General features: G+C 44.0%; 2 protein-coding genes across 2 annotated transcripts; one reads left to right on the top strand and one right to left on the bottom strand.

The window, feature by feature from the left end:
* The first annotated feature begins 8,144 nt into the window (after positions 1 to 8,144).
* CRH (corticotropin releasing hormone) lies at positions 8,145 to 10,415 on the top strand. The gene is made up of 2 exons (XM_069731423.1): positions 8,145 to 8,242; positions 9,622 to 10,415. Exon 2 carries the CDS (start codon positions 9,670 to 9,672, stop codon positions 10,159 to 10,161), a length of 492 nt encoding a protein of 163 aa, XP_069587524.1. The 5' UTR covers positions 8,145 to 8,242; positions 9,622 to 9,669; the 3' UTR covers positions 10,162 to 10,415.
* A 43,144-nt stretch (positions 10,416 to 53,559) lies between these two features.
* On the bottom strand, positions 53,560 to 287,992 carry TRIM55 (tripartite motif containing 55). The gene is made up of 10 exons (XM_069732331.1): positions 287,639 to 287,992; positions 277,481 to 277,662; positions 206,329 to 206,494; positions 194,205 to 194,300; positions 92,188 to 92,421; positions 81,760 to 81,782; positions 81,556 to 81,680; positions 80,118 to 80,326; positions 61,773 to 62,051; positions 53,560 to 53,682 (listed from the first exon to the last, which is right to left on the bottom strand). The coding sequence occupies exons 1-10, from the start codon at positions 287,804 to 287,806 to the stop codon at positions 53,560 to 53,562; spliced, it is 1,605 nt and encodes a 534-aa protein (XP_069588432.1). The 5' UTR covers positions 287,807 to 287,992.
* Between the last annotated feature and the right edge of the window lie 366 nt (positions 287,993 to 288,358).

Genomic DNA, 288,358 nt, shown 5'->3' with positions numbered 1-288,358 from the left:
ACAATAGAGCTGGAGACTGGTGGAAAAACACTAATAGGAAATTTGAGAAAAAATGTGCAGCAGGCTGCACTAAGAGCAAAAAAGAACAACTGTGTGAGGCAGTGTGAACCCCCCCTGAGCTGAATACAACCGGGTATATGGCTGCACACAGACTACAGAGTGAGCTGCACACACACACACACACAGAGACCTTGCAGAACGCTGTTAAAACAGCGCTGCAAGGCAAGAGCAAGGTGAACAGTGAAGAACACACAGCGTTTTGCTAAATTAGCCTTTGGAAAGGAAAATAAAGCAATTAGCAAGCTCAACTGGCCCTCAGTTAGAACACAGCGTCCTGTCCCTAACTGAAATCACAGCAGAGTGAGCGCAAAATGGCGGCAGCGCTTTTTTATAGTGCAGAGTGACATCATTTCAGCAGCCAATCCCAGCCTTGCCAGTACTTACATGCCCACCATGCTAAACAGGATGTGCCCACACTTTCATTCATTCCTCATTGGCTGCTGCGTTCAATTTGAATTCTGGGAACTTCCGATTCCGGTATCCGATACGCGGGAAGTATCGGAATTCAGTATCGGAATTCCGATACCGCAAATATCGGCCGATACCCGATACTTGCGGTATCGGAATGCTCAACACTAGTCACCACGCAACAAAGAAATAATGATTTTTACTTGTTGAACGGGGTCACCAGAGGAGCGGGGTTTCAAAGCTAGAAACAGTTTACAATTATTTTTGAAATTCAGGAACTTAGATCTATCCCCAGAAAACAAATCAGGAATTGGAATTCTAGGCTCTAACATCGGATTCTGAACCACAAAATCTTGAATGTTTTGTACCCTTGCAGTGAGATGATCCACACGAGGACAGACCTTAAATGTCCATATCTACACCTGTGTCCTGAACCACCCAGAGGTTAAGGGGAAAAGAAAGACAAAACACACTGCAGAGAAAAAAAAATGGTCTCAGAACTTCTCTTATCCCTCTATTGAGATGCATTAATACTTTGGGCCAGCTGTACTGTTATGGACCTGGTGGTTAGGAGCACCCGGAACGACCTGATGGTTAAACTCACACAGGGCAAGCTCTGGGAAGTGGGAGCTCTGCTGACCGCAACCCCTAATCCTATCACACAACTAGAAATAGCCGTGGAGCGTACCTAACTCTGCCTAGACGCCTCTTCACAGCCTAAGAGCTAACTAGCCCTAAAGATAGAAAATAAAGCCTACCTTGCCTCAGAGAAATTCCCCAAAGGAAAAGGCAGCCCCCCACATATATTGACTGTGAGTCAATATATGAAAGTCACAAACACAGAAATGAAACAGGTTTCAGCAAAGGGAGGCCAGACTTACTAAACAGACTGAGGATAGGAAAGGTATCTTTGCGGTCAGCACAAAAAACTACAAAAGACCACGCAGAGTGTGCAAAAAGACCTCCGCACCGACTCACGGTGCGGAGGTGCCACTCTGCATCCCAGAGCTTCCAGCTAGCAAGGCAAAATCATGATAGCAAGCTGGACAAGGAAACAATGAACAAATAATTAACTAGCAGGGACTTAGCTTCTGCTGGAGTAGACAGGTCACCAGAAAGATCCAAGAGCGAACTGAACCAGTACAAGAACATTGACAGCTGGCATGGAGTAACGATCTGAGTGGAGTTAAATAGAGCAGCCAGACAAAGAATAAACTATGTCACCTGTGGAAGGAACCTCAGAAGCAGCAGCTCCACTCACAGCCACCAGAGGGAGTCCATGGACAGAACTCGCCGAAGTACCATTCATGACCACAGGAGGGAGTTCGATAACAGAATTCATAACACATGCAGCCACAAACGTCAATGAGCAGCAGCGCAGCCAATCCCAGGAGCCCAAGCCTGCATTGGAAGGGACAGGCACTGGAGATGCCTTGGTGGCAGGTAGGAGCACCATCCCTGCCCCGGTAGCCTAGGAAACCCTACTAGTGCCCATAGATGCTCCTTTACCTCCACCACCCGGCCAGATTTGTAGCGTCCTTGAGTGGGAACGGCCCTGGGAGACCTTGCAGACCCCCGATGCCCCGCTGCAACCGACATGGAAGACAGTAGACCTACAGTGAGAATGGATAACCTTCCGGTGGAAGCTCACCAGTACTGAATTCATCGGATTCCCCAGGGAAGCCCAAGCTGAAGGGGAGTAGCTGGAGACAGTCAGGCGGGAGGAGTACCGTCAGCAGCACGCGCTCCAACAAGAACAGGAGAACAGGGAGCAGGAGCTCCGACACCAGGCAGCGAGAGAGAGACTTACAGGCCAAAGCCCGGGCCAGGAAAGTGGGTCATGAGGACAGGGGCCCGCGGAGATTTGGGACTGTGGTGGCCTTCCGCCTCAACTTCGGCTGGGGCTTTATTAAAGAACCTGATCTCTTTCCAGAGGTATTTGTCACTAGGCATGATGTGGAGGCCCACCTGAAGGAGGGACACCATGACAGGGACCCCTATCCTTGTGATCGCGTCACCTATACCAGGCACTGGGGAGATAAAGGGTGGTACTCCCTACATGTGCACAGATGTGTACCAAAGATTTTGGAATCTCCAGCTTATGACCTTGAGCCATTGCTACCAGTGAGTCCACGTTGTCTACCAACGCCCTCATCTGGCAAGGTGACATCAGCATCTACTTCCCACAGAGCACCTGTCGTCATGTGCTCAAGATGTACACAAACTGTCATCGAACAAAAATCCGTGGGCACTCAGACTCCCATCCGGAATGTGGAGAGGGATGTTACGCTTGAAGGCAAGAAGGGATAACTGTAACCCGATGCCGCAAACATGCAACACATTCACACTCCAGGCCACCAGGGAAAATTGATTGCAGTGAACTTGCAGGAGAGCAAAGCACAGGAGAGGATATCAGGGGGAGACCAGCCCCAAGCAGGCTGCCTCCTTCTGAGGCGCAGAGACCGGTAGCCAGAACACCAAGGTTGTAAGGACCTCCACGACTTACATCAGAGACGGGCAGGACAGCTGAACTCCAAGCTCCTTGTCCGACCTAATACCCAGGAGCACGGTGGCACCCCTTAGAGGTTGGGGCATGCTAGAGTCCCTATACACCGCCTCAAGCCACCAGTCATACCGGTTATGTCCCATCCTATATGGGGGACAGAGAGAGCGAGATAACATCTGAGAGGACCTTATGTGAAGCCATAGGCAGTAAGGGACTACACCAACACGGCACTAGAGGAAGGCTTTGATTTCCACCTGGATAAGGGGACTCCTAACTTGCCTTCAAGCCGGCCGGACCCTGCCTGCCCTGTGATCTGGTGCCCTGGACTGTGGCTGCCTGAAGTCGACAGTAAACAAGGTAAAGAGACTGCAACCCTGTGTCCTCATTCTTTACTGCTCCATCCACCATCTACCATCTACACACAGGGAGCCCTGGGGATATACTTCACCATCTAGCTGCCATAACATCACCCCAGCGGACCCCTTTAAGCAGCGTCGGTCCCCATTGACCGAATACCACAGGTTGTGTCACGAACATAAACTTTATTCCCTTGAAAGACCTTTCCCTTTTACATGGGTGCCCATGGCCACGGACCGAGTCGCAGCCACCGTGACATCCCCCTGTGAAACCGCAGGACCCACCCGGTAAGAGTACCTCACTTCCCAGGTGGAGCGCTCCACATACATAGCAGTTTATGTGCACAATTGAGAGTTGCACACATAGTACTTTAAGTGCACAATTGGGAGTTGCATACATAGTTATGTGCACACTTTGGAGTTGCATACATAGCAGTTTATGTGCACAATTGGGAGTTGCACACAGAAGTGTAAGTGCACAATTGGGGGTTGCATACACAGTTATGTGCACAATTGGGAGTTGCATACATAGCAGTTTATGTGCACACTTGGGTGTTGCATACATAGTTATGTGCACACTTTGGAGTTGAATACATAGCAGTTTATGTGCACACTTGGGAGTTGCATACATAACAGTTTATGTGCATACTTGGGAATTGCATACATAGCAGTTTATGTGCACACTTGGGAGTTGCAGACATAGTAGTTTATGACCCAACCTTGACCCAACTACTATGCCCAGCTATCGCCCCATATCATTGCTCCCGTTTACTTCAAAACCCCTTGAGCAGCAAGTCCATGCTCAACTTTCCTCCCACCTCTCATCTAACTCTCTCCTTGACAATCTTCAATCTGGCTTCCGCCCCCACCACTCCACCGAAACTGCCCTGACAAAAATTACTAATGACTTACAGCCAAAGCTAACAGACAGTTCTCCATCCTCCTCCTTCTCGACCTGTCCTTTGCCTTCAACACAGTCGACCACTGCCTACTGCTACAAATTCATTCTTCCCTTGACATCAAAGACCTTACCCTGTCCTGGATTGCCTCATACCTTTCCAACTGTACATTTAGCATTTCCCACTCCCACACTACCTCCTCATCTCACCCTCTCTCTGTTGGAGTCCCTCAAGGCTCTGTCCTAGGGCCCTACTTTTTCCATCTATACCCTTGGCCTAGGACAACTCATAAAGTCCCATGGCTTCCAGTGCCTCCTGTATGCGGACGACACTCAGATCTTCCTCTCTGGCCCTGATGTCACCTCTCTGCTGTCCAGAATCCCAGAGTGTCTGTCAGCCATATCCTCCTTCTTCACCTCTCGCTTCCTAAAACTCAATGTAGACAAAACCAAACTCATCATCTTTCCTCCATCTCGCATATCCCCCCTACCTGATCTATCTATTATGGTAAACGGCATCACGCTCTCTCCCTCACCTGAAATCCGCTGCCTCATGGTAACTCTCGACTCGGCCCTGTCCTTCAATCCGTACGTCCAAATTCTTGCCACATCCTGTCACCTCCAACTCAAAAATATTGCCAGAATCTGTCCCTTCCTCAGCCCACAATCTACCAAAACTCTTGTGCATGCCCTCATCATCTCCCGTCTCGATTACTGCAACACCCTCCTCTGTTGTCTCCCTGCTAACTCTGTTGCACCACTCCAGTCTGTCCTCAACTCTGCTGCCCGGCTAATCCATCTCTCTCCTCGCTACTCCCCTGCTTCTCCCCTCTGCAAATCCCTCCACTGGCTCCTAATTCCCCAACAACAATATACTATATACAGGAGGAGATGACACACGTATATACTATATACAGGAGGAGATGACATACAGGTATATACTATATAAAAGAGGAGATGACACATAGGTATATAGAGGAGGAGATGACATACAGCAAAAATATACTATATACAGGGGAGAAGACATACAGGTATATACTATATACAGGAGATGACATACAGGTATATACTATACAGTGGGGCAAAAAAGTATTTAGTCAGTCAGCAATAGTGCAAGTTCCACCACTTAAAAAGATGAGAGGCGTCTGTAATTTACATCATAGGTAGACCTCAACTTTGGAGACAAACTGAGAAAAAAAAATCCAGAAAATCACATTGTCTGTTTTTTTAACAATTTATTTGCATATTATGGTGGAAAATAAGTATTTGGTCAGAAACAAACAATCAAGATTTCTGGCTCCCACAGACCTGTAACTTCTTCTTTAAGAGTCTCCTCTTTCCTCCACTCATTACCTGTAGTAATGGCACCTGTTTAAACTTGTTATCAGTATAAAAAGACACCTGTGCACACCCTCAAACAGTCTGACTCCAAACTCCACTATGGTGAAGACCAAAGAGCTGTCAAAGGACACCAGAAACAAAATTGTAGCCCTGCACCAGGCTGGGAAGACTGAATCTGCAATAGCCAACCAGCTTGGAGTGAAGAAATCAACAGTGGGAGCAATAATTAGAAAATGGAAGACATACAAGACCACTGATAATCTCCCTCGATCTGGGGCTCCACGCAAAATCCCACCCCGTGGGGTCAGAATGATCACAAGAACGGTGAGCAAAAATCCCAGAACCACGCGGGGGGGACCTAGTGAATGAACTGCAGAGAGCTGGGACCAATGTAACAAGGCCTACCATAAGTAACACACTACGCCACCATGGACTCAGATCCTGCAGTGCCAGACGTGTCCCACTGCTTAAGCCAGTACATGTCCGGGCCCGTCTGAAGTTTGCTAGAGAGCATTTGGATGATCCAGAGGAGTTTTGGGAGAATGTCCTATGGTCTGATGAAACCAAACTGGAACTGTTTGGTAGAAACACAACTTGTCGTGTTTGGAGGAAAAAGAATACTGAGTTGCATCCATCAAACACCATACCTACTGTAAAGCAAGGTGGTGGAAACATCATGCTTTGGGGCTGTTTCTCTGCAAAGGGGCCAGGACGACTGATCCGGGTACATGAAAGAATGAATGGGGCCATGTATCGTGAGATTTTGAGTGCAAACCTCCTTCCATCAGCAAGGGCATTGAAGATGAAACGTGGCTGGGTCTTTCAACATGACAATGATCCAAAGCACACCGCCAGGGCAACGAAGGAGTGGCTTCGTAAGAAGCATTTCAAGGTCCTGGAGTGGCCTAGCCAGTCTCCAGATCTCAACCCTATATAAAACCTTTGGAGGGAGTTGAAAGTCCGTGTTGCCAAGCGAAAAGCCAAAAACATCACTGCTCTAGAGGAGATCTGCATGGAGGAATGGGCCAACATACCAACAACAGTGTGTGGCAACCTTGTGAAGACTTACAGAAAACGTTTGACCTCTGTCATTGCCAACAAAGGATATATTACAAAGTATTGAGATGAAATTTTGTTTCTGACCAAATACTTATTTTCCACCATAATATGCAAATAAATTGTTAAAAAAACAGACAATGTGATTTTCTGGATTTTTTTTTCTCAGTTTGTCTCCCATAGTTGAGGTCTACCTATGATGTAAATTACAGACGCCTCTCATCTTTTTAAGTGGTGGAACTTGCACTATTGCTGACTGACTAAATACTTTTTTGCCCCACTGTATACAGGAGATGACATACAGGTGTATACTATATATAAGGGAGAAGACAAAAATGTATATAATGAGGGGAAAATGAGAGGTGTGAGGTGAAAATGAGGGGTGTGAGGTGAAAATGAAAAGGTGTCAGTGCAAAATGAGAGGAGTGAGGGAAAATAGTGGAGTGTTCGGAAAATGACTGATGTGAGGTCGAAATGACAATTGTTAGGGGGGAATGAGAGGAGTGAGGGGGAAAATAAGAAGAATGAGGGGGAAAATGAGAGGTGTAAGGGAGAAAATGAGAGATGTGAGGGGGAAAATGAGAGGCGTGATGGGAAAATAAGAGAAGTGAGGTGCTATAACTAACCACAGATATTTACTATGCCCAGACAACGCCGGGCTCTTCAGCTAGTATATATATATATGTATGTATATATATATATATGTGTGTGTCTCACTGACATATATATATATATATGTATATATATATATATACATATATATATATATATACCCCTATACTATGTGTACACATTTATCTTAGCTATTCTATTCTAACCTGTCAGTGTGATTTTACTGTACACCGCACTGAATTGCCGGCTTTTCGCTAGAACAGTGCTGCGTATTTCTCGCAAGTCACACTGCTGGTCCGTGTGTAATCCATATTTTTCAGGTCCCCATAGACTTTTATTGGCGTATTTTTTGTGCAATACGATGACAAACGCAGTGTGTGTGTGTGTGTGTGTGTGTGTGTGTGTGTGTGTGTGTGTGTGTGTGTGTGTGTGTGTGTGTGTGTGTGTGTGTGTGTGTGTCCAGTGCTCTTAGCACAATTCACAAATGAGAGGGGAACATCATTTTTTTACTTACAGACTTAGAAAAAGTAAGAATCATTTTGCATTTACCGTCTTCATCACACTGTCCCCGTCATTAATAATGTGCACAGGAGATACATGACCCCAGTGGTGAGGCTGTGGGCCCCCAGTGGACGGTCACTTGATGTTGCTGAGCACGCTGGAGACATTTCATTCAAGTTTTTTTGTCAATGGGAGACTTGTGACTTTCACTGACGTCACCCACGAGGCGATAAATATCTGGGCCGATAATTGGACGGGAGATGCATTGTTGTGAGCGCAGGACTCTGCCATTATTTATTCAGTAGAGGAGCGTCAGCTTATTAGGCGAGAGCTGCGTGACCGTGGCCGAGGCTCCGAGCTATAAATCCCGCGCCGAGGCTCCTTGTGGTGAGGGACTCCGCGCACAACACCCGGCTATGTCCTCCTAGGAAGAGAGGACGCACCGAGCTCCGAGCCTCCCTCCATGCTGTGATCCTGCCCGGACACAGGACCCTCAGCCAGCGAGTAAGTTCAGCTCTGTGGACCCTTCACATCTCCTTCACTAATGTCTGACAAGTAAAGCAGCTGCAGGCAGGTCTGATATCTGTACAGAGCCTTAATAATAATAATAGTAATCATAATAATCTTTATTTCTTCAGATATGTGCATCATGGCTTCACTTTCTGCATTGCTCGGTGCTATCAGGTGTCACTTACATTCACCCTGATACTTTGATAGGATCATGTGTCCACAACCTCTGAAGTTTGATATTACTAAGTGCTATCTATTATTGTTGATCAGCTCTTATATCTTTATTTTCTCCATTATTAAGTGGTATAATTTTTGCTTTACCTCTCATATATTCATTTTTTTCCATTACAGTGTGATATAACTTTTGCTTATGTACCTCACATATAATCAGATACCTGGACCTTATCCCTAATATATTTCTCCTTTAATAAGTGGTGTAATATTTGATTGACATTTTTACCTCTCATTTATATGATCACAAATCAATTATGTTTTTCCATTCCTCAGTGGTATAATTTTGCTTTACATTCGCTTTAGCTCCTCTCTTATGATTATGATTGTCCCTCTCGCATTTTTCCATATTTTCCTGCTTCCCAGCTGACACTTCTGGGATTAGTCTTCATTACTCCAATAATCTGAGGATTTAGTGATAATAATCTGCAGGTAATATGTGTCCTGGTCATTCACCTGCTGGATATTACAGATGAAGGTCTAGAAATATCGGGAATAGTTATGGAGAGAGGACTTATCTCCTTCATGATGTAGTGTTGGTAATCTCACGACATGTTGTGACAATGGTGGCATAGATGCGATATTGACAGGAGAAACAGTATGGAGCTTTTTTTTCTGCTGTGATATTAAAGATGAAGGCTTAGTGTACTGATAGAGATATCGGGATATGGTTATGGAGAGAAGACTTATCGTTGTGTATAAAAGTTAAACAGCAGGGCAGTGAGTGACTTATTGTGTTGGTAATGTCGCGACATGCTGTGACAGTGGTGACATAGATGCAATACAGATGTTTGGAAAGAGACTGCTTAGTTTGGAGTTATTTCTCTGCTGTGATATTACAGATGAAAGCTTAGTGTCGTGAAGGAGTATCGGGATATAGTTTACAGCTGTGTACAGAAGTTAGACATCAGTGCAGTTAGTGACATATTGTGTTGGTAATGTCACAATATACTGTGACAGTGGTGGAATACATGCAGGAGAATCCCTTAGTCTCAGCTGTGACTGTATGAAGCCATTGCTGATGGTGTCAGAGCTGATGGTTGGGTGTTTCAGCACCTTGGACAGCTGACTCCTTGGCATCTCCATCCTTCTCCCTGCTGTCTTCTCACTTTCTTACCGCTTCCTTCCTCCTCTTATTTCAGGTCTCCCCTGCAAATCTTTTCCGTTGCAGATTCGGTTTTCGGAGTAACATGAAGTTCCAGGTCTGGGTGTGTATGGGGATCCTCCTGGTCGCCCTCCTCCCCTGCCAGGAGTGCAGAGCCTTCAGCAAACCTCCACCCTCTTCTGCAGGGTCTCCCCTGTCTGAATACCAGCCCTTTTTACTTCGTATGGGAGAAGAATATTTCATCCGCCTTGGGAACCTCCACAAATATCCTCCAAATTCTTTACTAGGAGCAATCCGCCTCCCAGATGCCTCCTCCAGTAACTTTGTCAGGGCTTTGCAGCCCCAGCAGTGGGGTGGGCAGCAGCAGGGGCTGAGGGCTGGCATCCTGGAGGAAGCAAATTCCCAGTACAGCGCTCAGGAGGAACCTACAGAAAGAGGCAGAAGATCAGAAGAGCCTCCTATATCCTTGGATCTCACTTTCCATCTGCTTCGGGAGGTCCTGGAAATGGCCAGAGCTGAGCAGATAGCCCAGCAAGCTCACAGTAACAGGAAACTGATGGACATTATTGGGAAGTAACCCACTGTCACCTACCAAAGAGTTTCCTGCATCTAGCACAAACTATACAGTATGATGTACCATGTGCTGCCCTGATACCATGTGTTTATTTTTCTATAGCTTCAGACATAGAGGATGCACTCCACTCCTTAACCCCTTGGGTGCCTGTGGGGCCAGCACGACAAAGCAATGCTCTGCTGCTAGTCCCCAGGTGAGAGCCTAGATCTGTTTATCAGCATGCATCGGGCAACAGATGTAATTTGTAATTTATTTTTCTTTGGATATATGAAAATCCTTAGGAAAAAGCAGATTGGGAATAGGCTGTACAATCCGAACTAGCGAAATCTACTGGACCTGTTGGGTTTCCTATGGGAAGTGAAAGAAAATTAACAAAAGAAATAATTTGCTGTAATTTATTTTGCATCAAAAGTTTATTGTATACATTTCCATAATAAAAAACATCTTTTCAGAACTGGCACAACATTGGTGTGTAAACATAATGTTTAATATCTATATTTTTAATAAAATCTGCAAAGCTTGATCTGTCCATCTTAATTTATTGGGGGATATGTATGGAAGTAGACAGAGAGGTGGTCCTGACTTTGGGGTTTTGGAGCAAATGATAAATACTGTGACTAGATGGCACTAAGTCTAATAAAAAAGGAATGAGATGGTAAAACAAGAGAATTTTGGTGGTGGCCAAAAAATAAAGCAATGACACAAGATCCCAGAGAAATGAGAGTATCTTGCATAGTGACCCTACGAAATCTGTAAATGTTCCGTCAGGAGGTAACAGGTTGTCAGGATCAAACAATAGTCATGTTTTCCAAACCTTGTATTTTAATGTTGATCACATTTGCAGATTTCCAATTAATGCTTTGTGATCTATAATAACACATGGAGCAGAGTGTTTCTTATCTGTGTGTGTTTTATATCACTATATCATAGTAACTCACTCATTTTTAACTCATTATACCATAAAATAAACCGCAATCACTAAGGCTGTCGTAACACTAGCAGTATTTGGTCAGTATTTTACATCAGTATTTGTAGCCAAAACCAGGAGTGGAACAATTAGAGGAAAAGTATAATAGAAACATATGCACCACTTCTGTATTTATCACCCACTCCTGGTTTTGGCTTACAAATACTGATGTAAAATACTGACCAAATACTGATAGTGTGACGGCAGCCTAGGGGTTTCTGTGCTTCTTGGAAGTTAACCACTACTTGGTTATTTCAAGTAGTGAAAAGAAGAATTCATGTGGGTAAGACAGCACTTTATACACACTGGCACAGACATATACACAAACTACTCTGCTGATATAAAGGGGGGCACAAAGCAGAATGGATGGAATTATCAAAGTAGTGTTTGGACCCCGATGTCAGTTTCTATTGTATAATGATTAATTTTATGGAAAGTAATTGATATTGGGAAGCCTGGTATGTCATCCCCTGGTAGGGGATCCCCTGGCTTTGCTCTTAGGTGAGTATTCATCCTGGTGCTGGAGACAAATGCAGGTTTCCCACAATCAGACACTTATTCAGGTAATGTATTAAGCCAGGAAAAAGAGAAAACATGACGTGAAGTGTCGGTGCTGCCGGACTGATTAGCTTCTGTCGTCCCTTGAGCATCTTCTTGGACTAATGTCTCAAACCCAGTCTGCAAGAGAAATAGGTTTATATGAGAAAAAAATGGGGACATTTCAATGAAGACTTCTGCATATCAGACCATGGTCTTCAGCCAAAATACCAAAACTGGGCTGGAGGTTGTAGTGGAATTATCAGATCCGAATTTCTTCTATAATAATTATGCTGGAGAATGTAATAAATGACTAAAAATGTTTTATTAAAGGGATATAAAATAGTGCTCATTTTATAGATGCAGTTACGTTTCGGCTGCGTAGTTATGGGGCGTGAGATGCTCCAATGCATTCTGAAGATCCTTTTAGGAATACACAATATTAATATTTTTCAACACTGGCAGTTCTACCTCATAAAATGAAATCTGTAAGATACATTAAATAATATAATGATCTATGTCTACTGGATGATGTAGAGAGGCTGTCCAGTTGCTGCCCAAGATCTACTCAATACTGCCATTGTTTCCATATCTTGCACTGATGAGGCTAAGAACCCGCTCAAATATCTCATTACAAGGTGAAATGATGAAAGTGGCAGACACAGGCTGAAAAGGGCCCCTGTGAACAGTATATGGGCCCCTTATAGTCCAATAGTTCTGTCTTTGATAGACGCTGCTTTGCTGTTTTGGAGGTGGAAGTGGGACCCCTTGGCACAGGTTGCACCAATGGTTTATTCACCCCTAAAAAACCAATAGTTTCCCATGGAAACAGTTTGGCAGCCAGTGGCATAAATTGTGATGCCGCAACCCTCCCTGTGCCAGATAAAACATTTTGCACACACAAAGTACACAGAATTGTTCTCAGCTGAATTTAGCTAAGATATAAGAAACAGGCTTATGTAAGAAGCCGCTGCCAGATACCTCTGTCAGGAGTGTATCTGCAGCAGGAAAATAAGGATCAGGTGGGTTGAAATCTTACATGCTTCTTTACCCAAATATCTGTCAAAAAATCATAGTATGCTGTCCATACATGTATGCTCATTGACCAATCTTATCGAAATCGCCACGTTCAGCCAACGTTTATCTTATGTGCATCAATATAGATATATAATATTGGAAATTTATATGTGATAAAATGGATCAAGAGGCGTGGATGTAGTATTCTAATTTAAAGGGGTTGTAAAGGACTGTTTTATCTTTTTTTACTATGGGCCTAAAAACGAACAGGCAGGAAGTTGTTACCAGTTTCAAGTACCTGCCTGATCTACTCGGCGCCGGCCGGCTCAGATCGGTCACCAAATATTCCGCTGGTGATTTAGCTGCTTTATGTCAACAGAGCAACTCTCCTCTTCCTGGATGCTCTATCGATGTGGTGTGACTGCAGACGTCATGGTGATTGACAGGCAGCGTGAAGATGGCTGTCAATCAGCATGACGTCAGAAGTCATGCCCCATCGACAGAGCATCTTGGCAGAGAAGCAGCTGCTGTGACTACGTGATGTCAGCAGGAATGCTCTGTAACCATTCTGTGCCAGCATAGATCAGCATCAAGCATGACAGGCAGGTAGTTAATATTTACCTGCTGGTTAGTTCTTAGGCCCATAGTTAAAAATTAAATAGTCCTGGACAACCCCCTTTAAAGGGCAGCATAAATCAGAGCTTGGCTGTATGTTTTTCTCTCAAATACTCTGATATTTTATAGAAAATGTAGTTTGATTATCTGCTCTGAGATCCTAGGGAGAGATGAGACTGGTCCTGCATCGGCGCCGGCTGGCTTTTTCCAGCACCGCTCGAGGTTATTGATAAGGCTCTCCCTATGTGCGCACATAGGAGTAAACTATCAATTAAGTAGAGCGATGAATGCAGCCAGCGTCATCGTCAGACTAGTCTAGCCTCTGTCTATGATCCCCAGTTCTTTAAATTATACTGTTTCTGAAAACATGGAGCGTTTCAGAAGGAATATGTACCTGGCTGTAATCGTGCATTGGGCAGCATAGTTTAGGCAGCAAAAATCAGCTGACAGGTTCCCTTTAACATCTTGATACGGTCCACTTTTATAGGTACAAGTAAAATATACTGTGCAGACATACAATAGGCCCATGACTATCTTCTAAATTGCATTTATGAACATTTTTTTAAAAAAAAGGATCACATAACTTCTTTACAGTTTTACATACGGTACTTGATATCACACATTGCAGCACTTACCATTGCCATTGTAAGCATTTTAATAAAATGATCCATAATTTGCCATATTTCCACTGTATCACAAAAGTAACAGCAGTTTCTACAACCATGATAGCTCCAATTGTATTAATCAAAACTGAATTATTAATTCAAAATCAAAGATGAAGTAATAAGTATGAAATGAAAAGCAAGGTGATTAATAAAGCCTCAACAATTTACTGCTGGTGAGAGAAAACCATACAATGTTACTGCTCACTGTATGTACATACTGTATATCCTAAAGAACAGGACACAAAGTATTATCATAATTTCACTCTTCAAGTTGATCTTCATGTAGTGAACATTATCCAGGCTTATTAAAAAAAAATAATAAGAAAAGAAAAACAAGGTAAGAGCAATATGGAGATGTGGAATCAGCGCACTGCTTCATAGTAAATGAGTTAAGCTGCTTTAAATAAATCCTTTTTTATTACTTTCCTTTGGATAGTGATTGATTCCGTGCAATTTTTTTTTTATTTTTCCCATAATCTTGTCTTTTTTGGTTACTTTGCATAGTTCTGACTGCACTGAATTAATTGATAATACAAAGGGGGGATTGAGAATATTTTAAAGCGTCATGTCCCCAAAGTCTATTAAGCTGCAGGTTAATAGTGTTACGATACTGTTCGGCTGCCTTACTAAAAACTTTATTCCTCCGGGAGCCGGCAGCTTTCAGTCATAGAGTCGTGCCTGGCATGGCTACAGTCACAGCTCATGGTATTCTGTAGTGTAAACACATCTTGTAACTTTGATTGACAGCTCGCTCTACAAAGATGTGATGCAGAGGGAACTGTCAATCAAAGTACCAGTGTGTGCTTACAGCCACCGCTCACAATGCTGTAAAGTGATGACTGTGGTCCTGCCAGGGACGGTTCTATGACTGAAAGCTTCAAGCTCCTGGGAGGAATAAAGTCTATTTTCTCCCAGTATCCACACTTTCAATAAGGTGGTCAAACGGCATTATATGGTTACCAGCGTTTAGAAACATGACAGTTCCCATTTAGTGTAATTTTTAGGATCCTCTCATTCTGTGGTTCTTGAAGATCCAAGTAGCCAAACCACAAGTGGTCTACAAAATGTCTAATTTAAGAGAACCAAAGATTATTTGACTTCTAAAATATGTTTTTAAAAATATGACGCAAAATGCCTACAGTGCCACAACAATGTACAACAGTGAGAATACCTGTCCTTCTGCAGGGAACGGGCCTATTCTACATTACATGTCCTCTCAATGACCCCAAAGTACATCATCTAACAATGCTGATACAGATGTTTCAGTAATAGTATAATCTCCAGGTTTTATTGTCCACAGAATGTTCTTCATCCAATTTCCACATAATTGATGTCACTGAGATGATATATTCTGTGTACTGAAGATGGAGTCCAAAAGCAGCATTTAAAATAAGCCTTACAGGAAATACTCTGCTTATCATGTTAGTGGTTAATTGCCTTTCCTATAGTATAACTAAATCTGCCTGGTCCCGACCATAGCGCTAGCATAGGCAGTTGTAGGAGTATGGATAGATTAATCTAACCTGGGGTGGTTATGTCATTAGTTATTGTCTTTCCAGGTTTCTCCTTTGATGACATTTTAAAGTTCCCATGAAAGCAAACATCAGTATGTGAATTTCACCAGGGGAGATATTTACTGAGAACCATTTGTGGATGATTTCAATTCCATACCATTACTTACTAAAGGTCATTTTGGACTTTTGTGCCTGTTTTATATAAAGATGCAATTATTGACAAAGTTTAATAACTGAGCAAAATAGTGAATTTAGGCAGCAGATTTAGTCATTTCAGCAATTATTTACACCACTACATATATATTATATTACATTATTATATTATATTATACATTATATTGCATAGAATCCCATCTTGTCACTTCTTTACATGATGTATGTTAGAAATTACTTCTGCCATTACAGATGCAGTTTTAAGCTTTATTTCAATTTTTAATTCCACATATATAAAGAGTGACTGCGCCCTAAAAGAAAAGCTTGATCTATCGTAAAAAATTCCCATTATACAAAGGCACACAAACCCAAGTTATTCTTAGGCATTGAATAGGTGTATCCTGTGTCAGGCTAAGGCCCCCTTAAGGGTATGTGTCCACGGGCCGTTTTACATCGGGACTAGCTGCGGATTGAACGCTGCGTGGAGCCACAGCGTTCAATCCGCAGCGTCCAGATGTTACAGCATATTGGAGGGGATTTTATGAAATCCCGTCTCCACTATGCGTGGTAAGGCTACTTTCACACTAGCGTCGGAATCTCCCCATCACAATGCATCGGGCAGAGATTCCGACGCTAGCGTTTAGCGCACTGCACAACGGAGGCAGCGGATGCATTTCTCTGGCGCATCCGCTGCCCCATTGTGAGGTGCGGGGAGGTGGGGGCGGAGTTCCGGCTGCGCATGCGCGGTTGGAAAAAGCGGTCCGTCAGGGGCAAAAAACGTTACATGTAGCGTTTTTTGCTCCCGATGGTCCGCCAAAGCATGACGCATCCGTCGCACGACGGATGCGACATGTGGCAATACGTCGCAATGCGTCATCAATACATGTCTATGGGGAAAAAACGCATCCTGCAAGCACTTTTGCAGGATGCATTTTTTCTGCAAAACGACGCATTGTGACGGATTGCAGTTAACGCTAGTGTGAAAGTAGCCTAACACGCATCCGGCGGCCCTGCGATTCCGGACCACTCTGCTTTCCGGCCGCTGTGCTTACACAGGGCAGAGAAGCAGAGCGCCGAGGGACAGACAGCGGAAGGTAAGTATGAAGTGCTTTTTTTTTTTTACTTTTACGCTGGTAACCAGGGTAAACATCGGGTTACTATGCGCGGCCCTGCGCTTAGTAACCCGATGTTTACCCTGGTTACCGGCAACGTTGGTTGCTGGAGAGCTGTCTGTGTGACAGCTCTCCAGCGACCAAACAGCGACGCTGCAGCGATCCGGATCGTTGTCGGTATCGCTGCAGCGTCGCTCAGTGTGACGGTACCTTAAGGCTACATCTGAGAACCCCGGTTGCCCTTATCCACAGTAGACTCATGACCACCTAGGCAAATAGAATATGCGCATTTTGGCATTGGACTACAGTACAATACTTATAATGGCTATTTCTGAGTGCATACAAAAGGATAAACTAAGATAAGAATTTGACTCTAATTTTGCTTTGTTTTGGGTCACCCTCTCTTTTGGTAAAGCCTGTTACACATTATTATCAAATACTATAAAACATTTCTAATAAATAGGCAATATAGTTATTAGACTATTTTAAGCAATCATCAATTTTTTCTCTGGTTAATTGTGGAAATATGCTGTATTTTGAGAGCTACATACACTAGCAAACATTATGTAGTAGGTGTAATAATAATAATATTAGCAAATACCTCCAATTAGAAATGTAGTATAGTTTTTCTGATTCGCTATGTCTCTTTCCTCAAGTGCAGGCATTGTTAGCTAGCTGCTAGTGGCCATAACCATGGATACCTAAGGTCCTGGAATGCCTGCACATGAGGAAAGAGACATAGTGAATCAGAAAAAGTATCCTATATTTCTTATTGGAGGTATTTGCTAGTATTACTATTTTTACACTTACAACACATAGGATCTTGGAGATGGGAATACTTTGTTAAGGAAAAATACATGGAATGATAGAATTTTAAAAATTTCCGATTAATGAGGTTTACTTTAATAGAAAGATTTCCGAATCAGGACTTTCACCATCGCTAGCCAGAATATAGAGCAGCTACAAGAAGCTTCTCTCGCCCTCTGAGGCCTCACTATTAGCATTTATTACATGGACAAACTACTACGTAATTAAGTGTATGATGCATCGGGTCCCCTGTGGTAACGCTGCGGGGATAGTCCAAAGCGGACAACCTCTTTAACCTTCATTAATTCAGCATGCATCATTTTTATTGCTAAACAATCTATAATGTATTTGTCTTCTACATTAGAGACATAAAAGATAAATGCTAATCTTGTTAGTCAGACTCTACTATACAGCACCTGTATTGTGTCCAGTCAGGTCTGTAATAGCTTAAAAGTCATTTTTCTGCTTTCACTGTATTGATATGTATCCATTATGAAGAATTATTTTCATTTATAGACCCTTATTGATGCCAATTTCCTTTACTCTGATTCCCTGAAAGTCCAAAATGCTTCTTTTCTTTTTTTTTAAACGTAACATCGCGCTCAGTCAGCAAAATCATAGACTACTTTAGCTAAGCCTAAATAATTGGGTTTGTGTTAACAAGTCCTTGTGGGCGACGGGTCTTTAGGAATGGTGATCAATTACTACTAAAGTAACCAGAAAACTAGGTTTTAAATGAACAATTTGGACATCAGGGAGACAGATGAATTTGCCTGTGCTTCATATTAACATGCATCCTGCTGATCACGTCACTTTAATACAGAAGTGATTTTATAAATTGACTTACAATAGGACATAATAAAACTATAAAATAAATAGTAAAAAGCAAATAAAAACAAGGTGAATGCAACGATTATAATACTTTATGCATTTATTCATAGAACAGGGGTTTAAAGGGCTGTTTCGTGAATGCCAGGAGACATGGCACTGCAATTGGAGGAATAGCACAATTCTAGGAGGCCAATGTATATATAAATACATATATATCTATATATATAAGCGATAAAAGGAGGCAGCACTCCAACATTTCACCTGCGGATTCCTATTATGGAGCAGGTGTAAACCGCTGACATGCTGCGGAATAAACAACATTACGTTTCCGTGCGTTTTTTTCCACAGCATGTGCACTGCAGATTTTGTTTTCCATAGGTTTACATGGTTCTGTAAACTCTGGGAAAACTGCTGCGGATCTTCAGCAAAATCCACAACGTGCGCACATACCCTTAAGCAAGTTGAAGATGAAATGATCTCTAAAAGGACTAAAGTTAAAGCTGACACATTTCCTTTGTATTTTAGAAAAATCTATATATATTGCCATCTTTTACATTTTAAAAATTACAAAAATTAAAATGGGCTGATGCAAAAGTTTAAACCCTTGGAGATTTGTGTGCTCAAATAACTGACCAAGATTTCAGACCTTATGCAGCCTGTGATAAAAATTTCTCAGTTTTAAAAACCAAGCCTCCTCTAACCTTGCGCCAAAAACAGCAGCCATGGATTCTTCTAATCAGCTGCCTAGCACTGCAAAAATTATAATGGTGGAGGGCCACAAAGCAGGAGAAGGCTATAAGATGATAGCACAGCATTTCCAAAATTACCCTTTCCTCAGTTCGAAATGTAATTAAGAAATGGCAGTTAACAGAAACAGTGAGGTCAATATAAGGTCTGTAAGACCAAGCAAAATTTCAGTGAGAGCTGCTTGCAAGATTGCTGGAGAGGCAAGTCAGAATCCGCACTTGACTGCAAAAGACCTTCAAAAAAATTTAGCAGACTCTGGAGTTTTGGTACATTATTCTATGGTTAAGAGATACCTACACAAATATGGCCTTCATGGAAAAGTCACGGGCAGCACGGTGGCGCAGTGGTTAGCACTGCAACCTTGCAGCGCTGGGGTCCTGGGTTCTAATACCACCCAGGACAACATCTGCAAAGAGTTTGTATGTTCTCTCCGTGTTTGCGTGGGTTTCCTCCGGGTACTCCGTTTTCCTCCCACATTCCAAAGGCATACTGATAGGGAATCTAGATTGCAGTGATGATAATGTGTGCAAACTGTAAAGCGCTGCGGAATATGTTAGCGCTATATAAAAATAAAGATTATTTATTTATTAAAAGTCATCAGAAGAAAACCATTCAACTTTAGAAATATGCAAGAGAACATCTAAACAAGCCTGACGCATTTGGGAAACATGTCCTGTGGACTGATGAAGATAAAATAGAACTCTTTGGCCACAATGATCAAAGGTATACAGTATGTGGGAAAAAAAAGAGCACAACATTTCAGGAAAAGAACATATCACCAACCATTAAGCATGGGGGTGGATCAATCATGCTTTGGGGTTATGTTGCAGCCAATTCCATGGGGAACAGAGTGAAGAATTGATTCAATTAAATTTTTCCAAATTCTTGATGCAAGCATAACACCATCTGTTTGAAAACTTAAGCTGGAAAGAGTATGGCTTCTACAAATGGATAATGATCCTAAACAGACATCAAAATACACAATAGACTATCTTAACCCCTTCATGCCGCGGCCCTTTTTTCATTTTTGTGTTTTCGTTTTTCACTCCCCTCCTTCCCAGAGCCGTAACTTTTTTATTTTTCCGTCAATATGGCCATGTGAGGGCTTGTTTTTTTGCGTGCCGAGCTGACGTTTTTAATGGTACCACATTTGTGCAGATATGTTCATTTGATCGCCCATTATTGCATTTGAATGCAATGTCGCGGCGACCAAAAAAAACGTAATTCTGGTGTTTCAAATTTTTTTCTCGCTACGCTGTTTAGCGATCAGGTTAATGCTTTTTTTTCCTGATAGATCAGGCGATTCTGAACGCGGCGATACCAAATATGTGTAGGTTTGATTTTTTTTTAATTATATTTTGCATGGGGCAAAATGGGGGTTATTTAAACTTTCATATTTTTTTATTTTTTTTCATATTTTTAAAAACATTTTTTTTTTACTTTTGCCATGCCTCAATAGCCTCCATGGGAGGCTAGAAGCTGGCACCACTCGATCGGCTCAGCTACATAGCAGCGAACATCAGATCGCTGCTATGTAGCTGAATTGCAGGTGTGCTATGAGCACCGACCACAGGGTGGCACTCACAGCAATCCGGCATCAGTAACCATAGAGGTCTCAAGGACCTCTATGGTTACCATCCTGACGCATCGCCGACCCCCGATCATGTGACGGGGGTTGGCGATGCGCTTCTTTTCCGGCCGCACGATGGTTAAATGCCGCTGTCAGCGTTTGACAGCGGCATTTAACAGGTTAATAGCGGCGGGGGAATCGCGATTTCACCCGCCGCTATTGCGCGCACATGTCAGCTGTACAAAACAGCTGGCATGTCTCGACTTTGATGTGGGCTCAACGCCGGAGCCCACAGCAAAGGGGGAGACACGATATGAGCAGTACATGTACTGCTCATGTCATGAAGGGGCTGATCTGAACATCATTCAAAATCTGTGGCTAGACCTCAAAATATCAGTGCATGCAAGACGACCCAGGAATCCTACAGAACTGGAAGAATTTTCCAAGGAAGAATGAATGAAAATCTCTCAGACAAGAATTGAAAGACTCTTGTCTGGCTGAAAAAAGCATTTACAAGCTGTGATGCTTTTCAAAGGGGGTCCTACAAGGTACTAGCGATGCACAATGCCCAAACTTGTGCATCTGCCTATTTTCCTTCCTGCAATTTTTAAAATGTAAGAAAAGAAATATACATATATTTTTGCCTAAAATACAAAGGAAATGTGTCATCTTAACTTTACGTCTTTTAGAGATCATTTCATTGTCAACTTGCTTAACTGTGCACAATAATAGTCATTTGGCCAGTGGTGAATAAACTTTTACATGCCATATGTATATATACCGTGTATATATATATATATATATATATATATATATATACTGTATATATATAGTAGAGACCAAAAGTTTGGACACACCTTCTCATTTAAAGATTTTTCTGCATTTTCATGGCTATGAAAATTGTACATTCACACTGAAGGCATCAAAGCTATGAATTAACACATGTGGAATTATATACTTAACAAAAAAATGTGGAACAATTCAAAATTATGTCTTATATTCTAGGTTCTTCAAAGTAGCCACCTTTTCCTTTGATGACTGCTTTGCACACTCTTGGCCAGGTCATCTGGCATAGCACCCTATCACTCTCCTTCTTGGTCAAATAGCCCATACACAGCCTGGAGGTGTGTTTGGGGTCATTGTGCTGTTGAAAAATAAATGATGGTCCAACTAAACGCAAACCGGATGGAATAGCATGCCGCTGCAAGATGCTGTGGTAGACATGCTGGTTCAGTATGCCTTCAATTTTGAATAAATCTCCAACAGTGTCACCAGCAAAGCACCCCCAACCATCACACCTCCTCCTCCATGCTTCACGGTGGGAACCTGGCATGTAGAGTCCATCTGTTCACCCTTTCTGCATCCCACAAAGGCACAGTAGTTGGAACCAAAGATCTCAAATTTGGACTCATCAGACCAAAGCACAGATTTCCACTGGTCTAATGTCCATTCCTTGTGTTCTTTAGCCCAAACAAGTCTCTTCTGCTTGTTGCCTGTCCTTGGCAGTGGTTTCCTAGCAGCTATTTTACCATGATGGCCTGCTGCACAAAGTCTCCTCTTAACAGTTATTGTAGAGATGTGTCTGCTGCTAGAACTCTGTGTGGCATTGACCTGGTCTCTAATCTGAGCTGCTGTTAACATACGATTTTGGAGGCTGGTGACTCAGATAAACTTATCCTCAGAAGCAGAGGTGACTCTTGGTCTTCCTTTCCTGGGGCAGTCCTCATGTGAGCCAGTTTCTTTGTAGCGCTTGATGGTTTTTGCCACTGCACTTGGGGACAGTTTTAAAGTTTTTCCAATTTTTCGGACTGACTGACCTTCATTTCTTAAAGTAATGATGGCCACTTGTTTTTCTTTACTTAGCTGCTTTTTTCTTGCCATAATACAAATTCTAACAGTCTATTCAGTAGGACTATCAGCTGTTTATCCACCAGACTCCTTCACAACACAATTGATGGTCCCAACACCATTTATAAGGCAAGAAATCCCACTTATTATACCTGACAGGGCACAAGTGAAAACCATTCCCGGTGACTACCTCTTGAAGCTCATCAAGAGAATGCCAAGAGTGTGCAAAGCAGTCATCAAAGCAAAAGGTGGCTACTTTAAAGAACCTAGAATATAAGACATAATTTCAGTTGTTTCACACTTTTTTGTTAAGCATATAATTCCACATGTGTTAATTCATAATTTTGATGCCTTCAGTGTGAATGTACAATTTTCATAGTCATGAAAATACAGAAAAATCTTTAAATGAGATGTGTCCAAACTTTTGGTCTGTACTGTATATGTATATAATGGACAGTGTTGTTGTTAAGAAGGGGTAGTCCTGTAGTTGGCATCCACTTTAACTATAATATAATGGTAGGAGCGTCACTCTGTCCAAAGCATTTATAGACTGCGCAAGCGCGACGCTCCTAGCGTTAGATTATAGACACAGTGTCCGTATTCAAGAAAAAATGGCACCGGAATGCGCAGACTGCGCTGGCGCCAAAATCTGTGTCACAATCCCGCCCATATCACTTATTTTCCACCCCCACAGTGTCCCCATGCCCCCCGATTCTGGCCCATAAATGTCCCTCTGCTCCGGAATCAGGGGGCGTGGGGACACGGTGGACATGATCCCACATTCATGACGTTGCAGCAGATCATGCCACAACAATTACTTACGCCCCCTGATTCCGGCGCATGAATGTCCCCCTGCTCCCGGAAACGGCGCCTGCACAGTCCGCGCTTTCCAGCGCCATTTTCTTGAATACATACTACAGTGTGTCTTCCAGAAAATGGTGCCGGAAAGCGCGGACTGTGCATGTGCCGATTTCGGGAGCAGGGGGACATTTATGAGCCGGAGTCAGTGGGCGTGGGGACATGGTGGACACGATCCCTCCCTCATGACGTTGTGGCAGTTCATGCTACAGCAATTACTTACTTAGGCCCCCTGATTCCAGGGCATGAATGTCCCCCTGCTCCCGGTACCGGCACCTGGACAGTCTGTGCTTTCTGGCGCCATTTTCTTGGATACTGCAGTGTGTCTTCAAGAAAATGGCGCCGGAAAGTGTGGACTGCGCAGGCGCCGATTCAGGGAGCAGGGGGACATTTATGGGCTGGAATCAGGGTCCATGGTGGACACGATCCCGCCCTCATGACATTACTTACATACATCTGAAGAGACACTGCTGCACGGACTGCGCAAGCGCCGATTACTGCGTCACAATCCTGCACTCTCATGATGTCGTGGCATTTCCGCCCACATTAATGATTTCGTTACAGATATCAGGAGCATGTGTAAGAATATGTACACTATACGTCAGCAAAGCTACCAAGTAACTTTCTAAAGAATATATAACACACGTCTGTGGAGCAAGGCAGCCACTTTCGACTCAATACTGCCACAGTGTCTGTTGCCATCACTGATTAAAACGGTGGCGCAGGATGGGAGCAGCACATAACAGGATGGGGACCATATACCAATATAAATGCTCGCCACCCGGGCGTAGAACGGGTTCAATAGCTAGTAAGATATATGAGTGTAAACTGATTTCTTACAGTTGAAAATTGATACTTGATACAAACAAGAATTTGGTATCAGATGTATGAGCACCATGTCATACTTAGCTTCAACATTCTGTGCTGATTATATTTTTTAATATAAAATTAAAAGGGGTTGAAAGTTTGATTCATGACAGGGAAGTCCGAATCCACTTCATAATTAAAGAATATTGTCACCTCCAGGGGATTTTTTTTTGTTGCTTAAATGTAGATATACAGTAAGTGAATATACTGTATTTAAGTGGAATTGAATTCTTGAATCTTGAAACATGAATTCTACAAAAATCTGCATTCCCCAAAATGTGGATTTTCTGTTGTCATTCACTACTGCCACGGGTATCTATGTTGCTGAATTATAAATGGCAATAAAAATGTTAAAATATTAAAGAATTACTAAAAATGAAGACAAACAAAATGTCTAACACTAACAAGCAGATCAGCTTTATACCAGCAATTCACCAAACAACTGCACATAGGATTGGTAGTGCTCCGTGTTAAAAAATAAAAATAAATCTGCATTAGTCATTCAAAGTACAATAATATGCTCGGTATCCATCAAAGCATTTTTTATCCATTAAAATCCACTTGTTGAAATACAAAGTGTATAACAGGATATATCTTCTTGGAAACACAAGTGCAACAATAGCAGCAACAATCATTTCATGTCCTCAGATTGTGCCTTGAGGAAGCGTCTGAGGATGTGAAACGATTGTTAATGCTATTGTTGCACGTCTCCAGGAATATTTGTCCTGTTAAGCACTTTGTACTTCATACATTAATTTTGATGGATGAAGATACTTTGGTGAGTGCCATACATATTATTTTACTTTAAATGAAAATAAACTTATGCTCACCTCACTGCTCACTTCTTCTGCCCCTCCGCTCCTTCACCTTGTCTCGTCTGGTCCTTGTCCCATCTTCTGAACCTGCCACGAGCGCTGAAATCCTCAGAACTCTCATACTACGAGACACTTCTGTGTATGCATGACCTATCATGCTCTAGTGCAGAACCCTCCTTGACCTCTCATGTAGGGCCGGGACTTCTGGATCTGATGAGGATTTCCGTTCTTGCATCGGTGACCCGAAGATGCAGCAATGACCAGACAGGTGATGGTCAGCAGAAGAGGGGCTGGAGAAGTGAGTGGTAAAGTAAGTATAAGGATTTTATTTTATATATCTTATGTTTATTAAGGTCTGGGGTCTGGAAAAACTCGAGAACATAATAAGAGACTTTACATTTACAGAGAATAACTTCTCTGCAAATCGAATTTTTTAAGAAAATCCACACAAGCTGGTGAATTGAAATTTTCCCTGATCTGCATGTATCTTGCATGCATTTTTGATGGTCTAGAAATAATTTTTTATAGTAGGGTATAGATGCCTATGGTTTTGTAGCATGCATCTAATGGCAGGTATCCTTAAAAGTAATTTTCGTCGGTTTCATGACTAACTCAGGAGAGAAGTTATGTAACGTGTAAAGGTGTGACAGAGGTTGTCATATGCCTCTGCCACAGTGTTTGTGCTGATTTGTGACTATTATAATATGTGGTGCTTCATAGAATTCTATGAGCACTAATGTAAGCAGTTAAAGTGATGTACAGTGATGAATATATAATGTTATTTATGTATAATGTTTAGGGAAAGTTTAGAGATAATGACAGGGTATAGCATAGGGTTCATAGTTTAGGATAGGATTGGGTATAGGATTGGGTATTAGAGTTGAGCGACCTTGACCTTTTTAGAGTCGAGCCGGGTTTTGCGAAACCCGACTATGTCCAAAGTCGGGTCGAGTGAAATCGGCCGATTATGACGTAAAGTCGGGATCGACCGAAACACGAAACCCAATGCAAGTCAATGGGGCAGCATAGTCGGCAGTGAGTGGGGGCCAGGAAAACACCTAGAGTGCCCATTTTAATGTCAAAACCATCCATTCTTCTTAATGAAGCTTGTCAAGCGTAATTTACCTTAAAATAATTGGAAGGCATTTGAAATTGGGGGTCATTTGGCTAAAGTTGTGGGGGGTAGGGCTGGTTCAAGTAATTAGTGGGCCCAGTAAATCTGGACCACGTCACGGCAGTGGAGCAGGGAGAGGTAAGTATTTCAACTTTGCAAGTGCTGTGATCCTGAGCAAGCAGGGGGGGCCCACTCGTTGGCATTGGCACTGGCACAGGGCCCCTCAAAGTACAGCGGTGTGTTTGCACGGCGGGGGCGCCTCCCACCGGCAGCAACACTTTTGCGTACTATGAGAGGCCCTGTGCCAGTGACGTCGCCAACTAGTATTCCTCCCCCCACCTGATGAAGGAACCTGCACTTTCATCTGCACCTTCCTCTTTGTCCCCGTGTAAGGTGGTATGGTATGCGGGACGAGCAACCTGACTTTCAGCAGGGTCACAATGTTGTTGTGTAGCGTGCACGGGGAATGTTGCGTTATGGGTCAATGTACCAGCAGACTCATCTATCACTGGCTGGGCAATGGGCACGATGAAGTGGAAACACAGATATAGGCCCAAAGAAGAAAGTGGGCTAAATGCAGTTCAAAATTGGTAACACAGGAATAACCAGGGGGCATTGCAGTGGAGGACAACTGGAATGAGAGGCTGACACAGAGAGTAGGGCCAAATCAGTAAGTAGTCGAAATGCAGTTCAAAATTGGCAACCGTAGTAAACAGGCGGCACAGCTTTGTTCAGTGGAGGAGAACAGCAAGGAGTGGCAGACACCGATAGTAGGCCCCAACCCAACTAGTAGGCCAAATGCAGTCTAACATTAACAACTACTTAACGAGAGGCTGAAAATGGAATTTCAGGACAGGAAACCAGGAGAACAGCAAGGAGTGGCAGACACCGATAGTAGGCCCCAAACCAACTAGTACGCCAAATGCAGTTGTTCCATTTAACCACAATTTAATGAGAGCCTGAAGATAGAAGCTCAGGAAAGGCAACCTGGGGAACACCTTGGAGTGTAACACACCATCTCTCTCCACCCCATACCCATTTTGTAGGCCTAATGCTGTGTACTTTTCTACAACTACTAAACGAGAGTCGGAAGACCGAAGCAATGGCAAGGAAACCTGGGGAACACCTTGGAGTGTAACACACCATCTCTCTCCACCCCATACCCAATTTGTAGGCCTAATGCAGCCTACTTTCCGACACCTGCTAAACGAGAGCATGAAGATCGAAGCTCAGGAAAGGCAACCTGGGGAACACCTTGGAGTGTAACACACCATCTCTCTCCACCCCATACCCATTTTTTAGGCCTAATGCAGTGTACTTTTCTACAACTACTAAACGAGAGTCGGAAGACCGAAGCAATGGCAAGGAAACCTGGGGAACACCTTGGAGTGTAACACACCATCTCTCTCCACCCCATTCCCCATTTTTTAGGCCTAATGCAGCCTACTTTCCGACACCTACTAAACGAGAGCATGAAGATCGAAGCTCAGGAAAGGCAACCTGGGGAACACCTTGGAGTGTAACACACCATCTCTCTCCACCCCATACCCATTTTGTAGGCCTAATGCTGTGTACTTTTCTACAACTACTAAACGAGAGTCGGAAGACCGAAGCAATGGCAAGGAAACCTGGGGAACACCTTGGAGTGTAACACACCATCTCTCTCCACCCCATACCCAATTTGTAGGCCTAATGCAGCCTACTTTCCGACACCTACTAAACGAGAGCATGAAGATCGAAGCTCAGGAAAGGCAACCTGGTGAAAACCTTGGAGTGTAACACAACCTGTCTCTACACCCCATACACAATTAGTAGGCCTAATGCAGCGTAGTTTCCAACAGCTACTAAACGAGAGCCGGAAGATCGAAGCTCAGGAAAGGCAACCTGGGGAACACCTTGGAGTGTAACACAACCTCTCTCTACACCACGGAAGGGCTGATTCTTAGGAAGGAAGGCTGTTGTAAATTGCGCGTCCGAGGGTGATTATATTCTTATTCGGTATCTACTCACCCTCGGACGCGCCATGCTTCTTGATTTGTAATTAATGTTTATTTGCAATGTGCTTTTGACTTACTCAATTATTTTTTTAATTATTGATTTTATTAAATTAATAGTTTAACATCTTATTGGAAATAATTTAAAGGAGACGCGACAGGACAACACTCGGTGGATGCCATATCTGTGTTAACAACTCCAAAAAACTTTCAGTTAACTTCTTGCAGGAGAAAGAAATTGTAGCTGTTGGACCTTTGTAGTACAGTTCCAGATATTTGTTGTGTGTTTGTTTTGATTGTTAAAATGTCTGCATTTGAGATCTCAACACGATATTATTTTTTATAATCAAATTAATTTTTTAAATATTTTATTAGGTTGGTTCAAGGGGTACACGGGCCGCAGTAGACAGGTCAGTGGAGGCCTAGTGGAAGGAGGGACCACAGACAGGCATCGAAGGCCTAAAATAATAACACATGGCTGTAGGCAATTTTAAATTGGTTCCAGGGGTACACGGGCAGCAGTGCCCTGGTCAGTGTAGTAGTAGTTGAAAGAATGGACCGCAGACAGGCATCGAAGGCCTAAAATAAAAAAATTGGGCTGGCTGTAGGCAATTTTAAATTGGTTCCAGGGGTACACGGGCAGCAGTGGTGTGGTCAGTGGAGGCCTAGTGGAAGGAGTGACCACAGACAGGCATCGAAGGCCTAAAATATTAACACATGGCTGTAGTCAATTTTAAATTGGTTCCAGGGGTACTTGGGCAGCAGTGCCCTGGTCAGTGTAGTAGTAGTTGAAAGAATGGACCGCAGACAGGCATCGAAGGCCTAAAATAAAAAAATTGGGCTGGCTGTAGGCAATTTTAAATTGGTTCCAGGGGTACACGGGCAGCAGTGGTGTGGTCAGTGGAGGCCTAGTGGAAGGAGTGACCGCAGACAGGCATCGAAGGCCTAAAATAATAACACATGGCTGTAGGCAATTTTAAATTGGTTCCAGGGGTACACGGGCAGCAGTGGTGTGGTCAGTGGAGGCCTAGTGGAAGGAGTGACCGCAGACAGGCATCGAAGGCCTAAAATAATCACACATGGCTGTAGGCAATTTTAAATTGGTTCCAGGGGTACACGGGCAGCAGTGGTGTGGTCAGTGGAGGCCTAGTGGAAGGAGTGACCACAGACAGGCATCGAAGGCCTAAAATATTAACACATGGCTGTAGTCAATTTTAAATTGGTTCCAGGGGTACTTGGGCAGCAGTGCCCTGGTCAGTGTAGTAGTAGTTGAAAGAATGGACCGCAGACAGGCATCGAAGGCCTAAAATAAAAAAATTGGGCTGGCTGTAGGCAATTTTAAATTGGTTCCAAGGGTACACGGGCAGCAGTGGTGTGGTCAGTGGAGGCCTAGTGGAAGGAGTGACCGCAGACAGGCATCGAAGGCCTAAAATAATAAAACATGGCTGTAGGCAATTTTAAATTGGTTCCAGGGGTACACGGGCAGCAGTGGTCTGGTCAGTGGAAGTCTAGTGGAAGGAGTGACCGCAGACAGGCTTCGAAGGCCTAACATAACAAACTTGGGCTGGCTGTAGGCACTTTTAAATTGGTTCCAGGGGTACATGGGCAGCAGTGTATGGTCAGTGGAAGTCTAGTGGAAGGAGTGACCGCAGACAGGCTTCCAAGGCCTAACATAACAAACTTGGGCTGGCTGTAGGCACTTTTAAATTGGTTCCAGGGGTACACGGGCAGCAGTGGTCTGGTCAGTGGAAGTCTAGTGGAAGGAGTGACCGCAGACAGGCTTCCAAGGCCTAACATAACAAACTTGGGCTGGCTGTAGGCACTTTTAAATTGGTTCCAGGGGTACACGGGCAGCAGTGGTCTGGTCAGTGGAAGTCTAGTGGAAGGAGTGACCGCAGACAGGCTTCGAAGGCCTAAAATAATAAAACATGGCTGTAGGCAATTTTAAATTGGTTCCAGGGGTACACGGGCAGCAGTGGTCTGGTCAGTGGAAGTCTAGTGGAAGGAGTGACCGCAGACAGGCTTCGAAGGCCTAACATAACAAACTTGGGCTGGCTGTAGGCACTTTTAAATTGGTTCCAGGGGTACATGGGCAGCAGTGGTCTGGTCAGTGGAAGTCTAGTGGAAGGAGTGACCGCAGACAGGCTTCCAAGGCCTAACATAACAAACTTGGGCTGGCTGTAGGCACTTTTAAATTGGTTCCAGGGGTACACGGGCAGCAGTGGTCTGGTCAGTGGAAGTCTAGTGGAAGGAGTGACCGCAGACAGGCTTCGAAGGCCTAACATAACAAACTTGGGCTGGCTGTAGGCACTTTTAAATTGGTTCCAGGGGTACATGGGCAGCAGTGTATGGTCAGTGGAAGTCTAGTGGAAGGAGTGACCGCAGACAGGCTTCCAAGGCCTAACATAACAAACTTGGGCTGGCTGTAGGCACTTTTAAATTGGTTCCAGGGGTACACGGGCAGCAGTGGTCTGGTCAGTGGAAGTCTAGTGGAAGGAGTGACCGCAGACAGGCTTCCAAGGCCTAACATAACAAACTTGGGCTGGCTGTAGGCACTTTTAAATTGGTTCCAGGGGTACACGGGCAGCAGTGGTCTGGTCAGTGGAAGTCTAGTGGAAGGAGTGACCGCAGACAGGCTTCGAAGGCCTAACATAACAAACTTGGGCTGGCTGTAGGCACTTTTAAATTGGTTCCAGGGGTACATGGGCAGCAGTGGTCTGGTCAGTGGAAGTCTAGTGGAAGGAGTGACCGCAGACAGGCTTCCAAGGCCTAACATAACAAACTTGGGCTGGCTGTAGGCACTTTTAAATTGGTTCCAGGGGTACACGGGCAGCAGTGGTCTGGTCAGTGGAAGTCTAGTGGAAGGAGTGACCGCAGACAGGCTTCGAAGGCCTAACATAACAAACTTGGGCTGGCTGTAGGCACTTTTAAATTGGTTCCAGGGGTACATGGGCAGCAGTGGTCTGGTCAGTGGAAGTCTAGTGGAAGGAGTGACCGCAGACAGGCTTCCAAGGCCTAACATAACAAAATTGGGCTGGCTGTAGGCACTTTAAATTGGTTCCAGGGGTACATGGGCAGCAGTGTATGGTCAGTGGAAGTCTAGTGGAAGGAGTGACGGCAGACAGTCTTCGAAGGCCTAACATAACAAAATTGGGCTGACTGTAGGCACTTTTAAATTGGTTCCAGGGTAACACGGCCAGCAGTGGCCTGGTCAGTGTAGTAGTTGTAGAAAGAAGGGACCGCAGACAGGCTTCGAAGGCCTAACATAACAAAAATGTCAAAACAATGGTATTGTCAGTGCCAGGCATTGAAGGATGTCAGCGCCTAGACTACACATTGGTGAAGCTGTGAGAGATAATTTTGCTAGTGGTAGAGCACTGTTTGAGCTGGGGGGGGAACTGGCTTGTGGCCGGCGGTACAGGCACAGGGCCCCTCATATTACAACGGTGTGTCTGACGTTGGGTGCGCACCACCACCGCCAGAGACACTTTATTGTACTATGAGGGACCCAGTGGCAGTACCGTCGACCAAAAGCGGCCACACCCACCTCTTCAGACAAACAGCACTCTCAAGGGTCCAAGCGCAAAGTGGCGATAGCACGGCCCCGTGTGGGGAGTTTGGCCATTTCGTGAGGTGGAAACATGTCGTATGCTGGACAATCAGGTGAAGAAAATTACGAGATTGGAAAAGTCATTCAGAATAGTCCACAGGCAAGACCTTTTCATAGGAAAGCTAGGTGTCAGCCGGGCAGGGTGGGGCAAAAGATTTTGAAATCCAGTTGTGGTTCATTTTAATGAAGGTTAGATCATCTACATTTTGGGTAGCCAGACGAGTCCTTTTTTCTGTTAGTATTGAACCTGCAGCACTGAATACTCTTTCTGATAGGACACTAGCTGCCGGGCAAGCAAGCTCCTGCAATGCATATTCTGCCAATTCTGGCCAGGTGTCTAATTTGGATGCCCAGTAATCAAATGGGAATGACGGTTGAGGGAGAACGTCGATAAGGGATGAAAAATAGTTTGTAACCATACTGGACAAATGTTGTCTCCTGTCACTTTGAATTGATGCTGCAGTACCTGTCCTGTCTGCGGTCATAGAAAAATCACTCCACAACCTGGTCAGAAAACCCCTCTGGCCAACGCCACTTCTGATTTCTGCCCCTCTAACACCTCTGGTCTGCTGGCCCCTGGAGCTCGTGTGAGAACGATCACGGGCGCTGTGTGCAGGGAATGCCAGAAGCAAACGGTCAACAAGAGTTGATTGTTTTGTTGCTAATATTAGTTCCAAGTTCTCATGTGGCATAATATTTTGCAATTTGCCTTTATAGCGAGGATCAAGGAGGCAGGCCAACCAGTAATCGTCATCGTTCATCATTTTTGTAATGCGTGTGTCCCTTTTGAGGATACGCAAGGCATAATCCGCCATGTGGGCCAAAGTTCCCGTTGTCAAATCTGCGGTTGTGCTTGGTTGAGGGGCAGTTGCAGGCAAATCTACGTCACTTGTGTCCCTCAAAAAACCAGAACCCGGCCTTGCCACGCCACCAATTTCCCGTGCCCCCGGGAAAGCTTCCTCATTAAAAATATACTCATCCCCATCATCCTCCTCATCCTCCACCTCCTCTTCGCCCGGTACCTCGTCATGTACACTGCCCTGACCAGACAATCGCTGACTGTCATCAAGGCTTTCCTCTTCCTCTGGTGCAGACGCCTGATCCTTTATGTGCGTCAAACTTTGCATCAGCAGACGCATTAGGGGGATGCTCATGCTTATTATGGCGTTGTCTGCACTAACCAGCCGTGTGCATTCCTCAAAACACTGAAGGACTTGACACATGTCTTGAATCTTCGACCACTGCACACCTGACAACTCCATGTCTGCCATCCTACTGCCTGCCCGTGTATGTGTATCCTCCCACAAAAACATAACAGCCCGCCTCTGTTCGCACAGTCTCTGAAGCATGTGCAGTGTTGAGTTCCACCTTGTTGCAACGTCTATGATTAGGCGATGCTGGGGAAGGTTCAAAGAACGCTGATAGGTCTGCATACGGCTGGAGTGTACAGGCGAACGGCGGATATGTGCGCAAAGTCCACGCACTTTGAGGAGCAGGTCGGATAACCCCGGATAACTTTTCAGGAAGCACTGCACCACCAGGTTTAAGGTGTGAGCCAGGCAAGGAATGTGTTTCAGTTGGGAAAGGGAGATGGCAGCCATGAAATTCCTTCCGTTATCACTCACTACCTTGCCTGCCTCAAGATCTACAGTGCCCAGCCACGACTGCGTTTCTTGCTGCAAGAACTCGGACAGAACTTCCGCGGTGTGTCTATTGTCGCCCAAACACTTCATAGCCAATACAGCCTGCTGACGTATGCCAGTAGCTGCCCCATAATGGGAGACCTGGTGTGCAACAGTGGCAGGTGCGGATGGAGTGTTTGTGCGACTGCGGTCTGTGGACGAGCTCTTGCTTCTGCAGGAGGACGAGGAGGAGGAGGAGGAGGAGGGGGTGCGAACGGCTACAGACAACTGTTTACTAGACCGTGGGCTAGGCAGAACTGTCCCAAACTTGCTGTCCCCTGTGGACCCTGAATCCACCACATTTACCCAGTGTGCCGTGATGGACACGTAACGTCCCTGGCCATGCCTACTGGTCCATGCATCTGTTGTCAGGTGCACCTTTGTGCTCACAGATTGCCTGAGTGCATGGACGATGCGCTCTTTAACATGCTGGTGGAGGGCTGGGATGGCTTTTCTGGAAAAAAAGTGTCGACTGGGTAGCTCGTAGCGTGGTACAGCGTAGTCCATCAGGTCTTTGAAAGCTTCGCTTTCAACTAACCGGTAGGGCATCATCTCTAACGAGATTAGTCTAGCTATGTGGGCGTTCAAACCCTGTGTACGCGGATGCGAGGCTAAGTACTTCCTTTTTCTAACCATAGTCTCATGTAGGGTGAGCTGGACTGGAGAGATGGAGATCGTGGAACTAGCGGGGGTGCCGGTGGACATGGCAGACTGAGAGACGGTGGGAGATGGTATTGTTGCCGCCGGTGCCCTAGATGCAGTGTTTCCTACTACGAAACTGGTGATTCCCTGACCCTGACTGCTTTGGCCTGGCAAAGATACCTGCACAGATACAGCAGGTGGTGCGCTAAATGGTGGTCCTACACTGCCGGAAGGGATGTTGCGTTGATGACTAGCTTCATTGGCCGAGGGTGCAACAACCTTAAGGGACGTTTGGTAGTTAGTCCAAGCTTTCAAATGCATGGTGGTTAAATGTCTATGCATGCAACTAGTATTGAGACTTTTCAGATTCTGACCTCTGCTTAAGGAAGTAGAACATTTTTGACAGATGACTTTGCGCTGATCAATTGGATGTTGTTTAAAAAAATGCCAGACTGCACTCTTTCTAGCATCGGATACCTTTTCAGGCATTGCAGACTGAGCTTTAACCGGATGGCCACGCTGTCCTCCACCAGGTTTTGGCTTTGCCACGCGTTTTGGGCAAGATACGGGCCCGGCAGATGGAACCTGTGGCGATGTTGATGCCTGCTGCGGCCCCTCCTCCTCCTCTGCTTCAGAACTGCTGCCGCCTGCACCCTGTTCCCCCAATGGCTGCCAATCGGGGTCAAGAACTGGGTCATCTAATAACTCTTCTTGTACCTCCTGCGCAACTTCGTCTGTGTCACCGTGTCGTTCGGTGGTATAGCGTTCGTGATGGGGCAACATAGTCTCATCAGGGTCTGATTCTTGATCAGCACCCTGCGAGGGCAATGTTGTGGTCTGAGTCAAAGGACCAGCATAGTAGTCTGGCTGTGGCTGTGCGTCAGTGCACTCCATGTCAGATTCAATTTGTAATGGGCATGGACTGTTAACTGCTTCACTTTCTAAGCCAGGGACGGTATGTGTAAAGAGCTCCATGGAGTAACCCGTTGTGTCGCCTGCTGCATTCTTCTCTGTTGTTGTTTTTGCTGAAGAGGACAAGGAAGTGACTTGTCCCTGACCGTGAACATCCACTAACGACGCGCTGCTTTTACTTTTACCAGTTTCACGAGAGGAGGCAAAAGAGCTAGAGGCTGAGTCAGCAAGATAAGCCAAAACTTGCTCTTGCTGCTCCGGCTTTAAAAGCGGTTTTCCTAATCCCAGAAAAGGGAGCGTTCGAGGCCTTGTGTAGCCGGACGACGAACCTGGCTCCACAGCTCCAGACTTAGGTGCAATATTTTTTTCCCCACGACCACCTGATGCTCCACCACTACCACTACCCTCATTACCAGCTGACAATGAACGCCCCCGGCCACGACCTCTTCCACTAGACTTCCTCATTGTTTTAAAAACGTAACCAAACTAACGTTATTTGTTGCAGTCACACAACTTACACGGTGAGCTATAACTTCAGTATGATTTAGCTACCCCTTTACAGGTTGGTGAGACCACAGCGAAAATCAGGCCCAATGTTACACACTCTTTTTTTGGTGGCTGCAAATTAGAGAGATGCCCCACACGCAGGACTGTCACTGAAGCACAAATGTTAATATTAATGTCACACTATTATTTTTTTTTTATTTTTATTTTTTTCAGGAACACTTTAGAAACCCCCCCCAAAAAAAACATTGATTTTTGCAGGGAGAATTTAGAAAACAAATGTAACAAACTATATGCTTTCTATGGGCCACTGAGTGAGAGATGACGCACACAGGAATCAGGAGTGGCACACAAGCCCAGAGGCCAATATTTTTCTACCAATGATTGATGGAGTTATTTTCTCTGGTAGATTTTGGAACCCAAATCAAGGAAAAAAAATATAGGCTTTCTATGGACCACAATTGGAGAGAGAGAGAGAGAGAGAGAGAGATGGCACACCCAGGAGTCAAGACTGGCACACAAGCAGAAAGGCCAATATTAATCTCCCACTGTTTTTTTTTTTTTTTTTTTTTTTTTTTTCAGGGAGACTTTAGAAAAAAAAATAATAAAAAAAATATGATTTTATCAGGAAGAATTTAGAAACCAAATAAAATAAAATGATTTTTTCAGGGAGAATTTATAAAACAAACAAAACCAAAAATAGGCGTTCTATGGCCCACTGACTGAGAGATGACGCACCCAGGAGTCAAGACTGGCACACAAGCAGAAAGGCCAATATTAATCTCCCACTGTTTTTTTTTTTTTTTTTCAGGGAGACTTTAGAAAAAAAAATAATAAAAAAAATATGATTTTATCAGGAAGAATTTAGAAACCAAATAAAATAAAATGATTTTTTCAGGGAGAATTTATAAAACAAATAAAACCAAAAATAGGCGTTCTATGGCCCACTGACTGAGAGATGACGCACACAGGAATCAGGAGTGGCACACAAGCCCAGAGGCCAATATTTTTCTACCAATGATTGATGGAGTTATTTTCTCTGGTAGATTTTGGAACCCAAATCAAGGAAAAAAAATATAGGCTTTCTATGGACCACAATTGGAGAGAGAGAGAGAGAGAGAGAGAGAGAGATGGCACACCCAGGAGTCAAGACTGGCACACAAGCAGAAAGGCCAATATTAATCTCCCACTGTTTTTTTTGGTTGATTTTTTTTTTTTTTTTTCAGGGAGACTTTAGAAAAAAAAATAATAAAAAAAATATGATTTTATCAGGAAGAATTTAGAAACCAAATAAAATAAAATGATTTTTTCAGGGAGAATTTATAAAACAAATAAAACCAAAAATAGGCGTTCTATGGCCCACTGACTGAGAGATGACGCACACAGGAATCAGGAGTGGCACACAAGCCCAGAGGCCAATATTTTTCTACCAATGATTGATGGAGTTATTTTCTCTGGTAGATTTTGGAACCCAAATCAAGGAAAAAAAATATAGGCTTTCTATGGACCACAATTGGAGAGAGAGAGAGAGAGAGAGAGAGAGAGATGGCACACCCAGGAGTCAAGACTGGCACACAAGCAGAAAGGCCAATATTAATCTCCCACTGTTTTTTTTGGTTGATTTTTTTTTTTTTTTTTCAGGGAGACTTTAGAAAAAAAAATAATAAAAAAAATATGATTTTATCAGGAAGAATTTAGAAACCAAATAAAATAAAATGATTTTTTCAGGGAGAATTTATAAAACAAATAAAACCAAAAATAGGCGTTCTATGGCCCACTGACTGAGAGATGACGCACACAGGAATCAGGAGTGGCACACAAGCCCAGAGGCCAATATTTTTCTACCAATGATTGATGGAGTTATTTTCTCTGGTAGATTTTGGAACCCAAATCAAGGAAAAAAAATATAGGCTTTCTATGGACCACAATTGGAGAGAGAGAGAGAGAGAGAGAGAGATGGCACACCCAGGAGTCAAGACTGGCACACAAGCAGAAAGGCCAATATTAATCTCCCACTGTTTTTTTTGGTTGTTTTTTTTTTTTTTTTTTCAGGGAGACTTTAGAAAAAAAAATAATAAAAAAAATATGATTTTATCAGGAAGAATTTAGAAACCAAATAAAATAAAATGATTTTTTCAGGGAGAATTTAGAAAACAAATAAAACCAAAAATAGGCGTTCTATGGCCCACTGACTGAGAGATGACGCACCCAGGAGTCAAGACTGGCACACAAGCAGAAAGGCCAATATTAATCTCCCACTGTTTTTTTTTTTTTTTTTTTTTTTTTCAGGGAGACTTTAGAAAAAAAAATAATAAAAAAATATGATTTTATCAGGAAGAATTTAGAAACCAAATAAAATAAAATGATTTTTTCAGGGAGAATTTAGAAAACAAATAAAACCAAAAATAGGCGTTCTATGGCCCACTGACTAAGAGAGAGAGAGAGAGATGGAACGCTTAGTACTGGCACACAAGCCCAAAGGGCAATATTAATCTCCCTTTTTTTTTCCAGGGAGAATTTCTAAAACCCCCCCCAAAAAAAAATAGGCTTTCTATGGCCCACTATTTGTGAGAGAGATGGGACGCTCAGGACTGGCACAGATGGCACGCTCAGGACTGGCACAGAAGCCCAGAGGCCAATATTAATCTCCCTTTTTTTCTGGGAGAATTTATAAAACCAAAAAAATATTTAAATAGGCTTTCTATGGCCCACTATTTGTGAGAGAGATGGCACGCTCAGGACTGGCACAGATGGCACGCTCACAACTGGCACACAAGCCCAGAGGCCAATATTAATCTCCCTTTTTTCAGGGAAAATTTATAAAACCAAAAAAAAAATTAAATAGGCTTTCTATGGCCCACTATTTGTGAGAGAGATGGCACGCTCAGGACTGGCACAGATGGCACGCTCACAACTGGCACACAAGCCCAGAGGCCAATATTAATCTCCCTTTTTTCAGGGAAAATTTATAAAACAAAAAAAAAAATTAAATAGGCTTTCTATGGCCCACTATTTGTGAGAGAGATGGCACGCTCAGGACTGGCACAGATGGCACGCTCACAACTGGCACACAAGCCCAGAGGCCAATATTAATCTCCCTTTTTTTCAGGGAGAATTTATAAAACCAAAAAAAAAATTAAATAGGCTTTCTATGGCCCACTATTTGTGAGAGAGATGGCACGCTCAGGGCTGGCACAGATGGCACGCTCAGGACTGGCACACAAGCCCAGAGGCCAATATTAATCTCCCTTTTTTTCAGGGAGAATTTATAAAACCCAAAAAAAAAATAAAATAGGCTTTCTATGGCCCACTATTTGTGAGAGAGATGGCACACTCAGGACTGGCACACAAGCCCAAAGGCCAATATTAATCTCCCACTGTATTTTTATCAGGGAGAATTTATACACCCCACAAAAAAAAATACAGAAAAATGAAAAGGCTTTCTATGGCCCACTATGTGAGAGAGATGGCACACACAGGGATGGCACTCTAGCAGAAATGCCAAATTGCCAATCTTAATCTCCCACCAAAAAAAAAAAAAAAAAAAACACAGGGAATGTCCTACAATTACTATCTCCCTGCCTGCAGTAATCTCAGCCAGGTATGGCAGGCAGCTACTATCTCCCTGCCTGCAGTAATCTCAGCCAGGTATGGCAGGCAGCAATAAGGAGTGGACTGATGCACAAATGAAATAAAAAGTGTGGACAAACAAAAAAGATAGCTGTGCAGAAAGGAAGGAACAAGAGGATTTGTGCTTTGAAAAAAGCAGTTGGTTTGCACAGCGGCGTACACACAGCAATGCAGCTATCAGGGAGCCTTCTAGGGCAGCCCAATGAGCTACAGCGCTGAGGGGAAAAAAAAAAAAAAAAACTTCCACTGTCCCTGCACACCGAGGGTGGTGTTGGACAGTGCAAATCGCTGCAGCACAAGCGGTTTTGTGGTTAATGGACCCTGCCTAACGCTATCCCTGCTTCTGACAAAGCGGCAGCAACCTCTCCCTAAGCTCAGATCAGCAGCAGTAAGATGGCGGTCGGCGGGAACGCCTCTTTATAGCCCCTGTGACGTCGCAGACAGCAAGCCAATCACTGCAATGCCCTTCTCTAAGATGGTGGGGACCAGGACCTATGTCATCACGCTGCCCACACTCTGCGTTTACCTTCATTGGCTGAGAAATGGCGCTTTTCGCGTCATTGAAACGCGACTTTGGCGCGAAAGTCGCGTACCGCATGGCCGACCCCGCACAGGGGTCGGATCGGGTTTCATGAAACCCCGACTTAGCCAAAAGTCGGCGACTTTTGAAAATGTTCGACCCGTTTCGCTCAACCCTATTGGGTATAGTGCAGTGATGGGCACAATAAGTTCAGGAAGAGGAGAGGTTTAGGATAGAAATGATTAAGGCTTCAGGGATTTTCCCAGTTGGGAGGGGTAAGAGTAGGTATAGTAGAGATACTTCCTGGTTTTAGGGAGTCAGTCAGAGATAGAGTTGGAGATAAAACAAGTGACAGAGGAAAGGCAACTGCCAGTGGGCTAGTGGGCCTGATAGTACCGGAAAGCACAGGACTTTTGGGAAGCAGCATACAGATGGCCATCACTACTTTAAGAGGTCCCTCTGAGGATATCCGGGGCTAATAAAGGGGAGGGAGATGGTGAACAGGACAGAAAAATGGGCAAGGAAGCATGGGAGCGGACAGAGCCTCTCAGGGGTCAAAAGTGCTAGGAAACAAAGGGAGAGCTCTCGTTGGAAAAACTAACAAAGTGGGCACATGCTATACTGTAACTGCCATGGAACCTTTGAACTTGTTGAGTAAAGTTAATATGTTAAAAATGGACACGGAATCTGTTATTTAATGTGTGGTGGCATCTGGATCGGGGATCATGGAACCAGCAGAGACATCCAACGCAAAAATGAGTGTTACACATTTCACCCAAACCACATGACAGATAGGACATTGTTTGTTAGTAGGCGGCCAGGGCTTGGGAGAACAGCAGCCCCTCGCCCGCAACTACTGTCCTGGGCCCCTTACAGTTTTCTACCCACATACTGATACTAAGCACATAGCACTGAGGGTTAAAAGGAACCTGTCACGTCCTTTTTTGCTACTAAACTGCCACCAATGTCTAGTTAGTGATGCACATTGCATCACTAACATGTTTATCTCAAACGGAGAGCCAGTGACCACACGATAGTTTATGAGAGCCCACACATTGGGCACCCGTCTTCCCGCTCACCATTCTGACTCTCAGCGGCTCCAGAGCATGGGCACATAGGATAAGAAGCTGGGGAATGATATGAAGCTGGGATGTACACCCAAATTCAGTGCGCATGACCGGAAAGTTGAAGTCTTTGTGCAAGAGCGGGATCTGCTGGGAGATTGTGGTGACGTAGGGAGCAGTGAAGGTAATATGTTATAATGCAATGGACATGGGGAACGTGAAAAAGGCATTTGACTGACCGTGACTGAAAAGTTAGAGATCCCCAACCCTATGACTCCAACAGAAAGTATGTGGGGCAATCATCAAAGTATAAAAAGTGATTTTTGCGATAAATACTGGGACGTTTTGCTTGAGAAAAAAATGTTAGTGATGCAATGTGCTTCACTAACAAGATATTGGGGGCAGTTTAATAGCAAAGAAGGACAGGACAGGTTCCCTTTAAATATTCAACTCTGGCAATTCAGACTAGGACTTTTTCAAGTTTAGCTAGAGCCATTATACTTTTCAGTATGATAATACAGTTAAATTGTGTTCTTTATGTCAATACATTCTCTCATATACACTACCGTTCAAAAGTTTAGGGTCACTTAGAAATTTCCTTATTTTTGAAAGAAAAGCACAGTTTTTTCCAGTGAAGCTAACATTAAATGATTCAGAAATACACTCTATACATTGTTAATGTGGTAAATGACTGTTTTAGCTGCAAGCATCTGGTTTGCAATGCAATATCTTCATAGGTGTATAAAGACCCATTTCATCACTCCAGTGTTCTTATGGTACTTTGTGTTTGCTAACTGTGTAAGAAGGCTAATAGATGGTTAGAATACCCTTGAAAACCCTTGTGCAAGTATGTTAGCACAGCTGAAAATAGTTTGGCTGATTAGAGAACCTATAAGCCTGACCTTCCTTTGAGCTAGTTGAGAATCTGGAGCATTACATTTGTTGGTTCCATAAAACTCTCAAAATGGCCAGAGAAAAAGAACTTTCATGTGAAACTCGACAGCCTATTCTTGTTCATAGAAATGAAGGCTATTCCATGCGAGAAATTGCCAAGAAACTGAAGATTTCCTACAACGGTGTGTAGTACTCCCTTCAGAGCAGAGCACAAACAGGCTCTAACCAGAGTAGAAAGAGAAGTGGGAGGCCCCGCTGCACAACTGAGCAACAAGGCAATTATATTAGTTTGAGAAATCGACGCCTCACAGTTCCTCATCTGGCAGCTTCATTAAATAGTACACGCAAAACGCCAGTGTCAATGTCTACAGGGAAGAGGCGACTCCGGGATGCTGGCCTTCAGGGCAGAGTGGCAAAGAAAAAGCCATATCTGGGACTGGCTAACAAAAGGAAAAGATTAATATGGGCAAAATAACACAGAAATTGGACAGAGGAAGATTGGAAAAAAGTGTTATGGACAGACAAATCCAAGTTTGAGGTGTTTGGATCATACAGAAGAACATTTGTGAGACGCAGAACAACTGAAAAGATGCTGGAAGAGTGCCTGACACCATCTGTCAAGCATGGTGGAGGTAATGTGATGGTCTGCAGTTGCTTTGGTGCTGGTAAAGTGGGAGATTCGTACAAGCTGAAAGGGATATAGAATAAGGAAGGCTGTCACTTCATTTTGCAACGCCATGCCATACCATACCATGTGAACAGCACTTGATTGGAGCCAATTTCATCCTACAACAGGACAATAACCCAAAGCACACCTCCAAATTATGCAATAACTATTTAGGGAAGAAGCCGGCAGCTGGTATTCCATGTGTAATGGAGTGGCCAGCGCAGTCACCAGATCTCAACCCCATTGAGCTGCTGTGGTAGCAGCTTGACTGTATGGTACACAAAAAGTGCTCATCAAGCCAAACCAACTTGTGGGAGGGGGATCTGGAAGTATGGAAGTATGAGGTGAAATTTCTCCAGATTACCTTAGCAAATTAACTGATAGAATGCCAAAGGTCTGCAATGCTGTAATTGCTTAAAAGGGAGCATTCTTTGACAAAAGCAAAGTTTGAAGGAGAAAATTATTATTTCAAATAAAAATCTTTTTTTTGAACCTTGTCAATGTCTGGACTAGATTTGCAATTCATTTAACAACTCATTTGATTAATGAAAGTATAACTTTTCATGTAAAACACAAAATTGTGTTCCTTTTTGTACAGTTAATTCTTCTCTTTTCCATTAGGTCCATGACATCAGGTGATTAAAAACTGACTAGCTGAATGCTTCTAAGCTCTGTGTAGAAACTGGAGGTCAGTTTTTCCTGTATGAGCCATAAGTCACTGCAAAAGTCCCTGGTAGGGGAAGGAGGCAGCAGCTGGGTCAGGAGTTTAAAAGGGGAATGATAAATGCAAGGAATAGAGACTTCCTGTTTCTACATAGAGCAGAGAAAACAAAAGAATTATCTGAGTAGAAAGGCAAAATGAGCAATTGTATGTACACAGTGTTATATAATATGATGACTGCAATATATTAAACTGATAAAAAAAATTATGGGAGTGCTTCTTTAAGAAGAAAACAGTTTTGTCACTTGAGGAAATGGCAGCTCTTTATCCATTACATTTGTCGCATCTTGGAAAAAACGTTTATTTAGCGTCAAAATAGTCAAATGGGCACTATTTTATTTTCGGCCTTACTAACTATGTTACTATGTATTGTTAGAGCAACAATGATGGCTAAAGTAGGACATTTCTTCTAACTAGTCTAAAAGACAAAGGTCCTGATTAATTGTCAGGCAGTATTTTAAGACTTTATTCACACTTATTTTTGTCTTTTATGTCATGCTTCTGTTGTTATGGATAATGGTTTTTACTGCAAACCAGTAAAAAAACAGGAAATGTGAAATAACTCATTGCAAGCCTTTTCTTACATTCCTGGCAACCATGACAGATCCCTTTTTATAAAGGATCTTGGTGAGCTCCTAGGATGGATCCTATTGACTATTAGTGGGATCTTCTACCTATAGAATAGCAAAGAAAACCAGAACAACATGCAAAAACTATGGAGAAAAGGGCCCAATTCAGTCAAAGTAAAGAAAATAGAGCCTAATGGGACAAGCAGGTCAAAGTCAACTGGCACATTGACCAAATACTGAAGAAAATTAATTTGAATCTTCGGAGTATTAGTGTTAACAGAGGCTTCACAAGTTTCCATTTAGCTTTAATTTTTGAAGGGACTGTTGACAGATCAGTTGTCTTATTCTATAAATTGACGTCTCTCTGACGCCATAGTGCCTTAGTCCTCAACATTACCTTCAGGCTCAATCAGCAGTTTTTCAACCTCTTTAGGTCACTTGTAGACCAAAAATGTTGCAATTGTGAAAAGATGGAAGATAGAAGGTATTATAGATTATTTTACAACAATTTATAAAAACAAGTTCACTCAAAATATATACATACTTCAATTTTTTAATTACTGTCCTCTTTTTGTCACCAGGCATTTGGACAACCCTTTACTTTTACCATCTCGGTCATAAAATATGAATCACAAGTATTATTTGGTCATAAGTAATTCTGCATTTCAAACAGCATTAATGAGAAAATTCAAAGAAAATAATTGTCTCCAAATGACTATACACAAGTGTCTCATTTCCAGGAATAAATATGTAATTAATTGAGCTAAGAAGGTAGATACCCAGTTGACTATTGACGTGAAACTACAAAGGTTTACTCTGGACGTCAGTAAGGGAGTTCTAAGGCAGTATTGAAGCTGCAGGTCAATGAACTGTGCAGAATGCTCAATCATAGCCCTGTTCTTTCTTGCTGCCGGTAAGTTCATACGGTGTTTGTAATTGAATTAAAAGAGCTATTTAACGTAAAAAGTGGGATTGAATTATAGGTCTTTCAACTAAAATTATCAGTCATAATCTACAGAAAATGAAACATATTTTATAGAAGAAGAATGCATTCTATATGTACGATACATTTCAAACTAGTAAACTGCTGCAATTAAGTCAATGAAGTCAATGAATGCTGCTTTCCATAATTTCCTTTGCTTTCTGTAAGTCATCTCTACGATTCAGCAGAGCAGTGCTAGCCTTTGGTCCTCTGTGTTTTCTTGGGACTCCCACTATTTAACCGAGTAGAAAGATGGTTAAAAGACACCCCTCTAGATTGAAGTTGCAAGACCAAGAAAAAAAAGCCGTAAAATCGCATAATATGAAAATGATGAAAAAGTCAAAATTAAGTATGAGCACCATTTGCAGAAATACACGCACTTAGACACCTTTGATTGCTATCACTGAGATTGAAGCAACTTGTTAAGTAGAACAATGCTATTAATCTACTATTAACATTGACCTACAAAGCCATCCATAATCCGTCTCCTCTGTATATCTCCAAATTAATCTCCTAATATCTTCCAACGCATACCTGGTCCTCCCAAGACCTCTTTCTCTCATCCACACATGTATGTTCCTCACCCAATCATCTCCAAAAAGTCTCCTGAGTATCTCCCATCCTCTGGAATTCTGTGCCCTAACATGTTTATCCATCACATTTGGAAATTTCAGACAGAACTTGAAAACTCATCACTTCAAGAAAGCTTACAGCCCGCAATGACCTTGTTGCCATCTCACCACCACTGGAGCTGCCGCAACTCCCCAACCTACTGTCTCCTTCCCCATTTTCTTGTAAACAGTAAGCCCGCAAGGGCAGGGCCCTCTTCCCCTTTGTACCTGTTTGCAGGGGTGAACCTAGCCTCTCTGCTGCCTGAGGCGAATGGAAAAATGGCGCCCCCCCACACACACACACAGTCCCTGCTGGAGGGGCGGGAAGGAGGGAGGGAGGAGGGGAAGTGGGCACTTGACCCCGGAGTTTTATAAAAAAAAAAGCAGCGCAAATCCAGTTACCGTATATACTCGAGTATAAGCTGACCCGAGTATAAGCCGACCCCCCCTAATTTTGCCACAAAAAACTGGGAAAACTTAATGACTCGAGTATAAGCCTAGGGTGGAAAATGCAGAAGCTACCAGTAAATTTCAAAAGTAAAAATAGATTCCAAAAAAATTAAAATTAATTGAGACATCAGTAGGTTAAGTGTTTTTGAATATCCATATTGAATCAGGAGCCTCATATAATGCTCCATAAAGTTTGATGAGCCCCATTAGATGCTCCATATTAAAATATGCCCCATATAATCCTGCATAAAGGGTAATAAGGGCCCCATAAGATGCTCCATAGAGATATTTGCCCTATATAGTGCTGCACAAGCGCTATGGCCCCATAAGATGCTCCATATAGTCACTTGCCCCATATAGTGCTGCACAAGTGTTATGGCCCAATAAGATGCTCCATACAGTCACTTGCCCCTTATAGTGCTGCACAAGCGCTATGGCCCCATAGGATGCTCCGTACAGTCACTTGCCCCTTATAGTGCTGCACAAGCGCTATGGCCCCATAAGATACTCCATACAGTCACTTGCCCCATATAATGCTGCACAAGTGTTATGGCCCCATAAGATGATCCATACAGTCACTGCCCCATATAGTGCTGCACAAGAGTTATGGCCCCATAAGATGCTCCGCACAGTCACTTGCCCCTTATAGTGCTGCACAAACGTTATGGCCCCATAAGATGCTCCAGTCACTTGCCCCTTATAGTGCTGCACAAGCGCTATGGCCCCATAAGATACTCCATACAGTCACTTGCCCCATATAATGCTGCACAAGTTTTATGGCCCCATAAGATGCTCCATACAGTCACTTGCCCCTTATAGTGCTGCACAAGTGTTATGGCCCCATAAGATGCTCCAGTCACTTGCCCCTTATAGTGCTGCACAAGCGCTATGGCCCCATAAGATACTCCATACAGTCACTTGCCCCATATAATGCTGCACAAGTTTTATGGCCCCATAAGATGCTCCATACAGTCACTTGCCCCTTATAGTGCTGCACAAGCGCAATGGCCCCATAAGATGCTCCATACAGTCACTTGCCCCTTATAGTGCTGCACAAGCGCTATGGCCCCATAAGATGCTCCGTACAGTCACTTGCCCCTTATAGTGCTGCACAAGTGATATGGCCCCATAAGATGATCCATACAGTCACTTGCCCCTTATAGTGCTGCACAAGTGTTATGGCCCCATAAGATGCTCCACACAGCCACTTGGCCCTTATAGTGCTGCACAAGTGTTATGGCCCCATAAGATGCTCCGCACAGCCACTTGCCCCTTAGAGTGCTGCACAAGCGTTGTGGCCCCATAAGATGCTCCGCACAGCCACTTGCCCCTTATAGTGCTGCACAAGAGTTATGGCCCCATAAGATGCTCCGTACAGCCACTTGCCCCATATAGTGCTGCACAAACGTTATGGCCCCATAAGATGCTCCGCACAGCCACTTGCCCCTTATAGTGCTGCACAAGCGTTATGGCACCATAAGATGCTCCGTACAGCCACTTGCCCCTTATAGTGCTGCACAAGTGTTATGGCCCCATAAGATGATCCATACAGTCACTTGCCCCATATAGTGCTGCACAAGTGTTATGGCCCCATAAGATGCTCCGCACAGCCACTTGCCCCATATAGTGCTGCACAAACGTTATGGCCCCATAAGATGATCCGCACAGCCACTTGCCCCTTATAGTGCTGCACAAACGTTATGGCCCCATAAGATGCTCCGCACAGCCACTTGCCCCTTATAGTGCTGCACAAGTGTTATGGCCCCATAAGATGCTCCGCACAGCCACTTGCCCCTTATAGTGCTGCACAAGTGTTATGGCCCAATAAGATGCTCCATACAGTCACTTGCCCCATATAGTGCTGCACAAGCGTTATGGCCCCATAAGATGCTCCATACAGTCACTTGCCCCATATAGTGCTGCACAAGTGTTATGGCCCCATAAGATACTCCATACAGTCACTTGCCCCATATAGTGCTGCACAAGTGTTATGGCCCCATAAGATGCTCCGCACAGTCACTTGCCCCTTATAGTGCTGTACAAGTGTTATGGCCCCATAAGATGCTCCATACAGCCACGTGCCCCTTATAGTGCTGCACAAGTATTATGGCCCCATAAGATGCTCCGCACAGTCACTTGCCCCTTATAGTGCTGTTCAAGTGTTATGGCCCTATAAGATGCTCCGTACAGCCACTTGCCCCTTATAGTGCTGTACAAGTGTTATGGCCCTATAAGATGCTCCGTTCAGCCACTTGCCCCTTATAGTGCTGCACAAGTATTATGGCCCCATAAGATGCTCCGCACAGTCACTTGCCCCTTATAGTGCTGTACAAGTGTTATGGCCCCATAAGATGCTCCGTACAGCCACTTGCCCCATATAGTGCTGCACAAACGTTATGGCCCCATAAGATGCTCCGCACAGCCACTTGCCCCTTATAGTGCTGCACAAGTGTTATGGCCCCATAAGATGATCCATACAGTCACTTGCCCCATATAGTGATGCACAAGTGTTATGGCCCCATAAGATGCTCCGCACAGCCACTTACCCCATATAGTGCTGCACAAACGTTATGACCCCATAAGATGCTCCGCACAGCCACTTGCCCCTTATAGTGCTGCACAAACGTTATGGCCCCATAAGATGCTCCGTACAGCCACTTGCCCCTTATAGTGTTGCACAAGAGTTATGGCCCCATAAGATGCTCCGTACAGCCACTTGCCCCATATAGTGCTGCACAAACGTTATGGCCCCATAAGATGCTCCGCACAGCCACTTGCCCCTTATAGTGCTGCACAAGAGTTATGGCCCCATAAGATGCTCCGTACAGCCACTTGCCCCATATAGTGCTGCACAAATGTAATGGCCCCATAAGATGCTCCGCACAGCCACTTGCCCCTTATAGTGCTGCACAAGAGTTATGGCCCCATAAGATGCTCCGTACAGCCACTTGCCCCATATAGTGCTGCACAAATGTTATGGCCCCATAAGATGCTCCGCACAGCCACTTGCCCCTTATAGTGCTGCACAAGTGTTATGGCCCCATAAGATGCTCCGCACAGCCACTTGCCCCTTATAGTGCTGCACATGTGTTATGGCCCCATAAGATGCTCCGCACAGCCACTTGCCCCTTATAGTGCTGCACATGTGTTATGGCCCCATAAGATGCTCCGCACAGCCACTTGCCCCTTATAGTGCTGCACAAGAGTTATGGCCCCATAAGATGCTCCGTACAGCCACTTGCCCCATATAGTGCTGCACAAATGTTATGGCCCCATAAGATGCTCCGCACAGCCACTTGCCCCTTATAGTGCTGTACAAGTGTTATGGCCCCATAAGATACTCCATACAGCCACTTGCCCCTTATAGTGCTGCACAAGTATTATGGCCCCATAAGATGCTCCGCACAGTCACTTGCCCCTTATAGTGCTGTACAAGTGTTATGGCCCCATAAGATGCTCCGTACAGCCACTTGCCCCTTATAGTGCTGTACAAGTGTTATGGCCCTATAAGATGCTCCGTACAGCCACTTGCCCCTTATAGTGCTGTACAAGTGTTATGGCCCTATAAGATGCTCCGTACAGCCACTTGCCCCTTATAGTGCTGTACAATTATGGCCCCATAAGATGCTCCGCACAGTCACTTGCCCCTTAGAGTGCTGTACAAGTGTTATGGCCCTATAAGATGCTCCGTACAGCCACTTGCCCCTTATAGTGCTGCACAAGTGTTATGGCCCCATAAGATGCTCTGCACAGCCACTTGCCCCTTATAGTGCTGCACAAGTATTATGGCCCCATAAGATGATCCATACAGTCACTTGCCCCATATAGTGCTGCACAAGTGTTATGGCCCCATAAGATGCTCCGCACAGTCACTTGCCCCTTATAGTGCTGTACAAGTATTATGGCCCCATAAGATACTCCATACAGTCACTTGCCCCATATAATGCTGCACAAGTGTTATGGCCCTATAAGATGCTCCGTACAGCCACTTGCCCCTTATAGTGCTGCACAAGTGTTATGGCCCCATAAGATGCTCCGCACAGCCACTTGCCCCTTATAGTGCTGCACAAGTATTATGGCCCTATAAGATGCTCCGTTCAGCCACTTGCCCCTTATAGTGCTGCACAAGTATTATGGCCCCATAAGATGCTCCGCACAGTCACTTGCCCCTTATAGTGCTGTACAAGTGTTATGGCCCCATAAGATACTCCATACAGTCACTTGCCCCTTATAGTGCTGTACAAGTGTTATGGCCCCATAAGATGCTCCGCACAGCCACTTGCCCCTTATAGTGCTGCACAAGTATTATGGCCCCATAAGATGCTCCGCACAGCCACTTGCCCCTTATAGTGCTGTACAAGTGTTATGGCCCCATAAGATGCTCCATACAGCCACTTGCCCCTTATAATGCTGCACAAGTGTTATGGCCCCATAAGATGCTCCGTACAGCCACTTGCCCCATATGCTTTTGCTGCGATAAAAAAAATCACATACTCACCTCTCTTCGCTCAGGACCCCGGCACTTTCAATATTTACCTGCTCCTCGTGCGGCTCCATCTTCGGCATTGACGTTCAGCAGAGGGCGCGCACTGACTACGTCACCGCGCGCTCTGACCTGAGCGTCACTGCCAGAGGACGCTGAAGACGGAGCCGCACTGGAACGAGGAGAGGTAAATATCGCGCACACATGCATATACCGTACATACACACACATACCGTACACACACATACCGTACATAGATATACTGTACATACACACAGATACACATACCGTCATACATATATGCATGTACCGTACATACACACAGATACACATACATATACTGTACATACACACAGATACACATACCGTCATACATACACGCATATACCGTACATACACATACATATACCGTACATGCATTCAGGTACACATACTCGTACCGTACATACATATACAGTTATATACACAAAGTATACACATACCGTACACACAGACATACACATATACTGTACATACATGCGCATAAACATACATACCGTATATACATACAAATATATCGCACATACAGATACACACATATTATACACACAGACATACACATATACTGTACATGCATACACAGATACATACAGAAGCATACACATAGATACGCACACTGTACATACACAGATGTACACACATACATATACAAGCATATACATACACACATACTAATCTTGTATAGGTGATCAGATGAGCCTTGGAGGAGGTCAGTTCAGCTGGAGAGGGCTGCAGAACTCACTGTGGGGGATGGGGCACAGAGCAGACTGATAACAGCCCCCTGGTGCTGCTGTGCTGTCCCGTGCAGTGAGCTCCTCCCCATCTCTTCACAGTGAGGACGGAGATGCTGCAGCCTGCTGGGGAGTGGGGACAGAACAGTGGAGGAAGAAAACACACTGTAAGTCCTGCTCTTCCTCCACTGCTGTATCTGTGTGCTGTGCGGCGGGGCCCCCGACTGTACTGTAAGGGAGGGAGTACTCACCAGTCACCAGCCATACAGGAGGACAGAGAGAGACAGCAGCCAGTGAGCGCTCACTTCAGTCTGGTGAGGAAAGCGTTCATTGGCCAGCGTCTCTCCCTGCATGACACGCCCCCTTTTGAACTCCTGCACTTCCCGCGCCGCTCTCTCCCCAGCTGAGGGTGTTGGCAGGATTACAGGAGCGAGTGACAGGGGCCCAATGCTACATGATACCGGGCCTGCCTGCAGGGGTCACCCTCCACCTCTCAGCCCCAGAGCAGTGGCATTGGCGGTATGTCCACTCCTGGCTGGGGGCCTCTAGGGGCCGGGTACTACAGAATCTGCCGCCCCCTCTCTTCTGCCGCCTGAGCCAAAAAGCTCAAATCGCCTAATGGTAGCAGCGTCACTGCCTGTTTGTCATTTTTAGTTTGTTCATTGTAATTCATATTTGTATTTTGTATGTATGCCCTTCTCATGTACAACCCCATGGAATCAATGGTGGTCTTAAAATAAATAATAATAATAACCTGTAGATAAATCGTTAATTTGCAGGTTAATAGTGTGAGAAAGGTGTCCAGCTGCATTACTGAAACTGCAGTACCCAAGAGAAAATGAACTTTATTCCTCCCAGTAGTCGGTAGTCAGGAGCTTTCAGATATACAGGTGTGACGGCGCAGCTACAGTCGCCGCTCCATGTTCAGTAAGTGGTTGACTGACAGCTGGCTCTGCAGTTCATCAGTGCACAGATAGCAGTCGGTCAAATTGCGGGCATACTTTGCTGCTTCTCACTGTGTACTGAGCGGTGTCTGAACCCATGCTGGCAAACTTCTATGACTGAAATCCAGCACCTCCCGGGAGCAATAAAGTACATTTTCTCCTGGATGCCACACTTTTAATACTATGCAGGACATCTTTCTCACATGATTAACCTGCTGATTAACCCCATATTTGCAGGTTAATAGCGTTATCCAATGTGACAGGTTTTTGAAGAATGTTCTGCATACTGAATGCACTTGGGAATGCAAATCATCAAGATCCGCTGCTGGCAGCTGCTTTGACAATTTCTGACCAATGCCGTCCCTTATGTTCTCAATGGAAGACAAGTCCAGAGGTGCTGAAGGCCATGAATGCAAATTTTGAAAAATGGCTCCTTGGACACTTTTTAAAAATGGCCGTACCACTGGTTCAACAAGCAAATATATGTAGCGCCAAGCTATTTGTCTATCAGGAATGAAATTTAGAATGGGCCAGTAGGACCAGTAGCATTCCTTCTTGGTTGCAATTTCACTGTTGAAGACTGTATATGTACTCAGTGTTACATAGTTATCCATTCACTTGGCTGTTCAAAATGTAACAGCCCTTTTTCTGTAGAGCCAACATGTTACCCCAGTGAAATCAACAACATTTGCAAAAGGGTTTGTCTTAATGGAACCAAGAGTTAGCTACTGACACTTTTTGATGTAATTTTGGCTTAATAGAAACGGCAAGAGCTGGGCCCGATGTAAAAAAGGTTTGAATGGGCCCCTTATTGAGGTTGCAAAAAGGGTCCAAAACGTAGGTCCACAAGAGGGAGAATATTTTTTTTAATCGATTGACCCTTGATGCTTTAAAAGATGCAAAATCCACAAAAGAAATTGAAATGTCGGAGATATCAATGTGCACAAACAGGTCAATTTCTGTGCAGGAAAAATAAGCAGTTCATGGAATTGATTTGATAAAATCACATCCACTCCACTGCTATTGTAATCTCCTGTGGATTTTACTTGTGTAAATCCGCACATAAAATCTTCAGAATTTCCATCTCTTTATATCAGAAGACAATGAGAGCAGGATAGGTGTCATCCAGTCGTCACCCTCTTCAGTCGTCGGTATAAGTACGCCTTGTGGACAGGAGAAAAGTGTTGCAACCTGCAGACTACAGGACGTCTTCTGTGACTGCTGCTGTGATGGTGAAGCTTTCCCAAATGCACTGGCGCAGGGATGAGATTTTCACTATCAAGCCACTTTTATATGAGTAGAAATAAGAAATAAGGGCATATGTTTCCGTCTCTGTAATAGACGCAGCTCTAGACCACAGGTCTTATGACCCGACCTGACAGTTTCACAGGAATCCAGTGGTCGGGATCAAGCAAACAGCCGTACTGTAAGTGCAATAATATAAAATTATCACTTTGGGTCACACAAATAATTGCGACTCTTGACTTTCTTTACTTTGCGATATAGAAGAATTCTTCCAGATGAATGATATTTCAGTTCTTAGATTCAATAAAACGCTACATACATACATGGCTGTGACCCATATTCTGTACAAGTTTAAATTCGACATGGCCTACTTTAATGCATTTTCACATTTTTTTGTGAGTTGTATTTTATATTAATAAGTTGAAAGCACATTTTTGCAAACTAGTTAGACAGCATGAAAAGATGATCTGTTAGTAAATGAAGAAAACAAAGAATTTCCTACCCATAAAAGTAAATATCATGTACTGAATTTGATTCCAGAGATGGTGCAGTATCATTAATATAGTCAGAATTGATAAGCTGAGAACTAATCCCTGTGAGAAAATAAGAAAACATGCTTTCACCATTGACATTAGGATAATACAGGCTTCAACTAGGATCCGTAGCTTTATCATTCAAGGACTGAGAATGATGCCATTGAAATTTAGAGTAAAACATTCTATTAACCCAATGAGTTGAATATTGGTCATCAATTTGTTAGGATTTATACAGAAGTCTTCCATTCATGTAATATACAGTCCTGCCATGGTATATGACTTGTGACATGAAACTGTCTTCCACAACCTCACCTTTATAGCAGAGTTTGGGTGTTCCCCACCCAGTTTTAAGCCTCCAACATAGCTGTCTCTGTTTATGAATATCATTTAACCTACATATGAAAATGCTGATTATTCTCTTCTGTTTGGTATTAATAGTTACTCTTACAGTTGACTATAATCCTACAAAATCCCAGACTTTGTAGAAATGTACCTAGAAGAATTGAAGTTGTTTCGAAGGTCAAGGACAGACACACCAAATAATGATTTTATTTTAGATTTCTCTTTTGTTAATTCAATTTGCTTTTTGTTATTTGCTTTAAAAATAAACTATCAACACTGCTATTTTTTAATGCATTCTTACTTTGCAGTATGTTTCCATACCTGCCCAAAACGTTTGCACATATTGTATATCCACAAATATTATCATGTGCATAAATATCGTGTGCTGTTTTTGAGCTCTGGATATGAGGCCACCTCTGCAATTTTCTAATCAAATCTACCAATTATAGGGAAATTACTGGCAAGTGTTATAACCAATCTTTTTACAGCCATGAAGAAAAATAATAGAAATCATTTTTATTACTGAAGGATATAGGCATGGAAAGTTGGTTTAAAATACCAATAGGATATTAGGGTTTTTTTGTTTCAAAGTTTTATCACAAATTGGCTTTATTGAAAGGCAAAAATATCTGTAAATGTCAGTATTATCGACCTTTAGTTTCAAATAGAAGTTCTTTAAAAGGTTACTCCCTAGGATAAGCCATCAGTAGGTTTGGTAGATAATGTTCTGTGAACAATAAAATCATGATAATTACAATCACAATAACCGGCACAAGTTCTTCTCACTATAAAACCATCACGGATACAACAAGGCGACAGATATGGACACTGCAGAAAGTATCCCATTTTTTATGGATTATTTCTGAATTTCTGGATGTTGCCAACTGTTACTTATATAAGAGTTTTTGTTCATGCACCTGTATGTTTTTACATATACAACTCCTGGCAAAAATTATGGAATTACCGGCCTTGGAGGATGTTCATTCAGTTGTTTAATTTTGTAGAAAAAAAGCAGATCACAGAGATGGCACAAAACTAAAGTCATTTCAAATGGCAACTTTCTGGCTTCAAGAAACACTAAAAGAAATCGAGAACAAAAAATGTGGTAGTCAGTAATGGTTACCTTTTTTAACCAAGCATAGGGAAAAATTATGGAATCACTCAATTCTGAAGAAAAAATTATGAAATCATGAAAACAAACAAAAAAAAAAACACTCCAACACATCACTAGTATTTTGTTGCACCACCTCTGGCTATTATAACAGCTTGCAGTCTCTGAGGCATGGACTTAATGAGTGTCAAGCAGTACTTTTCATCAATCCGGCTCCAACTTTCTCTGATTGCTGTTGCCAGATCAGCTTTGCAGGTTGGAGCCTTGTCATGGACCATTTTCTTCAACTTCCACCAAAGATTTTCAATTGGATTGAGATCCGGACTATTTGCAGGCCATGACATTGACCTTATGTCTCTTTTTTCAAGGAATGTTTTCACAGTTTTTGCTCTATGGCAGGATGCATTATCATCTTGGAAAATGATTTCATCATTCCCAAACATCCTTTCAATTGATGGGATAAGAAAAGTGTCCAAAATATCAACATAAACTTGTGCATTTATTGAAGATGTAATGACAGCCATCTCCCCAGCGCCTTTACCTGACATGCAGCCCCATATCATCAGTGACTATGGAAATTTGCATGTTCTCTTCAGGCAGTCATCTTTATAAATCTCATTGGAGCGGCACTAAACAAAAGTTCCAGCATCATCACCTTGCCCAATGCAGATTTGTGATTCATCGCTGAATATGACTTTCATCCAGTCATCTACAGTCCACGATTGCTTTTCCTTAGCCCATTGTAACCTTTTTTTTCTGTTTAGGTGTTAATGATGGCTTTCGTTTAGCTTTTCTGTATGTAAATCCCATTTCCTTTAGGCGGTTTCTTACAGTTCGGTCACAGACGTTGACTTCAGTTTCCACCGATTCGTTCCTCATTTGATTTGTTGTGCATTTCCTGTTTTGGAGACATATTGCTTTAAGTTTCCGGTCTTGATGCTTTGATCTCTTCCTTGGTCTACCAGTATGTTTGCCTTTAACAACCTTCCTGTCAGGCTGCTGCAGTGCAGTACAGCGCAACTTCCACCAGGGGGAGTGTTATGGACCTGGTGGTTAGGAGCACACGGAACGACCTGATGGTTAAACGAACACAGGACAAGCTCTGGGAAGTGGGAGTTCTGCTGACCGCAACCCCTAATCCTATCACACAACTAGAAATAGCCGTGGAGCGTACCTAACACGACCTAGACGCCTCTTCACAGCCTAAAAGCTAACTAGCCCTAAAGATAGAAAATAAAGCCTACCTGGCCTCAGAGAAATTCCCCAAAGGAAAAGGCAACCCCCCAAATATATTGATTGTGAGTTAAGATGAAAGTCACAAACACAGAAATGAAACAGGTTTCAGCAAAGGGAGGCCAGACTTACTAAACAGACTGAGGATAGGAAAGGTATCTTTGCGGTCAGCACAAAAAACTACAAAAGACCACGCAGAGTGCGCAAAAAGACCTCCGCACGGACTCATGGTGCGGAGGTGCCACTCTGCATCCCAGAGCTTCCAGCTAGCAAGGCAAAATCATGATAGCCAACTGGACAAGGAAACAATGAACAAATAATTAACTAGCAGGGACTTAGCTTCTGCTGGAGTAGACAGGTCACCAGAAAGATCCAAGAGCGAACTGAACCAGTACAAGAACATTGACAGCTGGCATGGAGTAACGATCTGAGTGGAGTTAAATAGAACAGCCAGCCAAAGAATAAACTACATCACCTGTGGAAGGAACCTCAGAAGCAGCAGCTCCACTTACAGCCACCAGAGGGAGTCCATGGACAGAACTCGCCGAAGTACCATTCATGACCACAGGAGGGAGTTCGAAAACAGAATTCACATCAGGGGAGCCTGGTAGGGAAACCAGGCTGCACACACAGAGCAACTGAACAGACGCCACCTAGTGGCGAGAGCGAGGTCAGGACAGCCAAGTCAGAGCATAAGACAGCACAACAGTACAAACGGATTTAGACAGAATGGATAGTCAGAACATAGCAAGGGATCAGTAAACCAGGACAGGCAAATACGGTACCATAGGGACAAACTGAAACAGAGTCAAAAGCCAAGCCAGAAGATCAGACCCAGGGAGTCAAGCAGAATGGCAGGCAAACAAAGAGACACTGGGAAAGGGCAGGCAGGGGGAGATAACAGACACAGGACAAGTCAGGGTTCACAGTAGGACAAACCAAGGGCCTCCAGAGTCAGGTTCACACGCCAAAGACAGAGCTATAGCTGACACTGCCAGCAAGATTCATGGGAGCTAAATAGCAAACCTGAACCCAGAATGAGACAGAGCAAATTTAACCCTTGACATGATCCGTCCAGAAAAAAGGGCAGACACTAATAAACCCTGGAACGAATCATGACACTTCCCATGTTGTTTGTATTTGGTCCAGATTTTAGACACAGCTGACTGTGAACAACCAACATCTTTTGCAACATTGCGTGATGTTTTACCCTCTTTTCAGAGTTTGATAATCCTCTCCTTTGTTTCAATTGACATCTCTCCTGTTGGAGCCATGATTCATGCCAGTCCACTTGGTGCAACAGCTCTGCAAGGTGTGATCACTCTTTTTTAGATGCAGACTAACGAGCAGATCTAATTTGATGCAGGTGTTATTTTTGGGAATGAAAATTTACAGGGTGATTCCATAATTGTTTCCTCAGAATTGAGTGATTCCATAATTTTTTTCCTTATGCTTGGTTAAAAAAGTAACCTTTACTGGCTACCACATTTTTTGTTTTTGATTTCTTTTAGTGTTTCTTAAAGCCAGAAAGTTGTCATTTGAAATGACTTTAGTTTTGTGCCATGTCTGTGATCTGCTTTTTTTCTACAAAATTAAACAACTGAATGAACATAATTTTTTGCCAGGGGTTGTATTAGATTTCACAGAAAACTCCTCTAAATAGGCATTTTATTTTAGCTTTTTTCCAATTAGAAATTGGGCAACTCCTTTAAGAATGCAGTTATTTTTATTTTTTTCACTTTTATTTTTCATCCACGCCTTACAAAGATCTATAACATTTTTATTTTTCTATTTACATAACTATATAAGGTCTTGTTTTTTGTAGGACAAGTACTATTTTTTTACTGGCATGAAATAAGATGCACAAAATGGGGAAGCTGAAGAGAAGAGGTGCATAGGCCAGGATGACTGGATGCGGGGAGTTGAGACACATGATCAGTGAGGTGAGTACTATTATTATCACTTTTTTTAACCATTTGCTCAGATCCCTAGGCTTCATCAAAATGACTGCTGCAGATGATTGCCATTTTGTTGAATTTGAACTAAGCAATTGCAAATATACTGGAGAATACAAGTTTTTGCAAAATTTGAGAAGAATTCATTACCACTCAAATATATTTGCTTTTCTCTAGCAGAGATGGTAGACCCCAAACAGTAAAGTTCGGCGTCTGTACCGAACACCTACTGTTCAGGAACAGACACCGAATACGGACTTCACCAGGAAGTCCGTGTTACTGTTTGGGTTCGGCCCCCCAAACACTGCTCTTGATTGGGTGTAAAGTCTTTACCACCGGTCAGGGAGCCATGGTTCCCACGTTGTCAATTGACAGCATGAGCCCATGGCTGTGATTGGAGATAAAAAGTTTACCGCCTGTCACTGGTGTCGGATAATAACAGTGAGAGCAGGCAGCAGCTGATGGGAGTATACATCAGCCAGAGCCTGCGCTCTAAATAAATAATTTTAAAAAATGGCGTAGGTTCCCCTGTATTTTTGATAGGCAGCCAAGCAAAACTAACAGCTGCAGGCTGCAACACTCAGCTGTCAGTGTTATCAAGTCTGGTTATCAAGAATAGTGGGGTCTCCACGCTGTTTTTTGAGTTATTTAAATAAATAATTTAAGAAAATAGCTTGGCATCCCCCCATTTTTGACAACCAGTCTTGCTAAAGCAGACAGGCAGTGAAATCACCTCTGAGTCTGCACTGCTACAGGGCAAGTGGGAAGAGCACGGCAAAGTGCCAGAGCTGGCGCATCTAATAGATGTGCCTTTTGTGGGCTGCTGCGGGCTAATATTTTTAGGCTGGGGGGAGTCAATATCCTTGGCTCCTTACTAGCCTGAGAATACCAGCCCCTAGCTGTCTGCTTTAGCCGTTTTTTTAATTATTTATTTAAAGGGAATCTGTCACCTAATTTTGGCCCTATAAACTGTGGGCACCGCCATCAGGGGCTTATCTACTGCATTCTGTAATGCTGTAGATAAGCCCCCGATGTAACCGGAAAGATAAGAAAAACAAGTTAGATTATACTCACCCAGGGGCGGTCCTGATGCGGTCTGGTCCGATGGGCGTTGCGGTCCTGGTCTGGCGCCTCCCATCTTCATACGATGTCGTCCTCTTCTTTGCTTCCTGTTGTGGCTCCTGCGCAGGCGTACTTTATCTGCCCTGTTGAGGGCAGAGCAAAATACTGCAGGCCTCTCTGACCTTTCCCGGCACCTGCACACTGCAGTACCCAGACCTACGACACCCATCGGACCCGGACCGCACCAGACCGCCCCTGAGTGAGTATAATCTAACTTGTTTTTCTTATCTTTCAAGTTACATCGGGGGCTTATCTGCAGCATTACAGAATGCTGGAAATAAGTCCCTGATGGTGGTGGCTGCAGTTTATAGGGGCAAAATTAGGTGACAGATTCCCTTTAAATAATTAAAAAAACAGTATGAGGATGCCTCTATTCTTAATAACCAATATTGCTAACATTGACAGCTGAGGGTTGCAGCCCCAGCTGTCAGTTTTTCCTGGCTGGTTATAAAAAATACAGAGGAACCCACGCATTTAAAAAAAAAATATTTACTTTGAGTGTAGGCAACGACTGATGTATACTCCCATTAGCCGCCACCTTCTCTCACTGTAATTAGCGTCAGTAGGCATCAGCTGATGGGAGCAGTAGTCCCATCAGCCGACGCAAGTGACCGGAGGTAAACTTACCTTCGGTCACAGCTGCGAGCTCAGGCTGTGAGCTTGATTTTACCGCCGATCAGAAGCTGTGTTTGCCGCGCTGTCATGCACATAAAAGCATGGAAAGCACTGGATTTTTGGGTCCCCCATTCAAGTGAATGGGATCTGGGTACTGTTCTAGTACCCAAACCTGAACTTTTATAACTGTTCGTCTGAGCCTGCCGAACCTGCCGGAACTGAACTTCCAGGGGTCCGCCTATCTTTAATCTCTAGTGATAAGTTATCAAGATTGTTTTTTCATGATAAACTTTGCTACATATGTATGATTAGATAATTGGTGATACTTTGACTTAATTTATTTCAATAAATGGCTTTTTAAAGGGGACCTGACAGTTAATACATGTTGTCCAATCAGTGGGCAGCATATATTAGCCATTGGCTGTAGATCACAGCAATGTATGTTCGACTCTGAAATACTGCAGCATTTTAGAGAAAAACATACTTTTAATAGGCGCTGGGGACAGAGCCGCACGGGTGACTATTTGTGCAGGCGGGTCCCCAATAGCTCCTTTCCGCCCACTGTCAGTGACTGACAAGCTTATGCCTACAGGAAGGAAAGAATACTATCTTGCTAATTTCATAAACTTAAAAATTACACTTTGGTTATTAAAGATGTCCAGAGCTAGAATTGTACAGAATAGGTAAAGAATATAGATTTCCGGTAAAGATAACACTAGCAATTCGCTCACCCACAAACTACAGGTAAATCAAATGAATCAGCTTTTCACTCAAAGGACACAGAACTGCTCAGGGAGGCGGAAATTTCTCACAATAGAAGACAGCACCATAGTGACGGTGAAAGTTTATTCAGCACCCATTAAAAAAACATAAAGCATCTAATGAGAAATTAACTTTTAATTACATAGTTGGAATGTCACATTTTTTGGGAGCTATTAGTAAGAGCTTAACTGATGCTGTATGGTTTTTAATGGAGTTTGAATTAACCAAGATTTTTTTTGCGGTGTAGACTGGTTCTTCTGTGTGAAAGTTGATATACCGGTACTTTTACCTGTTCCTTGCACAATTATGAAGCACAATTTAAGATTATAAAACAATATTAAATGTAAAAAATATTTTTACAACCTTTTTTAATAATCAATTTTAACCTTAAAATACATTTTTTTGTGAGCCTAAGGTATATTAATAAACTAAAACCAGAAACTAATACTAAACTAAGGGTTGGTGGTTTATAAACTTATTCCAGAGCAACAAAGAAGTATTATAATGTATTTTTAATCTTCACTTTTAGTAAGGCTTTCTCAGACGTCCAATTTTCTTGTACAAATGCTATCTGTGGTCTGACCTGTGATAGTCTGTGGGGCCTGCCATGAATTTTTGCTGACCAAGAAGTCCATGGAAAATCGCGAAGACAAGTTCAATTTTGATCCAAGTGTCGGATCAAAATTGGCAATGCAAGTATGTACAGGTCCTTGAAAAAATCAGACTGCACTTGGAAGACATCAAAGTGTGGTCCGATTTTCATGAACTGTCACATAGGAAAAGGTGGAGAAATGTTTTTTTCTGAACGTACGAGAAAAACAGACCAGACCAGACTCTGATCAAACTCTGATCAAAATTATCAGTCCTTTTTTCTAGTATGCGATAACCAGACATCCGAATGAGGCTTAATGTTTTCTTTAGCACAAGAAGAAGATGTTTTTGTGTTTTTTTTTTATTGGTGTAGCACAGTCACTGCACATATAGGCAACATGGACATAAAGACTGACCTGGGGATTATTTGCAGATGGACTGGTTTCCTTACCAGCCACTACCACACTCTCCTCAATGAGTCCTGCCGTTGGGTCTACTTTCTTTACAGTCATTTCCTTAGGCATGGAGGGATCTATTTGACCCACAGCGTCATTCAGCTGGAGCTTGTTTGGTTTAGATTGTTGCTGTGCTTGGCTCTTATACCAGCTAGGGTAAAACAAGGGGTTTGACGTTTCTGCAGTTGAGAGCACTTGAACGTTAGGAATTTGTTGATTACCACTTGGCTCAACACCACCCTTTATCAGAACAAATAGAACAGAAAGTCATGTTATCTTCTGCAATGCAACCTCAGTCTTTAGGACATTTAGATTCAGCTTATAAGGCAACATATCGCAGAGCAAGCAAGATCTCAAGGCGTAATAGTGTTAAGGTCCTAATGACGATGATATAGTTAATTTATTCTGCAACTGTATGTTCCAGGCAAAAGCTTACAGAGTCAGATATAGTAAAGAAATAAATGAAAGTCAGGATTAATAATATAAGATTTACGTAATCATACAATTGAAACACAAGGGATTTGTAGCCAGCAGGAAAAAAGCATGATCTTTAGATAATAAAAGTTTATACTTAAAGGGGTTTATCCTAAAAAAAAGACATTTATAAGATATGCTTTAAAAAGGTGAGAAATGTATTGCCTAGATCCCAATTGGTCAAGAGAATGGGGTCCTGAAATCTATTTTCCCTTTATGCGGTCAGAGTTGAATGGAGTGGCATGATTGCGCGCAAATACTCCACTCAGTATCTATGCAACTTACAATACTGCGCTCAGCGATCTCCATCTGTCTCATATGCATACAGATCCAGTAAAAGGTTTGGACACACCAGGTCATGCAATGGTCTTCTTTGTTCTTATTGGAATGTGCACATTGTAGATCCAGACTGAAGACAGCAAAAAAAAAACAAAGGAAAATACACGGAAACATGGAGTAAAAAAGTGCTAAACCTTAAATTCCTCAAGATAACGCCCTTTTACTTTGACCACAACTCCTTCTCTTTGCTCCAATAGCCCATTAACTGCTTGGATGTGTGTTTTGGAGCATTGTCCTGTTGCAACCCAACTAATGGTCCCACCAACTGCAAACCAGATGGCATGGCATATTGTTGCAGAATGCTGTGGTCAATATGCTTGGTTAGTGTGCCTTTAATTTGGAAAAAAATCACCAACTGTGTCACCAGTAAGGCAGCTATGCACTGTCACATGTAGAAACCATTCACACACTTTGTCTGCATCTCACAAAAACATGTCAGTTGCTAACAAAAATCTTACATTTTGACCCATTGGATCACAGTACAAATTTCCACTGATCTACAGTAATGTCTGATCTTTGTATTGCTTGGCCCAAACAAGGCTCTTCTTTCTTGTTTACTTCAGTAGAGTCTTCCTTGTGACAGTTCAACCATAAAGAACTGATTCTCACAGTCTCCTCTGGAAATATGACATTGAGAAGCGTTTGCTATTTGATGTCTGGGCACCATTTATGAGGGCTGTTATCTGAGGTGCTGTCAGTTTCTGAAGTTGGTCACTGATTACCTTATCCTCTGCAGCAGATGTATTTCTTGGTCTTCCTTTTCTGGTGCAGTCCTCAAGAGAGCCAGTTTCATCATAGCGATTAATGTTTTTTTTGACTCGAAGATACGATTAAGGTTCTAAAAATATTCCAGATTGACTGATCTTCACATTTTAATGGGGCACTCTACTGATTTTTTATTTTATTTCTCCATTTGTAAGCAGTAATGTGTGTATCTGTAGTTAATGCATTAAGTGTTATTCTTCACTACTTGCCGACGTCTGCCATTTTCAGTTGGGCTCTGTTCGGTTCCAGCACTATGTGACCACATCTGTAACATTTACTGATCACACAGCATCTTTTGTGACGAGCGATGGTTACTTTCTCAATGTAAGTCTATGAGACTCACAACATATCTCAGATTTACATTGAGAAAATTTGAAAGAGAGTATATTTCTGCAATTAATATACATACACACGATTGCTAATGAAAGAAGAAATTTTAAGAAAAAAATCACTGGGGTGGTCTTTTAAAACAGTGATGGACTCTAGCTTCTCTTTAATTGAGTGATTATTGCCATATTCTGGCTTAGAACAGTTGTGGAATAGGACTCAGCACTGTATAAAACTTTGTTACAACATCTCCTCTCCAAAACACATCTAATAGTTGCTAACACTATCTGAAGAGCTGTGATTCCACAAATGAACTCTTGGTGAGGCAGACCTGATCATTGGACGCCATACCAGGTGACAACCTGAAGCTACTTCAGAGAATGCCATGGGGGTGTAAAGCTGGGGAGTCAAAGGTTTAACTTTGGATTGTGTCACACATTTCTTTCCCCTTTGTTTCCATATGTGTGCTTTGTGATTTTGTTGCCTTCAGTCTTAATCTACAATATGCACATTCCAATAAGAAGAAGGAAAACCATTGCACAAATAGATGTGTGCAAGTTTTTCACTGTAAATGGAGTAGCATTAAGGTAGCATCACACTTAGCGACGCTGCAGCGATACCGACAACGATCCGGATCGCTGCAGCGTCGCTGTTTGGTCGCTAGAGAGCTGTCACACAGACCGCTCTCCAGCGACCAACGATGCCGGTAACCAGGGTAAACATCGGGTAACTAAGCGCAGGGCCGCGCTTAGTAACCCGATGTTTACCCTGGTTACCATCCTAAAAGTAAAAAAAACCAAACACTACATACTTACCTACAGCCGTCTGTCCTCCAGCGCTGTGCTCTGCACTCCTCCTGTACTGTCTGTGAGCACAGCGGCCGGAAAGCAGAGCGGTGACGTCACCGCTCTGCTTTCCGGCTGACCGACGCTCACAGCCAGTACAGGAGGAGAGCAGAGCACAGCGCTGGAGGACAGACGGCTGTAGGTAAGTATGTAGTGTTTGTTTTTTTACTTTTAGGATGGTAACCAGGGTAAACATCGGGTTACTAAGCGCGGCCCTGCGCTTAGTTACCCGATGTTTACCCTGGTTACCAGTGAAGACATCGCTGAATCGGTGTCACACACGCCGATTCAGCGATGTCTACGGGGAGTCCAGCGACCAAATAAAGTTCTGGACTTTCTTCCCCGACCAGCGACAGCACAGCAGGGGCCTGATCGCTGCTGCCTGTCACACTGGACGATATCGCTAGCGAGGACGCTGCAACGTCACGGATCGCTAGCGATATCGTCTAGTGTGACGGTACCTTTAGTCAAGAAGTTTCATTCAATCCTGACTCCATTTAGAAGGACCTCTAGTCTTCTGATCAATGAGGGTCCACAAATTTGTCCCTATCATTGACAAATGTCTTTTATGTAAAACTTCTTTAATGAAGTAATATTTGTTACTAATTGTTGTGTGATGATTGGATAAAACTAACAGTTTAGTTTTTGCTTAGGGGCATACTTTAGAATATATGGTATGGTTATGGTACAAAATGGGATATTACAGGATTACTAAACCTAAAGCACATAAAGTATAACATCAGCACGAGAAGAGCAGCCACTATCATTGACAGATGTGTGTGTGATTTTTAATCCCTTTGAAAACCACTGTAATCATTCTTACCTTTACGGATAGCAGAAAGACACTAATGGATTGCATAGGAAATACAGTTTGCAAGAGCCAAAGGAGAAATCTACTTTTGGGCTAGGTAATGATAGTCATCAGACAGATTGTAATACCTTCACTGACCTAGATTCTCCAGATGATACAATCAATGTCCTAAATAATCTAATGACAAAGTGATTTTTCCTAGATTACTCTTAAACTATAAGCAATATGACAATTGTTGGTAATAGCTGATCTGTATATGCAAGAAAGATTGAAATTCAGAAAAGGAGTATTCCCATCTCCAAGATCCTATCCCAATATGTAGTAGGTGTAATAATAATAATATTAGCAAATACCTCCTATTAGAAATATAGGATAGTTTTTCTGATTCGCTATGTCTCTGTCCTCATGTGCAGGCATTGCAGGACCTTAGGTATCCATGGTTACGATGACTCACAACTAACTGCCACTATATCAATGGTCGTAACTATAGATACCTAAGGTCGTGCAATGCCTGCACATGAGGACAGAGACATAGCGAATCAGAAAACGATAATTTATTTCTAATTGGACGTATTTACTAATATTATTTTTACACCTACTACATATTGGGATACGATCTTGGATATGGGAACACCCCTTTAAGTATTACTAAAACAATGTCTGCCATATAAGAACCTGTCACTAGAAAAGGCGGTGAAAAAATTGCCATCTGTTTAACACTCTATAAAAGCTGAACTAGCATCACAGGGTCCATGTTATCCCGTCTGTATGTGGCCCTTCATCACAGACAAAAAATTAGACAATACATTAGCAATGTATAGTCACCATTCCTGGTGCCTCCTGTTGTAATGTATTCAGGTCTGTCTCCCCTTTTTCACTGCAGCCATCACATGGGTGGGGGGCACTATAACTATAAGAAGTCTGAATATCACCTTCCCAACCCCTTCACTACTGTGGAATGTACCACCACCAAGGACATTGGCGCTATGTCCATCCCATCTGCAGTAGGTGGACATGGAAGGTATGTTTAACTTTTTCCACATTACTCCCATGCAACTGCAATGGTCATGTTGTTTTTAAGACGGATATGTCAATGTCAGCTCTTCTGACGTGTCTGTGTAGGTAAATGTTTGAAATTGTCATTACATACCAGTTCTGAAACATCTTTGTCAGTGTTCCCTCTGTTTTTTTATTTTCTACTACTAAGTTATAAAATAAAAAAATGTACAAAACAATAAGTATGCTTTCAGCTCTGAAGCTCTTTTTCACTATGATTTTGAATGGTAATTCACAATTTCCACTAACGTATTAAAGGGGTTTCCTGGTCTAAAATGAAAAGTCTGCAGTCACTCTGTATGACTGCAGACTTCTGAGATCACCCAGCGCACGTACTGTGCTCTGCGGGGATTTCTCAGCTTCTGAGCTGGGGATGGCGGTGATTTCCGCGTTATGCATACTCCCGGGCAGAGCCTGTCTAGTAGTCAAGGCCTTGCTCCATACTCTTGTATAGAGCAAGAACGCGGCCTTCTAGTGACGTGGCCATCTAGTGGGAGTGGCCATCTAGTGGGCATGGCCTAGCTCAACACAAGTGTATGGAAGCAAGACTTCGCCCACTGGCCCGGAATATGCATAACTCATAAATTACCAACGTTCCTGGCTCAGGAACCAGCAAATCCACACAGGGCACTGTGCGTGCACTAGGAGACAGAGTGACTGCAGACTTATTGATTTGGACAGTTAACTTCTTTAAAGGTGGTCCTCCTTATATTCTGTAGGAACACACGCTCCCTTGCCTTCCTACTTTCTGCTTGCTGGGACTGAGTATATTTTAGTTATTGTAGACCCCAACAACCATCTGAAGCTTTCTCACTACAGAGTGTTGACCTAAGCAGCAATGGACACAGTGTTACTCCTAATTAGAGATGAGCGAACATCGTCGGCTCCTTCTTTATTCGGCAACTATAGCGCTTACTGAAGAAGCTGCATCGGGAACCCAGATACCTGGAGCGCTCCCGATAATCAGGTGTCCGGTGTCGCCACTGTGTGACAGGCACAACACACAGGCTCTCCCTGGATGGGTCATGACTGTCACACAGCCGCGACACATGCAGCTGCGGTGCCGAACACCTGATTATCGGGTGCGCTCCAGGAATCCAGGTTCCCGATGCAGCTTCTTTGGTAAGCTCTATAGCAGCCGAATAAGGAGGGAGCCGACGGTGTTCGCTCATCTCTACTCGCAATATTCAAGAATAAAGTGACAGAGTAATCTGATAAATTATTTTTTTTTCCAGAAACCATGTTTGTATGTGTTATAATAAAATATTAACATTCACAAGCTGCTGAAAGTGGCCCAAGACAGTGTGATGTGGGATTTTCACACATGATAATGATTCCTAAGTAATGTCACGTCAGCAATTTTCACTTCCATATTAATGATGTTCACACCATAAAGACTGAACAGATGCTAGTTATGTCTGGATAAAAGACAAGGCGAAAATAAATGAGATAACAAAACAACAAATTGCCACAATTTACTGTAACAATAAAGAACAGGATAAAGGTTTTTCAATAAAACTGTAACAAGTAGCATATGAAATCAATGATATAATCTTTAAACATATGGTTTATTGAAAGGGGTGACTGGAAGAACACCATGGCCTAAGGAGGAAACTGATGAATGGCAATACCTAATAGATATGCGTACAATATGTGCCTGACACATCTGAACTGTTAACTGATCTACTAACTAGACACCTTTTCATAAATCATATATTATGAGATTTCATGTTCTATAAATAATTTCCTTTTCTACAGTGATCCGACACCCTTACTTGCCCTCATTTTAAAACATGTTTTTATCCTTGTTATTGAACCCTTATTGGTACAAATACCAGCGTAATTACATTTTAGAAGCAAATATCTTAAAAACAAATCGGCTTCTGCTGATTGAGCTCCAGACAGATCAATGCAGGATCCCTTAGAGCTCATTCACACATCCGATTTCTGCGCACAAGTGCCCTCCATCGTTTTCACGGTTAGCACTCGTACCTATCATAGTCTTTTGGACTGTGCACAGGTCCTATTATTCCCTCCAACAGAGTGATCCATGGAAAATAGCAGAGACACGTCCGATTTTGATCCGAAGGTGAGATCAAAATCAAAAGTTTAAGTTCATAGGTTCATGAAAATATCAGACCTTACTTGGTTGACATTTGAGTGCAGTCTGATCCTCACAGACTGTCAAAATGAAGAAGGTGGAGAATTTTTTTTTAAAATTTTTGCACATGCAAGAAAAACGGATGGCACTCCGACCACACTCTGATCAAAGTTTGGTCAGTTTTTCGCTTATGTGGAAAAATCAGACACGTGCATGAGCTCTTAGGAATTCACTGCTATAAAAGAGGTCCTGTTACGCAACCAGAGTTACTTTAGTTCTGCACCCTGATCTTAGCATCAAGTAGTATGACACATATGTTTTTAAGATGGAGAATTGGGCAAATCTAATATTTAGCCCAACTGAGCAATCACAAGTCAAAGGTACTTCACACCTATTAATTGGTGCCGTACGGAAAGGATTCTCCAGTCATATACAGTATGTAGAAAATATCCACAGTACACAAAAGAATTTCATGCAAAATGAAGAAACTTGGTGGCTCAGTGGTTAGCACTGTTGCTTTGCAGCATTGGAGTACTGGGTGAAAAAGTAACCAAGCACAACCTCTGCAAGGAGTTTGCATGTTCTCCTTATGTCTGTGTGGGCCTCCTCTGTGTTAGCAAGCGTAATAAATAAATTAATGTATTGATCATAAAATAATACAAATGGATGTCATATGACATACAGTGGGGCAAAAAAGTATTTAGTCAGTCAGCAACAGTGCAAGTTCCACCACTTAAAAAGATGAGAGGCGTCTGTAATTTACATCATAGGTAGACCTCAACTCTGGGAGACAAACTGAGAAAAAAAAATCCAAAAAATCACATTGTCTGTTTTTTTAACATTTTATTTGCATATTATGGTGGAAAATAAGTATTTGGTCAGAAACAAAATTTCATCTCAATACTTTGTAATATATCCTTTGTTGGCAATGACAGAGGTCAAACGTTTTCTGTAAGTCTTCACAAGGTTGCCACACACTGTTGTTGGTATGTTGGCCCATTCCTCCATGCAGATCTCCTCTAGAGCAATGATGTTTTTGGCTTTTCGCTTGGCAACACGGACTTTCAAAGGTTTTCTATAGGGTTGAGATCTGGAGACTGGCTAGGCCACTCCAGGACCTTGAAATGCTTCTTACGAAGCCACTCCTTCGTTGCCCTGGTGGTGTGCTTTGGATCATTGTCATGTTGAAAGACCCAGCCATGTTTCATCTTCAATGCCCTTGCTGATGGAAGGAGGTTTGCACTCAAAATCTCACGATACATGGCCCCATTCATTCTTTCATGTACCCGGATCAGTCGTCCTGGCCCCTTTGCAGAGAAACAGCCCCAAAGCATGATGTTTCCACCACCATGCTTTACAGTAGGTATGGTGTTTGATGGATGCAACTCAGTATTCTTTTTCCTCAAAACACGACAAGTTGTGTTTCTACCAAACAGTTCCAGTTTGGTTTCATCAGACCATAGGACTTTCTCCCAAAACTCCTCTGGATCATCCAAATGCTCTCTAGCAAACTTCAGACGGGCCCGGACATGTACTGGCTTAAGCAGTGGGACACGTCTGGCACTGCAGGATCTGAGTCCATGGTGGCGTAGTGTGTTACTTATGGTAGGCCTTGTTACATTGGTCCCAGCTCTCTGCAGTTCATTCACTAGGTCCCCCCGCGTAGTTCTGGGATTTTTGCTCACCATTCTTGTGATCATTCTGACCCCACGGGGTGGGATTTTGCGTGGAGCCCCAGATCGAGGGAGATTATCAGTGGTCTTGTATGTCTTCCATTTTCTAATTATTGCTCCCACTGTTGATTTCTTCACTCCAAGCTGGTTGGCTATTGCAGATTCAGTCTTCCCAGCCTGGTGCAGGGCTACAATTTTGTTTCTGGTGTCCTTTGACAGCTCTTTGGTCTTCACCATAGTGGAGTTTGGAGTCAGACTGTTTGAGGGTGTGCACAGGTGTCTTTTTATACTGATAACAAGTTTAAACAGGTGCCATTACTACAGGTAATGAGTGGAGGAAAGAGGAGACTCTTAAAGAAGAAGTTACAGGTCTGTGAGAGCCAGAAATCTTGATTGTTTGTTTCTGACCAAATACTTATTTTCCACCATAATATGCAAATAAAATGATAAAAAAACAGACAATGTGATTTTCTGGATTTTTTTTTCTCAGTTTGTCTCCCATAGTTGAGGTCTACCTATGATGTAAATTACAGACGCCTCTCATCTTTTTAAGTGGTGGAACTTGCACTATTGCTGACTGACTAAATACTTTTTTGCCCCACTGTAAGTTCCATCCAGCAAGAGGCAATGCATATACCGATGCAAGAACAGTAAGTTATATTTCAGTCTTACCCAAACTTTTCTTAAAATCGTATGTGGTGGACGAAGAAGAGTGGGATTAGCAGCCTTTGCATTCCACTGACAGCAGATATGACTAAAAGAGTAACTGTCCCTTTATGAAATGTTTTATATATTACTAGCTGAAGAGCCCGGCGTTGCCTGGGCATAGTAAATATCTGTGGTTAGTTATAGCACCTCACTTCTCTTATTTTCCCATCACGCCTCTCATTTTCCCCCTCACATCTCTCATTTTCTCCCTTACACCTCTCATTCTTCCCCTCACTCCTCTTATTTTCCCCCTCACTCCTCTCATTCCCCCCTAACACTTGTCATTTTGACCTCACATCTGTCATTTTCCGATCACTCCACTATTTTCCTTCACTTTTCTCATTTTGCACTCACACCTTTTCATTTTCACCTCACACCCCTCATTTTCACCTCACACCTCTCATTTTCCCTGTGTGTCATCTCCTCCTGTATATAGTATATACCTGTGTGTCATCTCCCCTGTATATAGTATATACCTGTGTGTCATCTCCCCTGTATAAAGTATATATCTGTGTGTCATCTCCCTTGTATATAGTATACACCAGTGTGTCATCTCCTCTTGTATATAGTATATACCTGTATGTCATCTCCTCCTGTATATAGTATATACCTGTGTGTCATCTCCTCCTGTATATAGTATATACCTGTGTGTCATCTCTCCAGTATGTAGTATATATCTGTGTGTCATCTCCCCTGTATATAGTATATATCTGTATGTCATCTCCTCCTGTATTAGACCGCGTTCACACGCTATTTGGTCAGTATTTTTACCTCAGTATTTGTAAGCTAAATTGGCAGCCTGATAAATCCCCAGCTAACAGGAAGCCCTCCCCCCTGGCAGTATATATTAGCTCACACATAAACATAATAGACAGGTCATGTGACTGACAGCTGCCGTATTTCCTATATGGTACATTTGTTGCTTTTGTAGTTTGTCTGCTTATTAATCAGATTTTTATTTTTGAAGGATAATACCAGACTTGTGTGTGGCAATTTTTTTGCGTGTGGAAGTTTTGCGTGTGGCGAGTTTTCCATGAGGTGAGTTTTGCACGTGTGGCGAGTTTTGCGTGAGCCTAGTTTTGCATGTGGCGAGTTTTGCGTGTGGCGAGTTTTGAGCGGCGACTTTTGTGTTTCGACTTTTATGTGGCGAGGTTGGTGTATGTGTTGTGAAAGGTGTGCTGAGGGTGGTATATGTGTTCAAGCACGTGGTAGTGTGTGGCGCATTTTGTGTGTGTGTTCATATACCCGTGTGTGGTGAGTATCCCATTTCGGGGCCCCACCTTAGCAACTGTACGGTATATACTCTTTGGCGCCATCGCTCTCACTCTTTAAGTCCCCCTTGTTCACATTTGCCTCCAACACTTTTCCTTTCACTTTTTCCCCATTATGTAGATAGGGGCAAAATTGTTTGGTGAATTGGAATGCACGGGGTTAAAATTTCGCCTCACAACATAGCCAATGCCGCAACATTTTGTGGCTGTAGCTGTGATGGTGCAGATGCCAATCCCGGACATACACACATACACACACACATTCAGCTTTATATATTAGATAGGCTCTGAATTGTTATGATGATCGGCCGGAATCCAAATCCTGAGACCCCTACCGATAGAATCAAAATGATATTTGCAGCTCCTGCATGAACTGTGTGCACAGATTGGTGAGAGAATTTATGGTCCCATAGACTTATTATTGAGCTCGTCCACTGCTCTGTAAGCAGTGTTTTGACTGATCGGTGGGGGTCTCAAAATTTGACACCCAATGATCAACAAAACTATTGAAAGTATGAAAGTGTGTGTATATATACAGTATATATATATATATATATATATATATATATATATATATATATATCTACTATATAAAGCTGAATGTGTGTATGTGTGTGTGTGTGTGTGTGTATGTGTGTGTGTGTGTGTATGTCCGGGATTGGCATCTGCACCGTCGCAGCTACAGCCACACGTCTGGACCCCGAGAGCGTCATAGGCTATATTGTGAGGCGAAATTTTAACCCCGCGCTTTCCAATTCACCAAACAATTTTGCCCCTATCTACATAATGGGGAAAAAAGTGAAAGGAAAAGTGTTGGAGGCGTCGCAGCTACAGAAACAAAATTTTGCACAGTCACACGTCTGGACCCTGAGAGCGTCATAGGCTATGTTGTGAGGTGAAAGTTTAACTCCGCGCTTTCCAATTCACCAAACTATTTTTCCCCTATCTACATAATGGGGAAAAGTGAAAAGAAAAGTGTTGGAGGCAAATTGACAGCTGCCAGATGTGAACAAGGGGGACTTAAAGAGTGAGAGCGATGGCGCCAAAGAGTATATACCGTACAGTTGCTAAGGTGGGACCCCGACATGGGATACTCACCACACACGGGGATATGAACACACACACAAAATGCGCCACACACTACCATGTGCTTGAACACATATACCACCCTCAGCACACATTTCACCACACATACACCAACCTCGCCACATAAAAGTCGAAACACAAAAGTCGCCGCTCAAAACTCGCCATGCGCAAAACTCGCCACATGCAAAAAATAGGCTCACGCAAAACTCGCCACAAGTGCAAAACTCACCTCATGGAAAACTCGCCACACGCAAAACTTGCACATGCGCAAAAATTGCCACATGCACAAAATTTGCAACACATGCAAAAGTTGCCTCACACAAAACTTGCACATACTCAAAAGGCACCAGACATAAAACTCACCTCGTGCAAAACTCGCCATGCGCAAAACTTGCTGCACACAACTTGCTACACTAACCTGTCACATGCAACTCGACACACAAAAAGTTGCTACACGCATGTTGCCACACAAAACTCATCTCACAAAAGTCGCTACATGCATGTCGCCACACACAACTCAACACACACAACTTGACAAACGTAACTCGCCCTAAAACACACACAAGTCTGGTATTAGCCTTCAAAAATAAAAATCTGATTAATAAGCAGACAAACTACAAGAGCAACAAATGTACCATATTGGAAATACGGCAGCTGTCAGTCACATGACCTGTCTATTATGTGTATGTGTGAGCTAATATATACTGCCAGGGGGAGGGCTTCCTGTTGGCTGGGGATTTATCAGGCTGCCAATTTATCTTAAAAAATACTGAGGTAAAAATACTGAGCAAATAACGTGTTAGCGAGGTCTAATTCAGGAGATCACACAGGTATATACTATATACAGGGCAGATGACACACAGATATATACTATATACAGGAGAGATGACACACAGGTATATACTATAAAAAGGAGGAGATGACATACAGGTACATACTATATACAGGAGGAGATGACATACAGGTATATACTATATACAGGAGGAGATGACACACAGGTATATACCATATACAGGAGCAGATTACCTACAGGTATATACTATATACAGGAGGAGATGACATACAGGTATATGCTATATATAGAAGATGACATACAGGTATATACTATATACAGGAGGAGATGACACACAGATATATACTATATACAGGGGAGATGACACACAGGTATATACTATATACAGGAGGAGATGACATACAGGTATATACTATATATAGAAGGAGATGACATACAGGTATAAACTATATATAGGAGGAGATGACATACAGGTATATACTATATATAGGAGGAGATGACATACAGGTATATACTATATATAGGAGGAGATGACATACAGGTATATACTATATACAGGGGAGATGACATACAGGTATATACTATATACAGGAGATGACATACAGGTGTATACTATATATAAGGGAGATGACAAACATGTATATACTGAGGTGAAAATGAGAGGTGTGAGGTGAAAATGAAAAGGTGTGAGTGCAAAATGAGAGGAGTGAGGGAAAATAGTGTAGTGATCGGAAAATGACAGATGTGAGGTCGAAATGACAAGTGTTAGGCGGGAATGAGAGGAGTGAGGGAGAAAAAGAGAGGTGTTGGGGAGAAAATGAGAGATGTGAGGGGGAAAATGAGAGGCGTGATGGGAAAATAAGAGAAGTGACGTGCTATCACTAACCACAGATATTTACTATGCCCAGGCAACGCCGGGCTCTTCAGCTAGTATATATATATATATATATATAACCAGTTGTGTGGAAAAGTGGTTGCCCCTTCCTGATTTCCTATTCTTTTGCATGTTTGTCACACTTAAATGTTTGAGATCACCGAACAAATTTAAATATTAGACAAAAGGTACCGTCACACTAAGCGACGCTGCAGCGATACCGACAATGATCTGGATCACTGCAGCGTCGCTGTTTGGTCGCTGGAGAGCTGTCACACAGACAGCTCTCCAGCGACCAACGATCCCGAGGTCCCCGGTAACCAGGGTAAACATCGGGTAACTAAGCGCAGGGCCGCGCTTTGTAACCCGATGTTTACCCTGGTTACCATCGTTAAAGTAAAAAAAACAAACGCTACATACTTACCTACCGCTGTCTGTCCCCGGCGCTGTGCTTCTCTGCTCTGGCTGTTTTTTTTACTTTAACGATGGTAACCAGGGTAAACATCGGGTTACTAAGCGCGGCCCTGCGCTTAGTTACCCGATGTTTACCCTGGTTACCAGCGAAGACATCGCTGAATCGGTGTCACACACACCGATTCAGCGATGTCTGCGGGGAGTCCAGCGACGAAACAAAGTTCTGGACTTTCTTCCCCGACCAGCGACAGCACAGCAGGGGCCTGATCGCTGCTGCCTGTCACACTGGACGATATCGCTAGCGAGGACGCTGCAACGTCACGGATCGCTAGCGATATCGTCTAGTGTGACGGTACCTAAAGATAACACAAGTAAACACAAAATGCAGTTTATAAATGAAGGTATCTATTATTAAGGGAAAAAGAAATCCAAAGCAATAGATAAAGCCGCCAGCCAATCGGAGGCTGGTAGCTGACGTCAGCGCGCACCTCACTGGCGTATGACATCATTGTCATTCACTTGCGAGTGTGCGCTTGAGATGCCTGAAGGGATCATCATCACTGCAGGTGTGCGGCAAGGTAAGAAGAAAGGTTTTTTTTTAAATTAAAAGAAATATGTTTCCCCGGCAGGAAGGAGACACATGGACCATGTGTCTCCATCCTGCCCGGGACAGAATGGAGACACGGGGGCAGGATGAGAGAGACTGGAGCAGGATGGGAGACATGGGGCAGAATGGAGACACTGGGTAGAATGGAGACACGGGGGCAGGATTGGAGACACGGGGCAGGATTGGAGACACGGGGCAAGACGGAGACATGGGGCAGGATGGGAGACATGGGGACAGAATGGAGACAAGGGGCAGAATGGAGACAAGGGGCAGAATGGAGACACAGGGGCAGGATGGGAGACATGGGGCAGAATGGGAGACACGGGGGCAGAATGGAGACAGGGGGCAAGATTGGAGACAGGGGGCAGGATAGAGACATGGTGCAGGATGGAGACAGATGGGGCAGGAATATGGGGCAGGATGGAGAAAGATGGTGCAAGATCATGGGGCAGGATGGAGACAGATGGGGCAGGATAGAGACACATGGTGCAGGATCATGGAGCAGGATAGAGACATATGGGGCAGGATCATGGGGCAGGATGGAGACGGGCAGGATTGGAGACACAGGGGGCAGGATAGAGACATGGTGCAGGATGGAGACAGATGGGGCAGGAATATGGGGCAGGATGGAGACAGATGGTGCAGGATCATGGGGCAGGAAGGAGACACATGATGCAGGAATATGCCCGGGACAGAATGGAGACACGGGGGCAGGATAAGAGAGACTGGAGCAGGATGGGAGACATGGGGCAGAATGGAGACACTGGGCAGAATGGAGACACGGGGGCAGGATTGGAGACACGGGGCAGGATTGGAGACATGGGGGCAGAATGGAGACACGGGGGCAAGACGGAGACATGGGGCAGGATGGGAGACATGGGGACAGAATGGAGACAAGGAACAGAATGGAGACACAGGGGCAGGATGGGAGACACGGGGCAGAATGGGTAACACGCGGGGGCAGAATGGAGACAGGGGGCAAGATTGGAGACACAGGGGGCAGGATAGAGACATGGTGCAGGATGGAGACAGATGGGGCAGGAATATGGGGCAGGATGGAGAAAGATAGTGCAAGATCATGGGGCAGGATAAAGACAGATGGGGCAGATCATGGGGCAGGATAGAGACACATGGTGCAGGATCATGGAGCAGGATGGAGACAGATGGGGCAGGATCATGGGGCAGGATGGAGACGGGCAGGATTGGAGACACAGGGGGCAGGATAGAGACATGGTGCAGGATGGAGACAGATGGGGCAGGAATATGGGGCAGGATGGAGACAGATGGTGCAGGATCATGGGGCAGGAAGGAGACACATGGTGCAGGAATATGGGGCAGGATGGAGACAGATGGTGCAGGATCATGGGGCAGGATGGAGACAGATGGGGCAGGATGGAGACATATGCAGCAGGATCATGGGGCAGGATGGAGACACATGGTGCAGGATCATGGGGCACGATGGAGGCAGATGGGGCAGGATCATGGGGCAGGATCATGGGCCAGATGGGTCAGGATCATGGGACAGATGGAGCAGGATCATGGGGCAGATGGGGCAGGATCATGGTGCAGATGGGGCAGGATCAAGGGACAGATTGGGCAGGATTATGGGACAGATGTGGCAGAATCATGGGACAGATGGGTCAGAATCATGGGACAGATGGGGCAGAATGGGGAGATCAGATGGGGCAGGATGAGACATCACATGGAAGCAGGATGGGAGAACATATGGCTGGAGCCAGGAATGAGACACATGGGGGCCAGGATGGGGGATATTATTACTGCAGTGAGGTATTTATTTTATTTTTTGAGGATAGTGTTTTAAATGGGGGAGGCGGTCCTGTTATTATGCAGAGCAACACTGTCGCCTTTTTTTCTTCATCTGGTGTAGTTTAGAATTTGGAAAAAAATACGTAATGTGTTCTGCAAGCAGAGCTCTAGATAACTGTGTTATTTCCTGCAGAGACGAGTCCTGGCTGGAAGAAGTGATGGCGGTCTGTGCTGGATGAAGATGAAAAGCAAAGATGAAGGACTTCACCTAGAGACGTCACTGGTGAGTCAGTAAGTTACCTGTACACTGACACTATACACTGTATACCATATACAGCGGTCCTGTGTACAATGTCACCAGTGATCACTGTATTACCTTTACACTATACACTATATACAGAGCTCCTCTGTATAATGTCACCAGTGATCACTGTATTACCTGTACACAGACACTGCATACTAAGTACAAATCTCCTGTGTATAATGGCACTTATGGTGATATTAGTATTGTGTTTTTTTTATTACTAATCAGTATTTTAGTATTCAGTCACTAAGTGGTGGTAATATGTTGTCTGGCCATGGTGTGGCAGTATTTGTTCCTTGTATGTGCTATTATTTGGTCACTATGTGGTGGTAATTGTGGTCTGGTCATAGTGTGGTGGTATTTGTTCCTTGTATGTGGTATTATTGGTCATCATGTGGTGGCAATATGTGGTCTGGACATGGGGCGGTGGCATTTGTCCTTTGTATGTGATATTATTTGGTCACTGTGGTGGTAATATTTGGTCTGGACATGGTGTGGTGGTATTTGTTCCTTGTGTGTGATATTATTGGTCATTTTAAAAATTGAAAAATAAATACAAATATACCTAAATTGTATTAGATATTTTAACAAATGATTAATAGGATAAAGTAGAGTAGGCCCTGGCCAAAAGAATCTACATTGTCGTGGTGGTGGCTTAAAAAATCTTTTCACTGTGGAGAGTTCGAGGGGTGGAGTATGAAGGGGGGTGCCAGTATGGGGCCCCAAAATTCCTAGTGGCAGCCCTGAGAACAGTTTTAGTTATACTGAGAATAATTTACACACTGGTGGACTCAATTTACTACATTTTGTGACTTCTGGAGGCAATTGGTGACTGAGGATTTTATTTAGGGATATCAGACTACAGGGTGCTGAATACTAACGCACATCACAATTTTCAGATTTATATTTTTAAAATGATTAGAAAACCATGTATAATTTCCTCTACACTTCAGAAATACTTGCTATTTTGTGCAGGTATATCACATGAAATCCTATTGAAATTTGTGGATGTAACGTGAAAAAATGTGGAAAAGTTCGAAGTACTGTATATAAAGTTTTAAAAAAAATGCACAGTTACACTTTAAGCAGGGTCTCAGTAAATTAGCTCTTACTGGATTGAGCATATATAATATTAAGTCAATTTACTTTTCCTCATTTATACAGACAATACATTGCAATAAATGTTGCATCAATTCTTTACATGTGCTGGGAATTGTTTCTACATTGCCACAGTCTCTTGACATAATCTTGAACAGATTGTCCACTACTCAGATATCCCTTTCTTAATTACTAGGTTCCCCCTTGTAAAATAAAAACATCTCATACTCACCTTTCATACCAGTTTCATACCAGTGCAGCAATGTTGGCCCCGGGTCTCTCAAGGCTTGCATAACATTTTAAAGCCACGTGAGCCCTGAAGCCAAACAAATGGCTGCTAATGGGCTAAAGTACTCACACCTCCCGTAAATGTCCGAGGTCTGTCTGAAGAAATTGAGAGCACAGCAGCCCAATAGTGGCTGCTTACTGGCTGCAGGGCTCTCATGGCATAACAATGTCACATGATCCTTTGGGGACCTAGTCCAAACATCACTGGAATGGAACTGGTGTGGAAGGTGAGTATAGGGTAATTTTATACAAGGTGGAATACAGTAATTAAGTAGTGGTTATCCTACTAGTGGACAGCCCCTTTAACATAGTCCACATGATCACATAAACATAAAGTTATCAGATTCCCTCTAACAAAGATTGTTCATATGATGTGATGACCGGGAAAAAACAGTCTCGATTGGTTACACAATAACTGAATTACATTTACCACAATATCTGATATGTAGTGTGTCCAACTTTAGTGGATGTCAAGATGATCGTTAATAATGTTAATCTGTTTTTTATGGTTATTTATTAAAACTGCCATGGTCAAGTTCTCCACTATACAGTATGTGGCCTAAATCACTGAATATATTGTTCTTCAACTCCAAACTTAAGTAACATTATTATCCTCTGCATCTTCATTGGGGTTAACAATATGTTAATAATTAGCACAAGTGTCACAAACAGGTACATTATTAGTTTGTGTTATGTCTATATTACTTGTGGGGCGGGGGGACTTGGAGTTGGCTGTCCTGCTTCCTGAGATGTGGTTTGTTCTTCGGTTTGGCTTGTAGCTTTAGCTGTGGTCTCCGATGCAGGGGCAGGTTTTTGGGTCACTTTTTTTTCTGAGGTTTCTTCTTCACCTGACGACTCTGTATGAGCTTCTTCGGAGTCCTCATCCTCTGCCAATTCTTCTTCCTCCTCTTCACCTTAGGAAAAAAAAAAGAAAATATAAAGTTGTATTATTTACATCTTCTGACTAATAAAACAAATAATCAATCATATGTAGCTTGGTTGTAAAATAGTTTTTTGCTGTCTTCATTTTGCAGAAGCGGACGCAGTTCCTGTAGTCATCTGGAAACTCACAACAAGCAAAACAGTTGCTGATGGATCTTGCTGTAGGTTCAATATTATTTTGTTAATACATAGAGATCTGATGCTATAATATACAGTATATTCAAGTGTTGATAAGGCTAATGCAAGGCTGCCTGTGATATTATTGATATTAATGGACAATCAGATTCCAACTTGGTCCAATCAGAATGCTTGCTATAATATACTGCCATATATAAAGTGAAAATAGGCAAGAAGAAAAAGAGTGAACATGTATTAAAAATATTTTACATTTCACCATTACTAATGGTAGTCACAAATAGACCTACATTTTATTTAGAACCTCAAAAAACAGGTGTTATTCGGATGAGCTAAAAGTATAAGAAGCTGTGACCTCTCAGATATATCTCCTTATAAATTTAATAACAGTGTAGATGTTCTTGATACAAATAAAAAGCACAACACCAATGGAAATCTAACTGACCTCATGCAAAGTTGGTGAGGTCTATCAGGATTTGTTGGCATCCGTCATAGCTGTTATAATAACTGTGCTAAAGCTAATCCGTCAGCTAGTTTTTGATTTGTAATCTGACAGCAGCAATACATAGGGACAGAGACCCTGATTTCACTGATGTATCACTTAGTTTATTGGGTGCAGCAGACATGATAGAATCAGTTTTCTCTGTTGCAGATCTAGTACTGCTCAGTTGTTCCTCTTTGTATATCCCCGCTGCACCACAGTTTTCAGTGTACAGTGTATAGTGACAAAGAGCAGCTAATCAGTGCTGGTGGTGTGGTTGGACTAGTAGGCACAAGGCACCTAGTCCTTTAGATTATATTGAAACAGCAAAACACAGCCCAGTAAGTGACACATAACTGGAAACCGGGTTTCTGCTCCTACATTACAGTGTTCTCAGATTACAGAGCAAAATCCTTGTGACAGATTCCCTTTAAAAATAAAAGCCACAACGGTAATGTAAAAAGAGTGAAAATAAGTGTTAGATATAAATTATGTCTTTACATTTTATTTTTTTTAACCTGCTGTGAATAATTATTCCTCTATTAAATCTAAATATGAAATTGGAATAGAAAAAAAAGTACATACCCCTATAAAAGTAAATTTCCCTAATTATTCTCTCTTCTCGGTTGAGGTCCACTGTCAGATGACTCATATTATCGTATCCGGGCTCAATTTTTTCCATTTGGAATCCTCTAGATGCTTCTGTAATCCTAAAACATTTAACATTGTGTGTCAAGAGGCGTAAGCTAATACAAAACAATAGGCATGTTTAGAATTGTGGCTACTTACTTTTGTAGCAAACCTTTAGAATTCTGTGGATTAAAAAAAGGAAACATTATAGCATTATACTGGGATGCAAATAATGATATTTCTGTTGGTAATGAAAAAAGTTAACAATCTTCTTCAGAATGCTGCACTCAAAAGAATGGGCTGGAGAAGAGCACTCATGCTATATATTATCCAAGTGTTCGGTTTTATGTTACATCCCAGCCTACTTGGTGCTGTAGCTGCTACCAGCCAGCGCCTAGTTTCATGGCAGCAGGTGGAAGAACAGCTGCGGATAGCACTTACGAGAGCTCACGTCGCCATCTGATGTCCAGAGGAATGGGCTCAGTATCAACATGATCTGCGTCTCCTTATAGGCTGCCTGTAGCCATGTGCTTGGGATAGTAGGAACACCACATGTACCAAAGTGACTATGTTGTTAGTGTATTCCTACGTAATATCCATGACAAGGTGAATAATTTTATCTTGTATCAATCCTGTCTGCAGTATGGAGGTGGATGTCAACCAATAGGAAAGGAAGGAGCAAAAACTCAGGAAGTGTTTGTAACTCCAATAGTTAAAAGGGAACCTATCCCCTCCAAAAATACTACCTACCTGCAGGTATAGGGTTAATCTACAGTTATTATCATTTAAGTCATTTCTGGCAGGCTTACTGGAGCAGCAGATACAGGGGAAGATGAAGTTTTTTCTCCCTGTAGCCGCCTGCCGGATGTTTCAGTCACTGCTCATTACACAATGAGTGCACTGATAAAACTTCCCAGTACATTGATTGACAATTGTCTTTGTAGCATGTATGGGCAGCATTTGTGCAGCGCCTGTATGCTGTCCATCGTGAGCGTGCAGTGTGTGTGTGTGTGTGTGTGCAGCACAGACTGCCAATCAAGGACTACAACTGGGCTCACTGTGTAGTAAGCGGTGACTGTAACTGCTCCCTGCATCGCTCCAATGACAGGAAGCAAGCAGCTGCAGGGAGAAAATAACTTCATTTTCTCCCCGTAGCCGCTGCTCCAGCAACCTTGCCAGACATGACTCACATGCTATATATCTGCACATTATCAGGTAAAAAAATTTTTTGGAAGTGACAGTTTCCCCTAATATGAAATTATTGGAATAATGCATATTATTGAATATAAAGGGTGGGCCATTTACTGTATATAGATACACCTAAATAAAATGAGAATGGTTGGTGAAATCAACGTCCTGTTTGTGGCACATTAGTATATGGGAGAAGGAAAACTTTTTTAACCCCTTCCCGACCTTTGACGTCACGTAGGCGTCATGAAAGTCGGTGCCAATCCGACCCATGACGCCTATGTGGCGTCATGGAAAGATCGCGTCCCTGCAGGCCGGGTGAAAGGGTTAACTCCCATTTCACCCGATCTGCAGAGACAGGAGGAGTGGTAGTTTAGCCCAGGGGGGGTGGCTTCACCCCCTCGTGGCTACGATCGCTCTGATTGGCTGTTGAAAGTGAAACTGGCAATCAGAGCGATTTGTAATATTTCACCTATTATAACGGGTGAAATATTACAATCCAGCCATGGCCGATGCTACAATATCATCGGCCATGGCTGGAAATACTAATGTGCCCCCAGCCCACCCCACCGATCGCCCCCCCAGCCCTCCGATCTGGCCGGTACACTGCCCCGCTCCCCTCCGTCCAGTGCTCCGCTCCCCCCCGTGCTCTTGTCCACTCCCCCCGTGCTTCAATCACCCCCCCGTGCTCCGATCACCCCCCCTGCACTCCGATCCACCCCCCTCCGTGCTCCGTTCCACCCCCCCGTGCTCCGTTCCACCACCCCGTGCTCCGTTCTACCCCCCCGTGCTCCGTTCCACCCCTCCCGCGCTCCGATTCACCCCCCCATGCTCCGATCCCCCCCGTGCTCCCCCCCCACCCTATCATACTTACCGATCCTGCCGGGGTCCGTCCGTCTTCTCCCCGGGCGCCGCCATCTTCCAAAATGGCGGGCGCATACGCAGTGCGCCCGCCGAATCTGCCGGCCAGCAGATTCGTTCCAAAGTGCATTTTGATCACTGAGATATAATCTATCTCAGTGATCAAAATAAAAAAAATAATAAATGACCCCCCCCTTTGTCACCCCCATAGGTAGGGACAAGTTAGGGGTAGGGGTAGGGTTAGGGGTAGGGTTAGGGGTAGGGTTAGGGTTAGGGTTAGGGGTAGGAGTAGGGTTAGGGGTAGGGTTAGGGCTAGGGTTAGGGGTAGGGGTACGGTTAGGGTTAGGGGTAGGCTAGGGGTAGGGTTAGGGGTAGGGTTAGGGTTTCGGTATGTGCACACGTATTCTGGTCCTCTGCGGATTTTTCCGCTGCGGATTTGATAAATCCGCAGTGCTAAACCGCTGCGGATTTATGGCGGATTTACCGCGTTTTTTCTGCGCATTTCACTGCGGTTTTACAACTGCGATTTTCTATTTGAGCAGTTGTAAAACCGCTGCGGAAACCGCACAAAGAAGTGACATGCTGCGGAATGTAAACCGCTGCGTTTCCGTGCAGTTTTTCCGCAGCATGTGTACAGCGATTTTTGTTTCCCATAGGTTTACATTGAACTGTAAACTCATGGGAAACTGCTGCGGATCCGCAGCGTTTTCCGCAGCGTGTGCACATACCTTTAAAATTAGGCCATGTGCACACGGTGCGGATTTGGCTGCGGATCCGCAGTGGATTGGCCGCTGCGGATTCGTAGCAGTTTTCCATCAGGTTTACAGTACCATGTAAACATATGGAAACCAAATCCGCTGTGCCCATGGTGCGGAAAATACCGTGCGGAAACGCTGCGTTGTATTTTCCGCAGCATGTCAATTCTTTGTGCGGATTCCGCAGCGTTTTACACCTGTTCCTCAATAGGAATCCGCAGGTGAAATCCGCACAAAAAACACTGGAAATCCGCGGAAAATCCGCAGGTAAAACGCAGTGCCTTTTACCCGCGGATTTTTCAAAAATGATGCTGAAAAATCTCACACGAATCCGCAACGTGGGCACATAACCTTAGGGTTAGGGTTGGAATTAGGGTTGTGGTTAGGGGTGTGTTGTGATTAGGGTTATGGCTACAGTTGGGATTAGGGTTAGGGGTGTGTTGGGGTTAGGGTTAGGGCTGTGATTAGGGTTATGGCTACAGTTGGGATTAGGGTTAGGGATGTGTTGGGGTTAGGGTTAGGGCTGTGATTAGGGTTATGGCTACAGTTGGGATTAGGGTTAGGGATGTGTTGGGGTTAGGGTTAGGGTTAGGGCTATGATTAGGGTTATGGCTACAGTTGGAATTAGGGTTGTGGTTAGGGTTAGGGGTGTGTTGGGGTTAGGATTGTGGTTAGGGGTGTGTTGGGGTTAGGGTTGTGATTAGGGTTATGGCTGCAGTTGGGATTAGGGTTAGGGGTGTGTTGGGGTTAGTGTTGGAGGTAGAATTGAGGGGTTACCACTGTTTAGGCACATCAGGGGTCTCCAAACGCAACATGGCGCCACCATTGATTCCAGCCAATCTCGTATTCAAAAAGTCAAATGGTGCACCCTCAATTCCGAGCCCTGACGTGTGCCGAAACAGTGGTTTACCCCCACATATGGGGTATCAGTGTACTCAGGACAAACTGCGCAACAATTACTGGGGTCCATTTTCTCCTGATAACCTTGTAAAAATAAAAAAATGCTTGCTAAAACATCATTTTTGAGGAAAGAACAATGATTTATTATTTTCACGGCTCTACGTTGTAAACGTCTGTGAAGCACTTGGGGGTTCAAAGTGCTCACCACATATCTAGATAAGTTCCTTGGGGTGTCTAGTTTCTAAAATGGGGTCACTTGTGGGGGGTTTCTACTGTTTAGGCACACCAGGGGCTCTGCAAACGCAACGTGACGCCCGCAGACCATTCCATCAAAGTCTGCATTTCAAAAGTCACTACTTCCCTTCTGAGCCCCGACGTGTGCCCAAACAGTGGTTTACCTCCACACATGGGGTATCAGCGTACTCAGGAGAAACTGAACAACAACTTTTGGGGTCCAATTTCTCCTGTAACCCTTGGGAAAATAAAAAATTCTGGGCTAAATAATTATTTTTGAGGAAAGAAAATGTATTTATTATTTTCACGGCTCTGCATTATATACTTCTATGAAGCACTTGGGGGTTTAAAGTGCTCACCACACATCTAGATAAGTTCCTTTCGGGGTCTAGTTTCCAAAATGGGGTTACTTGTGGGGGGTTTCTACTGTTAAGCCACATCAGGGGCTCTGCAAACGCAACGTGACGCCCACAGAGCATTCCATCAAAGTCTGCATTTCAAAACGTCACTACTTCACTTCCGAGCCCCGGCATGTGCCCAAACAGTGGTTTACCCCCACATATGGGGTATCAGCGTACTCAGGAGAAACTGGACAACAACATTTGGGGTCAAATTTCTCCTGATACCCTTGGAAAAATAAAAAATTGCAGGCTAAAAGATCATTTTTGAGAAAATATTTTTTTTTTTTTTTCATGGCTCTGCGTTATAAACTTCTGTGAAGCACTTGGGGGTTCAAAGTCCTCACCACACATCTAGATTAGTTCCTTTGGTGGACTAGTTTCCAAAATGGGGTCATTTCTGGGGGATCTCCAATGTTTAGGCACACAGGGGCTCTCCAAACGTGACATGGTGTCCGCTAATGATTGGAGCTAATTTTCCATTTAAAAAGCCAAATGGCGTGCCTTCCCTTCCGAGCCCTGCCGTGCGCCCAAACAGTGGTTTACACCAATATATGGGGTAACAGCATACTCAGGACAAACTGGACAACAACATTTGGGGTCCAATTTCTCCTATTACCCTTGGCAAAATAGGAAATTCCAGGCTAAAAAATCATTTTTGAGGAAAGAAAAATTATTTTTTATTTTCATGGCTCTGCGTTATAAACTTCTGTGAAGCACCTGGGGGTTTAAAGTGCTCAATATGCATCTAGATAAGTTCCTTGGGGGGTCTAGTTTCCAAAATGGGGTCACTTGTGGGGGAGCTCCAATGTTTAGGCACACAGGGGCTCTCCAAACGCGACATGGTGTCCGCTGACAATTGGAGCTAATTTTCCATTTAAAAAGTCAAATGGCGTGCCTTCCTTTCCGAGCCCTGCCGAGTGCCCAAACAGTGGTTTCTCCCCACATATGAGGTATAGGCGTACTCGGGAGAAATTGCCCAACAAATTTTATGATCCATTTTATCCTATTGCCCATGTGATAATGAAAAAATTGAGGCGAAAAGAATTTTTTTGTGAAAAAAAAGTACTTTTTCATTTTTACAGATCAATTTGTGAAGCACCTGAGGGTTTAAAGTGCTCACTAGGCATCTAAATAAGTTCCTTGGGGGGTCTAGTTTCCAAAATGGGGTCACTTGTGGGGGAGCGCCAATGTTTAGGCACACAGGAGCTTTCCAAACGCGACATGGTGTCCGCTAACGATGGAGATAATTTTTCATTCAAAAAGTCAAATGGCGCTCCTTCCCTTCCGAGCCTTACCATGTGCCCAAACAGTGGTTTAACCCCACATGTGAGGTATCGGTGTACTCAGGAGAAATTGCCCAACAAATTTTAGGATCCATTTTAGCCTGTTGCCCATGTGAAAATGAAAAAATTGAGGCTAAAATAATTTTTTTGTGAAAAAAAAGTACTTTTTCATTTTTACGGATCAATTTGTGAAGCACCTGGGGGTTCAAAGTGCTCACTATGCATCTAGATAAGTTCCCTGGGGCGTCTAGTTTCCAAAATGGGGTCATTTGTGGGGGAGCTCCAATTTTTAGGCACACGGGGGCTCTCCAAACATGACATGGTGTCCGCTAAAGAGTGGAGCCAATTTTTGATTCAAAAAGTCAAATGGCGCTCCTTCCCTTCCAAGCCCTGCCGTGCGCCCAAACAGTGGTTTACCCCCACATATGAGGTATCAGCGTACTCAGGACAAATTGGACAACAACTTACATCATTCAGTTTCTCCTTTTACCATTGGGAAAATAAAAAAATTGTTGCTAAAAGATAATTTTTGTGACTAAAAAGTTAAATGTTCATTTTTTCCTTCCATGTTGCTTCTGCTGCTGTGAAGCACCTGAAGGGTTAATAAACTTCTGGAATGTGGTTTTGAGTACCTTGAGGGGTGCAGTTTTTAGAATGGTGTCACTTTTGGGTATTTTCAGCCATATAGACCCCTCAAACTGACTTCAAATGTGAGGTGGTCCCTAAAAAAATGGTTTTGTAAATTTCGTTGTAAAAATGAGAAATCGCTGGTCAAATTTTAACCCTTATAACTTCTTAGCAAAAAAAAATTTTGTTTCCAAAATTGTGCTGATGTACAGAAAACATGTGGGAAATGTTATTTATTAACTATTTTGTGTCACATAACTCTCTGGTTTAACAGAATAAAAATTCAAAATGTGAAAATTGCGAAATTTTCAAAATTTTCGCCAAATTTCCGTTTTTATCACAAATAAACGCATAATTTATTGACCTAAATTAACCACTAACATGAAGCCCAATATGTCACGAAAAAACAATCTCAGAACCGCTAGGATCCGTTGAAGCGTTCCTGAGTTATTACCTCATAAAGGGACACTGGTCAGAATTGCAAAAAACGGCAAGGTCTTTAAGGTCAAAATAGGCTGGGTCATGAAGGGGTTAAGATGGGTGGTGACCATGGTGGCCATTTTGAAGTTGCCCACCTTGGATCCAACCTTATTTTTTCCAATGGGAAGAGGGTCATGTGACACATCAAACTTGTTGAGAATTTCACAAGAAAAACAGTGGTGTGCTTGATTTTAACGTAACTTTATTCGTTCATAAATTATTTACAAGTTTATGACCACTTATAAAATGTGTTCAAAGTGCTGCCCATTGTATTTGATTGTCAATGCAACCCTCTTCTCCCACTCTTAACACACTGATAGCAACACTGCAGAAGAAATGCTAGCACAGGCTTCCAGTATCCGTGGTTTCACATGCTGCACATCTCGTATCTTGACAACATAGACAATTGTCTTCAGATGACCCCAAAGATAAAAGTCTAAGGGGGTCAAATCGGGAGACGATGGTGGCCATTCAACTGGCCCGCGATGACCAATCCACTTTCCAGGAAACTGTTCATGTAGGAATGCTCGGACCTGACACCCATAATGTGGTGGTGCACCATTTTGCTTGAAAAATTCTGGGAACATGCCATTTTCAGTGCATAAAGAGGGCAACACATCATCATCATGATGGTTGTCGTGGGCCAGTTGAATGGCTACCAAGGTCTCCCAATCTGACCCTCTTAGACTTTTATCTTTGGGGTCATCTGAAGGCAATTGTCTATGCTGTAAGGATACGAGATGTGCAGCATCTGAAACAATGGATACTGGAAGCCTGTGCTCGCATTTCTTCTGCTGTATTGCTATCAGTATGTCAATATGGGTGAAGAAGGTTGCATTGCCAATCCAACACAATGAGCAGCACTTTGAACACATTTTATAAGTGGGCATAAACTTGTAAATAACTCATGAAAGGATAAAGTTATGTTAAAACCAAGAACACCATTGTTTTTCTTGTTAAATTCTCAATAAGCTTGATGTGTCACATGACCCTCTTCCCATTGAAAAAAATAAAGTTAGATCCAAAATTCATGGACCCGTAGAAGCACTCTTGTATAGCGCGAAACGGCCGTCGTCTCATCTGCCGCACTCTCCTCTGTTACCCTTCACTCCCCCGTGCCGTGAAGAATGTACCGCTTGGTGTTGCAATAAAGGACACTTGAAACTGCATCTTGGTGAGTGCATTTGCGTTTCTTTCTTTACTGGAAAACTATGAATTAACACATGTGGAATTATATGCTTAAGAAAAAAGTGTGAAACAACTGAAAATATGTCTTATATTCTAGGTTCTTCAAAGTAGTCACCTTTTGCTTTGATGACTGCTTTGCACACTCTTGGCATTCTCTTGATTAGCTTCAAGAGGTAGTCACCGGTAATGGTTTTCACTTCACAGGTGTGCCCTGTCAGGTTTAAGACGTGGGATTTCTTGCCTTATAAATGGGGTTGGGACCATCAGTTGTGTTGTGCAGAAGTCTGGTGGATACACAGCTGATAGTCCTACTAAATAGACTGTTAGAATTTGTATTATGGCAAGAAAAAAGCAGCTAAGTAAAGAAAAACGAGTGGCCATCATTACTTTAAGAAATGAAGGTCAGTCAGTCTGAAAAATTGGGAAAACTTTGAAAGTGTCCCCAAGTACAGTGGCAAAAACCATCAAGCGCTTCAAAGAAACTGGCTCACATGAGGACCGCCCCAGGAAAGGAAGACCAAGAGTCACCTCTGCTCCTGAGGATAAGTTTATCCGAGTCACCAGCCTCAAAAATTGCAGGTTAACAGCAGCTCATATTAGAGACCAGGTCAATGCCACACAGAGTTCTAGCAGCAGACACATCTCTACAACAGCTGTTAAGAGGAGACTTTGTGCAGCAGGCTTTCATGGTAAAATAGCTGCTAGGAAACCACTGCTTAGGACAGGCAACAAGCAGAAGAGACTTGTTTGGTCTAAAGAACACAAGGAATGGACATTAGACCAGTGGAAATCTGTGCTGAGTCCAAATTTGAGATCTTTGGTTCCAACCACCGTGTGTTTGTGCGACGCAGAAAAGGTGAACCGATGAACTCTACATGCCTGGTCCCCACGGTGAAGCATGGAGGAGGAGGTGTGATGGTGTGGGGGTGCTTTGCTGGTGACACTGTTGGGGATTTATTCAAAATTGAAGGCATACTGAACCAGCATGGCTACCACAGCATCTTGCAGCGGCATGCTATTCCATCCGGTTTGCGTTTAGTTGGACCATCATTTATTTTTCAACAGGACAATGACCTCAAGCACACCTCCAGGCTGTGTAAGGGCTATTTGACCAAGAGGGAGAGTGATGGGGTGCTACGCCAGATGACCTGGCCTCCACAGTCACCAAACCTGAACCCAATCGAGATGGTTTGGGGTGAGCTGGACCGCAGAGTGAAGGCAAAAGGGCCAACAAGTGCTAAGCATCTCTGGGAACTCCTTCAAGATTGTCGGAAGACCATTCCCGGTGACTACCTCTTGAAGCTCATAAAGAGAATGCCGATAGTGTGCAAAGCAGTCATTAAAGCAAAAGGTGGCTGCTTTGAAGAACCTAGAATAGAAGACATAATTTCAGTTGTTTCACATGTTTTTGTTCAGTATATAATTCCACATGTGTTAATTCATATTTTGATGCATCCAAAGGAAGAAGAAAGCAGCAACACTTCCGTTATGTGACGAAGAAACCTTAGTCCTTTATTTCCAATATAAATTCATGGACAAGGTAGTGAGGGCAGGGACAGTGCAAGTAAAAGGACCTTTTACTTGCACTGCCCCTGCCCTCATTACCTTGTCCATGAATTTTGTAACCTGTAGACTGACATAGAATGACTCTCTAAAATGGCCATTTTTTGAGGAAAGGGCTGATGTCATTCTTTGTTTCTACATGATATATACAGCTATCATTAGACACAAATTTTTATATAACAAAAACACTCCTTTGTTCCTCCTTTTTTTGAATATGATATATTCAGCTGCCTGAAGTGTTGTGAACCTAGCAAGTAGCACTAGCAAACAGTTATGTGACATGCAATGTTTCAACATATGGCTGAATTCACACTTTTGCAGTTTTGCAACAGAAAGTTGCAAATCAATCACTCAGATAAAATAATAAAAAATAATAATTCTTGCTCAATTAGCTTAGAGCCTTGATTTATCTTTATTTGTACCTTTTTTAGTAAAAGTTTGAGATTCAGACATTTTATGTGTTATCCAATTTGCTTATGGCTTTTCCACCATTTTTTACACAATTTTTAACGTTTGCTCTATAAAGTGGGTGTTGGCTATTTGATCAGTTGAGACTTTTCAAAATGTTGCAAAATTATTGTGCGATTGTACTCCAGTGCGCCAGTGGACAACAAAATCTTTTTGCGCAATTGAAGACTAGATGCATATGCACTGGCCGATTATCGAGATTGAATGTTCCTTTCTTTTTTTATAGATCATATGACTTAGAATGCCAATAACTTATCAGCACACTCTGTGGACCTAGGGGTGTCCCTTATTTGGACCATATTAATAGCACCATGAAATGCATTGTATGTTGAACCCTTGGTAACAGATACCTCTCCTGATTACAACAATTTTGGGGATCATACCAGAGTGCCAATCTGTGTTCATGTTATTTTCATAACGGAGATTTTTAACAAAATAGTAAGGTCAAAAGAGGATGCAATTTAATCGACCTATATTTACAAGTGCTAAAAGCACAATGAAACATAATGTAAGCAACTTTGAAGCCAAGTGGGACTGAACAACCCAGAACCCACCAGTCACGGGGCTCTACAATAGTCAAAGGTTTATTTAACCATATCTGAGGCATAATGTTAATCACATGCATTCCTATACACTCACCTGAAGGAACATCGCCATTTCAGGCTCATCCATGAACTGAATTCCTGATTCTACCAGTTTCGCGACCGTTTCCATATGATCTGAATACTTTTTCATTAAAGACTTGACATATTCAAGTTTCTTCTCTTGGTCTCTAGTGATAATCTGAGTCAGTTCACCTTTCCTTTCTTCAAGAAGTGCATATAAAAAATCAAATTTCTCACAAAGCTGTTCTTTCTGTCTCCGGCAGTTTTCCTAAAAGACAAAGAACGGTAACTAAAATGTTGCATTGTATACGCATTATAAGCTGTTACAGTGAAAAGAGAAAATAAAAATGTATATGAAAATGAGTATGTCTATGTGCATATATATGTATATTTCTATGTCTGTGTGTGTGTGTATATCTGTTTGTATGTGCGTGTATATATGTGTATACGTGTGTGTACAGTGCCTACAAGTAGTATTGAACCCCCTGCAGATTAAGCAGGTTTAATAAGATGCAAATAAGTTAGAGCCTTCAAACTTCAAACAAGAGCAGGATTTATTAACAGATGCATAAATCTTACAAACCAAAAAATTTTGTTGTTCAGTTACATTTTTATAAATTTTAAACATAAAAGTGTGGGTCAATTATTATTCAACCCCTAGGTTTAATATTTTGTGGAATAACCTTTGTTTGCAATTACAGCTAATAATCGTCTTTTATAAGACCTGATCAGGCCGGCACAGGTCTCTGGAGTTATCTTGGCCCACTCCTCCATGCAGATCTTCTCCAAGTTATCTAGGTTCTTTGGGTGTCTCATGTGGACTTTAATCTTGAGCTCCTTCCACAAGTTTTCAATTGGGTTAAGGTTAGGAGACTGACTAGGCCACTGCAACACCTTGATTTTTTGCCTCTTGAACCAGGCCTTGATTTTCTTGCCTGTGTGCTTTGGGTCGTTGTCTTGTTGGAAGCTGAAATGACGACCCATCTTAAGATCCTTGATGGAGGAGCGGAGGTTCTTGGCCAAAATCTCCAGGTAGGCCGTGCTATCCATCTTCCCATGGATGCGCACCAGATGACCAGGCCCCTTGGCTGATAAACAGCCCCACAGCATGATGCTGCCACCACCATGCTTGACTGTAGGGATGGTATTCTTGGGGTCGTATGCTGTGCCATCCAGTCTCCAAACGTCACGTGTGTGGTTGGCACCAAAGATCTTGATCTTGGTCTCATCAGACCAGAGAACCTTGAATCAGTCAGTCTCAGAGTCCTCCAAGTGATCATGAGCAAACTGTAGACGAGCCTTGACATGACGCTTTGAAAGTAAAGGTACCTTACGGGCTCGTCTGGAACGGAGACCATTGCGGTGGAGTACGTTACTTATGGTATTGACTCAAACCAATGTCCCCACTGCCATGAGATCTTCCCGAAGCTCCTTCCTTGTTGTCCTTGGGTTAGCCTTGACTCTTCGGACAAGCCTGGCCTCGGCACGGGAGGAAACTTTCAAAGGCTGTCCAGGCCGTGGAAGGCTAACAGTAGTTCCATAAGCCTTCCACTTCCGGATGATGCTCCCAACAGTGGAGACAGGTAGGCCCAACTCCTTGGAAAGGGTTTTGTACCCCTTGCCAGCCTTGTGACCCTCCACGATCTTGTCTCTGATGGCCTTGGAATGCTCCTTTGTCTTTCCCATGTTGACCATGTATGAGTGCTGTTCACAAGTTTGGGGAGGGTCTTAAATAGTCAGAAAAGGCTGGAAAAAGAGATAATTAATCCAAACATGTGAAGCTCATTGTTCTTTGTGCCTGAACTACTTCTTAATACTTTAGGGGAACCAAACAGAATTCTGGTGGGTTGAGGGGTTGAATAATAAATGACCCTCTGAAAAGACTTTTCACAATTAACCCCTTAAGCCCCGAGGGTGGTTTGCACGTTAATGACCGGGCCAATTTTTACAATTCTGACCACTGTCCCTTTATGAGGTTATAACTCTGGAACGCTTCAACGGATCTTGGCGATTCTGACATTGTTTTCTCGTGACATATTGTACTTCATTTTAGTAGTAACATTTATTCGATATAACTTGCGTTTATTTGTGAAAAAAACGGAAATTTGGCGAAAATTTTGAAAATTTCGCAATTTTCCAACTTTAAATTTTTATGCCCTTAAATCACAGAGATATCTCACGCAAAATACTTAATAAGTAACATTTCCCACATGTCTCCTTTACATCAGCACAATTTTGGAACCAAAATTTTTTTTTGTTAGGGAGTTATAAGGGTTCAAAGTTGACCAGCAATTTCTCATTTTTACAACACCATTTTTTTTTAGGGACCACATCTCATTTGATGTCATTTTGAGGGGTCTATATGATAGAAAATACCCAAGTGTGACACCATTCTAAAAACTGCACCCCTCAAGGTGCTCAAAACCACATTCAAGAAGTTTATTAACCCTTCAGGGGTTTCACAGGAATTTTTGGAATGTTTAAATAAAAATGAATATTTAACTTTTTTTCACACAAAATTTATTTCAGCTCCAATTTGTTTTATTTTACCAAGGGTAACAGGATAAAATGGATGCCAAACATTGTTGTACAATCTGTACTGAGTACGCTGATACCCCATATGTGGGGGTAAACCACTGTTTGGGCGCATGGCAGAGCTCGGAAGGGAAGGAGCGCCATTTGACTTTTAAATGCAAAATTGACAGGAATTGAGATGGGACACCATGTTGCGTTTGGAGAGCCACTGATGTGCCTAAACATTGAAACCCCCCACAAGTGACACCATTTTGGAAAGTAGACACCCTAAGGAACTTATCTAGATGTGTGGTGACCACTTTGACCCACCAATTGCTTCACAGAAGTTTATAATGCAGAGCCGTAAAAATAAAAAATCATATTTTTTCACAAAAATGATCTTTTCGCCCCCAATTTTTTATTTTCCCAAGAGTAAGAGAAGAAATTGAACCTCAAAAATTGTTGGCCAATTTGTCCTGAGTACGCTGATACCCCGTATATGGGTGTAAACCATTGTTTGGGCGTATGGCAGAGCTCGGAAGGGAAGGAGCGCCATTTTACTTTTCAATGCAAAATTGACTGGAATTGAGATGGGATGCCATGTTGCGTTTGGAGAGCCCCTGATGTGCCTAAACATTGAAATCCCCACAAGTGACACCATTTTGGAAAGTAGACCCCTTAAGGAACTTATCTAGAGGTGTGGTGAGCACTTTGACCCAACAAGTGCTTCACAGAAGTTTATAATGCAGAGCCGTAAAAATAAAAAATCATATTTTTTCACAAAAATAATCTTTTCGCCACCAATTTTTTATTTTCCCAAGGGTAAGAGAAGAAATTAGACCACAAAAGTTGTTGTGCAATTTGTCCTGAGTGCGACGATACCCCATATGTGGGGGTAAACCACTGTTTGGGCGCATGGCAGAGCTCGGAAGGAAAGGAGCGCCATTTGACTTTTCAATGCAAAATTGACTGGAATTGAGATGGGACGCCATGTTGCGTTTGGAGAGCCCCTGATGTGCCTAAACATTGGAACCCCTCACAAGTGACACCATTTTGAAAAGTAGACCCCTTAAGGAACTTATCTAGATGTGTGGTGAGCACTTTGACCCAACAAGTGCTTCACAGAAGTTTATAATGCAGAGCCGTAAAAATAAAAAATCTTATTTTTTCACAAAAATGATCTTTTCGCCCCCAATTTTTTATTTTCCCAAGGGTAAGAGAAGAAATTAGACCACAAAAATTGTTGTGCAATTTGTCCTGAGTGCGACGATACCCCATATGTGGGGGTAAACCACTTTTTGGGTGCATAGCAGAGCTCGGAAGGGAAGGAGCGCCATTTGACTTTTCAATGCAAAATTGACTGGAATTAAGATGGGACGCCATGTTGGTTTGGAGAGCCCCTGATGTGCCTAAACATTAAAAACCCCCACAAGTGACACCATTTTGGAAACTAGACCCTCTAAGGAACTTATCTAGATGTGTTTTGAGAGCTTTGAACCCCCAAGTGTTTCACTACAGTTTATAACGCAGAGCTGTTAAAATAAATTTATTTTTTTTTCGCAAAAATTTTTTAGCCCCCAGTTTTGTATTTTCACAAGGGTAACATAATAAATTGGACCCCAAAAGTTGTTGTCCAATTTGTCCTGAGTACGCTGATACCCCATATGTGGGGGGGAACCACTGTTTGGGCGCATGGCAGAGCTCGGAAGGGAAGGAGCGCCATTTGGAATGCAGACTTAGATGGATTGGTCTGCAGGAGTCACGTTGCATTTGCAGAGCCCCTGATGTACCCAAACAGTACAAACCCCCCACAAGTGACCCCATATTAGAAACTAGACCTCCCATGGAACTTATCTAGATGTGTTGTGAGAACTTTGAACCCCTAAGTGTTTCACTACAGTTTATAACGCAGACCCGTGAAAATAAAAATTCTTTTTTTTTTCACAAAAATGATTTTTTAGCCCCCAGCTTTGTATTTTTACAAGGGTAACAGAATAAATTGGACCCCAAAAGTTGTTGTTCAATTTGTCCTGAGTACGCTGATACCCCATATGTGGGGGGGAACCACTGTTTGGGCTCATGGCAGAGCTCGGAAGGGAAGGAGCGCCATTTGGAATGCAGACTTAGATGGATTGGTCTGCAGGCGTCACGTTGCATTTGCAGAGCCCCTGATGTACCCAAACAGTAGAAACCACCCACAAGTGACCCCATATTGGAAACTAGACCTCCCATGGAACTTATCTAGATGTGTTGTGAAAACTTTGAACCCCCAAGTGTTTCACTACAGTTTACAACGCAGAGCCGTGAAAATAAAAATCCTTTTTTTTCCCACAAAAATGATTTTTAGCCCCCCAAATTTTTATTTTCCCAAGGATAACAAGAGAACTTGGACCCAAAAAGTTGTTGTCCAATTTGTCTCGAGTACGCTGATACCCCATATGTTGGGGTAAACCCCTGTTTGGGCGCACGGGAGAGCTCGGAAGTGAAGGAGCACTGTTTTACTTTTTCAATGCAGAATTGGCTGGAATTGAGATCGGACGCCATGTCGCGTTTGGAGAGCCCCTGATGTGTCTAAACAGTGGAAACCCCCCAATTATAAATGAAACCCTAATCCAAACGCACCACTAACCCTAATCCCAACTGTAACCCTAACCACACACCTAACCCTGACACACCCCTAATTCTAATCCCAACCCTAATCCCAACCGTAAATGTAATCCAAACCCTAACCCTAGCCCCAACCCTAGCCCTAACCCTAACCCTAACCGGAAAATGGAAATAAATACATTTTTTTTAATTTTATTATTTTTCCCTAAGGCTAGGTTCACATTGCGTTAGGGAAATCCGTTTAGCACTAGCGGATTGCGCTAACACAATGTCTTTTTAGGTGTCGTGTTTAGTGGTCGCGTTAACGTCCCCGCTCTGGAAGATCGGGGATCGGACCTCGGGCGCGCCGCGGACGCTGCAAGCAGCGTCTGAGGCGCGCCACAAAAGAATGGCACCTTGCTAGCGCGAGCCGAAAATGGCACGCTCTAGCGATGCGCTACACCTGAAAATCACATTGCTGTCAATGGTTGTGCTAACGGACCCGTTGCACGGCGTTAATTGTGACATTTTCGCCGTGCAACGCTGTCCGTTAGCGTTAACCCATTAACACAATGTGAACCTAGCCTAACTAAGGGGGTGATGAAGGGGGGTTTGATTTACTTTTATAGCGAGTTTTTTAGCGGATTTTTATGATTGGCAGCCGTCACACACTAAAAGACGCTTTTTATAGCAAAAAAGTTTTTGCGTCTCCACATTTTGAGACCTATAATTTTTCCATATTTTGGTCCACAGAGTCATGTGAGGTCTTGTTTTTTGCGGGACGAGTTGACGTTTTTATCGGTTACATTTTCGGACACGTGACAGTTTTTGATCGCTTTTTATTCCGATTTTTTTGTGAGGCAGAATGACCAAAAACCAGCTATTCATGAATTTCTTTTGGGGGAGGCGTTTATACCGTTCCGCGTTTGGTAAAATTGATGAAGCAGTTTTATTCTTCGGGTCAGTACGATTACAGCGACACCTCATTTATATCATTTTTTTTATGTTTTGGCGCTTTTATACGATAAAAGCTATTTTATAGAAAAAATAATTATTTTGGCATCGCTTTATTCAGAGGACTATAACTTTTTTATTTTTTTGGTTATGATGCTATATGGCGGCTCGTTTTTTGCGGGACAAGATGACGTTTTCAGAGGTAACATGGTTATTTATATCCGTCTTTTTGATCGCGTGTTATTCCACTCTTTGTTCAGCGTTATGATAATAAAGCGTTGTTTTTTGGCTCGTTTTTTTTTTTTTTTTCTTACGGTGTTCACTGAAGGGGTTAACTAGTGGGCCAGTTTTATAGGTCGGGTCGTTACGGACGCGGCGATACTAAATATGTGTACTTTTATTGTTTTTTTGTTTTTTTTTATGTAAAGAAATGTATTTATGGGAATAATATTTTTTTTTTTCTGCTTTATTTAGGAATTTTTTTTTTATTTTTTTTTTTACAAGTGTGGAAATTTTTTTTTTTACTTTTTCACTTTGTCCCAGGGGGGGACATCACAGATCACCGATCTGACAGTGTGCACAGCACTCTGTTAGATCGGTGATCTAACATACAGCTGGGCAGGATTAGAGCTGCAGCTGCAGCCTGATCCTGACCCGGAAGTGCTCCCTGCAGGACCCGGATGCAGCCCGGCGGCCATTTTGGATCCGGGGACTGCAGGGAGAAGACGCTCGGTACACGGTGAGCACATCACCGTGTACCGATCGTCTCAGGGAAGCCCGCAGGGAGCCCCCTCCCTGCGCGATGCTTCCCTGCACCGCCGGCACACCGCGATCATCTTTGATCGCGGTGTGCCGGGGGTTAATGTGCCGGGAGCGGTCCGTGACCGCTCCTGGCACATAGTGCCGGATGTCAGCTGCGATAGGCAGCTGACACCCGGCCGCGATCGGCCGCGCTCCCCCCGTGAGCGCGGCCGATCGCATATGACGTACTATCCCGTCCATGGGAATTAAGTCCCAGGTCACCTGGACGGGATAGTACGTCATATGGGATTAAGGGGTTAAAAAAAATAAATAAAAAAAAATAACATTCTTTTTTGCTGCAGTGCATTTCACACTTCCAGGCTGATCTACAGTCCAAATGTCACAATGCCAAGTTAATTCCAAATGTGTAAACCTGCTAAATCTGCAGGGGGTTGAATACTACTTGTATGCACTGCATATGCGTGGGGTGCTTATGCATAGGGGTGTGTATGAATATGTGTGTATGTGTTAAACTGTTAAATTTAAGGGGAAATTGGCTCACAGGACTGGCAGTTTCTCACTCAGAAGGTTTTTGTTTTCAAGTAGCCTATGTATGTGTGTGTGTGTAGTGTACGTTTGTGTATGTATGTGTATATATGTGGGGTGTATGTGTAGGGGTGTGCATGCATGTGTGTGTGTGTGTGTGTGTGCGTGTGCGTGTGTGTGTGTGTGTGTGTGAGCATGTATGTTACATTTTAGGGGGAAATTGGCAATTTCTCTCCTACTCTGAGGATTTTTGTTTTAAACTAACCTCCATCAGCTATATTCTCTTTTCAGACAAATCATTTTCAGAAAACACAGTATAAACTTAATCACAGACTGTCCGGCCACTAACTACACACCAATCTGCCATCTTTTTAAGATTAACTTCTGGGAGATGACCCTTCTTCTCTTGACCCATCCATGACCTGCTCCCCCACGACAAGCTGATGCCATTATTCAGTGGCAAGGCAACGCAAAATGTTGAGGAACTGCCACTTTCTGGGAGGCGCATCAGTGCCTTCAAGATTTGCCATCTTTTATCTGGGAAGTTCCCCTGTTTCCAGGAGACTTGGAGAGTATAACTACACACCATAACATCCATTGTTGTCCAGTTAAGGCTATGTGCACATGCTGCGTTTTTTTTCGTGTTTTGTCCGTGTTTTTCGGGGTAAAAATGCTTACAAAACGTATCACATTATTTTTAATGGCATTCCGCATTGTTGTGCCCATGCTGCATTGTTTTCCGCAAAAAACACATCGCGGAAAAAAAACGCAACAAGTTCATTAATTTTATGGATTTTAGGCGATTTTGCCGCTATATTCTTGTATTGGAATGCTCCGGAAAAAAACATGAGAAAAAAGTGCAAAAAACACGAGCGGATTTCCTGCGAAAGGATTCCGGTTTTGCTCAGAAAAATTTTGCAAACATTCTGCAAAAACTTGCAACTTGGGCACATAGCCTAAAAGGACTACTGTCCAGCACCTGAGTGGAAAACACACTGATCTTCTGTCAGGGAAAGGCAGTGGCAGAACTGGACTGGGGCTAAAAAGCAGCATCGGCACACAAACTCAACCAGGCCACATACTGTACAATATGACCCTCATCCCAACGAGGTAAGATAGCAGCGTGCAATGTAAAGTTCAGCAAATTTTGCCTTAGTCCTCATGCCGACGTCCATTTTTCTGTCATATGTCGTAAAAATTGACCGATTTTCATCAGTGTTTGCTCAATCTGACAATCAGTGAATTTCTCATATGCCAAAAAATGCAAAGTTACGATTGTAATTTTAAAACCAGATAGCATGCAGATTGCACATGGGTGGCAATGCATGCTGTACAAGATTTTCGCAAATACATATACTTGTATGGGTGATTTTGATCCAGGACTCAGATAAAAAACAGATGACTTTCGTTTTTTTGCAGATACACGGTCTGCTCCATATACTATAATGGGTGCATGTTTTATCCTTGAAAATAAAAAAACAGAACACATACATGAAAAATGGACTATTGAATGAGGACTTACTTTGGCAAGTTCTTCAACACTCCCTTAAGGAAGCACCCGCATTATATTTTTTTATTCTACCCATCTAAATGTATATGTAATGTAATGTGAGTTAATATTCCTACAGATCACCACTAGTGTTGAGCATTCCGATACCGCAAGTATCGGGTATCGGCCGATACTTGCGGTATCGGAATTCCGATACCGAGATCCGATATTTTTGTGATATCGGGTATCGGTATCGGAAGTGTAAAATAAAGAATTAAAATAAAAAATATTGTTATATTCACCTCTCCGGCGGCCCCTGGACATCAGCGGGAGGATCCGGCGTCCGGCACGGCTTCTTTCTTCAAAATGCGCGCCTTCAGGACCTGTGGAATGACGTCCCGGCTTCTGATTGGTCGCGTGCCGCCCATGTGACCGCCACGCGACCAATCAGAAGCCGCGACGTCATTCCTCAGCTAAAGTCCTAGAATGAGCGCCTTCTAGGACCTGAGGAATGACGTCGCGGCTTCTGATTGGTCGCGTGGCGGTCACATGGGCGGCACGCGACCAATCAGAAGCCGGGACGTCATTCCACAGGTCCTGAAGGCGCGCATTTTGAAGAAAGAAGCCGTGCCGGACGCCGGATCCTCCCGCTGATGTCCAGGGGCCGCCGGAGAGGTGAATATAACAATATTTTTTATTTTAATTCTTTATTTTACACTTTAATATGGATCCCAGGGCCTGAAGGAGAGTTTCCTCTCCTTCAGACCCTGGGATCCATGAGGATACCTTCCGATACTTGATGTCCCATTGACTTGTATTGGTATCGGATATCGGTATCGGCGATATCCGATATTTTTCGGGTATCGGCCGATACTATCCGATACCGATACTTTCAAGTATCGGACGGTATCGCTCAACACTAATCACCACCTTCACAGTTCCCATGTTGCTTCAGTCCTCTTCTCACTTATGTGACTACAGTTCCAACTCACACTAAGGTTTATGAATCTGAAGTTGCTTTTACAGTGTAAATCCTTGAAGCGTCTGAACGAGGCTCTATAGGTTTATATTGTAAAAGCGACTTCTGGTTCACTCATAAACCCCTGTGTGATGCAGTGAGTTGGAAGTACACTCACATAAGTGAGAAGAGGACCGAAGTGGTGCTATAAACCAGGGAAGACGACAATCAGTAGATATATTAACTCACTCTACATTACACATATTTGCATTTAGACAGGGTTAGAGAATAAAATCATTCATCAGACTGCTTATTTAACCCCTTCATGACTTTGGGATTTTCGTTTTTTCCGTGTTCGTTTTTCACTTCCCTCCTTCCCAGAGCCACAACTTTTTTTATTTTTCCGTCAATATGGCCATGTGAGGGCTTATTTTTTGCTAAACAAGTTGTACTTTTGAATGACATCATTGGTTTTAGCATGTCATGTACTAGAAAACGGGAAAAAAAATACCAAGTGCGGTGAAATTGCAAAAAAAGTGCAATCCCACACTTGTTTTTTGTTTGGCTTTTTTGCTAGGTTCACTAAATGCTAAAACTGACCAGCCATTATGATTTTCCAGGTCATTACGAGTTCATAGACACCTAACATGACTAGGTTATTTTTTATCTAAGTGGTGAAAAAAAATCCAAACTTTGCTTAAAAAAAAAAAAAGTTGTGCCATTTTCCGATACCCATAGCATCTCCATTTTTCATGATCTGGGGTCGGTTGAGGGCTTATTTTTTGTGTGCCAAGCCGGCATTTTTAATGATGCCATATCGGTGCAGATACGTTCTTTTGATCGCCCGTTATTACATTTTAATGTAATGTCATGGCGATTAAAAAAACGTAATTCTGGCGTTTCAAATTTTTTTCTCGCTACGCTGTTTAGCGATCAGGTTAATCCTTTTTTTATTGATAGATTGGGCGATTCTGAACGCGGCAATACCAAATATGTGTAGGTTTGATTTTTTTTAAATTGATTTATTTTGAATGGGGCGAAAGGGGGGTGATTTAAACTTTTATATTTTTTTATTTTTTTCACTTTTTTTTTTTACTTTTGCCATGCTTCAATAGCCTCTGGCACAACTCGATCGCCTCTGCTACATAGCAGCGATCATCAGATCGCTGCTATGCAGTAGAAATGCAGGTGTGCTATGAGCGCCGACCACAGGGTGGAGCTCACAGCAGGCTGGGATCAGTAACCATAGAGGTCTCAAGGACCTCTTTGGTTATTATACAGAAGCATCGCTGACCCCCGATCATGTGACGGGGGTCAGTGATGCGCTTATTTCCGGCCGCCTGGCCGGAAGCGCCGGTTAAATGCCGCTGTCAGCATTTGACAGCGGCATTTAACTAGTTAATAGCGGCGGGTGAATCGCGATTTCACCCGCCGCTATTGCGGGCACATGTCAGCTGTTCAAAACAGCTGACATGCCCCGGCTTTGATGCGGACTCACCGCCGGAGCCCTGCATCAGAAAGGGGTTAAAGTTGAGATACTGCAGCACTCTAAATTCATTAAAATACTACTTTGTTGATATCAACACACGTGAAATCCAAAAAAGTAAAATCAAAAGATCCTAAATGTTTCAACTATACTGGTGGTCTTAATCATTTCATATCAGTCTATTTGTCTGTTCATATGAATAAAGATCTCCGTGAAAGGATAAAAAAGCACTGGGCTGCTCGGATGTAAGAAAGTTTCTTGCTGCAAAAAGGTTCAATGAAGGATCTTTTATTCTGACAATGCTTTTCAATGCCATACCGCAACAGATCAAACAAGGGCAGACACCGCAGCATCCCCTTTTTGCTATTTTTTTTCCTCCTCAAATATGGTCGCCTTATTGTGTGTGCTATCCCCCTCCACACTGTTTATTCTACATACAGTTGATACCAGAAGTTGACATACTCTATATAAAAAGACACATATGCATGTTTTTTTCAATATCCGAAATGAAATCAGAATAAAACCTTCCCACTATTGGCCAATTAGGATTACCATAATTATTAATATTTGCCAAATGCCAGAATACAAAGAGAGAGAGAATGTTTTAAGGCATTTTATTACTTACTGCAAAGTGAAAAGTTTACATACACTAAGATTACTATTCCTTTAAACAATTCTGGACTGCCCATATGACGATGTCATGTGTATTGAAGCTTCTGTTTTTTGGCAACAGCTGAGTTAGGGACACACCTGATACACACAGCTTCTTTGTGAAGAATCATAGCAAAGTCGAAAGAAATCAGCTAAGATATCAGGAAGAGAACGGTGGACTTGCACAAGTCTGGCTCATGCTTGGGTACAATTTCAAGATACGTGAAAGTGCCTCTTTCATATGTATAAACAATTATATGCAAGTGGAGCGCCCCCGTGGGCAGAGGGGTACTCGGTACCGGGTCCTTCGGTTCTCAAGGGGGATGTCACGGTGGCTGATCCGGTCTGTGGCCCTCGGGACGTCCGTTGTAAAAAAAAGGAAAGATCTTTAAAGGGGAAATGTTCTTGACGCAACCTGTGGTATTCGGTCAGGGTGACCGACGCTGCTTTAAGGGGTCCGCTGGGGTGATGTTATGACAGCTAGATAGTATACCTTCCCACAGGTGAAGTATGTCCCCAGGGCTTCCCAGTGTGTAGATGGTGGATGGTGTGAGGCGCAGTGAAGAATGAGGACACAAGGTTGCAGTCTCTTTACCTTTTACTGAAGGCTTCAACATCCAGAGTGCAGAGCACAGACCACAGGGCGGGCAGAGTCCGGCCGGTTTGGAGGCAAATCCAGAGTCCCCTTATCCAGGTGGAAATCAGTAGCCTTCTTCTAGCGCCTTGGTGTTATAGTACCTTACTGCTAAGCCTCTCATAAGGTCGTCACAGATGTTGTAGATGTTATCGATGTTATCTCTTTCTCTCTGTCCCCCAGATGTATAGGACAAACCCGTATGACCGGTGGCTTGAGACTTTTTACAGGGACTCTATCATGCCCCGGCCTCTCGTGGGTGCCACCTTGCCTCCTGGGTATAGGGCGGATCAGTAACTTGCAATTAGCTGTCCTGCCGGTCTCTGGAGCAAGGCATAAAGGACTGTTACTCCCTCGGTCATCCGGCTACCGCGATCCTGCGCCTCAGAAGGAGGCAGCCTGTGCAGGGCAGAACTCCTTCTGGTATCCACTCCTTTGCTATGACTTCTTCACCCTGTCTACAATACAGTTCTCTGTTCATGTCCTTTCTTAGCAACTGCTGCACTTAGGGCAGGCGCAGCTCCATGTCCTTCTGTCTAGGGCTCTGACAGGCTCCCACCCCTGTCAGGGACCAACTACCTGAGCAAAGCTCAGCCAGCAACTGCCTAACATCCTATCCAGGCCACCAGTTTTACCTAAGTGTGAAGAGTGCCCTAATAAATAGGAGCATAGCTCCCCCTGGTAGACTGGAGTATGAAATATGTTGTATGTTTGTGGTACCTGGTAAAGAGATCTCCTTTATCGCCTCCAAATGTAACATCACTCCCCCCTTGTTGTGAATTCTGTTGTCGAACTCCCTCCTGTGGTCGTAAATGGTACTTCGGTGAGTTCTGTCCATGGACTCCCTCTGGTGGCTGTGAGTGGAGCTGCTGCTTCTGAGGTTCCTTACACAGGTGACGTGGTTTATCCTTTGGCTGGCTGCTCTATTTAACTCCACTTAGATCGTTACTCCATGCCAGCTGTCAATGTTTCTGCATTGGTTCAGTTCGCTCTTGGATCTTTCTGGTGACCTGTCTACTCCAGCAGAAGCTAAGTTCCTGATAGTATCTAATTCGTTCATTGTTTTCTTGTCCAGCTGGATATCATGATTTTGTCTTGCTAGCTGGAAGCTCTGGGATGCAGAGTGGCATCTGGGTTAGTCGGTGCGGAGGTCTTTTTGCACACTCTGCATGGTTTTTTGTAGTTTTTTGTGCTGATCGCAAAGCTACCTTTCCTATCCTCTGTCTATTTAGTAAGTCTGGCCTCCCATTGCTGAAACTTGTTTAATTTCTGCGTTTGTGACTTTCATCTTTACTCACAGTCAATATATGTGGGGGGCTGCCTTTTCCTTTGGGGAATTTCTCTGAGGCAAGGTAGGCTTTATTTTCTATCTCTAGGGCTAGCTAGCTCTTAGGCTATGATGAGGCGCCTACGTAGAGTCAGGAGCGCTCCACGGCTATTTCTAGTGTGTGTGATAGGATTAGGGATTGCGGTCAGCAGAGCTCCCACATCCCGGAGCTTGTCCTGTGTGAGTTTTAACTATCAGATCATTCCGGGTGCTCCTAACCACCAGGTCATAACAGTACAGCTGGCCCAAAGTATTAATGCATCTCAATAGAGGGATAAGAGAAGTTCTGAGACCATTATTTTTTCTTTGCACTGTGTTTTGTCTTTCTTTTCCCATAAACCTTTGGGTGGTTCAGGACACAGGTGTAGATATGGACATTCAAGGTCTGTCCTCTTGTGTGGATCATCTCACTGCAAGGGTACAAAACATTCAAGATTTTGTGGTTCAGAGTCTGATGTTAGAGCCTAGAATTCCTATTCCTGATTTATTTTCTGGGAATAGATCTAAGTTTCTGAATTTCATAAATAATTGTAAACTGTTTCTAGCTTTGAAACCCCGCTCCTCTGGTGACCCCGCTCACCAAGTAAAAATCATTATTTCTTTGTTGCGTGGTGACCCTCAAGACTGGGCATTTTCCCTTGCGCCAGGAGATCCAGCATTGCGTGATGTTGATGCGTTTTTTCTGGCGCTTGGATTGCTTTATGATGAACCAAATTCAGTGGATCAGGCAGAGAAAATCTTGCTGGCTTTGTGTCAGGGTCAGGATGAAGCGGAGGTGTACTGTCAGAAGTTTAGAAAGTGGTCTGTGCTTACTCAGTGGAATGAATGTGCCCTGGCGGCAATTTTCAGAAAGGGTCTTTCTGAAGCCCTTAAGGATGTCATGGTGGGATTTCCCACGCCTGCTGGTCTGAATGAGTCTATGTCCATGGCCATTCAGATCGATCGGCGCTTGCGTGAGCGCAAAGCTGTGCACCATTTGGCGGTGTTCTCTGAGAATAGGCCTGAGCTTATGCAGTGTGATAGGACTTTGACCAGAGCTGAACGGCAAGAACACAGACGTCGGAATGGACTGTGTTTTTACTGTGGTGAATCCACTCATGCTATCTCCGATTGTCCTAAGCGCACTAAGCGGTTCGCTAGGTCTGCCACCATTGGTACGGTACAGTCTAAATTTCTTTTGTCCGTTACTCTGATTTGCTCTCTGTCGTCATATTCTGTTATGGCATTTGTGGATTCAGGCGCTGCCCTGAATTTGATGGACTTGGAGTTTGCTAGGCGCTGTGGGTTTTTCTTGGAGCCCTTGCAGTATCCTATTCCATTGAGAGGAATTGATGCTACGCCTTTGGCCAAGAATAAACCTCAGTACTGGACGCAATTGACCATGTGCATGGCTCCTGCACATCAGGAGGATATTCGCTTTTTGGTGTTGCATAATCTGCATGATGTGGTCGTTTTGGGGTTGCCATGGCTACAGGTCCATAATCCAGTATTGGATTGGAAATCTATATCTGTGTCCAGCTGGGGTTGTCAAGGGGTACATGGTGATGTTCCATTGTTGTCAATTTCGCCTTCCACTCCTTCTGAAGTCCCTGAGTTTTTATCAGATTACCGGGATGTATTTGAGGAGCCCAAATCCGGTGCCCTACCTCCTCATAGGGATTGCGATTGTGCTATTAATTTGATTCCTGGTAGTAAGTTTCCTAAGGGCCGACTGTTTAATTTATCTGTGCCAGAGCACGCTGCTATGCGGAGTTATATAAAGGAATCCTTGGAGAAGGGTCATATTCGCCCGTTGTCGTCACCATTGGGAGCAGGGTTCTTTTTTGTGGCCAAGAAGGATGGCTCTTTATGACCTTGTATTGATTACCGCCTTCTTAATAAGATTACAGTCAAATTTCAGTATCCTTTGCCGCTGATGTCTGATTTGTTTGCTCAGATTAAGGGGGCTAGTTGGTTCACCAAGATAGATCTTCGAGGGGCGTATAATCTTGTGCGAATTAAACAGGGCGATGAATGGAAAACAGCATTTAATACGCCCGAGGGCCATTTTGAGTACCTGGTTATGCCATTCGGGCTTTCTAATGCTCCATCTGTGTTTCAGTCCTTTATGCATGACATCTTCCGAGAGTACCTGGATAGATTCATGGTTGTATATTTGGATGACATTTTGGTCTTTTCGGATGATTGGGAGTCTCATGTGAAGCAGGTCAGAATGGTGTTCCAGGTCCTTCGTGCAAATTCCTTGTTTGTGAAGGGGTCAAAGTGTCTCTTTAGAGTTCAGAAGGTTTCATTTTTGGGTTTCATTTTTTCCCCTTCTACTATCGAGATGGACCCTGTTAAAGTTCAGGCCATTTATGATTGGACTCAGCCGACATCTGTGAAGAGCCTACAGAAGTTCCTGGGCTTTGCTAATTTTTACCGTCGCTTCATCGCTAATTTTTCTAGTATTGCTAAACCGTTGACTGATTTGACCAAGAAAGGTGCTGATGTGGTCAATTGGTCCTCTGCGGCTGTAGAGGCTTTTCAGGAGTTGAAGCATCGTTTTTCTTCTGCCCCTGTGCTGTGCCAGCCAGATGTTTCGCTCCCGTTTCAGGTCGAGGTTGATGCTTCTGAGATTGGAGCAGGGGCTGTTTTGTCGCAGAGAAGTTCTGATGGCTCGGTGATGAAACCATGTGCCTTCTTTTCTAGAAAATTCTCGCCTGCTGAGCGCAATTATGATGTTGGCAATCGAGAGTTGTTGGCCATGAAGTGGGCATTCGAGGAGTGGCGACATTGGCTTGAAGGAGCTAAACATCGCGTGGTGGTCTTGACGGATCACAAGAATTTGACTTATCTCGAGTCTGCCAAACGGTTGAATCCTAGACAGGCTCAATGGTCGCTCTTTTTCTCCCGTTTTGATTTTGTGGTTTCTTACCTTCCGGGATCTAAGAATGTGAAGGCTGATGCCCTGTCGAGGAGTTTTGTGCCTGACTCTCCGGGTGTTCCGGAGCCGGCAGGTATTCTTAAAGAGGGGGTAATTTTGTCTGCCATCTCCCCTGATTTGCGGAATGTGCTGCAGAAGTTTCAGGCTGATAGACCTGACCGTTGTCCAACGGAGAAACTGTTTGTCCCTGATAGATGGACTAGTAGAGTCATCTCTGAGGTTCATTGTTCGGTGTTGGCTGGTCATCCTGGAATCTTTGGTACCAGAGATTTGGTGGCTAGATCCTTTTGGTGGCCTTCTTTGTCGCGGGATGTGCGTTCTTTTGTGCAGTCCTGTGGGACTTGTGCTCGGGCTAAGCCCTGCTGTTCTCGTGCCAGTGGGTTGCTTTTGCCCTTGCCGGTCCCGAAGAGGCCCTGGACGCATATTTCCATGGATTTTATTTCTGATCTCCCTGTTTCTCAAAGGATGTCGGTCATTTGGGTGGTTTGTGATCGCTTCTCTAAGATGGTCCATTTGGTACCCTTGTCTAAATTGCCTTCCTCCTCTGATTTGGTGCCATTGTTTTTCCAGCATGTGGTTCGTTTGCATGGCATTCCGGAGAACATCGTCTCGGACAGAGGTTCCCAGTTTGTTTCAAGGTTTTGGCGGTCCTTTTGTGCTAAGATTGGCATTGATTTGTCTTTTTCTTCGGCTTTCCATCCTCAGACTAATGGCCAAACTGAACGAACTAATCAGACTTTGGAAACATATCTGAGATGCTTTGTTTCTGCTGAACAGGATGATTGGGTGTCCTTCTTGCCTCTGGCTGAGTTTGCTCTTAATAATCGGGCCAGCTCGGCTACTTTGGTTTCTCCTTTTTTCTGCAATTCTGGTTTCCATCCTCGTTTCTCTTCAGGGCAGGTTGAGCCTTCGGACTGTCCTGGTGTGGATACTGTGGTGGCTAGGTTGCCGCAGATTTGGACTCATGTGGTGGACAATTTGACATTGTCCCAGGAGAAGGCTCAACGTTTCGCTAACCGCCGGCGCTGTGTTGGTCCCCGACTTCGGGTTGGGGATTTGGTTTGGTTGTCATCTCGTCATGTTCCTATGAAGGTTTCCTCTCCTAAGTTTAAGCCTCGTTTCATTGGGCCATATAAGATTTCTGAAGTTCTTAATCCTGTGTCATTTCGTTTGGACCTTCCAGCTTCTTTTGCCATCCATAATGTGTTCCATAGGTCGTTGTTGCGGAGATACGTGGCGCATATGGTTCCCTGTTGTGAATTCTGTTGTCAAGCTCCCTCCTGTGGTCATGAATGGTACTTCGGCTGGTTCTGTCCATGGGCTTCCTCTGGTGGTTGTGAGTGGAGCTGCGGCTTCTGAGTTTCCTTCCACCGGTGACGAGGTTAATTCGTTAGCTGGCTGCTCTATTTAACTCCACTTAGATCATTGCTCCATGCCACCTGTCAATGTTCCAGTATTGGTCTAGTTCTCTCCTGGATCGTTCTTGTGACCTGTCTTCCCAGCAGAAGCTAAGTTCCTGCTTGTTTTTCTCTGGTTTGCTATTTTTCTGTCCAGCTTGCTAGTTTGATTTTTTGTCTTGCTTGCTGGAAGCTTCGTGAGTCGGTGTGGAGGGTCTTTTTGCGCCCTCTGCGTGGTCTTTTTGTAGTTTTTTGTGCTGACCGCAAAGTTACCTTTCCTATCCTCTGTCTGTTCAGTAAGTCGGGCCTCACTTTGCTAAATCTATTTCATCTCTGTGTTTGTAATTTTCATCTTTACTCACAGTCATTATATGTGGGGGGCTGCCTTTTCCTTTGGGGAATTTCTCTGAGGCAAGGTAGGCTTTATTTTTCTATCTCTAGGGCTAGCTAGTTTCTTAGGCTGTGTCGAGTTGCATAGGGAGCGTTAGGAGCAATCCACGGCTATTTCTAGTGTGTGTGATAGGATTAGGGATTGCGGTCAGCAGAGTTCCCACGTCTCAGAGTTCGTCCTATATTATTAGTAACTATCAGGTCATTCCGTGTGCTCTTAACCACCAGGTCCATTATTGTCCTTACCACCAGGTCGTAACAGTACAGGTGGCCCAAAGTATTAATGCATCTCAATAGAGCGATAAGAGAAGTTCTGAGACCATTTTTTTTTCTTTGCAGTGTGTTTTGTCTCTCTTTTCCCCTTTACCTCTGGGTGGTTCAGGATACAGGTGTAGATATGGACATTCAAGGTCTGTCCTTTTGTATGGATAATCTCACTGCAAGGGTACAAAACATTCAAGATTTTGTGGTTCAGAATCCGATGTTAAAGCCTAGGATTCCAATTCCTGATTTGTTTTTTGGGGATAGATCTAAGTTTCTGAATTTCAGAAATAATTGTAAATTGCTTCTTGCTTTGAAACCTCGCTCCTCAGGTGACCCTGTTCAACAAGTGAAAATCATTATTTCTTTGTTGCGTGGCGATCCTCAAGACTGGGCATTTTCCCTTGCGCCAGGAGATCCGGCATTGTGTGATGTTGATGCGTTTTTTCTGGCGCTCGGATTGCTTTATGATGAACCTAATTCAGTGGATCAGGCAGAGAAAATCTTGCTGGCTCTATGTCAGGGTCAGGATGAGGTAGAAATATATTGTCAGAAGTTTAGGAAGTGGTCTGTACTCACTCAGTGGAATGAATGTGCCCTGGCAGCAATTTTCAGAAAGGGTCTCTCTGAAGCCCTTAAGGATGTCATGGTGGGATTTCCCATGCCTGCTGGTCTGAATGAGTCTATGTCTTTGGCCATTCAGATCGATCGACGCTTTCGTGAGCGTAAAGCTGTGCACCATTTGGCAGTATTATCTGAGCATAGACCTGAGCCTATGCAATGTGATAGGACTTTGACCAGAGCTGAAAGGCAAGAACACAGACGTCGGAATGGGCTGTGTTTTTACTGTGGTGATTCCACTCATGCTATCTCCGATTGTCCTAAGCGCACTAAGCGTTTCGCTAGGTCTGCTACCATTGGTACGGTACAGTCGAAATTTCTTTTGTCCGTTACTCTGATTTGCTCTTTGTCATCCTATTCTGTTATGGCATTTGTGGATTCAGGCGCTGCCCTGAATTTGATGGACTTGGAGTTTGCTAGGCGCTGTGGGTTTTTCTTGGAGCCCTTGCAGTATCCTATTCCATTGAGAGGAATTGATGCTACGCCTTTGGCCAAGAATAAGCCTCAGTACTGGACCCAATTGACCATGTGCATGGCTCCTGCACATCAGGAGGATATTCGCTTTTTGGTGTTGCATAATCTGCATGATGTGGTCGTTTTGGGGTTGCCATGGCTACAGGTCCATAATCCAGTATTGGATTGGAAATCTATGTCTGTGTCCAGCTGGGGTTGTCAGGGGGTACATGGTGATGTTCCATTTTTGTCTATTTTGTCATCCACCCCTTCTGAAGTCCCGGAGTTTTTGTCAGATTACCGGGATGTATTTGATGAGCCCAAATCCAGTGCCCTACCTCCTCATAGGGATTGCGATTGTGCTATCAATTTGATTCCTGGTAGTAAGTTTCCTAAGGGCCGACTGTTCAATTTATCTGTGCCAGAGCACGCCGCTATGCAGAGTTATGTAAAGGAATCCTTGGAGAAGGGTCATATTCACCCGTCGTCGTCACCATTGGGAGCAGGGTATTTTTTTGTGGCCAAGAAGGATGGTTCTTTGAGACCTTGTATTGATTACCACCTTCTTAATAAGATCACAGTCAAATTTCAGTACCCTTTGCCGCTGCTGTCGGATTTATTTGCTCGGATTAAGGGGGCTAGTTGGTTCACCAAGATAGATCTTCGTGGTGCGTATAATCTTGTGCGTATTAAACAGAGCGATGAATGGAAAACAGCATTTAATACGCCCGAGGGCCATTTTGAGTACCTGGTTATGCCATTCGGGCTTTCCAGTGCTCCATCAGTATTTCAGTCCTTTATGCATGACATCTTCCGAGAGTACCTGGATAAATTCCTGATTGTATATTTGGATGATATTTTGGTCTTCTCGGATGATTGGGAGTCTCACGTGAGGCAGGTTAGAATCGTGTTCCAGGTCCTTCGTGCGAATTCTTTGTTTGTGAAGGGGTCAAAATGTCTCTTTGGAGTTCAGAAGGTTTCATTTTTGGGTTTCATTTTTTCCCCTTCTACTATCGAGATGGATCCTGTTAAAGTCCAGGCCATTTATGATTGGACTCAGCCGACATCTGTGAAGAGTCTGCAAAAGTTCCTGGGCTTTGCTAATTTTTATTGTCGCTTCATCAGTAATTTTTCTAGTGTTGCTAAACCGTTGACTGATTTGACCAAGAAGGGTGCTGATGTGGTCAATTGGTCTTCTGCGGCTGTGGAAGCTTTTCAGGAGTTGAAGCGTCGTTTTTCTTCTGCCCCTGTGTTGTGCCAGCCAGATGTTTCACTTCCGTTTCAGGTCGAGGTTGATGCTTCTGAGATTGGAGCAGGGGCTGTTTTGTCGCAAAGAAGTTCTGATGGCTCGGTGATGAAACCATGTGCCTTCTTTTCTAGAAAGTTTTCGCCTGCTGAGCGCAATTATGATGTTGGCAATCGAGCGTTGTTGGCCATGAAGTGGGCATTCGAGGAGTGGCGTCATTGGCTTGAAGGAGCCAAGCATCGCGTGGTGTTCTTGACGGATCACAAGAATTTGACTTATCTCGAGTCTGCCAAATGGTTGAATCCTAGACAGGCTCGTTGGTCGCTATTTTTCTCCCGTTTTGATTTTGTGGTTTCGTACCTTCCAGGCTCTAAGAATGTGAAGGCTGATGCCCTGTCAAGGAGTTTTGTGCCCGACTCTCCGGGTGTTCCTGAGCCGGCGGGTATTCTCAAAGAGGTAGTAATTTTGTCTGCCATTTCCCCTGATTTGCGGCGGGTGCTGCAAGAATTTCAGGCTGATAGACCTGACCGTTGCCCAGCGGAGAAACTGTTTGTCCCTGATAAATGGACTAGTAGAGTTATCTCTGAGGTTCATTGTTCGGTGTTGGCTGGTCATCCTGGAATCTTTGGTACCAGAGATTTGGTGGCTAGATCCTTTTGGTGGCCATCTTTGTCGCGGGATGTGCGTTTTTTTGTGCAGTCCTGTGCGACTTGTGCTCGGGCTAAGCCCTGCTCTTCTCATGCCAGTGGGTTGCTTTTGCCCTTGCCGGTCCCGAAGAGGCCCTGGACGCATATCTCTATGGATTTTATTTCGGATTTCCCTGTCTCTCAAAAGATGTCTGTCATTTGGGTGGTTTGTGATCGCTTCTCTAAGATGGTCCATTTGGTACCCTTGTCTAAACTGCCTTCCTCCTCTGATTTGGTGCCATTGTTTTTCCAGCATGTGGTTCGTTTACATGGCATTCCGGAAAACATCGTTTCGGACAGAGGTTCCCAGTTTGTTTCGAGGTTTTGGCGAGCCTTTTGTGCTAGGATGGGCATTGATTTGTATTTTTCCTCGGCTTTCCATCCTCAGACAAATGGCAAAACTGAACGAACTAATCAGACTTTGGAAACATCTGAGATGCTTTGTTTCTGCTGATCAGGATGATTGGGTGTCCTTTTTGCCTTTGACTGAGTTCGCCCTTAATAATCGGGCCAGCTCGGCTACTTTGGTTTCGCCGTTTTTCTGCAATTCTGGTTTCCATCCTCGTTTCTCTTCAGGGCAGGTTGAGTCTTCGGACTGTCCTGGTGTAGATACTGTGGTGGATAGGTTGCAGCAGATTTGGACTCATGTGGTGGACAATTTGACATTGTCCCAGGAGAAGGCTCAACGTTTCGCTAACCGCCGGCGCTGTGTGGGTCCCCGACTTCGTGTTGGAGATTTGGTTTGGTTGTCATCTCGTTATGTTCCTATGAAGGTTTCCTCTCCTAAGTTTAAGCCTCGTTTCATTGGTCCGTATAAGATTTCTGAGGTTCTCAATCCCGTGTCGTTTCGTTTGACCCTTCCAGCTTCTTTTGCCATCCATAATGTATTCCATAGGTCATTGTTGCGGAGATACGTGGCGCCTGTGGTTCCATCCGTTGATCCTCCTGCCCCGGTGTTGGTTGAGGGGGAGTTGGAGTATGTGGTGGAGAAGATTTTGGATTCTCGTATTTCGAGACGGAAACTCCAGTACCTGGTCAAGTGGAAGGGTTATGGTCAGGAAGATAATTCCTGGGTCTTTGCCTCCGATGTTCATGCTGCCGATCTGGTTCGTGCCTTTCATTTGGCTCGTCCTGGTCGGCCTGGGGGCTTTGGTGAGGGTTCGGTGACCCCTCCCCAAGGGGGGGTACTGTTGTGAATTCTGTTGTCAAGCTCCCTCCTGTGGTCATGAATGGTACTTCGGCTGGTTCTGTCCATGGGCTTCCTCTGGTGGTTGTGAGTGGAGCTGCGGCTTCTGAGTTTCCTTCCACAGGTGACGAGGTTAATTCGTTAGCTGGCTGCTCTATTTAACTCCACTTAGATCATTGCTCCATGCCACCTGTCAATATTCCAGTATTGGTCTAGTTCTCTCCTGGATCGTTCTTGTGACCTGTCTTCCCAGCAGAAGCTAAGTTCCTGCTTGTTTTTCTCTGGTTTGCTATTTTTCTGTCCAGCTTGCTATTTTGATTTTTTGTCTTGCTTGCTGGAAGCTCTGGTACGCAGAGGGAGCGCCTCCGCACCGTGAGTCGGTGCGAAGGGTCTTTTTGCGCCCTCTGCGTGGTCTTTTTGTAGTTTTTTGTGCTGACTGCAAAGTTACCTTTCCTATCCTCTGTCTGTTCAGTAAGTCGGGGCTCACTTTGCTAAATCTATTTCATCTCTGTGTTTGTAATTTTCATCTTTACTCACAGTCATTATATGTGGGGGGCTGCCTTTTCCTTTGGGGAATTTCTCTGAGGCAAGGTAGGCTTTATTTTTCTATCTCTAGGGCTAGCTAGTTTCTTAGGCTGTGTCGAGTTGCATAGGGAGCGTTAGGAGCAATCCACGGCTATTTCTAGTGTGTGTGATAGGATTAGGGATTGCGGTCAGCAGAGTTCCCACGTCTCAGAGCTCGTCCTATATTATTAGTAACTATCAGGTCATTCCGTGTGCTCTTAACCACCAGGTCCATTATTGTCCTTACCACCAGGTCATAACAGTTCCCTCCATTGATCCTCCTGCCCCGGTGTTGGTCGAGGGGGAGTTGGAGTATGTGGTGGAGAAGATTTTGGATTCTCGTGTTTCAAGACGGAAACTCCAGTACCTGGTCAAGTGGAAGGGTTATGGTCAGGAAGATAATTCCTGGGTTTTTGCCTCTGATGTTCATGCTGCCGATCTAGTTCATGCCTTTCATTTGGCTCATCCTGATCGGCCTGGGGGCTCTGGTGAGGGTTCGGTGACCCCTCCTCAAGGGGGGGGGTACTGTTGTGAATTCTGTTGTCGAACTCCCTCCTGTGGTCATGAATGGTACTTCGGTGAGTTCTGACCATGTACTCCCTCTGGTGGCTGTGAGTGGAGCTGCTGCTTCTGAGGTTCCTTACACAGGTGACGTGGTTTATCCTTTGGCTGGCTGCTCTATTTAACTCCACTTAGATCGTTACTCCATGCCAGCTGTCAATGTTTCTGCATTGGTTCAGTTCGCTCTTGGATCTTTCTGGTGACCTGTCTACTCCAGCAGTAGCCAAGTTCCTGATAGTATCTAATTCGTTCATTGTTTTCTTGTCCAGCTGGATATCATGATTTTGTCTTGCTAGCTGGAAGCTCTGGGTTAGTCGGTGCAGAGGTCTTTTTGCACATTCTGTGTGGTTTTTTGTAGTTTTTTGTGCTGATCGCAAAGCTACCTTTCCTATCTTCTGTCTATTTAGTAAGTCTGGCCTCCCTTTGCTGAAACTTGTTTCATTTCTGCGTTTGTGACTTTCATCTTTACTCACAGTCAATATATGTGGGGGGCTGCCTTTTCCTTTGGGGAATTTCTCTGAGGCAAGGTAGGCTTTATTTTCTATCTCTAGGGCTAGCTAGCTCTTAGGCTGTGACGAGGCGTGTAGGTAGAGTCAGGAGCGCTCCACGGCTATTTCTAGTGTGTGTGATAGGATTAGGGATTGCGGTCAGCAGAGCTCCCACATCCCAGAGCTTGTCCTGTGTGAGTTTTAACTATCAGGTCATTCCGGGTGCTCCTAACCACCAGGTCATAACACCCCTAGAGGAGAATGATATTACTGCAACGACCAGGACCCTGGGGCGCTGCACAAGTACAAACAAAATGGGAATGTCCAGCCATCATATCGTTCAGGAAGGAGATGGGTGCAGTGTCTCAGAGATGAACGTTCTTTGGGCTGATGTGCATACCAACCCAAGGATAAAGGGAAGAGACCTTGTGAAGATAATGGCAGAAGCTGGTAAGATTGTGTCAATATCCACAGTGAAACGAGTACTGTATCAACATGGGCTCAAAGGTCACTCTGCCAGGGAGAAGCAATTACTCCAAAAGAAACATAAAAGGCCAGATTAATGTTTGCAAATGCACACAGGAATAAAGACCTAATTTTTTTAAACATGTCCCGTGGTCTGATTAAACTAAAATTGAACTTTTTGGGCATAATGACCATCGCTACATTTTGGAGGAAAAAAAGAGAAGCTTGGAAGCCTAAAAACACCATCCCAACTGTGAAACACGGGGTTGGCAGCATCAAGTTGTAGGGTTGTTTTGCTGAAGGAGGGACAGGCGCACTTCACAAATAGATGGCATCATGAGAAAAGAAGATTATGTGGCAATACTGAAGCAACATCTCAAGACATCAACCAGGAAGTTAAAGCTTGTGCGGAAATGGGTCTTCCAAATGGACAATGATCCGAAGCATGTTGCCAAAAAGGTAACAAAGTGGCTTACAGATAACAAAGTCAAAGTCAAGGATTCGGATTCCTGGACCACGGTGTGAATTACTGGTACGATGGACTCCTCGCCAGAGATGGACTACACCTCAACAAACCTGGGAAACACACATTTGCCAGAAGACTCGCTACACTCATCAGGAGGGCGTTAAACTAGAAGAAGAGGGGACGGGAAGAAAAACATTAGACTTGAACAAAGAAGACCCAGGAAAACATACTCAGATGGGAGGTAAGAACATTTCTAAAGCAATCCACAGCGAGGAGATTGGAACAAAACAAAATCCTCTAAACTGCATGCTCGCAAACGCCAGAAGCCTGACAAACAAGATGGAAGAACTAGAAGCAGAAATATCTACAGGTAACTTTGACATAGTGGGAATAACCGAGACATGGTTAGATGAAAGCTATGACTGGGCAGTTAACTTACAGGGTTACAGTCTGTTTAGAAAGGATCGTAAAAATCGGAGAGGAGGAGGGGTTTGTCTCTATGTAAAGTCTTGTCTAAAGTCCACTTTAAGGGAGGATATTAGCGAAGGAAATGAGGATGTCGAGTCCATATGGGTCAAAATTCATGGAGGGAAAAATGGTAACAAAATTCTCATTGGGGTCTGTTACAAACCCCCAAATATAACAGAAACCATGGAAAGTCTACTTCTAAAGCAGATAGATGAAGCTGCAACCCATAATGAGGTCCTGGTTATGGGGGACTTTAACTACCCGGATATTAACTGGGAAAGTGAAACCTGTGAAACCCATAAAGGCAACAGGTTTCTGCTAATAACCAAGAAAAATTATCTTTCACAATTGGTGCAGAATCCAACCAGAGGAGCAGCACTTTTAGACCTAATACTATCTAATAGACCTGACAGAATAACAAATCTGCAGGTGGTTGGGCATCTAGGAAATAGCGACCACAATATTGTACAGTTTCACCTGTCTTTCACTAGGGGGACTTGTCAGGGAGTCACAAAAACACTGAACTTTAGGAAGGCAAAGTTTGACCAGCTTAGAGATGCCCTTAATCTGGTAGACTGGGACAATATCCTCAGAAATAAGAATACAGATAATAAATGGGAAATATTTAAGAACATCCTAAATAGGCAGTGTAAGCGGTTTATACCTTGTGGGAATAAAAGGACTAGAAATAGGAAAAACCCAATGTGGCTAAACAAAGAAGTAAGACAGGCAATTAACAGTAAAAAGAAAGCATTTGCACTACTAAAGCAGGATGGCACCATTGAAGCTCTAAAAAACTATAGGGAGAAAAATACTTTATCTAAAAAACTAATTAAAGCTGCCAAAAAGGAAACAGAGAAGCACATTGCTAAGGAGAGTAAAACTAATCCCAAACTGTTCTTCAACTATATCAATAGTAAAAGAATAAAAACTGAAAATGTAGGCCCCTTAAAAAATAGTGAGGAAAGAATGGTTGTAGATGACGAGGAAAAAGTTAACATATTAAACACCTTCTTCTCCACGGTATTCACGGTGGAAAATGAAATGCTAGGTGAAATCCCAAGAAACAATGAAAACCCTATATTAAGGGTCACCAATCTAACCCAAGAAGAGGTGCGAAATCGGCTAAATAAGATTAAAATAGATAAATCTCCGGGTCCGGATGGCATACACCCACGAGTACTAAGGGAACTAAGTAATGTAATAGATAAACCATTATTTCTTATTTTTAGGGACTCTATAGCGACAGGATCTGTTCCGCAGGACTGGTGCATAGCAAATGTGGTGCCAATATTCAAAAAGGGCTCTAAAAGTGAACCTGGAAATTATAGGCCAGTAAGTCTAACCTCTATTGTTGGTAAAATATTTGAAGGGTTTCTGAGGGATGTTATTCTGGATTATCTCAATGAGAATAACTGTTTAACTCCATATCAGCATGGGTTTATGAGAAATCGCTCCTGTCAAACCAATCTAATCAGTTTTTATGAAGAGGTAAGCTATAGGCTGGACCACGGTGAGTAATTGGACGTGGTATATCTCGATTTTTCCAAAGCGTTTGATACCGTGCCGCACAAGAGGTTGGTACACAAAATGATAATGCTTGGTCTGGGGGAAAATGTGTGTAAATGGGTTAGTAACTGGCTTAGTGATAGAAAGCAGAGGGTGGTTATAAATGGTATAGTCTCTAACTGGGTCGCTGTGACCAGTGGGGTACCGCAGGGGTCAGTATTGGGACCTGTTCTCTTCAACATATTCATTAATGATCTGGTAGAAGGTTTACACAGTAAAATATCGATATTTGCAGATGATACAAAACTATGTAAAGCAGTTAATACAAGAGAAGATAGTATTCTGCTACAGATGGATCTGGATAAGTTGGAAACTTGGGCTGAAAGGTGGCAGATGAGGTTTAACAATGATAAATGTAAGGTTATACACATGGGAAGAAGGAATCAATATCACCATTACACACTGAATGGGAAACCACTGGGTAAATCTGACAGGGAGAAGGACTTGGGGATCCTAGTTAATGATAAACTTACCTGGAGCAGCCAGTGCCAGGCAGCGGCTGCCAAGGCAAACAGGATCATGGGGTGCATTAAAAGAGGTCTGGATACACATGATGAGAGCATTATACTGCCTCTGTACAAATCCCTAGTTAGACCGCACATGGAGTACTGTGTCCAGTTTTGGGCACCGGTGCTCATGAAGGATATAATGGAACTAGAGAGAGTACAAAGGAGGGCAACAAAATTAATAAAGGGGATGGGAGAACTACAATACCCAGATAGATTAGCGAAATTAGGATTATTTAGTCTAGAAAAAAGACGACTGAGGGGCGATCTAATAACCATGTATAAGTATATAAGGGGACAATACAAATATCTCGCTGAGGATCTGTTTATACCAAGGAAGGTGACGGGCACAAGGGGGCATTCTTTGCGTCTGGAGGAGAGAAGGTTTTTCCACCAACATAGAAGAGGATTCTTTACTGTTAGGGCAGTGAGAATCTGGAATTGCTTGCCTGAGGAGGTGGTGATGGCGAACTCAGTCGAGGGGTTCAAGAGAGGCCTGGATGTCTTCCTGGAGCAGAACAATATTGTATCATACAATTATTAGGTTCTGTAGAAGGACGTAGATCTGGGGATTTATTATGATGGAATATAGGCTGAACTGGATGGACAAATGTCTTTTTTCGGCCTTACTATGTTACTATGTTACTATGTTTTGGAGTGGCCATCACAAAGCCCTGATCTCAATGCTATTGAAACTTTTTGGGCAAAGCTGAAAATGCAGGTGCAAGCAAGGCGACCTACAAACCTGGATCAGTTACACCAGTTTTGTCAGGAGAAATGGGCACCAATTCCAACCAACTATTGTGAGAAGCTAGTGGAAGGAAAAGCCAAACGATTGACCCAAGTCATTCAGTCTAAGGGCAATGGTACTGTACCAAATACCAATGAAATGTATGTAAACTTTATACTACGTGGCTAGGCAATATACTATGTGAGAAGCTAGTGGAAGGAAAAGCCAAACGATTGACCCAAGTCATTCAGTCTAAGGGCAATGGTACTGTACCAAATACCAATGAAATGTATGTAAACTTTATACTACGTGGCTTGGCAATATACTATGTTACTGGGCAATATACTACGTCGCTGGGCAATATACTACGTGACTGGGCAATATACTATGTTACTGGGCAATATACTATGTGGCTGGACAATATACTACGTGACTGGGCAGTATACTACGTGACTGGGCAATATACTGCGTGACTGGGCAGTATACTATGTGACTGGGCAATATACTACGTGACTGGGCAATATACTACGTGATTGGGCAATATACTACGTGGCTGGGCAATATACTACATACTACATGACTGGGCAATATACTACGTGGCTGGGCAATATACTACCTCACTGGGCAATATACGACGTAGCTGGCCAATATACTACGTCACTGGGCAATATACTACGTCACTGGACAATATACTACGTAGCTGGGCAATATACTACGTAGCTGGGCAATATACTACGTGGCTGGGCAATATACTACGTGAATGGGCAATTTACTACGTGACTGGGCAATATACTACATGGCTGGGCAATATACTACGTGGCTGGGCAATATACTACGTGGCTGTGCTGTATACTACGTGGACATGCTTATTCTAGAAAAACCGATGCGTTAGAATCGGGCCACCATCTAGTTATTAATAATTATGGTAATCCTAATTGACCTAAAACTGGAAATATTTATTCTGATTTCATGTCAGATATTTAGAAAAACATGCATATGTGTTTTTTATATACAGTAGTATATGTAAACTTCTGGTCTCAACTGTATGTCTATAAGACATTTTTAATAATTTTGATGTGCTGGAGTTCCTCACCACTGAACTGTAGTTTGTGATGGGCAAGCTAGTCCTGTTTAGCCCTGTGCAATGCTGAATATGTTTCAATTTGAATGATACTCTTCTGAAATGGGTGATTTGATCAATCTCTGATTTTTAATCATGTAATCACACCATCAACAAAAGAAGAATAAAATACAAAACCTAGAACTACCTGTTTGCATGGTCAAGGACAAACGTATTGTCACGACTCAGCTGTCGGGTGACCCAGGACCAGGGGCTCCTTCCCTGTCCCTAACACTTTTGGGAGCCCTAGATCACCCTATTGCGTGGGATGCTTCTGAAGGTGAAGATGCTTTGACCTCCACCCTTGCCTTATCTCCTGAATCAGCCCTCCGTCTGTTCTCTTCCCACACCCAGGGAAGAGGGGCGCTACTGTGCAGGGCAGTACACCAACCCGACAAACAAGGCCATGCAAACAAGGGTAGCTGAAAATACCAGGCATACAAACATTCACTCACAGATAAGAGGGGAGTGCACTGGGGAGTGGAGGACAAGGAAAAAAACAAAGTAAGAGGAGGGAAGGGAATTATCACACTTACAAACCCACGCAACAGTCACAGATAACTCCTCCAAAGCTTCTTCTCATATAACCAATAAAACACATCTCCTCCAAGCTATGCAGCATAAGCTAGCTCTGACATGAGTTTCAATGAGGACCCAGATTATTAAGGTGATGGGAGTGGCAAACCGAGCTCAGCTGGGAGCTCAGACTATCAGAGCTCCCAACATGGCCGATTAATCCCTGTTCTGCCAAAAGAAATTAACACTATTTTAAAAGAAGGTGAAGTGCTTCTTTTCAGTGCAGGAGTAGGAGCAATCAGACGCTGCGGTCTTCTGGCTCCTCTCTGTTGTGATAATCCCGTGACACGTATATTACCTCCTTACAATTAACAATAGAACTTATAATACTGCTTTACAATGACCATATGGTGGTCACATGACACCAGTTCTTCTAAGCAGGAAATCTGTAGACAATTATCACACTGCAAACCACACAAGAGAATATAATACTGTCTAGACACACAGGCAGAATACATAATAATTACGATAGATCACGATTATAAAATCGATCGGGTCTGACACCTGGCACTTCCACAGATATGCTGTTTTCAGCTCTCGTTGTTGTAATAGTATGCAGGTACTGAGTATGTCACCACGGAACAGACAGACCAACAGATGAGGGGTTTAATAACAGGAATAAGGTTCTCCTCGCAGGGAGGAAGCAATGGAAAATAACTAGCAATAAAATAGTGCAAAAATATGGGAGTCAAACAGTGTAACAGAATTAAGCAGGATTTTCTTGAGAAAAGAACACTTATCAGTCTGATGAGGACTTGCTTGAAGGGTCGTCTTCTCCAACGTAGGTGCCAAGAAACAGCGGCACTTGTCGTCCCTCTGTTGTCCGTGGGCTGAGTAGTCTCTAGGAGCCCGCTGCCTGGAGTTTCGGGAGTTAATGTGATATACACAGGCTCTGAGTTTTTAGCTTTTACAGCACAGCAGGAATCAGGGGCTCTGCACTGTTAAGTCTCTCACCAGGAATCACAGTCTCTGTACTGATACCGCGGGTACCAGGGGGTCGCAGTCTCTACACGGGCCAATGTCTCTGCACGGGTCTCAAAGCACCCCTCACCAGTCACAGCAGAGTCCGCTTTCACGTACTCACAAGATGCAGTCTTTCTGGGCAATCTCCCTGTACTTGTCCTGTGACCGGGAGCTCTCTCTCTCTCCCGGAGCGCAGCTGCACCCTGCTCTGACCGCTGCTCACGCTGCTCTGTCCCTTGCGTGCGTGCCTTTCCCGCTCTCTGCCTGGCTTTCTTCCTGTCCCAGTCTCTAAGTCTGCTCCCTCAGGAACCTGCAGCACAGCTCAATGGTTCCAGGCACAGAGCCGAGAAGGTAACCACCCCCAGACTCTCCTTGTGCTTCACCTCCTTACACTGTGGCCAGATATATAGAGTGAATACAGTCGAACAGCACAGCACCATTCACTATGCAGTAGTTTTTCTTGGGTACTGCAGCTAAACTCACCTTCACTTCAATATGATCTTAGCAGCAGAATCTGAGAAATGTCACTAAACAAGTGTAGAACTGTGATGTTGTGGATCAGTACATGTTGTACATCCATCTGCAGTAAGAGCTTAAAGCAACTGATCTGTAAAGATGCATGGTGTTGGACCCCCACCGATCTATTATGGATGACCTATATCCCAAATATAAACTATCAGCATAAGTCCTGGAGATCCATGACTAGTCTGTGCCTCTCAGTCCGTACATCTGTTTCACAAATATTTGAATTCACCGCTCATACTCCCGTGCGAGAAACTCGGATGAGTTTTGCACGTCAATACCTGGCACTGCACCTGGAACTCAGGAGCGGAGCGTGCGGCCGCATAGCAATACATGAAGCTGAACGCTCCCCTCCTGAGTGCCGGGTGCAGGGCCGGGTATTAACGTGCCAGACTCATCCGAGTTTCTCGCAAGTGAGTATGAGCCCATATATAGATATACAGAGAGAGAGATTAGATAGATATATAGACAAAGAGACAGAAACAAAAAAAAATATATATATATATATATATATAAATATGTGAGTGTGACATAAAACAAGTGCTTTGTGTGTGCAATTTACTGTACTTTTTTTTTAATAAATTCCTTTTGGAAAAAAAGGCATGGGATCCCCCTTGCCCTTTAAAAAAACAGCAATTCATCTTCCATGTACAGTAAATTCACAGCATGACCTGACAAAATATATAATAGAATAGATATATACACATAGAATAGATATAAAGATGTCAGGCAAATAAAAATAGCACAGTGCGTCAGTAGCTTACTGTACATGTATTTTATTACTGAATAAATTATTTTCTGAAAAAAATTCACTGGAAAGCTGCATGGGCATTACACCCCTCCCAGGCTATAAAATCTGTCCGCTTTTCCTCTCCTGGTTAATAAAATGTCGGGGAACCCCACGGCATTTTTTTCAAAGTATGTCATGGCGAAAGTTGCAATGTAGCCCTAGCAAACTATTACCTCTGTGCCGTATCAACACTGCAATGCAATTCATAAACAGCATTTTATTATGAGCAAATCGCTTCACTAAATATAGCTTCACATTTGTCTCTCCATCTCAACAACTACACTGCATGCCCAGTTGGTTTAAGATTAATATAGGCTGTAGCATATAACAAAAGATTAATGTTTGAGATTCTGAACATGGATATTGTGCTAAGAGGTCAGAAACTTAGTCCAACTTTTAAGTATCAAACACTACACAAAAAATACATTGTGCACACAGAAAAAACAGCATACGCATTAGAAAATTGTCACACACATCAAGCAAACACAAACCCAGAGTGTACATCACACAAGCACATTGCGCATATAAAACATCACACAAGCACCATGCACATGTTATATATGTCACACATGCACACACTGCACAAATACCATGCACATATCACGCACATCACACAAGCACAGCGCACACATCACACACATCACACAAGCACAGCGCACACATTGCACAAACACCATGTACATATCACACACTTCACACAAGCACCATGTTCATATCACACAAATACCAAATACACATGACACAAGTCACACAAACACCATGCACACATAACAAATGTCGCACAAGCTGTATATACATGTCAAACACGTGTGTGTTTTTGAAGTGCAGTGTACACAATTACAGGATATATGCAACATACACACATTATAATCATGACAGTAAACTGTCAGTCACATTGTTGATTGCTTACCTCATCCAATGCTGTCTACAAAATGGATCCTTCAACTGGATTAGTCTGCCCCAAATGTTAAGGCTGACCCCCAATGCTGCTAAGTAACGTTCCCATATAATGAATTACGAGAAGCTAGTGTCACGACTCCGTTGTTGGGTGCCCCGGGACTTGGGGCTCCTTCCCTATCCTTAACACTAGGGGGCGCCCTACCTCGCCCTGTTCTCAGGGTTACTTCTGAAGGCGAAGATGCCAGCGCCAAGTACTTAGTGTTATCCCCTGAATCTGCCCTCTGTCTGTACCCTCCCCCACCTGGGGAAGAGGAGAATAGTTGTGCACCGTAGCACACCAACCAGACAAACACAGTAACACAAACAGGGGAAACGAAAAATACCAAACATACAAATATACACACACATATAACAGAGGAATGCACTGGGAAGTGGAGGATGGAGTAAAACCAAAGTAGGAGAAGGAAAGAGAATTATTACACTTACTGAACCAAGCAACAGTCACAGATAAACTTCTCATATAACCACAAAACTACTATCCTCCGAGCCATAACCTAGCTCTGACGATGTGTGTCAATCAGGACCCAGATTATATAGGGGATAGGAGTGGCTAACAGTGATCAGCTGAGAGCCCCAGCTCCCAGAGCTCCCAACATGGCCAATTAACCCCTGTATTCCCAAAAGAAATTTACACTGTTTAAAAAAGAAGGTGAAGTGCTTCTTTTCTGTGCAGGAGTAGGAGCAATCAGATGCTACGGTCTTCTGGCTCTTGTATGTCGCGGTAACCCGTGACAGCTTTTCTCTCTGAAAATGTTTTTGTAAAAGCCCCCTTTGTCACTCCTACACCACACAAGGTGTTACTGTGCAGACGTTCTTTAAGTCTGGAGACTCCTTACCATACACAGCCACAGAGCAAACTGCAGAGTCTCCTATGTCACTAAAGACAGGCCATGCACTGCAAGAGAGGAAGAGCCTGGAGAGTGAAGCAGCACATTTCTGCCCCAAAAAACATCCTGCCAGACATTGTATCAAAGAGTGATGTTGTGCTTACTGCAGGAGCTGACACGCAAAAAACTGAAGGAGCCAGAAGAGGTGGAAGCGGGTGTCCCACTGTTATTTTTGGCAGCGCAGCTGTGGTCAGACGTAGTTGGGGCTACGTCTGACCACACACACGGACCCATCTAGGTGAGATATTTTTACACTTGACTGGCACACATTTCACGGAGTCTGGGTCACTTAATTTTGGGCCACATTTGTGGTGATCTATGTGGGTTCCCCCTGGATCTTTCCTTTTTGACTAGTGAATGATGTTGCTAGTTGCTGCTATATGTAACACCTGATATATAGGGTCCTGTGTATATTACTTTTGTGGTTGGTTCTTGTTTGTGTCCTTCACAATTTGTAGATTGTTGTCCAGAAGATATATATAATCTTTTATACTATTTTGTATTTTAGTGTATGTTATATTTTTTAGATTTATTATTAATAAATATTAGATTTTATTTACGGCTGGTTTGGTACTCCCTTTTTCTTTCTGTCTATACTCACCTGGAACTTGCCTGGTTGGACAGATGGCCAGTCCGAGCCTGGTCATCAGGACATAATAAAATCTGAATGTTCATCCACCTTTCATCTAATGTGCATTGGCACCTTCAAGCTCATTAAACAAACCAAAACACAGACAATCTGGAAGGAGTGAGAACAACCAGTCTCTGTCACCGCATCCACTACAAATTTAGGTTAAAGACCTATAACTCTGTCCTTCACCTCGCCAAACAGACCTACTACACGACCCTGATCTCACTATCCAACAACCTCAAGAAACGTTTTGACACCTTTCACTCCCTCCTTAGGCCCAAAGCACAAACCCATATCATACACATTTGTGCTGATGACCTGGCCTCCCACTTTATAGAGGAAATAGACAATATCCATCAGGAAATCCGCTCCCAGCCACCAAATGCAGTGACTCCCATCCCTTCCTGCTTTGCCCCTGGCTCACTCTCCACATTCGATCCCATCACAGAAGAAGAAGTCTCCAAGCTCCTCTCTTCTTCTCTTCTGACTACATGCACTACTGACCCCATTCCCTCTCATCTCCTCCAGTCTCTCTCTCCAGTCATCACAACTCACCTAACTACAATCTTTAATCTCTCCCTCTCCTCAGGCATTTTCCTATCCTCCTTCAAACACTATATCATTACTCCACTATTAAAGAAACCTGCCCTTGATCCATCCTGCACAAATAACTACAGACCGGTCTCCAACCTACCATTCATCTCTAAACTCTTGGAGCGACTAGTCTACTCCCGCCTTACCCCTTAACTCTCTATTCACTCCCTCCTAGACCCTTCACAGTCCGGCTTCTGCCCCCTACATTCAATAGAAACTGCACTCATCAAACTGACCAACAACCTTCTGACAGCAAAATGTAATGGTGACCACTCTCTGCTCATTCTTCTCGACCTTTCAACACTGTTGAGCACCTTCTCCTCCTCTCTAGGCTCCAGTCACTAGGCATTAAGGACACTGCTCTCTCCTGGATCTCTTCCTAGCTTTCTGACTGCTCCTTCAGTGTTCAGTTCGCTGGCTCCACTTCGTCTCCTCTTCCTCTCACTGTCGGGGTACCTCAGGGCTCAGTCCTTGGCCCCCTTCTCTTCTCGCTCTACATGGCCCCAATTGGACAGACCATCTGCAGATTTGGCTTTCAGTACCATCTTTATGCCGATGACACACAACTAAACACGTCATCCCCTGACCTTACCCCCACTGTACTACAGAACGCCAGTGACTGTCTGTCCGCAGTCTCCAATATCATGTCCGCTCTCTATCTGAAACTCAACCTCTCCAAAACTGAACTTCTTCTGCTCCCGCCATCTACCATCCTCCCTAAATCTGACATCTCCCTTTCCGTGGGTGGCACCATAATAACACCCCGGCAGCAGGCGAGCTGCCTGGGTGTTGTGTTTGATTCCGATCTCTCCTTCACATCCCATATACAATATCTTGCCCGCTCTTGCTGCTAACACCTAAAGAACATCTCTAGAATCCGCCCTTTTCTCACCATGGAAATAACAAAAAGCATCACTATTTTCCTGATCCACCTCCGCCTGGATTACTGCAATGATCTATTAATTGCCCCCCCTTACTTGACTTTCCCCTCTCCAATCTATCCTTAATGCAGCAGCCAGGGTTGTCCATCTAGAAAATTGGTACTCGGACGCGTCCCCCAGGTTCCTGGTCGTTGCAGTAATATAATTCTCCTCTAGGGGGAGTGGTTTTATGTTTGGAGGCAAAGGAAAGACAACTGAATCCAGATATCACAAACATGCAACACATTTCGCAGTCCAGACTGCCTCCTTCTGAGGCACAGGATCCCGGTAGCCGGAACACCGAGGGAGCAACAGTCCTTTATGCCTTGGTCCAGAGACCCGCAGGACAGCTAATTTCACGTTACTGATCCGCCCTGACACCCAGCAGGCAAGGTGGCACCGCTTTGAGGCTGGGGCATGATAGAGTCCCTGTAAAACGCCTCAAGCCACCGGTCATACGGGTTTGTCCTAACCATCTGGGGGACACAGAGAGAGAGATAACATTGACAACAGCTACAACATCTGTGAGGACCTTATGAGAGGCTTAGCAGTAAGGCACTACAACACCAAGGCGCTAGAGGAAGGCTACTGATTTCTACCTGGATAAGGGGACTCTTGATTTGCCTCCAAACTGGCCGGACTCTCCCTGCCCTGCGATCTGTGCTCTGGACTGTGGATGCTGAAGCCTTCAGTAAAAGGTAAAGAGACTGCAACCTTGTGTCCTCTTTCTTCACTGCGCCTCACATCATCCACCATCTACACACTGGGAAGCCCTGGGGTGTCATGATCCCAATGGCAGGGGATCACAAAAGGACAAGCACAAAAACAAAACAAGCTCTAGGGTGATGGAACCTGAGCTGACCGCGATCCTGAACCTAAACACACAACTAGCAGTAGCCGGGGAACGTGCCTACGATGATTCCTAGACGTCTCGCGCCAGCCGAAGGATTAACTTCCCCTATCAGAAGAAACACAGACCTCACTTGCCTCCAGAGAAACACCCCACAGAAATAGCAGCCCCCCACATGTAATAACGGTGAAATGAGAGGAAAGCACATACGTAGTTATGAAAATAGAATCAGCAAAAATGAGGCCCGCTAAAGCTAGATAGCAGAGGATACAAAAGTGAACTGCGCGGTCAGCGAAAAACCCTTCAAAAAACCATCCTGAAATTACTTGAACTCATGTGCCAACTCATGGAACATGAGGAGTAATTTCAGCCCACTAGAGCAACCAGCAGCAAGGAATCACATATCTGCAAGCTGGACTAAGACAAAAATTAAGCAAAACGTGGAACAGGAAAATCAAAACTTAGCTTGTCCTGAAGATAACAGACGCAGGGAGCAGAGGTAAAAAGACACGCTGAATACATTGATAGCCGGCAAGGAAATGACAAAAAAGCCAGGTTAAATAGGAAGCTCCCATAACCTGATGGAACAGGTGGACACCAGAGACCGCAGAGAACACAAGTCACCCAGTACCATCAGTAACCACCAGAGGGAGCCCAAAAACAGAACTCACAACAGTACCCCCCCCCTTGAGGAGGGGTCACCGAACCCTCACGGGAACCACCAGGGCAACCAGGATGAGCCCTATGAAAAGCACGGACCAAATTGGCAGCATGAACATCAGAGGCAATCACCCAAGAATTATCCTCCTGACCATAACCCTTCCACTTGACCAAATACTGGAGTTTCCGTCTGGAAACACGAGAATCCAAGATCTTCTCCACAACATACTCCAATTCACCCTCCACCAGCACCGGAGCAGGAGGCTCAAGCGAAGGAACAACAGGTACCTCATACTTCCGCAACAACGACCGATGGAACACATTATGAATAGCAAACGATGCCGGGAGATCCAAACGAAACGACACAGGGTTAAGAATTTCCAAGATCCTATAGGGACCGATGAACCGAGGCTTGAACTTAGGAGAAGAGACCTTCATAGGAACAAAACGAGAAGACAACCACACCAAGTCCCCAACAAGAAGTCGAGGACCCACGCGGCGACGGCGATTAGCAAACTGCTGAGCCCTCTCCTGGGACAACTTCAAATTGTCCACCACATGACTCCAAATCCGATGCAACCTATCCACCACCATGTCCACTCCAGGACAATCAGAAGGCTCCACCTGACCAGAGGAAAAACGAGGATGAAACCCCGAATTACAAAAGAAAGGAGAAACCAAGGTAGCAGAACTAGCCCGATTATTAAGGGCAAACTCGGCAAGCGGCAAAAGGGAAACCCAGTCATCTTGATCAGCAGAAACAAAACACCTTAAATAAGTTTCTAAAGTCTGATTAGTTCGTTCCGTCTGGCCATTCGTCTGGGGATGGAATGCAGACGAAAAGGACAAATCAATGCCCATCTTAGCACAGAACGTCTGCCAAAATCTAGACACAAACTGGGATCCCCTGTCAGAAACGATGTTCTCCGGAATGCCATGCAAACGGACCACGTTTTGAAAAAACAGAGGGACCAACTCAGAGGAGGAAGGTAACTTAGGCAAGGGTACCAGATGAACCATCTTAGAAAAGCGGTCACACACAACCCATATGACGGACATTTTTTGAGAGACAGGGAGATCCAAAATAAAGTCCATGGAAATGTGCGTCCAAGGCCTCTTCGGGATAGGCAAAGGTGACAACAATCCACTGGCCCGAGAACAGCAAGGCTTAGCCCGAGCGCAAACTCCACAAGACTGCACGAAAGAACGCACATCCCTCGACAAGGAAGGCCACCAAAAAGACCTGGCCACCAAGTCTCTAGTGCCAAATATTCCAGGATGACCTGCCAACACAGAAGAATGGACCTCGGAGATGACTCTACTGGTCCAATTATCCGGAACAAACAGTCTTTCCGGCGGACAACGATCAGGTTTATCCGCCTGAAACTCCTGCAAAGCACGTCGCAAGTCTGGGGAGACAGCCGACAAAATCACCCCATCCCTAAGGATACCAGTGGGCTCAGAATTTCCAGGGGAGTCAGGCACAAAACTCCTAGAAAGAGCATCCGCCTTCACATTCTTTGAACCTGGCAGGTATGAAACCACAAAATTGAAACGGGAGAAAAACAGTGACCAACGAGCCTGTCTAGGATTCAGATGCTTGGCAGACTCAAGGTACATCAGATTTTTGTGATCAGTCAAGACCACCACACGATGTCTAGCACCCTCAAGCCAATGACGCCACTCCTCAAATGCCCACTTCATGGCCAAAAGCTCCCGATTACCAACATCATAATTCCGTTCAGCGGGCGAAAATTTTCTAGAAAAGAACGCACATGGCTTCATCACTGAGCCATCGGAGCTTCTCTGTGACAAAACCGCCCCCGCTCCGATCTCGGAAGCATCAACCTCAACCTGAAAAGGAAGCGACGTATCTGGCTGACGCAACACAGGAGCAGAAGAAAACCGGCGCTTAAGTTCCTGAAAGGCCTCCACAGCCGCAGGAGACCAATCAGTAACATCAGCACCCTTTTTAGTCAAATCCGTTAAAGGCTTAACAACACTAGAAAAATTAGTTATGAAGCGACGATAAAAATTAGCAAAGCCTAAGAACTTCTGTAGACTCTTAAGAGATGTAGGCTGCGTCCAGTCACAAATAGCCTGAACCTTGACGGGATCCATCTCAATAGTAGAAGGGGAAAAAATATACCCCAAAAAAGAAATCTTCTGGACTCCAAAGAGACATTTAGAACCTTTTACAAACAAAGAATTGGCCCGCAGGACCTGAAACACCTTCCTGACCTGCTGAACATGAGACTCCCAGTCATCAGAAAAAAACAAAACATCATCCAAATACACGATAATAAATTTATCCAGATATTCACGGAAAATATCGTGCATAAAAGACTGGAAGACAGAAGGAGCATTAGAAAGTCCAAAAGGCATCACCAAATACTCGAAATGGCCCTCAGGCGTATTAAATGCGGTTTTCCACTCATCACCCTGCCTTATCCGCACAAGATTATACGCACCCCGAAGATCAATCTTAGTGAACCATTTAGCCCCCTTAATGCGAGCGAACAAATCAGTCAACAATGGCAAAGGATACTGATATTTGACTGTAATCTTATTCAAAAGACGATAATCTATGCAAGGCCTCAAGGAACCATCTTTTTTGGCCACAAAAAAAAAACCTGCTCCCAAAGGGGACGAAGATGGACGGATATGTCCCTTTTCCAAGGACTCCTTAACATAATTCCGCATAGCAGTATGCTCTGGCACTGACAGATTGAACAAACGACCTTTAGGGAATTTACTGCCAGGAATCAAATCTATAGCACAATCGCAATCCCTGTGAGGAGGACGCGAACTGAGCTTAGGCTCCTCAAAAACCTCCCGATAATCAGACAGAAATACCGGAACCTCAGAAGGAGTAAATGAAGCGATAGAAATCGGAGATGCATCATCATGAACCCCCTGACATCCCCAGCTTAACACAGACATTGTTTTCCAGTCCAGGACTGGGTTATGAGTTTGTAACCATGGCAGACCAAGCACTAAGACATCATGTAAATTATACAGTACCAGGAAGCGAATCACCTCCTGATGAACGGGAGTCATACGCATGGTCACTTGTGTCCAGTACTGAGGTTTATTCATAGCCAAAGGTGTAGAGTCAATTCCTTTCAAAGGAATAGGAACTTCCAGAGGTTCCAGACTAAACCCACAGCGATTGGCAAATGACCAATCCATAAGACTCAGGGCAGCGCCTGAATCCACATAGGCATCGACGGAAATGGATGATAATGAACAAATCAGCGTCACAGACAGAATGAACTTAGACTGTAAAGTACCAATGGCAACAAACTTATCAACCTTTTTTGTGCGTTTAGAGCATGCTGATATAACATGAGCTGAATCACCACAATAAAAACACAATCCATTTTTCCGCCTATAATTTTGCCGTTCACTTCTGGACTGAATTCTATCACATTGCATTATCTCAGGTGCCTGTTCAGAAGACACCGCCAAATGGTGCACAGGTTCGCGCTCCCGTAAACGCCGATCAATCTGAATAGCCATAGTCATGGACTCATTCAGACCTGTAGGCGCCGGGAACCCCACCATAACATCTTTAATGGCCTCAGAAAGGCCATCTCTGAATTTTGCAGCCAGAGCGCACTCATTCCACTGAGTAAGCACCGACCATTTCCGAAATTTCTGACAATATATTTCTGCTTCATCTTGCCCCTGAGAGAGAGCCAATAAAGCTTTTTCAGCCTGAATCTCTAGGTTAGGTTCCTCATAGAGCAAACCTAATGCCAGAAAAAACGCATCCACATTGAGCAACACAGGATCCCCTGGTGCCAATGCAAATGCCCAATTCTGAGGGTCACCCCGCAGGAAAGATATAACAATCTTGACCTGCTGAGCAGGGTCTCCAGAGGAGCGAGATTTCAAGGAAAGAAACAACTTGCAATTGTTCCTAAAATTCAGAAAACTAGATCGATCTCCAGAAAAAAAACTCTGGGATAGGAATTCTAGGTTCAGACATAGGCGTATGTACAACAAAATCTTGTATATTTTGAACCTTAGCAGCAAGATTATGCAGGCTGGAAGCCAAACTCTGGACGTCCATGATAAACAGCTGAGGTCAGAGCCATTCAAGGATTAAGAGGAGGAAAGAAGCAGCCAAGCTGCAATTAAGGCTAGGCAGCAAACACTGAGGAGGGGAAAAAAAAAAAAAAACGTCCTCAGACTACTTTTCCTCCTACTTCAGCCAAAACAATGACCAATTTTTTTTAGGCTGGCTATACTGTCATGATCCCAACGGCAGGGGATCACAAAAGGACAAGCACAAAAACAAAACAAGCTCTAGGGTGATGGAACCTGAGCTGACCGCGATCCTGAACCTAAACACACAACTAGCAGTAGCCGGTGAACGTGCCTACGATGATTCCTAGACGTCTCGCGCCAGCCGAAGGATTAACTTCCCCTATCAGAAGAAACACAGACCTCACTTGCCTCCAGAGAAACGCCCCACAGAAATAGCAGCCCCCCACATGTAATAACGGTGAAATGAGAGGAAAGCACATACGTAGTTATGAAAATAGAATCAGCAAAAATGAGGCCCGCTAAAGCTAGATAGCAGAGGATACAAAAGTGAACTGCGCGGTCAGCGAAAAACCCTTCAAAAAACCATCCTGAAATTACTTGAACTCATGTGCCAACTCATGGAACATGAGGAGTAATTTCAGCCCACTAGAGCAACCAGCAGCAAGGAATCACATATCTGCAAGCTGGACTAAGACAAAAATTAAACAAAACGTGGAACAGGAAAATCAAAACTTAGCTTGTCCTGAAGATAACAGACGCAGGGAGCAGAGGTAAAAAGACACGCTGAATACATTGATATCCGGCGAGGAAATGACAAAAAAGCCAGGTTAAATAGGAAACTCCCATAACCTGATGGAACAGGTGGAGACCAGAGACCGCAGAGAACACAAGTCACCCAGTACCATCAGTAACCACCAGAGGGAGCCCAAAAACAGAACTCACAACACTGGGGACATACTTCACCTGAGGGAAGGTATACCATCTATCTGCCATAACATCACCCCAGTGGACCCCTTAAAGCAGCGTCGGTCACCCTGACTGAAAACCACAGGTGGCGTCACTAACATATCCCTTTAAAGACCTTTCCCTTTAACACAGACCTTCCGTGGGCCATGGACCAGGTCAGCCACCATGACATCCCCCCGAGAACCGAAGGACCTGGTACCGAGTACCCCTAGCCAATGGGGGCGGTCCAATTTTGGTGTCACGAACAGGATCTACTTAGGCCTGAAAATCGGGTCATGTGCACCTAAGAACTGTGCCAGAATTGTGCTTGAACTGTGATTTATGCTAAAAGACTGTGATTAAAAGACTGTGTATTTCAAAAGACCGCCAAAATTCCCACCCAAACCGCCGCCATTATAGCGCCATGCGGTGTGCAGGAGGATTGGGCATGTCATCGTGGGCATAGCTTGGAAGAACAGCGCGAAAATGGATGCCGTCCCCCACAGATACTACTATGTCAGAAAAATATGCCCATCAACCAAAGGAATCCACCTCCTAGTCTGAGATGGTGGAGGAAGAGGAGGAGCAGGAACCGGAGGAGGAAGCAGACACTACCCTGGTTGGCAAGATGGCGAGCAGAGGTCACCAGGAGGAGCGGGAGAATACCCGCAATGCTGTCTGCCAATCGGAAGCCGACGAGGCCCCTTCGCCATGTATGAACCCGGAGGTTCTTGGCGCGGAAGTGGAGGAGTTTTGCCGCCAGCTCTGGAAGTCTTGGTACCGTGCAGCTGCCAGCATCCAGGAGCAGCAGCGCAGCCAGCCGATGGAGCCGCAGCCTGCAGAGGACGAGACCAGCACTAGTGATGCCGTGGCCGCGGGTAAGCCTGCAAACCCTGCCCCGGTAGCTGAGGACACTGCCCTCATTTGGGACACTCAATTGGGCGCTCCAATTTTGGCGTCACAAACAGGATCTACTTAAGACTGAAAATCGGGAGCCCATTCATTACAGGATATAATTCAAAGTACTTGTTCTCACCCACAAAGCTCTCTACAGTGCAGCACCCCCTTACATCTCCTCCCTCATTTCTGTCTATCAGCCTAACCAACCACTGCGCTCCGCAAATGACTTTCGACTAACCTCTGCACTAATCCATACGTCCCACTCCCGACTCCAAGACTTCTCCCGTGCTGCGCCAATCCTCTGGAATGCTCTACCACAAGATATTAGGACCATCCACAATTTGCATAGTTTTAGGTGCTCCCTCAAAACACATTTGCTCAGAGCAGCCTATCACGTTCCCTAATCAAAGTAATTTTATGTTTGTGTGTGTGTAGCCCATTCACTATCTCCATCTATCCCCCACCCCCTGAAGATGGCTGGATCATCATTGTAAATACATCATTGTAAATACACACCTGTACTTTGTATCTCCCCCACCTCATTGTGGATTGTAAGCTCTCACCAGCAGGGTCGTCTTATTTTGCTTTAATTATTGTATTGTTAACGTTGTAACTTATGACTGTTATGTTTGAAACTGTTAAACTGTAAAGCGCTGCGGAATATGTTGGCACTATATAAATAAAGATTATTATTATTATTATATGTCACATTTTGTCTGCAAATTTCCACCCAGTAGCTGCACTTCTACAATTAACACTATGTAGACATTTATATACTTGTCCACAAGCAAAGAAAAAAGCAATCCGCACCGTTGCAGCACCTGTGCCAAAACGCCCAACTCCAGGGTCAAAGTCGCTGTAAGCATCCATGCCCAGGCTCTTGTGTGCCAACCCAGAAAAAAAACAATACCAATACCTGTAGAAGCGCAGTTGGGTTAAGCGGCCGTCGTCCATTGCACTCCACATGTGACTCCCCTGCCGAGGATGTTTTAGACTGTTTCAATAAACTGGATTTTATGGGATAATGAGTGCCACCCTTATTCTTTTTTCACGCAGACTATACATATACTTGTATATACCCACATACTGTATATTGTATACACACAATGTATTGGTTTATGATGAGGCATAGACTTGCAGGTACCATGATCATGTTCAAGATAACCTCTAGAAACAAAATATTACAATAGATATTTTCAAAAACTAGGCACAAATTTATGTTCCTTTTGCACATAATACTTTGCTAAAGGTGCCCATTTAGCCAGTTTGATACAGATGTGCTCACTGCAAACCTCTGTTAGATTAACCACCATAATTATTTATACTCACATTGACCATACATTGTGGATAGAAAGTAAAATACTTCAACTGCAGTTGATTTTGATCCTCATTCTCCTTATTTTCTGCATTTAATTTGTTCTTCTGACCCTATCTCAAGCCAATAAACCTTCACATTTAAATCCAATAAACATTCGCATAGCTTTCATTACATCCAATAAAGCCAGCTTACGAAACAGTGACCCAAGCTGAAGAGTGACCAACTCACTAACATTTTTCATTCTTAACCATGTGTCACATGGAAGAATAAAAAAGGTTCAAGTGAAAGATGATTGGTCTTATGGTGTACTTCAATTAAGATGCTCTTTCTAAAGGCCATCTCTGCAATAATCCGTCACCTGCAAGGTCATGTAAAAGATTTCATCTCCAAATGTTATGATACAGCATTTCTAACTGCAAACCAGCGTGATATATTTAAGCACGGGAAGAGATAGCATGCATATCTTCTATTAATGATTGCAGTTTACACATTATTAACTAAAGAGTCTTCTTAATAAGGAGGCGGGATGCTTATGACTGGTAATAAACCACTTGATTCACCGATTGTGCAAGTAACATTGATTTAACTGTTGATCAAGTGATTGATTGAATAAGTGTGTTTTAAAATGAATAAACACTTTTTTTCTTTCTTAAATGTTCAAAGCTATCTCTTTCACTGTTTTCTTTTTTGTTTGTTTTTTAATGGTCTCTCTGTTTAAGGGCTCATACTCACTTGTGCGAAACTCAGATGAGTCTCGCATCGGCACTCAGATCGGAGCATGCGGCCGCATAGGAATACATGCAGCCGCACGCTCCGCTCCTCTGTGCCAGGTGCAGTGCCGGGTATTGCCGTGCGAGACTCATCCGAGCTTCGCACAAGTGAGTATGAGCCCTTAAATGGGGTTGTTTATATTGCATATTAGTGCCTGCTCTGGTCTTGTGGGCTAATTGCTTAATTATTAGTGATGAGCGAGTGTACTCGTTGCTCGGGTTTTCCCGAGCACGCTTGGGTGGTCTCCGAGTACTTATGCACACCTCCCAACCATCCCGGATCCAGCAGGACTGTCCCAATTTTGAAAGTCAGCCCCACGATCACGGGCGGGACATTAGTTTTCCCGCACTGGTTGGGAGGTGTACTGCAATGTCAGCCTCATCACTGCACCCACAGAGCAGCACACCACATATATCGCTGCTCTGTACACACAAGACGTGTGATGAGGTCACAGGAGATGTCAGAGGTCACATGATCGGGACCTCCGTGTATGCAGGACTCTGCTGCTTGTCATGATGCTGGACAAGGATAAGCTTATGTGTGCAGTCAGGTGTTTACAGTGTGGATGTAGCAGAGAGTGTGTGTACGAGGTGTACGGAGCGGAGCCGTGTGTGTACGAGGTGTATGGAGCAGAGCAATGTGTGTACGAGGTGTACGGAGCGGAGCTGCATGTGTATGAGGTGTATGGAGTGGAGCCGCATGTGTACGAGGTGCATGGAGCGGATCCCTGTGTGTACGAGGTGTATGGAGCAGAGCAATGTGTGTACGAGGTGTACGGAGTGGAGCCTTGTGTGTACGAGGTGTATGGAGCGGAGCCGCATGTGTACGAGGTGTACGGAGCGGAGCCCTGTGTGTAGGAGTTGTACGGAGCGGAGCCTTGTGTGTACGAGGTGTACGGAGCAGAGCTTTATGTGTACGAGGTGCACGAAGCACAGCCATGTGTGTACGAGGTGTACGGAGTGGAGCCGCGTGTGTACGAGGTGTACAGAGCGGAGTCGTGTGTGTGTACCAGGTGTACGGAGCTGAGCCATGTGTGCAGAATGTGTACAGAACAGAGCGGAGTCGTGTGTGTGTATGAAGTGTACGAAGCGAAGCCACGTGTGTACGGAGTGGACACGCATGTGTACGAGGTGTACGAAGCTCAGCCGCATGTGTACGGAGTACTGCCACATGTGTACGAGGTGTACGGAGCAGAGCCGCGTGTGTACAAGGTGTACGGAGCAGCTATTGCTCCTCGCTCTGACACTGACTGGTACAAGAGACTCGGAGAGGTCTTTATTAGTGGCATACCGGAGCTGCAGCGACATGAGCAGTCAGAGGCGTGGCAGGATTACATCATTCAGCGCCGTGGGAGTGCAAGCTGCCGGCTGCTGTGAGGGAGCACGGTGAAAGGTCTGTGTGGTGATGGAGAAGGCAATCATGGGGGTGGGGTAACCATGTGGGGCCATTATACTGTACCCAGCATCATGTGGGGCCATTATACTGCACCCAGCATCCTGTGGGCCCATTATACTGTATGGAGTATCACTTGTGGCCAGTATACTGTATGCACCATGATGTGGGCCCATTATACTGTACTGAGCATCATGTGTGGCCAGTATACTGTACGCAGCATCATGTGGGGCCATTATACAGTATGGAGCACTATGTGTGGCCATTATACAGTATGGAGCATCATGTGTGGCCATTATACAGTACGGAGTACTGTGTGGCCATTATGCAGTATGGGGCATCATGTGTGACCATTATACAGTATAGAGCACCGTGTGTCGCCATTATACAGTATGGAGCATCATGTGTGGCCATTATACAGTATGGAGCATCATGTGCGGCCATTATACAGTGTAGGGCAGCATGTGTAGCCATTATACAGCATTAAGCATCATATGGGGCCATTAAACAGTATGGAGCATCATGTGTGGCCATTATACAGTATGGAGCACTCTGTGACCAATATACAGTATAGAGCACCGTGTGGAGCCATTATACAGTATGGAGCATCATGTGTTGCCATTATATAGTATGGATCACTCTGTGACCAATATACAGTATAGAGCACCATGTGTTGCCATCATACAGTATTGAGCATCATGTGGGGCCATTATACAGTATGGAGCATCATGTGTGGCCATTATACAGTATGGAGCATCATGTGTGGCCATTATACAGTATGGAGCATCATGTGTGTCCATTATACAGTATGGAGCATCACGTGTGGTCATTATACAGTAGGGAGCATCATGTGTGGCCATTGTACAGTATGGAGCATTATGTGTGACATTATACAGTATGGAGCACTGTGTGGCCATTATACAGTATGGAGCACTGTGTGGCCATTATACAGTAGCGAGCATCATGTGTGGTCATTATACAGTATGGAGCACTATGTGTGGTCATTATACAGTATGGAGCACTGTGTTGTCATTATACAGTATGGAGCACTATGTGCGGCCATTATACAGTATGGAGCACTGTCTATACAGAAACCACCAAGCCTAACACAGGTTAATGGCTGGGAGCACAAAAATGTCGCTCCCCCACTATCAATGACCACACCAAACTGGTTGGTAAGGAAACTCCAAAATACATATATCACAAAAAGCCGGAGTGAAGAAATCCCAAAACACATGTTCAAAAACATATAAATTTTATTTATCAATAAATAACAATAGTTTGAAACATCAAACTCTATAATAGCACGTATAGAGCAGGAGAAAATATAAAAGGAAAACCCGTAGGTATACCAGCGGTACAAGGGAGTCCAATTGTCCCAAAATGGGCATATGCAAGCATCATATATTTATCCTGGGAGTATGTGGGGGAAAAACCCATAATAAAAAGCAGGTAGTGAGGCACATAATTGTGCAAAAGTACGCCTCCACATTAAACCGCAGTCAGATTGTAAGGTATCGTAGCTTACCCATGCAGGAGGCAAGAGGATTCTCCCTGTTCCACTGGCAGCCCCCTGACGCGCGTTTTGCGGTTTGCTTTGACCGCGAAACGCGCGTTAGGGGGCCACCAGTTGAACAGGGAGAATCCTCTTGCCTCCTGCATGGGTAAGCTACGATACCTTACAATCTGACTGCGGTTTAATGTGGAGGCGTACTTTTGCACAATTATGTGCCTCACTACCTGTATTTTATTATGGGTTTTTCCCCCACATACTCCCAGGATAAATATATGATGCTTGCATATGCCCATTTTGGGACAATTGGACTCCCTTGTACCGCTGGCATACCTACGGGTTTTCTGTTTATATTTTCTCCTGCTCTATACGTGCTAATGCTATTATAACGTTTGATGTTTCAAACTATTGTTATTTATTGATAAATAAAATGTATATGTTTTTGAACATGTGTTTTAGTATGGAGCACTGTGTGGTCATTATACAATATGGAGCATCATGTGTGGCCATTATACAGTATGGAGCATCATGTGCGGCCATATTTTTTTGTTTACAATTATTGTTTATGAAACAGTGTGATCAGCAGTACTAAATGTGTGTGGTTGGGACGTGGATATGGGTGTGACTAATTTTGAAATGGGTGTGGTCAGAAGCGTGGCCTAAAATTTGCCGCGTTGCGCTCTGCGCGCAGCAACCTTTGTCCCTCTTTCCCTTCTTCAAAAGTTAGGAGGTATGCTTATGACTGCTTGGAGATTTAGTTTTCATCCCTGCAGCTGAATGATTTACAACTACTAGCCAGGCTGAGTACATGTGGGGGTTGCTTGGTTGCTAGGGAATCCACACATGTAATCAAGCTGGCTAGTAGCTGTAAACCATGCAGCTGAGGTGATGAAAACTAAATCTCCGAGCAGTCATAAATACACGGAGACCACCCGAGCGTGCTCTGTAAAACCCGAGCAACGAGTATACTCGCTTATCACTATTAATTATTCAGTGAGGCCAATAGGTACTGAACTTTAGCAGAGACTTTCTATATATTCAGATCAGGGTAGGGAGAGCACGCATGCTGGGTCACGTGTGCAATACATTTTTAAGTGAAATTCTTTTAACCCCTTCATGACTAAGGGTATTTTCGTTTTTGTTTTTCGCTTCCCTCCTTCCCAGAGCCATAACTTTTTTATTTTTCAGTCAATATGGCCATGTGAGGGCATATTTTTTGTAGCATGTCATGTACTAGAAAACAAGAGAAAAATTCCAAGTGCGGTGAAACTGCAAAAAAAGGTAAATCTCACACTTGTTTTTGTTTGGCCTTTTTGCTAGGTTCCCTAATTGCTAAAACTGATCTGCCATTTTGATTATCCAGGTCATTATGAATTCATAGACACCAAACATGCCTAGGTTATTTTTTATCTAAGTGTTGAAAAAAGAAATCCAAACGTTGCAAAAAAAACCCAAAACACTATTTTCCGATACCAGTAGCATCTCCATTTTTCAGGACCTCAGGTCGGGTGAGGGCATATTTTTTGCATGCCGAGCTGACATTTTTAATGATACCATATTGGTGCAGATATTTTCTTTTGATCGCCCGTTATTACATTTTAATGCAATGTCGCGGCGACAAAAAAAACATAATTCTGGCGTTTCGATTTTTTTATCGCTACGCTCGATCAGGTTAATCCTTTTTTTATTGATAGATTGGGCGATTATGAACGCGGCGATACCAAATATGTGTAAGTTTGGTTTTTTTTATATTGTTTTATTTTGAATGGGGTGGAAGGGGGTGATGTAAACTTCTATATTTTTTATTTTTTTCAACATTTTTTTACTTTTGTCATGCTTCAGTACTCTCCATGGGACGCTAGAAGCTGGCACAACTTGATCGGCTCAGCTACATAGGAGCAAAGCTCAGATCGCTCCTATGTAGCTGAATTCCTGCATTATTATGAGCGCCGACCACAGGGTGGCGCTCATAGCAATCTGGCATGAACAACCATAGAGGTCTCAAGGAGACCTCTGGTTGTTATGCCCATGCTTCGCTGACCCCCGATCATGTGACGGGGGTCAGCAATGCGCTTCTTTCCGGCCCGATGGCCAGAAGCGGTAGTTAAATGCTGTTGTCAGAGTTTGACAGCGGCATTTAACTAGTTAATAGCGGCGATTCCACCGGCCGCTATTGCGGGCACATGTCAGCTGTACAAAACAGCTGACATGTCCCGGCTTTGATGCAGGCTCACTGCCGGTGCCCACATCAAAGCAGGGGATCTGACCTCGAACGTACTATCCCGTCAGAGGTCAGAAAGGGGTTAAAGTGTATTCTGTAGTTATACATGGCAGTTGGGCAGGAAACAGGTAAGGCTACTTTCACACTAGCGTTAACTGCTATCCGTCACAATGCGTCGTTTTGCAGAAAAAACGCATCCTGCAAAAGTGCTTGCAGGATGCGTTTTTTCCCCATAGACTTGTATTGTATTGACGACGCATTGCGACGGATTGCCACACGTCGCATCCGTTGTGCGACGGATGCGTCGTGCTTTGGCGGACCGTCGGGAGCAAAAAACGCTACATGTAACGTTTTTTGCTGCCGACGGACCGCTTTTTCCGACCGCGCATGCGCGGCCGGAACTCCTCCCCCACCTCCCCGCACCTCACAATGGGGCAGCGGATGCGATGAAAATCTGCATCCGCTGCACCCGTTGTGCGGCGCTTACAACGCTAGCGCCGGTAACCTCAGCCTGACGCACTGCGACGGGCCGAGCCCGACGCTAGTGTGAAAGAAGCCTAAGCTGCACCAGACATTTTAACAAACATGCTTCTTGGTCAGTTGTGTTGCATTATGTATTGGTCACATCACTCTGGTTCATATATGTTCTAACTTCTGCTTTCTCTCAACTCTCCTGCCCTTCTACACATTCTGTGTGCTCTCTCCACATCAGTCACTCCCTTCTCCAGTCTCTCATGTAGAACTCTGAGGCTCTACTAACATGTCTCACCCACTCCAAAGCATCCACTACCACCATACAGCACTCAAAACGGTAACACAAATCATTGCATCACCTACTCTTTCTCTTTTTTCTTCTTAAGGCTAGGTTCACATTTGCGTACGGGAGCACTGCGGATGGCAGCGTGCTTAATACCTTCTTTCTCCCTGAAACCCCGCCTACGCTCCGCCTCCTCTGCATGTGTCCTGTGTACCTAATTTTAACATTGGGTATGCAGGTGCAGCGCCCCAGAGTCCTGGTCGTTGCAATATTGTTATTCTTCCACCAGGGGGATTGATGTTGCGTCTGAAGGCAATGAAGGAGATCTTCTGTCCAGGTATCACAACCACAAAACACACTTCACACTCCAGTCCGCCAGGGGGAGCCATGCTTCTATCTATTAGGGCACTTCTCACACTTAGGTAAAACTGGTGGGTTGGTTAGGAAGTTAGGCAGAAGCTGACTGGAGGGAGTAGGAGATAGTCAGTGAGTCCCGACCGAGTTTGTCAGAGGCTGGTTGGAGTGGGTTCCAGCCAGCTCCAGACTGCGACCTGCAGAAGGCGAGGGTACACGGAGCTGCGCCAGCATCTCATGCGGCAGCATCCCAAGAAAGAGACATTGAAAGGAATTGTGTTGCAGTGAGTGAGAAATGAAGTCATAGCAAAAGGAGAGGAACATCAGCGGGAGACCAGCTAGAAGCAGGCTGCCTCCTTCTGAAGCGCAGTACCGGTAGCCAGAACACCGAGGGAGTAAGGATCTCTATGCCATTACTTCAGAGACTGGCAGGACAGTTAATTCCACGTTGGCTGCCCGACCATATACCCAGGAGGCATGGTGGCAACTTGTAGGGGCCGGGGCGTCTTTAGGGTCCCTATAAAAAAGCCTCAGGCCACCAGTCATATGGGTTTGCCCTAACCGTCAGGGGGACAGAGAGAAAGAGACTTAACATCTACAATAGTTGTGAGGACCGAGTTGCTCAGCAGGGAGGGACTACAACTCCCAGGCACTAGAGGAAGGCTACTGATTTTCACCTGGATAAGGGGACTCTGGATTTACCTTCAGACTGGCCGGACTCTGCCTACCCTGTGGTCCCTACCCTGGACTGTGGATGCTGAAGCCTTCAGTAAAGGTAAAGAGACTGCAACCTTGTGTCCTCGTTATTCACTGCGCCTTACATCATTCACCATCCACCATCTACACTCTGGGAAGCCCTGGGGACATACTTCACCTTTGAAAAGGTATACCATCTAGCTGCCATAACATCACCCCAGTGGACCCCTAAGCAGCGTCGGTGACCCTGACCGAATACCACAGGTGGCGTCACGAACATTATCCCTTTAAAGACCTTTTCCCCTCATCATCAACGGACCTCCCGAGGGCCATAGACCGGGTCCACCACAGTGACATCCCCCACTGAGAACTGAAGGGGCCCGGCTCCGAGTACCCCACAGCCCTTGGGGGCGCTCCACAGGGACATGCAGTGTATGCGGATACATCTGCATGCGGCGATTTGAGGTGTGCGGTGACCGCACGGAAACACAAAATTTTAGGTACGCAGGACGCATGCAGAAGTAGGCGGACCTAAATGGCAGAAGCATTAAAGCGATGGCTGGGGAACCACCAAGGTGCAGGGAGACTACCGTACACAAGACAAGGTGCAAACAGCATAGGGTAAATTTATTGCAAGGCAAGGAATGAAGTGGAAGAGGAAGGTGCAAACAGGGGTATGCAATGGCAAAAGATAATTTACAAGAGTTGTATTCTTTAGCTGGGCTGTCAAATAGCATGGTGCTCCAACTTTTACAGAATCAATATACGTACACAAGCAAATGAAAACAATAAACGCAGAATGATGCTATTCTACGTATAGTCTCCCTGGCCTTTCTAAGCAGGCCACACGGCTGCCGTGTTCTCTCTGTTAAAGCCTACAGTAGGCCCTGACATGTGCACATACCAGGGACAAACTCACGGTGATATTGGGGCTCAGATCCAGTCCCAGGGGGCCCCCAACAGTCTAGTACAGAAGTGCGCACGGCTGTCTGACAGCTCCGTGAAACATGCTCTTCTTGCTTCTGGGTCGGGGAGGTGCTCCTGGAAACTGTAAATCCCTTTCTCTGTATCTTTGTGGCTTCTCAAACTAGCACAGGACAGCCACCCTTGCTGCACCCGAAGAGTCTGTCCAATTTCACGAGTCCACTCCGTCCCAGGCTGTGGGTCCTCTTTTACAGCTACGAGCAGCGCAGACATTCTCCGCAGCAGCTCTTGCTCACACACTCTTAAGTCTCAACTCCTCCCCTCAGCACAGGGCAGTTCATTCACACAGTCACACAGAACATTCCATCACACCAGACAAGAGGGTACTGTCTCTTAAAGTGGCAGTGTGTTCCTTACTGTCCATAACAGCACCACCCCACTACAGCTTCACGGAGGAAGTACACAGCTGTCTGTGAAGCCCCCATACGCAACTGTGGACCTGGCCTAACCTGGTTGCTGGCGACATCTCCCCCAACTCTGAGCCTCCCTCCACTGGTATACAACCTCTCTTTCAGCTCTATATAGAAAACCTGCTAACCCTATTAATATTAGGTGCATGCCTTCTCCTATCTCTTTTAATTGTGCCCTCTGGAATGCAAGGTCAGCATGTAACAAACTACCATATATACTCGTGTATAAGCTGAGCTTTTCAGCACATTTTTTTGTTCTGAAAACGCCTCCCCTTGGCTTAAACACGAGTCATTGTCTCAGAAAGACAGTGGGGGAGGGGAAGTGGCAGAGCAGTGGGTCACAGAGTCAGGAGTCGGCGGCTGCAGCTAAAGCCTGTGCCCTCTGGCAATGAGGATTTATTTTTCTTATAGCGCGCAGTTGCAGCCACAGCCGCCGGCTTCCAGCACACATCCTACTTACCTTACCTGCATGCCCTCGCTGTATCTTGTTCCAGACAGCGCCAGCTATTCGTCCAGCTGAGCAATCATGTGTTGCCAGCTCATTAAGGTAATGAATATTAATATTCACGCCTCTCCACTCACATAGGCGTGGAGTGAATATTCATTACCTTAATGAGGGGGAACACGTGATCCCTTGGTAGGAAGAGTTGCTGTCGCTGCAATGAGATGCAGCAAGGGCACACAGGGAAGGTAAGTGGGATGTGTTTTTTTATAGGAACCTTGCATACAGAGATAGGGGATAAGAAGCCATGTATACAAAGGCGGGGAAAAGGAACCATGCATACAGGGATGGGAAGCCATGCATACAAGGATAGTGGATAAGGAGCCATGCATGCGAGGAAGGGGATAAAGAGCCATGCCTACAGGGATGAGGAGCTATGCAAAAAAGGACAGGGATGGGGAGCCATGCATACCAGGACAGAGATGAGGGGTCAATACATACCCGGCTTAAACTTGTGTCGATATGTTTTCCCAGTTTTTTAGGTGCTTCGGCTTATACTCGAGTTGGCTTATACTCGAGTATATACGATAACTTAAATTCGTGATTTTTTCCTTTATAATTCCCCTAACCTTCTGGCTGTTACAGAAACCTGGATCCAGTGGACACTACCACTGCTGCTGCTCTCTCATACAGTCGGCCGAAATTTTCCCATACCGCCAGACCTGAGAACAGACAAGGTGGAGGTGTTGGTCTGCTTCTTTCATCACAACATGGTTTCCAGGTGATCCTCATGGAACCCTCACTTATGTTTCCTTCCTTTGAAGTCTACACTGTTAGACTGTTCAAACCCTTCTCCTGCGAGTGATCGTTATGTGTCGCCCTTCAGATTTCTCCCATCAATTCTTAGATCACTTTGCCATCTGGCTTCCTCACTTTCTATCCTGTGAAACTCCCACTCTAATTATGAGAGACTTTAATATCCCCATTGATGATCCCTTCTCCCAATCTGCCTCTCATCTACTTTCTCTAACCTCCTCATTTGGCCTCTCACAGTTTACTAACTCTCCGGTGACGCTAGTCACTTCTCATGGCCAAGCAGTGCGTCAGAATGGTCAAGCAGTTCAAGGTCAGAAGCCAGGAAGGTATGTCATAAACAGAAAGAAAAGACAAAAGCGTAGTCAGGTAACGTTCTGAGGTCAGTTCTGGGAGGGTAAAGGATCACAGCTGAAGGGGTCAAACAGGTGGATGGTCAGGCAACAGATGAAGCATACAGAACTTAAGGTACAGGAAACAAAACCTCACAAGCTGAATGTATGTCTGACAGAGTTCTGGGACACACAGCTCAGTAAAGTAGCATGGCAATTATCTGGATAATAAACACTTGGAGACAGCCGATGCCTCACAGTTTCAGAGTGGATAGTCGAGCTGTAAATCAACACAATGACAGCTCAACATGCCCCTGTACCATATTTTAGTGGCCAAGCTGTCAATCAAAGTACTGAAAGCTTCAGCACACCCGTATACCAGATTGGACGGCCCAGCTGTCAGTAACTACATCCCAGACACACTGAGGGGTAGAACCATGACTTCTCCTACACAAGAAGATGGGAATGCTCTGGAGTTGGTCTTCTCCCAGCTCTGCTCAGTGCACGACTTTACTCCCACTCTCTGACCACAAACTTCTTTCCTTCTCTGTCAAGAATCGTCTCCTTAAAAGGGACACCTCCACTTACCACACTTATAGGAATACACGTGCCATTAACACCCAGCAGCTTATGGACAATCTGCACTCATTTTTAGCTCCCATCTCCTCCCACTCCGGTCCAAACGTAGCTTTTTCACACTACAATTATACATTGCAGTGTGCCCTGAATGCACCTGCTACATGCAGAAACATCCAACACAGATGACGGTAACCCTGGCACACGATGCAAACACGCTTTCTTCAGTATTGCTCAAGGTGCGCTGAGCGTCAGTAGAGACAGGAGGACAGGAAATAAAAGTAATATCTGTATATGGGTTTTCAAGTTAAATGTCGTGTGAGAGAGAGGAAGACATCCCACAAGGGACAAGAGGAAAATGGACAGGCAGTAATGAATGTAGAATTACACCACAATGATCTGCTTTATTTTGTAGACAGGCTGTCTATGCCAAATTAAACAGTATCAAATAGTCAATAAACTGTTCCCCTATGGTTGCCAATTTTGACAATACTAGTTAAAATATAAGCTTAATCGATGAGCAAATTCCAAAATACAGTTCTGGATTGTAGTAAATTTGCAAAAGTACAAAATGGAACCTCATTAGAAGCAAAGCAAAAATATCTTCAAAATAATTTAGGACAACAATAATATTCCTCACTGTGGATATGTATAGACCCTGATTAAGATTCAGTGGCCTACAAATCAGCAGAGTTATTGAGAGATTCCATGAGTAGGCTGCGGGACCTGGGTGCTGTGAATCGTTTTGCTGAACCCTAGCCCAAGAATCCTGGATATCATATAATGTCAAAGAAAAGCATATAAAGGTGCAAGGATGAGAACCTTTGGATAGACAGTCATGATCTCTGGTCTGACTTACATGACCCGCACTAGTGTTGAGCTGACCCATGGATGTTCGGGTTCACCAACATACTGTAAAAAGTTCAGTTTGTGTCTGAACTTCACCTCGGACTTGACCCCGAACCCAAAAGAAGTCAATGGGGATCCGAACTTCAGTGCTTTAAAATGGTCAGAGGTCAAAGTGGAGCAGGAGGTGGAGGAGGTGTATGTGGCAGTGTAGGTGAAAGAGGCAGGGGAGGAGGTAGCCAACAATGTTTTTGTGTTTTTTTTTGTTAGTGAACTGACTTAAAAGAACACAATTTAAAAACAAATAACAACATAGAACCAGAAAGCAGAGATCCAAGTGGAGGAAGAGGTTGAGGTGAAGGTGTAGGTGGAAGAAGTGAAGGAGGGGGAGGTAACCAACACTGGTTTTTAATTTATTTGGAAATAATTGGAAAACAGGCAGTGTAATAATCTGCTGTCCACTCTCACTCTGTATGCAGGCCATGTTATGCAATTTTTTGGGTTGAAAAGAATGAGGAGAGCTTCAAATAGGGGATGTGGCCATGTTGCTGCTGGTGGTAGGATAGCTGCTGCAGGGAGAGAGAAGACATGTACTATTAGATGATTGGTGAGGTCAGTACAAGTAGAGGCGGTTTTAGATTGGATGGCTGAGAGTGCCTTCAGTTCCTTCCTTTTGTTTTTCATCCGATTCCAGATTTTGCTCCTGTGTCCCATGGCCATCTGTCTTACACCTCAACCCCTTGCAAATAAGACAAGCAGTCTGAGACTCAAGTCATGCAACAGTCACTTCAGTTTTTTGATGTCTCTGTTGGCTGTGCTTCTGTGAGCCAAATAACTAGCCCTGCTCCACAAGTGGAAGAGATTGAGTGCCCAACCATATGTTCTGTTGGTGGATGAGTACGTGGGAGGGGCAGTGCAAACGGTCAGTGAAGACTGGGTGCAGCATCATGCTGGGGATTATTATTTATTTTTAGAGCACCATTTATTCCATGGTGCTGTACATAGGGATGGGTTACGTACAAAACACAAATATAATTTACAATGAACAAACTATTAGTGACAAGACAGGTACAGAGAAAAGAGAACCCTTCCATTGTAGCCTTACATTCTCTAGGATAAGACAGAAGGTTTGGGTGTTACCACAGCATCCTTGTTGGTGACGTGGCAGCAGGGTAATTTCAGGCTGTAAGCTCTGAAGACATGAGTTTTCAAGTTTCGCTTGAAAGTTCTGAATACAGAGGATAATTGGGCCACTAAGTTCTCCAGGATGGGGGATGCTCGGGAGAAGTCTTGCAGGCAGTTGGATGAGGAATGTACAATTGTGGAGGAGAGAAGAAGGTCTTGGTTGGACAGGGAGATTATGTGGTGGATAAGTTGTGTAATTCAGGAGACAATGAAGAGATTTGCAGAGGGGAGAAGCAGAGGAGTAGGGAGGATAGAAGTGGATTAGTAGGGCAGCAGAGTTAGGCTACGTTCACATTAGCGTTGCGCCGCTGTTGCGTCGGCGACGCAGCGGCGACGCAGCGGCGACGCGCCCCTATGTTTAACATAGGGGACGCGTGCGTTTTTTGGGTGGCGTTTTTCGCCACGTGCGTCGTTTCCGACGCTAGCGTCGGACGCAAGAAAATGCAACAAGTTGCATTTTCTGTGCGTCCGATTTTCGTCAAAAACGACGCACGCGTCGCAAAACGCGCGCATTTTTGCGCGCGTTTGCGCGCGTTTTTCCGTGCGTCGCGCGTTGTGTCGCCGACGCAGGGCGGCGCAACGCTAATGTGAACGTAGCCTAAAGGACAGACTGGAGAGGTGTGATTATGCGATGGAGGATGATGAGGTCCTAGACACCACATAGAGTCAAGGCTATCTGAGTGATGTGGGCAGTTTGAAGGAAGAGGGGGTGATCACGCTCGCCCAGCTGCACAGAAAAAAAGGGAGCAGGGTGCAAAAGCACTACATCGGCTGCTATTTCCTGCTATTGAACCGAGCACATAAAAACCAGCTCAAAGGAGCTCCCTGACAATACACCAGTGGTTTTCACACTGTGTTATGATAGAATGAAGTGAGGCATAAATGTTCTTAACCTGTGCACTACCTGCATGCCTCTGAATGCAAAGCACAAGCTAAAGTGGAGTACACACCTGAAATACCCGGAGAGATCTGAGTCTCCTCTTGCTCCCTTTTATGTTGCAGTCTCAGCTTCTTCCTTCCCCTCCTAAGCAACAGGATCACCAGGCTCCTTGCAAGAGTGGATGTAACAGCACCACCACCAGCAGTGTCACCAAGCATCTCCACACCATCCCATTGAGGCGCTAAGTTTTACATCCCCCAAACACTGGATTACATATTCTACAAGTGGCCTCACAAATAACTTTTAAAGGGCTAACATTACGTTGGAATCACGGGAACATCAGCACATGGTTCCCAGCCGCCACTACTTTTACAGGCAAGCCATCCCTGTCCTGCATGAACATGTTGCAGACAAAATCTGATGTGCACTGTAAATTTCCACTTAACCACTGATACATGGATCAGTAAGCATGGGCAGGGACATTATGTTTTTCTAACTGCCCACTGGCTAAATGTTGGGGAGGCTGGGCCTGAGGCAGAAAGCTTTTTGGTGCATGTCCTTCCATCACCGAGGATTGCTGGATGTTTCTTTGATGTTTGTCTGTCCATGTTGCCTCTTCCTCCTACTCTGCTTCCTCCAATGCCTCCTCATCTGGTCAACATAACACCTGCACCACCAACTTCAGCATAGCCAGGGGGAATGGCAACAGGCTATTCTGAAACTCATTTGTTTGCGGGAAAAATAACAAACCGTGCAGGAGCTGTGGATGAGGATCAAAGAAGAGACAGAAGAGTGGTTGGTGCTCCTGAACCTCAAGACAGGCTTCTTTAAAAATTACATAGATATGTCAGAGCTGCTGCTGAACTTTTTTGGCATTCTCACCCTGCTGCTGCCCATTTGTCTGCGCTGAACTTCTGTCAGAGCTGCTGCTGAACTCTTTTGGCAATCTTACCTTGCTGCTGCTCACTTGTCTGCGCTGAACTTCTGCCTTACTGCTCACCACCTCATATGGGACCTATCCACAAGGTGGAACTCCACCTAGCACATGCTGGAGAGACTGTGCGAGAAGCAGCAGGCAATACTGTAATTTCAGCTGCAGTAAGCACGGGTGAACTACTTGGCGGAATAATTCCATTTCACAACCAATAAGTGGGCCTCCATGCAAGAGGTGTGTGCCATGTTGCACTGCTTCGAGTACTCCTTGAACATGGCCAGCGCTGATGATGCCATCATCAGCATTACTATCCCACTTCTATGCCTCCTAGAAAAAAAAAGGTTCATGCAATTATGGATGAGATGGAACAGGATGAAGAGGAGAAGATGGAACAGGGGCCATTCACACCATTATCAGGTCAGTCAACCATACAGTGGGGAAAAAAAGTATTTAGTCAGCCACCAATTGTGCAAGTTCTCCTGTTATGAAAGGTAATTCAGTACCACAATGGACATAGAGGTCAGCGCACATACAGTGACCTGGCAATAACCCAAAAAACAAGAACGAGCTCTGAGACGTGGGAACTCTGTTGACCGCAATCCCTAATCCTCTCCAACCACACTAAAGGCAGCCGTGGATTGCGCCTGACGCTCCTTATGCAACTCGGCATGGCCTGAGAAACTAGCTAGCCTGAAGATAGAAAATAAGCCTACCTTGCCTCAGAGAAATACCCCAAAGGAAAAGGCAGCCCCCACATATAATGACTGTGAGTTAAGATGAAAAGACAAACGTAGAGATGAAATAGATTTAGCAAAGGGAGGCCCAACTTTCTGAACAGAGCGAGGATAGGAAAGGTAACTTTGCGGTCAACACAAAACTCTACAAAAACCACGCAAAGGGGGCAAAAAGACCCTCCGTACCGAACTAACGGCACGGAGGTACACCCTCTGCGTCCCAGAGCTTCCAGCAAGCAGAAAAAAACAAATTGACAAGCTGGACAGAAAAAAACAGCAAACAAATAGCAAAGAGGAACTTAGCTATGCAGAGCAGCAGGCCACAGGAACGATCCAGGAGGAAACAGGTCCAATACTAGAACATTGACTGGAGGCCAGGATCAAAGCACTAGGTGGAGTCAAACAGAGCAGCACCCAACGACTTCACCACATCACCTGAGGAAGGAAACTCAAAAGCCGCAGTACCACTTTCCTCCACCAACGGAAGCTCACAGAGAGAACCAGACGAAGTACCACTTGTGACCACAGGAGGGAGCTCTGCCACAGAATTCACAACAGTACCCCCCCTTGAGGAGGGGTCACCGAACCCTCACCAGAGCTCCCAGGACGACCAGGATGAGCCATATGAAAGGCACGAACAAGATCGGGAGCATGGACATCAGAGGCAAAGACCCAGGAATTATCTTCCTGAGCATAACCCTTCCACTTAACCAGATACTTGAGTTTCCGCCTTGAAACACGAGAATCCAAAATCTTCTCCTCAATATACTCCAACTCCCCCTCCACCAAAACCGGGGCAGGAGGATCAACAGATGGAACCATAGGTGCCACGTATCTCCGCAACAATGACCTATGGAATACGTTATGTATGGAAAAAGAATCTGGAAGGGTCAGATGAAAAGACACAGGATTAAGAACCTCAGAAATCCTATACGGACCAATAAAACGAGGTTTAAACTTAGGAGAGGAAACCTTCATAGGAATATGACGAGAAGATAACCAAACCAAGTCCCCAACCCAAAGTCGGGGACCCACACAGCGTCTACGATTAGCGAAACGTTGAGCCTTCTCCTGGGACAAAGTCAAATTGTACACTACATGAGTCCAAATCTGCTGCAACCTGTCCACCACAGTATCCACACCAGGACAGTCCGAAGACTCAACCTGCCCTGAAGAGAAACGGGGATGGAACCCAGAGTTGCAGAAAAACGGTGAAACCAAGGTAGCCGAGCTGGCCCGATTATTAAGGGCGAACTCAGCCAAAGGCAAAAAGGACACCCAGTCATCCTGATCAGCAGTAACAAAGCATCTCAGATATGTTTCCAAGGTCTGATTGGTTCGTTCGGTCTGGCCATTAGTCTGAGGATGGAAAGCCGAGGAAAAAGACAAGTCAATGCCCATCCTACCACAAAAGGCTCGCCAAAACCTCGAAACAAACTGGGAACCTCTGTCAGAAACGATATTCTCTGGAATGCCATGTAAACGAACCACATGCTGGAAAAACAATGGCACCAAATCAGAGGAGGAAGGCAATTTAGACAAGGGTACCAAATGGACCATCTTAGAGAAGCGATCACAGACCACCCAAATGACTGACATCTTTTGAGAGACGGGAAGATCTGAAATAAAATCCATAGAGATATGTGTCCAAGGCCTCTTCAGGACCGGCAAGGGCAAAAGCAACCCACTGGCACGAGAACAGCAGGGCTTAGCCCGAGCACAAATCCCACAGGACTGCACAAAAGTACGCACATCCCGCGACAGAGATGGCCACCAAAAGGATCTAGCCACTAACTCTCTGGTACCAAAGATTCCAGGATGACCAGCCAACACCGAACAATGAACCTCAGAGATAACTTTATTCGTCCACCTATCAGGGACAAACAGTTTCTCCGCTGGGCAACGATCAGGTTTATTAGCCTGAAATTTTTGCAGCACCCGCCGCAAATCAGGGGAGATGGCAGACACAATTACTCCCTCTTTGAGGATACCCGCCGGCTCAGATACACCCGGAGAGTCGGGCACAAAACTCCTAGACAGAGCATCCGCCTTCACATTTTTAGAGCCCGGAAGGTATGAAATCACAAAGTTAAAACGGGCAAAAAACAACGACCAACGAGCTTGTCTAGGATTCAACCGCTTGGCGGACTCGAGATAAGTCAAGTTCTTATGATCAGTCAAGACCACCACGCGATGCTTAGCTCCTTCAAGCCAATGACGCCACTCCTCGAATGCCCACTTCATGGCCAGCAACTCTCGATTGCCCACATCATAATTTCGCTCAGCAGGCGAAAACTTCCTGGAAAAGAAGGCGCATGGTTTCATCACCGAGCAATCAGAACTTCTCTGCGACAAAACAGCCCCTGCTCCAATCTCAGAAGCATCAACCTCGACCTGGAACGGAAGCGAAACATCTGGTTGACACAACACAGGGGCAGAAGAAAAATGACGCTTCAACTCTTGAAAAGCTTCCACCGCAGCAGAAGACCAATTGACCAAATCAGCACCTTTCTTGGTCAAATCGGTCAATGGTTTAGCAATACTAGAAAAATTGCAGATGAAGCGACGATAAAAATTAGCAAAGCCCAGGAACTTTTGCAGACTTTTCAGAGATGTCGGCTGAGTCCAATCATGGATGGCTTGGACTTTAACAGGGTCCATCTCGATAGTAGAAGGGGAAAAGATGAACCCCAAAAATGAAACCTTCTGAACACCAAAGAGACACTTTGATCCCTTCACAAACAAAGAATTAGCACGCAGGACCTGAAACACTGTTCTGACCTGCTTCACATGAGACTCCCAATCATCCGAGAAAATAAAAATGTCATCTAAGTACACAATCAGGAATTTATCCAGGTACTCTCGGAAGATGTCATGCATAAAGGACTGAAACACTGATGGAGCATTGGCAAGTCCGAATGGCATTACTAGATACTCAAAATGGCCCTCAGGTGTATTAAATGCAGTTTTCCACTCATCGCTTCGCTTAATACGCACAAGATTATACGCACCACGAAGATCTATCTTGGTGAACCAACCAGCCCCCTTAATCCGAGCAAACAAATCAGATAACAATGGCAAGGGGTACTGAAACTTAACCGTGATCTTATTTAGAAGGCGGTAATCTATACAAGGTCTCAGTGAACCATCCTTCTTGGCTACAAAAAAGAACCCTGCTCCTAATGGCGACGATGACGGGCGAATATGCCCCTTCTCCAAAGACTCCTTCACATAACTCCGCATAGCGGCGTGCTCAGGCACAGATAAATTAAACAGTCGACCTTTTGGGAATTTACTACCAGGAATCAAATCGATAGCACAATCACAATCCCTATGCGGAGGTAGGGTATCAGACTTGGGCTCATCAAAAAAATCCCGGTAATCAGACAAGAACTCAGGAACCTCAGAAGGGGTGGATGACGAAATAGTCAGAAATGGGACATCACCATGTACCCCCTGACAACCCCAGCTGGACACAGACATGGATTTCCAATCTAATACTGGATTATGGACTTGTAGCCATGGCAACCCCAACACGACCACATCATGCAGATTATGCAACACCAGAAAGCGAATAACCTCCTGATGTGCAGGAGCCATGCACATGGTCAGCTGGGTCCAGTACTGAGGCTTATTCTTGGCCAAAGGCGTAACATCAATGCCTCTCAATGGAATAGGACACTGCAAGGGCTCCAAGAAAAACCCACAACGCCTAGCATACTCCAAGTCCATCAAATTCAGAGCAGCGCCTGAGTCCACAAATGCCATGACAGAATACGATGACAAAGAGCAGATCAAGGTAACAGACAGAAGAAATTTTGACTGTACCGTACCAATGGTGGCAGACCTAGCGAACCGCTTAGTGCGCTTAGGACAATCAGAGATAGCATGAGTGGAATCACCACAGTAGAAACACAGCCCATTCAGACGTCTGTGTTCTTGCCGTTCAACTCTGGTCAAAGTCCTATCGCACTGCGTAGGCTCAGGTTTAAGCTCAGGTAATACCGCCAAATGGTGCACAGATTTACGCTCGCGCAAGCGTCGACCGATCTGAATGGCCAAAGACATAGACTCATTCAGACCAGCAGGCATAGGAAATCCCACCATGACATCCTTAAGGGCTTCAGAGAGACCTTTTCTGAAAATAGCTGCGAGCGCACCTTCATTCCACTGAGTGAGTACGGACCACTTTCTAAATTTCTGACAATATACCTCTATTTCATCCTGACCCTGACACAGAGCCAGCAAATTCTTCTCTGCCTGATCCACAGAATTAGGCTCATCGTACAGCAATCCGAGCGCCAGGAAAAATGCATCGCTATTACTTAATGCAGGATCTCCTGACGCAAGAGAAAATGCCCAGTCCTGAGGGTCGCCACGCAAAAAAGAAATAACGATCCTAACTTGTTGAACTGGGTCACCAGAGGAGCGAGGTTTCAAAGCCAGAAATAGTTTACAATTATTTTTGAAACTCAGAAATTTAGTTCTATCTCCAAAAAACAAATCAGGAATAGGAATTCTCGGTTCTAACATAGAATTCTGAACCACAAAGTCTTGAATACTTTGTACTCTTGCCGTGAGCTGATCCACACATGAAGACAGACCTTTAATGTCCATTGCTACACCTGTGTCCTGAACCACCCAAATGTCTAGGAGAAAAAAAGGCAAAACACAGTGCAAAGAAAAAAAAATGGTCTCAGAACTTCTTTTTTCCCTCTATTGGGAATCATTAGTACTTTTGGCCTCCAGTACTGTTATGAAAGGTAATTCAGTACCACAATGGACATAGAGGTCAGCGCACATACAGTGACCTGGCAATAACCCAAAAAACAAGAACGAGCTCTGAGACGTGGGAACTCTGTTGACCGCAATCCCTAATCCTCTCCAACCACAATAAAGGCAGCCGTGGATTGCACCTAACGCTCCCTATGCAACTCGGCACGGCCTGAGAAACTAGCTAGCCTGAAGATAGAAAATAAGCCTACCTTGCCTCAGAGAAATACCCCAAAGGAAAAGGCAGCCCCCACATATAATGACTGTGAGTTAAGATGAAAAGACAAACGTAGAGATGAAATAGATTTAGCAAAGGGAGGCCCAACTTTCTGAACAGAGCGAGGATAGGAAAGGTAACTTTGCGGTCAACACAAAACTCTACAAAAACCACGCAAAGGGGGCAAAAAGACCCTCCGTACCGAACTAACGGCACGGAGGTACACCCTCTGCGTCCCAGAGCTTCCAGCAAGCAGAAAAAAACAAATTGACAAGCTGGACAGAAAAAAACAGCAAACAAATAGCAAAGAGGAACTTAGCTATGCAGAGCAGCAGGCCACAGGAACGATCCAGGAGGAAACAGGTCCAATACTAGAACATTGACTGGAGGCCAGGATCAAAGCACTAGGTGGAGTCAAACAGAGCAGCACCCAACGACTTCACCACATCACCTGAGGAAGGAAACTCAGAAGCCGCAGTACCACTTTCCTCCACCAACGGAAGCTCACAGAGAGAACCAGCCGAAGTACCACTTGTGACCACAGGAGGGAGCTCTGCCACAGAATTCACAACATTCTCCCACTTAAAAAGATGAGAGAGGCCTGTAATTGACATCATAGGTAGACCACAACTATGAGAGTCAAAATGAGAAAACAAATTGAGAAAATCACCTTGACTGATTTGGCAAGATTTATGTAATGTCAGCCCTTTAGAAGTTATTTGTGAGGCCACTTGTAGAATATGTAATCCAGTGTTTGGGGGATGTAAAACTCAGCGCCTCAATGGGATGGTGTGGAGATACTTGGTGACACTGCTGGTGGTGGTGGTGCTGTCACATGGTGGCTGAGTAAACTTTTTTCCCCACTGTACATGGCTTGGGAGATGGGTCCCTGTACTAATATTGGCCATGTACACAACTGTCAAGTCAGGGGACAGTTTTGAAAGATGAGAGAGATGAGAAACAACCTTGTTCACAGCAAGGTGGCACTCAAAGCAGTTCACGGCCATCACCGGCTGGAGGGATACAGATTATACAGATGATACAGATGACCCAGATAATTCATCTCCCTCCGAGGACAGCTTGACGTGGCATCGGGGCAGCCTGGCACACTTGGGGCAATACATCCTGCTGTGCATGTGCAATGACTGCTGAGTTGGCGGGATTGTTACACGTGTTGACTACTGTGTAGCCACAATTCTGGATCCCCACCACAAGCACAATGTGCCATCCTTACTTCCGTCACTAGAGCATAATCTCAAAATGTGGGAATACAAGTGCACGCTGATATACGCACTACTGAAGGCATCCTTACCTGAAAGCGGAGCTCAGTGGAAGCACAAGGCAGAGGAGGTGGTGGAAGTCATTAACGCAGCTAGGGCACCAGCACCACCGTAGAAAGGAGGGTTAACATGGCAGAAATGTGGAAAATCTTACTCAGCACATCACAATATTCAGTCGCACAATCTGATAAGATCCATTTTAGCAGGATCAAGCAGAGCACATAATATATGTTGATTGGCTGTGCTGCAGCCTTTCAACAAGCTTTATTAGACTGGCGAACCCAAACAGGAAAACAGGCGTAGAGTAAAAAGTCTGTGATCGGGGTTCGGTAACGGATCCAGAACTTTCCAGTTTGGGTTTGCTCATCCCTATAGTCTTCTGTTGTGATTCTGGATCTGATACTTTCAGTCTGGAAACCAGAATGAGACAAAATGAGCAGTGCACATCATTGGTGGGGACGGGGCTACCTCTCAGTGAGTGACAACAGTGTGAGCACGTATGTGCTCCCCCTGCAGACTGTGAGCCCTCGCGGGCAGGGTCCTCCCTCCTTATGTACTCGTGTGCCTTGTTATCTGCTCATGTTTAATGTATTTGTCTATATTTGCCCCGTATTCACATGTAAAGCGCCATGGAATAAATGGCGCTATAAAAATGTATAATAATAAATAATAAAATGTTCAGATTTCACCCTCCTCTTCTGCCTGGAAGCTGTCAAAGCTTTGGAGTGACAAGCGCTGCAATGTGCTGTTGATCTTTAGGAAGTAGGGATGAACGGACCCGTGGATGTTCGAGTTCAACAAACCTGTAGTTTAAAGTTTAGTATGGTATCTGAACTGAACCCCTAACCTAAACTCAGTAGAAGTCAATGGGGATCCGAACTTCAATGCTTTAAAATGGCTGTAAAATGGTCTTTATAAGGGCTAGTGGGCTGCAAAAGGAAGCAAAATGGGGTAAGAGCAGGACAATTGTCCTGCTAACAAATGTGCATAGGGAAATTACTTACTAATAGCATTAAAAAATAAAAATAATCTTCAACCATGAGGCGGAGGTCCAAGTGGTGGAGGAGGTGGAGTAGTAGGAATAGGTGGAGGTAGATGTGGCAGTGTAGGTGAAAAAGGCAGGGGAGGAGGAATCCAACACGGTTTTGAGGTTATTTTTTTAGTTTTTTTTTTTTTAGGGAACTGACTAAAATAGAGTAATCCAACACTGTATTTGTGCTTTCTGTTATTTTTTTTTTTTTTTAGGGAACTGACTTAAAAGAACATAGAATAATAAAAAACAAAATTAACAACCAAGAATCAGGAGGTGGAAGTCTAAGTGGATGAGGAGATGGAGGAGGTAGACAAGATAGTATAGGTGGAAGAGGCAAGAAAGGAGTAAACCAGCCCTATTTTTGTGGTGGTTTTTGTTTATCTTTTTAGGGAACTGACCTAAAAGTACATAGAATTAGAAAACTATATATAACAGTCTAGAACCAGGAGGCAGAGGTCCAAGTGGAGGAAGAGGTGGAGTATATGGACAAAGCTGCAGAGCGGTGCATGTATTTCTATGCAGCCGCACGCTCCGGTCCCGAATGCTGGGTATTGATGCGAGAGACTCGTGCGAGTTTCTCGCATCATACTCGCAAGTGTGACACCCGCCTAATGATCAGCAGCACAGTGCATAGCTTGTCAGCTGAACGCATGGCACTCCACAGCAACAGCAGGATCTGTGCAGATGAGCAGAGTAAAGTCTGATCTGAGCATGCAATTTCACACTGCTACAGAGGTAGCCCTGAGCCCAACAATAACGTGTAACAAGGTGGCCCGGGGTGGTAGCCATGGGAGAGTCCACTAAGTAATAGTCAGTGAGCACCCCGGCACCTTGCTCATGAAAAGTCACATAAAGTTCTTTGTACTGCATACGTAACATGCACCACAACACACACTCAAGCTCTGACTTTCGGCTGCTGTCACGTATGCTCCTCAAATCACTTCAGAGAAGAGATTCTTTTCCAACAGTTGAACTTTAATAAGCAGCAAAGCATCTATCAAATCAGCAGCACAGTTCACACATAGTAGCATCTCCTCACTCTCCTTGTACTTCGGACAGACTTGATTCTTTCTGACATAGTCTTCCATGCCCTACATATACTTTGTTCCATAAGTGCTCCAGGCCACCAATTCTACTCATGTCCAAGCTCCAGCTTCCTTAGGGAGAGGTGCTAGGATAGATCTCTCAGCTCTACCTGCCCCGGTCATAAACCCTGAATCCTCCTTGAGTTGATCCCTGATCACTGGTGGCCATCCACACTTGTCCCTATCCTGGGACTCCTTCCAGCCATAGCCGGCTATATAGATCCTGTATTCTACAGGTATCTTGCCTTAACTTCTCACTAACCACTCCTATATCCCCCTAATGCTGCTGCTCTTTGCCTCTCTCATCTACTTAACCCTTGTGCTGCCTGTAACTAACACTCTTATCTATCCTATGCTCTATTTCAGGGGTCTCAAACTGCATTCCTTGAAGGCAGCAAACCATGCGTGTTTTCAAGATTTCCTTCACATTGCACAAGGTGCTGGAATCATTATCTGTGCAGGTGATGAAATGATCACCTGTGCAATACAAGGAAATCCTGAAAACATGACCTGTTTGCGGCCCTTGGGGAAGACCTCTGCTCTATTTCTACTGTGCCCCCCTCTATTGTAATTCCCTTATACTAATCTATTCCTAAACTACAGCACAATACAACACATTACAGTACATGACAAATACATGGCAACACAAGCCTCATTCATACATAAAGAAAGGCAAAACAAAACTTTTAGTGGAAAAAATTGGCCGTGATGTTTATTTTGGGGTAACTTAGTAATAAATAACAGCACATTACCAAATAAATTATTCAGATATATGACCAAACACTCCAAAAACCAATAAAACAATCCACCCAGAGACTGGGCGATTTTCCCAAAAGCCTCAACTCAGCAAGTTGAGGCCCCCCAAAGACCACCCAGCCATTTTTCCACCATGTTTTGAAGATTCAAATTAAAAATATCAAGGCCAATGTTAGATAAATGAACCATATCCTGGCGATAGAGATCAGGTAAAAAACCTTCAAGGTCGATGTGCCTATAAGAAAATCTCCGTTAACTAACGGAAAAATTTTTACAAGCTTTTATTCACCTTTTTACGTATTTTGTCTAAAAACCCGGATTCAGGTGTATTCCACGCAAGCCTGGGAATAATCTCGGAAAAAACAAAACCTGGATAAGGAAAAGATTGCCTGAAACTCACAACATGGGCTCGCATAATAGCAAGCAAATCCAGGGTTCTTAATTTCCCAAGATCATTTCGGCCCAAGTGAAAAACCTGAGCCCAGAAAACAAAAGAGTGACCGATGATTTAAACTATGGTTGGACCTGAAAATAAATTAAAAATTAGTAATTATATAGATCATGGCGAACATATAATTTAAACCTCCCTGATTCCCATCTGCCTTTTTGTTTAATTTGAGAATCGCAAAGGCCGGCCCTAGAGGCCTCAGTGGCGACTCCAATTCTAAAGGAGCGAGATGTGATTTTGAGATGTTCTTTGCCTAAAACGCTCAAGCAGCTCTTTAAAATAAAATTAAATCGAAAAACCGTGGCTGGTGAACCATCCTTATGTATAAACAAAGGACCATCTAAAGTTGGTCTCACAAGCAACCAATGTTTAATGTTCAAAACTGGACAAATGACAGGATCAGGAAAGGAAACAATCTTCAAACTTGACCCCCTTGTTAATTGATCCGTCTTAGACTTCCTAATAGATAAAATGATAAAACCATCATATAATTTCAAATCCGAAAACAGCAGACCAGAGGGATGTGATTTTTTAGTAGACACTAACTCTCCTATTCGAAGGGCCCCAAAAAAGGATAAACAGAATGCCGCATGAAATAATAAAACCTCATCAGAATTTATACAGACTCGGCTTAGAGCCGAGCATAAGTCCTTTATAAGAAGCAAGGAAATCGGTCGTCTACAGTCAGGTTGAAAAGTACTCCTCTTAAAACCTTTCAAAAACTATTTAATCGGAAAAAGGGACGCCAGGGACGACTCTCCGAAAAGTCTAAGAAAAAATGAAACACCTGCTAAATATTTGGTCACAGCAGAGTAAGACAAGCCTTTAACAATTAAAGACTCAGCAAACTTTAAACCAGAAATCGGGTCAGCTACCTTTGGTTTGAAAGCATGCACATTACAGAAATTAAGCCATGTAAACCATGCAGCCGAATAGCTGGCACATGATCTATCGGATAAAGATTTTTCAATAAAATGAAGGATCAGATTGAAATCACATCCAAAATTGATTGGGGGCAAGGAGTCTCTTCTGGATCGGCATCTGGCACCTGCAAACGAAAAATTGACCAATGACGTTCACAGATGGCATCAGTTGCAGAATACCGTTTGCTTCTGCCAGAGCTTGCTTTCACCAAATGTTAAATTTAAGACACACCAGAACCAGTTGTCTCAAAATGCTAGCAGCCCATTTGTTTTTGGAGGACAAGGTGTTAACGGGAAAAATCACTCCTGGATTAAGAGATAAAATGACAATTCTGGAGTTTTGAATGAGTGAGCCCCATGTAGAGATGCCTAGAAAAATGGAAAAAAGCTCCAAAAAAATCAAATTGCTAGTTACCCTGCCAGTAACCCAAGAATTAGGCCAATGTTGTGAAATCCAATGTGACGAAAATAAAATTCCACAACTGGAAAAGCTCCGTACGGAGACAACAAACAAGAAAGAATCAGAGGAAGTAAAAGGGGATTGCCAACAAGTAGGGTTGAGCGAAACGGGTTGGCCACTTTCAGAAGTCGCCGACTTTTGGCAATAGGAATATACTCACCCTCGGACACGCCCTGCTTCTTTCCGGCAGCCTTCCTTCCTAAGAATCAGCGCTTCCAGGACCTTCGGTGACGTCGCGGTGACGTCACGACTTCTGATTGGTCGCGCAGCGGTCACATGGGCGGTCGCGCGACCAATCACAAGCCGCGACGTCACCGCGACATCACCGAAGGTCCTGGAAGCGCTGATTCGAAGGAAGGAAGGTTCCCGGTTAGTACCAGGGCGCGTCAGAGGGTAAGTATAGCGATATTTTTTATTTTTATTCTTTATTTTACATTTAAATATGGATCGCAGGGCCTGAAGGAGAGTTTCCGCTCCTTCAGACCCTGGGAACCACTGGAAACCACTGGAAACCCAATGCACTGCATTGGGTTTCGAGTTTCGGCCGACCCCGACCCCGACTTTTTTATAGGATCGGCCGATTTCACTCGACCCGACTTTTGAAAAAGTCGGGTTTCGTGAAACCCGACCCGATCCTATAAAAGTAAAGGTCGCTCAACCCTACCAACAAGATTTACCATTAAATTCAGAAAGGAAAGAAAGCCAAATGTTTGCATCTTCCTTCACAGCAGAACCAATTCTGATGTGAGAGTTGGGAGATGAAACGCCTTTTGTGGCATCATAAAGGCGGCGGGAAAATGCACGGCCAATAGGTATAATTCTTAAAGCAAAATTTAGCAAACCCAATAAAGACTGTAATTCCTTAAGGGTAGCTTTCTGTTTGGTGAGAAATTTATTTAAAGCTAAACACAATTTAATAATTTTCTCATCTGGAAGCCTACATTCTATTGCAGAAGAGTCTAAGGTAATGCCCAAAAATTCAATTGTTTGAGATGGGAAAACTGTTTTTTCATGAGCAATGGGGACACCAAAATGCCTGCACATGTCAATAAAAGTATTCAACCTATGCAGACATTCTGAAGAAGATGAGGGACCCACAAAAAGAAAGTCATCTAGGTAATGTAAAATACCAACCCCAGAAGAATTTGATTCAAGAACCAAGTGCAAAAATGAGGAGAAGCTCTCAAAATAAAAGCAAGACAAAGAAAAGCCCATGGGAAGACATTTATCGAAGAAAAAACTATCTTCGAAATGAAAACCCAATGAAGAAAATCCATCAGGATGAACAGGGAGAAGCCTAAAAGCGGATTTAATGTCAGATTTTGCCATTAATGCATCCTGACCAAATTGTCTGAGAATGTCAATCGCCCTATCAAATGATGTGTTAGGACTGGCAGAACGCACCTAGTATAAGGTGTAATGGTATTAGGTGCGTTCGCCGTCCGAGGTCCACCGTGCAGGTAAAAGAACCTGCTGCTAGTAAGACGGACTATATGGCGGTACTAAGTATACACACATGGGTTAACTTCACCCTGCGTGAAGGAAGCGATCCTGTTGCGTCACAGGACCGCAGTACCGCACATAAAGCACGAGCAAGAAGTCAGCGGACTCAACCCCTACACAGGATTGAAGTCCGATTAGACACTTGCTGGCACAACACTGCAACTGGGTGTGTCAGAGGAACATAAATAGTAATATAAAGGCACAAGCGTGCGTGCGGTGCCGCACTGACGGACGCCACCAACCACCCAGGCTTGGGTCAGGAAAGCGCAGAGCAAGCGCACGGCGCCGTACTGGCGGACACAGCAACTGGTAGCTGTAATGTGTGTTTCGTGCTGTTGGATAAGTCGGGCGCTAGATAGCAAACATACACCTTCCGCGAACAGACATTCAATAGGGAGGGTTATTTAAAGAGCGACTTTCACTCACAACACACACACATATTTACAAGACAATACTAGCGCATGGCCGTGCGGCCATGCGAGGCTTAAATAGCTGCAGCATGTTTAGGACCTTCCAAAGAAGGACCAATGGAGTGCTGCAGCACCTGAGCATGTGACCCTGGATCTCCACTGAGAATTCTCGCCCTGGGCATGCTCAGAGTGCAAAGCAGGATTTAGTCCTAGCAGCTACAAGGACCTTAGCTGCAGTATCTGATCATGTGACCCTTGATCTCCACTGAGAGATCTTACTCTGGGCATGCTCAGAATGTAAAAAGCAGGACTTAGCCCCAGAAACGTCCGCTCGCCGCTGCCCAGCACTGACTTCAATGGGAGAAGCAGGAAACGCAGCAGTAACTCTAAGCACAGAGTCAGACTGAGAGAGACGCTGGGATCGACGTCTCTGCTAAGCAAGCTCCACTGCGGCAGGAGAAGAATGGGAGACCGCAGCGGAGATGGCCCGAGATTCCCCCTGTGCAGAGGCAGGAACTCGACCCCTAACATTACCCCCCTCCTAGGGCCCCTCCTCCTTGGGCCTCGCTACGTTCAAAGGCAGCAATGAGCTGCGGAGCCCGAATGTGCTCAGCAGGCTCCCAGGACCTGTCCTCAGGGCCATAACCCTTCCAATCCACCAAATAGAATTTTTTACCACGTACCACCTTGTACCCCAAAATAGCGTTCACCTCGTAATCATCCGTAGACGAACCCGATGTCCCGGCAGATGACTCAGAAAACCGGGACATGTATACGGGCTTAAGGAGGGACACATGAAAGGTGTCGGTGATACCAAGGCGTGGAGGAAGGGCCAGACGGTAGACCACAGGATTAACCTGTTCGAGGACCTTGAAGGGACCCAAGTAGCGAGGTGCAAACTTAGTGGACTCTACATGCAGCCTGATGTTACGGGCGGAGAGCCACACTAAATCGCCAGGAGCAAAGGTCGGGGCAGGGCGCCGATGTGCATCGGCGGAGGACCTCATTCTCTCTTTTGAGGCCCCAATGGCATCCTGAGTGCGGTGCCAAATGTCCCGTGCCTCCACTGCCCAGTCTGCCACCCTGGAGTCAGCAGAGGACACGGGCATAGGCACAGGAACCCGCGGATGCTGGCCGTAAGTAAGGAGGAAAGGTGTCTGACCAGTGGAGTCGGCTACAGCGTTATTAAGGGCGAACTCTGCCCATGGTAATAAAGATGCCTAGTCATCCTGCCTGGCAGAAACAAAATGTCGTAGATATGTGACCAGAGTCTGATTGGCCCTCTCTACCAACCCATTAGTCTCGGGATGATATGCAGAAGAGAGATTTAACTCAATGCTGAGAAGACGACAAAGCTCTCTCCAGAACCGAGACGCAAACTGGGGACCCCGGTCACTGACAATTTTGTCTGGCATGCCGTGTAGGCGGAAGATGTGTCTTATGAACAACGCTGCCAAGGCCCATGCAGAAGGTAACCGTGGGAGCAGCACCAAATGCACCATTTTCGAGAAATGATCGGTAATAACCCAAATGACGGTACAACCGTGAGACTTGGGCAAACCCACTACAAAGTCCATCCCGACCATCTCCCAGGGCCTGTCTGCCACCGGCAAGGGATAGAGTAACCTAGACGGCCGTTGTCGAGGAGACTTATTTTTGGCGCATGAGACACACGCCAGAACGTAATCTCTGACATCTCGGAGCATATGCGGCCACCAGTACGTCCTCGCCAGCAGCTCAGATGTCCTTTTTGTCCAAAAGTGTCCACCCACCCTGGAGGAATGAGCCCAAGAGAGAACCTCCGGTCGCAAATTTATGGGCACAAAAGTCTTGCCCGGAGGCACAGACTCAAGCGACACCGGAGCCACGGTTCTCAAGCTTTCAGAAGGAACAATAAGCCGAGGCTCTCCTTCCTCCTCCTCAGATGACACAACAGAGCGAGAAAGGGCATCAGCTCGAATGTTCTTCTCCCCAGCGAGATAATGGAGGGTGAAGTGGAATCGGGAGAAGAATAAGGACCATCTAGCCTGGCGAGAATTTAGCCGTTGGGCTGTTTGCAAATATAGCAAATTTTTGTGGTCTGTGAAAACTTGAAAGGGAAAACGAGCCCCCTCCAAGAGATGTCTCCACTCTGAGAAAGCCAATTTCATTGCTAGCAACTCCCTGTCCCCGATGGAATAATTCCTCTCCGCTGGTGTGAAGGTCTTGGAGAAGAAGCACGGATGCTTCCGACCTTGAGCATCCTTTTGGAAGAGGACTGCTCCAGCACCAACGGAAGAGGCATCCACCTCCATTATAAACGGCTTATCAACATCGGGACGATGTAGGATGGGAGCGCTAGCAAAATGAGACTTAGTAGAAGAAAAGGCCCTGGAGACCTCTTCAGACCACACTTTGGGATTTGCTCCCTTCTTGGTGAGGGCTACCAAGGGAGCTACCAGAGTTGAGAAGTGGGGAATGAACTGGCGGTAATAATTAATGAACCCCATAAAGCGCTGCACCGCCTTAAGAGAATGGGGCTCTTGCCAGTCCATCACAGCCTGTAGTTTGGCAGGATCCATAGCCAATCCCTGGGCGGAGATGATATAGCCCAGGAACGGTAAAGACTCCTGCTCAAACATACACTTCTCCAACTTTGCATAAAGAGAGTTTGCCCGTAGGAGGTCAAAGACTCTGCCAACATCTCTCCGGTGGGAGTCAATATCTGGAGAAAAGATGAGAATATCATCCAGATAGACTACAACCGAGGTGGAAAACATATCCCGGAAGATGTCGTTCACAAAGTCTTGGAAAACGGCTGGGGCATTACAGAGCCCGAAGGGCATCACCAGATACTCATAGTGCCCATCTCTGGTGTTAAACGCCGTTTTCCATTCGTCCCCCTCACGGATGCGAATCAGGTTGTAAGCACTCCACAGATCTAGTTTGGTAAACACCCTTGCTTACCGAAGCCTATCGAAAAGCTCAGATATCAAGGGCAAAGGATACTTGTTCTTAACGGTGATAGCGTTAAGACCCCTGTAGTCTATGCATGGACGTAGTTCCCCATTCTTCTTCTGCACAAAAAAGAACCCTGCCCCAGCAGGTGACACTGACTTCCTGATGAACCCTCTTGCCAGATTTTCTTGAATGTACTGAGACATTGCCTCCGTCTCCGGGAGAGATAATGGATAGACTCGACCCCGGGGAGGCTCAGCACCAGGCAAGAGATCAATAGGACAGTCATAGGGGCGATGGGGCGGAAGGGTCTCCGCCGCCTTTTTGGAGAACACGTCTGCATACGACCAATATTGCTTGGGGAGAGAGGATAGATCTGCGGGTACCTCTGTAGTAGCAACCTGAACGCACTCTCGGTGACACCTACCCCCACATGATTCACCCCATCCCAGAATTCTGCCTGAGGACCACTCGATGTGAGGAGAGTGGTACCGTAACCAAGGTATCCCCAACAGGACCTTATCAATCCCCTCAGGAATGATGAGCAGAGATATAATCTCCTGATGGGATGGTGACATGGACAGAGTAAAAGGGATGGTCTGATGTGTTATCTGTGCGGGCAGTGTCGACCCATTCACCACTCGTACCGTTACTGGTTGAGGTAGCATAACCAGGGGTATTGCGTGACGTTGGGCGAAGGCAGAAGACATAAAATTGCCCTCCGCCCCAGAATCCACGCAGAGGTCTACCGAGTGGGAGGATGAGCCTAATGTTATTGTCCCCTTAAATGATAATTTGGAGGCAAACGTCGCCGTGTCTAGTGCACCTCCACCTACTACCACTAGACGCTGACGTTTCCTCGACCACTGGAGACATCTGGTGGCAAGATGTCCTGACTGTTGGCAAACATGACAAACCTGGAGTGCACGAGCGGTCCGGGACTTAGATCCCGCTCGTGACACTGCCATAGGCTCATGGGACTCAGGAGCCTGGACTGGAGATTCCAAAGGTTTGGCGAAGGTGGGAGCGAGCCGAAACCTCTGCCTACACTGGGCTCGCTCTAACCTCCGCTCGTGAAAACGGAGGTCAATACGAGTGGATACTGTTATTAATTCCTCCAGTGTGGCGGGAATCTCCCTAGTGGCCAGGGCGTCCTTAATGTGGTCAGCCAGCCCCCTCCAAAATATAGGAATAAGGGCCTTATCCGACCACTCCAGCTCAGATGCTAGCGTGCGGAAGTGGACGGCAAACTGGCTGACCAAGGATGAGCCCTGAGTCAATGCCAACAGTTGGAGCGCCGTATCATGGGTGACACGAGGTCCTAAAAAGACCTGTTTCAGAGTGCTCAGGAATAACGGAGCACTCTGCATCACATGATCGCCACGCTCCCACAGCGGCGTAGCCCACTGCAACGCCCTGTCCGACAATAAAGATACGATAAAGCCCACCTTAGCCCGCTCTGTAGGGAAACGAGAGGCCAGAAGCTCGAGATGTATTGAGCACTGACTCACGAAACCCCTACAGGACTTACTGTCACCAGAAAATTTCTCTGGTAGCGGGAGGCGAGATAGCGTCGGTACAGGGGCGGCAGTGGACAAGGTAGCTGCAGCCACACTTGCAGCCTGAACAGCGACAGCGGTAACATCCACAGCTGAGGTTGAACGCTCAAGAGCCGCCAACCTTCCCTCCAGCTGCTGGATGTACCGCTGTAAACGTTGATCGTCCGTCATTACTAGCCAGACCTTGGCGCTAGTATTATGTTAGGACTGGCGGAACGCACCTAGTATAAGGTGTAATGGTATTAGGTGCGTTCGCCGTCCGAGGTCCACCGTGCAGGTAAAAGACCCTGCTGTTAGTAAGACGGACTATATGGCGGTACTAAGTATACACACATGGGTTAACTTCACCCTGCGTGAAGGAAGCGATCATGTTGCGTCACAGGACCGCAGTAACGCACATAAAGCGCGAGCAAGAAGTCAGTGGACTCAACCCCTACACAGGATTGAAGTCCGATTAGACACTTGCTGGCACAACACCGCAACTGGGTGTGTCAGAGGAACATAAATAGTAATATAAAGGCACAAGAGTGCGTGCGGTGCCGCACTGACGGACGCCACCAACCACCCAGGCTTGGGTCAGGAAAGCGCAGAGCAAGCGCACGGCGCCGTACTGGCGGACACAGCAACTGGTAGCTGTAATGTGTGTTTCGTGCTGTTGGATAAGTCGGGCGCTAGATAGCAAACATACACCTTCCGCGAACAGACATTCAATAGGGAGGGTTATTTAAAGAGCGACTTTCACTCACAACACACACACATATTTACAAGACAATACTAGCGCATGGCCGTGCGGCCATGCGAGGCTTAAATAGCTGCAGCATGTTTAGGACCTTCCAAAGAAGGACCAATGGAGTGCTGCAGCACCTGAGCATGTGACCCTGGATCTCCACTGAGAGATCTCGCCCTGGGCATGCTCAGAGTGCAAAGCAGGATTTAGTCCTAGCAGCTACAAGGACCTTAGCTGCAGTATCTGATCATGTGACCCTCGATCTCCACTGAGAGATCTTACTCTGGGCATGCTCAGAATGTAAAAAGCAGGACTTAGCCCCAGAAACGTCCGCTCGCCGCTGCCCAGCACTGACTTCAATGGGAGAAGCAGGAAACGCAGCAGTAACTCTAAGCACAGAGTCAGACTGAGAGAGACGCTGGGATCGACGTCTCTGCTGAGCAAGCTCCACTGCGGCAGGAGAAGAATGGGAGACCGCAGCGGAGATGGCCTGAGATTCCCCCTGTGCAGAGGCAGGAACTCGACCCCTAACAAGATGAGTATGTGACCGAACAGGTCGATCTATCAACTTCATCATTTAAGGAAGAACCAATAGGATAGAACAGGTGATGAATAAGTTGAAAGGAACCAGGATCTTTTTTTGGGACAACGCCCAGCGGGGAAATTCTAAAAATAGGAAATGGGGGAGATGGGAAAGGACCGGGCACCCTACCTAAACTCAAGCTCACCCAGTATTTTTTCTCTAGCTACCTCTGGATGAACAAAAACCGAATGTAAATTCTTAACAATTTTGCAGCCAAACCCCTTGAATGGAGAAATGAAAAAGCCATTAAAAAATCCATTAAAAAGCAAACTACTGATCATTTGATCTGGATATTGGTTTAGCCATGAAACCATTCTTTCCACCATTACAGGGGTCTGAGCCCTTTCCGTTAGCATCTTTTGATAAGGACTGAGCTGATTGTTTTTTAAAACATTTGGACACGGGGTGCGAATTTCCACAAAAGGAACACTCATGATGGAACCGACAATTAGTGCTCCACTTACAAATTGATTCATTAAAGGCAAAACAAAAGCCTTTCCTAGGGAGGGATGTGGCGGATGATCTGTTAGAAAAATGTCTTTGAGGAAGCATTAGATTCAACCATAAGTCAACATCCTTACTACCCCAGCGGACCTCCGGATGCACAGCTAGCTTTTGGCGGAAAGCTTCGTCATAATGAAGCCAAGCAAATCCGCCAAAATTGCGGTAGGCTTCCAGAATGATATCAACGTGCTGGAACAGCTTGCTGCAAAGATGGGGAGATTTTTCGCCAAGAACTGCTGAGTAAATAGATAAAGCTTGGATCCAATTATTGAAAGATTTAAATGAGCCACGCTTAGCATCATCTGAATCAGGCTTATCGTCTTTCTTATCTAATTTACTCAGCTGTTCTCTGCGAGGAAGCAAGGAAAATAAATCTACATAATGGTTGTTCCATATAAGCTATTTCGTAGAAGAGCTTAAATGGAAACCTAAAGGAGATAGTTCACATGTAAGAGCTTCTTTATAAGTATTTCTAGGGGGCAACGTACTTAAATCTACCGGGGGAATTGAAGGGGAAGCTGATTTAAAGACATCACCTAATGCCTCTGAAAGCACATTCTGTATAATGTGCTTGAGATCAGAATTGTACATAGATAAAGGTACATAAATGGTCTCACCCCTTCCAGAGATTCTATCCTCGAGTGGCAAATCCGGAGTGCAGCCTGCGCTCAAGCCCTCCATGTTAGGTGAGCGCACCTGCGTGGCAGTGGAAGGCGGGTCTTCTGTGTACATGGATTGCCCCGGTAGGCTTCCTGAAGGGGATGGTAAGCTGGAACTTGCAGCCACTGAAGGGGCTGACAGGGAATTTGAATTTGGCGCTGCCGGTGCGGCTCTTTTACGGCCGTGGTGCTCGCCTGCCCTGATGACGTCATCGGTAAATCTTCCAGCCACTGATGGAAGTTTCTCGTCAGGCTGCAAGACTTCCGTGATGGAGGCAGGCAGGACTTCCTGTTCAGCTCCGCTCGAGGACGACTGGCGTGAGAAGCTGCTGATGAGAGAGAGTAAGCCGTCCGGGGCCTCCTTCTAACACCGCCGCGAGAGCTCGGCGTTGACGCCTGAGGTGGGCTCGGTCGCTGCAATGGTCCGAAGGCAGAGGGAAGGCTTCCGGAGCTGCGGTAGGAGGTTTTATAGCGAGGCAGCTCCTCAGCCATTCCGCACCGTCCTCTTTCCCGGCTCTCGCCAAGATGTGCTGCAGGAGATTCTCCATTCTGACAGGTATCTTCTTTCTTCAGCAGGTACCTCAGAATGACTGAAACTAGCCAGAACCAATTGACAGCCGTTAAAAGAGCGCCAATAACAACTGGCTAAAACCAGATTTAACCCACTGCCAGAAATACAAGTAAATAAAATGCCATGAGTTTGACCCCTAATTTAAAAATATAAAAAACTGGCCATTGAACTATTAGAGTCTGTGTTGCCATGTGACCCCCCCTTTATTCCCTACTTAAAGTAGGGGGGGGTACCATTACAGTGCACTTTAACAAACAGCAATAAACCACACATTACATTAGCATTGCTAAAACATCAGAGTGCCGCACTAGACACATGTTTGAGTCCAAAGGCGGGGAGGTACGTGACGCATAAAGTCACCCCCTTACAGACGTGCACTGCTCATTTCTTTCCATTCTGTTTTCCAGACTGGAAGTAGCAGATCCAGTTAGGGTATGTGCACACGCTGCGTATTTTGCTGCGGATCCGCATCAGTTTCCCATGAGTTTACATTACAATGTAAACCTATGGGAAACAAAAAACGCTGTGCCCATGCTGTGGAAAAAAACGCGCGTAAACGCAGCGGTTTACATTCTGCAGCATGTCACCTCCCCCCCCAGTTCTGTAATATTTTATTAGAGTTATTAAATGAGTAAAAAAAAATGTCAAAGTTTTAAATACTTTTTAAAAAACAGTGGTGCAATCTGGTTATCAATACTAAAAAATGAGAAGCATGGAGCAATATATGTCACCAATATCAATTGATTTTAAAGCAGAGGAACAGAAATCAATGTATACATTTGTGCTACAATCCAATGGTTTCTCGGTGACTATAGGCATCCATATCGCCTTTAACCTTGTTTACTGCTCTGCAGTTGTGACAAGGTCATTCCTTGTCTGTGGGAAAATGCATCACTTGACTAACTCTTTTTTGGGATTGTCATCTGCTCTCCTGTATAGACTGGCTTAAGAGGGTGCCAGAAGTTTAAGCAGGAAGGAAAAAAACAGCAAAACCAAATTCTCTAGATGTAATCTGTGATCAGATGGTAATCCTTTCTGGACAAAGTCTATGCACGTGGGTGGCAATCACCTTCACCATTGCACAAATGTCATTTAGCTTAAATTTAAAAAAGCAAGAAAAAGAGACCCTTACACCCCCTGCTCCAGACACAATGGATTTTAGACAATCATGAATGGAATCTATTATTGTAAAATGTAGTATTATACGACTTCAGACATTTGGATAGTATAAAAAAGTGCCAAACTAAAAATCTATCTTATTAAATGGGTAAGAGCTAGACATTTTTTATGTCTTCGTAGTTGCTTACCTAAAACGCTCGTTATTGCCTGTATCCTTGTGCACACTGCAATCTGTCTGACTGATGAAGCTCATTATATGACCGAAACATCTTCTTTATTTTTAGATTGCCTGCCTACAAAAGAATTATCTTCTTACAACAGTTACCTGAGTGCCAACTTTTCTACAAAATTTACATGGGATAGGATGCTCCTTGGGAACCATCCACAGGAGTGCCGTAATTACTATTTTGATCTCACCCTACATTAGGCTGCTCTCTGACTACGTGGCAAAGACTTGGTGACAAATTCACTTTAACCCCTCCCCTACATGCTCCCCTTCCCGTAAACAGCAGTATACAGTATATATATATATTTGTGTATATATTTGTGTGTATATATATATATATATATATATATATATATATATATATTTGTGTATATATATATGTTATATACTATTATATATACTATACTATTCTATATATACTATTATATATATAGTTATATACTATACTGTATAGGCCATTATACTGTATGGAGCACTATATGTGCCTATTATACTGTGGAGCAATATGGAGGAGCCATTATACTGTATAGAGCAATATGGAGGGGCCATTATACTGTATGGAGCAATATGTGGGGCCATTTTACTTTATGGAGCAATATATGGGGCCCATTATACTGTATGAAGTAATATATGGGGCCATTATACTATATGGAGCACTATGTGGGGCTATTATTCTGTATGTAGCACTATATGGGGTCCATTGTACTGTGTGGAGCACTATATGGGGCCCATGATACTGAATGGAGCACTATGTGGGACTGCTATACTTTATGGAGCAATTTGTGGGGCCATTATACTGTATGGCACTCTATTTGGGGCCATTATACTGTATAGAACACTATATGAGGCCCATTATATTGTATGGAGGACTGTACTGTCTGACCTAAAATGAAAAGTCTGCAGTCTGTGCGCTGCAATGATGCACCCATTTCTGAGCTATTCTAGAATTTACCATAGATATCACTCATGTAAGGGAAATCTTTGGCATTGTACTATACCTATATTTCTCTGACATATTTGTGCAGCATGAATCCGTGGTATGTGTCAAAGGGGCCCACAGAGACTCTTTCGCCTGGGGCCCACGAAACCTGGAGCAGGCCCTGGCAGTGGTGACAAGTATGCATTAGGTGGATCCCTTAAATTTATTGAGTAGTGGTCTCTTCTTTTCTTCTAAACGAAGCCACTTATCATGAATTTTATGAGCAAAGGTCATTTTGGACCAAAGTGGGAAAAACTGTCATGTAAACGCCAAAAGCAGCAAAATTTTCACGCAACTCTGAATTGTGTAAAAATATTGCAACTTTTCTAAGCTTTTGGTGTAAAAGCTTTAACGAATTGCGATATAAATCTTTCAAACTTTCTCCTGAAAAAAATCCAAAATGGATATCTGACATGCAAGTCAGCCACTTACCTACAATTTAATTTCTGTCTCACTACAAACATAGCATATGGTATGAGCAATGTAGATTTTGCTTGTTCTCTATGGACATAATCAACAAGATCTTTTCCAGCAGAATCCGACACATCGATATGTCAAAACAGATATGAAAGGAGCCATTAGCGGAGTGTAACTCATTAGATGAAAACGTCTGCAGATGCCCTTACATCAGAATAAAGTAGCGAAGAACAATAGCCCAGAATTGCCTTTCAGATGGTTTTGCTATACGTCTTCTGTAAATGTTTTCATCTCTAGTATTATTTTACTTCTATAGCAGATATCTATTAATTGCCTCCAAGAGAGCTGCATTAGGACTGGTAAAGCTATTTTCATGTGCACTTCAACACCAGGAAAGCCCACATGCAGAAGGAAAGCGCTCTGCCTTATGTTAATCCCACACAGCAAGAAATAACTGAACATTTTCATGTTGTAAAAAGCGAAGCAGACGAAAGTCTGGAGCATGTCGAGGTTGAAAGAGATTTTTTAGCAGTCAGGCTTGGCACATTCATTGTATCCCTATTTCATAATTGGGATTTTAGTACGTGGTGGGATACAACTAACATAATTCTGACCGCCGTGCTTTGAAGTTGCGAGATTCTGGTTTCTCTTTATTTGAAGATTAATTGCTCTGAGTGAAAGAAACAAAATCAGAAGCTTGTGGATATGATACTTTTTAATGTCTAACATAAATAAATGATTATACTATGCAAGGCAAGTATTAATTTCTTATAGCGCTCTTCAAAAATGAAACTGCGGTGTGATTGGTGGCTACCGGCAAATTAGGTATTAATCTGCCTCTTTGTGTTCAATTCCTTATAATTTTCAAGATTTCAGATTGCTTTCAGTGAACGGGGATTTTTTTTATGTATGTCTAGAGGCAGAACGTCAGAACTTTAAGCATTTCTACCAGAAGAAGCTTTGCTACAGCTTTATTAAAGGCCTTGTTCCCTTTCAGTAAACGAATACCTCTGGCTGCAAGTTTTTACACAGAAACAAAACTAGCTGTACTCACCATCCCTGGGTCCACGGGTGAGTCTCCGACGCTGCTCCCTCCTGGTGTTTGGCATTGGCTGCGGCACCGATGTCACGTTGTCAGCATGGCAGCCAATCAGTAAGCTCAGTGGCTCTGCCAATGTAGATGGCTGAGAGAACTGATTGACTGCAGTGCTGCTGATGGGTCATCAACACCACAGTCAATAAATAACAAGAGCAGCGGCGGTGCTAAAGTACTGCTATGTATAGCACTGGCGATTGGGCAAACGCAGCTTCAAGTCTCAAATATTTAAACAAAAACACAATAGTTCAAGTCACGCCACCTTTTTCCTATTGAAAGTAAAACTATATTAAAAAATAAATATATTTTGTATCACCATGTTCAGAAATGTTTGATCTATCAGAATATAAAATAACGGTGTAACGAGAAAAAAAATCAAAATGCGAAAATTATGATTTTTTTTGGTCACTGCAACTTTTCAAGAAGATGCACTGAAACGTGATTAAAACCTTACATCTACCCCAAAATGGTATCAATAAAAACTTTAGCTTATAGTGAAAAAATAAGCCAACACCAAGCCCTAGATCCCAAAAAAATGGAAATGCTATGGGTCTCGAAAAATGGCGACAAATGCAAAAACTTTTTTTCATTCAAATTTCGGAATTTGTTTTCACCACTTAAAATTATGACTCATGGAGGAAACAACGAAAACGGAAAACAGAAAATCACCCCAGGTTGAAGGGGTTAAAATAATAAAATAATATTGGTTACAGATTTTATTAATATTCAATCCCTTTTCAGACTATTTTTTTTCCAGCTGTTTGAAAAAATAAAGCAATGTACTTGACATTGAGGTCATTTTCCTGTGGTACTACACCGTCAACAGCAGAACATTTTTACTATGATATAATCTATGGCCGCTGGTCAGGAGCAATGAAAAGCGCCTCCTACCTAACAGAATCTGCAGGTCTTACTTTGATTAGGCAGCTTGATGTAACGTCACATATGCATCACTCCGCAATGTAATGCCAGGGCAGTTAATCAAAAGATAAGCCAGGAATCCCATCAGGTAAAAGGTAGACCTGACCCCATGGCTCATGTCCAGTGACCACAGAATACTTGCATGGCCAATAGACCAGGTCCTGCAAATTGATTTGCACCAATTTCAGCTGATGTGCCTCTCAGAGAGAAGGAACAACATTTTTTATCCCTTCAAAAATTGCCCTTGATAGTTCAACAGTTTGCTGCCTGCTGACATGGACGTTAGTATATACCTCTATTCTTGGGACACATTGTTTTAGGTTGGGGTCACATTTTTTTTGGCACCAAGCTCAGTTTTTTCAGCTTGATGCAACTCAATGGATCAGAATTGATGGCAAAATTGATGCAAAAATGCATCACGTAACTTTTTCACCATTTACTTCTAGACGCTGATCCCAACGTTATATGAAATGTTGTGATCCGGCCAGTGGACTCAACAACTGATGCGCTGGACAGGTTGGAACTATCCCATTACAAACAATGGGATCAGTCCCTCCATCAGTTTTCCTCCCGTGTTTTGCCGGCCAGATGTCGATCCAGCCTAAGCACACCATCAACTTCAAAAGTCTTTTTACAGAAACAAGCTAAATAAAATAGTTGCATGTGATATACACTGCTGAAAAAAACAAAGGGAACACTAAAATCTCACATCCTAGATATCACTGAATGAAATATTCCAGTTGTAAATCTTTATTCATTACATAGTGGAATGTGTTGAGAACAATAAAACCTAAAAATGATCAATGTAAATCACAACTAATATACCACGGAGGTCTGGAGTTGGAATGATGCTCAAAATCAAAGTGGAAAATGAAGTTACAGGTTGATCCAACTTCAGTGGAAATGTCTCAAAACAAGGAAATGATGCTCAGTAGTGTATGTGTCCTCCACGTGCCTATATGATCTCCCTCCATGCCTGGGCATGCTTCTGATGAGGCGTCAGATGCTCTCCTGAGGGCTCTCCTGCCAGACCTGGACTAAAGCATCCGCCAACTCCTGGACAGTCTGTGGTGCAATGTGACATTGGTGGATGGTGCGAGACATGATGTCCCAGATGTGTTCAATCAGATTCAGGTCTGGGGATCAGGTGGGCCAGTCCATAGTTTCAATGCCTTCATCTTGTAGGAACTGCTGACACACTCCAGCCACATGAAGTCTGGCATTGTCCTGCATTAGGAGGAACCCAGGGCCAACCACACCAACATATGGTCACATAAGGGGTCTGAGGATCTCATCTCAGTACCTAATGGCAGTCAGGCTACCTCTGGCGACCACATGGAGGGCTGTGGGCCCTCCAAAGAAATGCCACCCCATACCATTACTGACCCACTGACAAACCGGTCATGCTGAAGGATGTCGCAGGCAGGAGATCACTCCCCACGGCGTCTCCAGACTCTGTCACATCTGTCACATGTGCTCAGTGTAAACCTGCTTTCATCTGTGAAGAGCACAGAGCGCCAGTGGCGAATTTGTGGACTTTGGTCACTCAGACCATCCTCATGGAGTCGGTCTCAAACCAATTTTGGGGTTCTGTGGCAAATGGCAAGCATCCTGCACAGTGTTGGGCTGTGAGCACAACTGCCATCTGTGGACGTCGGGCACTCAGACCATCCACATCAAGTCGGTTTCTAACGGTTTGTGCAGACACATGTGGAGCGCCCCCAGACACAGGGCCACGGGTTCTCGATACCGGGCCCCTCAGTCTCTGTATTGGGGTCGTCACGGTGGCTAGACCCGGTCCGTGACCCTGCTAAGGGGCGCCCAATGAAAGGTGATGGTGTGACGCGTGGTGCGAGGCGCGATGAATAACGAGGACACAGGGTTGCAGTCTCTTTACCTCTTTACTGAAGGCTTTGGGATCCACAATCCAGAGCACTGCTAACAGGGCTGGCTGAGACCGGCCGGTCCGAAGGCACATCCAGAGTTTCCTTTGCAGGTGGAAATCAGTGCCTACCCACTAGCGCCTGTGTGTTGTAATCCTTCCCTGCTGAGCACCACGGGATAGTCCTCACAACTGTTGTGTCTGTGTTCGTTCGTTCTTTCTCTCTCTCTTCATCCCCAGATGATATGGTTAGGATGCACCCGTATGACGGGTAGGCCTGGAGTTATTCTTGGACCCTAGAGATGCCCCTCTCCCACAGTTGCCTCCCTTGTCTGCTTAGGTGATTTAGTTGAGACAGCCAACCTATAATTAACTGTCCTGCCGTGTTGAAGTAATGCGTAAAGTCTCTTACTTTCTCGGTGCTCCGGCCACCGCTATGCGCCTCAGAAGGATGTTGCCTCAGTCTCACGGCACGACTCCTACTGGCTCTATCTCCTTTACACTGTGATCCCACTTCTCACTTCTCCACAATCAACTTCGCTTCGTGTCCTTTCTTAGAATACCGCCGCAAGGTAGTGCAGGCGCGGCTCCATAACGATCTGTTCTCTTTCTAGACCGCTGTCAGGATCCCACCCCTGACAGGTCCTCTCCCGAACTCTCCCGGGCTCTTTCTGTCTAACTTCCTGTCCAACCCCCAGTTTTACCAGAGTGTGAAGAGTGGCCTACTAAATAGAACCACTCCCCCTGGTGGCCGGAGTGTGAAGTGTCATGTGTGTTTGTGATACCTGGTCAGAACTCCTTCAGTGCCATCAGACGTACCATCACTCCCCTTAGCGGCAGAGTGTCATACTGCAAAGACCAGATCTCTGGGGCACTGCACATGCACATTTGTGGCCTGCTGGAGGTCATTTTGCAGAGCTCTGGCAGTGCTCTTTCTGTTCCTCCTTGCACAAAGGCTGTGGTAGTGGTCCTGCTGCTGGGTTGTTGCCCTCCTACATCCCCCTCCATGTCTCCTGGTGTACTGGCCTGTCTCCTGTTAGCACCTCCAGCCTCTGGACACTACGCTACCAGACACAGCAAACCTTCTTGCCACAGCTCGCATTGATGTGCCCTGCTGGATGAGCTGCACTACCTGAGCCACTTGTGTGGATTGTAGAGTCCGTCTCATGCTACCACGAGTGTGAAAGCACAACCAACATTCAAAAGTGACCAAAACATCAGCCACAAAGCATTGGTACTGAGATGTGGTTTGTGGTCCCCACCTGCAGAACCACTCCATTATTGAGGGTGTCTTGATAATTGCCAATAATTTCCATCTGTTGTCTATTCCATTTGCACAACAGCATATGAAATTGATTGTCAAACAGTGTCACTTCCTAAGTGGACAGTTTGATTTCACAGAAGTTTGATTTACTTTGCGTTATAGTCTGTTGTTTAAGTGTTCCCTTTATTTTTTTGAGCAGTGTATATGAATTATGTACATATCTTATATAAGGCCTTGTAGACTAATATTAGCTTCCTCATACAGAATGTATTAAAACAAAATCGCAGGGATGTAAAAACTTTGAATTTCTATAGTATGGGACTAGAACTAATGTCGAAGTCCGTCAGTTGGTATAAAATCATTAATGATCAATTTATCTTCAGTTTGTCATTAGTTTAGATCAGTTGCAAAAAAAATGCGTAAACTTTCCTGAAGAAGATTGTTGTTCTACTATTAAGGACCATATGATGAAACCATATTGCAGCCGGAAGGAATGCCTTGAATATACAAGTAAAATGGACGTAAGAACTGCATTATTAATCTTCAGCTTCTGCTATTAGAGCCATTAACTGCATTTCTTTTTAGCTTAAATTCTACCAGGGTACAAAGTGACCCTGGATATCTTATTACAGATTCAGCCAAATCTGACAGATTGCAGAAGAATAATTAATGGCTTGGGTAGTCCTCTAATTGGAACCATGGATTTAATCGTGACTTAACTTGTGACTGATTGGCCTTAAGCAACTTGAAAGAACAAACCTGCGAGGGAGACAGACAGAAAAATAAATGATTCTCTCCCGTTGCTTGAATTTGTAAATGTCATGTAGTAATCAGTTATTCCCTAACTTATTCCCTTTACTTGTTTCCAAGTGTCCAAACAATGATATAAGGCATAAATAGCCTTATGTTAGGTTTTGGTAGACATTTTCGTAAGACACGCTAAAAATGTGATAGTGAGTAGAATATCTTGAGTACATAACGAGAATGACCCTGGTATAGAATTAATACTGAAGGATTATTCCCAAAATAGTAAGTTATTCCTGACTAAATGCAATTAAGAACCCCCAACAATCCAAGAATGGGTCTCCGGAACCAAGGAACCGGCACTGCAGAGCCCCATCTTCAATGTGAAGTGATGCCTAATTCCTTGGTTCCAGAGCCCTGTTTTCTTGGTCATTGGCAGCTCTAGTGGTTGGACCTCAAGTAAATAGTAAGATATCCTGTATCCCATAATTGTGGATAATGTAGTATTTTGGTAATACCCTTTCATATAATGAGATACCGTATTTTTCGGATTATAAGATGCACTTTTTCCCCCCAAATTTGGGGGGAAAATGGGGGTGCATCTTATAATGCGTATATACCTTACCAGTACCGTTGCTGCAGGCCGCAGGCTGGGATGAGGGGGTGTCCGGCGGTGCTGCAGGTGCCTGGCGGTGCTATGTGGGTGTCCGGCCTTGCTGCTGCGCATGTCTCCGGTCCAGTGCTGGTGCGGGGAGCTGCTGACAGTTTGTGAAAGGCCAGAGCCCCGCAGTGCCATGGTTTCATGTGCAGTGGACTCCGCAAAATGGCCGCCGGGGGGGTGGCGCATGCGCAGATGGAGATCTTGGCACCAAGAGCAAAATCTAAATCTACTTAAAAATCCACTCAAAATACTTGTTCTATAAGACTTGATTTACATAGGAACAATTTATTATAATAATTAATAATAATAATTTTTATTCATATAACGCTAACTTATTCCGCAGCAATTTACAATTAAGAGGGGACATGTACGAACAATAACAGCAATACAATGTAATACATTTCAACAGTTACAGGAGGAGTGAGGGCCTTACAATCTATACGGAAATAGGGGGGACCCAATAGGTAGAATGTGCTGTTATGTATGGTACAGCCATGACTATAAAAAAAATAAGAGTTTTCGTATAAAGCTGCATGATCCGGTCATCAGCCAGGATTGTCTTGGAGTGCAGTTACCATGTGCTATTAGGTGCATGGAGGTTGTAGAGACAGATGAATAGGCAGGAGCAGATTATGATTAACATTTATGGGGTAACAGGGAAGAGTCATGTTAGTGAGTTGAGGTGATAGGCTCATGTAAACAGATATGTTTTTAAGGCACACTTAAAAGCATACAGGTTAAATATTAGTCGGATCGTTTGGGGTAGTGCATTCCAGAAAACTGGTGCAGCATGAGAGAAGTCTTGGAGACAAAAGTGGGAGGTTTGGATTATGGAGGGCACGGTAAGGGGCAGAGATCTAGGGCAGTGCAGAACTGTGGAGAGCTTTGTGGGTGCGAGTTTGTATTCTGTAGTGAATGGGCAACCAGTGCAATGAGTGAATAAGAGTGACATTAAAAGTTTTTGAAATTTCAAAGGTGAGAAAGGCCGAATTCTGGAGATGTTTTTAAGATGCAGGTGACATGAGCAAGTGAGTGATTGGATATGGGGAACAAAGGAAAGTTCTGTGTTAAATATAACCCCAAGACAGTGAGTGTGATGCTTGGCAGCTATGGTTGTACCACGCAAGGAAATTGCAAAGTCAGGTATAGGTAGGTTAGTAGAGGGAGGAAACACAAAGAGTTCAGTTTTGGAGAGATTTAGTTTCAGATAGAGGGAGGACATGATGTTAGAGACAGCAGACAGACAAGCCCTGGTATTTCTTATTAAAGTGGGGGTAATGTCAGGTGAAACCAAATCTACTGATGGTTTGTCCAATAGGAGAGGTGTGTAAGGTGTGTCGAGAGAAGGGGGGGAGATAGGAGGAGAACTAGGGAAGAAAGGTGTCATTGATAGAGGGGAGCATGATGATGAAGAGTATAGTGCACATGGTGCTTTTTTTCAGCTGAATATTTCAGCCTGTTTGAGGGCTCTCTTCCTGAGCAAAAGCTCCAAAGTTGGACACAAAAATCAGAGAAAACACTCCATGCATGAAGACAATGTAAAAAAAAAAGCACAAAGAACATTTCAGGTTTGCATGGCATATTTTTCTCATTACAAATCATCATGTGAACCTACCCTTAGGCTATGTGCACACGTCAGGATTTCTTGCAGAAATTTTCCTGTCAAAAACCGGACATTTCTGACAGAAATCCGCATGCGTTTTTACCGCGATTTTACCGTGCTTTTTTCACGTGTTTTTTGCGTGTTTTTGGTGCGTTTTTTGTGCGTTTTTTCCCAAATGCATAGAATTGCGGGAAAAACGCAGAAAATCTGCAAAAATAATGAACATGCTCAATTTTTTTACCGTGATGCGTTTTTTTCGCGGAAAAAAACATATCCATGTGCACAAAACATGCAGAATGCATTCTAAATGATAGAATGCATAATGTATGCATTTTTATTGAGTTTTTATAGCGTTTTTAGCGCGAAAAAACGTGAAAAAAATGCGAAATAACCTGAACGTGTGCACATAGCCTTTATGTGGCAATAGTTAATCTATGCACGCAATTGTCTTCTGCAAGTAGATTACTAGAAAGATTATTGCCCGAGACATAGGAATCCTGAGTAAAGATAAGCAATGTGATTGGAAAGTCTTTACTATTGCTAGATATAAGCAAACTGATTAACACTTTGGGAGCTTTGATTGCCTAACATTGAGCTTCTCAATTGGTAAATTGATTGATTCTTCTCTTCTAATGGCTAAATATTTGACACAAACTATGACTTGAAGTTGCAGAATCAATTCTTCATCTTTAAACCAGAACAGTGCTCAGTCTAACTTTGTACTTAACAAGTGACAATGATCAAAATACGACTTACTTGGAAAACTTTGTGATGCACCACTGATATGTTCTGCTTTCATAATGAACAGGAACTTGTATCAGGTAAGTGATTAGAAGAACAATGTGTAAAATGGTGGTGAACATTTTAGGCAACTGATGCAAATTCATTGCAAATTGTTACCGGGTTCAGTGAATTCCTAAAAATTTTACACAAAATCAATTATTTGCACCTGTAGAGATGATAAACACTGAGCACTTTACACATTGCCAAGTAGATGGTAGAAAGCAGGATGCACACATACTGTTTTTGCAGCAGGGTGCACTGCTGATCAAGCACATATTTGTATACGGTGACAACCAAAAGTTTTGCATTTTTAAAAAAAATGTGATTACTTGTGTCTGGTTGTTGCCATTTTCCTGGTGATGAATGTAAAGTGCATGTATGGTAATATAATTAAGGAAAACTGACTGCCAAAAGTGTTGCATATATGATTTATTTATCACAACATAGAGAGTAATTCACTGTTTACAATGCCATAACTTAGTATTTTGTAGCATAACCTCTTGCTTTAATTGCTGTCCCACACCGACAGGGCATTGAAGCTGCTAGGCTTATTCAAGACATCCTGAGGGATCTTGCTCCATTCCATTTGCAAATCTGCCATCAATTCATCTTTATTGCTATGGGTGCGGGCCCCAACTCATCGCCCTAACTCATCCCAAAGTTGCTCTATAGGGTTTAAATCCGATGATGGGCTTGGCCATTTCAACAGTTGAACATTTTTCTTTGCTAACCAATTTTTGACTAAATTGGATGTGTGCTTAGGATCATTATCTTGCGGGAATTTCCAGCCCCTGCCGCCTTTGGTTTTATTATGTAGCAGCATTACATTCTCCAGTATATCCTTTTACATGGTAGCATTCATAGTTCCATAAATTGCATGCAGAGGGCCAATGGCAGATGCAGAAAAGTAGCCCCAAACCATGACATTACCACCACATGATTCAAAGTAGGTGTTTGGTACCTTACATCATTACATTTTCCAATTGTGGGGTATTTATAGTGCTTGTCATCACTACTAATCAGATTGAACTTGAATTTATCCAGCCACAATACTTTAAACCAATCTGTCTCTTTCCATTGGCTGTGTTCTTTGCAGAGATGAAAGGCTTCTTGACTGGAACTCATGCATTCAACCCTACTGCTCTTAGCCGTTGCACCACACTTTGGCGACTCACTTTGACCCCCATCCTTCGTTCATTTTGTGCGAAATCCGTACAGCACTTTTATAGACATCACATAATGACTCTTTTCTTAATAATGTGATCAACTTTGGCGGAAGTTTTCTGTGGTTGTCTACTTCTAGGTTTGTCAGATGTTCCATAACCTTCTTTTTCTTGCTTTATGCTTGCCTCTGAAAACATTTGAATTCCATAGCTACCTCTTTTTGACTTTTGTCTGTCTTCACTCACAGAATATGTTTCCTGACATCTGGTGATAAATTTTAACCGAAAAAACAAAAACAAAATTTGACTACCCATGACAAGATATGCGAAATATTTGGCCCAGCCAATGTGGAAAATTAACACATAACAGGATAAAACAATGTCAAACACAATTTTCATCCTTATAGCTGACAACTATTTGCTTCCAGTTTACTAAAATCACCAGGAAAATGGCATTACAACAACCAGACATAAGTAATCACCCTTTAAAAAAATGCAAAACTTGGTCTCACCACTGTATAAGGAAAATCAGCAAAACCTATGGGATTCCACCATGTCAAGTCAAAAGTTGTGGACCAAATAAACATGGTCTTTTTCATGTCTTATTTATGACGAAAATTCCTTTAATTCAACTGCACTTGCTGTATACCATGACACGAACATTGCATTATAACTCTCCCTATAATGATTCAGCTGCAGTTCTATCAGGTGTATTATTCACTTCTGACACTTAAAGTAAGATTTCAGGAATTCTCAGACTGGGTTATTTTGGGTGGTGTATCAGTGTGACCTTTTAAGGAGTGTACAGGAGTGATATGCAGTCAAAAATAAGATAAAGTATCAGCGGAAGCATTACAAAGAGACAGACTACTTAACATTTCAAGGAAAATTATTTTATAATAATTGGGTACATCTATAACAATATTATCTAGTGATAGGGTGATAATCATATAACCTAGGTTCAAAGTTATTTATTATATAGTGGAAATAAAAAGTCTACACACCTCTATTAAAATGCCATTTTTGTCATATAAGTGTTCAGGAAAATCCTACTAAAGCAGCTAAACTTTACACCGCATTCCAAATTATTATGCATATTGGATATAAGTGTCATAAAGATTTTTTTTTTTTTTTTCAAAGAAACTCATGGATGGTATCGTGTCCTTGTTCTCTTTGGATCATTGAAGTCAATCTCAAACAACTACAATAATTAGTTTGCCAGATGATCCCAATTAATGGAAAACTACTTAAGAAGGATGTTCCACATTATTTAGCAGGCCACAGGTTACAAGCAATATGGGAAAGAAAAAGGATCTCTCTGCTGCCGAAAAGCATCAAATAGTGCAATGTGTTGGTCAGAGTATGAAAACATTAGATATATCACGAAAACTTAAGCTTGATCATCGTATTGTGAAGAAATTTGTCACCGGTAGAGAACACAGACAGGTTTGTGCAGATAAAGGCATAATGAGGAAGGTTTCTGCCCGACAAATTCATCGGATTAAGAGAGCAGTTGCTAAAATAATAATACAAAGCAGAAAACATGTATTTGAAGCTAATGGTGCCTCTGGAGTCCTGTGAACCTCAAGGTATACTATCCTCTAAAGGTTTGAAGTTGTGCATAAATTTACTATTCACACCTAAAGAATGCTCACAAGCAGAAATAGTTGCAGTGGGCCCAGACATATATGAAAACCAATTTTAAAACAGTCTTGTCTACTGATGAGTGCCATGCAACCCTGAGGGGTGTCGGAGTCATGTTTTGGTCCAGAATCATGGGTAGAAAGCTCGTAGGCCCCTTTAAGGTCCCTGAATGTGTTAAAATGACCTTAGCAAAGTATATAGAGTTTCTGACTGATGACTGGCCATTTTTTTATGGTACAAAAAAGAACTGTGCCATCTGTAGCAGAAGAACTGCAAAGAATACCTCTGAGTCATTGGCTCATCTACTATATAATTGTCTAAGGGTCACTTCTGTCTTTCTGTCTGTCATAGAAATCCCAAGTCGCTGATTGGTCACGGTAAAACGGCCACGACCAATCTGTGATGGGCACAGTCTGGCGTCAAAATGGCCGCTCCCTACTCCCCTGCCGTCAGTCCCCGCTCCATACTCCCCTCCAGTCAGCGCTCACACAGGGTTAACGGACCATGTTATGCCGCAGTGTAACGCACTCCGTTAATGCTGCTTTTAACCCTGTGTGACCAACTTTTTACTATTGATGCTACCTATGCAGCATCAATAGCAAAAAGATCTAATGTTAAAAATAATAAAAAAATTAAAAATCATTATATACTCACCCTCTGTCGTCCCCCTGGATCCAGCCCAGGCTTCGGCGACCGGTTCATGCATTGCGGTCTCGCAAGATGATTACGCAGCGGTCTCGCAAGACCGCTACGTCATCATCTCACGAGACTGCAATGCACTCTTGGGACCAGAGCATCGCGAGGAGCATCGGTAAACACCTGGGCTGGATCCGGGGGGCCGAAGGAAGGTGAGTATATAACTATTTTTTATTTTATTTCCTTTTTAACAGGTATATGGTGCCCACATTGCTATATACTACACGGGCTGTGTTAGATACTGCGTGGGCTGTGTTATATATTACTCCTCAGTCCTACATACTATGTTTGCTGTGCTATATACTACGTGGCTGTGCTATATACTACTTGGCTGTGCAATATATTATGTGGCTGTGCTTTATACTATGTGGCTGTGCAATATATTATGTAGCTATGCAATATACTACGTGGCTGTGCAATATATTATGTGTCTGTACTATATACTACGTGGCTGTGCAATATACTATGTGGCTGGGCAATATACTACGTGGCTGGGCAATATACTACATGGCTGGGCAATATACTACGTGTCTGTGCTATATACTACCTGGCTGGGCAATATACTACGTGGCTGGGCAATATATTATGTGTCTGTACTATATACTACGTGGCTGTGCAATATACTATGTGGCTGGGCAATATACTACGTGGCTGGGCAATATACTACATGGCTGGGCAATATACTACGTGTCTGTGCTATATACTACCTGGCTGGGCAATATACTACGTGGCTGGGCAATATACTACATGTCTGTGCTATTTACTACGTGGGCTGTGCTATATACTATGTGGCTGTGCTATATACTATGTGGCTGTGCTATATACTACGTGGCTGTGTTATATACTATGTGGGCTGTGCTATATACTACGTGGCTGTGTTATATACTATGTGGGCTGTGCTATACGCTACGTGGGCTGTGCTATATTTCTATGCTGTATCTGTGCATCATGAATCGTGGTATATGTTAAAGAGGGGGGCCCACTGAGACTCTTTCGCCCAGGGCCCTCAAAAACCTTGTGCAGGCCCTGGCTTCACTGATTGGTCATGCCCGGCCGCGAACAATCAGCGACAGGCGCAGTCTGCCCGTGAATTGGCGCGGAACTTGAACCACGCTTCGCTAATTGGTCGCGACCAGCCGAATCCTGTGTATAAATTGCATTATTCTGAAAACTTCATAAATAAACTACATACATATTCTAGAATACCCGATGCGTTAGAATCGGGCCACCATCTAGTATGGGCATAAAAGGAGAGAAACTCATGATGTGGCCGCCATACTCCCCTAAAATTTCATTTATGCTCTAACGGTTAATGATTTGAACATTATATTGACTCATTGCATCGAACTTTTAGGAAAATCAGAGAAAAATATCATTTAAATAATAATTTGAAATGCAGTATATATGGAGTTAATCATAAACACTTTAAATGATGGCAGCTATGTACTGACTACTACTTAATATGAGTTTAAATGTGATTGGCTGAACATAACCATCTCTCCAGTTATAAGAGGGTATTTAAACTTATGCAACTACATTATATCAGTTTTGTTATTTTCATTTTCATTTCCCGCTTAAAATAATTTGTACAGATTATGTTCCCCATTAAAAGTGGAAAAATACTGAAAATAATTGTATTGGTGTGATTTTTTACACAACAAAAAACTGGCATTTTAATTTTGGCATAATGTTTAGACTTCATGTATCCACTGTACTTTTTTTATATATATTATTACATTTAGATTTGTGATATTTTTTCCCATACATCTCTGTTAGATTTAGCAAATGTTTCTATTTTTCAGCTGTTTTTATGGACTAACTATATTGCACAGAAGAGTGCTTACTGTAACGAGCACAATCATTGTTTGCTGCTCATGCTGTCTATGCTCTTTGAGACCTTTTTGTGATCTAATTTAAGTTTTAAATAAAAATCCACAGAGACAATTTTATGGGATTCAGTTCTCTCCATAAGAATGTCAGTAGAGCGATCTTACAATTCAGGAGAGACCTGTATCTGCACTTTCATATTGCAGTCATCATTTACAGTATTTCGCAGCTCCTGATACTGTTATGACATCCTGGGAACTGAGGATCACAATCCATAAGATGGAACACGAGCTTTGACTCAGGCACAAATCACTGACAAAAGGCAAAGTTTGCCATACATTGAAGATTTCTGATGGTAAGTCAGGAAATATTGAAATGAAGGGAGACGCTTCTAATTCTATCAAATGTCTAGGTATGTCATAATTGACTTTTAATGAACTAAAACATGGACAGAGTTTCTCCAGACACTGTACAGATACTTTGGGATAACAGCTCAGAATTCTTGCCCAGGACTAGAGTTGAGCGAATATGTTCGGAATCGGTTGCCGAATCTGATTTTGCCATATTCGTGTCATATTGGTACCCTATTCGTGCCAAATTTTTGTTTGATGATCGGTTCCAAACATTTGTACTCCCATTGACTCAAATGACGTTCGGCTCTGTTTGGCAAATATTGCAGAAACAATATTCGCCGCCGATCATAATCGGAACCGAATTTTGAAAAATTTGTTCAGCTCTAACCAGAATAGATATAATTCCATTTATCTCTACTTTGGACCCCTTAATTTGTGTTTCTATCAGGTCAGTTCTTCTACAGGCAAGACCATTATACATAGGAATAGTATTTGTTGGTATCAATCAGCTAATGAAAGAGTTTGCCTAAAAAATAGTTCTTGTTGGTATCACATCCCTTTGGGTATACAGGTGAGGCGCTGCTGAATATACAAACTGTATGGGAGCCTGCTGATCATATGAACGTAAGCTCTACAGGCAGCAAGAGAGAGAACCTCGCTGACCATAAGAGTTTTCACTTTACAGGCGAGAACGAACTTACACTGTGTAGGAAATAGAGAGGACTCGTAAGAGCTTACACTCTACAGGTGAGAGACAATCCCGCTGACCATAAGAGCTTACACTCTACAGGTGAGAGACAATCCCACTGACCATAAGAGCTTACACTCTACAGGTGAGAGACAATCCCGCTGACTATAAGAGCTTACACTCTACAGGAGAGAGACAATCCCGCTGACTATAACAGCATATACTCTACTGAAGAGAAAAAAGGAGAATCCTGCTGACTTGAAGAGCTTACACTCTACAGAAGAGAAAAATAGAAGACCCTGCTGACTATAACAGCCTACTCACAGCAGAAAAGAGAGAGGATCCGGCTGACCATAAGAGCTTACACTCTACAGAACATAGAGACTTACCCAGTGACTCTAGAGATGAAAAACAGCTTTGCTGTACAAACTGTGTCCCACTGGGAACAGCTGATCTGTGATGGCCCAGGTACTGACCACCACTGTACAAGGTATGAGAATCCCAAAGGTGTCATAGCTGCAGGATATTATGTGGACGCCCACATAGAAAAGCAAAATCCCGTTATCTGATTCTCCAGCAGTTCCGGGCAATTTCTAATTCAGATCTCCAAATGATCAAATTAAACTGCTAATTTCAGGAAATTTGACTGGAACTTGATCCTCCATGGATCGATCCGCTCATCTTTACTAAGTCTTATGAAATCTTCAGTGTATTATCACCTTAAGGGTTTTTCCTAAATGCTTGTTTCATCTCTGAAGGGTGGGTGGCAAGTGATATTATGGTTCAGGTACCATACAAGTTTAAATTCTACATATACAGTATGTAAAGCATCTGACTGGTGACCATGAACACCAACGTTGTCCTCCATTGCATGGTCTCTCTTGTGTTTTAAGGTACCGTCACACTAAGCGACGCTGCAGCGATATCGCTGCAGCGTCGCTGTTTGGTCGCTGGAGAGCTGTCACACAGACAGCTCTCCAGCGACCAACGATCCCGAAGTCCCCGGATAACCAGGGTGAACATCGGGTTACTAAGCGCAGGGCCGCACTTAGTAACCCGATGTTTACCCTGTTTACCATTGTAAATGTAAAAAAACAAACACTACATACTTACCTTCCCGGTGTCTGGTCAGGTCCCTCGCCTTCAGCTTCCAGCACTGACTGAGCGCCAGCTGTAAAGTACAGCGGTGACGTCACCGCTGTGCTTTACGGCTGGCCGGCGCTCACCAGTAACCTGATCACCCAGCAGGGGCCTGATCGTTGGTCGCTGTCACACATAATGATTTAGTTAACGATATCATTGCTACATCACAAAAAGCAACGATATCGTTAACAATATCGTTATGTGTGATGGTACCTTAAGTCTAAGACCCAGCTTTGAGTTTCCATTTTGATTGCCAATTTCTGGATTATCTCCTAAATAAGCTACATAGCAGGAGTTGTCAGCATTCTGGTGAGTCATTAATTAATGCATCTTCATTAATGCGCATAAGAATCTAAAAACAGAACTCTCTATCCTGAGATTAACTTTGCCTCCTCAGCAATGTTGTTTTCAATGAAAGGATAGCAATGTTAGGAAATGCTATAAACTTCAATTTGTATATGTTAATAAATGATAGGTACTGTATCCTAACCACATAGACAGAAGCTATAGATGTCATTACAATAAAAAGTATATTAAGCTATTGCTGTAAATGTCCTGCAGATAATCCCTTCATCCTAGATACCAGTGATGCGCTCCCCTATGCTCTGCCAGTCCCGTTACATGAATGTACACAGTGACTCTGGTGTAATCTGGGAGCTCATGTGTATTTGTCAGCATGGTAGGAACCTTCTATTATGTAATATTCTAAACTTGCCAAATTATTTTTCGAGCAGGGTGTCTTAAGTGCTTTAGTATTTCAGGCTTAACAGGCAAGCAGAAGCAAATGCCGGGCTTTCAGTGTATGAGAAATTGAAATGAGTGATATATTTATTACCTCGTGGTCCAGTTTCTGTTTACTTTAAAAGTTTTGTGTTCTCATAATATTAACACAGGCTGTTGGTTTATTTTTTCCTGCAATTTGATGACTTTCATAAAAGGTATATAATAAATATATATTTTTTTTTAATATCTTGGACTATTAACTCTGAGAATGTTCATTCATGATGTATTCTTACCTCTACAGCCTTACATGTTTCTTCTAGCTGACTGATCACTGCTTGAACCCGATCATTACAACCAACCAGTATAGCAATGCCATCTGATAATTCAGTCTATGCAAAAAAAGACAGGTGCAATTAATATAAGTACATATCAAGGATACAAAAAAGCATACAGGATATTTTGTCATCTGTGAGGAACAATGAAACAATTTAATGAAAATACTCTACGTGTGAGAGGTCCAGATTGTTGATGGTACAATTATTATATGAAATTTATGCACATTAGCTCTTCTGCAGAATTAAAGAAATCTGACTTGCATGTGGCAGCCATGAGGGGTATCTATCTATTAAGTGAATGTAAAGCCCTTTAAAACCCTTGCAATGTTTGATATTGCATATTTTCTATGGCCATAGCCTGTTTACCCCTGAAGATGTCTGTTTGCAGCGAAACATGCTGGAGGGCTTTGCATGTAAATGTATAGTGTGGTCAACTCGAAAATAAAGTGGTTGATGTCTACTGCAGACACACCATCTAACAGTGATAGAGTACATTAAACTATTGACAGTGAAAATTTACAAATTAATTACTGATAATAATGAAAGTAAAAATCAATCATTTTAATAATTTTGTAGGTGGGAAATCATTTCAGTTTCTCTTATTATTGAACAATACAAGTGATGCTTTATTGTTCTTTTGACCTGGTGGAAATAGGGAAATTTATTTATTATGGGTCTGAATTAGGAAGTTTCATTTTACTGTCAGGATGATTGTGTATGAGTTATGTAACACTAATGACACAGCTAATTGATATAGACAGGAGCAGACATGCAAATGCTTCTCACTAAATTAGAATATCATCAAAAAGTTAACTTTTTTGAGTTCTTCAATACAAAAAATGAAGCTCATATATTACAGTCATTACAAACAAAGTGATCTATTTAAAGTGTTTATTTCTGTTAATGTTGATGATTATGGCTTAGAGCCAATGAGATCTCAAATGTCATTATCTCAGTAAATTAGAATAATTAACAAAAAAACACCTGCAAAGGCTTCCTAAGTGTTTAACAAGGTCCCTGTTAAGGACTGGCGGAACGCACCATGTATAGATGGTAAGAAACTAGGTGCGTTCGCAGTCCGAGGTCCACCGTGCAGGTAAAAGACCCTGCAGCTAGCAAGACGGACAATATGGCGGTACACTAAAGGATACACGCGTGGGTTAAACCTCACCCAGCGTGAAGAAAGCGATCCTGTTAATCCACAGGACCGCAGTACCGCACTAGTGCGCGAGCAAGTGGTCAGCGGACTTAACCCCAGAAGGGATTGGAGCCCGATTAGACCCTTGCTGGCGTAACACCGCAACTGGGTGTGTAGAGAACCTTAAGGAATATAAGTGCACAAGAGTGCGAGCGATGCCGCACTAACGGACGCCACTAACCACCCAGACTCGGGTATGGAAAGCGCAAGACAGGCGCACGGCGCCGTACTGGCAGGCACAGCTACAGGACGCTGAGATGTGTTTTTAGTGCTGTAGGCTAAGTCGGGCGCTAGGTAGCAGCCATACACCTTCCGCGAACAGACATTTAATAGGGAAGGGGTTTCCAAGGACGACTTGCACTCACAACATACACACATCAACAATTGTTTGACAATACTAGCGCATGGCCGTGCGGTCATGCGCAGTTTATATAACAGCAGCACAGGAAGTGGCCACAGCACTTTTGCCCTTCTAGGACCTGCCAAGAGGACCAATGGAATGTGCTGCAGAGCCTGAGCACATGACCCTCGATCTCCAACGGGAGACCTTACGCTGGGCATGCTCAGTACATGCAGACAAGGACTTAGTCCCAGATAAGTCCGCTCGCTGCTGACCAGCACTGACTTTAATGGCAGAGACTGGAGAAGCAGCACTAACTCTCAGAACAGAGTGAGAATGAGCAAGACGCTGGGACCGACGTCCTTGCTGAGCAGGCTCCACTGCGGCTGGACAAGAATGGGAGACCGCAGCGGAAGTGGCTCGAGATTCCCCCTGTGCAGAAGCGGGAACTCGACCCCTAACATTACCCCCCCTCCTAGGGCCCCCCCCTCCTTGGGCCTCGCTACGTTCGAAGGCAGCAATGAGCTGCGGAGCCCGAATGTGCTCCACAGGCTCCCAGGTTCTATCCTCTGGACCATGACCCTTCCAATCCACCAAATAAAATTTTTTGCCACGTACCACCTTGCTTCCCACAATAGCATTCACCTCAAACTCATCCGTGGATGAACCCGATGTCCCAGCAGATAACTCAGAAAACCGAGACAAACGAACGGGCTTTAAGAGGGAAACGTGAAAGGTATCGGTGATACCAAGGCGTGGAGGAATGGCCAAACGGTAAACCACAGGGTTGACCTGTTCCAGAACTTTAAACGGGCCAATGTAGCGAGGAGCAAACTTAGTGGACTCAACTCGCAGCCTGATGTTACGGGCGGAGAGCCACACTAAGTCGCCGGGAGCAAAGACCGGAGCGGGACGCCGGTGTGTATCAGCCGAAACCCTCATTCTCTCCTTGGAGGCCCGAATGGCATCCTGTGTGCGGTCCCAGATGTCCCGTGCCTCCACCGCCCAGTCTGCCACCCTAGAATCGGTGGATGACACGGGCATGGGCACAGGAACACGCGGATGCTGGCCGTAATTAAGGAGAAAAGGAGTTTGGCCAGTGGAATCGGCTACGGCGTTGTTCAAGGCAAATTCCGCCCAAGGTAGCAAAGATGCCCAGTCATCCTGCCTAGCGGAGACGAAATGTCGCAAATACGTCACCAGAGTCTGGTTGGTTCTCTCCACCAACCCATTCGTCTCGGGATGATATGCAGAGGAGAGGTTTAACTCTATGCTGAGCAAACGGCAGAGCTCTCTCCAAAACCGAGACGCGAACTGGGGACCCCGATCGCTGACAATCTTATCAGGCATACCATGCAATCGAAAAATATGCTTCATGAACAACACCGCCAAGGCCCGTGCTGAGGGTAACCGAGGAAGCGGTACCAAATGTACCATCTTAGAGAAATGGTCGGTGACTACCCAAATAATGGAGCAGCCACGCGACTTGGGTAAGCCCACCACAAAGTCCATCCCGACCATCTCCCAGGGCCTGTCTGCCACCGGTAGAGGGTAAAGCAACCCAGCAGGCCGTTGCCGAGGAGACCGATTCTGGGCGCAAGAAACGCACGCCTGAATATAGTCCTTGACATCTCGGACCATATGCGGCCACCAATATGTTCTCGCCAAAAGCTCAGATGTCCTCTTGGTCCCAAAATGCCCACCCACTCTGGAGGAGTGAGCCCAAGAGAGAACCTCCGGTCGCAAGTTAGCTGGCACGAAAGTCTTGCCCGGGGGCACAGACTCCAGCGAAACCGGAGCTACAGTTCTCAAGCTCTCAGGCGGGACAATAAGCCGAGGCTCCTCCTCCTCCTCAGATGACACTACGGAGCGGGAGAGAGCGTCGGCACGAACGTTCTTCTCCCCGGAGAGAAAATGGAGGGTAAAATGGAACCGGGAGAAAAACAGGGACCATCTAGCCTGGCGAGAATTTAGCCGCTGGGCCGTCTGTATATACACCAAGTTCTTGTGATCAGTGAAGACTTGGAAGGGAAAGCGAGCTCCCTCCAAGAGGTGTCTCCACTCTGAAAAAGCCAACTTCATGGCTAGCAACTCCCTGTCCCCGATGGAATAATTCCTCTCCGCTGGTGTGAAAGTTTTGGAGAAGAAGAAGCAAGGATGCTTCCGACCTTGAGCATCCTTTTGGAAAAGGACTGCTCCAGCACCAACGGATGAGGCATCCACCTCCAAGATGAATGGTTTATCTACATCGGGGCGATGTAGGATGGGAGCGCTAGCGAAGTGTGACTTAATCGAGAGAAAAGCCTTGGAGACCTCCTCTGACCACAACTTGGGATTTGCTCCCTTCTTGGTGAGGGCGACCAAGGGAGCTACCAAAGTTGAGAAGTGTGGAATGAACTGGCGATAGTAATTAATGAACCCCATAAAGCGCTGCACCGCTTTAAGAGAATGGGGTTCCTGCCAGTCCATTACTGCCTGTAGCTTGGCAGGATCCATAGCCAAACCCTGGGCAGAAATGATATAACCAAGGAAAGGCAAGGACTCCTGCTCAAACACACACTTCTCCAACTTAGCGTAGAGGGAGTTTGCCCGTAAGAGGTCGAAGACTTTGCGAACATCTCTCCGATGGGAGTCTATATCTGGAGAGTAGATGAGAATGTCATCCAGATAGACTACGACCGAGGTGGTGAGCATATCCCGAAAGATGTCGTTCACAAAGTCTTGGAAAACGGCTGGGGCATTACAGAGCCCAAAGGGCATCACTAGATATTCATAGTGCCCATCCCTGGTGTTAAAAGCCGTCTTCCATTCATCCCCCTCACGGATGCGAATCAGGTTGTAAGCACCCCGCAGATCTAACTTTGTAAATACCTTTGCTCCCCGTAGCCTATCAAAGAGCTCAGATATCAGGGGTAATGGGTACTTGTTCTTAACGGTAATGGCGTTAAGACCCCTGTAGTCTATGCATGGACGTAAGTCTCCAGTCTTCTTCTGTACGAAGAAGAACCCAGCCCCTGCCGGTGACACTGACTTCCTAATGAATCCTCTTGCCAGATTCTCCTGAATATACTGGGACATTGCCTCCGTCTCCGGGAGAGATAACGGGTAGACTCGACCCCGGGGAGGCTCAGCACCAGGCAAGAGGTCAATAGGACAGTCATAGGGACGGTGAGGCGGAAGAGTCTCCGCAGCTCTTTTGGAGAACACGTCTGCATGGGACCAATAGTGCTTGGGGAGAGAGGAAAGATCTGCGGGTACCTGTGTAGTAGCAACCTGAACGCACTCCCTCTGACATCTACCCTCACAGGATTTACTCCATCCCAAAATTCTCCCAGAGGACCACTCAATATGAGGAGAATGGTAGCGAAGCCATGGCATCCCCAACAGGACCTCATCAATTCCCTCAGGAATGACTAATAGGGAGATTATCTCCTGATGTGATGGAGACACAGACAGCGTGAAAGGAATGGTTTGGTGGGTAATCTGTGAAGGTAGTGTTGACCCATTTACCACTCGAACGGTCACTGGCTGGGCGAGCATCACCAAGGGTATTGCGTGACGCTGGGCAAAGGCGGAGGACATAAAGTTACCCTCTGCCCCAGAATCCAAGCAAAGCTCGACCGTAAGAGTGGATGGGCCTATGGTAATTGTCCCCTTGAAGGACAACTTTGAGGCAAACGTCGCCGTGTCTAGTGTACCTCCTCCAACTGCCACTAGACGCTGACGTTTCCCCGACCGCTGAGGACTCTTGGAGACAAGACGTCCTGACTGCTGGCAAACATGACGGACTTTATGTGCACGAGCGGACTGAGACTTAGATCCCGCTCGTGTCACCTCCAAGGTCTCATGTGACTCAGATGCCTGGACTGGGGATTCCAAAGGTTTGGCGAAGGTAGGAGCCAGCCGAAACCTCTGCCTACACTGGGCTCGTTCCAACCTCCGCTCGTTAAAACGGAGGTCTATACGAGTAGAAATAGATATTAACTCCTCCAGTGTGGCAGGAATCTCCCTAGTAGCCAGAGCGTCCTTAACATGGTCAGCCAGGCCCCTCCAGAATATGGGGATAAGGGCTTTGTCCGACCACTCCAGCTCGGAAGCTAAAGTACGGAACCGGACAGAAAAATGGCTGACCAAGGACTCACCCTGAGTTAATGCCAGTAGTTGGAGCGCTGTATCATGGGTGAGTTGAGGTCCTAGAAAGACCTTTTTCAGCGTGCCCAGAAACAACGGAGCACTCTGCACCACATGATCATCACGCTCCCACAGCGGCGTAGCCCACTCCAACGCCCTGTCCGACAACAGCGAGACAATAAATCCCACCTTAGCCCGCTCTGTAGGAAAACGTGCAGCCAGGAGCTCGAGGTGGATAGAGCACTGACTCACGAATCCCCTACAAGTTTTGCAATCTCCAGAAAATTTTTCTGGCAACGGGAGGCGGGATAATGTCGGAACAGGGGTGGCAGTGGACAAGGTTGCTGCCGCCACGCCAGCAGCCTTTACAGCAACTGCGGTAACATCCACAGCTGAGGTTGAGTTCTCGATAACCTTCAACCTACCCTCCAACTGCTGGATATACCGCAAAGATTGCTGAATGTCCGCCATACTAGCCAGACCTTGGCGCTAGTATTCTGTTAAGGACTGGCGGAACGCACCATGTATAGATGGTAAGAAACTAGGTGCGTTCGCAGTCCGAGGTCCACCGTGCAGGTAAAAGACCCTGCAGCTAGCAAGACGGACAATATGGCGGTACACTAAAGGATACACGCGTGGGTTAAACCTCACCCAGCGTGAAGAAAGCGATCCTGTTAATCCACAGGACCGCAGTACCGCACTAGTGCGCGAGCAAGTGGTCAGCGGACTTAACCCCAGAAGGGATTGGAGCCCGATTAGACCCTTGCTGGCGTAACACCGCAACTGGGTGTGTAGAGAACCTTAAGGAATATAAGTGCACAAGAGTGCGAGCGATGCCGCACTAACGGACGCCACTAACCACCCAGACTCGGGTATGGAAAGCGCAAGACAGGCGCACGGCGCCGTACTGGCAGGCACAGCTACAGGACGCTGAGATGTGTTTTTAGTGCTGTAGGCTAAGTCGGGCGCTAGGTAGCAGCCATACACCTTCCGCGAACAGACATTCAATAGGGAAGGGGTTTCCAAGGACGACTTGCACTCACAACATACACACATCAACAATTGTTTGACAATACTAGCGCATGGCCGTGCGGTCATGCGCAGTTTATATAACAGCAGCACAGGAAGTGGCCACAGCACTTTTGCCCTTCTAGGACCTGCCAAGAGGACCAATGGAATGTGCTGCAGAGCCTGAGCACATGACCCTCGATCTCCAACGGGAGACCTTACGCTGGGCATGCTCAGTACATGCAGACAAGGACTTAGTCCCAGAGAAGTCCGCTCGCTGCTGACCAGCACTGACTTTAATGGCAGAGACTGGAGAAGCAGCACTAACTCTCAGAACAGAGTGAGAATGAGCAAGACGCTGGGACCGACGTCCTTGCTGAGCAGGCTCCACTGCGGCTGGACAAGAATGGGAGACCGCAGCGGAAGTGGCTCGAGATTCCCCCTGTGCAGAAGCGGGAACTCGACCCCTAACAGTCCCTTAGTCTGTTTCAGTAGGCTCCAAAATCATGGGGAAGACTGCTGATTTGACAGATGTCCAGAAGGCAGTCATTGACACATTCCACAAGGAGGGTAAGTCACAAAAGGTCATTGCTAAAGAAGCTGGCTGTTCACAGAGTGCTGTATCCAAGTGTATTAATGGAAGATTGAGTGGAAGGAAAAAGTGTGGTAGAAAAAGGTGCAGAAGCAACTGGGATAAACGCAGCCTTGAAAGGATTGTTAAGAAAAAGCCATTCCAAAATATGGGGGGAGATTCACAAGGAGTGGATTTCTGTTGGAGTCATTGCTTCAAGAGCCACCACATACAGACGTATCCAGGACATGGGCTACAAGTGTCGCATTCCTGGTGTCAAGCCACTCATGACCAATAGACAACGCCAGAAGCGTCTTACCTGGGTCTAGGAGAAAAAGAACTTGACTGTTGCTCAGTGGTCCAATGTGTTGTTTTCAGATGAAAGTAAATTTTGCATTTCATTTGGAAATCAAGGTCCCAGAGTCTGGAGGAAGAGTGGAGAGGCCACAATCCAAGCTGCTTGAGGTCTAGTGTGAAGTTTCCACAATCAGTGATGGTTTGGGGAGCCATGTCACCTGCTGGTGTGGGTCCACTGTGTTTTATCAAGACCAAAGTCAGCGCAGCCATCTACCAGTAAATTTTAGAGCACTTCATGCTTTTGTCTGCCGACAAGCTTTTTTGGAGATGGAAATTTAATTCTCCTGCAGGACTTGGCATCTGTCGATACTGCCAAAAGTACCAATATCTGGTTTAAAAAAAACAGCATCACTGTACTTGATTGGCCAGCAAACTTGCCTGACCTTAACCCTATAGAGAATCTATGGGGTATTGTCAAGAGGATGATGAGAGACACCAGACCTAACAATGCAGATGAGCTGAAGGCTGCCATCAAAGCAACCTGGGCTTCTATAACACCTCAGCAGTGCCACAGGCTGATCGCTTCCATGCCACGCCACATTGATGCAGTAATTGATGCCAAAAGGGCCCCAACCAAGTAATGAGTGTATTTAATGAACTTAAATTTCAGCATTCCAACATTTCGGATTTTAAAATCATTTTTCTACCTGGTGTTATAAAGTATTCTAATTTACTGAGATAATGACTTTTGGGTTTTCATTGGCTGTAAGCTATAATCATTAACATTAACAGAAATAAACACTTGAAATAGGTCACTCTGTTTGGAATGACTCTATATAATATATGAGTTTCACTTTTTGTATTGAATACCTGAAATAAATTAACTTTTTGATGATATTCTAATTTAATCAGAAGCAATTTTACCCTTGGTGCAACCTACTACCCCCATCGCAGGTAGAATTGTACATTATGATGAGCGATTGGATTTCAAAGGGCCCGTATATTGTTTTTGCACAGGGGACCTCTTCTCTCTATGTCCGCCCCTGGTTGTTGATATCATTTTTTGATGACATTTGCATATTATTATACACCATTGTGTGACTGCTTAGAGGGACATTTCATGTCCAGGGTAACAAATACAGAATATACTATATTAGCAAAATTATTGGGACACAGCTATAAGTCATTTAATTATTTCTCTTTTTTTCATTTAGTCTGATTGAAACTGGTGCATAAAATCCAAACCTTAGTCATGCAGTTTGCTTTTACAAAAATTTGTGAAAAAAATTGATCTCTTGAAAGAGCTTAGTGAATTTAAATATTAATATATAAAAGATACCACAGGTGTTACAAGTCAGTTCATGAAACATCTTCCCTTCTAAATATTAAACGATCAACTATGAGTGGTGCTATTGAAAAGTAAAAACATTTAGGAACCAGAGCAACTCATCATCCCAACCATAAAGTGGAGACTACGTAAAGTCACCGAGCTGGATCAGCATGTGCTGAGTGAGGTGCATAATGCATAAAATTCAAGAATGATCTGCTGAATCCTGAGTTTACTGGGAGCTTCATGGCATTAGTTTCCATGGTGTATGGAAAGCTTACATTTCCAAGCACAATGCCAAGCTTTGGATGGAGTGGTGAAACCATTGGACTCTGAAGGGTTGGAAATGTGTTTTTTTGGTTGATGACTTACACTTTTCTATTTTGCAGTCTGATTGTTTTATAGAAACCACATAATACACAATATTGTCTTCATAATATACGTAATTTTATTAAAGACACCAATCCGATTTGTCACAAAACATGATAAAAAACATATAACAATACTAAAAACAAGGAGGGAAGGGCACCATGTATAATCAAATTCAATACATAGGGTGCTAAATAAATCCAGTTAATGCTGGTAAGTAAAGGCACACATATATACTCTACACTGAATATTCCATGATCTACCAAAATCAATAGAGTGTTATGTGTAAATATATTTCAAATCCTAGTAGTACAAAATAAATAAATAAATAAGTGATATATTTAATGCATTTATAATAAGGTATATGTAAACCCAAAAGTATCATAAAGTGCGAAAGTGCAATCATGTCCCATAACCTCTTCCATAAGAGTTAGAAGCATAATATATATCCATATACTAGCCAGGATTCATTCCCAAAATGGTGTTGCTGCTGCCCCTCACTCCACTCTTGGATTTATATAGCACCTTATGTATTGAATTTGATACTATATGGTGCCCTGCTCTCCTACTTTTTAGTATTGTTATATGTTTTTATCATGTTTTGTGACAAATTGGATTGGTATCTTTAATAAAATTATGTACACTATGAAGACAATATTGTGTATTATGTGGTTATTATGGTTTTAGTTGTTCAAGTGGTTTTTTTGGGATAAGATTTTGTTGTCTACTTGAATTAGATTTATTATACTGTTGATAGGTTATTCTTACTCCTATATTTTTTTGTTTAATGATTGTTTTATAGAGATTGGTGGAAGGCTCTTAGTTCTAGCAAAAGCAAATCCTATTGTCTTAGTCTACCAAGACATTGTGAACAACTGAATGCTTCCAACTTTGTAGGAAGTTTGAATAGGGCCCTTTTTTTATTCCAATGTGTGTGCCCCAGTGCGCAAAGCAAGGTCCAAGAGTGCATGGTTGGGGGAGTTTGTTGTGTAAGAACTTAGTGTACAAAGCAGGAGAAAATCCAACGTTGGCAAAAATGTATAAAACATGACATTTATTTAGACTACTTTGAAAACAAATAAAAAATTGAAGAATTATTAAAACACCATGATAGCTTAGGAGCCAGCCTGATTCCTCCGCGCAATCGGTTCTAGCTCCAAAGGTGATAATAACGCTATATTAAAAGTCTTGTCTCCTACTCAGACTACTTATAATTTTATTCCCTCGTGTAAAATAACAACAGCCTATATTCACCACTGGTGCTGGCACCATTCCAGAAACACCAGTGCCTGGTCTCCTGGGGCTCGTGTGATGTTCTTATGCCACGTGAGCACTGCAGCCAATCAGTGGCTGCTTCACTCTCAATTTCTTCTGACTAAACTGACACTCAGAAGAAGTAAAAACTGCTACTGCTCTCTGACTTCTTCCGAATGTCAGCTATGTCTGAAGGAAGCGAGAGTGAAGCAGACGCTGACTGGCTGCGGAGCTCAACTGGCATGAGCCCCGAGAGACCAGGCGCCTACGCCACTGGAATGGCTTCAGAGGTGAGTATAATCTGTTTTTATTTTATAGAGAGGGGATAAAGCAATTGAGAAGAGATTGTCTGAGTAATAAACAATCCTTTTAATGTCATGAATTTAGAAGGGATTTTTGTATAATTTCCAGGTGTAATGTGTAGGTGTCATAAGAACTACATAAGAACTACACTATCATTTGTAATCCTTTAAAAGATATGTGTTTTTAGAATTTTGATATAAATAATTAAACATGTTAATTGCTGCTATCTGGGGCTTTGATCTTTTTGGAAGTGTGAATGCACTAGAACTTACAATAAATGTAAAAGCTCTGCCACAGAAAAAAAGGAATAATCATCTTTTCGTACACTGTTGAATTTTATTCTTACTCATAATAATTACCTAAATCAGATCCATAAACCACAAAGGACTCAAAGAAAACATATTAAATATAATTATGTAATTAGCTATATCATCGCTTCACTTTGTATCATGTTAATTCACATTATTTTTAAACAATATCAATAAGACATTAACAGGACATAATAAGTACAAATACAGATATTAACTTTGTGAAGTCAAATTGTAAACTCAGTATAGCGGCCCTCCACCTCCTTCTGATGCTAAAGGTACCGTCACACTGAACGATATTGCTAGCGATCCGTGATGTTGCAGCGTCCTGGCTAGCGATATCGTTGAGTTTGACACGCAGCAGCGATCAGGATCCTGCTGTGCCATCGTTGGTCGGAGCAGAAAGTCCAGAACTTTATTTCGTCGCTGGACTCCCGCAGACATCGCTGAATCGGCATGTGTGACGCCGATTCAGCGATGTCTTCACTGGTAACCAGGGTAAACATTGGGTTACTAAGCGCAGGGCCGGAAAGCAGAGCACAGCGGTGACGTCACCGCTGTGCTTTCCGGCTGGCGCTCACACTCAGTGCAGAGAAGCACAGCACCGGGGGACAGACACCGGAATGTAAGTATGTAGTGTTTGTTTTTGTCTACGTTTACGCTGGTAACCAGGGTAAACATCGGGTTACTAAGCGCGGCCCTGCGCTTAGTAATCTGATGTTTACCCTGGTTACCCGGGGACTTGGTCGCTGGAGAGCTGTCTGACGCTGCAGCGATCGGGATCGTTCTCTAGATCGCTGCAGCGTCGCTAAATGTGACGGTACCTTAACACCTTCTACTCCTTGTGATTACATCATGCCGTGTAAGATCTTTAAAAACCTAATTTCTTTAGAGATACAGCTGTCATTCAAACTTCTACAACCCCAAATGCTACAATAAAAAAAAAAAATTTTGAATTATCACATTTGAAAATTACCTTTTGTCCCTGGAAAACATGACTGAGGGGGGCTACCTCACAATTTTTGTGAGCCCCAAATACTTTACACATGGAGCATGTTGGCACCTCACAAGTCAAACAGTATATGTTAATTTTTTCATCTTCGTGTTCTTCACATATTGGTTGGTTCGATTTTCTTTCAGGCCTGTGAAACATTAATTCATGATAAATTAGTGAATTATATCCGGTATTATTATATTAAAATTGTTTAAGAGAATATAGACAGATTTACTAATCCAGTCTAATATGTACATAGCATCATCTTAGACTAAACAAGATGAAAATGTACCAAATTTATTACAGCAACTCATGCAGTTTGATGAACAGTGCATAAAAGTCACCAACATTTTGATGACTCTATGACTATAGAGTTTTAACCTTCTCTGGAATTAAAGAAGCACTCATCCCACCATTTTTTTTATCCTTTTAACATATTGCAGTAATCAGATGATATAGCAATGTGCACTTACATTTGCTCATTTTGCCTTTCTAACCAGATAATTCTTCTCTTTTTTCTGCTCTATGTAAGAAGATGAAGTCTCTTTTTCCTGCAAAAACCATTCCACTCTTCAACTCCTAGCTGCTCCCTCTTCCACCCTGCCAGGGACTTTTGCAGTGACTCATACCATACAGGGAAAATGTACTTCCTGTTTCTACATACAGCTTAGGCTGGTTTCACATTTGCGGATGGAGTTGCTGCAGAGGGCTGCGTATGTCCTCCATGAAGCTCCGCCCACCGCCGCACCTCCTCCGGTCAGCTCCCCCTACGTCGGCGTTCAGCGTGTGTACCCTATTTTTATCGTACGCAGGCCATGCCGATGTATACGGAGGCCTCCCCCTGCATCGTTTTGACAGTGCAGTGACCTGCGCCGAACGCAATGAGTTGCAATTTGGTGCGGTCGCCGCACCATCAAAACGACGCATGCATAGACATCCACATACATAGGCATGGCCTGTGTACCTAATGGTAAAGATAGGGTACGCAGGTCGCATGCTGACGTAGGCGAAGCTGACAAGAGGTGGGCAGAGCTTCACGGAGGACGTACGCAGCCCTCCACAGCACCTCCATCCGCAAATGTGAAACCAGCCTTAGCAGGATTCGGCTAGTCAGTATTTAATGAAAAACAGAAGAATTAACTGGACAGAAAAGCAAAATTAGCAATTGTAAGTACACATTGCTATATCATATGATGATTTCAATATATTAAGAGGATAAAAACTTTGATGGGAGTTCGTTAACATCAGCACAAAAACTGTGCCCCCGCCAGGAACCTGTTGGCATGGGCTTCCATGGTAGATGCATGCAACCTTACATTTCTCAGCACAATGCCAATCGTCAGATGAAGTGATGTAAAGCACAGCTCCACTGGAATCTGGAGCCATAGAAACATGTTCTTTGACGTGATGATTCAAAGTTTTCTATGTGGCAGTCTGATGGACCAAATGCTGTTCATTGCATCTTTAAGCACGTTGCCTATTTTGAGCATATTGGCAAAAGCAGCACAATAGTTTATCTACCCCATACTTTGCAATTCCACTTAGTGATAAGAGCTAATCATGAAAACTCTTGGCAGCAGGGCAGGCCACAATCATTTTAACTCTGAGGCTATGTGCACACGTTGCGGAATTTGCTGCGGATCCGCAGCTGATCAGTTTACATTCCGCAGTATGTCAATTCTTTGTGCAGATTCCACAGCGGTTTACACCTGCTCCATAATAGGAATCCGCAGGTGTAAAACCGCAGGTGGAATCCGCACAAAATCCGCAGTAAATCCCCAGGTAAAACGCAGTGCCTTTTACCTGCGGATTTTTCAAATCTGCTGCGGAAAAATCCGCAGAGCTCCAAACTATGTGTGCACATACCCTAAGAGGCTCAAATCTTGAAGGAGGGTTGTCCAAACTAGAAATTTTTTTTAAAACAAATGCAAAAGAATATCTATAGTTAAAACAAATAAGCATAATCATATACAAAGAAAAGCTTAAAAATGTAGACTACACAATATTAACTTATTAAGACACAACTTGTAAGATTTTTAGATCATTTGTTCCATGTGCTAGGACTCATTCTTATATGTCTAGTCACACTGTCTTTTTTTATAAGAAAAAAATTAATCCTTTAGTTTTTTATGGTATTATTAATTGTAACACTACACAAGCATGTAACATTTTTCAGTGTATCCTGAACAGGCAAAAAAAAATGTTTGGCTACAACAGCAATATGGAAACTTTGTGTTCTTGCTTATAATATTTTAACTATGGTGGTAGGTGAACATTACCGAGTTTTCTTAAATGAGTAAAGCAACTAACACTGCCAGCTCTGATGAATTTCTGAGTACAGATGATCATAAAAAACATGAATCAGTCAATGAGTGCAAGGAAAAAAACAGCAGCAAGTCTTACAATTTATAAAGCAATAATCCCCGACTAAATGCCTGTCATACGCTATTCCTACTGCCCCACCTCCCTTTTGATGAATTGCAGATAAGAGCAGTACCATTGTTGAATAAAAAAGGAATTTAAATAGGCCTTGAAATTTTTTTTCTTGTTTGTGGCAGTAAGAAACTGGAATAATGCAAGTTGCATTGTCAGATTTGATGAATTTCTGAGTACAGATGAATGTAAAAAACATGAATTGGTCAATCAGTGCATGGAAAAAAACAGCAGCAAGGCTTACAATTTATAAAGCAAAAATCCCTTGACTAGATGTCTGTCATACACTACAGTCATGGCCAAAAGTTTTGAGAATGAGACAAATATTAATTTTTCCAAAGTCTACTGCTTCATTTTTTCTAATCGCAATTTGCATATACTCCTGAATGTCAGAGTGATCAGCTTAACAGCAATTACTGTACTTGCAAAGTCAATATTTGCCCAGAAAATGAACTTTAACCCCCAAAACACATTTCAACATCATTCCAGTCCTGCCTTAAAAGGAGCAGCTAACATCGTTTTAGTGATTGATCCATTAACACAAGTGTGGGTGTTGATGAGGACAGGGCTGGCTATCAATCAGTCATGATTAAGTAAGAATGACATCACTGGACACTTTAAAAGGAGGCTGGTGCTTGGTATCATTGTTTCTCTTCAGTTAACCATTGTTATCTCTAAAGAAACACGTGCAGCCATCATTGCACTGCACAAAAATGGCCTAACAGGGAAGAGTATCGCAGCTACAAAGATTGCACCTCAGTCAACAATCTATTGCATCATCAAGAACTTCAAGGAGAGAGCTTCCATTGTTGTCAAAAAGGCTCCAGGGCGCCCAAGAAAGACCAGCAAGCGCCAGGACCCTATCTTAAAACTGTTTCAGCTGCGGGATCGGACTACCAGCAGTGCCGAGCTTGCTCAGGAATGGCAGCAGGCTGGTGTGAGTGCTTCTGCACGCACTGTGAGGTGGAGACTCTTTGAGCAAGGCCTGGTTTCAAGGAGGGCAGCAAAGAAGCCACTTCTCTCCAGAAAAAACATCAGGGACCGACTGATATTCTGCAAAAGGTACAGGGAGTGGACTGCTGAGGACTGGGGCAAAGTCATTTTCTCTGATGAATCCCCTTTTCGATTGTTTGGGACATCTGGAAAACAGCTTATTTGGAGAAGAAGAGGTGAGCGCTACCACCAGTCTTGTCTCATGCCAACTGTAAAGCATCCTGAAACCATTCATGTGTGGGGTTGCTTCTCAGCCAAGGGAATCGGCTCACTCACAGTCTTGCCTAAAAACACAGCCACGAATAAAGAATGGTACCAGAATGTCCTCCAAGAGCAACTTCTCCCAACCGTCCAAGAGCAGTTTGGCGCCCAACAATGCCTTTTCCAGCATGATGGAGCACCTTACCATAAAGCAAAGGTGATAACTAAATGGCTCATGGAACAAAACATAGAGATTTTGGGTCCATGGCCTGGAAACTCCCCAGATCTTAATCCCATTGAGAACTTGTGGTCAATCATCAAGAGACGGGTGGACAAACAAAAACCAACAAATTCTGGCAAAATGCAAGCATTGATTATGCAAGAATGGACTGCTATCAGTCAGGATTTGGTCCAGAAGTTGATTGAGAGCATGCCAGGGAGAATTGCAGAGGTCTTGAAGAAGAAGGGTCAACACTGCAAATATTGACTTGCTGCATTAACTCATTCTAACTGTCAATATTACCTATTGGTACTCAGAATATGATTGCAATTATATTTCTGTATGTGATATAAACATCAGACAAACACTAATAAAAACCAGAGGGCAGCAGATCATGTGAAAATATAATTTTGGTGTCATTCTCAAAACTTCTGGCCATGACTGTATAACTACTGCAATACCTCACCATAGACGAATTGCATATAAGAGTGGTATTATTATAACAGAATAGAATCTGTTTGAATTAGCCCTGAAAAAAAGCAATTAATTTAATATAGCAGCATCAAAGACAGGGGAATATAGTTGAGCATTTCACATGTACTCAGCCTGAAATGAAGGAGACCAAGATCTTCTGTGCTTACTGTGTAAACTCTCCTGTCCCAGCTGTGAAATCCTATATGCAGTATGAGAACTTCCTATGTGACAACCACCTGACAGCACACAATAAGGCACTGGATCATATACTAATATAACCCATCAGTTCTTTCGGTTTACTTTTTTTTTTTACCTCAGCTAGAAGATGGATCCACAGAAAATAATTTTTTCCCATCACTAAGGAGTGTGTCTCCTATACTGTTAAAGCATATGCACTAGGTGCAAGGGATGCCAAAAATTAGAAGGAGGCACTTCAATACCCCTTTAATGAGATGTAGTGGAGGGCCTCAGAAAACATTTTTGCCCCATTATTAAGGAGTAGGTATCCTAGGCTGGTAATGCCCATGCACTAAGTGTATGGACTGAAAAACATTTACCCCCAGGGGGTATACATATGTATCAAAGAATGTTAGAAGTAGGTCTCTAAAAATTGTTAATGCGGGCATCGTAAACACCCGTAAAATATTTATAGTGAGGGCAGAGTGATGATCCTTCTGATGTGGTGGCGGAGGGTGACACAAAAAAGCAATATCCTGAAGCGTATACCAATGTTTGGGTGATAAGGGGTGCATGCGAATAGACCAGAAAAAAAAAGATTTGCGTTTATGTTCCACTGCTATTATCTGGGGGAGTACAGATGACCGGCCCAATCCAGCCCTTGTCCATTTTGATAAGGGTCAGTGTTGTGAATTCTGTGGCAGAGTTCACTCCTGTGGTCACAAGTGGTACTTCGGCTGATTCTCTCTGGGATCTTCCGTTTGTGGAGGAAAGTGGTACTGCAGCTTCTGAGTTTCCTCCCTCAGGTGATCTGGTGAGCTCGTTGGCTTCTTCTCTACTTAACTCCACCTGATGCTTTGATCCATGCTTCCTGTCAATGTTCCAGTGTAGGACTTGTTTTTTCCCTGGATCATTCCTGTGGCCTGCTGCTCTGCAAAGCTAAGTTTTGCTTATGTTATTTTGTTGCTATTTTTCAGTCCAGCTTGCTTTATTGGTTTTTCTCGCCTGCTGGAAGCTCTGAGATGCAGAGGGACCACCTCCGTACCGTTAGTCGGTGCAGAGGGTCTTTTTGTCCCCTCTGCGTGGTTATTTATAGGTTTTTGTGCTGACCGCAAAGTTATCTTCCCTATCCTCGTTCTGTTCAGCTAGTCGGGCCTCACTTTGCTAAATCTGTTTCATCTCTATGTTTGTGTTTTCATCTTACTCACAGTCATTATATGTGGGGGGCTGCCTTTTCCTTTGGGGAATTTCTCTGAGGCAAGGTAGGCTTATTTTTCTACCTTCAGGACTAGCTAGTTTCTCAGGCTGTGACGAGGCGCCTAGGTTCTGGTCAGGAGCGCTCCACGGCTACCTTTAGTGTGGTTTGATAGGATTAGGGATTGCGGTCTGCAGAGTTCCCACGTCTCAGAGCTCGTTCTATTATTTTGGGTTATTGTCAGATCACTGTATGTGCTCAGACCTCCATGTCCATTGTGATTCTGAATTGCCTTTCATAACAGTACAGGAAGCCAAAAAGTGCTAATGATTCTCAATAGAGGGAAAAAAGAAGTTCTGAGACCATTTTTTTTTCTTTGCACTGTGTTTTGTCTTTTTTTTCCCCTAGACATTTGGGTGGTTCAGGACACAGGTGTAGCAATGGACATTAAAGGTCTGTCTTCATGTGTGGATCAGCTCACGGCAAGAGTTCAAAATATTCAAGATTTTGTGGTTCAGAATTCTTTGTTAGAGCCGAGAATTCCTATTCCAGATTTGTTTTTTGGAGATAGAACTAAATTTCTGAGTTTCAAAAATAATTGTAAACTATTTCTGGCTTTGAAACCTCGCTCTTCTGGTGACCCAATTCAACAGGTTAGGATCGTCATTTCTTTTTTGCGCGGCGACCCTCAGGACTGGGCGTTTTCTCTTGCGCCAGGAGATCCTGCATTGAGTAATATCGATGCGTTTTTCCTGGCGCTTGGGTTGCTGTACGATGAGCCTAATTCAGTGGATCAGGCAGAAAAAAATTTGCTGGCTCTTTGTCAGGCTCAGGATGAGATAGAGGTATATTGTCAGAAATTTAGAAAGTGGTCAGTGCTCACTCAATGGAATGAATCTGCGCTGGCAGCAATATTCAGAAAGGGTCTCTCTGAAGCCCTTAAGGATGTCATGGTGGGATTTCCTATGCCTGCTGGTTTGAATGAGTCTATGTCTTTGGCCATTCAGATCGGTCGACGCTTGCGTGAGCGTAAATCTGTGCACCATTTGGCGGTATTACCTGAGCTTAAACCTGAGCCTATGCAGTGTGATAGGACCTTGACCAGAGTTGAACGGCAAGAACATAGACGTCTGAATGGTCTGTGTTTCTACTGTGGTGATTCCACTCATGCTATCTCTGATTGTCCTAAGCGCTCTAAGCGGTTCGCTAGGTCTGCCACCATTGGTACTGTACAGTCAAAATTTCTTCTGTCCATTACCTTGATCTGCTCTTTGTCATCGTATTCTGTCATGGCATTTGTGGATTCAGGCGCTGCCCTGAATTTGATGGACTTGGAATATGCTAAGCGTTGTGGGTTTTTCTTGGAGCCCTTGCAGTGTCCTATTCCATTGAGAGGAATTGATGCTACGCCTTTGGCCAAGAATAAGCCTCAATACTGGACCCAGCTGACCATGTGCATGGCTCCTGCACATCAGGAGGTTATTCGCTTTCTGGTGTTGCATAATCTGCATGATGTAGTCGTGTTGGGGTTGCCATGGCTACAAGCCCATAATCCAGTATTAGATTGGAAATCCATGTCGGTGTCCAGCTGGGGTTGTCAGGGGGTACATGGTGATGTTCCATTCCTGTCAATTTCGTCATCCACCCCTTCTGAGGTCCCAGAGTTCTTGTCTGATTACCGGGATGTATTTGATGAGCCCAAGTCCAATACCCTACCTCCGCATAGGGATTGTGATTGTGCTATCAATTTGATTCCTGGTAGTAAATTCCCAAAAGGTCGATTGTTTAATTTGTCCGTGCCTGAGCACACCGCTATGCGCAGTTATGTGAAGGAATCCCTGGGGAAGGGGCATATTCGCCCGTCATCGTCGCCATTAGGAGCAGGGTTCTTTTTTGTAGCCAAGAAGGATGGTTCGCTGAGACCTTGTATAGATTACCGCCTTCTTAATAAGATCACGGTTAAATTTCAGTACCCCTTGCCATTGTTATCTGATCTGTTTGCTCGGATTAACGGGGCTAGTTGGTTCACAAAGATAGATCTTCGTGGTGCGTATAATCTGGTGCGAATTAAGCAAGGCGATGAATGGAAAACTGCATTTAATACGCCCGAGGGTCATTTTGAGTATCTCGTGATGCCGTTCGGACTTGCCAATGCTCCATCAGTGTTTCAGTCCTTTATGCATGACATCTTCCGAGAGTACCTGGATAAATTCCTGATTGTGTACTTGGATGACATTTTGATCTTCTCGGATGATTGGGAGTCTCATGTGAAGCAGGTCAGAACGGTTTTTCAGGTCCTGCGTGCTAATTCTTTGTTTGTGAAGGGATCAAAGTGTCTCTTTGGTGTGCAGAAGGTTTCATTTTTGGGGTTCATCTTTTCCCCTTCTACTATCGAGATGGATCCTGTTAAGGTCCAAGCCATCCATGATTGGACTCAGCCGACATCTCTGAAAAGTCTGCAAAAGTTCCTGGGCTTTGCTAATTTTTATCGTCGCTTCATCTGCAATTTTTCTAGTATTGCTAAACCATTGACCGATTTGACCAAGAAGGGTGCTGATGTGGTCAATTGGTCTTCTGCTGCTGTGGAAGCTTTTCAAGAGTTGAAGCGTCGTTTTTCTTCTGCCCCTGTGTTGTGTCAACCAGATGTTTCTCTTCCGTTCCAGGTCGAGGTTGATGCTTCTGAGATTGGAGCAGGGGCTGTTTTGTCACAGAGAGGTTCTGGTTGCTCAGTGATGAAACCATGCGCTTTCTTTTCCAGGAAGTTTTCGCCTGCTGAGCGAAATTATGATGTGGGCAACCGAGAGTTGCTGGCCATGAAGTGGGCATTCGAGGAGTGGCGTCATTGGCTTGAAGGAGCTAAGCATCGCGTGGTGGTATTGACTGATCATAAGAACTTGACTTATCTCGAGTCTGCCAAGCGCTTGAATCCTAGACAAGCTCGTTGGTCGTTGTTTTTTGCCCGTTTTGACTTTGTGATTTCGTACCTTCCGGGCTCTAAAAATGTGAAGGCGGATGCTCTGTCTAGGAGTTTTGTGCCCGACTCTCCGGGTTTGTCTGAGCCGGCGGGTATCCTCAAGGAGGGAGTAATTGTGTCTGCCATCTCCCCTGATTTGCGGCGGGTGCTGCAAAAATTTCAGGCTAATAAACCTGATCGTTGCCCAGCGGAGAAACTGTTTGTCCCTGATAGGTGGACAAATAGAGTTATCTCTGAACTTCATTGTTCGGTGTTGGCTGGTCATCCTGGAATCTTTGGTACCAGAGAGTTAGTGGCTAGATCCTTTTGGTGGCCCTCTCTGTCGCGGGATGTGCGTACTTTTGTGCAGTCCTGTGGGATTTGTGCTCGGGCTAAGCCCTGCTGTTCTCGTGCCAGTGGGTTGCTTTTGCCCTTGCCGGTCCCGAAGAGGCCTTGGACACATATCTCTATGGATTTTATTTCTGACCTTCCCGTTTCTCAAAAGATGTCAGTCATTTGGGTGGTCTGTGATCGCTTTTCTTAGATGGTCCATCTGGTACCCTTGTCTAAATTGCCTTCCTCCTCTGATTTGGTGCCTTTGTTCTTCCAGCATGTGGTTCGTTTGCATGGCATTCCAGAGAATATTGTTTCTGACAGAGGTTCCCAGTTTGTTTCGAGGTTTTGGCGAGCCTTTTGTGGTAGGATGGGCATTGACTTGTCTTTTTCCTCGGCTTTCCATCCTCAGACTAATGGCCAGACCGAGCGAACCAATCAGACCTTGGAAACATATCTGAGGTGCTTTGTTTCTGCTGATCAGGATGACTGGGTGTCCTTTTTGCCTTTGGCTGAGTTCGCCCTTAATAATCGGGCCAGCTCGGCTACCTTGGTTTCACCGTTTTTCTGCAATTCTGGGTTCCATCCTCGTTTCTCTTCTGGACAGGTTGAGTCTTCGGACTGTCCTGGTGTGGATACTGTGGTGGACAGGTTGCAGCAGATTTGGACTCAGGTAGTGGACAATTTGACCTTGTCCCAGGAGAAGGCTCAACTTTTCGCTAATCGCAGATGCCGTGTGGGTCCCCGACTTCGTGTTGGGGATCTGGTTTGGTTATCTTCTCGTCATATTCCTATGAAGGTTTCCTCTCCTAAGTTTAAACCTCGTTTTATTGGTCCGTATAGGATTTCTGAGGTTCTTAATCCTGTGTCTTTTCGTCTGACCCTTCCAGATTCTTTTTCCATACATAACGTATTCCATAGGTCATTGTTGCGGAGATACGTGGCACCTATGGTTCCATCTGTTGAGCCTCCTGCCCCGGTTTTGGTGAAGGGGGAATTGGAGTATATTGTGGAGAAGATTTTGGATTCTCGTGTTTCAAGACGGAAACTCCAGTATCTGGTTAAATGAAAGGGTTATGCTCAGGAAGATAATTCCTGGGTTTTTGCTTCTGATGTCCATGCTCCCGATCTTGTTCGTGCCTTTCATGTGGCTCATCCTGGTCGGCCTGGGGGCTCTGGTGAGGGTTCGGTGACCCCTCCTCAAGGGGGGGTACTGTTGTGAATTCTGTGGCAGAGTTCACTCCTGTGGTCACAAGTGGTACTTCGGCTGATTCTCTCTGGGATCTTCCGTTTGTGGAGGAAAGTGGTACTGCAGCTTCTGAGTTTCCTCCCTCAGGTGATCTGGTGAGCTCGTTGGCTTCTTCTCTACTTAACTCCACCTGATGCTTTGATCCATGCTTCCTGTCAATGTTCCAGTGTAGGACTTGTTTTTTCCCTGGATCATTCCTGTGGCCTGCTGCTCTGCAAAGCTAAGTTTTGCTTATGTTATTTTGTTGCTATTTTTCAGTCCAGCTTGCTTTATTGGTTTTTCTCGCCTGCTGGAAGCTCTGAGACGCAGAGGGACCACCTCCGTACCGTTAGTCGGTGCGGAGGGTCTTTTTGTCCCCTCTGCGTGGTTATTTATAGGTTTTTGTGCTGACCGCAAAGTTATCTTCCCTATCCTCGTTCTGTTCAGCTAGTCGGGCCTCACTTTGCTAAATCTGTTTCATCTCTATGTTTGTGTTTTCATCTTACTCACAGTCATTATATGTGGGGGGCTGCCTTTTCCTTTGGGGAATTTCTCTGAGGCAAGGTAGGCTTATTTTTCTATCTTCAGGACTAGCTAGTTTCTCAGGCTGTGACGAGGCGCCTAGGTTCTGGTCAGGAGCGCTCCACGGCTACCTTTAGTGTGGTTTGATAGGATTAGGGATTGCGGTCTGCAGAGTTCCCACGTCTCAGAGCTCGTTCTATTATTTTGGGTTATTGTCAGATCACTGTATGTGCTCTGACCTCCATGTCCATTGTGATTCTGAATTGCCTTTCATAACAGGTCAGCCTATCAGCCTTTTCAGTTGACAGGCGGATGCGCCTATTGGCTATAATAGCCCCCGGCAGCACTAAAAACTCACTCTGACAAAACGGTGGCAGGGAAGGCCAGGGCCTCCAAGGTGTAGAGAGAAAGTTTTTGCCTCATGTCTAGCTTGGATACCCAATAGTTGTAAGGCACAGAGGAACCATGGAGGATGCTGGTAGGGTCAGCAAGGTACTCTTTCAGCATCTTCCAAAATTTTTCCCTCCTTGTCAGAGTACCCTGCGCATCAGGGCATGGGCGCTGAGAGGGTCTCATAAAACTGTCCCAGACCTTTGAGAGTGTTCCCATGCCTCTGCTTCATCTGGTGTATGTCTCACTAATTTCCACTCCTTGGTTCTCCAAGGAACTGTGACCTCTGTGTCAGCGTTGTCAGATGGGAATTTTTTTGATAATTCTCCACCCAGGGCCTTCTGGTACTGCAACATTTTATTAGACCTCTCCACCACGGGAAGGAGAGATATAAAGTTCTCCTTTTAACGTGGGTCTAAAGGATGACCAACCAGTAATTAATGTTCACCAAAATGCATGCAAGCGAGAGTCACAGGAAAGTCAGCAGAACATAAATTCAGTCGTGTGTGCCAGACTGCCAAGAGCCAAGACTTCCCTGTCCCCTCCAAGAGGTCGACTGTCTATGTTGTCCTCTTCGTCCTTCTCATCCTCCTCATCCTCCCTCCCTCTCTTCCTCATCTTCAGGCCATCCATTCTGAACAGGTGGGATGAAAGTGATGTGGATACTACAGTCTGGAGCACAGACAACCAGTTCCTGTCCCTCCTCCTCCTCCTCTCAATATCACCTAATACGCGTTGAGAAGATGAGATGAGGCTGGGCTGTGTAGTATCACTCAGTATAGTTTCTTGCTCCGTCTCAACTTGCTCCACCTGCAAGGACTCCTCTTTAATTGTGAGCAGCAAGCATTTCAGTAGACAGAGAAGCGGGATGGTGATGCTTATTATGGCATCATCACCGCTCACCGTCTTGGTCAAGTCCTCAAAGTTTTTGAGAACCGCTCAGATGTCAGACATCCATGCCCACTGATCAGCTCTTATGTGCAGAGGCTGACCGGAATACAAATGTGCATGGTGTAGCTTGTAATCACCTACTGCCCTCTGCTGCTCACAAACCATGCCAATATATGTAACGTCGACTGCCAATGTGTAGTGACATTGCACATTTGTCGGTGAGCTGGAAGTTGAAAATGCTGCTGCAGCACTGCTAGGGCAGCTGCAGTTGTAGCCGACTTGCAAAAATGGTCACACACATGTTGTACTTTCACAAGTAGATCAAGCAGATGTGGGAAGATTTTGAGAAAACACTGAACCACTAAGTTGAGCATGTGGGCCAGACATGGTATGTGTGCGAGGTTACCAAGCTTCAGAGCTGATGCCAGGTTACGGCCATTGTCACACATGACCATGCCTGATTGTAGGTTCATGGGCGATAGCCACAGATCAGTCTGTTAGACCTTTCAACAACTCCGTGGTGGTGTGTGGTTTGCCACCTAAGCAGATTAGCTTCTGCACAGTTTGTTGCCAATTGGCCGAGGCAGTACTGCAGTGCTTCCAGTTTGAGACTGATGTTGACATTTGTGAGATTGATGGTGACTAGGAGGAGGTGCAGTAACTGGTGTAAAAGCTGGGGGCAAACCTGATTGAACCAGGGCCTGCAATCCTCGGGGCAGTAGAACATGTTCTGTCCCAGGGTGTGACTGGGTCCTGGCTCCCACAATGTTCACCCAGTGTGCCCTTGGGGAAATGTAGCATACCTGGCCACAAGCACTTGTCCAGGTGTCCATGCTTAAGTGGACCTAAGTTGATCAGAGCACGGCTGATGTTAAGGGAAAAGTGCTTGTGTAAGGTGGGGATGGCACACCAGAATAAATAGTGGCAGCTGGGGACCGAGTACTGAGGGACAGCCGCCATGAGGTTGTGGAAAGGTTCCATATTCCACAAATCTAAATGGCAACATTTCCAGGGCAAGCAGTCTAGAAATATATTCGTTTAGCATTGTGGCCTGTGGGTGAGTGGCTGCGTATTTATGCTTGCATTCCATGGATTGAGACAGGGAAAACTGAATGTTGCGCTGGGACAAGAACGTGGACATGGTTGCTGATGGTGGTTGCAAGTGTGCAACCACAGTTGCGGGATGGGAGGCACCTTTGCCTACATCATGGACAAGGGATTGGTGTGCCCGTAGACCAGGGGAAGAGGCAGTAGTGTCACCCGCAGACACTGTTTCTGGACCCTGACGTTCGGCCCAAGTTGTTGGGTGCTATGCTTGCATGTGCCTGAGCATGCTGGTGGTGATCAAGCTGGTAGTTGTACTGCCCCTGCTGATGCTGGCATGGCAAATGTTGCAAATGGCCTTTTTTGGGTTAACTGGGCTGTCTTTAAAAAAAGCACCAGTCTCTGGAACACCTAACCCTTGGCTTGGCAAGTTCACCCATGTAACATACATAGTAACATAGTTAGTAAGGCCGAAAAATGACATTTGTCCATCCAGTTCAGCCTATATTCCATCATAATAAATCCCCAGATCTACGTCCTTCTTCAGAACCTAATAATTGTATGATACAATATTGTTCTGCTCCAGGAAGACATCCAGGCCTCTCTTGAACCCCTCGACTGAGTTCGCCATCACCACCTCCTCAGGCAAGCAATTCCAGATTCTCACTGCCCTAACTGTAAAGAATCCTCTTCTATGTTGGTGGAAAAACCTTCTGTCCTCCAGACGCAAAGAATGCCCCCTTGTGCCCGTCACCTTCCTTGGTATAAACAGATCCTCAGCGAGATATTTGTATTGTCCCCTTATATACTTATACATGGTTATTAGATCGCCCCTCAGTCATCTTTTTTCTAGACTAAATAATCCTAATTTCGCTAATCTATCTGGGTATTGTAGTTCTCCCATCCCCTTTATTAATTTTGTTGCCCTCCTTTGTACTCTCTCTAGTTCCATTATATCCTTCCTGAGCACCGGTGCCCAAAACTGGACACAGTACTCCATGTGCGGTCTAACTAGGGATTTGTACAGAGGCAGTATAATGCTCTCATCATGTGTATCCAGACCTCTTTTAATGCACCCCATGATCCTGTTTGCCTTGGCAGCTGCTGCCTGGCACTGGCTGCTCCAGGTAAGTTTATCATTAACTAGGATCCCCAAGTCCTTCTCCCTGTCAGATTTACCCAGTGGTTTCCCATTCAGTGTGTAATGGTGATATTGATTCCTTCTTCCCATGTGTATAACCTTACATTTATCATTGTTAAACCTCATCTGCCACCTTTCAGCCCAAGTTTCCAACTTATCCAGATCCATCTGTAGCAGAATACTATCTTCTCTTGTATTAACTGCTTTACATAGTTTTGTATCATCTGCAAATATCGATATTTTACTGTGTAAACCTTCTACCAGATCATTAATGAATATGTTGAAGAGAATAGGTCCCAATACTGACCCCTGCGGTACCCCACTGGTCACAGCGACCCAGTTAGAGGCTATACCATTTATAACCACCCTCTGCTTTCTATCACTAAGCCAGTTAATAACCCATTTACACACATTTTCCCCCAGACCAAGCATTCTCATTTTGTGTACCAACCTCTTGTGCGGCACGGTATCAAACGCTTTGGAAAAATCGAGATATACCACGTCCAATGACTCACCGTGGTCCAGCCTATAGCTTACCTCTTCATAAAAACTGATTAGATTGGTTTGACAGGAGCGATTTCTCATAAACCCATGCTGATATGGAGTTAAACAGTTATTCTCATTGAGATAATCCAGAATAACATCCCTCAGAAACCCTTCAAATATTTTACCAACAATAGAGGTTAGACTTACTGGCCTATAATTTCCAGGTTCACTTTTAGAGCCCTTTTTGAATATTGGCACCACATTTGCTATGCGCCAGTCCTGCGGAACAGACCCTGTCGCTATAGAGTCCCTAAAAATAAGAAATAATGGTTTATCTATTACATTACTTAGTTCTCTTAGTACTCGTGGGTGTATGCCATCCGGACCCGGAGATTTATCTATTTTAATCTTATTTAGCCGGTTTCGCACCTCTTCTTGGGTTAGATTGGTGACCCTTAATATAGGGTTTTCCTTGTTTCTTGGGATTTCACCTAGCATTTCATTTTCCACCGTGAATACCGTGGAGAAGAAGGTGTTTAATATGTTAGCTTTTTCCTCGTCATCTACAACCATTCTTTCCTCACTATTTTGTTGGTGCCCTGGGGATCAGCTGCCCACCTTGTGTCTCTGGCCACCCCACTGCCTCTCCCTTCCTGTTGTGGTGCTGTGGATCCCTCTCCCTGTGCGCTGCTTTCCATGTTCTGCATGTCACCTTTCCATTTTGGGTCAGTAACTTCATAATCCACCACCTTGTCTTCCAATTCCGCCCCCTAGTCCTCCTCCTGACTTGCTGATGTAACAACACCACTTGCTGGCAATTGTGTCTCATCATCATCCAGCTCACCTTCTTGTGAGAGTCGCTGCTCAAACATTTGAGTATCGCTTCATGCGATCTCCTCATGTACTGGTTGGAAAGGGCAGGGCGAGAAGCCAGAATCTATATATGAAAATGTGAACAGCTCTCTGGAGTGTCCAAGTGTGGGATCACTCGTCTCTGGGCACTCAGCATGGTGGGAGGAAGGAAGATCAGGGTGAGGATTATGTGGTCACGGCTGCTGAGAATGAACCATGTGGTATGGTGCTGGCAAAGTGACGAAGCATTATCTGCTATCGATCCAACAACCTTTTCACACTGGTCTGGCTTCAAGAGTGGTGTTCCATACAACATGCAAAGTGGGACAGAAAGCCAGATCAGCATGATGTGTCTGTTTATTGTGCTCCCCCGGCAGGCACAGTTTCACCTTGCCCACGTTTTCGGCCTCTGTGCTAACCATCAGAATCATGTCCACTTCCCTGTCCCTTACCATGCGCTTTGCTCATTTTAAATTACATATTATATATCCCTGTTGAGAAAAGGTTGCAGACAGTATTACAATGCCAGCTAAATTTTCCAACTTCAGATATACATATAAGATTGCAGTATGAATATAGCAATGCGATTTTTTAACAATTTTTTTTGGGGGGGGGGTTTTGAGGTCCAACTCTGGCACGATAAATCAATGAATATGGTATAAAATTTCACAGCTCAAAAAAAAGGCTGTACTACACTGACAAGCAAATTTGCACACCTCAGACGGACGTATGAGACTGCAGTATAAATATAGCATAGCATAGTATTACTACATAATTAGCTCTAAGAAGGGCTGTTGTTGTACTTAACAGAAATATAAATGTGGTTGTATCCCTAGCTAATATGCAGCTACAATACTGTCCCTCGCTCATCAGTACCTCTCCATACGCTGCCTGTGTCCGGGGTAAAGTGTACCGAGCATTGCATCACGGGTCTTGTTATGTTTGCTAATGACAGGTGTTATGAAGGCAATCCAGAAACACAGTGTGCTTAGCGATCAGAGCGCACACAGTGATCTGACAAATACCCAAAAATACAAGAACGAGCTCTGAGACGTGGAAACTCTGTAGACTGCACACCTGATCCTATCCTAAACACAACTAAAAGCGGCTGTGGATTGCGCCTAACAACTACCTAGGCAACTCGGCACAGCCTAAGAAACTAGCTAGCCTGAAGATAGAAAAATAGGCCTGACTTGCCCCAGAGAAATTCCCCAAAGGAAAAGGCAGCCCCCCACATATAATGACTGTGAGTAAGATGAAAAGACAAAACGTAGGGATGAAATAGATTCAGCAAAGTGGGGCCCGATATTCTAGGACAGAGCGAGGACAGTAAAGCGAACTTTGCAGTCTACAAAAACCCTAAAGCAAAACCACGCAAAGGGGGCAAAAAAAACCCACCGTGCCGAACTAACGGCACGGCGGTACACCCTTTGCGTCTCAGAGCTTCCAGCAAAACAAAAGACAAGCTGGACAGAAAAAAAGCAACAAAAAAGCAAAAAGCACTTAGCTATACAGAGCAGCAGGTCACAGGAACAATCAGGAGAAGCTCAGATCCAATACTGAAACATTGACAAGGAGCAAGGATAGCAGCATCAGGCGGAGTTAAGTAATGAAGCAGTTAACGAGCTCACCAGAACACCTGAGGGAGGAAGCTCAGAAGCTGCAGTACCACTTGTGACCACAGGAGTGAATTCAGCCACAGAATTCACAACAGTACCCCCCCCTTGAGGAGGGGTCACTGAACCCTCACCAGAGCCCACAGGCCGACCAGGATGAGCCGCATGAAAGGCACGAACAAGATCGGAAGCATGAACATCAGAGGCAAAAACCCAGGAATTATCTTCCTGAGCATAACCCTTCCATTTAACCAGATACTGGAGTTTCCGTCTAGAAACACGAGAATCCAAAATCTTCTCCACAATATACTCCAATTCCCCCTCCACCAAAACCGGGGCAGGAGGCTCAACAGATGGAACCATAGGTGCCACGTATCTCCGCAACAACGACATATGGAATACATTATGTATGGAAAAGGAGTCTGGGAGGGTCAAACGAAAAGACACAGGATTGAGAACCTCAGAAATCCTATACGGACCAATAAAACGAGGTTTAAATTTAGGAGAGGAAACCTTCATAGGAATATGACGAGAAGATAACCAAACCAGATCCCCAACACGAAGTCGGGGACCCACACGGCGTCTGCGATTAGCGAAAAGTTGAGCTTTCTCCTGGGACAAGATCAAATTGTCCACTACTTGAGTCCAGATCTGCTGCAACCTATCCACCACAGAATCCACACCAGGACAGTCCGAAGACTCAACCTGTCCTGAAGAGAAACGAGGATGGAACCCAGAATTGCAAAAAAATGGAGAAACCAAGGTAGCCGAGCTGGCCCGATTATTAAGGGCGAACTCAGCCAACGGCAAAAAGGACACCCAATCATCCTGGTCTGCAGAAACAAAACATCTCAGATATGTTTCCAAGGTCTGATTGGTTCGTTCGGTCTGGCCATTAGTCTGAGGATGGAAAGCCGAGGAAAAGGATAGGTCAATGCCCATCCTACCACAAAAGGCTCGCCAAAACCTTGAAACAAACTGGGAACCTCTGTCAGAAACAATATTCTCAGGAATGCCATGCAACCGAACCACATGCTGAAAGAACAAAGGTACCAAATCAGAGGAGGAAGGCAATTTAGCTAAGGGCACCAGATGGACCATTTTAGAAAAGCGATCACAGACCACCCAAATGACTGACATCTTTTGAGAAACGGGAAGGTCAGAAATGAAATCCATCGAAATATGTGTCCAAGGCCTCTTTGGGACCGGCAAGGGCAAAAGCAACCCACTGGCACGAGAACAGCAGGGCTTAGCCCTAGCACAAATCCCACAGGACTGCACAAAAGTACGTACATCCCGTGACAGAGATGGCCACCAGAAGGATCTAGCCACTAACTCTCTGGTACCAAAGATTCCAGGATGACCAGCCAACACCGAACAATGAAGTTCAGAGATAAGTTTATTAGTCCACCTATCAGGGACGAACAGTTTCTCTGCTGGACAACGATCAGGTTTATTCGCCTGAAAATTTTGCAGCACCCGCCGCAAATCAGGGGAGATGGCAGACACAATGACTCCTTCCTTGAGGATACCCGCTGGCTCAGATAAACCCGGAGAGTCGGGCACAAAACTCCTAGACAGAGCATCCGCCTTCACATTTTTAGAGCCCGGAAGGTACGAAATCACAAAGTCGAAGCGGGCAAAAAATAACGACCAACGGGCCTGTCTAGGATTCAAGCGCTTGGCAGACTCGAGATAAGTCAAGTTCTTATGATCAGTCAATACCACCACGCGATGCTTAGCTCCTTCAAGCCAATGACGCCACTCCTCGAATGCCCACTTCATGGCCAGCAACTCTCGATTGCCCACATCATAATTACGCTCAGCGGGCGAAAACTTCCTGGAAAAGAAAGCACATGGTTTCATCACTGAGCAATCAGAACCTCTCTGTGACAAAACCGCCCCTGCTCCAATCTCAGAAGCATCAACCTCGACCTGGAACGGAAGAGAAACATCTGACTGACACAACACAGGGGCAGAACAAAAACGACGCTTCAACTCCTGAAAAGCTTCCACAGCAGCAGAAGACCAATTAACCAAATCAGCACCCTTCTTGGTCAAATCGGTCAATGGTTTGGCAATGCTAGAAAAATTACAGATGAAGCGACGATAAAAATTAGCAAAGCCCAGGAACTTTTGCAGACTTTTCAGAGATGTCGGCTGAATCCAATCCTGGATGGCTTGGACCTTAACTGGATCCATCTCGATAGTAGAAGGGGTAAAGATGAACCCCAAAAATGAAACTTTCTGCACACCGAAGAGATACTTTGATCCCTTCACAAACAAAGAGTTAGCACGCAGGACCTGAAAAACCATTCTGACCTGCTTCACATGAGACTCCCAATCATCTGAGAAGATCAAAATGTCATCCAAGTAAACAATCAGGAATTTATCCAGATACTCACGGAAGATGTCATGCATAAAAGACTGAAACACAGATGGAGCATTGGCAAGTCCGAACGGCATCACTAGATACTCAAAATGACCCTCAGGCGTATTGAATGCAGTTTTCCATTCATCTCCTTTCCTGATTCTCACCAGATTATACGCACCACGAAGATCTATCTTAGTGAACCAACTAGCCCCCTTAATCCGAGCAAACAAGTCAGATAACAATGGCAAGGGATACTGAAATTTAACAGTGATCTTATTAAGAAGGCGGTAATCAATACACGGTCTCAGCGAACCATCCTTCTTGGCTACAAAGAAGAACCCTGCTCCCAGTGGTGATGACGATGGGCGAATATGTCCCTTCTCCAGGGATTCCTTCACATAACTGCGCATAGCGGCGTGTTCGGGCACGGATAAATTAAATAATCGACCTTTAGGGAATTTACTACCAGGAATCAAATTGATAGCACAATCACAATCCCTATGCGGAGGTAGAGCATCGGACTTGGGCTCTTCAAATACATCCTGATAAAAAGACAAGAACTCTGGGACCTCAGAAGGGGTGGATGACGAAATCGACAAAAATGGAACATCACCATGCACCCCCTGACAACCCCAGCTGGATACCGACATGGAATTCCAATCCAATACTGGATTATGGGTTTGTAGCCATGGCAACCCCAACACGACCACATCATGCAGATTATGCAACACCAGAAAGCGAATAACTTCCTGATGTGCAGGAGCCATGCACATGGTCAGCTGGGCCCAGTATTGAGGTTTATTCTTGGCCAAAGGTGTAGCATCAATTCCTCTCAATGGAATAGGACTGTTGTGAATTCTGTGGCTGAGTTCACTTCTGTGGTCACAAGTGGTATTGCAGTCTCTGGGCTTCCTCCCTCAGGTGTTTTGGTGAGCTCGTTGGCTGCCTTGCTATTTAGCTCCACCTGAGTCTGTCTTCCTTGCTCCTTGTCAATGTTCCAGTGTTGGATCTGAGCTACTGCATCTTTCCTTGGGCCTGCTGCTCTGCTAGATAAGTGCTTCTAGTTTGTTTTCTGTTTTTTTTCTGTCCAGCTTGCTATTGTCTTTTGCTGGAAACTCTGAGAAGCAGAGGGGTGCACCGCCGTGCTGTTAGTTCGGCACGGTGGGTCTTTTTGCCCCTTTGCGTGGTTTTCGTTTTAGGGTTTTTTGTAGACTGCATAGTTCTCTTTGCTATCCTCGCTCTGTCTAGAATATCGGGCCTCACTTTGCTGAATCTATTTTATTCCTACGTTTGTCTTTTCATCTTGCTAACAGTCATTATATGTGGGGGGCTGCCTATTCCTTTGGGGTATTTCTCTGAGGTAAGTCAGGCTTGTATTTCTATCTTCAGGCTAGTCAGCTCCTCAGGCAGTGCCGAGTTGCATAGGTAGTTGTTAGGCGCAATCCACTGCTGCTCATAGTTGTGTGAGGATAGATCAGGTACTGCAGTCTACAGAGATTCCACGTCTCAGAGCTCGTCCTATTGTTTTTGGTTATTGCCAGATCTCTGTATGTGCGCTGATTACTGCACGCTGTGTTGCCTGATTGCCAGCCTCAACAGTACAAGGAGCCACACCAATGATTCCCAATAGAGGGAAAAAAGAAATCCTGACATCATTTTTTTTTCTTAGCTCTGTCTTCAGTCTTTTTTTTCCCCTAGACATTAGAGTGCTTCAGGACACAGCTGTGGACATGGATATTCAGGCTCTGTGCTCCTCAATGGATAATCTCGTTGTAAATGTACAAAAGATTCAAGATACTATTGATCAGAAATCGATGCTAGAACCAAGAATTCCGATTCCTGATTTGTTTTTTGGTGACAGAACTAAGTTCCTGAGCTTCAGAAATAATTGTAAGCTATTTTTGGCCTTGAAACCTCATTCTTCTGGTAATCCTATTCAACAGGTTTTGATTATTATTTCTTTTTTGCTCGGCGACCCACAGGACTGGGCGTTTTCTCTTGCACCAGGAGATTCTGCATTGAGTAATGTTGATGCATTTTTCCTGGCGCTCGGATTGCTTTATGATGAGCCTAATTCAGTGGATCAGGCTGAGAAAAATCTGCTGGCTTTATGCCAGGGTCAGGATGATGTAGAAGTATATTGTCAGAAATTTAGGAAATGGTCAGTACTCACTCTGTGGAATGAATCTGCATTAGCGGCTTTGTTCAGAAAGGGTCTCTCTGAAGCTCTTAAGGATGTAATGGTGGGATTTCCTATGCCTGCTGGTTTGAATGAGTCTATGTCCTTGGCCATTCAGATCGGTCGTCGCTTGCGCGAGCGTAAATCTGTGCACCATCTGGCGGTACTGCCTGAGAGTAAACCTGAGCCTATGCAGTGCGACAGGACTATGACTAAAGTAGAACGGCAAGAACACAGACGTCTGAACAGACTGTGTTTCTATTGTGGTGATTCTACTCATGCTATTTCTAATTGTCCTAAACGCACTAGGCGGTTCGATAGCTCTGCCGTTATTGGTACTGTACAGTCCAAATTCCTTTTGTCCATTACCTTAATGTGCTCTTTGTCATCGTATTCTGTCATGGCGTTTGTGGATTCAGGCGCTGCCCTGAATCTGATGGATTTGGATTATGCTAAACGTTGTGGATTTTTCTTGGAGCCTTTGCGGTGTCCTATTCCGTTGAGAGGAATTGATGCTACACCTTTGGCCAAGAATAAGCCTCAGTACTGGGCCCAGCTGACCATGTGCATGGCTCCTGCACATCAGGAAGTTATTCGCTTTCTGGTACTGCATAATTTGCATGATGTGGTCGTGTTGGGGTTGCCATGGCTACAAACCCATAATCCAGTATTGGATTGGAACTCTATGTCGGTAACCAGCTGGGGTTGTCAGGGAGTACATGGTGATGTTCCATTTTTGTCTATTTCGTCATCCATTCCTTCTGACATCCCAGAGTTCTTGTCGGACTTTCAGGATGTATTTGAAGAGTCCAAGTCTGATGCCCTACCTCCGCATAGGAATTGTGATTGTGCTATCGATTTGATTCCTGGTAGTAAATTCCCTAAGGGTCGTTTATTTAATTTGTCCGTACCTGAACACACCGCTATGCGCAGTTATGTGAAGGAGTCCCTGGAGAAGGGACATATTCGCCCATCGTCGTCACCATTGGGAGCAGGGTTCTTTTTTGTAGCCAAGAAGGATGGTTCGCTAAGACCGTGTATTGATTACCGCCTTCTTAATAAGATCACTGTTAAGTTTCAGTATCCCTTGCCATTGATTTCTGACTTGTTTGCTCGGATTAAGGGGGCTAGTTGGTTTACTAAGATTGATCTTCGTGGTGCGTATAATCTGGTGAGAATCAGGCAGGGAGATGAATGGAAAACGGCATTTAATACGCCCGAGGGTCATTTTGAGTATCTGGTGATGCCGTTCGGACTTGCCAATGCTCCATCTGTTTTTCAGTCTTTTATGCATGACATTTTCCGTGAGTATCTGGATAAATTCTTGATTGTTTACTTGGATGACATTTTGATCTTCTCAGATGATTGGGAGTCTCATGTGAAGCAAGTCAGAATGGTTTTCCAGGTACTGCGTGCTAATTCCTTGTTCGTGAAGGGATCAAAGTGTCTCTTCGGTGTGCAGAAAGTTTCATTTTTGGGGTTCATCTTTTCCCCTTCTACTATCGAGATGGATCCGGTTAAGGTTCAGGCCATCCAGGATTGGACTCAGCCGACATCTCTAAAAAGTCTGCAGAAATTCCTGGGCTTTGCTAATTTTTATCGTCGCTTCATCTGTAATTTTTCTAGCATTGCCAGACCATTGACCGATTTGACCAAGAAGGGTGCTGATTTGGTTAATTGGTCTTCTGCTGCCGTGGAAGCTTTTCAGGAGTTGAAGCGTCGTTTTTGCTGTGCCCCTGTGTTGTGTCAACCTGATGTTTCTCTTCCGTTCCAGGTCGAGGTTGATGCTTCTGAGATTGGTGCAGGGGCGGTTTTGTCACAGAGAGGTTCTGGTTGCTCAGTGTTCAAACCATGTGCTTTCTTTTCCAGGAAATTTTCTGCTGCTGAGCGTAATTATGATGTGGGCAACCGAGAGTTGCTGGCCATGAAGTGGGCATTCGAGGAGTGGCGTCATTGGCTTGAGGGTGCTAAGCATCGCGTGGTGGTATTGACTGATCATAAGAACTTGACTTATCTCGAGTCTGCCAAGCGCTTGAATCCTAGACAGGCCCGTTGGTCGTTATTTTTTGCTCGTTTTGATTTTGTGATTTCATACCTTCCGGGCTCTAAAAATGTGAAGGCGGATGCTCTGTCTAGGAGTTTTGTGCCCGACTCTCCGGGGTTATCTGAGCCGGCGAGTATCCTCAAGGAAGGAGTCATTGTGTCTGCCATCTCCCCTGATTTGCGGAGAGTGTTGCAGAAATTTCAGGCTAATAAACCTGATCGTTGTCCGGCCGAGAAACTGTTCGTCCCTGATAGGTGGACTAGTAAAGTTATCTCTGAACTTCATTGTTCGGTGCTGGCCGGTCATCCAGGAATCTTTGGTACCAGGGAGTTGGTTGCTAGATCCTTCTGGTGGCCATCTCTGTCACTGGATGTGCGTGCTTTTGTGCAGTCCTGTGGAATTTGTGCTAGGGCTAAGCCCTGCTGTTCACGTGCCAGTGGGTTGCTTTTGCCCTTGCCGGTCCCGAAGAGGCCTTGGACACATATTTCGATGGATTTCATTTCTGACCTTCCCGTTTCTCAAAAAATGTCGGTCATTTGGGTGGTCTGTGATCGCTTTTCTAAAATGGTCCATCTGGTGCCCTTGGTTAAATTGCCTTCCTCCTCTGATTTGGTGCCTTTGTTCTTCCAGCATGTGGTTCGTTTACATGGCATTCCTGAGAATATTGTTTCTGACAGAGGTTCCCAGTTTGTCTCGAGGTTCTGGCGAGCCTTTTGTGGTAGGATGGGCATTGACCTATCTTTCTCCTCGGCCTTCCATCCTCAGACTAATGGCCAGACCGAACGAACCAATCAGACCTTGGAAACATATCTGAGATGTTTTGTTTCCGCTGACCAGGATGATTGGGTGTCATTTTTGCCGTTGGCTGAGTTCGCCCTTAATAATCGGGCCAGCTCGGCTACCTTGGTCTCTCCATTTTTCTGCAATTCTGGGTTCCATCCTCGTTTCTCTTCAGGACAGGTTGAGTCTTCGGACTGTCCTGGTGTGGATTCTGTGGTGGACAGGTTGCAGCAGATCTGGACTCAGGTAGTGGACAATTTGACCTTGTCCCAGGAGAAGGCTCAGCTTTTCGCTAATCGCAGACGCCGTGTGGGACCCCGACTTCGTGTTGGGGATTTGGTTTGGTTATCTTCTCGTCATATTCCTATGAAGGTTTCCTCTCCTAAATTTAAACCTCGTTTTATTGGTCCGTATAGGATTTCTGAGATTCTCAATCCGGTGTCTTTTCGTCTGACCCTCCCAGACTCCTTTTCCATACATAATGTATTCCATAGGTCGTTGTTGAGGAGATACGTGGCACCTATGGTTCCATCTGTGGAGCCTCCTGCCCCTGTTTTGGTGGAGGGGGAATTGGAGTATATTGTGGAGAAGATTTTGGATTCTCGTGTCTCTAGACGGAAACTCCAGTATCTGGTCAAATGGAAGGGTTATGCTCAGGAAGATAATTCCTGGGTTTTTGCCTCTGATGTCCATGCCCCAGATCTTGTTCGTGCCTTTCATGTGGCTCATCCTGGTCGGCCTGGGGGTTCTGGTGAGGGTTCGGTGACCCCTCCTCAAGGGGGGGGTACTGTTGTGAATTCTGTGGCTGAGTTCACTTCTGTGGTCACAAGTGGTATTGCAGTCTCTGGGCTTCCTCCCTCAGGTGTTTTGGTGAGCTCGTTGGCTGCCTTGCTATTTAGCTCCACCTGAGTCTGTCTTCCTTGCTCCTTGTCAATGTTCCAGTGTTGGATCTGAGCTACTGCATCTTTCCTTGGGCCTGCTGCTCTGCTAGATAAGTGCTTCTAGTTTGTTTTCTGTTTTTTTTCTGTCCAGCTTGCTATTGTCTTTTGCTGGAAACTCTGAGAAGCAGAGGGGTGCACCGCCGTGCTGTTAGTTCGGCACGGTGGGTCTTTTTGCCCCTTTGCGTGGTTTTCATTTTAGGGTTTTTTGTAGACTGCATAGTTCTCTTTGCTATCCTCGCTCTGTCTAGAATATTGGGCCTCACTTTGCTGAATCTATTTTATTCCTACGTTTGTCTTTTCATCTTGCTAACAGTCATTATATGTGGGGGGCTGCCTATTCCTTTGGGGTATTTCTCTGAGGTAAGTCAGGCTTGTATTTCTATCTTCAGGCTAGTCAGCTCCTCAGGCAGTGCCGAGTTGCATAGGTAGTTGTTAGGCGCAATCCACTGCTGCTTATAGTTGTGTGAGGATAGATCAGGTACTGCAGTCTACAGAGATTCCACGTCTCAGAGCTCGTCCTATTGTTTTTGGTTATTGCCAGATCTCTGTATGTGCGCTGATTACTGCTCGCTGTGTTGCCTGATTGCCAGCCATAACATAGGACACCGCAAAGGCTCCAAGAAAAACCCACAACGTTTAGCATAATCCAAATCCATCAGATTCAGGGCAGCGCCCGAGTCCACAAACGCCATGACAGAAAACGACGACAAAGAGCATATCAAGGTAATGGACAGAAGGAATTTGGACTGTACAGTACCAATGATGGCAGACCTAGCGGACCGCTTAGTGCGCTTAGGACAATCAGAAATAGCATGAGTGGAATCACCACAGTAGAAACACAGACCATTCAGACGTCTGTATTCCTGCCGTTCAACTCTAGTCATAGTCCTATCGCACTGCATAGGCTCAGGTTTAACCTCAGGCAGTACCGCCAAATGGTGCACAGATTTACGCTCGCGCAAGCGTCGACCGATCTGAATGGCCAAAGACAAAGACTCATTCAAACCAGCAGGCATAGGAAATCCCACCATGACATCCTTAAGAGCCTCAGAGAGACCCTTTCTGAACAAAGCTGCCAGCGCAGATTCATTCCACTGAGTGAGTACTGACCATTTCCTAAATTTCTGACAATATACTTCTATATCATCCTGACCCTGGCACAAAGCCAGCAAATTTTTCTCAGCCTGATCCACTGAATTAGGCTCATCGTACAGCAATCCGAGCGCCAGGAAAAACGCATCGACACTACTCAATGCAGGGTCTCCTGGCGCAAGAGAAAATGCCCAGTCTTGAGGGTCGCCGCGCAAAAAAGAAATAATAATCAAAACCTGTTGAATAGGATTACCAGAAGAATGAGGTTTCAAGGCCAGAAATAGCTTACAATTATTTTTGAAACTTAGAAACTTAGTTCTATCTCCAAAAAACAAATCAGGAATAGGAATTCTTGGTTCTAACATAGATTTCTGATCAATAGTATCTTGAATTTTTTGTACATTTATAACGAGATTATCCATTGAAGAGCACAGACCCTGAATATCCATGTCCACACCTGTGTCCAGAATCACCCAAATGTCTAGGGGAAAAAAAAAAAAGTGAATACAGAGCAGAAAAAAAAAAAAAAAATGATGTCAGAACTTTTTCTTTCCCTCTATTGAGAATTATTAGTTTTGGCTCCTTGTACTGTTATGTTTGCTAATGACAGGTGTTATGAAGGCAATCCAGAAACACAGTGTGCTTAGCGATCAGAGCGCACACAGTGATCTGACAAATACCCAAAAATACAAGAACGAGCTCTGAGACGTGGAAACTCTGTAGACTGCACACCTGATCCTATCCTAAACACAACTAAAAGCGGCTGTGGATTGCGCCTAACAACTACCTAGGCAACTCGGCACAGCCTAAGAAACTAGCTAGCCTGAAGATAGAAAAATAGGCCTGACTTATAAAAATAAGCCTACCTTGCCTCAGAGAAATTCCCCAAAGGAAAAGGCAGCCCCCCACATATAATGACTGTGAGTAAGATGAAAAGACAAAACGTAGGGATGAAATAGATTCAGCAAAGTGGGGCCCGATATTCTAGGACAGAGCGAGGACAGTAAAGCGAACTTTGCAGTCTACAAAAACCCTAAAGCAAAACCACGCAAAGGGGGCAAAAAAAACCCACCGTGCCGAACTAACGGCACGGCGGTACACCCTTTGCGTCTCAGAGCTTCCAGCAAAACAAAAGACAAGCTGGACAGAAAAAAAGCAACAAAAAAGCAAAAAGCACTTAGCTATACAGAGCAGCAGGTCACAGGAACAATCAGGAGAAGCTCAGATCCAACACTGAAACATTGACAAGGAGCAAGGATAGCAGCATCAGGCGGAGTTAAGTAATGAAGCAGTTAACGAGCTCACCAGAACACCTGAGGGAGGAAGCTCAGAAGCTGCAGTACCACTTGTGACCACAGGAGTGAATTCAGCCACAGAATTCACAACAGGGTCTTATATAGAACTGATGATGCTATGCGGCTAGCCAGTCACAGTAATGCCACAAGCAAGATGGCTACGGCATTACAGTGACTTGCAGGCAATCCCCACATGTTCATTGGCTGACTACAAAGCACCAAAAATGTGGGGCAGGAACTTGAACTACCGCTCGAACATTCAAAAAATATTCGCCAAGTAACGAGCACCCCGAGCACACTGATGCTCGAGCAAGTAATGAGTAGTGACGAGCACGCTCGCTCATCACTAAACTCTATAACTATCTCAAGAGAACTGGCTATATACTATATAGTATGTACTTGTAGAATGGCTCAATGATGTTCCTATATTACCAGTTATAGGAAAAAGATCTGGTGTTGTGACATTTTCTAATCGTTCGATGGGAAAAAGATCAATTTTTTTTATTTTAAATATCACGTTATTTAGTAAGTGGGGTTAAGAAATGGATTGCAAAGCTCTAATTAATCACTTGTTTTCATGAAGTATCCAATGAGCAAATGTCATATTATCAACACCTTTACTTCCTAGCCGGCAGGAAAATAAACTTGTGAATGTTAGGCTGCAAGGTGTGTGCTCATTAATCCTGCTGACTCACTGGAACGCACCGAGGAGTTGAGATTATAAAAGTACATTTCAGCTGAGTCCTTGGGAAAATATTGCAGCACGTGGCTTATGTTTTAACTGTTTCTGCATTTTTATGGAGTTATTTTAGTTAATGTTACATCTTAATTTCACTTAAATTTCCATAAATTTAAATTAAAAAAAGTATTTGCCTTTTTTACCTTCAGAATCAGCCATGCTCGCGTGAATCAAGGCTAGGCAAAAATGCCAAGGAGAGATCATGGACAACAGACTCTTTCAGATCTGAGACAACCCCTTTAACCACTTAATGCCCAATGATAAACATGGCATGTCATGAGTGGGTGTCAGTTCCTGCACCATGACGTGCTATGTCCATCATGCATTTAAATTGTCACTGTGTAAATATGGATGAGTAATTGAATACTGAAACATGTTTGAGTGCTTTTTTGGAGGGTTATATACCACAGAAATGTACCTCAGAGAACGTAATAACGTAATACTGTCCTTTTATAACCCTGATAATGTCACACGGCCAGCCGATCACAGTAATGCCACTATCAAGATGACTATGGCATTACAGCTCCATTAGTGAAAAAAAAAAAAACAAGTTAAAGCTCTCAGAATATAGCGATGGAAAAATAATTATTTTTTCTATAAATGTTTTTATTGTGTAAAAATGGCAAAACAGAAAAAAGATAAAAATGTGGTATCTCTGTAATCATACTGTAATCATACCACATGTTAAATTACATTAAAAAAAATACAAAAACAGTTCCTGGATTTTGTTCATTCTGCCTTCCAAAAATCAGAATAGAAAGAGATAAAAAAAAAGTTATGTGGCCAAAAATGGTACCAATTAAACATCAGCTCATTCTCAAAAAACAAGCTCTTATATGACTCTTTCAACAGAAATAATTTATAGCTCTCAAAATATGGTGATGTAAAAACTAGATTTTTCAAAAAAAGTCTTCTAGTGTGTGACAGCAGCCAAACATAAAAAAAATCAATCTGGTATCGCTGTAATTGCACCGACCCAAAGAATAAATTTGTCTAATCACTTATAACGCACAATGAACTGTGCAAAAAATAAATAAAACCAATTCTTCACCTGCTGTTGATTTGTTCATTCTGTCTCCCAAGGATCGCTGTAAGGCTCGGCTCACATTTATCCTGCACACTACAATGAGCGCTCACACAGGAGTTTCCATGTAAGTCTCTGAAATACGTTATTCAAATGGCACTGTCAACATAAAATTCTCCATAATGAGGCAGATGGGGGAACTTTCAATGTTGTCTGGCCTATGATCCGGCGGTGTTCGTCTTTTAAGGTGTGCATAAAAGCGTGATCAACCGCAGTTTTGTGCACTTCTGAAAAGAAGGACACCATTTAACAGAGACCAGACAGAGTCCAGAGTAACTTTGCTGTCTCATTATAGTGAATGGATCCCTCGGGAGTTTCATCTGAATCACATCATTCGGAGGTTTAGATGGAAGCCCCAATGTAAGTGCTCAGTGTAGAATGTCTGATAAATGTGATCCAAAATGTTATGTAAAATGTTCCCAATAAAAGCTTCAACTCAGTTCACAAAAAAAGCAAGTCCCCACTCTTGTCTATAATTTATTAACATAAATATAGGGGACTTCCATGATACGGATAATACAAAGGTCCTGGAAAAGCGCTATGTCCCCCCACCCCTCAAAACAAATTCAGTTAATTCTGCTCTGCCACATCCAAATGCACCCCTCCCTTTTGTGCCTCACGGTGTGTCTAAACCACTTTTAGAGTTCACATGTTTGGCATGGGTATAATATCCAAAATGGGGTCACTTGAGGCGGTTATTCTGCTATTCTAGCTCCGTATGTGGAGTCTGCAAACTGTTCTAGGAAAATCTGTGCTCCAGGAGGCCAATATTGCTCCGTTCCTTCCAATTCTCACCATGTGGCTAAGCAGTACTGTAAAGCCACATATGGGGTATTGCCGCGTTTAGCAGAAATTGTGTGACAAATTTTGGTGCAATTATTACCCATTTCCTCATACGAAAATGTAAAATCTGTGGCCAAAACAAACTTTTTGTAGTAAAAATGTAATTATTTTTTCTTTACTGCCCAATGGTATAAAATTTTGTAGTACACTTGTGTTGTCAAAATTATCACTTCACACCATGATGAAGCCATTTTATAAACTATACTTCTGAATAAATTCATTTATGGGGGGTTCTGCTGTTCTGCCACCTCAGGGGCTCTCCCAGTGGGTCATGGCACCCGCAGACCATAACAGAAAAATCCGCATTATTATATGGCACTCCTTCACTTCTGAGTTTTGCATAATACCTGAAAAGTAGTTCCCAATAAAATGTAGGGCAATATGGAAAAATTGCAAAACAAGCTGTGCAGTCCATTTTTTCCTATTAGCCCTTAAAACAATTTTAAAAAATGATGAATTGAGAGGTTTAATTTGTAAAATGAATTCACTTATGGGGAATTTCTCCTGTTTTGACACCTCAGGGACTGCCAATATGACATTTCACCCTCAAACCATTCCAGCAAAATCTTAACTCAAATATGGCATTTCTTCCATTCTGAGCTTTGTATTGTGCTTGAAAAGTAGTTTTCAACCAGATATAGGGTATCTGTATACGTAGGAGAAATTGCACAACAAATTGTATGGTGCATTTTCTCCTATTACCCTTGTGAAAATCAAAAATTTGAGACTAAAAGAACATTTTTGTGGGAAATATGTGATTTTTTTCATTTTCACTGCTCTATAAACTTCTGTGAAGCACCTTGGGGTTCAAGGTACTCCCCACTCATAGATACTTTCCTTGAAGGGTCTAGTTTCCAAAATGGGGTCACTTGAGGGGTTTTCCACTGTTTAGGTACACCAGGGGCTCTTGAAACACAACATGGAGTTCGCTGTCGATTACAGCCATTTTAGCATTAAAAAAGTTAAACTGTGCTTCTTCCCTTTCAAACCCTGCCATGTAACCAATCAGTAGTTTGCCCCACATATTGGGTATCGGAGTACTTAGGAGAAATTGCACAACAAATTTTGGGGTCCATTTTCTCCTGTTATCCTTGTGAAAATAAAAGAAATTGCAGATTAAAGAACATTTTTGTGATAAAAATGTGATTTTTTTATTTTCATGGCTCTACGCTATAAGCTTTTGTGAAGCACCTGAGGGTTTAACGTGCTGACCACAAATCTAGATACATTCTGTGAGGGGTCTAGTTTCCAAAATGGGGTTACTTTCCACTGTTTAGGCACAGAAGATGCTCTCCAAATGCGACATGGCGTCCGCTCTCTATTTCAGCGATTTTTGCAGTCAAAAAGTCCAACTGTGCTCCTTTCCTTCCAAGCACTGCCAAGCACCCAAACAGTAGTTTTCCTCCACATATAGGGCATCAGCGTACTCAGGAGAAATTTCACAATAAATTTTTGGGTCCACTTTTTCCTGTTACCATTGTGAAAATAAACAAAATTGGGGCTAAAAGAACACATTTTTTTCATAAAAATTATTTTTTATTTTCACAGCTTTACATTATAAACTTCTGTGAAGCACCTGGGGGTTCAAGGTGCCCACTACACATTTAGATATGTTCATTGAAGCGAATAGTTTACAAAATGGGGTCACTTGTGGGGGATTTCTACTGTTTAGGTACATCAGGGTCTCTTCAAACGCAGCATGGCATCCAGTCTTAATTGCAGCGAATTTTCTGGTCAAAAAGTCAAACTGTGTTCCTTCCCTTCTGAGACCTGCCGTTTGCCAAAGAGTAAATTTCCCCCATATATGGGGTATTGCCATTTTCAGGAGAAATTGCACAACAATTGATAGGGTCCATTTTCTCCTGTTATTCTCATGAAAATAAAAAATTGGGGCAAACAGTACATTTTACACCTCAATGTTATAAATTTTTGTAAAGCACCTGGGGGTTCAGGGGCTCATCACTCTTCTAGATCAGCTCCTTGAGGGTTCTAGTTTCCAAATTGTGGTCACGTCACTTGTGGGGGGTTTCCAATGTTTAGGTTCATGAGGGGCTCTCCAAATGTAACATGGCATCCGCTCTTGACTCCAGCCAATTTTATTTTTAAAATGTCAGACTGTGCGCCTTCCCTTTTGAGCAGAGCCATGCAACCAAAGAGTAGATATCCTCCATATATGGGGTATCGGCGTGCTCAGGATAAATTGCACAACAAATTTTGGCATACATTTTCTCCTGTTACCTTTGTGAAAATAAAAATATTTGGGTCTAAATTAAACATTTTTGTGAAAAAGGTACATGTCCATGCTTTCCTTCCAAATTGCTTCAGTTCCTGTGAAGCACCTGAAGGGTTAATAAACTTCTTGAATGGTGTTTTGAGCACCTTGAGAGGTGAAGTTTTTAGAATTGTGTCACTCTTGGGTACTTTCTGTCATATAAACCCCTCAAAGTCACTTCAAATGTGATGTGGTCCCTAAAAACAATTTGTTTTGCAAATATTGTTGGATAAATAATAAATCAACTTTTAACCCTTCTAACTTCCTAAGGAAAAAAAATGTTTTTAAAATTTTGCTAATGTAGACATGTGGAACATCTTATTAATTAATTAACTATTTTAAGTGACATAACTCTATTAAGGGCATAAAAATTGAAAGTTTGAAAATTTCAAAATTTTCTAACTTTCTGCCAAATTTCCAATTTTTCACAAATAAGTTATATCAAACAAATTTTACCATTATCATGAAGTACAATATTTCCTGAAAAGCATTATCAGAATTGCTGGATGTAAACATTGAATGGATATGAAGACTACAGCTATGCTATGATTAGATACAACCGCTGCTGGAGTGAACAGCAGCGAATCGGCAGCAGTGTAAGGTTTCGGATTGCTACTAATATGATATTAATGACCTATCCTAAAAATAGGTCACCAATAATGGATGCTTGGAGAAGCTCCTTAAGGTTAAGAGTTCATCAAAATTTTAAACTGCAATATCTAGCCGGGAATATAATCTTACCATATCATTTTTGTTATCTAGGGTAAGATTAATTATTGACAATGAAACAGCATGTCTTAACATAGTGTTTTGCCTAAGCAAACAATGAAGCAAATTCAGTGCTTACTGGAGCTGGTCTCTAATTTATTGGATTATTTTTGGCTTCTTATAGATGTCTTTGGACTTCATTAACATCAATAGAACCCATGGAAGTGTCGTAGAAGTCTAGCATGCAAAAATCACAGCAGAGCGCTGCTTCCGAAGGAAGTGGAGAACATGAACTGCACAGTCTGTAAGCCACATCCTGATTTTTCCTGAGGATGAGGTTATTTCTTTATATCACAAATGGCACAATATGTTTAACTGGAAAATGTCAAAGATGTTTTACTTTAACATTTTAATTAATGGGAAAAACCCCTCTATCACAACATAATCTCATTACTGTGGTGAGTTACAGCACCAGCATTTGTAGTATCGTACGCTCACTAAGCTTTTCTGTATGCTTCCCTATGTAAGTCCCTGCTGTACTTGAATCTGTGGAAGCTTTGAGATATCAGAGGAGTTGCTGGACCTCATAGAAATCAACCAAAACCTAGTTTTATTTTTGAAACAGGAAAACATACTATCACTTTGGGAACACTGAGCCACTGAGGCACATGTACAAAAGTTCTTCTTGAATTAGGGCTGTAAATTAACTTTTATCTTTAGACAGGTGTAAAATATTTTTACTTTCCGATACTCTTTTTAGTGCTTGCTTCGTCGCCAAGACAATTCTTTCTTTTTGTTCTTTTGTTTTTTTATTCCCCATCTTCCCAGGGCCATAACTTTTTCATGTCATTGTTGACATAGCCATATGAGGATTTGTTTTTTTCATAAAGGTGTTATAATTTTGAATGACAGCATTCATTTTACCACACAGTCTAATAAAAAACGGAGAAAAATTACAAGTGGGATGAAATGGTGAAAAAAATGCATTTCTGCCATAGTTTTTGGGGTTTTGGTTTAGTGTATTCATTTTGCAGTAATAATTACCTTGTGAAGTATGAATCTCCATGTCAGTACAATTATGACATGTCACTCCTGCAAGCACTTTTACTTACGGTAATTAAATGGTGAAAAAAATTGAGAGGCTTGTAAAAAAAAGTTGGTTTCTTTCAACATTTTCCGAGACCCCTAATAATTTGAATTTTCCATTGAAGGAGCTATGTGTTATTCTTTTGTGTGGCAAGCTGACAATTTTATTAATATACTTTTGGTATAGATGTAACATTTTGATTGCGTCTTCTTGTATTTTTTTAGACAAGTGTGGTGCTCGGAAAAATCACAATTCTGGCCTTTGATTTTTTTTTTCTGTTTACTTTGATAATGTATAGGTTAATTCATTTTATATTTTATGATAGACTGGACTGCAACCATACCAAATATGTTTTTTTTTTCTTTTTTTAAATGGCGGTGTTAAGAAATTAATTTAAAAAAGCACCTACAGATTCATCAGCTAGTTTCCTGGCATCCTGTTCTAGTGAGGACCAACAGCTTGGCGGCCAATGATTGACTGCAGCTATCATCTACTTTCTGAACCAGAAGAAAAACTAGTAGACTGCTTCTTCCATCTCTGACCGGCAGAGATCAATGGAAGCAGTACAGAGGAGTGGCACAAAGTGAGTATGTGTTTTTGGGATTTTTTTTATTCAATTCCACTATGGCCAATTTATTCAAGAAATAAAAGAAGTGGACAGCCCTTTGACTTTTTATGAGGCTTCGAAAGTCTTATGACCATCAACATAAGATGTTCAATATTTAAAAGCAGGTGGCACAAAGGATAAATGAACCTCTACTAGAGGTTATAACTGACAGTTGCTTACTGGTATTACTTGAAGAATGTTGCAGACTTGGCATATGTAATATCCAGGGCTGCTATTTGTTATCTGACACCTTGTTCCTATCTGCTCTAATAGATTTGATAAGGCTTTACTAGAGCCTTAAGTTTGACACTCCGAATTATAATCAGAAGGCCCCAGGAGAAATATGGTGGGAACATAACAGTACTTACTACTCAAGCTCTATGCAGAACTGAAGGTCTATAAATGAAATCTGATGGTAGTTGAGCACTAATACTCTTTAAGGAGGCCATGACTTGCTCAAAAATGAGTTAGATACTTTGTAAAAATCCTTAATCTCCCTTGATTCTGCTGCTCTTTTCCAATTTCCACTGTGTCACTGAATTGCAGAGATATTCACATTGTTTTGTTTTTGGAGCACAGTATGGGAAATCTCTGCTTCTTTAGGCTTGCACTTTCACTCCTCCCTCCCAGATGTTGCCAATCACAGCTCGGCAGCTGATCTAGCAGTCTAGCACTCTCAGACGCAGCCGAGCTGTGATTTACAGTGTTGGGAAGAGAAAGATGAAAACGCAAGCCTTCAGCAAAGACTTTGAAGTAACACCCAGTTGAACAACAAGAAGAGATTTCACATAGTGTGCTCCAAAAGTAAAAAAAATGTGAATATCTAATCTCTGCAATGGAGTGACGCAAAACAAAATGGAAAAGAGCTGCAGAATCAATTTTTTTAAGTGACAGGTCATTTAATTCTCATTGAAAGTTTAGGTTAATTCACAGCTTTTCTGTGGCTGGCTTTTTAGTACTGAATGCACATTGATATTATATATTTATTGTCATGGTTTATTTTGCAGAAATATGACATAGGGTAGGGGATGGATTATTTATTTTGTAGGTAAGGCATATGAGAAAATGAAAAATGTGGACACAGTGGGTAATAAAATGACTATTCTCTGACACCAACATTGTTGTAACCGAATCTACTCAGCAGCAGCAAATTGTTGCCAGCTCTAATGTGTAATTATGCTACTATTTCACTGTCTTTAGATAATGTACAAACTTTTTTCCAACATGACCTGTGTAATTTATGGTATGAGGACTGAGGTCATAGATAAGGGCTCAGCAATGTTAAGTGCATACCCAGAACAAAATGGAAAAATAGCATCTGTTCCTTAGAGTGGACAGCTCTTCGCAACTGGCACGGCAGACATCCGCTTCACATGAGTGGCTCATCATAAATATCAGTATAATTATGACTCACCATAAAATCACTTCAATGGAAAAATACATGTAATAAGCCAATTACCACCTCAGTGGTGCTTCTTCTTGATCATTTCCACTCTTGTTCTCTGTATTTTGTCCTTGCTGTTTGATATGTTGTTTCTCTATCGCAGAGTAATGAAAAAAGCCGGTATCAGAAAATACGGTAAAATCCTCACCATGCTTAAAGGGAATTTGTCAGCTCAATCTACCTCCTCAAAAGCAATTACATGTCTTACATTATAAGAGCATAAGTACATCCATACATTTATTAATAAAAAAAAATGCTGCTCTGTTGCAGAGAAATCCACTTTACGGCAGGGGTCACACTAGCGTAGAATACAGACGAGTGCTATGCGAGAAAACATTACATAGCATTCTGACCATTGTTAATCTATGGGGCAGCTCACATCACTATATTTTTTCTCAGACGTATTCAGCGTGCAAGTGAAATAGTATACATGTGATTGTACATGTATATCGTCCGAGTCTCGCCAATGCAAGTCTATGAGTGCGAGAAAAACTCAGACACCACATGGACCATCCGTCTAGCTTGCGACAAATACGCACACATTTTCCTCATTTCAGCTCATTGAGTCATTAAATGAATCGGGGAAAAGCAGTGAGACATGTAAAGCCATACGCATGTCATATGGATATCATACGGATACATAGGTGCAAGAAAATTGCATCATCGCATTGCAAATGCATTTCACACAGGTGACCATATGGAGAACACTCGTGTAACTCTCGGCAGAGAGACTTGGACCGATTTTTCATATTTTAAGTGTGACCCCACTTATAAATAGAAGTGCTCCAAAGTCGGGAGCTGAGGAAGTGGAAGTGCTCCATCCAGGGGGCTGTTAACGCCTCTTTGACCTTAGACATACTATCCCACCTAGGTGACCGGGGCCTATCTGACCCTCGACGGGATAGTATGTCATATACGATCAGCCACACTCAAGGGGGGAGCGCGGCCGATCGCCGCCAGGTGTCAGCTGACTATCGCAGCTGACATCCGTGGTGTGGTTGGACCGCTCCTGGCACATTAACCCCCGGAACACTGCGATCAAACATGATCGCAGCATTCCGGTTGCACAGGGAAGCATCGCGCAGGGAGGAGGCTCCCTGCGTGCTTCCCTGAGACCCTCGGAGCAACACAATGTGATCGCGTTGCTCCAAGGGTCTCCTACCTCCTCCTCCCTGCAGGCCCGAATCCAAAGTGGCCACGCGGGCCTTCCGGGTCCTGCAGGGAGGTGGCTTGCAAGCGCCTGCTCAGAGCAAAACCAGGCAAAAAACAACGCTTTTTTACAAAAAGTGGAATAACACGCAATCAAAAAAAGGGATATTAAAAAACATGGTACCAATGAAAACGCCATTTTGTCCTGCAAAAAACGAGCCACTATACAGCATCATCAGCAAAAAAAATAAAAAGTTATAGTTCTCAGAATAAAGCGATGCAAAAATAATTATTTTTTATACAAAATCTATTTTATCGTATAAAAGCGCCAAACCATAAAGAAATGATATAAATGAGGTATCGCTGTAAACGTACTGACCCAAAGAATAAAATTACTTTATCAATTTTATCAGATGTGGAACAGTATAAACACCACCCCAAAAGAAATTCACGAATTGCTGGTTTTTGTTCATTCTGCATCACAAAAATGAGAATAAAAAGCGATAAAAAATTTCACATGCTTGAAAATGGTACCAATAAAAGCGTCAACTCGTCTCGCAAAAAACAAAACCTCACATGACTCTGCGGACAGAAATATAGAAAAATTATAGCTTTCAAAATGTGAAGACGCAAAAACTATTTTTTGCAATAAAAAGTGTCTTTTAGTGTGTGACAGCTGCCAATCATAAAAATCCACTAAAAAACCCACTATAAAAGTAAATCAAACCCCCCTTCATCGCCCCCTTAGTTAGGGAAAAATAATACAATTTTAAAAATGTATTTATTTCAATTTTCCCATTAGGGTTAGGGTTGGGGCTAAAGTTAGGGTTAGGGTTGGGGCTAAAGTTAGGGTTAGGGTTGGAGCTAATGTTAGGGTTAGGGCTACAGTTAGGGTTGGGGCTACAGTTAGAGTTGGGCTACAGTTAGGGTTAGGGTTGTGGCTATAGTTAGGTTTAGGGTTGGGGCAACAGTTATAGTTAGGTTTGGGGCTAAAGTCAGGGTTAGGGTTGGGGCTAAAGTTAGGGTTAGGGTTGGGATTAGGGTTAGTGTTGGGATTAGGGTTGGTTCTACAGTTAGGGTTAGGGTTGGGGCTAAAGTTAGGGTTGGGGCTAAAGTAAGGGTTAGGGTTGGGGCTGAAGTTAGGGTTAGGGCTACAGTTAGGGTTGGGGCTAAAGTAAGGGTTAGGGTTGGGGCTAAAGTTAGGGTTAGGGCTACAGTTAGGGTTGGGGCTAAAGTTAGGGTTAGGTTTGGGGCTAAAGTTAGGGTTAGGGTTGGGGCTAAAATTAGGGTTAGGGTTTGGATTACATTTACGGTTGGGATTAGGGTTGGGATTAGTAGTGTGTCAGGGTTAGGGGTTTGGTTAGGGTTATGGTTGGGATTAAGGTTAGGGGTGTGTTAGAGTTAGGGGTGTGGTTGGGATTAGGGTTAGGGGTGTGTTGGGGTTAGGGGTGTGTTTGGGATTTGGGTTAGGGGCATGTTCGGGTTAGGGGTGTGGTTAGGGTTATGGTTAGTGTTGGGATTAGGGTTAGGGGATTGTTTGGGTTAGGGTTTCAGTTAGGATTGGGGGGTTTCCACTGTTTAGGCACATCAGGGGCTCCAAACGCGACATGGCGTCCAATCTCAATTCCAGTCAATTCTGCATTGAAAAAGTAAAACAGTGCTCCTTCCCTTCCGAGCTCTCCCGTGTGCCAAAACAGGGGTTTACCCCAACATATGGGGTATCAGCGTACTCACGACAAATTGGACAACAAGTTTGGGGTCCAATTTCTCTGGTTACCCTTGGGAAAATAAAAATTTGGGGGGGCTAAAAAATCATTTTTGTGGGAAAAAACATATTTTTTATTTTCACGGCTCTACATTATAAACTGTAGTGAAACATTTGGGGGTTCAAAGTTCTCACAACACATCTAGATAAGTTCCTTGGGGGGTCTAGTTTCCAATATGTGGTCACTTGTGGGGGGTTTCTACTGTTTAGGTACATCAGGGTTGTAAAAATGAGAAATTGCTGATCAACTTTTAACCCTTATACTTCCCTAATAAGAAAAATTTTGGTTCCAAAATTGTGCTGATGTAAAGTACACATGCAGGAAATGTTACTTATTAAGTATTTTGTGTGACATATCTCTGTGATTTAAGGGCATAAAAATTCAAAGTTGGAAAATTGTGAAATTTTCTATATTTTTGCCAAATTTCCATTTTTTTCACAAATAAATGCAGGTAATATCAAAGAAATTTTACCACTAACATGAAGTACAATATGTCACACTCACGAGAAAATAATGTCAAAATCACTATGATCAGTTGAAGCATTCCAGAGTTATAACCTCATAAAGGGACAGTGGTCAGAATTGTAAAAATTGGCCCGGTCCATAAAGTGCAAACCACCCTTGGGGGTAAAGGGGTTAAGGATAGCCAGGTCACCAAGCAGTTTAGGAAGCTTGGGTCCCCTAGCACCCGATGTATCACGTGACATGTCACATGACATTATTGGGAGGTCATGTCACAGATCACAGGATGAACTCACAGATGCTCTGGTGCACATCTGTATATGCCGGGTTTTTTCCCTTAAGTACAGCGCTATACATAATAGTAGAGGATACTATGTAATAAGGATCAGGGCTAACCATAACAGGAGGGGATACTATAGAAGAAAGGACATTTTTTCTCCTTACATACAGCGCTAAACATAACAATAGAGGATACTGTGTATTAAAGGTCAGCACTATACATAACAGGAGGGGATGCTATAGAAGAAACTACATTTTTTTCCCATACGTACAGCACTGAACATAATGAGAGGAGACCCTATATGCTAATGGACAGCATTTTTCAAAATAAGGGAGTTTCATTTGCAAATAAAAGTACTACTCCAATCTTCTGTCTGCAAATAAAGCAGAATTTACACTGAAAGATAATCGTTGAAGATGCATTCTTATGATATATCCTTTCAGTGTGAACAGGCTACCGATCAATCGATGATTGATGCTCAAAATTTATCAGCCAAACCAGATCTCCGCTTTGCACCGACGAGGGGCAGTACCCTGAAACACAGTGTCTGCAAATTGAGATTCTGGTTTGGCTATTATCCTAAGTCATGTGACAAGGCTCGTTAACCCCTTCATGACCCAGCCTATTTTGACCTTAATGACCTGGCCGCTTTTTGTAATTCTGATCAGTGTCCCTTTATGAGGTAATAACTCAGGAACGCTTCAATGAATCCTAGCGGTTCTGAGATCGTTTTTTCGTGACATATTGGGCTTCATGTTAGTGGCAAACTTAGGTTGATAATTATTGTGTTTATTTGTGAAAAAAATGGAAATTTGGCTAAAATTTTGAAAATTTCGCAATTTTCAAATTTTGAATTTTTAATCTGTTAAACGAGAGTTATGTGACACAAAATAGTTAATAAATAACATTACCCACATATCTACTTTACATCAGCACAATTTTGGAAACAAATTTTTTTTTTCCTAGGAAGTTATAAGGGTTATAATTTGACCAGCGATTTCTCATTTTTACAACGAAATTTACAAAACCATTTTTTTTAGGGACCACCTCACATTTGAAGTCAGTTTGAGGGGTCTATATGGCTGAAAATACCCAAAAGTGACACCATTCTAAAAACTGCACCCCTCAAGGTACTCAAAACCACATTCAAGAAGTTTATTAACCCTTCAGGTGCTTCACAGCAGCAGAAGCAACATGGAAGGAAAAAATGAACATTTAACTTTTTAGTCACAAAAATGATGTTTTAGCAACAATTTTGTTATTTTCCCAAGGGTAAAAAGAGAAACTGGACACTAAGGGTATGTTCACACGTTCAGGATTTCCATCCTTTTTTTTTCCTGACTGTTTTTTAAAAAACTGCAGCTCTTGGCAGAAAACGCAGGTCCTTTTTTTGGTCCTTTTTTGGTCCGTTTTTGATGCGTTTTTTGATGCGTTTTTTGATGCGTTTTTTTGATGCAGTTTTCTAGCCAGAGTCTGTGTGTTTTCTAGGAATTTTTTTAGGGTTAAAATGGCTGAAAATACCCTAACCCTAACCCTACCCCTAACCCTAACCCTACCCCTAACCCTACCCCTAACCCTACCCCTAACCCTACCCCTAACCCTAACCCTACCCCTAACCCTAACCCTACCCCTAACCCTAACCCTACCCCTAACCCTACCCCTAACCCTAACCCTACCCCTAACCCTAACCCTACCCCTAACCCTACCCCTACCCCTATTCTAACCTTAGTGAAAAAAAAAAAAAAAAAATTCTTTATTTTTTTTATTGTCCCTACCTATGGGGGTGACAAAGGGGGGGGGGTGTCATTTACTATTTTTTTATTTTGATCACTGAGATAGGTTATATCTCAGTGATCAAAATGCACTTTGGAACGAATCTGCCGGCCGGCAGATTCGGCGGGCGCACTGCGCATGCGCCCGCCATTTTGCAAGATGGCGGCGCCCAGGGAGAAGACGGCCGGACGGACACCGGGACGCCGGGTGAGTATAAGGGGGGGAGATTAGGGCACGGGGGGGGCATCGGAGCACTGGGGGGGGGCATCGGAGCACTGGGGGGGGGCATCGGAGCACGGGGGGGGCGGGATCGGAACACGGGGGGGGCAGCCACACTCCGCCCACGCACTTCCGCCCGCTCCCCGCACTTCCTGCTGCAGCGGTTCTGCACATCAAATCGCAGTAAAACCCGCAGATATATTTTTGATCTGCGGGTTTTACTGCGGTTTGGACCTCACAATGGAGGTCTATGGGTGCAGAACCGCTGCGGCTCCGGAAAAAGAATTGACATGCTCCTTCTTTTTTCCGGGAGCTATTCAGCGCGTCTTTTTTTTAACAATTTCCGGACCATGTGCACAGTGTGTCCTGTTTTCCATAGGGTACAGTGTACTGTACCCTGCATGGAAAACAGCTGCGGAACCGCAGCGGCAAAACCGCCGCGGTTCCGCGGTAAAAAACGCACTGTGTGAACATGGCCTAAAAGTTATTGCACAATTTGTCCTGAGTACGCCAATACCCCATATGTGGGGGTAAACCACTGTTTGGGCACACGTCGGGGCTCGGAAGGGAAGTAGTGACTTTTGAAATGCATACTTGATGTAATGGTCTGCGGGCATCACGTTGCGTTTGCAGAGCCCCTGATGTGCCTAAACAGTAGAAACCCCCCACAAGTGACCCCATTTTGGAAACTAGATCCCCAAGGAACTATCTATCATATCTAGATATGTGGTGAGCACTTTGAACCCCCAAGTGCTTCACAGAAGTTTACGATGCAGAGCCGTGAAAATAAAAAATCATTTTTCTTTCCTCAAAAATTATGTTTTAGCAAGCAATTTTTTATTTTCACAATGGTAACAGGAGAAATTGGACCCCAATAATTGTTGCCCAGTTTGTCCTGAGTATGCTGGTACCCCATATGTGGGGTAAACCACTGTTTGGGTGCACGTCGGGGCTCAGAAGGGAGGGAGCACCATTTGACTTTTTGAATGTAAGATTGACTGGAATCAATGGTGGCGCCATGTTGCGTTTGGAGATCCCTGATGTGCCGTAACAGTGGAAACCCCTCAATTCTAACTCCAACACTAACCCCAATACACCCCTAAACCTAATCCCAACTCTAGCCATAACCCTAATCACAACCCTAACCCCAACACACCCCTAACCACAACCCTTACCCCAACACACCCCTAACCCTAATCCCAACCCTATCCCTAATCTTAACCCTAATCCCAACCCTAACCCCAACACACTCCTAACCCTAACCATAACCCTAACTACAGCCTAATCTTAACCCTATTTCCAACCCTAGCCCTAATTCCAACCGTAACCCTAAGGCTATGTGCCCACGTTGCGGATTCGTGTGACATTTTTCCGCACCATTTTTGAAAAATCCGCAGGTAAAAGGCACTGCGTTTTACCTGCGGATTTACCGTGGATTTCCAGTGTTTTTTTTTGCAGATTTTCACGTGACTAGAGGCAAAGTATGGATGGCGGTAGGGACCAAACAACCGACGCGTTTCGGAGACGTCTGTCTCCTTCTTCAGGGATCCCTGATTGGTTTTGTGAATTATTATAGTGGATACTTATTTCATCCTCATTTATTTAAACACTGGTCTTCCCCCACGAGGGCTAAAATCAGCGCGAATACTGACACATGCATTCATATGCATATATTCATTTTTGCAATCATTGATTAACACAATCTTAGGTGGTGATTGTTGTACTCGCAGCAGTTTAATTAGCCCTGTAGTACCTGGTGCCACTCGCAGTTTTATTATAGTAACCCAGATTACCCTTATTATAATCTCCTATAATCTCCTATGGCTCCATCTAACTTAGAGCACGTCCGGTCTGACAAATAATTTATGAAAATCTGGCCATAGTCTTGATGAAGGGAGATGTTGGAATTAGACGCTCCTGATTCATTAAGAGATTCATTAATAGGCGCATATGCAGCGCTCCAGAGATCTGGTCGTTGCAGCATGACACTCTGCCACTAAGGGGAATGATGGTACGTCTGATGGCACTAAAGGAATTCTCCTGACCAGGTATCACCAGAACACATTACACTTCACACTCCGGCCACTAGGGGGAGAAAAAGGCTTTATTTATTGGGCCACTCCTCACACTGGTAAAACTAGGGGTTGGGGAGGAAGTTAGTCAGAAGCTGACTGGGTTGGATTCAGGCAACATCCCGTGGCAGGGGGTGTTGCAGGGAGAAGACACAGGGGGGTCCCTGTCAGGCGTGGGAACCTGGCAGGTGCCTAGCGAACAGAACAGAACGGAACGGAACCACGCCTGCACTACCTTGCGGCGGTATCCTAAGAAAGAGACAGGAAGGGAAGGATATTGTGGAACAGTGTAAACGAGATCAAGCACAAAGGAGAGCCAATAGGAGTCGTGCCGTGAGACTGAGGCAACATCCTACTGAGGCGCATAGCCGGTGGCTGGAACACCGCGGGAGTAACTGACTCTAGGCCTTACTTCGAACTCCGCAGGACAGTTAATTATAAGTTGGCTGTCTATCTTAAATTTCCTAAGAAGACATAGGGGGCAACAGTGGGAGAGGGGCGTCTCTAGGGTCCCAGAAGACCTCCAGGCCTTCCCGTCATACGGGTGCATCCTAGCCAAAACATACTGGGGGACGAGAAACTAGCAACATCTGGAACTAAAGAGAGAGAGAGCTGTAGAGAACGACGAACGAGAACAGCAGTTGTGAGGACTATTCCGAATGCTCAGCAGGGTAGGACTACAACACACAGGCACTAGTGGTAGGCAACGATTTCCATCTGCGAGGGAAACTCTGGAAGTGCCCATCGGACCGGCCGGTCTCTGATAGCCCTGTTAAACGTGCTCTGGATTGAGGATCCTGAAGTCTTCAGTAAAGAGGTAAAGAGACTGCAACCCTGTGTCCTCGTTATTGACTGCACCCTACACCATTACCATCCACCTTACTGGGAAGCCCTGGGGACATACTTCACCTGTGGGAAGGTATACCATCCAGCTGCCATTCCATCACCCCAGTGGACCCCACAGCAGCGTCGGTCACCCTGACCGAACACCACAGGTGGCGTCACGAACCCCTGACAGACTGCACCACCTTTATTGGACGCCCCTTAGCAGGGTCACGGACCGGGTCTAGCCACCGTGACAGTCTCAGAACCGAACCAGAGAGGCCCGGTACCGAGAACTTGTGGCCCTGTGTCTGGGGGCGATCCACATACTTTAATGAATCAGGAGCGTATGACAAGTGGCGTGCGCCTCCGTGCATCTCACCACAAATCTTACTTGAGTCAAAGACTGGAGTAAAACAGCTTATCATGAATTAGATGAGATGTGGCATCACTCCCCCATGGTGCCCTGTCTCAGCCCAGTTCCTTCCACTTTGGTGGAGCTAGGCAAGACTGTCATGAAAACACCAAAAGTCACCAAGCACTGCCTTGCACAAAAACTTTGCGACTTTACAAAGTGATTTACTCCAAATTCTGGCATAATTGCTTTGATGAATTGGGACCTATTTCACAGCAATAAATCATCATTTTTGAATGAAACAGAGCACTTCCACTGACTCAGTTCCTAGTTCCACTCTCAGTCTAACTCCACCCTTCAGTAAGTGATTGACAGCATTGATGCAATATGCTAATCACCCAGTGGATGGTGGAACTAACCTGAGAACTGAGCTGGGAGCCGAGGTAGTAGAAGTGCTGCAGCCCACGCAGAGCACCTCCAACCTCATTTGATATCACTTTAAGGAATCACTCAAAGAGCTTAATTTCTCCATCTTCTTCACTGTCTCTGTGAGTACATCTGACTACAATCGGATGTCTTCTGAGTGAAGTCCGATGTTTCACACATACCCATAGACTTGTATAGGTGCACGTGATCCGAATATCAGATCCACTTGCAACATGCTGCAATTGTTTTTTCACGCTGAATCGGGATGACAAAATAATTGCAGATCTGCACTGCCCCATAGTATACCTTTGGGCCAAGTGCTATCTGATAAAACATCAGATAGTACTTGGCCTTGCTATACGCCAATGTGAGAGAGTTAACAGCCGTCTGTGTGACAGTATGGCCGGTGTAACTCTTGCAACTGCAATGCGAGAAACTCGCGCGAGTCTCTCGCCTCAATACCCGTCACTGTCACCAGCACACGGAACCGGAGTGAGCGGCTGCATGCATTTCTATGCAGCTGAATGCTCCGGTCCGAACCACCGGCGGCAGTGCCGGGTATTGAGGCAAGAGACTTGCGTGAGTTTCTCGCATTGGAGTTGCAAGTGTGACACCAGCCGAAGAGAAACACTGGCTCTGATCGACGGTAAGTTCATTAACGCCGGTCAGAGAGCTGCGGTTCCCATGCTTTCATACAGATCACAGCGTATAAGCCAGTAGCTGTGACTGGCAGTAAAAAGATTACCGCCGGTCACAGGCATCGGCTGAGTATTACTCTCATCATCATACGCCCGGCCTCTATGACAGCTGCGAAAGCAGGCATACGATGATGAGAATATTCAACAGCGAGCGCCTGTGCAATAAATAAAATAAAATAAAAATATGGCTTGGGGTTCCATCTATTTTTGCCAACCAGCGCAGGCAAAACCGATAGCTGCGGGCTGCAGCCCTCAACTGTCGGTGTTATCTTAGCTTGTTATCAGAAATAGAGTGGTCCCCTCACTGTTTTTTTAATTATTTAAAAAAATAATTTAAAAAAAGGGCGTGGGGTCCTTCCAATTTTTGACAACCAGCCAAGCTAAAGAAGGCAGCTTGCGGCTGGTATTCCCAGACTGGGGAGGGGCCATGGGTATTGACACTCCCCAGCCTCAAAATAGCAACCCACAGCCACTCCAGAAAAGGCACATGCTGTCAAATGGTAACCGGAGTTCATAGTCGATGAACTACGATCACCTTTTGACATCAGCGCTTGGCACTTAAACTGAGTTTTCAGGCTCAGCTCAGTGTCTCCTAGGTTCATGGCTGAGAATTTGCATAATGCCACCACCCAGCCATGCAATCCAGATGAAGCAGAGATGGCAGCTTTGTGGGACAAATCAACTGTTGTCGGACAGGTGAGGAATATGGTGTTTCATTCTTTTGTGGAGAAGTCCGCGTTTGGGGACTGTGCACATGTGGCACCCCAGTGGTATTGCCTACCTCTTGGGGGGGTGATGCTATGCCTGGGTGTGAAGAGGATCCCTTTAACAGGTAACATGTACACACAACACCGTTCTGACTCCAGACCAGAAGGGGGAGCTCTAGACCAGGTTTCAGGGTAGCTTCCCTATATATTCTGGCTGGAGGAGGAGTTAGAGAGTAAGAGTTGGAGGGAGAAAGAGAGAGGAGTAAGAGTGGAGAGTGTGAGGGGAGAAGGAGAAGCCGAGAAGTGAGGAGCTGGAGGGGAGCTGCGACTGAGCTCCCTCCAAGCTGAAGCACAGGAATGGGACACCGGGAGTCCGAGGCTGTGTGGGACTGTATGCCCCACAGCAGGGAACATAGGGCAGGAGATTTCAAGTATCATGTCCACAACTACACCCGAAGGCACAGCAGCATATAGAGCCCGGAGTTACCGCAAGTAAGCACACCTGTAAAAAGGCTCGCATTGCCTGCCATGCAAGTACTGTCCTACTTATGGGACAGATGGAGAGAGGACCTTTTGTGAAGCCTCAGGCAGCAAGGGACGCACACTACGGCCCAGTAACCCCACCTGGCTAAGGGGACTCCAAATCGCTTCCAGACTGCCCAGATCGCAAGATAACCTGTAACCTTTGTCTTGGACCATGAATGCATTAGTAAAAGGTAAAGAGACTGCAAAACCTGTGTCTTGCAATTCCTTTCTGCACCCAAACATTCATCATCCTTTACCATTTACACCAGGAGTCCTGGGGACTAATCTTCACCTGTGGGAAGCCATTCCAACTCTGCTGCAATTCCATCAGTCCCCAGCCCCTTCTAAGCAGCGTCAGTTATCCCTGACCGAATACCACAGGTGGCGTCACGAACATTTTCCATTTTTCACAAAACTTCCCCTTTAAAGACTTTCCCTTTAACTTGGATGCGCAGGGCCATGGACCGTGTCACTGCCACTGTGGCTACCTCTTTATTGACCACTGACCCCAGCCCGAGTACCCCTAGGCCCTAGCGGGTGCTTCACATGGATACGAGGTGTTCGGTACAGACCTTGAACTTTACCCTTCAGGTTTGCCCATCACTACTACTGTGGCATCTGATTTTTTTCTCATACCAGTAGACTTGAATGGGTAAGTCACAGGCACTCGCTCGCAGTATACTGCAATTTTTTTTCACAGACAGATTCTATGAGTGGAAAAACTGGTCATCTCTTTTGCCCCATTGACTAACGTAAGTCAGTTTGTTATTCAATAAAAAATTGGTCCAATTTATACTCTCATGTGCACATGCCCTAACCTGTTTCTTTATCATTTAATTCTCTGCTGGACAAAAAAGTCCCAGAAAGAGCAGAGGATTATATGATTAAAATACTGGTTACTCTTAATCTTCTCTCACAAAACCGTATATCAATCCTCTCAGATCCCCTGCTCTATATTGTGGTGCCTGCAGAGTGGACTGAATTTTTATGGTGACAGGTTTCCTTTAAAAAAAAGGTAAGGTATGGATGCACTTCTTATTTCCAATACATACATTGGTTTGGGGGATATAATTAATGGATAGATTTTATTTAATGGTTGCTTTTGGATTGCAAATACATCACAAAGGTCAGGCTAGGCCACAGCTGATAAATGAAGTTTTGGAACTTTATTATGGGACCCAGGTTTTTTTAGCTACACCCATAGTAGTTATTTATATGGATAGTGCATTCACATCTCTCCTCTAGGATCCCCTCCTCCCTTAATAACAGGGCTACTGTCAATGTCCTTTAGTGATCTCATCGTGAATCATATGTTAGGTATTTGTCAAATTGATTGGGTGTATATTGGAATGGACATGAAGCACATTATTCAGCTCACATCTGCCCCTCTCACATTTCCTCATATAAGCAGATTCTGAATGACACAACCCACTCATCTTTAAATCAAGAAGTCTTGAGACACTAGCTACCCATGCCACATGGTCTACTGATTGAATAGAATTTTTTAAGAGTATCTGTCACAGAGACAATTATTGCTGGTGGTATTCAATTAGATTATTCAATATTTAAAATATTCATGACTTTGGGCCAATGTTTAACTATGCAGAAATATTCTTTTAAATAAAGAATTATTCACATACGTGCTGAAAGCCTCCATAGGGGGCTCAATTAGGTTTTCCCAAATTTTTGACAGCAGTAGAGAGTGACGTTATTTGTGACATCCAAATAACAGAAACTGAGCCCAAACTCTGACAGACTCCACTATAAGTGAAAAGTGATTGTTACTAAAATATTGTGATCACATTGATCAATTAGAGATGAGCGAGCACTGAAATACTCGGAAGCTCGTTACTTGAACCAAGCAATTCCTAATGCTCGTTTTGAGTAACAAGTATAATGGGAGTCAATGGGAATTCAAGCATTTTTCCAGCAGACCCTACAAGGAGGTGTGGAGGGCAGTGAAAATGTTGAAATTGATGGAAAAAAAAGCTGAATGGAAGGAGATCAGCAAGGGGAAGACCCCTGGAGCCATCACTGACTCCCAGATCAATGCTGAGAACAATGGTGTCACACTTTTATTCCACTTTAAGGATTGACGATAAAACATTCCAAATCGATGAGTAATAGTGCGGCGCCCCAGTGTCCTGGTCGTCGCAGTGATGTCATTATCCTTTCAGGGGAGAAGTGATGTCATGTCTGAAGGCAATGAAAGACAACCACATTCAGGTATCACACACATGCAACATGTTCACACTCCAGACCAGAAGGGGGAGCTCTAAGCCTGCTTAGGGTGAGCTTCCCTACTTACGGTACATCCTGATCTGGAGGGAAAAGAGTTCAGTTCCTGTCAGGCAGACAGACGGAGAGGAGCTCTGCTGGCATGACATGCTGTAACTCCTGGGAAAGGACACAAAAAGTTGAACATACTGCAGAGAGTGTGCAGGAAAGCAGGGCACAGCAGAGAGAAATACCAGAGGGAGATCAGCCAGGAACAAGCTGCTCCTTTCTGAAGCGCAGGAGCCGGTAGCCAGGGACACCGAGGGAGCAACTGTCTTTAAGCCTTGCTCCAGAGACTGGCAGGGCAGTCAATTCCAAGTTAGCTGTCTGACCTAAACACCTACGAAGACACGGTGGCAACTTGTGGGGGTCGGGGCGTCTCTATTGTCCCTATAAACAAGCCTCAGGCCATCAGTCATACGGGTTTGTCCTATCCACACCATCTGGGGGACAGAGAGGAAGAAACAACATCCAGAACATCTACAAGAGTTGTAAGGACCTTACCGAGAAGCTCAGCAGGGAGGTACTACAACACCCAGGCGCTAGTAGGAAGGCTACTGATTTCCACCTGGATAAGGGGACTCTGGAATTGCCTTCAGACCGACCGGACTCTACCTGCCCTGTCATCTGGTGCTCCGGGCTGAGGATACTATCTGAAGTCTTCAGTAAACAAGGTAAAAGACTGCAAACCTGTCTCCTCATTCTTTACTGCACCTCGCCCATATATAAACTCTTTTACTGGACACCCCTGAGGGCCACGGACCGGGTCAGCCACCGTGACATCCCCCGAACCGCAGGACCCGGTGCCGAGTACCCCATTGCCCTACTCTGGGGGCGATCCAATAGGTGTTTACAGGAAGAAAAATGTTAGGAAACATTCTTTCCTGTATAGTGACTTGTATATTAGGCAAAATTTTTAAAGGATTTTTAAAAAAGTATAATGATATATATTTATGAAGGAAGCAAGAACTGCAAAAAAATGTGATGGAAGAGGCACTCAGATATACCCTGTATTAAAGGAGGGCCTCATAAACATTCTGTTCAAATTGTCATGTAGTGGTACTCCTGCCAAAAATGACAAGCAGGGTCATCCATACACCCTTAAAGGCACCAACTGTAGTACCTCATTCAAATATTCTGAACAAAGTATAGTTGTGATACGCCTACACTCTTAAAAGTTCTGCACAGTGCAAAGCTTGCCATAAATTCCAAGCAGGGTCATCCATACACCCTTCAAGACATCAACTGTAGAACCTCATTCAAATATTGTGAACAAAGTGTAGTTGTGGAACTCTTACACTCATAAAGGCTCTGCACACAAAGCCAGGAAAAAAATATAAGCAGGTTCACCAATAGACCCTAGGAGGCAACAATTGAAAAGCCTGATTCAAATATTAAGAAACTGTAGTTGATGTGCTTCTACAGTCATAAAGGATCTGAAAAAAGTGCAAAGCCATGAAAAAAAGGATAGGGAGGTTAATACAGTCATCTATAGACCCTGGAAAGCAACAACTAGAGGGCCTCATTGAAATATTGAGGATTAAAAAAACACTATATGAGCTGCTGTCATCTGGTGGTGTGGAAGAGTTGGGGCTAATCCAAGCTTTGTTTATTTTTATCATAGTGAGCCTGTCAGCACTTTCTGTTGACAGACAAAGGTACCTGACTGTTTTGACTCCCCCCAGCACTAAAAACCCACTCAAACAATTTGCTAGCAACAGGGCAACAGGACACAATGACAGCTCATGCCAGGTATCCAGTTTTGAGACCCAAACGTTGAAGGGTGCAGAGGAATTAGGAAACTCCCTGGTTTTGTTGGCCAGGTATTGCTTGACCATCTTTAAAAACTTTTCCCTCCTTGTCAAAAATTTCTGGCTCATTAGGACCTGAACGCTGCTAGGGTGTCATGAAATTGGACCAGGCCTTTGACGGTGAACCCCTGACTCCGCTGTACATGCTGTGTGCCTCCCTTGCCTTTCCTTGGTTGGGCAAGGAAGCTTGCCCACTGCTGCTAGCATTGTCTGATGGGAATTTTTTCAGCATATTTTCTACTATGGCCTTCTGGTATAGAACCATTTTACAAGACATTTCTGCCTCAGGAAGAAAAGATGCAAAGTTCTCCTTGTGGCATGGGTCTAGCCGAGTGAACAACCAGCAGTCTTTTTTGAAAAAAATAAATGTTACACGAGGGTCATTGAAAAGGCAGCGGTACATAAAGTCAGCCATATGTGCCAAGGTCCCTACAGCAAACACTTTCCTGTCTCCACCATGATTACTACTTTCCATGTCCTCATCCTCCCTCTCTATCCACTAATTCCCATCCTCAGCCCATCTATGTAGGATAGACGGGACGAAGGTTGTGTGGGTACTAGCCTGTGTTGCGCTAGCCAACAGCTCATGTTCCTCCTCCTCCTCAGCCTCCACATCCTCATTGTTACCCAATCCACACTGAGCAAATGAGATGAGGCTGGGCTGGGTAGAATCTCCCTGTCTCATGTCATCCTCCATCTCCACCTGGTCCACATACACAGTTTCATGTTTAATTGTGATCAGCAACTGTTTAAGTAGGCGCAAAAGCAAGATTGTTGAGCTGACTATGGCATCATCAATGCTCACCATCTTTGTGGAGTCCTCAAAGTCTTGGAGGACCCCACAAATGTCAGACATTTGGACTACTATCCAGTTGTTATGTGCAGAGGATGACTAGAACACCCACGAGCATGTTAGAGCTGGTACTCAACAACTAGCCTCTGCTGCTCACAAAGTCTTGCCAGCATGTGTAGTGAGGAGTTCCAGTATGTGAGCACATCGCACACCAGTTAGTGAGCTGGCACTTGCGTGCGGTGCTGCAGCACTGCCAGAGCGATGGCAGCTGTAGCTGACTTGCAGAAATAGATGCTGACGAGACGTATCTTGGCCAGAATCTCTGGAAAATCCGGGAGTGTTTTCGGAAACCAATTAACTACCAAGCTTCACAGCCGCCACCATATTAAGCCTTTTATTACACATGACTATGCCTTGTTGGAGGTTCAACGGCAGATCTGTCTGGTCTATTATTCCTTTAAGAAAGGCTACGTTCACATTAGCGTTCCGCTAATGTGCATCGCTGTTGCAGCGGCGACGCAGCGGCGACGGGCCCCTATGTTTAACATGGGGGACGCGTGCGTTTTTTTGTTGCGTTTTCCGACACGTGCGTCGTTTTCGACGCTAGCGTCGGACGCAAGAAAATGCAACAAGTTGCATTTTTCGTGCGTCCGATTTTCGTCAAAAAACGACGCACGCGTCGCAAAACGCAGCGTTTTTGCGTGCGTTTTTGGTGCGTCGTGCGTTGCGTCGCCGTTGCGTCGCCGACGCACCGGCGCGCAACGCTAATGTGAACGTAGCCTAACTCTGCCACGGTGTGAGGTTTGTCTCGTAGACAAATTAACTTCATCAGAGCCTGTTGCCACTTCACTGAGGCAGCGCTGCAGAGCTTCCAGCTGATGTGGACGATGTACTCTGCAATAACACATCGGAGATGGAGGATGAGGAGGAGCATGAGGGGGTGCAAAAACTGATATATGATGTGGAGGAAATCCTGATAGAAGTAGGTCTAGCAATCCTCGACAATCCTCGAGCTTCCACAATGTTCATCCAGTTTACCGACAGGGAAATATAGCATCCCTGGACACAAGTACTTGTCCACATGTTGGTCGCAAAGTGGAAAATCCCAGTAACCATGTTGGTAAGGGCACAGCTGATGTCCCTGGACACATGCTGGTACAAGGCGAGAACACCACAGCGGGAGAAAAAGTGGCAGCTAGGGACCAAGTACCTAGGGACGGCTGCCACCATGAGTAGACGGAAATCCTATGCGTCAACAAGCCTAAACGGCAACACTTTCACAGCAAGCAGCCTAGAAATGTGCCCGTTTAGCATTAGATCTGTGGATGGGTGTCTGGAAACTTTCTCATTCCTTCCAAGGACTGGGATAGGGACAGCTGAACAAGGATTTGGAAGTGCATAATGATGATGCACCAGAATGTTCAAGGACATGTGCAGGGAGGGAGCCATCTGCGCCAGTGTCATGGGCAAGGGACAGTGAAGAAGCTAGCACAGGAGAAGAAGCAGTGGTGCAACCTGCTGGCAGTGCAGGCATAAATCGTGGACCCAGGTGCTTGGACCATCAAGTCGAGTGCTTAGATATCATGTGGCTGATCATACTGGTGGTGGTTAGTCTCTTAGTGGTCAGGCCCCTTGCTGATCTTAGCACAGCAAAGGTTGCAAATGACAATTTTTTTGTCTCAGAACTCTGTTTAAAAAAGTCCCAGACTAGGGAACACCTAACTCTTTGATGCAAAAATTCAGGAGTGTTGTTGTTCTGTGGAATAGTTGCCCAACTTCTCAAACTGGTCACCCCACTGACTCTTCCTGCTTGTTTTGGTGCTGCCAATCCCTCCACCTCAGCTCTGCTGGCCTCACTTTCATGCCAGATTTTTAGTTTGGGTCAGTGACTTCGTCATCCACCGCCTCGTCTTCCGCTGCCTTACCCTGGTCCTCCTGACTTGGTGACTTAACAACAATTTGATTTATTGGCAACTGTGTATCATCATCATCTTCCTTTTTAGACAAAATCCGCAATTCCCCACTGTCATTTTCTTGTGGCCATGCATGCGCTAAGTTTTGTGCATCACTAAACTGCATCTCCTCTGGTCTCTCTTGCAAGTGATGTCATAAAGGGCTCCTCTGAGTGTCATAATGTGGGATTACTAACCTACTGGGACTTAACATGATCAGAGGAAAGAGGATCGGGGTGATGACTAAGTGATCCAGACTGTTGACTCACGAGAATGGACCGTGTTGAACACTGGGTGGTGCTGGCAAGCATGCTGGAAGCATTATCTGCTATCCAACCCACCACCTGTACGCACTGCTCTGGTTTCACAAGTGGTGCACCATGCCTCTCTACAAAATGGAACCTATGTGTCATGGATGGGCATGTTTCTTGTGCTCTAGCAACGGCAGTAGCATCTGCCCCATGTCCTCAGCGTCTGCATGCACCATTATCAACATTTCAACTTTACCATCCCTTTCCACACGTCTTACATATTTTCTAATTGCTAAGTCTCTTGAAACCAAGTTTATTTTTAATTTAAAAAAAAATTGGTCACCTGCAGTAGTCAAAGCATTTTTTTGTTGTTTAACACCACAGTTATGTAAAATGTTTCAACACTTTTTTAGAGTGATATATGTCACCAAAATATACAGCAGAACACGTAAAAATATATGGATGAGTAATTGAATCTAGAAAAACAATTCAAAGCTTTTTGGGCGTGTTATATAACACCGAAATGTATCACAGATCATGTAATAGTATACAGATGAGTAATTGAATCCAGAAACATTTTTCAATGCTTTTAGGGAGTGTTACATACCACCAAAATGTACCACAGACCACCTAATAGTATATGGATAAGTAATTGAATACAGAAAAAAACTTTCAACTCCTTTTGGAAGTGTTATATAAGAACGAAATGTACCACAGATCACGTAATAGTATATGGATGAGCAATTGAATACAGAAAAATGTTTCAACCCTTTTTGGAGTGTTACACACGTGGTCAAAATTGTTGGTACCCCTCGTTTAATGACAGAAAAACCTGACAAAAGTAATCTGACAAAAGTAATAATAAACAAAAGATCTATGAAAACAAACAAATGAAAGTCAGACATTGCTTTTCAACTATGCTTCCACAGAATTAAAAAAAAAAAAATAAAACCCATGAAATAGTCCTGGACAGAAATGATGGTACCCCTGAAAATAATGTGACAAAAGGAACATGATAAATCAAGGTGTGTCCACTAACTGGCATCACAGGTGTCTACAATCCTGGAATCAGTGAGTGGGCCTGTATATAGGGCTACAGATACTTACTGTGCTGTTTGGTGACATGGTGTGTATCACACTCAACGTGGACCAGAGGAAGTGAAGGAAAGAGTTGTCTCAGGAGATTAGAAAGAAAATTATAGACAAACATGTTAAAGGTAAAAGTTATAAGACCATCTCCAAGCAGCTTGATGTTCCTGTGACTACAGTTACACATATTATTCAGAAATTTAAGATCCATGGGACTGTAGCCAACCTCCCTGGACGTGGCCGCAGGAGGAAAATTGATGACAAATCAAAGAGACGGATAATACGAATGGTAACAAAAAGAGCCCAGAAAAACTTCGAAACAGATTAAAAGTGAACTTCAAACTCAAGGAACATCAGTGTCAGATCGCACCATCCATTGTCGTACGAGCAAAAGTGAACTTCATGGGATACAACCAAGGAGGACACCATTGTTGAAAAAAAATTCTAAAAAAGCCAGACTGGAATTTGCCAAACTACATGTTGACAAGCCACAAAGCTTCTGGGAGAATGTCCTATGGACAGATGAGACAAAAATGGAACTTTTTGTCAAGGCACATCAGCCTTATGTTCACAGATGGAAAAATGAAGCATATCAAGAAAGGAAAAGTGAGTCCAACTGATATGTCTCTACTGTGAAACATGGAGGAGGCTCTGTTATGTTCTGGGGCTGCGTTGCTACATCTGACACAGGGTGTCTAGAATCTGTGCAAGGTACAATGAAATCTCAAGACTATCAAGGGATTCTAGAGAGAAATGTGCTGCCCAGTGTCAGAGTGCCAAGCACATCCCTGCATTCAGATACTCGAGTCCTTTCCTAGTATCACCCAGCATGTTCACTTATCCCCAGTAGCCATTAAAGTCAATAAGGTAAGACCTCCATTAAAGCACCAAAAGCAGGATATGTAACAGGTAACATCTAGTTGTCTTGTATGCACTGCATAATAAAAGCTAATTCTTAATAGTGAAAAGACTCAAGAACCACAAGATATTAATTTACATGATATTAATTAAACCACATGAAAAAAACACATGATAAAGCCACATAAACCACAGGATGCACATGATATTAAATAAACCACCTGATATTGATTATATTAATCTACATCATTATAGATAGTAAAAAAAAAAGTGAGTCCAACTGATATTATATGCAACCATAAATCATTGCTATGTGAAGATTTCCTAGAGCTCTAAATAGGCATAACACTGCTGTGTCACTGTCAACAGCACATGTATGGTGGACAGCCTGTTTGTTGGGCTCTCCATGCATGTGTTGTGACTGCCACACAGCCATGACACCTGCAGCTGCGGAGCCGAACAGCTGATCAGCCAGAGCGATCCATGTGTCCGGGTTCCCTCTGCAGCTTATTTGGCAAGTGCTATAGCTTGCCAAATAAGCAAGGAACCCAATCAAATTTGCTCAACTCTATTAAAGACTAGACGTTCTTAGTCCTGACTAATTACTACGGTGAGCCAGAGGTTCTGTTTTGTTGTAGTTTCACTAAATATGTAAAATAGCCACAAGTAAGGCCAATGTCTACTACAATAAATTGTAGTTAATTTAGAACTATATATTGATAGTCAGCATTAGGTTAAGCACAAGCCTATGAATGGGATCAAGATAATCCTCCACCTATCAGATTTGAAAGCATCAAATATTGAAAGTATATAGAAGTATTTTTGTGGATAACCCCTTTAACCCCTTTCTGATCTCGGACGGGATAGTACGTCTGAGGTCAGAACCCCGCAGTGAACCCGCATCAAAGCTCGGACATGTCAGCTGACAGCGGCATTTAGCGCTTCCGGCCATCGGGCCGGAAATGAGAGCATCGCTGACCCCCTTGACGTGATCGGGGGTCAGCAATGCATCGGCATGACAACCAGAGGTCTATTGAAGACCTCTATGGTTTTTGATGCCAGATTGCTGTGAGCGCCATCCTGTGGTCGGTGCTCATAGTAAAGCAGTAAATCTACTACATAGGAGAGATCTATCCATCGCTCCTATGTAGCAGAGCAGATCGAGTTGTGCCAGCTTCTAGCCTCTTAGAGAAAAAAACACTTACCGTATATACTCGAGTAAAAACCGACCCGAGTATAAGCTGACCCCCCTAATTTTGCAACAAAAAACTGGGAAAACTTATTGACTCGAGTATAAGCCTAGGGTGGAAAATGCAACAGTTACCGGTAAATGTCAAAAATAAAAATAGATACCAATAAAAGTAAAATTAATTGAAACATCTGTAGGTTAAGTGTTTTTGAATATCCATATTGAATCAGGAGCCCCATATAATGCTCCATACAGTTCATTATGGCCCCATAAGATGCTCCATACAAAATAGGCCCCATATAATGCTCCATACAGTTCATTATGGCCCCATAAGATGCTCCATATACAAATATGCCCCATATAATGCTCCATGCTGTTCTTTATGGCCGCATAAGATGCCCCATATAATGCTCCATGCAGTTCTTTATGGCCCCATAGGTGCCCCATATAATGCTCCATGCAGTTCTTTATGGCCCCATAGATGCACCATATAATGCTCCATGCAGTTCTTTATGGCCCCATAGATGCTCCATATAATGCTCCATACAGTTCTTTATGGCCCCATAGATGCCCCATATAATGCTCCATGCAGTTCTTTATGGCCCCATAGATGCCCCATATAATGCTCCATGCAGTTCTTTATGGCCCCATGTAATGCTCCATATAATGCTCCATGCAGTTCTTTATGGCCCCATGTAATGCTCCATATAATGTTCCACGCAGTTCATTATGGCCCCATAGATACCCCATATAATGCTCCATGCAGTTCTTTATGGCCCCATAGATGCCCCATATAATGCTCCATGCAGTTATGGCCCCATAGATGCTCCATATAATGCTCCATGCAGTTCTTTATGGCCCCACAGATGCCCCATATAATGCCCCATATAATGCTCCATGCAGTTATGGCCCCATAGATGCTCCATATAATACTCCATGCAGTTCTTTATGGCCCCACAGATGCACCATATAATGCTCCATGCAGTTCTTTATGGCCCCATAGATGCTCCATATAATGCTCCATGCAGTTCTTTATGGCCCCATAGATGCCCCATATAATGCTCCATGCTGTTCTTTATGGCCGCATAAGATGCCCCATATAATGCTCCATGCAGTTCTTTATGGCCCCATAGGTGCCCCATATAATGCTCCATGCAGTTCTTTATGGCCCCATAGATGCACCATATAATGCTCCATGCAGTTCTTTATGGCCCCATAGATGCTCCATATAATGCTCCATGCAGTTCTTTATGGCCCCATAGATGCCCCATATAATGCTCCATGCAGTTCTTTATGGCCCCATAGATGCCCCATATAATGCTCCATGCAGTTTTTTATGGCCCCATGTAATGCTCCATATAATGCTCCATGCAGTTCTTTATGGGCCCATAGATGCTCCATATAATGCTCCATGCAGTTCTTTATGGCCCCATGTAATGCTCCATATAATGTTCCATGCAGTTCATTATGGCCCCATAGATACCCCATATAATGCTCCATGCAGTTCTTTATGGCCCCATAGAGGCCCCATATAATGCTCCATGCAGTTATGGCGCCATAGATGCTCCATATAATGCTCCATGCAGTTCTTTATGGCCCCACAGATGCCCCATATAATGCCCCATATAATGCTCCATGCAGTTATGGCCCCATAGATGCTCCATATAATACTCCATGCAGTTCTTTATGGCCCCACAGATGCCCCATATAATGCTCCATGCAGTTATTGCCCCATGGATGCCCCATATAATGCTCCATGCAGTTATGGCCTCATAGATGCCCCATATAATGCTCCATGCAGTTATGGCCCCATAGATGCCCCATATAATGCTCCATGCAGTTATGGCCCTATAGATGCCCCATATAATGCTCCATGCAGTTCTTTATGGCCCCACAGATGCACCATATAATGCTCCATGCAGTTCTTTATGGCCCCATAGATGCTCCATATAATGCTCCATGCAGTTCTTTATGGCCCCATAGATGCCCCATATAATGCTCCATGCTGTTCTTTATGGCCGCATAAGATGCCCCATATAATGCTCCATGCAGTTCTTTATGGCCCCATAGATGCACCATATAATGCTCCATGCAGTTCTTTATGGCCCCATAGATGCTCCATATAATGCTCCATGCAGTTCTTTATGGCCCCATAGATGTCCCATATAATGCTCCATGCAGTTCTTTATGGCCCCATAGATGCCCCATATAATGCTCCATGCAGTTCTTTATGGCCCCATGTAATGCTCCATATAATGCTCCATGCAGTTCTTTATGGCCCCATGTAATGCTCCATATAATGCTCCATGCAGTTCTTTATGGGCCCATAGATGCTCCATATAATGCTCCATGCAGTTCTTTATGGCCCCATGTAATGCTCCATATAATGTTCCATGCAGTTCATTATGGCCCCATAGATACCCCATATAATGCTCCATGCAGTTCTTTATGGCCCCATAGATGCCCCATATAATGCTCCATGCAGTTCTTTATGGCCCCATGTAATGCTCCATATAATGCTCCATGCAGTTCTTTATGGGCCCATAGATGCTCCATATAATGCTCCATGCAGTTCTTTATGGCCCCATGTAATGCTCCATATAATGTTCCATGCAGTTCATTATGGCCCCATAGATACCCCATATAATGCTCCATGCAGTTCTTTATGGCCCCATAGATGCCCCATATAATGCTCCATGCAGTTATGGCGCCATAGATGCTCCATATAATGCTCCATGCAGTTCTTTATGGCCCCACAGATGCCCCATATAATGCCCCATATAATGCTCCATGCAGTTATGGCCCCATAGATGCTCCATATAATACTCCATGCAGTTCTTTATGGCCCCACAGATGCCCCATATAATGCTCCATGCAGTTATTGCCCCATGGATGCCCCATATAATGCTCCATGCAGTTATGGCCTCATAGATGCCCCATATAATGCTCCATGCAGTTATGGCCCTATAGATGCCCCATATAATGCTCCATGCAGTTCTTTATGGCCCCATAGACGCTCCATATAGCATTGTACCACATGTAATGCTGCTGCTGCACGAAAAAAAAATGACATACTCACCTCTCGTCACCGCCCGCTGCTCCTCAGCGTCCCGTCTCTCCGCACTGACTGTTCAGGCACAGGGCAGCATGCACACTAATATGTCATCGCGCCCTCTGACCTGAACAGTCACTGCAGAGGACGCGGAAGACGAGGCGGCGGAGGAATGCGGAAAGGCGAATATGAAATACTCACCTGCTCCCGGCGCTCCTGGCGCGGTCCCTGCATGTCCCACGTCTCCGGGAGTGGCAGCTTCTTCCTGTAGTGAGCGATCACGTGGCACTGCTCATTACAGTAATGAATATGCTGCTCCACCCCTATGGGAGTGGAGTCCATATTCATAACTTTAATGAGCGGTACCAGTGACCGCTGAACAGGGGAAGAAGCTGCCGCACCCAGAGACCGTGGGACATATGGGGACCGCGTCAGGAGCGCTGGGAGTAGGTGAGTATTTGACAGGCATCGCTCCCCCTCACCCGCCGACCCCCCCGCCTTCCATGACTCGAGTAGAAGCCGAGAGGGGCACTTTCAGCCCATTTTTTGGGGCTGAAAATCTTGGCTTATACTCGAGTATATACGGTAGATAAAAAATAACCTAGACATGTTTGGTGTCTATGAACTCGTAATGACCTGGAGAATCATAATGGCAGGCCAGTTTTAGCATTTAGTGAACTTAGCAAAAAAGCCAAACAAAAACAAGTGTGGGATTGCACTTTTTTTGCAGTTTCACCGCACTTGGAATTTTGTTCCCATTTTCTAGTACACGACATGCTAAAACCAATGATGTCATTCAAAAGTACAACTTGTCCCACAAAAAATAAGCCTTCACATGGCCACATTGACGGAAAAATAAGAAAAGTTATGGCTCTGGGAAGGAGGGGAGTGAAAAATGAAAACGCAAAACCGAAAAAAAGCTGGGGTCATGAAGGGGTTAATTTTTAGTGGTTGAAGTAGAAAGTAAGTAATGGCCAGGAGTTACATTAGAAAAGATACTCATATAGTCAAATCACTATATCTGTTTCTCAATTTGCAGACACGTGTTACAGGGTTTTTCCCCTCCTTAGTGCAAATCATGAGATCTGATTTAGCTGTATGAGAGTCCTCTAACTGGAGTCTAAGGTGTCACATTTCTCCTTGTGGAGAGTGACTTACCTGACAAAGGTCGGTATTGACTTTTAGGATGTCTTCTTCCAAAAGGTAGCACTAGATTTCAAGTCCTCTTACCCCCGGAAGAGACAATTCGCATATTTAATTTCCCAGAGGAGCATTGCACGGCCTATAAGCCTCCTTACCCTGACATGTCAGGTATGTCACTCTCCACAAGAAGAAACGTTATGCCATGGAAAAACAGAAGTATTGAGAAAGCTGTCATGTTACCAAAAGCAGTCCACATAACAACAATCCCCTGTAATGGTGGGCTCCACTTCTGTTGCAGACCAGCAACATTATACAATAGGAGAAAAAGGTTTTGACGGCACAACCAATGAACATACAATACAACAGCTTAATCTGTAACTAATGGTAATTGCATATTTTATACCCTTTTATTGAATTTCTAATAAGAAGCAATTTTTGTGTTTTCTGTGGTTTTGCCGTCAATTCCTTTTTCTCCTATTGTATAAGCCATGCAATACCCTTACAAAGTTAGTGAGATTTTTACATAGATCTGTTCTATATGGAATCTTAATGTATACTTACCTTGTAATGTCTTCACATCCTGTTCCGTCCAGATGTGTCCGGATCCCAGAATTCCAAGTGGTGGAAGTTCACCAACCTCCATATTGGAACACCCAAGTGATGGGTGTCTCAATATGGAAACTACTGGTGGTACCAGCCTCTTGTGCAGTAACACCTGCGGAACACCGTCGCATCACACACACACACTGTATATGCCGTACGCACCACACACACACAAACACACACTGTATATGCCGTAAGCACCACACACACACACATACACACACTGTATACGCCGTACGCGGCCTCTTGCGCCGTACCACCAGCGAACACGCCGCCGAGATCAGCCGAATGATTCACTGACTGCCACCATCTTTGTACAGGAGGAGCACATGCGCAATTTTAATGAGACCGCCGCTATCTGTCTGCAAAAAGATGGCGGCAGTCTGATTTATTGCACCTGCGCGAATTCCGCACAGTGAATCATTCGGCTGATTCTGGCGGCAGATGCACAACGTGTCTGCAGGCAGAGGAAGTCGGTCACATTGAAGGGGTTTTCCCACTTCATTTTAAAATTGTCTGTGTCTGACCGTGTATGGAGCATACCACATCTCCTGGGCAGGGGAGGAAGCAAAAGACAATACTGACATTACAGCAGAGGATCACAGAAGATTTCTTTTGTCAAGTAAAATGTTTCCTTGACTGTTTTTAAACAATATTTCGATCTCCTGCTGAAATGTCAGTATTGTCTTTTGCTTCCTCCCTTGCCCAGGAGCTGTGTTATGTTCTGTACACGGTCAGACACAGACAATTTTTTTAATTAACTTTCGTTTGTGGAAAAACCCCTTTAAAAAAGCGAATATCAACTTGGCTCCAGCTAAACAATACGCCAATAGGGGGATAGCACATGGGGTAGACAGGTCAAAGAAGAGAGCACAGACCGGAGATGTCAGCACATGGGGAAAGAGACAGTGGATAGGTGGGTGAGCACATGGGGGGAGAGATTCTCAATGCTGCAAAGCCTGCCCCCATCGTGACATTACCACCCTCCCGATGCGATAGCATCCGGCCTCCATCTAGTGTAACAAAGGTGAAACTATCCATTAAGTCGCTATTAAAAGTGGATTTAAGAGTTTTAATTGCTGAAAGTTGAAGACTGAAGATTTGGTTCAATTGCGTAGTTAACCCCTGAGAAGTGGAATTTGGGGAGCAAAGGTAAATCATCAGTGGATTTACTATGGAGATGGATTTGATAAAATAGGAAGGAGATAGACACAAAACAAATAAGAGTATTGTATTGTGGAGGGTTTTGCATGGCAGCCTAGTTATGTTGTCTCCCTCATTAGTAAAGGGTAATTCAGGATGTTTAAAGAAAATCAATACTAGGTAAAACAAACATCAATTGTTTAATTATCAACCAAAACAACCTGACAAATCTGATCAATGAAATAAATTGCATGACATTAATGAGACAAGAGCTACAATGCCATAACCCATGGAGCCTCACATACAAATATCACACTCATAGCTACCGGAATATGACACACCAATCAATCCCTTCTTCAAAATGAGTATGATATATCCACAGGGATGGCTGAATTACAATGGTGCCCAAAGCTAAAATGCATGACAGAAAAATGATGCACACATAATGTCACAGTACAAGGATAATACAAAAGGTAGAGTCGCAAAAACGGGCAAATGCACACATCAGGGATAACCATTAGCCTTCATATTAATACATAAAATAGGAACCGCATTTAAATCCCCATGCTTCAAGGAAATTCACAGTTAATCTGAGATCACATAGTATCAATCAAACTATTTTTTTTTTACTGTAAAACACTGTACGTACAGGGTACCAAAAAAATATAGCTTTCATTAGTCACTTTAATTTTTGCTTTAGTTATTATTATTAAATAACTAGAACCACCACTACCGCATCTTTATAGGGGGACAATACCTCACCCTATCGAACCTCATCACATCTCTACCTTGCATCGGAGGTTGGCACCCTACAATTGCGCAAATGGCGCCCCTGGTCACTGATGGCTAGCCCTATTAGGCCCCAGTTTTAGGATAGGGCAAGCAAATTTATCAATATATTAAATGTGTACTATATTAATGGCTTCACACTACTATTTCAACAAATAAAGTACCAAGTGCATATTGATACAACAATTTATGTGTTAATCCCATGCACCTTTAAGATATGGATCTATAATGCTGGGATGTTCACAGAGTATACAGCTCTGGCAAAAATTAAGAGACCACCACATGAAAATCCTGTCATGGGCAGCCCAATCTCCACACCTGAACATCATTGAAAACCTCTGGAATGTAATCAAGAGGATGATGGACAGTCACAAGCCATCAAACAAAGAAGAACTGCTTACATTTTGAACCAGAAGCAGTGTGAAAGACTGGTGGAAAGCATGCCAAGACGCATGAAAGCTGTGAATGAAAATCATGGTTATTCCACAAAATATTGATTTCTGAACTCTTCCTGAGTTAAAACATTAGTATTGTAATTTCCAACTGATTATGAACTTGTTTTCTTTGCATTATTTGAGGTCTGAAAGAACTGTTTTTGTTTTTTTTTATTTTGATCATTTCTCCTTTTCAGAAAAAAAATACAAAATTTATTGCTTGGAAATTCGGAGACATGTTGTCGGAAGTTTATAGAATAAATGAGTAATTTACATTTTACTTAAAAATATACCTATAAAGAGAAAAATCAGACAAACTGAAAATTTTGCAGTGGTCTCTTAATTTTTTCCAGAGCTGTATATAAAAAGTACAGCAGCGCTTACATTCAGCCAGCAGTAGTTTGACTAAAAAAGGGATTTGATAGTGAGAGACTAGTTGTAATCAACACATATCACTAGATAAGACCTAGATAGGTCCTACCAAAAAAGTATTTAAAAAAGGCAAATGTAATATAACGAATTTATTATTCCATAATCAATGAACATGATAACCGATAAAAAAAAGAAAAGTACAATAGACAATTAAAAACACAAAATATAAAAATTAGGGGAAAAGGGTGTGCCTGATGAAATTAATACATTGAAAGAAAAGGGTATAATATGCATGGATTGCAATACAAATATATATATATACAGTGGGGCAAAAAAGTATTTAGTCAGTCAGCAATAGTGCAAGTTCCACCACTTAAAAAGATGAGAGGCGTCTGTAATTTACATCATAGGTAGACCTCAACTATGGGAGACAAACTGAGAAAACAAAATCCAGAAAATCACATTGTCTGTTTTTTTTATCATTTTTTTTGCATATTATGGTGGAAAATAAGTATTTGGTCAGAAACAAACAATCAAGATTTCTGGCTCTCACAGACCTGTAACTTCTTCTTTAAGAGTCTCCTCTTTCCTCCACTCATTACCTGTAGTAATGGCACCTGTTTAAACTTGTTATCAGTATTATAAGACACCTGTGCACACCCTCAAACAGTCTGACTCCAAACTCCACTATGGTGAAGACGAAAGAGCTGTCAAAGGACACCAGAAACAAAATTGTAGCCCTGCACCAGGCTGGGAAGACTGAATCTGCAATAGCCAACCAGCTTGGAGTGAAGAAATCAACAGTGGGAGCAATAATTAGAAAATGGAAGACATACAAGACCACTGATAATCTCCCTCGATCTGGGGCTCCACGCAAAATCCCACCCCGTGGGGTCAGAATAATCACAAGAACGGTGAGCAAAAATCCCAGAACCACGTGGGGGGACCTAGTGAATGAACTGCAGAGAGCTGGGACCAATGTAACAAGGCCTACCATAAGTAACACACTACGCCACCATGGACTCAAATCCTGCAGTGCCAGACGTGTCCCACTGCTTAAGCCAGTACATGTCCGGGCCCATCTGAAGTTTGCTAGAGAGCATTTGGATGATCCAGAGGAGTTTTGGGAGAATGTCCTATGGTCTGATGAAACCAAACTGGAACTGTTTGTTAGAAACACAACTTGTCGTGTTTGGAGGAAAAAGAATACTGAGTTGCATCCATCAAACACCATACCTACTGTAAAGCATGGTGGTGGAAACATCATGCTTTGGGGCTGTTTCTCTGCAAAGGGGCCAGGACGACTGATCCGGGTACATGAAAGAATGAATGGGGCCATGTATCGTGAGATTTTGAGTGCAAACCTCCTTCCATCAGCAAGGGCATTGAAGATGAAACGTGGCTGGGTCTTTCAACATGACAATGATCCAAAGAACACCGCCAGGGCAACGAAGGAGTGGCTTCGTAAGAAGCATTTCAAGGTCCTGGAGTGGCCTAGCCAGTCTCCAGATCTCAACCCTATAGAAAACCTTTGGAGGGAGTTGAAAGTCCGTGTTGCCAAGCGAAAAGCCAAAAACATCACTGCTCTAGAGGAGATCTGCATGGAGGAATGGGCCAACATACCAACAACAGTGTGTGGCAACCTTGTGAAGACTTACAGAAAACGTTTGACCTCTGTCATTGCCAACAAAGGATATATTACAAAGTATTGAGATGAAATTTTGTTTCTGACCAAATACTTATTTTCCACCATAATATGCAAATAAAATGATAAAAAAACAGACAATGTGATTTTCTGGATTTTTTTTTCTCAGTTTGTCTCCCATAGTTGAGGTCTACCTATGATGTAAATTACAGACGCCTCTCATCTTTTTAAGTGGTGGAACTTGCACTATTGCTGACTAACTAAATACTTTTTTGCCCCACTGTATATATATATATGTATATATATATATATATATATATATATATATATATATATATATATATATATATATATATATATATATATATATATATATATATAAAATATAGTGCATCATTTATAGACCAGGAAATCAACTTATTGATCTAAAATGTAGACCCTCAGCTGACAGAAATCTCAGCTGACTGAAAAAGTGCCAAGTGCTCACAGATGTCTCAAAAGATTATTACAGCAATAAATCAAAAATGTGCTTTGTGCATTAATCAATATATACGGTACATACATTGAAGTAATATCACAGAAGAAAGTATATAGTATATGTGATATAAGAAAGTTAGAAGTAGCACCAGCTGAGACCAAGCATAATAGCAGCTACAATAAATCCTGATTATCTCATCATAGATAGTAAAATACTGATGCAGCAATAGTCAGTGTATTTCCATAATTACCAACCACAATGCCACACCACTAAATCCTCTCACACCACTCCAACACGTCGCTTCCGTCCTGACAGCAAGTATTATATATACAATTTAAAGTACATTAACTCCATTGGAAATCACTGTATACCATAATCACAAATTTGTCATGGACAAAAATCTTATTACCATAAACACTTAAAGCTTATTACCCTAACCCAAGGGTGAGGAACCTCAGGCCCTTTTATCCGGCCCCCGGGCAGATTCTTGGGGACTGATTGGGCTGACAGTTGTAGTTTGATGGCCGCCGGCCCTTTACTGAACACTGAGGAGCGTGCAAAGGAAGATTACATCCTGACGCGTCAGGATGTACTTTGTGGGCAGAGTTAGTGTGCAATTTGTTTGGCCCCCGAAGAATGGTATAAATATCCAGATGGCTCCTGACAGAAAAAAGGTTCCTTATCCCTGCCCTAACCACTCGACTTGTTTCCCCTTTTCTAAGGTTCATCAGGAGTAATAAGTAAGGTAACTAGCAAAGAAAAAAAATGTACTTCGTTGACAGTTGTCCTCACAAAATCATATGATTTGTTTGGATAACCTATAGTAAGGTCCTGAGAGCACAAGGTTCATTGCCTTGATGATGATGTGCCAAGAGCATTAGACACTGGCCCATTTACTGATCTAAGACCAAAGAGCACAAAAATGCATCCAGGTTCGGATAACACAAGTATAGATATTTTCATCAAATTAGTTACGGCTAACCTTCAAAAATTAGGTTCCAAGATTAAAAGAAAAAGCTCTAATCTACTTCCATTACAGAAAAAAGCGTTGGATGAAAATTATTAATTCGTTTTCAAGGAAACTGATAAAGGTGGCAACTTAGTAGTTATGGATCACTGTTATGACCCCAATGGCGAGGGTCTCAGAGGAACGTGGAAGTCTGCAAGATACAAAAATCCAGCTCATAGGGCAGTGGTAACTGGGTTGACCATATATCTACTCCTAACGCCAACACTAGAAGTAGCCGGGGGTCATACCTACGTTGATCCTAGATGACTCGCGCCAGCCGAGAATCTAAATACCCCTAGTAGAGGAAAACAAAGACCTCTCTTGCCTCCAGAGAAAGGGACCCCAAAGCAGGATAGAAGCCCCCCACAAATAATAACGGTGAGGTAAGAGGAAATGACAAACACAGAAATGAACCAGGTTTAGCACAGAGAGGCCCGCTAACTAATAGCAGAATATAGAAAGGTAACTTATATGGTCAACAAAAAACCCTATCAAAAATCCACACTGGAAATTCAAGAACCCCCGAACCGTCTAACGGTCCGGGGGGAGAACACCAGCGCCCTAGAGCTTCCAGCAAAAGTCAGGATACAGATTAGGAACAAGCTGGACAAAAATACAAAACCAAAAACAAATAGCAAAAAGCAAAGTAAATGACTTAGCTGAATAACCGGACCAGGATCAGTAGACAAGAGCACAGCAGATTAGCTCTGATAACTACGTTGCCAGGCATAGAACTGAGTGTCCAGGGAGCTTATAAAGCAACGCCCCTAACTAACGACCCAGGTGCGGATAAAAGGAAAGACAGAAAAACCAGAGTCAAAAAACTAGTAACCACTAGAGGGAGCCAAAAAGCAAATTCACAACAGATCACTTAACCTACAAAGACATGTGCTTAAAGATCTTAACAGACAAATTAACTTATGACGCATTGCATAGGGATCCTACTGACACCTTTAATGCCGATCTGAACTCCTTGCTCTCCTCCGCTTATTTCTAAAAACTAGAAGTATTTTATGTTCCAGAAGACTCACAATCCCAGTGTTGTATGCTTTACCCAAGATACACAAGGGGCTTATCCCATTAAAAGCCGTCCCAAAGTCTTAGGCAATGACTCCATTACACAGAATTGTGGGATTTATTTTGGCAAGGTACTAAGACAGTTTATACATCATTGCCATCTTATATACGTGACACTTCTGACCTTCTGTTAAAATTGGAAGACCTCATAATAGGTGATCATATACAACTAGGATCAATTGACATAGAAGCTTTGTATTAATTTTGTTTGTTACTCCTGATGAACCTTAGAAAAGGGGAAATGTGCAAGTGGTTAGGGTAATGAGCATTGAGTGTTTATGGTAATAAGCTTTTTGTCCACGATCAATTCTTTTCATTAAAAAAAAATAAAGTGATTAATAAAAACCATATTTTATGGTTTCCTGTAAGTACAGTGTTTTACTGTGAAACAAATCCCCATGATTTCTTCAATCATTTATAGTCATCACTAACTGCACTTTATCTCTGTAGAGATGCACCCAAACAAGTCATTTTGGGTACCTGGCCCCAAGCAGCTGCTATACCTGGTATTTTGTTAGTGAACTTAATGGCAATATATCTTTATTATAGTTATCCATATACTATGTGTTTGCTTTGGCTTTTAAAAAATTAGTCCTAGCCCTCATGAGTGTAGAAAGACGCTTTCGATGTTAGTTATGATTAAATATGCCAATTGCCTCTTCAGAGAGATAGAGGACTTGAACTCTAGTGCCACCTACTGGAAACAGCTAAAAGTAAATTTTGACCCTTTAACGAGCCTTGCCATATGACATAGGATCAAGGTTCATTAAAGGGTCGATATTGACTTTTAGGAATCCTACTTCCAATAGCTGACCCTAGAGTTCAAGTCATCTTCCTGTGTGAAGAGGCACTTTGCACATTTCATTTCCCAGAGGAGTATTGCAGGGCTTATAAGCCTCCTTACACTGGAATGTCGGGAATGTCACCCTCCACAAGGAGAAATGTTACTCCTTAAATCTAAGTATTATTATTGAATGTAAAGACAATATGCTATACAGGATAAAGACATGACAGATGCATGTATACGCTGGTACACCAGTATTATAAAAGCCATCTAGTAAGGTGGAAGCCTTGCTACAGATTTTGTTTTAGGGCCTAGGAGGTCTAAGTAGCCCCCATAATGGGATTACACAATGCATACTGCATGTATTATATGAGAGGAGAAATTGTGACAACAAACGTACTTTGTTTAGGTAATTCTTTTAGCGTTTAATATAATTGTAGAATAATTAAAGTCGCATGCAATTCATGGATATAAGTGACCATGCAGACAATACCTTGTAGTTTTTGTTGATTCTTGCTTATAAATATCAATGATATTCTCAACAAGCAGATTCCTTTGTAATCCATAGACCCCATGTCGATCTAAAACCACTTCATGCCGGCAGGACGGACAGCGGAAGCGACCTCCCGTTGCTACAGTATTTCCTCCTCTGGTTGGTAAATATGGATTGGAGGCCTGTTATAGAAGAAGTGTAACACATGTCATGTGGATAGATACAATCTCCGTGTCTGCAGAGTTAGATCGGCAAGATGATATACCGGACAGCATGCACATGTGTGTAATTCTGTAGACCCAAAGTAATTAATGATGAGAATGTGATGCACTATCATTAGTCCTTACTACAGTATATTTAGTAACTCCGAAGACAAAGCTATTCTCTAATAACTGGGAACAGATGAATAAATACCAGGAGAGTTCAGCAACTTACAAACTACCATAACAAACACCTTTTGGTATCTGACCTTTGCCCAAAAGCTCCTTCAACATCTAATAATGACTTGACCCAAGAACTGTGTCTTAGAGAAGAAAGTGTTGGACTTTGATCTTTGTGGTTATGATTCCTCCCATTGAGAATGTCTCCATTGCTTAAAGGGACTTTCTAGTTTTGCAAGAAATCTCTGTCCTCTAGATGCAGTTTATTATTTAAAAAAAATGGCTTTCCTCACCTTCATAGGGTTCAGCAGCACTGAGTCTACGCCGCTGATTCTGGTGTTTGTTATTGTGTGTAGCGATGGATATAGATGAGCGAACTTATTCGGAAAACGGGCGCCGTATTATATGTGCCATATTTTGTGCCGAATTTATGTTTAGCGATCGTTTTCTGAACTTTTTTGCTCATACAAGTAGAGATGAGCAGATATGTTCGGAAAAGATCGCCAAACATAAATTCGGCACAAATATGGCCCATTCGGATTCGGCGATCGTTTTCCAAATAAGTTTTCTCATCTCTAGTGATGATGTCCCTTTGACAATGTTGCAGCCAATCACTGAGCTCAGTGGCTCTGAGCCGCGTGTGCCGTCATCTTAGGCAGAGAAGCTTGGCGTAATTATTGGCTACAATACGATAGGTATAAAATCAGCGCATCAGATAATAACAAACACTGGGACACGGCGAAGACTCAACTCTGGATTTGTAAAACTTTAGCTAAGAGACAAAGGTTTTCCGGAACCACAAAGCCCGTTTAAGATACAGACAGAGTTCAAGGTGATGAGGTTGAGGACATTTTCTATGGCCATTTTACATCTTTATCCATATTAGTAAAACTGTAATATTAAGTAACAAATTGTTAGGGCTAGCGGAACGCACCAAATAATAAGACAGATAGAGTATGGTGCGTTCGAAGCCCGGGGTCCACCGTGCAGAGATGGAACCTGCTGCCAAGTAATGACGGACTATATGGCGGTACTCATAAGTATACACACGTGGGTTAAACTTCACCCAGCGTGAAGGAAGCGATCCTGTTGCGTCACAGGACCGCGGTACCGCACATAGAGAGCGAGCAAGTAGTCAGCGAACTCAACCCCAACTAGGATTGAAGTCCGATTAGACCCTTGCTGGCACAACACCGCAACTGGGTGTGTAAGGAAACTAAATATCAATATTAAGGCACAAGAGTGCATGCGGTGCCGCACTGACGAACGCCACTAACCACCCAGGCTTGGGTAAGGAAAGCACAGAGGAAGTGCACGGCGCCGTACTGGCGGTCACAGCAACTGGACGCTGTAATGTGTGATTCGTGCTGTAGGATAAGTCGGGCGCTAGATAGCAACCATACACCTTCCGCGAACAGACATTCAATAGGGTAGGGGTATCCAAGGACGACTTGCACTCACAACATACACACATTAACAATTGTACACTAGCGCATGGCCGTGCGGTCATGCGCAGTTTATATAGTTGCAGCACAGGAAGTGGCCACAGAAACTTTGCCCTTCCAAGACCTGCCAAGAGGACCAATGGAATGTGCTGCAGAGCCTGAGCACATGACCCTCGATCTCCAACGGGAGATCTTGCCCTGGGCATGCTCAGTGTGTGCAGACAAGGACTTAGTCCCAGAGAAGTCTGCTCGCTGCTGACCAGCACTGGCTTTAATGGCAGAAGCTGAAGAAGCAGCAGTAACTCTCTGTACAGAGTGAGACCGAGCAAGACGCTGTGACCGACGTCCCTGCTGAGCAGACTCCACTGCGGCTGGATAAGAATGGGAGACCGCAGCGGAGATGGCTCGAGATTCCCCCTGTGCAGAAGCCGGAACTCGAGACCTAACATTACCCCCCCTCCTAGGGCCCCCCCTCCTTGGGCCTCGCTACGCTCGAAGGCAGCAATGAGCTGTGGGGCCCGAATGTTTTCAGCAGGCTCCCATGACCTGTCCTCTGGGCCATAACCCTTCCAATCCACCAGATAGATCTTTTTGCCGCGTACCACCTTGCACCCCAAAATAGCGTTCACCTCGTAATCGTCCGTAGACGAACCCGATGTCCCGGCAGATGACTCGGAAAACCGGGACATGTATACGGGTTTCAAGAGGGACACATGAAAGGTGTCGGTGATACCCAAGCGTGGAGGAAGAGCCAAACGATAGACCACAGGATTAACCTGTTCGAGAACCTTGAAGGGACCCAAGTAGCAAGGAGCAAACTTAGTGGACTCAACTCGCAGCCTGATGTTACGGGCGGAGAGCCACACCAAGTCGCCAGGAGCAAAGGTCGGAGTGGGGCGCCGATGAACATCGGCGGAGGACCTCATTCTCTCCTTGGAGGCCCGAATGGCATCCTGCGTGCGGTCCCAAATGTCCCGTGCCTCCACAGCCCAGTCTGCCACCCTGGAGTCAGCAGAAGACACAGGCATGGGCACAGGAACACGCGGATGCTGGCCGTAATTTAGGAGGAATGGAGTCTGACCGGTGGAGTCGGCTACGGCATTGTTAAGCGCAAACTCTGCCCACGGTAGCAAGGATGCCCAGTCATCCTGCCTGGCAGAAACAAAATGTCGTAAATATGTGACCAAGGTCTGGTTGGCCCTCTCTACCAACCCATTCGTCTCGGGATGATATGCCGAAGAGAGATTCAACTCAATACTGAGTAGACGACAAAGCTCTCTCCAGAATCGAGACGCAAACTGGGGACCCCGGTCACTAACAATTTTGTCTGGCATACCGTGTAGGCGAAAGATATGCTTGACGAACAAGACAGCCAACGCCCGTGCAGAAGGTAGCCGTTGAAGAGGCACCAAGTGCACCATTTTGGAAAAATGGTCGGTGATCACCCAGATAATGGTGCAGTTACGAGCTTGGGTAAGCCCACCACAAAGTCCATCCCGACCATCTCCCAGGGCCTGTCCGCCACCGGCAGAGGATAAAGGAAACCAGCTGGCTGTTGCCGAGGAGTCTTGTTCTTGGCGCAAGAGACACACGCCCGAACATACTCTGCGACATCACGAGCCATATGCGGCCACCAGTATGTCCTCGCCAGTAACTCAGATGTCCTTTTGGTACCAAAATGTCCACCCACCCTGGACGAGTGTGCCCAAGAGAGAACCTCCGGTCGCAAACTGGATGGAACAAAAGTCTTGCCCGGGGGCACAGACTCTAGCGAAACCGGGGCCACAGTTCTCAAGCTCTCGGTGGGGACAATAAGCCGAGGCTCCTCCTCCGCAGATGACACAACGGAGCGAGAGAGAGCGTCGGCCCGAATGTTCTTCTCCCCAGAAAGAAAATGGAGGGTGAAATGAAACCGGGAGAAGAATAAGGACCATCTGGCCTGGCGAGAATTCAACCGCTGGGCTGTCTGCAGGTACACCAAATTTTTATGGTCTGTGAAGACTTGGAAGGGAAAACGTGCTCCCTCCAAGAGATGTCTCCACTCCGAGAAAGCCAACTTCATGGCTAGCAACCCCCTGTCCCCGATGGAATAATTCCTCTCTGCTGGTGAGAAGGTCTTGGAGAAAAAGAAGCAAGGATGCTTCCGACCTTGAGCATCCTTTTGGAAGAGGACTGCTCCGGCACCAACAGAAGAGGCATCCACCTCCATGATAAATGGCTTATCAACATCGGGGCGATGTAGGATGGGAGCGCTAGCGAAGTGTGACTTTATAGAGTTAAAGGCCTTGGAGACCTCCTCAGACCACAATTTGGGATTCGCCCCCTTCTTGGTGAGGGCAACCAAGGGAGCTACCAAAGTTGAGAAGTGCGGAATGAACTGGTGATAATAATTAATAAACCCCATAGAGCGCTGCACCGCTTTAAGAGAATGGGGTTCCTGCCAGTCCATCACCGCCTGTAGTTTGGCAGGATCCATAGCCAATCCCTGGGCAGAGATGATGTAGCCCAGGAAAGGTAAGGACTCCTGCTCAAACATACACTTCTCCAACTTGGCATAGAGGGAGTTTGTCCGTAGGAGGTCGAAGACTTTGCAAACATCTCTCCGGTGGGAGTCAATATCTGGAGAGTAGATGAGAATATCATCCAGATAGACTACGACCGAGGTGGAAAGCATATCCCGGAAGATATCGTTCACAAAGTCTTGGAAAACGGCTGGGGCATTACAGAGCCCGAAGGGCATCACCAGATATTCATAGTGCCCATCCCTGGTGTTAAAAGCCGTCTTCCATTCGTCCCCCTCACGGATGCGAATCAGGTTGTAAGCACCCCGCAGATCTAGTTTAGTAAATACCCTTGCTCCCCGAAGCCTATCGAAGAGCTCAGATATCAAGGGCAAAGGATACTTATTTTTAACGGTGATGGCATTAAGACCCCTGTAGTCTATGCATGGACGCAATTCCCCATTCTTCTTCTGCACGAAGAAGAACCCTGCCCCTGCAGGTGACACTGACTTCCTAATGAATCCTCTTGCCAGATTTTCCTGGATGTACTGTGACATTGCCTCCGTCTCCGGGAGAGATAGCGGATAGTCTCGACCCCGGGGAGGCTCAGCTCCAGGCAAGAGATCAATAGGACAGTCATAGGGGCGGTGGGGCGGAAGGATCTCCGCTGCCTTTTTGGAGAACACGTCTGCATAAGACCAATACTGCTTGGGGAGAGAGGAAAGATCTGCGGGTACCTCTGTAGAAGCAACCTGAACGCACTCCCTCTGACACCTACCCCCACAAGATTCGCCCCATCCCAGGATTCTGCCAGAGGACCACTCGATATGAGGAGAGTGGTACCGTAGCCAAGGTATTCCCAACAGGACCTCATCAATTCCCTCAGGAATGACGAGCAGAGATATAATCTCCTGATGAGATGGCGACATGGACAGAGTAAAAGGGATGGTCTGGTGTGTTATCTGTGAGGGCAGTGTCGACCCATTCACCACTCGTACCGTTACTGGTTGAGCTAGCATAACCAGGGGTATTGCGTGACGTTGGGCGAAGGCAGAAGACATAAAATTGCCCTCCGCCCCAGAATACACGCAGAGCTCTACCGAGTGGGAGAATGAGCCTATAGTAATTGTCACCTTAAAGGACAATTTAGAGGCAAACGTCGCCGTGTCTAGTGTACCTCCACCTACTACCACTAGACGCTGACGTTTCCTCGACCGCTGAGAACATCTGGTGGCTAGATGTCCTGACTGCTGGCAAACATGACAGACCTTGAGTGCACAAGCGGTCCGGGACTTAGATCCCGCTTGTGACACTTCCCTGGCCTCATGTGACTCAGGAACCAGGACCGGAGATTCCAGAGGTTTGGCGAAGGTAGGAGCCAGCCGAAACCTCTGCCTACACTGGGCTCGCTCTAACCTCCGCTCTTTAAGACGGAGGTCAATTCGAGTGGAGACAGTTATTAACTCCTCCAGTGTGGCAGGAATCTCCCTAGTGGCCAGAGCGTCCTTAACGTGGTCAGCCAGGCCCCTCCAAAATATGGGGATAAGAGCTTTATCCGACCAATCCAGCTCAGAAGCTAAAGTGCGGAATTGGACGGCAAAATGACTGACCAAGGACTCACCCTGAGTTAATGCCAGCAGTTGGAGCGCAGTATCATGGGTGACTTGAGGTCCTAAAAAGACCTGTTTCAGAGTGCTCAGAAACAGCGGAGCACTCTGCACCACATGATCGCCACGCTCCCACAGCGGCGTAGCCCATTCCAACGCCCTGTCCGACAAGAGAGACACTATAAATCCTACCTTAGCCCGCTCTGTGGGAAAACGTGCAGCCAGGAGCTCGAGGTGAATAGAGCACTGACTCACAAATCCCCTACAAAATTTGCTATCACCAGAAAATTTTTCTGGCAGCGGGAGGCGAGAAAATGTCGGAGCAGGGGTGGCAATGGACAGGGTTGCTGCAGCCACGCTAGCAGCCTGTACAGCAACTGCGGTAACATCCACAGCTGAGGTTGCGCTTTCAAGAGCCGCCAACCTACCCTCCAGCTGCTGGATATACCGCAAGGATTGCTGTTTGTCCGTCATTACTAGCCAGACCCTGGCGCTAGTGTAATGTTAGGGCTAGCGGAACGCACCAAATAATAAGACAGATAGAGTATGGTGCGTTCGCAGCCCGGGGTCCACCGTGCAGAGATGGAACCTGCTGCCAAGTAATGAAGGACTATATGGCGGTACTCATAAGTATACACACGTGGGTTAAACTTCACCCAGCGTGAAGGAAGCGATCCTGTTGCGTCACAGGACCGCGGTACCGCACATAGAGCGCAAGCAAGTAGTCAGCGAACTCAACCCCAACTAGGATTGAAGTCCGATTAGACCCTTGCTGGCACAAAACCGCAACTGGGTGTGTAAGGAAACTAAATATCAATATTAAAGCACAAGAGTGCATGCGGTGCCGCACTGACGAACGCCACTAACCACCCAGGCTTGGGTAAGGAAAGCACAGAGGAAGTGCACGGCGCCGTACTGGCGGTCACAGCAACTGGACGCTGTAATGTGTGATTCGTGCTGTAGGATAAGTCGGGCGCTAGATAGCAACCATACACCTTCCGCGAACAGACATTCAATAGGGTAGGGGTATCCAAGGACGACTTGCACTCACAACATACACACATTAACAATTGTACACTAGCGCATGGCCGTGCGGTCATGCGCAGTTTATATAGTTGCAGCACAGGAAGTGGCCACAGAAACTTTGCCCTTCCAAGACCTGCCAAGAGGACCAATGGAATGTGCTGCAGAGCCTGAGCACATGACCCTCGATCTCCAACGAGAGATCTTGCCCTGGGCATGCTCAGTGTGTGCAGACAAGGACTTAGTCCCAGAGAAGTCCGCTCGCTGCTGACCAGCACTGGCTTTAATGGCAGAAGCTGAAGAAGCAGCAGTAACTCTCTGTACAGAGTGAGACCGAGCAAGACGCTGGGACCGACGTCCCTGCTGAGCAGACTCCACTGCAGCTGGATAAGAATGGGAGACCGCAGCGGAGATGGCTCGAGATTCCCCCTGTGCAGAAGTGGGAACTCGAGACCTAACACAAATTATATGTCAAGGATTATTTCTTTACAAAATTTTCAATAAAAATGATTGAATCATAAAATGACCTGCTTCTGCCTCCTGTACCAATATGAAAGGCTCTCGTGTATCAAGAGTTTTCTTACACTTCAGATTTTCATCATTCTACATAATTTATGATATATTATTTGTCTCAAGGACTTCTGGCAATAGAATAGACAGTTCTCATTAAAATCAGAACTTACTGTACAATATGTAACAAACAGGACCGTCAAACCTATAACAGCCATCGGCAGCAGAGTAATAACACTTTACGAAGGTTTTATTTCATATCTTAGTTTTTATAGATTCATATAAATATTCAGTATGTTTGGTCAGTAAGACAACTCTTATCTCCTGACACCCCATTATTCAGAGAAGGTACAAATCCCATGAAGAATTTCCACTTGTTAAAAGCCATTAGCTAACTATATGTTTCTTACCGGAGTAGTATAGCACCATGTATGACCAAATATAAGGCTTTATAGGCTATACAGTAAACATATAATGAAAAGGAGCTTGACAATCAAGCTACATATAGAAAAATATTAGTTGGTGCATTTATTTTTATAGTTTAGTTTGGGGTCATCGTTCATTTTTGTGGTGTTAAATTCCGGGATCCTTGTGTAGGACATGAAAATATTAGCTGCACAAAACTCAATTTTTCTCAATGATTAATAAAGATGAATGTGTTATGGTGATGTCCAGTCACTAACGTATTTTCACATACATTTTTGAATCTATGGGAACCTAAATATTCCCTAGATTAGCATGGCAAAACTTTAGGCACCATACCATGTTCAGCCATTGCGTCTGGATGTAGTCTGTAGAATATTATTTTAAATATTAGTGAAATTTAATTTTTGCCAAAATATAATTGAGAAAGAATAATGAGGGCAAACCCGTCAAGTGCCTCATCCATCAATGCAAAGGTTTTCTCACTCACATGGCCTATTTTAAGCAAGTACTCAATGGAGAATATACCAGCATTATTGCTATACCAATGGGGCACAGTGGTAATACCCAACAACTTGGCTGCTACTTGACCATTCATATTAAAGTCTGAGGTTACAAATAAATGAGGTCGCATTTCAATTTGCAAGTGACTGTGACCTTGACCCGACAGTCCACGGAAATCAAACCCTAAAGGATTTCTGTGTGACCCCCTTTCATTATCATGAAATTACATTCACACATCAGTAAGGAATGCCCATGTGCTGCCCAATTTTTTAACAGCACAGGGACCCATTCAGTTTCATGGATTTATTCACACATTCTTGAAACTTATAGATCCAAGTGTGAGATCCATGAAACTCAGAGCAGCTCCTATTTTGAGGATCAGAATAAGACATACATAATTGGTCTATATGCTGTCCAATAAAAAACCGACAGCACACCGACACTGTACACAGATGTGTGACTGTAGCCTTACTTGCAGGTATGCCTGTAGGACATTGCAATCTGACGTTGCATGGGCATAAGTTGTCATGTTACTATAGGATGGGTTCAGAGGAATTTCTGAAAAATTATCTGTTTTTCATACAGAAAAAATGAATGATATTTCATCAATATAGTGTGCTACATGCCATCCATATGTCTGTTTTTGACATCCGTATTGCATCTGTTTATATACATCAATAATGAAAAATTATAGAACACCAAATACAGTTTCTTATGTTAATCGTTGCAATGGATCCGTTAAAAACGGAGGTCGTATGCATAGTGTGCGTTTGCCATCTGTTTTTTTCTCACCCATTGAGGTTTATGTCTCATCTGAAAAACAGAATACACTTGTACGCTTTGAGGTTTTTTTTCACATATGGTTCATGCGAAAAAATTTGCATTTGTCCTAGTCCATTGAATAACATTGCGGAGTGTTCTGACCATATGTTGTTTTAAATACAGACACTATGTATAGCTGATAGAGATAATATATAGCCTATAGGTCTATGTCAATCTTCATAAATCAGTTCTTTATAATGTTTGTCTAATAATCTTAAGGATCTATAAAATGCTGTTTTTGATTCATTTTTGTTTAGGCAAAACAAGGAATTGAAAAGGTTCAGGCCTAGTACATATCATAAAATTACAAATTTTCCGCAGTATAGAGTTTTCAGTTTTTAAAACTACGCTTTTTAATGTAAACTGTGATAAAATACAGCAAGCCTTTTTTTGTTGTTGCAGTTTTGCTGTAGTCCTTCCCCATTGACATCATTTGACATAATTTTAGAAAAACAAGAGAATTGAAAAAAATGTATGAGAAAAAACAATTACATCTTTTAAATGGGGTATCATGATTTTGGTGCTAGGGTGGAATTTAAAAAAATTACTTTAAATTCTTTCTTGACAGAGAACTAATAATGCCAATATTGCAAAATTTGCTGCACCGTAACTGTAGATGTCAATATGATCAAACACTTCTTAGTTTAATAACAAAATATTAGTTTTGGCAAGAGAAAAATTGCACTGCCTCAATAAAGCCCTACACATATTCTAACTCAAAGAAATATGAAAACCATTAATTCTGTGTAAGCCTTTTTTAATATATTATGAACTTAATAAAGTAATTAGCACTTTTTAAATACATGATTGATGTGTTACTAAAGTTCTTCAGCGTCCTTGAGTTTAGCATGAATTTTTGATTTTGAATCCCACATAATACTACCATTTTCTTACATACTGTATATTTTGCTGTCATACTTTGCTTTTACATCATGCGCCTTACCTGAAATATATCGCTGGCACACTTCCTGCACAGATTATGCTGACAAGGAAGGATTACCACTGGTTTGGAAAACATTTCTAAACATATCGGACAAATAAGTTGCTTCTCCAAGTTATCCATAGTTTGCTGCTCTTTGCTCAAGGACTGGAAAGACAGAGAGGAGCTCATCTCCTAGCTATTCCAAGGAGAGTAAACTTTAAGAGAAATATGTTGTGCTGTCAGTTTCCGACTTCGTTCCCTTCAAATAATTCCTGGACTCGTGTGATCAAATGTCCTATGGGTTTCCTCAGCAGGATGACATTGTTTAAAGGATCATTAGAAGAGCCTTCAAGCTGTTTTTAGTAGCACTCTGTCACATGTTGCCATACTGCTCTGCCCATATATGAAAGTGACAGAGGGATAGATTCAGACAGGTGACGAATCCCAGGGATGTCTGCTCCACATTCCACCCTGTGGGAATAGGGAGGGCCTGAGCAAGTGGGCAGAGGGACATCTGGAGAGGAATGACAGCTGTCACTAAATGTGTCTTTGGACCAAGCGGTGTTGTGGTAAACTGTTTCTAAATGCAGAACTTCATATCCCTCAATGTAATTCTGCAATTAATATAAACTGCTTATTCAACATTAGATATTAGTCCATCTCGCCTGACTGTGGAAAGCATTCAATGTAGGAAAGGCATTTGTGCACAGTTATAGCGACATGTACACTGCCATATATAAA

This window comes from Ranitomeya imitator, chromosome 6 (assembly GCF_032444005.1).
Source record: "Ranitomeya imitator isolate aRanImi1 chromosome 6, aRanImi1.pri, whole genome shotgun sequence".
NCBI lineage: Eukaryota > Metazoa > Chordata > Amphibia > Anura > Dendrobatidae > Ranitomeya > Ranitomeya imitator.
Note: the sequence above shows the minus strand (reverse complement) of the source record. Positions and strands in the feature narration are given on the sequence as shown.

Bases quoted from the DNA above. Each gene is read 5' to 3' on its own strand.
- CRH (XM_069731423.1), top strand. From the start codon at position 9,670: ATGAAGTTCCAGGTCTGGGTGTGTATGGGGATCCTCCTGGTCGCCCTC.
- TRIM55 (XM_069732331.1), bottom strand. From the start codon at position 287,806: ATGAGCTCCTCTCTGTCTTTCCAGTCCTTGAGCAAAGAGCAGCAAACT. The intron at 277,663-287,638 runs GTAAGGCGCATG...CTTCTATAACAG, and splicing joins GTGCCAGCGATATATTTCAG to GCCTCCAATCCATATTTACC. The intron at 62,052-80,117 runs GTAATATAGACA...GTTCTGATAAAG, and splicing joins CAAGTCCCCCCGCCCCACAA to GGTGGTGTTGAGCCAAGTGG.